General features: G+C 31.8%; 2 protein-coding genes and 6 long non-coding RNA genes across 17 annotated transcripts; 6 read left to right on the top strand and 2 right to left on the bottom strand.

The window, feature by feature from the left end:
- The first annotated feature begins 25,899 nt into the window (after positions 1 to 25,899).
- Positions 25,900 to 28,714, top strand: LOC127725133 (uncharacterized). Its single transcript, XR_007992781.1, has 2 exons — positions 25,900 to 27,293; positions 28,408 to 28,714. It is a non-coding gene; the product is annotated as an uncharacterized LOC127725133 (long non-coding RNA).
- A 5,872-nt stretch (positions 28,715 to 34,586) lies between these two features.
- On the top strand, positions 34,587 to 52,427 carry LOC127725100 (uncharacterized). Its single transcript, XR_007992778.1, has 6 exons — positions 34,587 to 34,769; positions 40,945 to 41,049; positions 43,655 to 43,756; positions 45,891 to 46,109; positions 50,563 to 50,778; positions 51,751 to 52,427. It is a non-coding gene; the product is annotated as an uncharacterized LOC127725100 (long non-coding RNA).
- Positions 52,428 to 58,445: 6,018 nt separating this feature from the next.
- LOC127725036 (uncharacterized) lies at positions 58,446 to 94,469 on the top strand. Its single transcript, XM_052231976.1, has 6 exons — positions 58,446 to 58,493; positions 60,177 to 60,274; positions 81,250 to 81,459; positions 84,899 to 85,114; positions 87,594 to 87,695; positions 92,452 to 94,469. Exons 2-6 carry the CDS (start codon positions 60,220 to 60,222, stop codon positions 92,553 to 92,555), a joined length of 687 nt encoding a protein of 228 aa, XP_052087936.1. The 5' UTR covers positions 58,446 to 58,493; positions 60,177 to 60,219; the 3' UTR covers positions 92,556 to 94,469.
- Positions 94,470 to 94,577: 108 nt separating this feature from the next.
- On the top strand, positions 94,578 to 272,935 carry LOC127724962 (multiple epidermal growth factor-like domains protein 10). 7 transcript variants are annotated; one of them, XM_052231970.1, is made up of 17 exons: positions 195,104 to 195,413; positions 195,993 to 196,075; positions 198,431 to 198,532; positions 217,614 to 217,844; positions 230,057 to 230,287; positions 236,435 to 236,635; positions 238,187 to 238,357; positions 239,527 to 239,724; positions 242,837 to 242,971; positions 246,285 to 246,422; positions 246,828 to 246,971; positions 253,515 to 253,649; positions 256,844 to 256,987; positions 263,174 to 263,308; positions 268,281 to 268,421; positions 269,117 to 269,147; positions 271,758 to 272,935. In XM_052231970.1, exons 3-17 carry the CDS (start codon positions 198,448 to 198,450, stop codon positions 271,885 to 271,887), a joined length of 2,250 nt encoding a protein of 749 aa, XP_052087930.1. In that variant the 5' UTR covers positions 195,104 to 195,413; positions 195,993 to 196,075; positions 198,431 to 198,447; the 3' UTR covers positions 271,888 to 272,935. The 7 variants fall into 7 exon arrangements, with proteins under 7 accessions (XP_052087932.1, XP_052087933.1, XP_052087931.1 ...); XM_052231972.1 differs by lacking the exons at positions 195,104 to 195,413; positions 195,993 to 196,075; positions 198,431 to 198,532 and adding exons at positions 94,578 to 95,789; positions 99,232 to 99,304; XM_052231971.1 differs by lacking the exons at positions 195,104 to 195,413; positions 195,993 to 196,075 and adding an exon at positions 177,760 to 177,825.
- Positions 108,105 to 110,969, top strand: LOC127725052 (uncharacterized). The gene is made up of 2 exons (XR_007992772.1): positions 108,105 to 109,548; positions 110,581 to 110,969. It is a non-coding gene; the product is annotated as an uncharacterized LOC127725052 (long non-coding RNA).
- Positions 117,303 to 119,036, bottom strand: LOC127725122 (uncharacterized). Its single transcript, XR_007992780.1, has 2 exons — positions 117,722 to 119,036; positions 117,303 to 117,338 (listed from the first exon to the last, which is right to left on the bottom strand). It is a non-coding gene; the product is annotated as an uncharacterized LOC127725122 (long non-coding RNA).
- LOC127725063 (uncharacterized) lies at positions 119,123 to 131,341 on the top strand. Of its 3 annotated transcripts, none has more exons than XR_007992773.1 (6): positions 119,123 to 120,098; positions 120,899 to 121,114; positions 122,100 to 122,315; positions 123,396 to 125,533; positions 127,230 to 127,299; positions 130,756 to 131,341. It is a non-coding gene; the product is annotated as an uncharacterized LOC127725063 (long non-coding RNA). The 3 variants fall into 3 exon arrangements; XR_007992775.1 differs by having other exon boundaries at positions 127,230 to 127,395; XR_007992774.1 differs by having other exon boundaries at positions 120,899 to 121,118.
- Positions 203,239 to 209,275, bottom strand: LOC127725084 (uncharacterized). Of its 2 annotated transcripts, none has more exons than XR_007992776.1 (3): positions 209,114 to 209,275; positions 204,265 to 204,455; positions 203,239 to 203,652 (listed from the first exon to the last, which is right to left on the bottom strand). It is a non-coding gene; the product is annotated as an uncharacterized LOC127725084 (long non-coding RNA). The 2 variants fall into 2 exon arrangements; XR_007992777.1 differs by lacking the exon at positions 209,114 to 209,275 and adding an exon at positions 206,652 to 206,850.
- Positions 272,936 to 288,358: the final 15,423 nt, after the last annotated feature.

Below are 288,358 nucleotides of genomic sequence, written 5' to 3'. Positions count from 1 at the left end.
CTTGTATAAAAAATAAAGGGACAAGGTCTGATTCATCCGGGAACTTATATCAGTCAATTACATTCAATATGTACAACAAGTATAGTGAAGATCTGCTGAGACGAATCCTCTACAATGGTCACAAGTGTGTTTTGGACGCTTTACGGACAGACAGATAGTCCATTTGCAATGTCATATCCGTAACTTTGTTACTATGGGGAGGATAACATGTAGAGTCATAAAATAACATTCCAAAAACGAGTTAACGGCTATTGGCAAGCGAAGCAGTCTTCCATGGAAAACACGTACAACTAGATATCAATAATCATATTACCGAAGAAGCAATAGATTCGGAGGTGAATAGATTGCCGATTTTTTTAAAAGATTTATAGAATTGAAAGAGAAATGGTTTATATATATTTTTTTTTCAGATGATAAGTATTATATGTATGAAAAGGGGAAAACACAGAAAATCCAGAAAATCCAGAAAAGCTATTTGCACAATATCTGTTTTTTTTTTTTTTTTTAATAATACCGTTTAAATCGAATATGTAGTACTACGTTTATGTTACATGCATGTTCTACCTGAATGATTTTTATCTTTGATACGACCCCTCTATTTCTCCTGTAAACTGTAGGTGTCAATAGTCGGTGTCGTGAGTTGTTGAAAAGGTCTAATATCAAGTATATAAATGCTTCAAATTTACCTGTTCTCAACAACAACATTTGTTTTGACGTGCTCACATTCATAATATATTCTATAAATTTCAAAGTTGTTGTAACGCGAATGCTGGTTTATATGATTTCCTGTCGCTCCATTGTTTGTTTATTGCTTTGTTTGACTACGTCTTTGACTGTTTTACTAACTCACATTTCTATGTTAATTTTTACATTTCCATTTCTAAAAACATTAGAATTTATCATTGCATATAGTTATTTATTATATCTTTTCATCAGTTGTGTTATTACTCGAAGTAAAAACACTTAGTAATACAAGGTTTTACTAAAGGAATCTTCCTTTTTTTCTGTTTTACTTATATTTTCATAAAATTTCTTGAATACTTTAGCTTATGATTCATGTGTTGACGTGCGGGAGTTCTTGCTCATACATAATGTACATCTATAGCTACTATCTGCATATTACACTGGAATTAGGCTAAATGTGTCCGAGGTCTTTTAACGCAAATTCAAGTTTTGGAATAAATAAAAACAGGATTTGAATTTGCATATATGATCTGTTTCCATTTAAAAATTTCTTTTTGGATGAGAAAGAACATGCTTCGAAAGCAAATTAGCTGAACTGATACAGAAACATTATTGAAAATATCTGAAACGCAGAAAAAAAAGTAAATAGCGGAGGCGTATGCCACAAACGTCTCTGGGTTTCACCATCTGTATCAATCTTATCTACAATTTTACAACTCATATAGCATGTTTAGTAGTAGCACCCTCCTCATTTTAAACATAAAAAGCTGCCCGTCATTCGGAAGGTATAAAAGCAAGTTAAACTATGAAAGTTCCTAATCGACTAAAAATAAATGAATACACACGAAAAAAGTGGAATCATTAAAAAATGATATAAAAGATAAAACAATGAAACTCAAATCGAATTGAACAACGACCCACAAACAACTGAGTTAAAGCTATATTTTAATCTATGAAACATGCGGCTTTGGTATACAAGAGCTTGTCCCCATCTGCATCGGGTTAAATATACCCTGGCTAATGGGAGAAGTGATTTATTCAATTCATAATTAAACGTAAATATTACAAACTGCAATTAACAAGTAATCACTTGGTTACACATGATAATAGTTATTTGGAAGTATGTTATGGATTTTCCCTCACATATAAACATAATAAATTCCCCAATGAATGTATATGTTTACAAAAAAGTGTTTAAGGTAACTCACCTACAATTTGCTCTTTGGCTAAATAATTTGTCAACCTAAAAAGTATTTTTCAAACTAATTAGAGACATTGATATTGTCAACATAGATAATTTTTTGTTTTGCTTCCTGCTAATTTACATGACTTGTATAGCAGGCTACATAAGATTCTTTAACTATTTTTTTCTGTCAAGACCATTGTTCATCCATTTATTCAATGAATGATCAGCAGATGATCAATGATATTTACCTTGTTACTTCATATAAGTTTATTGTACATATAGTACGTATACGAACATCGTGCTCAACCATGTGCATGTGCTGTTCTAAATATATCAATACGGTTTCCAGTAACATGACGTTCATAGACCAACAAAACTCATAAGAAATAGAAAAAAAACTCTAAAATTTTGCATATGTGTAACAAAGGTACTAGACAATGATAAAAATACGATAAATGATGTATGGTTTATTTGTAAAAACTTAAGGCTGTTTTCCAGATTGATGATGCCTTGACCACATACATTGATAATTAAATATAACAATATTTCTATTGTACAAAATACAGATTTTGTTATTTATTTAACAGATCCATTTTACAGTTTATAAGTATTTTTTTCGATGTTACCTATAAGTCAGTTTAAATTCATATGTTCAATTGGTATAAAAGTTGTATCATATTATCAAAGCTAACATTATCAACATTATAAAAATAGGAAGATGTGGAATGACTGCCAATGAGACAAATCTCCACCAGAGACCAAATTACGTAGAGGTTAACAAATATAGGTCATGCATCGTACGGCCTGCAACTATGTGCAAAACCCTAAGCGCATAGTAAGCTATAAAAAGCCCCAAAATTACAAATGTGACACAAGTCAAACAAAAAAAAAAAAAAAAACTAACGGCTCGAATTATGTTCAAAACAATAAACAAGAAACAAATACATGAAATATGTGATACAGCAACAAACGGCAACCACCGGAGTAAGGTTTTTAACTTGGGACAGGTAGCGTAACAGTACCACGTAAGAACAAACAATAAAAAAAGGTCTTAACTCTTCAGATTGATACAAAGCACAAAAATCTAACAAAAATACAAAAGACACAAAGTACAGATCTTAGAGAACTCGCAGTTACTTTAAGCCAATATAACAACTTATAAACAATCATATATCTTAGAATAAAATATCAGTCCGACTGGGATCGTGTTTTTTCGAGTGATTTGATCGTGTTTTTTTTTCGAGTTTGACCAAGTTTTTTCGAGTAAATATCATAAAAAATGTAAACAAACGTCTTACTTTCTGGTAAGACATTACAAAAAAAGATGCTATAACCTTATGTACAAGATCATAGTAGGTAAATTACTATTTGGGATAAAAAGATATTATCAACCCTACATTGTGTTGTTTCAAAAACGTTTCATTAAGCCTTACAATGCTTTATTCCAAAATATAGATTAAAGTAATTTTTATACACATACCAATGCAAATGTCAACGAAAATGCATTCATGGAATCTATATATACTAAGATATACAGACCCTTTACAAAAATTCTTTTTTTTCATTGAAAAAGACATTTTGGAGGGTAAATATATTTTTATATGTCCGTGTTTTTTCGAGAGCAGTCCGTGATTTTTCGAGTGCGTCCTTGTTTTATCGAGTGAAGAAAAACTAAATTCCTATAGCTTAAAACGTAATATGTCAGAGCATTTATGTTTAAAAAACAATGAAAAGGTTCAAATGTGCTTCCTATACAACTTTGCACCTATTTTGAAAGAATTCAATCAGTAATATTTCAGATGATAAAAGGGATAAATGCATTATTTTTTCGATTTATAGTTATAGTTCAACACTGTGTTTTTATTTACCTTTTACCATAAAATGTTGCAAAAGGGGGCATGAAAATGTCACATATTCCACCAAAATTTGATTCAAACTAGAATTTCAATCCCTTTGAGTGATACCTTTTCTGAAACTATTGACATTAATCTATTAAATGACCAAACAGAAGTTGGGTTTCTTTTCCCTCATTATTTTTCTCGTAAAATTGAATCACAAAATTCAGCAAAAAAAGGTGGAAAAACATTACAATAATTTCTGGAATGAAAAAAACAAACTGTCATACAGAAAACAGCCTATAATACATACACCTCACAGTCTTGATGTTCATATACACCCACTCTGAAGTCTTTATTAATCTTCAGTAATCCAAAAATTAATTTAGTATTGCACACTAACTTTCATATTTGAAAAATCCACCGGGATAAAAATGCGAAACTACACACCTTACTGTGTAGTCCTACCTTACTATTTATTACGCTTTTAGGGAAAAGGGTAAACTTTAAAACGAATAACATATATATTCTTAATTTCTTGAAACAAGTTAAATTAAATGCAAACAAAAATACAGTATGACTTCTTATATATATGAGTTTTGATTTTTGGTCATTTGTTAAGGGTCAGGAATTTGTTGATAGTGTTCTAAAGCCTTCTCGAATAATCATTCTTAGCCTGTACTTCTTTACAATATAAAAAAAATATGTTTCCCCATTGTTTGAAATATATGTGGATGAATTATACTTAAACCATTGTGGTGACGTCAGCCTTTTCATTTACCGTGGATTCTTTTTCTAGAATCAACGCTTCCTAAATCTGCCGCTGAATATGACTCACCAAATTATATTCAATTGTTTCCTTTGTGTGCCTAATTTCATTAAGTTTGAATTGGCTAATTTACTGATTTCTGTTCACTAATGGAATTAATTTAAAAACTTACCTTTAATTTTTGTAATTGTTATATGCCTTCACTGGGAATCGAACCCTTCCTTGAAATCTGTTATGTGTGACTCACATCAATACATCGACGAAACCTCTCGGCTACCAATGGGTTACACTATAAATGTCTATTTTATATATTTAGATAAACATTTGATATACATCGGTTCATCGGACACACAGGGCTTGTACCTTCATATAGACACAATAGGCAGTCGTATAGTATGAGTTGGTAGCCGCGAGGTTAGCATGGTGAAAATCAATGAGTTAAAGATAGGGATTTGTCGGTTTAGGTTCGAGTCCCTGTATTCTTTCTGTTGTTCCAATTCTTAAGTTATTCTGGTTTTATTCTAATTTTGCATGTTATAGTGGATATATTTGTAATAATAGCGAGTTTTACCGGGTTTTTTTTTAATTATTATTGGCTATTTCACATGTTTGAAACAAAAATGATTACATTCTATTTGTCAATTTTTGTTTTATAAATATAGTATGATTTCATCTGTTTTACTACATAATTTTACAAAGGTTTGTTCGCAAATTCCTAGAAAATCGTGATGTGCCTAGAGTGCTAGAAAAATTTCGATAACAAACTTATTATATATACTTTATATATGCTTTTTGGTCGGGATGTTGTCTTTTTGACACGTTCCCCATTTCCATTTTCAATTTTATTAGAAATAATTCGAATATGTCTTATTTTGTATAAACAGATAATATTCATATGCCTGGTAATATAAAGATCTTTAAAGGTAGAAGTGTAATATTGGTATTTTGTTAACTAATTAATTGTGATCTGAGATTTATCAATGCATCGTTGGACACGATAACATGGTTATTTAAACTCACTTACAATACCTTCTAATTAAGAAAAGGCTTTAATTTTGAAAAGAAATTAACACAATAGTTTAAGATATAGATACAATGGATAAGCGTAGATTCATGAAAAACAAACTATTCGCCCTCCGGGCTCATGGTTTCTTTTTCAAGAATCCACGCTTATCCATTGTATCTATATAACATAACGTACATTACATTATAGTTTTAACACTTCTAGCTAAAACAACACAATTACAAATACATAATAGCCTATCGAGTTTTAAATGCATGCCTTACTGGTTTAGGTGAAAATACTTCCTTATTCAAAGTAATTAGGACTAATTCGAACAATAAGATGTACTTCCGGTTAATATTTTAACAATGCAATAGTTTTCCTAGCGAAAGGTATGTATGTGTTCGTTTATTTGATAAATGTTACCGAATGTTAAATGTTTATAATATAAAAAAAAATATTCTAACGAATTACATTTTTGTTACCGTCTGTCCGTCCGTCGTCAACATGACGGACAATAATTAAAAATGCCTTCACCAATTTTCATGAAACTTTGGTGAATTGTTTATATATATTGACACAAGTTCCTTTTGATTTTTCAAAAATTCTGATTTTACAATTTAGAGTATTTGGGGATATTCAGTATTTCGGACAATAACTTAAAAAGGCTTTTTACTGTTAGCATGCAACTTTGGTGAATTGTTTATATATATTGACATAAGTTCCTTTTGATTTTTCATTAATTCTGATTTTACAATTTAGAGTATTGGGGGATATTCAGTATTTCGGACAATAACTCAAAAAGGCTTTTTACTGTCAGCATGAAACTTTGGTGACTTGTCTATATCTATTAAATAGCTCCTTTTTGTTGTATTATTTGTTTCTGATGACACTGCGGAGTTATGGAACTTTATTAGTTGAAAACTGTCCAGTTGGCGACGGGCGTATCATGCGCGCATGGCGCAGCTCTTTATTTGCATAGGGCCTATAGTTTGCATCTTGCCGGGTCAATACGAATAGGTAACTATTTGAAAGGAATTTCTGCTGTCATGTGTGTACGCATTGAGAAGAAAACCCAATAGGGTATTACGCTGTTCGTTTAACTAGTAAATGCTTTAACTAATTTAACATGTTTTAGGTAACTTGAATCGGAAAACACCAAAAGTACACCAAGTTTTATTTAACATAATAATGGTATTCCTAATGATAGATGTGTCTACATTCACCTGACACTGAAGTGTCATCAGTTAAGTTTTTCCAGAAATAAGATATTTTCAAGGGAATAGTATTTCCAATTACAGTCGATCTGTTGCTTCCTTTTTATCTATATTGAATTTGTCCATTTTCGATTTATGCATTTATCTCTTATTTTCAAACATTAATGAATATGTAACGGATAAGTACTATTTATTAGATAAAGAGTAGCTGTCATATATGTACAGAAAGAAGAAAGCACAAAACAATTGTAAGACAGACCAAATTGTTATGAATGCAATACTTCAGATGAGTTAAATTCTGTCCTTATCTTGGTGTTTAACTAGTAGATCTAGAGGCAACATCCCAAAACTACTTACAGAAGAAAAGTAATCATGGTAATATGAGGAAACGACACCCAAAAAAAATCACTTAACAAGTTCTACATTATCAATCATGATTTGGTTAATATTTACAGTCATAATAGACATTTGAACTTTGTCAGAAAGTTAAAATAATAATATCGCATAATAAATAAAACTGGGAAATTTCTGACAGTTACAGACTCAAGTTTGCAATGTCTCATAAAGCAGAGTCTGATAAAATAGTCAAATAGCAACATAGTGGAAAAACTATGCAAATGTTAGGAATCTGACTTTACTGACTTTATCATGTTCCCGAAGGCACCGAAAAGTGATAAAAGACGTGACTTCTTTGTAATTACACGACATATGAATCATACAGTCATACTTATGGATGCTGTAACCTATCGTTAAACATGTGTTATTTTGTGTTTTGGTCCTTGCGATTGTGTTTCACTGTTGCGTTTATAGGAAGGAATAGTTTAATCATAATGTATACGCAATGCGTCATTCATATTTACAATACATCACAAAACAAAATTGCATGCTAGTTTTAATAAAGTAAAATTTGACTGAAACTGATGGATTGAACTGGTGAACGCAATTCGTTATTTAAAAAAAAATAATAGTACATCAAATGTTCGTTTTTTACTCAAATTTAATTTGAGTGTTTTTGTATTATAGTAATTATCCTGCATTCCTATATTATCTTTGTATAGAATATTTTAAAACGAAACATTGCATTTTTGTCAAACAATATAAGTTTGTGAAAAACGATGGTCATTTATTGTTTAGATGCACATTAGTGTAAACACACCTATTGTTAAGTTTTTGTTTGGATATCTTGTTTTGCAATACTATTGAGCTTTAGGGTTATTATCATGATTGAAATATCATGTTGAACGATCTTGAACTACTAATGTTTTAACTATAGACTTTGTTCAGAATTTTAATTTCTGTGTACAAAGAGAAAAGACGCATATTTGTAGACAACCAGACAGTGACATATTTAAACTAAAAAGGCTACTTCACAAACATTGGATTTACATATAAGATATGAGCTTAAATTTGACAACAAAAAGATGCTTAGTTCTTACATACGCATCTTTGAAGAAGACCTCGAATAACCTAAGAAAATAACGATTTTGATTCATATCCAAGTTAACGACATAATTTCAAAGTGAGAATTTATGTAATAATCAAAGTTAATAAGTAAATTAATATTGCCATTAAAATCATCTAAAGATAAAAGCTACAATCGTGAAAATGGAACTTCATTTAGTCACAGGAAACAACATTTTGTCAAAGTATTTTCAAGTTATTGCGCGGACACTGTTTGGAAGCCGCCCGGCCGCATGACCACCGGATCGCCGGCCCGCCCTATCGCCGTACATCACACAAATTAATAACCGATATTTCCCTTTGGAAATCCGGTTTAAAAAGGAGAGTTAAGATCCTCTGGTCTGGATATTGACAGTAAACGACATCCAAACATAAAAATGATAAAGGAATCTTAAGATCCCCAAACACGGAGGACAAACGGATTTAAATATTTCATTATTTTGTTTTGATGCTTTCTTATTACTTGCAATTCTACGTTTACTGACTTACAAACCCATCGAAATTATAAGAACACTTCCAAGAAAAACACTTCCAATGGTTAAATGGGGTATAGAAATATGGTCATCCCTTGGTCTCTTTCCGTTCCAGTAGTTAAACCCTTGCTATAGTATGTCGTTCATTTGGCTGTGCGGTATGTATACATATGCAGCCAGGTCCGATCGTCATGGGGATGTTATATCTGATGCCTTGTATAGGTGTGAGAGATTACAACGTCCTGTACAATATTCATATTAGTTCAAATCAACAGAATGTCACATGAAGATTTAAATTTTAATTTAATACGTGCCCTCAACAATGGAAAGTTTTTTTTTACCATACGTTAAGATATTAAACTTCCTCAATGCAGTCAGAGCACTCAACTTTGTGAATTGGTACAATTGACGTAACAAATGCTGAGATTTTTATATCAGAACTTCATAACAATGATGTTAGTCCAACGTCGTTTCCCTCTGAAAATACCTACTTAGTTCTCTCAATTATATTTATATTCACATATACTTTTTCAGTTTCAAAGGCTCACAAATTGCGCATGTAGATAGTTAATTTAATAATGTCCTTTTGGATTGTTTGCAAAATATGTTTACCAATGATAACATTTTGTAAATCCATTATGAAACTTATCTACATAAAAGAAATCTTGAAGTAATAGCAATAACTCAAATGTATGCTTGGTCCGCCATGTGCGAAACCACATGTGTAAAAACGTACTTCGGAAAGAGGCCACCATTTATAAATGTACAGATCCGACCTCAACTACATTATCTTATTGTGTAGACTGCGGAATTTTAAGGATTAACTTAGGCATAGACATTAGCTCACCCTGTGGACTTCTATCGTTCTGGCAGTAAAACCCTGGCAAAAGTGGGACATTTATTTCGCTGTGCTCGATGACTAAATGTGCAGCAATGATTGGTCGGAATAGAGACATTTAATCCAATGCCTCATTAAGATAGATGGTGATGCAATGTGCACGTTTAAGATCCCCTGTTACAATTATTTGGTATCCTGTTGCTAGGCAAAATGTATTTCAATAACCAACATGCCCCCATTTTCAGTGGCAGTCCAAATTCTCCTCCCTTCATCCCGGCTGACCCAAATCGTACATCATCCACCTAATGTATTAATATTTAATATGTTCTCGCCCTATACATGCATGTTGAATTACAACTGGACTTAAAACGAACAATAGTGTCACTCAATTAATCTAAGACCACACAAACCGTTATCGTCAACCGTAAGTTGAGACATATATACATCGCATTGATCGACCAATTAGTAATGGTTGCCGACATGTTTGTGAAGTATCAATTTCATACGTTCCTCTTCAGAGCTAGAGTGCATCCCTGTTAAAGTAGTCAGAATAATGTGAACATGCACAGAACGTGCAAATTGAAATTGGTTAACGTCAAATAATTATTAAAGAAAGGTTATGTTAATTCTTAGAAATTGAAAATTGAAATAGTTACATTTGTCAAAAAGCATAGTTTTAAGTCATCCATCTGTGCTACATTGTAGTATAAAGAAAAAAGATTCAAATACAATGCAGACCACCGATTTCGGCAGTATTCATAATGTCAAGCCGACTTTGTTATATCAGATGTATTATTGTTATTAGAGATTTCAAAAAACTTTGACATCACTCTAAATTTTTCAATTAAGATAAATTGAAATGACAAAAAATGTATAACATGTATCACATGATACAGTACAACACACTTTATATATTTTTATTTGTAATTATTATTTACAGTCGCTATTGGTATACATAAGACATTTTTCAACATTTAAATGTAAATGGTAAACATGCATTGGTAATATAATTCTGCTCGCAACATAGTGTTTTAGTGCACTTAGATACTAAGAATTTTAAACCAAGTAGCCTATAATTTCTAACTTCCTCGTATCGTTTAACTAACATATTTATAGTTAATCTTTTATATTTAATCTTTTAACTATCTCGTTTTGTTACTTTTAGCACACTGTAAGATACGACTGTACTTGATGGATGTAGTGGCAGCTGAAATGTTTGTAGTATTACTTACTCAAAGTACTGTTCTATTAACGGTTACAGCACAACGTAAGTTAACGTTTTGTTTTTCAGCCTATGTTACTTTTAAGGTAAAATTTCACTCATCCGACACGTTTATTGGACTAAAATTAAGTAGTAAAAACGACTATCAAATTCGGGAAATGGCACTGAAAATCAAATGAATATGATGGTAATGAGAAAATAGATGGATTAAATATTTTATGAATTAGTCTAGCGATTCTACCAGACGATATCGGAATATGGGTACTTAGTCAAAATTAAACATGAAGTTGTTAGAGCATTAAAAACCGACACGGATAAAAAAAAATTAAACAATGTCAAAATGTGCAGTCTTGAATTTAATCTTTATTTGGGTAAGTTGATGGAAGCAAACGATCTGTATTGTTTCTTATATTGTTAGAGGCAATTAATGTTTGAGAGACTATATCATGTTAATGTGTAAACACGTTAATTATAAGCTATGAAAATCAAGTAGTTCGAGCATTTTTCTGAGTAGGTTTTAAAGAATTTCAAACAAATATACTTTATTGTGGGTTAGCATTCGTTAGCAGACACTATCCTATAAATTGACAACTGTTGGTTAAATTGATAACTTAGAATCTTTATAGAAGCTTTAAAATTCCAACAAGTATATCAAATCAATGCGTTTATTGTCTACTTTGAACAGGTTCATTATTTCATATTTATATATAGTTATTTGATTTCATTTTAAATCATTACAAAATTTATAAATTTAATAGATTTTAGTATTAATAATTGGTTTATTAAAGACATTTATTTATATTTATAATTTTATCTATTTGTTTTGAAACTGACTAAAAATATTTTATACCAATATAAAGAACCTTTCATTATTTTATAAATATTATTAAGGTACAGGTTATAAATATAGTGCGCTTGGGGAATGTACCCCGAGAGAACTTGTAATGCAACATAATAAAGGGGTAATACATCTTAAATAAATGGAGAAAGTGTCCATGGGATACAGATGATGCCTCTGCATACATTTACGTTATAAAGGGACATAACTAGAGAACTGTAAAGGTGACCCGCTCAAATTTGAACTTGATATGTGTTATATGGTAAGAAGCATTATATATACTATTTAGTTGAGGCAAACTAAAGTTAGAGAACCGAAACCAATTTTGGGACGTACGTACGTACGGACAGACGGACAATGGTATCACTGAATGCCCCCTTTGCTTAGCGGCGGGGGCATAAAAAAGGGTAATTCATCTGCCACGAACTAAATTTGGAATTGATTATATTTCTTGCCGTAGTATGTTTATTAATAAAAAGTAGTGGACTACATTGTAACATGTGTTTCATTTGACATCTGTAGTCATTCTGACCGGTCAGGAATACACTTCTTTAAGTTGACCGCATCCCCTTATTTAGTATTTATAATACTGTTTCAATAATTGTGTCAGACTTATTATCTTCATTTATTTGCTCAACTTGATACCTGTTGTGTAACCCTTCCCCATTCCCAAACACACAAACGACACACACACACACTAACACAACCACACACACACACACGAACAGAACACCATAACCCCCATTTCATTCCAGAAACTTCAAATTTATGCCGAATGCTTACATGTAAGTAAGAAATTATGATTGAAACTTGAATAAAGCATTTGAACGTTTTTGAAAAAGATTATATATGAGGCCAAAACAGATTATCTCCTCGTGATGATGAAATGTTGAAAAAATTAACAAGAGTTATCTTACATTAACCACAAAGAGAGGCTAGAGAACAATTTTTAATTAGAGCTTAAATAACGTTAAAACAATTTTCCACTGAAATTGTATAATACTTTATTCAATGATAAGGACTTAGTTAGCTAAATATATTTCATTAGATATTGTGAATTTTATGACAATAGAAATATGCTAATCAGTCCCTAAAAGCCGATAAAAGTGCTGGATAATTACAACTCTCCAAATGGTTAAATGCATCACTTTAGCTAAAAAGATAACATAAATGACCTGATTTCATTTACAAAAATTTGTGTGTTATACATCTTATTCAATTCACACCCAAATAGTATAGTGTCTCAAAACAAATGTTTATCAAAAGGAATGGAAAGAATACATCATAAAATTAAAGCTTCACGTTCCGCTATCAACTGGTTTTTTTTCACACTGTATACTTCATAAAATTAAGAAAAGAAAAGTAGAGGTTAACGGTTAATTATTATTTCTACTATATGGATAAAACTAGACGATACCGAATATCTGACAAAAATAATAAAAAAAAAGAGTAGTGAACATCTTTTGACTTTGATAACAAATTGTTACATTAAAGGAATGATTATCAACTGAAAATTAAGTAGCATAGATATACAAGAAAAAAGAAAAAAACTTTTATCGTAAACAATGTCTTTGCAAGGTATGCATCGGAAGAAGAACACCGGAAAATAACCATATATGCATCACGAATGATATTTCACATCTTTACAGTAAATTATTATGACTTACAGTATATATATATATATATATATATATATTGCATGGAAATATCAATAATTAATTGCACTGGATACTTGCAAAAGCTCTAAACTTATTGGTATTTCACATCTTAACAGAAAAATATGATGACTTGCAGTTTTCAATAATTAATTGCACTGGATACTAACAAAAGCTCTAATGTGATTGATAATGCAATGCGTAAGTTCTGTTGTTTTTATCTTAATCGTTGTTTGACATTATTTAGATATAGTATAAACCGCTGGAACATTTTGCTACGATGTTGCAATCTTTTAACTTTATTCAAAACCTTATATAACAAAACAACCATTGGCTTTATATTATTATTGGAAATTAAATATAGGTGATGTGTTTTTATTTATCTTTGTTACTGAATTTATAGATAACCTTACACCATTTGGCACAGCTACGCAAAGTTCATGGTTTTTGAATTATGGCGGCAACCCAGAATATGCTATACTCCCACCGATATCAAATATTTTTTCCTTGGATTATTGTTCACACACAGATTCTGGTCGTAATGATTCTGCTTGGTGGATGTTTCATTTTTCTTTTGGATCTGCATATATCACTGATATAACAATTTACTACAGAGAAGGGTGTAAGTATACTTACTTCTAACTATCACAGTGTAGTGGCTATAAGATCCATTACTAGTTTGCTAGTCTTTATCAACCGAATAATGGTGATCAAATTCCGATCTACTGTAGTTTGAAATACATATGAGTTACATTACATAACTAAATGCTCCATTGTTTTTGTTTTTCTTCTTCTCATGAATAGTGAATTAGTTCAAATTCTTCTTCCTTCATCATGTTTATCCAGATGTTAAAATCTTCGGCCTAGAATATTTTCCCGGTCACTTTCTTTAAAGGTGTTTCCTTATGAACATTTTCTTACCGGACGGAACGAACAAACTATGTCAATTTTCTGCAACAGATGATGTTCGAGTTTAAAGCGCATTCTAGTGCTTACGTGTACGCGCAAGCTTGTGCATTGTATAATGTGGATATAAAATGAAATAAAAGTTACGAGGATTAAAAAGCATTTACATGTATCCCATATACCAATAAATAAAGGCCAAAGTAGTATACCGCTGTTCAATAGTCATAAATCGATTAAGCGAAAACAAATCCGGGTCACATACCAAAACCGAAGAAAACACATCAACTATAAGAGGAAAACAACGGAACAACATAAACACTGAACTGCAACAAAAACAAACACAAACATACATAGTAACGGACTATTTGATAATAACTGCCATATTTTTGATTTGTTAGAGGACATTTTAAGAAAAATGGTGGATTGGATCTGGTTTTGAGGCAAGCCTAAACTCCTGCTTATATGGCAATGTTAAAAATACCGCTAAAATTACAACATTACGTGACAGGAATACAGTACCAATAAACGCAAGAACACTCAAAAAAGAGAAATACATAAATAAATAATATCATAGTACATTTCAACATGTAAACCACAGAATAACAACGGACACCTCCCATGAATTTACGACAATACACCAGGACACCACAAACGAATTATAAACTGTGCGTCACACGAATGTATCAACGCCACAAAAAATGACGTATTTTTTGTGACGTTTATTTTATCACAGGTAAATTTCTAAAAATAGAATAGATTAGTTTTATTGTAGACACGTACAAGAATATAAAATTGGTATTGAGTTTGTAATGGTGTTATTTTATGTTTTTTCTAACCATGACAAGAATATTGAAATTGAATTGTGAAATACATACATCACTTTATCCAATTTTCTCATGGTATTACGTGATTTCAATGGCTTAAATCCTGTTCAATATACTAAAGTCAAGCATTATGGGTCAGGGTAATACAGAACCTAGAATAACAATCCCATGAGTCAACTCAAAAACCACTTGCAGTGAGAGGGGTTATAAAAAGACTACTTAAAAGAAAGATTTTAAGAAAGCGGGCAGTTTAAAAAAAAGCAAACTAGTAGAATATAATGATTAAAATAAAGCTAAAAGTGCAATATATCTTCTAACAACCATATGTGATAAATAAAATTGGTTAATTAGAGAGTATCATGAGTATGGGGAATCAATTGAAAATAATATCCAAGATCTGTCTCGATCTCGTATGATAGCTAGTAGGCAACTACATAGTCTCAGGAATCTTCTGTTGTGGACTTAATTGAGTAAACCCGTTTTAACTTCTTGAGAACAACGATCATGTAGTGACAAACACTGCGATGGCCACACACATATGTTCAAGTCATTTACATTTATCAGTAAGGTCATACAAAAGATTCAATGTGTGCTAAAAATATCGTTTATTTAAATAAGAAAAAGAAGAGGTCTCAAGACCGACCCTGGGGGACACTTGCTAGAACAGATCTTAGAGAAGAACAGAACTTTTTGATAACTCCCCTTGGTTTTTTCGTCATTCCGATAGATATGAAACCATTTATGTAAGTTGCTTTGAATTCCATATGATTTAATGTGTGTATTGTCCCTTTGAAAAAATCACAAAAAACAAAACAATTCATTTCTTTTTCCCCAGTGATTTATAATACAATTTTAAATTTCTATCACCTGATGAGTAGTTGAAATATTTTGGTAAAAGTCCATAGTGGTATTCATAAATAATTTTGTATCTTTGTAAATGGTTGTATACATGTATATATAGTACTCGTTCGATAACATTTCCCACACAACTTATTAAGGGTATTGGGCTCATCATAAACTCATTACAAATACCAGAATTTAAAGGCTTTATGCCAGACGTTTCGTCTGCAAAAGACTAATCAGTGACGCACGATTCAAAGAAATTAAAAAAGACAAAACAAAGTACGAAGTTGAAGAGTACTGATGATCCGAAATTCCGAATGGTTTTTGCCAAATATAGGCAGAAAATCTATTCCTTGGGTAGAAAATCCTAAGTGCTTCGAAAATTTCAAATTTTGTAAATAGTTAATTCATAATTATGATCGTATCAATTATTTTCATGTCAACACAGACTTTACATTAAGAGACTCGATGAAGTGTATGATCGTGTCCCTGATGAGATCTTGAGTATTGACCTTTACTGTTCGTAATCGTTAAATAATTTTATGCAAGCTCTCTGTCTTTGCGACTGCTTTCTTGTTTGCGTACTGGTGCAATTCGTGAACTAATTTACCATATCTTTCCTGTTGCATTTTGACACCACCAATATCCCAATCCTAAAGCAAATATATTTTGAATTGGCGTCTCAAGACCGTTTAAATGCTTTATGATAAATTCTGCCCCGCTCTCTTATACCACAACGTATGTTCTCATTCGTTGTAGACTCACACGAACATAAAGCATTTATTAACTAAAACCAAAAATTAATTTTTCTAGAGTGATTTAAACGTAATTTCAATAATTTGCACATAAGCCTCTACAATTTTACAAAGATAACAGATACGTATAGCAAGTACATGTATACACGTATATAGTCTAATATTTTACAACAAAGCTTACATTCATTTCATGTAAGGTTGGAGGGTGATTATTTCTTAATAAAGACTGCAGAGATTCGAATAACCAATATAAGAAAAATCATGTAACAAGAAAATATTTTTGCGCGAAATTGAATTTCGTGCTATCAACATAACACTGTTAAAATCCATATAAATTCTTATTTGAGTTCAAAATATGCACTTTGCCATTTGGGGCCTTTTAAATGTGTGTTATAGTTGATCAGTGTATGGTATAGGTTTTAATAAACTTGCTTACGCCGATGGTACTTGGTCTCTGGTAGATAGTGGCCTTAATTAAAATCATATAGCATAACTATGTATTTATATAAATTATGTAAGTCGATCGATTGAGTTCGATACACAATTAGCAGCCTCGCGAAATAATCTGTTATATGCTTTTGTGTTTATCAAATATGGTGGTGTGTCATATGGAACTCATGCCAGATGGTCTGTTGTATCCCGAATTAAAGTGCCAACTCTCGGGATTGATTTGAAATAAATCTATATAACATAGACATGTAATATTATCGTCCAGAATATGCGTGTTATATTGGCTAATGGACCATAGAAAGAAATTATATATGATCCTGCGACCTAATCGTAATAATTGGTTTGTTTCTTTCGTTTATCCCCTGTATCACTGATTGTAATTATATCATTCGTCTGATTACCACTCTGTTTACTTTAAACGGCTAGTTTTCGTATCCGTTACTTATAATAACTCCCTTTATTAAAACTACCCAAACAAATGTATTCTTAACTTCTTTATTTTAGTATATTTTGTTTTAAAGCTTAAATTGTTTATCCATTCAATACTCGAACAATCTTATTTCCTTATTATCATGATTATAGATAAAAATAAGGTATTTGAAAGTCTTTGTTTCATAAATGACCATATCTTAATTAATAAGTCAGGCCGCGGTATATTTTGTTTTGTGTATATTTCATGCCATATACTAGTCTTTGCAAAATCTTAAACAAACTATGTGAATATTTGTTATTTCTATGACTCACTATCTCTCACTTTACTTTAAAATTCATGACCCAAATTTTTTTACAGTTTTACAGTGTAATTTCATCCCCCTACTTGCTATTTAAGGCATAAAACATGAAGAAATACATTTGGAAGAGGTATAAAAAAAATTGGCAAGTAACACACTATCCACACTAGGGACTATATTCGTGGACAACGAAAATCAAAGGACGATAACTGTGTACTCGGACCTAATAGGATAGAAAAAGTTGACAAATCTTAATAAAACTTGGTATGAACAAAGCTTAAATAAATTATGAGACTGCTTACAAAGTTTCATGGCAATAGGATATATACTATAGACAATATGATAAATTGTATATTCAACTTCGCGTGTTAAATTTTGACGTTAAAATTGAAAAATTTCAACTATCAACATTTGGGGCTTTAAAAATTAAAATATTGCAAAAAAATACTTTTCAAAAATTGTTAAATGCCTTAATATATAATATATCATGTATTAAAAGCAATAGAGTACTCATTTGATATATCAGACTTAGCATAATTATTCAAAAGTCAAATTTATATAAGCCTGTGCCTAAAAATGGAGGTTTTCCAATGAAGGGAGGCCTTACATGAAGATGTAAAATTTTCCAGCAATTTTAAATTTGTGAAGCTTTTTGGTTATAAATAATCCTTACAAATGTATATAATGTACTGTAAATGGAAAGAAAAATTACAAATAACATATCATATTAGTTTAAAAGGATCTTAGGCCAAGTGAGACTGAAAATAATGTAGGGTCAATTTAGGCCGTAGCACATATTTAAATTTAAAAATGCATATTGAAGCTATAGGAAATAAAAAAAAATTCTTTTTATCATTTCTATACTCAGGTGACAGGATACAATAAATCTGAGCACAAAAAGACTCTTGCATTCAACTTTTTTTGCAGACAGTATGGTCTGATACAAAGATTTTTCACTTTTTAGTGAAAAACTTGCATGCAATTTTAGTCTCAATAGGCTTATATTTGAACCACTTGCTATCCTACAGAATAAAAGAAAGATATTATGTGAAATGAAACAGGTACAAAAGACATTGTAAAGTGCTTTTTATACAAATTTAGTGAGGTCTTTATTATGGACTTCAAGTTTTTATGTACCAAGCTCCTCACATTTAACTTGATCCAAACAGGGCGTTAGACGAGGGTCATTTATACAACACATTTTGCACATATTGTCTGAGATAATCTTCTTTTCTGTAGATTCAGAGTTCACAAATCAGTAATACAACTGGATTAAAGCATAGAAACACAAATATTGACACATGAAAACCTGTCAGATAGAAAGTCAGAATGCCACTTATGCATCAAAATTGAAAAAGCTTTGAAATGCTTATTTTGACCATATAATGCCAAAATGGGTCATTTTTGCAGAATTTCTATCAAATAAAAGTTTAAATCCTTTAGTTTTATGCTATTTGACAAATTGGCACCATTAAATCATTCAGGGAAGTTGCCAAAGAACAGATTCTATATTTACTGATTTCACCTCTTAGGTCCGAGTACACAGTTATTTCGTACTGCATTTCTTTTAGACTATAAATGAAAATAGAAAAAATCCAAGCTGCGCTTTCTCAATAATAATTTTACAGTTGTAGTACTACTTTTGGGACAAATTATATCAAAATTATAGAAAACTGCATCGGCTCTAACTCAAAATATATACAATTTTATGTAACGGGGGTCTTGAAATCTTTTGACAGCTTCCGCAGTGCTAATTTTTAACCTTTTGCAGCTGGACCAAATCCCTCACTTTACTTTAAAATGCATGACCCAAATTGTTTTACAGTGTAATTTCATCCCCCTACTTGCTATTTGAGGCATAAAACATGAAGAAATACATTTGGAAGAGGTATACAAAAATTGGCAAGTAACACACTATACACACTAGGGACTATATTCGTGGTCAACGAAAATCAAAGGACGATAACTGTGTAATCGGACCATAAAACATACTTTTTACGTTTAAAATTTTTGCAATAACTTCTTTTCAAACAAAATTGAAAATGGAAACGGGAATTTGGCAACAACAACGAAAAACAATGACCATAAACATTTTATTCTGGATAAGGGTTACATTTTTTCCAGCCAGTTAACACCATTTTGAAGTTATGTTTATAACAAACATGTATCTATGAGTTAGGAACGATAATGCACAGGAAACCGATTTCTCGAATACATGAAATTCCTGTTTATTGTAAATCTGTTATAATACGATAACTTTAATAAAATTAAGTTGATATGCATGATTGAATTATTTATCATAAAATGCAGGTTTCAGAAAATATTAACAGATTCTGCAAAATACAAATAATAAGTAAATAGATAAATTATTTAGAAAAAAAAAACAAAAAACATTTAAATACGGATCATTTATTAAGTCCACCCAAAAATTGTAAAGATAGATTAATTCCATTATGTCTTTTATAACAACAGAAATACAAAAGAGGATTTTTTCTTTAATTATGTCAAAAGTACTTAGAACTTTAGAACATTATGTTTACACTTTAAAAAATAATAAAATGTATGATCAACCATAAGGAGTGTATGATTCTGGCATACTGAATGGATCTGAAAACGATCTGACAAATTTGAACGTTTTTTTTAAGTTTAATCTGATTTCTTCCAAAACCGTCTTCGGAGATCTTCGGAGATCTTAATCGAACACTAAAACATTACGTCCGGTTTATCTTGAAATGTCTGAACGGACTGAAATGCCTGATGTCACTGTCGATCGGAACGGCGTCTGAAAGTCTGAAAAACTCATGACGTTTTTCTCTTGTGTAAATTCATTCAATTTAGATTTGTTTAGACCAAAATGACCGTTTCTGACTAAAATCATGCTACTAATGTCATAATCGGATACATCGATTGACAGACAGTTCGTCTGTATACAGTTCACGCATACGGCCCCATTATGTTTTAGAATGTCATGGCTTGTCACAATTGGTCGCCCCATTCCAAAATGCATTATAAATATCTGTTCTGACGGTCATTTATGTTATCATGTTTGTCCGTGACATTTTATCGTTATGTTCGATTTAGGTAATTAACTAATGGTCGCCTTCTTTTGACGTATGATCCCACGAAACGAGGTGTTGTAAAACATCTTCCCATAGTGCACCAAGTGTATTCCACACGACACAAAGCGTTTAAACTTACATAAAAGTCAATTCGTCATTGTGCTGTGATGTCATGAGATACTACAGATGCCAAATTTGAGGATTATGCCTAATTTGAAAACCTCCATATATGCAACGATATATTCGTATTTGATTTCTTTCAGATGCTCATCGGATGAGTGGATTTAAATTATATGTGACAAATATATCAACTATTCCACCTGATGGTTATCTATGTTATGACGATGATCGTAATCCTGGTCTTCCATACACTATCCAGACTATACCTTGTAATCAACTTGGACAATATATCATTTATTACGATGGTAAAGGATCTACAGATTGTGATGTCATATTTGGACCTATTATTGAGTTATGTTACGTTGCCATCAATGGTGTGTTGTATTATAGTGCATATACATTTCTCATTGTGTGTAACTTTCCAAGTAGATAGGTTTTATTCAAAATTACAGTCTTATCGTTTCTTTCAGCTTTCAAAAGTTGATTTTAAATTTCAGGCTCCAACATATTTTGGCTGTAAGTATTACTGAATACACAATATAAGCAGTATAATGTGTGCCCATCGCACCCAAAATTTTACCGTGCATTATCGTTATACGATTGAATGAACTACAAACTAAATAAAAATTGACTTTAAAAGAAACGAAAAAAAAATATCATCGCTTCTGTTTAATATTAAGTAAATGGCAACAAATAATGCAACGAGGGGTTGTTATGGATACAAAATGATATTAATGGAAACCTTACCCGTATCAATAAGATATTTTGCTCATACTTATAGTCATATTCAAATTAAAATCAATCAATCATACTTACATTGATTGCACCATCCTAATGTACCTTAATTCATCAAATCTTTTACACATTTTTTTTAGAAAAACAAAATTCAGTTAGAATGTAATTGATGTTTTTTTGTAATATGCATTCATAATGTTCACAGGAAGGACATATTAAAGTCGAATGCTAATAGAAATGTTATGTGTCGTATTATGAAAACAGTACGCTAGAAAATTAAATCTAGTTGAAGGACACTAAATGAACTATTGCTGTCTGTTTTTTATTGTTAGATATAAATTTTCATAAAATGCTATCTGCAGTGTGTTTCGAAAAAAAAAACTCATATTCTAAAAGGGTCAGTACATATGTTGTAATAAATTTAAGCTTGCAGTAGGTTCCGAGATCGTTTTGCAATGCCTTCTACACTGACACAACTTAATTGACCAAAGAAAAACAAACTTCATATTTCAAATCATATCTAAATATATATTTAGATTTTTTCATATTTATGTTGATTATCCAGGCTGAAAAAAAAATCGTTAGCTGTTCTCAAAATGAATAGAATACAGAATATAGAAATACAATATCCAAAATTGTTACATACTATTTAATGAAAAAGGTGTTAAATAAATATATCGTTTTCGTTCTTTTACTTGGTTAATTTCAATAAATGTTTTGACCGTCCGTTATCGATTGTCATTTATATGACAAATCTAGTATGTGTCATATGTCTTTTGACCATCTTGTCAACATTTCCAACAAATAATAATCTCAGCTTTCGGATTTAAAAGTGTATTTAAGAAATTCATTATTTCTAATATGTCTTCAAAGATTATGTTATTGCTGCAGTGGGTGACATTGATTTCATGTGTGTAATTGGATAAAACTGGATGAAGCCGTAACATTTATCTAACTATTAGCAGAAGTAATCTTAAAACATTTCAATTTTAATCGTTGAATTTATTCTGCATTTTTTTGGGGAGCTCGGGAACAAGGCTAGTACTATCACTGCCCTCCGTTACTTCTTAGCCAAAACATCTACCACCTAATACAATAAAACTTAACGTAAAAGATGCTTCTAAATACTTTTCGAACATATATTATTATTTCAATTAAAAAACCTGATTTTGATTTCATGTAATTTTGATTGTTTTTCCTGTCATTTTTGCGTCTGTTATTATTGTAGCACGCTAAGGAAAACCAGTTTTGAAAGCATCAGTTTTCATACAAGACCAAGGCTGGATTCAATATAAAATATCAAGCCCATCAGCATGACAACACTGTCAATGTGAATGATTTTAGATTGATATTAGTCAAGTTTATCCAAGTGTGGTGTCAGAGTTGTAAGTTTCCTTGTACGGTAGTATGTTACGGAAATCGTTATATCATTCCCAAAAATTGCTTGCGTAGACTTTCTTGACATGGTTTTTTCTTATTGTATTTAAAAAACGCACCTGTAAACGATATTTCTTATTCAATTTTAGAAATATTTGTATATGTGAGATAATAAGTTGGTAAACAAAATGTCTGAACGGACTGAAATGCCTGATGTCACTGTCGATCGGAACGGCGTCTGAAAGTCTGAAAAACTCATGACGTTTTTCTCTTGTGTAAATTCATTCAATTTAGATTTGTTTAGACCAAAATGACCGTTTCTGACTAAAATCATGCTACTAATGTCAAAATCGGATACATCGATTGACAGACAGTTCGTCTGTATACAGTTCACGCATACGGCCCCATTATGTTTTAGAATACTCTTCTTTTGTCATGGCTTGTCACAATTGGTCGCCCCATTCCAAAATGCATTATAAATATCTGTTCTGACGGTCATTTATGTTATCATGTTTGTCCGTAACATTTTATCGTTATGTTCGATTTAGGTAATTAACTAATGGTCGCCTTCTTTTGACGTATGATCCCACGAAACGAGGTGTTGTAAAACATCTTCCCATAGTGTACCAAGTGTATTCCACACGACACAAAGCGTTTAAACTTACAAAAAAGTCAATTGGTCATTGTGCTGTGATGTCATGAGATACTACAGATGCCAAATTTGAGGATTATGCCTAATTTGAAAACCTCCATATATGCAACGATATATTCGTATTTGATTTCTTTCAGATGCTCATCGGATGAGTGGATTTAAATTAAAACATTTCAATTTTAATCGTTGAATTTATTCTGCATTTTTTTGGGGAGCTCGGGAACAAGGCTAGTACTATCACTGCCCTCCGTTACTTCTTAGCCAAAACATCTACCACCTAATACAATAAAACTTAACGTAAAAGATGCTTCTAAATACTTTTCGAACATATATTATTATTTCAATTAAAAAACCTGATTTTGATTTCATGTAATTTTGATTGTTTTTCCTGTCATTTTTGCGTCTGTTATTATTGTAGCACGCTAAGGAAAACCAGTTTTGAAAGCATCAGTTTTCATACAAGACCAAGGGTGGATTCAATATAAAATATCAAGCCCATCAGCATGACAACGCTGTCAATGTGAATGATTTTAGATAGATATTAGTCAAGTTTATCCAAGTGTGGTGTCAGAGTTGCAAGTTTCCTTGTACGGTAGTATGTTACGGAAATCGTTATATCATTCCCAAAAATTGCTTGCGAAGACTTTCTTGACATGGTTTTTTCTTATTGTATTTAAAAAACGCACCTGCAAACGATATTTCTTATTCAATTTTAGAAATATTTGTATATGTGAGATAATAAGTTGGTAAACAAAATGTCTGAACGGACTGAAATGCCTGATGTCACTGTCGATCGGAACGGCGTCTGAAAGTCTGAAAAACTCATGACGTTTTTCTCTTGTGTAAATTCATTCAATTTAGATTTGTTTAGACCAAAATGACCGTTTCTGACTAAAATCATGCTACTAATGTCATAATCGGATACATCGATTGACAGACAGTTCGTCTGTATACAGTTCACGCATACGGCCCCATTATGTTTTAGAATACTCTTCTTTTGTCATGGCTTGTCACAATTGGTCGCCCCATTCCAAAATGCATTATAAATATCTGTTCTGACGGTCATTTATGTTATCATGTTTGTCCGTGACATTTTATCGTTATGTTCGATTTAGGTAATTAACTTATGGTCGCCTTCTTTTGACGTATGATCCCACGAAACGAGGTGTTGTAAAACATCTTCCCATAGTGTACCAAGTGTATTCCACACGACACAAAGCGTTTAAACTTACAAAAAAGTCAATTCGTCATTGTGCTGTGATGTCATGAGATACTACAGATGCCAAATTTGAGGATTATGCCTAATTTGAAAACCTGCATATATGCAACGATATATTCGTATTTGATTTCTTTCAGATGCTCATCGGATGAGTGGATTTAAATTAAAACATTTCAATTTTATTCGTTGAATTTATTCTGCATTTTTTTGGGGAGCTCGGGAACAAGGCTAGTACTATCACTGCCCTCCGTTACTTCTTAGCCAAAACATCTACCACCTAATACAATAAAACTTAACGTAAAAGATGCTTCTAAATACTTTTCGAACATATATTATTATTTCAATTAAAAAACCTGATTTTGATTTCATGTAATTTTGATTGTTTTTCCTGTCATTTTTGCGTCTGTTATTATTGTAGCACGCTAAGGAAAACCAGTTTTGAAAGCATCAGTTTTCATACAAGACCAAGGCTGGATTCAATATAAAATATCAAGCCCATCAGCATGACAACACTGTCAATGTGAATGATTTTAGATTGATATTAGTCAAGTTTATCCAAGTGTGGTGTCAGAGTTGCAAGTTTCCTTGTACGGTAGTGTGTTACGGAAATCGTTATATCATTCCCAAAAATTGCTCGCGTAGACTTTCTTGACATGGTTTTTTCTTATTGTATTTAAAAAACTCACCTGCAAACGAATATTTCTTATTCAATTTTAGAAATATTTGTATATGTGAGATAATAAGTTGGTAAACAAAAGGATTTACATAGTATATGTATGCAGAATCTTTCTTACAGGATGCATGAAAGGTACCTGTGGTACAGACTGTACAAAGGCATGTCCATTTAAATGTACAGACCATCACTGTTATCCTGGAAATGGTTCCTGTATTTTGGGATGCGAAACACAAAACTGTATAAACAATAAATGCAATATACAAACAGGTGTTTGTACTGAAGGTTGTATAACTGGATGGGCCGGACAATACTGCTTATTTATCAAAAGTTAGTATGTTTACAGCAGTTGCTTTTTAATAAATCACCTGTCCACATACACGTGGAGTTTATTAATTTATTCATGAGTATCTCATACATTTTTTTTTCATATTTCGTACAGCACTAAAGGTGATTTCTAGAAAGTCAATATAATAACCAATACAGTTTCTTGTTTCAGGTTTGATTAAATCATAACAATAATAATTAAATTATTACAATTTACACTTTTTAATGTCTTAATGCTGTATTGTATATTTCACATGACTTGACTTTATGTTTAAATCAGTATTTGTCTTTTGACTAAGTATGCGTTTGGATTTTTGTCAATTGGATGCATATTCCAGATATCATATTATTCATATAACTATATCTTGTACATTGTCATTATTATTTTAACTCTATTGATATGAAACAATAACTATCATTTGTTCATATATAAATATCAAATTAAAAATCATAATTATACTTATTTCAACTTTGAGTACGTTTGCAAAACAGGAAACGGATATCTTTTGCTCATGATTGAGCACCAGTTTATTATGTTGTGTCAATAATAATGATTTTAAAACAGTCTTTGTTAAACAAATGACGCGTGAAATATTATTTGCCTCTATTTTTGGCTTCGTGCTTTTCCTCAAATATATATTATAACTAACATAATACAGGCTTTACGTGTATGTGTACTGTATTAAACAAATTATATTTACAATAATATATTTCTTTTTACACATGCTTTTCGTTCGTATAGTTAACTAAGCTATTTCATCTGATTCATGCCATACATTTTGTGCTCTTTTTCTAGACATTTTAATATGATGAAATTTCACTTTTTCATGTTGAAAAATACAATAATTTGCAGGCTAACACCAAGTTCAAATTATTTATAGAGATATTAGTGAATGCCTTGTGAAAAGAAAGACTTTCTTAGAATTGAAAAATACATTGCATGTAAATTGTGGGAAGTGCAACAGGAACAGGATGAGTTAAAAAAATAAAAGAAATAATTGAGTATACAAATCATATGCTGTGTAATGATATTTATCTACCTAAGATATGTTTGTGTTTTAATAGCAAACAGATCGCATTCTGATATATATAATCAATTCAGGTCATTTAAAAAGTTTCAGAAAATAGGAAAACATGAGCTGATCTCACATATTTAATAGAGATAATTTCATAATTTAAGATTGACATTTTCATTAACCTTTTTCTTTGTTTTTTTATTATCATTCATAGTAATTTACTATTTTTTTTTTATTTTGGTTCTGCTATATAACAACCGCCAATTGGTCAACGACAATCTCCATTCTAATATGGGACAGACACACAAAATTATCATAATGATAGTAATCCTGCACGTTTGTAATCCGACTTGGCAATGGGACGTGCGGTAGTTGTTCCAGAAAAACTGAAAATATTAAAACTACAGCTTAAATAATCTTTGATGGTATGAATATTTGCATTTACTTGTGGCATTAGCAATTGAAAACATTGAAATAAATGTAAAACACGAGTCAATCGGTACCAGAAGTAAACAGATGAAATGTCTAAGAAGGGTTGACTATGGATACCATTTGAGTAACGCAATCTAAATAAATTAAGAATGAAGACAGACGCTCGTAAGGGATAAACACTGTTTGCCCCAATATCGCATATTGTTCGTAAAAATATTTTTGTATTTTGGACATAGATTTTGTTTCCAAATAGCAAATGTTGACGATGAAAAAGAAAATAGGACTGTTAATATAAAAAAATAGAATTTTTTGAATCGTGCCAAAAAATCGTACGGTCATGAATCATAATGGGATTAGTAAAACGTTTTGAGAGATGACCCCAATATGTTTTCAGTCCTGTGATAAGATTTCTGTTTTCACATAAAAGAAGAAACTAAAACGTGTAACGAAGGTGCTTAGTATCAACAGTTATCTCGAATGTAACTCTGTCGAACAAACTTAGTTGAGAGGAAAGTTTGACAATACCAATTCAAATAAGAAGCCCATTGAAATTCAATTTCCTAAATATAAGACGACCAATCTAACAAACAAAAAAACACAGAAAAAAAGACGCATTGAACGTTTAAGTCGTATGACGAATATAACCGTGGTATGCAACTTCTTATTATTGCCTCCAGGTGTGATTATACTCCTACAATCAATCTCTATGTTTGTAATACAAATTAATACAGTTTAAAACATATATAATATCGGTAATTAAAAATAATTTGAATAAAAAGATGTTATATGATTGTCAACGACCAATATTATTAACGTTTTCCATAGTTATATTCAAGTGAATAACTATCATTAATTGAGAGAAAACTATTGATTATTTGCAATAGATATATCGTCTAAATATCTATTAAGTAATTTTAATATTTTATTTTTAAGTAAAAGCATGAACTCTGATTTATACGAATAAAATAGATAAGCAAATATGAGATAAGAGGTAGACGGTCTCTACCTACGAAATATCAAGCACTCGACGATATAGTGTTTTTTTCCCGTACAAACAAAAATATTATGAAGCAAGAATATAACGATCATTTTGATTATTTCTTTCAGTGTGCTGTGTACAAATTGTATTCAAAATGAACGGACTACACCAGCGTTATCATCAACAGATTATTATCAGCAGAGACTAATTGGAATTTCAACCTAGTTGCTCATCAGATTACATACCAAAGAAATGTTAATAAGCCAAATATAGTCTAAAAAAATACTAACCTTAATGACTGTTAATTCTGTCAAAATAGTTGACAAGTTGGATAACGAGTTATTCAACAGTTGTCAGAAGAAGACACTTGCTGTAAATGTACATTTACTAGACGTATGTTTTGCGTAATATTTCATTCTACGTTTTTTATATTTTTTTTGCGTTAAAACGATGATTATTTATCCCAAATATGCATTCTTTACCATGCTAATCACTAAAATCTCCTTGACCAAAATAATGCATGTTGATGTTTATCATAAAATTAAAATTGAGAATGGAAATGGGGAATGTATCAGGGAGACAACAACCCGACCATAGAGCAGACAACAGCCGAAGGCCACCAATGGGTCTCCAATGAAGCGAGAAACTCCCGCACCCGGAGGCATCCTTTAGCTGGCCCCTAATCAAACATGTATACCAGTCCAGCGACAATGGACGCCATACCAAACTCCAAATTATACACAAGAAACTAAAATTAAAAATGATACAAGACTAACAAAGGCCAGAGGTTTATTTAAGTTTAAGTTAGACATGAATGACTTTGATGAACGTAGAAACATTGTCATATAGGGGTTTGGTCAGTAGAAATATATACAAATACATAAACGAACCCCTACAAAAGACACCGTTTATTCTTATATAGGAATAATGTCATAAAGCCGTGTATTATATAATTTAATGTTCGCTCTGTGCTATTTTTTGCATAGAAATGGTAAGCTACGTTTGAACATTATTTTATGGATAACATAATAAAACAGTAAAAAATATACACAAATATGAATAAATGGAGATAAGACATATCTGTCACTGAGACAACCCAACCTACAAAACAAATAGTAAATAAAAAAGAGAGTCAGAGTTCACTACACGGATTTCGAGTTATATTTAACAGACTAGTTGGAAACATTTTTGTTAATATATAAATACCCCACACAATAAAACTAGTAAACTGAAATATTTTGCCTAAATTAAGTTTATAATGTGCTTCTGATTTACTCTTAACATAACTAAAACTCTAAATCATTTGAATCGCCGATTGGAAATGTTAATGTGGTTCTGACCTTCGTGTTTGCTATAATAGATTTCAGCATTGAAATTGCAAGAAAAAGTAATTATTGCATGTACTTCTGTAACAGGTGTTATATAGATATAAGAAGATGTGGTATGAGTGCCAATGAGACAACTCTCCATTCAAGTCACATTTTGTAAAAGTAAACCATTATAGGTCACAGTACGGCCTTCAACACGGAGCCTTGGCTCACACCGAACAGCAAGCTATAAAGGGCCCCAACAATGACTAGTGTAAAACCATTCAAACAGGAAAACCAACGATCTAATCTACTGTGAAAGTACTTTTATTCGTGGCTATCAATTTTCGTGGTTTGAGCAAAAGTTACATGTCCGTGGGTTTTTAAATTCGTGGATTTTAGTTTTTTGACAAAAAAAAAATTGAGTGAAGAATTCGAAGCAATCAGAAACGAAGATTCTTGAAAATAAATCATTTGTTGTTTTATAACGATTTCCGGGACATTGCAAATTAGGTGTCTAATTTCAATTACATGATCGTCTTTCATTACTGACAACAATCATCAAACTTTTAATAAAACAATTTGATTCGGAAATAAGCTGATTTATCTATGCTTACAAATTGTCTCGGAATTGTGTCGGAAATTGTTAAGTAAACACGTGTAATCAGAAGTGATGACACTAATTAACCCGAAATCAAATAATCAACAGATTAACGATCATAAAAGGAGTTAATTGGGCAATAAACATGTCACTTAAAGAACACAGTTACATAAACAAAATATGCTTCAAATGTTCTTTGAATTGTAGAATTTATTCTTGTGAAATAAGAAAGCAATCCCAATATGAAATTATTTTTTATGTATGTGAATCATAATGGATAACATGAACACTTCATCATAGCATATCATCACTGGAAGTCTGACGTTCATCGATCAAAACAAATTTTTCATGACAATTAAAAGGTCATAATACGTACAGTTTAGGTTCTTTGAAGATTAAATGGGTAAAACCCTGTCTGAAGATGTACATACATGTATATAGTTCATAGTGCGTTAACCGATATTCGATGTATTCTCTAGATTATACGCCGTATCCATGTAGTCAAACCTACATCGTGTACATGGATCGTTCCATATCTTGATTTGGAAAACAGTTGTTATATTTCGTTGGACACTTAAATTCGTGGATGAAGCCATCCACGAAAACCACGAAAATGGGTACCCCACGAATAAAAGTACTTTCACAGTATATAAAAAAACGTGAAACAAGAAACACTTATAAACCACATCAACAAACGACAACCACTAAACATCAGGATCCTGATTTATGACAGAGGCAAACAAATGCAGCGGGTTTAAACGTTTTAATGTGCGCCAACCTTCACCCTAACCTGAAATAATAGTGTGACATCACAACATAGAAAGACACACTATAAAATATCAATTGAAATGGCTTAACTCAATCAAAAGACATATTAACAAAAACAAGTGAATATACACTGAACGAATAAATTTGATCTATGACACTATGTAAATACAAAATTAATAAAACAAGGGGTTAGATGTAAAACAATATCAGAAAGACAACCTTAACCTTGGACAAAATGCCGCCAAATAGAATAACGTACACAGGTAAATACAAATAATTTTGTTGTAAGGTAAACATGGAGTACGGAAATATTTTTTACAAAATAAATAATTTTGTTGTCCATAGTACGAGAACAGAAGTGAAAATTTATCGTCATACCAAACACTTATTTAAGATGGTATACATTAAAAATAGTGAAACGAGATATAACACTAACTAAGTAAACATTAAATAACAAAAATGCATAACAAAATGTATCAACAGATCAAATTAACACGAAAGTACGATTTGAAAGTACTCGTAGTTACTGAAAGCTAGTCAAAAGCCAAAAACAAATAATAATAAAAAATCATGCATCAGAGACTAAAATCAACTAAAACACATCTCAGGGACTTAGTGTTTTAACGTCATGGACAGTCATAGAAGACATGACTTGTGCAATGCCAACATAAAGGTATCGACAGGCAGTAGGATAGTTAGGAGTTAATCTTTTAATAAATGTGTATAATGTTATATATAGATAGAGTAATCTCTATATAGAAAATGAAAGTGTATGTTTATTTATACATCTAAAAAAAAACGTTTGAAAAGAATACAAATTTAGTTATGTTTTAATTTGCTGATGACAAAATCGATATTTGTGCTAATGAAAACTATATTCAAAGATCTAATTACAACATAGGTATGATAATTTTTACTAATAAGTTTGTTGAAAGGTAAGATGTGTTTACACGGATCACATAGTGATTTCCGCGCTTTTCGTACAATATTACCGTAAAATATAGGATGTGAAATACCGTTTTTGATAAGTTTTTCTACAGGTACAGCCAAATTTATAAATCAAATCTTTGTATCTGTGAAAGAATTTAGTAAAAGTTTTAAGTAATTTATTGTAACGAAATCTCTGACTTAATAATTTACCAGTGATGCATTGATTACGTTCGTTAAAATCTATGACATCACTACACACACGGGCATAACGAAAGAGTTGGGATATATACACACCGTATGATGGAGCCAAAGGAAGATCGCCGTCTAAAATAGAAAAAAAAAATACAATAGGGAATGAAAAATCGTCTCTTTTGTCGTAAATTTTAGTATGGAGTTTCCCTTTAGAAATTGGTATGTCTAAATCTAGAAACGGACAACTACTGCTGTTTATGTTAGATTTATATAAAGTAAGTTTCTTTGGGTAAATTTCGGTAGTATATTTAGAGAACTCTGGATTATTTAACGAAACATATCATTAAGATAACGGTAGGTATTGTTGAATGTATCAACCAAATGTAAAAATGACGTGTCTTTACTGAGTTTGGTCACAAACTGAGAATCATAGCAATACAGGAATAAATTTGCTACTAAAGGGGCGCAGTTAGTACCCATAGGTGTACCTACTACCTGTTGATACACTTTATCGCCGAAACGTACATATATGTTGTCCAGGAGAAAATTTAAAGCTTCAATCATATCTTTACATTTCCAGTGAGTGTATCTAGCATACTTTCCTTTTTCGTTACAGAAAAAGTCTTTAAACGAGTTACAACAAATAAGTTTGCAAATAAGATTGTGTGGAAGTGTAGTGTAGAGAGTAGAAAAATAAATGTCAACAGAATAAAAAGGACCCTCAAAAGCACGTATTTCATCTAAAACCTCTAAGGAATTGTTAACACTCCAAAAAACAACTAATACCATTATTTTCATAAGCTTTATTACAAAAGTTAATAAAAAGTTCCTTGATAGTAGTAAGGGAGGTAGAAAGAAGCACTGATAGACTAGTAGTAGAACACTTACTGGATACGGAGATGAAACAGAATTTAAATGGTTGTTTATGTAATTTAAGTAACCAGTACATAGTCGGGACTTTCAAATGTTCGGAAGAGGCTTTAAGCAGGGTAGTGGCAATGATATGCTTGTTTACAATTTGACTCTCTGTGGTTTTCCTGTCGCTCAATTGTTTGTTTCTTGCTTTGTGATACTACGCCTTTGATTGTTTTTCTGTCTCACATTTCTATGTTAATTTTTACATTTCTAAAAACATTAAAATTTGTAAATGAATATAGTTATTTAGTATCTGTTTTCTTCAGTTGTTTTATTACTTGAAGTAAAAGCACTTACTATTACAAGGTTGTACAAAAGGCATCCACCTCTTTTTTTCTGTTTAACTTATAGTTTCATTCTTGAATACTTTCTCTTATCATTCATGATTCACGCCACCTCTAGAAGAGGTAGTTTCACAATAACTTTGAAGCCCGGCTTTGATTGTTGATAAAATTGATGTTAATAATTTAGAAAGAGGTTTCGTGGAGCACTTGGAAGACCCAGCAATATACCGTTGTTTTTAAGGAGACTTATGTAGTTTAGGTATCCAATACAGTGATGGAAGATCCAGTTCTTCATCTTTGGTCGAAATTCAAAAGGAACATAGAACAGACCTATGATTATTCAGGATTTCGTCTTGAGTAAGTGTCGTGGGGGTATATGTTGAGTTTCCAAGTGAATTGTCAATACCTAAGCAGTTTATGTAATGTGATTTACACACAAAAACGATGTTGTTTGGGGATTTGTTGTCATGGAGGTAGGACAAGTGTTTTGCAACATTTGGGTCTTTAAAGATTGTCGTAGCATGAGCATTAATAGACCCATTCAGTTTCTTAATTCTGATGTATTAACGACCTAACAGCCTTAATCCATTCGGACAGAGTATCTACGTCTTCTTTCTCGCATTAAGCCAATTGCCTTGCATTATCCTAGAATGAATCCATCAGTATTAAGTTAAGTTTTCAATTGATGGATTTAGGCTCACGATATTTCGGACCTTTAGATAACACATTTCGCAGATAAGTGTTATTGACAATTTATGAAATATACACACCGTAAGAAAGCATCAAAGGAACATCACTGTCCAAAAAAAAAAAAAATAACAATCGGGGACGAAAAATCGTCTCTTGTAAATAAAATTTGCAATAGTTTCCTGTATGACACTGAAATATCAAAAATATAGAAAAAAAAACACTAAGTGTAGTCTTTATAACATTTTATTAAAGTAAATTTTATCAACACAAACCATTATCGATCTGCTAAAGAGAATATTTGGTTTGAATCAGGATTATCAAGTATTTCAAATAAGGAAATGTTTTTTTTACCTTACAAAAATCAAACATTAGTATTAGTTTATGTAAATATAAAAGGTCTGTTTGAGCTAAATTATATCACTACAATGCATGGTTTGTAATTTAAGACATATATTTTGAACCATATTAATTTCATGATTCGTTTAATTGAGGAGAAGGACAGGACGGGGTCTTTCGTCTCATAAAAAATCTATTCTAACCATGTGTGTCTTTAAAATTATATAAAAGTATTGTTATATGCAGATCTAATTATATGTTTGTGAACTTTACGAAACGTTTATTGTAGTGTGATCCTTCTATTTAAAACGTAACTATCATATGTTTACAATACAATATTAAATTACAAGTGTATGCCTGACTGAAATAGGTGAAACTGTGTCCTTGTTTGAAATGGTGTAGATAACTTGGGACCTATCCAACAAGTGTGGTTTTTTTTTACATTATGATAACTTATCCGATTGAAGGTATGTTTGCTTTCTTTATATACCTTAAAACTAATTATTATTTGTTACGGTATACAGGAAACTGATATCAACATGAAATATACTCCAATAGATAATCTTTGTTTATTGTAAAATCAAAATAAATGAACGAAATGTTTTGGTGTTTACGTGAATCGCATGCCACACCTTATATTTTTTGTATCAATTTTATCAATTTTCAGTGCAAGATTTATATGTTGTTTTTATTACAAACGTATTATGTTCACCTTTGGTGGTGTTGAATATACTTATGTGTTTGTATATGTTTGACATACCATGAACTTGTTTATTAGGAAAATGAATTCACTAAAATTAAGCTGTAAATTTTAAGACTATATTTTAACAACAAAAACATTAGTCAGATTAATTTGTATGTTTGTTTGAAATATTTAGACAGTTATGTTGTTTGTCTGTCATGTATGTTAAAACAGTTTTTGATGCTGGATCCCAAGCATTGTCACGTTAACAAATTACGTCTGTTAGAATTGCTCACACAGTTTTGTCAATAGAACACAACTATAAACAATTGTTTTACTAGAGGGAGGTTTAGCTGGCTACATGTACAATACCCGGTTTTAATGACCTTTTTTCGTTGGAAAATATCTGTACCAAGTCAAGAATACGACAGGTGTTGCAAATAGTTTTGTTAATTGATATATGCTAACGTTTGATTTGCCAGACTTTATGGAATTCCCTCTTTTTTAATTTACTTTGGAATTCGGTATTTTTGTCAATCCTTTTTTTAAAGATTGGTTCCGTTTAAGTTTTTGCTCATAACCTAGAACAATTATCATAAGCATTTGCATGTAATTTTGTTATTCCTTAAACTATGGCAGAATAGCCACATTCATATTATTGCCTGATTCAATACATCACACAGCGATTTCATTTTTATTCTCCTATTGTTCTGTGTGAAGTTTTGAAAGTCATAGTAATAATAATAATAATAGTTTAATCCGTTTTTATTTCAAAATATGTATCACTGTGCCTAGTACTTCAATTTGATTTCTTGTTCATTGCCGCATTGCTTTCTATGTTGAATTTTAAGCAATTACAGCACTTTTGTCTGAAATTTAAATAAAGTGACAGTCATTGCATGTCAAAGCAACACCTTATGGTGTCATGTACTGAAAAAGTACCTTTAGTTACATATAATAGAGTATCGGTTCCTTTAAATTCGGAAGTACCCCAACAGGTACTTCCGATCTGAGAAACAGACGAAACGCACCCTCCTTTTTAAATTGCACACATATTTTTTTATTATTCAAAACCATAAATAAAAAAAGTATTTTACAATGATCACCAGTAATTCAACTATAATTTGAAAAAAAAATTCTGCATATTTGACAGTTACACCATGCGAAGGAACTAATTTGGTTTCAATATGTACTACGTTGTGTTATAGTTGGAAGACGAAAATAATATTCCCAATACACCACAAGGAATAATATATATCGTTTGCCGTATTGTTAATGGTTAATGAAATATCATCTTGTTTGTTGTAAACTGCTAACATTCGTACACATGTGTTTCAAACAATATTTGAACATTTTTTCGTCTGCTTAAGTGCATAGATCGAGAAGCGTCACTATCGTTATATTTTACGTGACAAGAATTATTCATTTTTGATAAACTATTTCAGTAAATACTGATTTTGATAAAAACATATGTGCATCAATGCATCACTGTTAGAGTTTTTAAGTTAGAAGGCGTTAAATCCATTAGTTTAACATGATACAATAGACCAAACTATTGGTACTTGTCAAGCATTATATTGTTAGTTTTTGCTCAATTGTCTTTGCTATACAATTTTGAGATTTTTACTTTTCAGTGTAAGCATTATGTCGTAGCTACATACTTATAATGCACTTTATAAATTGTTAACAATGAAGAAAAAAAATAAGTTAATTAACCATTTTCCAATAGTTTTGTCAAAACTGAAAGAGCATTATTCTTTTTGTCAAACGATTTTAAAAATTGAAAAATGTTCCACACTGGAGCATTTTCATTTCTTACAAAATTTTCGAAAAATAAAAATTCCACCATGATAAACTATTTTTTATGTTTATCTAGACATTTCAAATTGAAAAACTCCTTCACTTAGGAGTATCCGTTTTGTTTTTGAGTTGAAAACTAAAAGAGGTAATGTAATGTTTATCTTATAAATGTGCATTGTTTGCATTTGTATGTAAAATAGAAAAAAAAAAATTTTCAGTAAAAATTCAATTTCCATTTTCAATAATTGTATCAATTTTAAGGAATGAAATTGATATACAACAAGAACAATTTAACTTCTTTTGGGATAATCTAGCAATAAAGTAAATATAATTCTTCCAAATGCTATTTTTTAATCTTCAAGTTAAATTTTATTGAGAAAATTTGAGTATTTTTTAATATTTAATTTTTTCCCAGATATAGGATCACTTTGAATTACTGAATAATTACTAATTTCAATTTCGACAACCAAAATAAAATACATTTGGCGTAAATATACACATATAGGGGAGGGTTGAGATCTCAAAAAACATGTTTAACCCCGCCGCATTTTTGCGCCTGTCCAAAGTCAGGAGCCTCTGGCCTTTGTTAGTCTTATATCATTTTTAATTTTATTTCTTGTGTATAATTTGGAGTTTAGTATGACGTCCATTATCACTGAACTAGTATACATATTTGTGTAGGGGCCAGCTGAAGGACGCCTCCGGGTGCGGGAGTTTCTCGCTGCATTGAAGATCCATTGGTGGCCTTCTGCTGTTGTCTGCTCTATGATCGGGTTGTTGTCTCTTTGACACATTCCCCATTTCCATTCTCAATTTTATTTACGTTCTTTTACCGTGCCCGGAAATTTAGAAACAACCCTTGTAATCTTATCGATCCTTTAAATAAACTTATTCTAAAAGGTTACCAATTCAACACTGTAATTAGATATTTGAATATTGTTTTTATTGGTATTAATATTGATTTTGTTATCAGTAAATTAAAAGCAAACTAAATATTATTGTTATATACATATGCACATTCATGGATCTACAATCTGTCTGTACCTGTATTTTGACATTGCACAAGGTCATATTTTTCTCTGACTGTTTATGACGTCTTCACACTAAATCCATTGGATGTTGGATGTGTAATGATTGATAATTTAGTCCTAGATGCATGATTTTTTATTAGTTGTTATTGGCTTTGAACTAGCTGTCAGTAACTGCGAGTACTCTCAGATATGTACTTAGTGTCTTTTTGTTGTTGGGATGTACAAGTACCCGGCCACTTCCACTCTGTGTTTTTGTTAGATGTATTTCTATCTGTATCAATCTGATGAGTTAAGCCTTTTTCAAATTATTTTTAAAGTTCGTTCTTATGTTATATCGTACCACTTCCCCAGGTTAAGGGGAGGGTTGGGACCCCGCTAACATGTTTAATCCCGCCGCATTCTATATGTATGTGCCTGTCCCAAGTCAGGAGCCTGTAGTTCAGTGGTTGTCGTTTGTTGATGTGTACATTTTTGTAACATATTTGTTTTTCGTTAATTTTTTTTTGTACACAAATTAGGCCGTAGGTTTTCTCGTTTAAATTGTTTTACTTTTGTCATTTCGGGGCCTTTTAAAGCTGACTATGCGGTATGGGCTTTGCTCATTGTTGAAGGCCGTACGGGGACCTATAGTTGTTAATTTCTATGTCATTCGGTTTCTTGTGAAGAGTTGTCTCATTGGCAATCATACCACATCTTCTTTTTTATATAACTTCCGTGAGCCCGTCCGTTCAAAACCTTTCATAATTATTCAAGCTGGTTTCATTGTGTGGTGTTCGTCTTATTTAATCAAAATGTGTGTTATTTCAAGTATAATGACCTTTTTTAGCACTAGGTCGTTGCAAAAATGTGCCCGACAGCTATCATAGTAGGTTTAATTTGAGTACCATAAGTAATAGAACATGATAAATCCCATACCGTATAGTCGGCTATAAAAGGCCCCGAAATTAAAAAGTTGAAATAATTCAAACGAGAAAACAAACGGCCTACTTTATAACAAAATAACTTAAGTAAAACCAATATGACAGGCATTTGGGTTGTTGTTTCATTGACACATTCCCCGTTTTCATTCTCAATTTTATTCCTTAACGACAACTTCTGAACTTCAGTCTCATGACTAGAGACAGGCACATAAAGAATGTGGTGGGGTTATAACTTTTGTGAACGCTCAACCATCCCCTAACTTGGGACAATGATGTAACAGCACAACATAAGAACAAGCTGTAAAAATCAGTAGCAATCAGCAGGATTTAAAAGGTCGGTACGAGGCTCAAACACATCTAACATAAAACAAAAGAAACAGAAAACCGAAATAAGAGCATTCGCAGTTTCTGAAAGCCAGTTCAAAGCCAATTACAACTTATGGATAAACAAAGGCAACAGTAGTATACCGCTGTTCAATAGTCATAAATCGATTTAGTGAAAACAAATCCGGGTTACAAACTAAAACCGAGGGAAACACATCAACTATAAGAGGAACACAACGGAACAACAGAAACACTAAAATGCAACAAAAACAAACGCCAACATACATCGAAACGGACTATTTGATAACAACTGCCATATTCCTGACTTGGTACGGGACATTTTAAGAAAAAAATGTGGGTTGAACCTGGTTTTATGGCTAACCAAACCTCCCGCTAATATGGCAAAGTTAAAAAATATCGCTAAAATGATAACACTATGTGACAGGAATACAGTACAAACAAACGCAAGAACACTCAGCACAGAGAAATACAATATTAAATAATATGATAGTACATTACAACATGTAAACCGCAGACAAACAACGGACACCTCCCATGAATTTACGACATCACACCAGGACACCATAAACGAAGTATAAATTGCGCGTCACATGAATGAATCAACGCCACAAAAAAGTGACGTATTTTTTGTGACGTTTATATTATCACAGGTTAATTTCTAAAAATAAAATATATTTGTTTATCTATAGACACGTACAAGAATACTAAATTGGGATTGAGTTTGTAATGGTGTTATTTTATGTACTTTTTAACCATGACAAGAATATTAAAATGGAATTGTGTTTGTAATGGTGTAATTATTTGTATTTTCTAACCATGTCGGTTTTTCTTCTAAATCAAAAATGTGTATAAACAAAAAAATCCTGAGCATATAGTTGCTTTAAACTTAAAATGATATAAAATGAAATAGTTGATTTATTATCTTAACTTTTACATGCACATAGAAAATAGAAATAAAATAACTGTAATATAAAGCAAGATCATGTAAGACCAAATAGTAAACACACTTGAAAACAAACAACATAAATCAAAAACACTGTAGACGAACCACGAGTTACTCGACTATACTGACAAATAAGACATATGTGAAATGTACCGAAAATGTAGAATTCAAACCACAAACGACTTTCTCCCCGAAAAAAGTAAAATCAATAAATACAATATTTAAAGATTTTACTACTGTGTTAAAATTATAACCTTTATGAATAGGTTTATTTAAAGAATCATTTAGTTTACATAGATCGTTTCTAAATTTACGGGCTTTATAAACACCATCACCGTAAAAATGAAGATGTAATATCCCGTACTGGTATGAACTTTACTGGTACAGCCAAACTCTTTAACCAAATCTTTGAATCTATGAACGAATTTGTTAAAGGATTTTATACGAAATCCCTTACTTAATAATGTATCAGTAATGCATAAACACATTCAGTTTAATCTAAAACGCGAATACACAAACCCGAACAAGTTGTGAATTATACACACCATAAGAAGGCGCCAAATGAACATCACTGTCTAAAAAGAAAAATTAACAATCGGGATCGAAAAATCGTCTCATTTGTCGTAAATTTGTGTATAGAGTTTTCCATGTGAAACTGAAATATCCAAATATAGATAAAGACACTCATTGCTGTCTGTATTATATTTATCTAAAGTAATGTTTATCAACATAAACCATTATTGATCTGACAAATACGATATGTTTTGTTTGAATAAAGATAAGTTAAACTAAGTATTTCATATAAGGAAATGTTTTTTTTACCAAACACAAATCATACGTTAACATTGTATTATGATAATATAATTGGTCTTTTTGAGCTAGAAATTATATCAATACAATGTACGTTTTTTTAAATTTCAGACATAAATTTTCAACCATATTTATGATATTTCAATTGAAGAGAAGCACTTGATGGGGTATATCAGGTGTGGGTTTTTTACAATATGATCAAGTATCCGATAGAAGGTATGTTTGTATCTTTATATACCGAATAAATAATTATTATTTTGTTACGATCTGCAGTAAACTTATATCAACATAAAGTATATTCAAACAGATAAACCTGTTTTCATGTTTTTCTTTCGGTAAAATCAAAATAAATAAATGAAATGCGTTTGTCTTTACGTGAATCGAAATACACACAGGAATTTGTTTTGTATCAATTTTATCAATTTTTATTGCGAGATTTCTACGGTTTTTGTTTTATTACAAAAGACAAAAGTTTAGCAATGTTTACCTTTGATGGTGTTGGATATACTTATGTGTGCACATAATTTGTCATACCATGAACTTGTTTATAAGAAAAATGAATTTACTATAATTGTAGCATTAAGACTATATTTAACAACAGAAACGTTTTTATTGGCGTCTTTGACAGATTAATGTGTATGTTTGTTTGAATTGTTTAGGCAATTGTACTGTATGTCTGTGATGTATCTTTACACAGTTTTGGCTGTTGGATCCCTAGTAGTGTCACATTGACCATTTATGTCTCTTGTGGTAGCTCACCCAGTATTATCAATATAACATAATTATAAACAAATGTCATACATAAGGAAGGTTGAGCTAGCTATAACACCGGATTTTATCAACCATTTTCTCCGAAAAATATCTGTACCAAGTTAGGTATATGACAGCTGTTTTCAATTCTTTTCGTTGATTGATATAGTTTTACGTTTAATTCGTCAGTTTTTATGGACTTCCCTCCTTTTGAAGTTACCTTTGAGTTTGGTATTTTTGTTAATTCTTTTAGGTTTACTTTCTGTTAGTGTGACGATTTGTATTCAGACAGTTAAAAACTGATACATAACCTTTGTTTTAAAACTACAAAACTACAAAAAGGGAAAGTTGTTATTTATTACCTAGGACAAGTATCATAAGCATACCAAAGTAATTTCGTTGTTCCTGAACCTATTGCAGAATAGACACATTCATATAAATGTCTGATTCAATACACCACACAACGATTACATGCAGCAAAAATGGTATACCTATTTAATGGAGATTTTATCTATTCTAAATCTTCGCGTAGTGGCAATTAACACCAAACTCATTGTAGGGAAGATATACTTAAAAAAACCTGTATTATTTTTTTAGTTTTATTGCTATCCTTCTTTGTCTCTTGCGTTTTAAAATCACCATAAAAAGTAGAAAATATATATAAATTACGAACATTAAAAATCACAAGAACAGTTCATTCAAATCAGATATGGATATATGTTTCTAAATATCGTTTGGTCATTTGTTTTGTTTATTACTGTTAAATTGACGTATAAATTACCTTTCTGGTCGAACATATGTAAACTTATTACTTTTTCTTAAGCAATCAATAAAAAAAAAGAGAACAAGACAAAAGATTTCCTTTTTTTCACATAAATGAAAAGGTTGTTTGGATTTAAAAAACTTATCTAAATTGAGGATCCAGAAGTGCATTTGAAATCATACATATCATGACTGGATTCGTAACGTCATGAAAAATCGTGTTCATAATTTTTATTCAAAGTGTAAGACGTATTATTATCTTCTGGACACAAACATTACTCCCTATTTGACTGCATCGGTTTTTTTTTAGTCCGAAAAAAATATACACAAAAGGGGGTCATTATTGTCATTTTTTGATATTCGAGAAAATGCAATTGTCTGTTTGTTTTTCAACACCTCATGTAGTTATCATTGTTTATGATTTTACCATTTGATTTTACTAATTTATATATGATTAAGTCATAAACATACTGAATCTTTTAATAGTCAAGTATCTTTTCAATCTATCTAAAATTCTGTTAACCTTCATACTTTTTTTCATTGCACAATTAAAATATACAAAATTGGTAGAAGCAAAAATTGTCAACACATAATCCAATTGTGATATCGGTTATAAGTGAACAACGAACAGATCATTCCCAATACATGACAATATAAAAGCTGAAACAATTGCTTTACTGAAGCATAATCGGTAGATACATGCTGAATAACTTATGAAATATCGTTTGTCGTATTGCTTACGGTTTATGAACATTATCCCGTTTGTTGTAAACTTCTAGCATACGTACATATGCGTTTCAAAAAATATTTGTACAACGTTTTGTTTGCTTTAGTGCATAGTTCGAGAAGCTTTTCTATCGTTATAGTTTACGTTACAAGAACTGTTTATTGTTGCTTACATCATTTCCGGAAACACTGAGAGTTTAAAACAAATATGTGCATCAATGCATCACTGTTACAGTTTCCAAGTTAGAAGGGGATAAATGCATTAGTTTAACAGATTATACTACTGGTACTTATCAAGCATGATATTGTTATTTTATGCTCAATTGCATTTACTATACCATTTTAAGATTTTTACTTTTCAATGTATACATTATGTTGTAGCTTCATACGTGTAATGCACTCACTGTTATCTTTAACAACTTTTAAAGACAACGTAGATGTAGCAAGCAACACCCCCACCCCTATCCCCACACCCCCCACCCCGCCCCACCCCAACTCCCCCTCTTTCACCTTTACTTTCATCGTTATTATTTACTTAATATAATTTATTACATGATTAATTATCTTTTTTTTTATATTTTAGCCAAATATTAATTCTGACTATACCTGTTCTATATAACAACACTACAAATGTTATTAGTGTTACTAATTCACACAGCTATCCAGTTGACAGTAAGGGCCCAACGTAAGTTAATGTATTTAATGTTTGGTTTCAACATTTTTAAAATTTCTATATGATGATAAATATATATAAATAAAGGAAATGTAGTATGATTACCGATTAGACAATTATTCATTGCAACCATAGTTCATTAAAGCGGATGGCAATTGCGTAAATGTACATGTACGACGGAAGACAACTCGATACGACAACGTTAATCATCAGCAACAGCCCATGATCACGATAGTCCCGTTGATTTTACTGGTACTTTATCAAGTGCTTCTCACAGCTTTGCGTATGAATAAGTGAAATATATATTTTCAAATTTGTCTATCGGCTTAGAAGCAGTCACAGCCATCGTTAATATACACACCATTTACTTCATGGTGTATAACAAATTCATAAATGGCCTTCTATAATTACAGAGTCCTGCCGAGTGAACATCGCATCCGAATACAACTGTATCTTTCCTTACTTTTTTTTTATTACCCCAGGATTTTCTACGAAAAGCAAACTAGCATCATTCTTTTACGTTATATCTGTCTGCTATATTCATGTACATGATGTCCTGTCGTAGTTTACTGCAGATTTGGTTAACTAAGCTATTTGCAGACGCCGTAATTATTGTATTGAGTTTTATGGACTAAAGTTTACAGATTAAAAAAACCTTTTCATGTTGTCAAGGGATCTACATACATATTGTAAAACAATCATTCCTGGCGATATAGTTAAAGATATGTAGCGTCATATTGTCTGTCTGATCATTTACATATAGCCAATCGTTTTGATGATTTGTAAGTTGCTCAAGTTGATCATACTATGTCGCCTTTTCGATATTCCATTGTAAGCAAGAGTTAAATTTACTTTGACCATGTTTGGCCTATTGATCAATAATCAAACCTTGTGAACAGGTCTCTCTAAGATCGTAGCTAATAAAACTCCGATTCTAAGTAGATATATCTATCCACGTATTAAATTCAAAATACTGTTCCATCATTTGATTTTAACAGTGTTTCCGTGGGTGACAGGACTTTGACGATTTAAGGAATACTGTAGCACAGTATCACGACAAATTTAAAATTGTTTTCTTGATTCGATAAATTATGTCAAAATTATGGGATTTAAAGCCTTTTGACATATTGTAACGTACCTTTTGAGCCTAACTGTCATAATGTTCTCGGAAAATGCCATACACAGTGAGATTATTTGCCACTACGAATTGTTGACAATACAGTATCAATGCTTATATTCTAATCTGCTAATGTTATGACTATTGTGACATACTGTTAATAAACGTTACTTCCAAAATCTTCAAACTCATTAAATAAATTTTCATTATGTAGCGTCCGTCTCACTTAATCACAATTTGTGCTCTTTTTAAGTATAATGGCATTTATGAACCTTAGTTAGCTAAGAAAAGTTGCAAGACAGCTTTCAATATAGGTTTAATTTGAATAACACGTGTAATTGAACATACTGAATCGACAACTTTGATTTGACATTAGTTGCATGCATGGTGTGTACTAGAGAAACTCTTAGTGTATGTTACTTATGTTAGACCATAAGAGCGAATTTTTCATACTTATTGAATTTTCATAAAGTTTGTAGATTATGGCTTTCTCAGACCGTTTATTCCTTACACTATCTTAAATTACAGATAATTTGGACGTGACTTAAGACATTGTGCAACTGCAGATGTAAAACAAGCATTACACCAACATTTTGATACATATAGAATAACACAATCATCAAAAATAGCAAATATTAAGGAGACTCTTACAGAGACTTTACACAGAACGATGTTGTAATACCATTTGTATTTCATGAAATTTACACGTGATATAGAAAGAAGAAGATGCGGTATGATTGAGGCTTTAACAATGTACTCCTAGTGCCATAGAAGTTTAACTACGATGCAGCATTCTACATTCTAAGGCTAATGTTTTTTGGATTCTACAAAATTTGGTCAGCATCTGAATCGCGACAATAAAACTTAGAATTGATTAAGAAAACGAATTTCCGGTCATTCAAAATATAAATAACAACCACATTCTGTTTGAATACGTATAGTTTTACATTCTAAAAAATTAGTCTGCAAGGATATGATAGTCACACATAGGTTCTATCAAAACCACTAATATTGATACTTATTTTACAGATAACCTTACACCATATGGCACAGCTAATCAAAGTTCTGTGTTTGGTGGAAGTTTAAGTCATCCACGATATGCATTATTGCCACCTATATCTAATAATTTTACTTTGGATATATGCTCAACCACAAACGTAAATAGTGGACCAAAAGCATGGTGGATGTTTCAATTATCTCTCGGAACTGCATTTATCACAGATATAACTATTTACTACAGAGAAAATTGTACGTATACATAATTTTATATACTATGACTTCTATAAATGGCCTTTTTGATTGACTTACCGAAGTACAAAGTGTTCAATTTTATAATGAGGAGTCAGAAAAGTAATAAAAATACACATGATAGCATTATCCAATGTTTTGTTTTAGCTCTGACTTCGGGATAGGCAGAATTTAAAACGTAATTAACAATGATAATAATGTCTTATAACTAACAGCATAATACAAATGGTATAAATAATTATAAATAAAATATGTAAATAACCTCATCATAGAAACCAGGATTTAAATTGTGTACACCAGACGTGCATTTCGTCTACACAACACTCATCAGTAACGCTCGAACAAAAAAAAAGTTAAAAAGGCCAACTTAAGTACGAAGTTGAAGAGCATTGAGGACACAAAATCCCTTAAAGGTTTAATTACAGATTATCGATGGATCTTCTAACGAGAAACATCCTCGAGTATGATGGATCATTGCTAATCTGTTATCGCTATTTTCCTGGGTAACGGCAATGACGAAGGCTTATGACATCAAACATTTTCTTTCTACTCGAATGAGATTAATGCTTTTTAAATGGGGCCACTTTTGTGGTAATTGCGTCAAAATTAGAGATAAAAACAATGGTTATCCCTTGAAATTGAAATCGAAGAAATTGCACAAGCCTTTCAAACTATGTTACGCCGGACAACACATGCGTTTAACATGTTTAAGGCCTTCGGGTCTTAAAAATCCATATTAAGGAATTTATGCGTAAAGGTGTTTAAGAGGTATGTACAAAGCTTAACCGTTATATCTTTTAAATAATATGAATATTCACATACATTTTATTACGTTGTCACTTAAACGATCTATTATATTTATTTCTTAAATTTTCTATTGATAAATTCATAAATTATTGACAAACTAAGATTTTTAGTTCAACAATCACAGTTCTTCTTAGATTATGTTAGATATTCTTCTGTGTATTTATACATCCCCTGCTTTTAAAGTTAATATAGAGTCTTCTGTATGAAGGTAATCCGGGAACGCGTATCGGAGTCCTCAAATTTATAGAGAATTATTTTTATAATATTTAGATATTCTTGGAGAAATCAACTGTTCTACTTATACAGTGTTTTTATGAGCAGCTTTTATTGTTTGTTTCTATACCACAATCTTCGATGTAACACATTTAAGAACAAATAACTTTCAGGAGAAAATTGTTACAGTAAATTAAAGTATCAATGCATTTTTCAGATGTTAATAAGTCATCTGAATCAACTGAATCTGTTTTCGGCATACCTATATGGGGTTATTTCCTTTGAGTCATTATTGGAAGAATCTATCCGGATGATACCAAGTTTCAGTTAAATGTGCTTCAAGGCAATGTCGTCTTAGATACATGTGTTTTTCATGGGTTGCTATTGGCTTTGAACAAGCTGCATGTAATCTCAGTATCTTTTTTGTTGTAGGGATGTATAAATACCATGCCACGTCCGGTCTGTGTTTTTTTGTTACTTTTTTTTCTGATTTGTATCGATATGATGAGTTACGCCCTTTTGAACTGATTTTTATAGTTTGTTAATATGTTGTACTGTTACACCACTGTCCCATGTTAGGGGGAGGGTTGGGCGCCCGCTAACATGTTTAACCCCGCCATATTCTGTATGTGCCTATCCCAAGTCTGGAGCCTGTAATTCAGTGGTTATCGTTTGTTGCTGTATATCATATTTGTATTTCGTTCGTTGTTTTATTTACATAAATCCGGATGTTAGTTTTCTTGTCTCAATTGTTTTACATTTGTCATTTCTGGGCCTTTTATAGCTGACTATGCGGTATGGATTTTGTTAATTGTTGAATGCTGTACGGTTACCTATAGTTGTTAACTTCTATGTCATTTGGTCTCTGGTGGAGAGTTGTCTCATTGGCAACTATACCACATCTTCTTTTTTATATGAAATTATGACCTGTGTAACATGTGTAAGGTAATAATTTTTCCTGATTAAAATGCAAACTTCAGTTTGTGAAAACATTTTATTCATTTGAAAGTAATCGTGTGTTGTTGCCAATTGGGATTTTACTGAACAATTTTCCAACTGAATAGTCTCTAAAGGTGTTAGGCAGAAGCAATTTTTCCCTGCAATGTGAGATACATTTAATGAATGAACATAATTTCAGAACTCCTTTGTAAAGAAGCCAGATTGTATCACGTTGTATGTGCTGGATTATTAAAAAAACAACAAAAGTATGTTATACAATCATATTGATTCACATCGTGTTGGAATTGTACTTTTGACCTAGCATGGAAGTTCTTTTTCCATGTTACATGTACATTACAAATTTGTGTTCCATCGTGTCATTTCGGGATTTTTTACAATTACATATACCAGCCACGTAACTTATTTGAGAGGGGGTTATACTATTTTATTCAGATTATATTCCATATTTGAATGTTTTCGTGTCGTAAAACGCACCTTAGTATGGCAAGAATGCCCAATGAAAGACCTCCATAGGGTTGGTCTTTTATTTGAACAATCCTGACACCCCTAGGTGTGTTATACACATTTTACGAGAAGAAAAATCTTCAAATATACATTATCTATAACACATGTATAACTGAATGCAATAATGCTCACTAGAATTTGTCTTGCATGTTTTACCATAAAATCACAATTCCATGAGCCCATGATATGTGATAAACCAATCAGATGCTCTGAAAACTGTTTAAGTTTTTTACTTCAATGTTGTAATAATTCAATTCAATGACGTACAGACGGACACAAATTGCATTGCATCAAAGCATGGAAACTTCAAGACATGTATATTTATTTGTTGTCTTTTTCAATTCAACAATGTTGAAAGTTCATTATGCAATCTTGGTATTCTTTGTTTAAAAAAGCAAACAGTAAAATCATATAAGGATAACAATAAAAAGTTGGGTTATGATCGCTAATACGACGAATTTATGCCATAGACCACAGAACAGGATATGGGAGAACTACATTTCATTGTTCTGCCTGTTAACAATAAGCAACTTTCAAAAGTTGGAAAAGGCTAATAGATGACAACATTTGAACCAAGCAAACAGTGATATCAAATAGTATGAGTTACATTATAACAATAAACGCAAACTAAAATTATCGCGACAGCGAAGAACACAACATAAGTGTATCCTGGTCTGAGTCTGCCACATCAATAAAGTTTCGGTGTTATACATGTCTGAGAGCACACATCCCAGTGCTGGCGTAATTCAGTGATGTAAAAGCGCAATATCAGAAAAAATATATTCTAGGGGATTGGCTCATCAAATCAGTACTAGCAACAACACAAAAAACACTTATAATGCTTTATACACTAAGCGTAAAACTTTAACAGGAACTTGACAGATCGCTTAATGAATGTTGACTTATCGGAAAATGATCCATGAATATTAAGTGATTTAGAAGCCATAGCTTATTTGACGTGTTTGATGGTTGCTTTGTGACAAAGGTCAGCGATCGATCAGTCCATTAATTATATGCATTGTGTGTTCCATATAAATAACCCGCTTCACTCGAAGGTTGGGAATAAATTCATCATAGATACCAGGACTAGAATTGTGTATGCCAGGCTCGCGTGATGCTAAAATAAAACAAAGTTAAAATGGCCAAATAAAGTACGAGGTTGAAGAGCATTGAGTACCTAAAATTCCGAAAGGTTTTGTCAAATACAAACAAAGTAATTCATTCCTAGGGCAGTAAATCCTTATTATTTCGAAAAATTCAAAGCTCGACAAACAGTTATTTTATAATTATGACCATATCAATGATATTTCATGTCAACACAGAATTGCTGACTACCAAGATGGGGAATCCGTCTTACACGTGACACAAGGAAGTGCACCAGTACACTCTTTGTCTATCATTCATAACTGTATCTGATACCCATTTTTCTGTTGATTAGCTACTTATGTTTTTTTACGTTTAATTTCCTAGTATATACATTACTATGCATACAACAAGTGATCGTGTCCTTCAAATCAATTTTAATGAGTGTAGGAGTTGTGTGACTTTAGTAGTTACTTGGTCGATTGCGTATTTTTTTTTTGTACTCGTGATGCCTCAAGAAGGGTTGATTGTCAGAAAATGCCAATGGTGTTGAAAATAGATCTAGATAATATAACTTTTGTTCGTTTACATTAAAAGAGCCAATATTTCTCTTTTGTTTTAAAATCGGGTACACATAATGCAAATCGGTAGTTTTGGTTCCATCGAATGACCTGTTTACATTAAATATGAGATAAATCAGTGCTGTCTGTACCTCCAGATCCATTGTTATCGTAAAAAATGACTAATGTTAGCGCGTGGTTACTGAAATTAATATCAGCATTAATAAGAAATGCCAATGTTTATTATTTGTTCAAAATGCTATCCCGATACTAGAATATCAGTACTGCAGTTTTTTTCTTCAAAATACAGTTTTTTTCTATTACAGTTGCTTATCGAATGGATGGATTTAAATTATATGTGACCAATACATCAACTATTCCACCTATAGGTTATCTCTGTTATGAAGATCCTGGTCCCGGTCTTCCAAACCTCACTCAGACAATTCCATGTAATCAACTTGGACAATACGTCATATATTATGATACTAAAGGAGACACAGCATCCGGACCTGTGATTGAATTGTGTTATGTTGCCATTAATGGTTGGTAATGTATGTCTGTGCATTGTATTCTTTCCAATGCGCATCACTGTCTTTAAAGATGTTTTACATCAATATTTAGTTGTGTTTGGTTGTTATAGCTACGTTTATCTGTATATCGAGTGTCCAAAAATATTTTGACTTTTAACATTAATGAAAAGACCATACTTTCAGCACATACATCGCAAATTGACGAATGTATAATAGAACTGATTAAACAAAAGAAAACTAAGCCTGAATAAAGAACGAAGCCACCAATACAAAACATAACGGGATTTAGTATGATTTTGAATGAGACATTTGTTTACAAGAAACATCAGGGCGTGGATATAAGCAACTATAGTTCACCGTACGGTCGTTACAAGTGAGTTACACTATATATATCGTAAAGTAAGCAGTCAAAGGATTTGACATGACAAAACGCTAAACAATTCAAACGACAAAATTAACAGCATCATGTATGCGCCAAAAAAAAACCCGAAAAACAAATATTAGAGGCAGTAACCAACGACAGCCAATAATTACAGCTATAAGTACACTATTGGTCTCTTTGTTGTTTGTGTGAGTTTTTTAATATGTCTGGTTTTTTCCGCAGGATTCGGGTGTTGGAGATTGGTGTAAACTGCTGTACTTTAAATAATTTTTTGGAACTTCCGTTTTATGTTTTAAATTTTTTTGGTATTTTATTTGTTCACTAGGTTTCATTGATATTTGTCAAAACAAAAAAAAAACAGTCATATAAATATAGCCCTTCTTGTCATCAGACGTTTATGTGATATTTGAACTTAAACAGCATCGTATGCCCTTTTGCAGGAAATATCAAGCGTTAAGTATAAAAAAACAAAGCATACCCTTTTGCGAAACTAGATGAAACACCTTGACAAAACAGACTGATAAAAGATATCAATTAATTTTTTTTGTGAAAAATTGTGAAGTATATCAATCAATTTTGCAATAGATTTTTTTCCTTTACAGTTTATCAACTTATTTGCTATGAAGGAGGAGGTATGATATGAGCTATGTTTTGGCCCCTGGAATTAGTAATCTTATTCAAGACTTTCAAAATATAACAATTTATTTTTGATAAATGAACAAGTTATTATAATCTGGACACTTTAGTGCTAAATGGTAATGTTAACTTGACGAAATTTCCGTATTGACTTTAATTGGCCATTCGCACATACTTTTTGGTCAAAATATATATGAGCAACAGCTCTATCCCAAAAAAACATTTTCACACATTATCGTCTAGGTTAAACGCATTTTGTAGCAAAATATCTTTTTGGGTAATGCTGTTGCTCATATTAATGCCAAGATCTCAAAATAAGGCTACGTTGGCAGTGTTTGCTGTAGTGTTTGCTGTAGTATACTTAGTAAGAAGTTTTAGCAATCTATAAGACAAAATTCATAAACATAAATACAGATTAAGTCTTATGAATATTTGAAGAATGATTTGTGTAGATTTATAATACTTTTTCATATTCAAAATAAAGAGGTAAAAAAAGAGACTTTATCATACTTTCTCCTGTATTTGTACCTATCATGTATCTTTTGATTTCTAATTTAAGGGTTGTATCGTCTTTCTAATAAAAAAAACAAGTGTCCAATCAGAATTTAAAACAAGAGAATAGTACAATAAATCAATACCTTGTAGCACACATCTTAAGACGTTTATTAGGGTGAGGTGGGTAGGGGGAGGGTCGGATATACATGTAATAACAACGACAACATTCTTTAACAGCGTCATTAAATAAACATGTTGAATGATCAATACACGCTACTTCTAATTAGTTTGTGTTTCAAAGCCTTAAAATTTTTTTCCTAAGTGAAAAAATTATTGTAAACATTTTATTGATATTTGCTACTGGTTCGTGTTATGTTGACATGGGCTTCAGATCCTGTTTACGCTCGATAAAAAATAAGTCTGATTAATTTTAACGAATACACTTCCACTAGTATGATCGTGTGTATGCCTTGACATTTTTTCTTAATTTCTTTGTGTAATATATTTACAATGTCTTGGGTCAGTGCTGTTGTTTGATAATTCTTTTTTTTTTAAACCGTATCATTAAATTAGGATACAATTCGGAACGAGCAGAAATGTCATTTAAAGTTGACTAGTTAAATATTTCTTCGTATACAAATAGCGGAAAATGTGTAGATAGTGCATTGATAGAATTGAATTGTATCTTATTCATGTTAATTATTGGAACACAACTATTTCACTTAAGGTTGGACCACTATACTTCGATCTTATGATTTTTGTTTGTAAGCGTTGGAAAATTGGATTCCTTTTCAAGACGATGTCGTTGAAAAAATTGAACAGAGCTTTAGAGAAGAAGGTTTCTCACTTTATATTATTCGACCTGTGCCTTCATAGACTCCAAGCATTGCTATTTCAATGTATGTGTCTGCTTTTCCTCATTTTGATTTTCTTTAAGACAGGGCACTGGATTTTCAATGAACTTAATAACTTTAGGCCACCATACGTATGACCTAGTACTATACAATCATTTTACAAATAACCCAAATATCAACTTTTATATATAATAATAATTATTCAAATGGTGAACATATTCTCAAAGGTCCCACTTTTAATAGATTCCTATCTCTTTCTCATCCATTTTTATTCGATATAGAGTTTCATCAGGTGGATCGACTTGGTCAGCATGTTTTTCTATGAATTCAAATGTCCGTAACAATTGTTCATGTTGTATGTGTCAAATCTTCGTATTGTCTATACATGAGAATTAAAAACCTTCAAATCTTTCTCTTGATATTGTTGGCTTAATAATCAAAACATGTTCCTTTTCTAATCTTATTTGATGTTTTGAATTAAAGAAATCTAGGAAAGACTATACAGATATTTTACTTTTGATAACATTTATGTCTGGAATTAAGCTGTTTTCACGAAAGGAGTTTCATACTTTATAAGGATACTTATAAGTTCAATCCTTTCAAACATTTATTGTAGGTTGTCTGAATGGTATGTGGGGAACAAACTGTTCCAAATCATGTTCATCCATATGTATAGGCCAACACTGTCATCCTGAAAATGGTTCCTGTGTTTGGGGATGTGACGAACAGAAATGTATAAATAACAAATGGGATATACAAACAGGTGTTTGTACTGAAGGATGTGTTACAGGATGGGTAACGCAGATTTGTAATTGTAGCAAATGTAAGTACGTCTTTTTAATATTTTTGTTTCAAACATACGCTGAATATGTCAAATTTTAGAAACATATGAATATCATAAAAAATGTCTGCTTTATATTTGATCAATCACATAGTGTCAACTTCTACGAAACCAATCAAATAGTCAACATGTTTTCATGAGGACTTGATAAAATCAGCGGAAACTGCTATTGAAACTTTAATTACACTTTACACTAAACTCATCATAGATACCAGGCTTGAAATTTTGTACGCCAGACGCGCAATTTGTCTACACGATACTCATCTGTGACGTTTGATTCAAACACAATTAAAAAGGCCAAGAAAGTCCGAAGTTTGAGAGCATTGAGAACCAACGTGTTTTGCGTATTACAGCTAAGGTAATCTATTCATGGGGTAGACAATCTTTAGCATTTGAACGCAACTGTTTATTGCTTTTGCATGTTTCTAATTAAGCCAAAAGGTCCACTTCAAATGTTAGTGCTGCTTATTTTTTACATTGAACTGCGTATTGAGTTTAGCTACAGTTGTTTTATTCTTAGGTCAATTTTAACTGTGCATACTGTGTATACGTTTCAATTCAACTGTTTATATTTTATTTAACTGTAGCTACTTCACTCAAGATTCTAGTTTAATTGGACTCAAGGGTAAAAACTGCATGTAAAAAACAATAAGCACCCGATTGATAAAGGGTAAAGGTAATTGCAAACTAGTTAATATGGTGATGTCAAACATATATATACATGTACATATATACCGTTTTTAAACTAGACTTTAGAGTGAAATAACTACAAACATTTATTTTGATTATTTGTATCAGTTGTTTGTTGTTTCCTTAACGTCCACCTAACATATTATATAACGTATATCTTGTGCAATGCCATTACCTTTTTTTATTTTACGGAAATAATAACTTCAAGCTTTTGCGCTTTAAAGGTTTGGTGCTTTGATATATTAGCTTTTTAATATTTCTAAAAATACGTGTATAAAGTTTCGGGATTAACTCGTAATGTATATATATATATACATATAACGTAAATGTACATGTATTTGCATTCACTGTTGTAGTTTCTTTTCTTTTGACGGTATGTATGGGTTTGGATATATACAAAGCATTAGTTTGTTAATGTATTATAATCGAAATAACATTTCATATAGATTATGTACTTTCATTAAATCTTCGATTCAATTCTTTATTTAAACTCAAACACAAAATATGTGAAACATGAGGACAAATTACAAAGTTGGTTTCTTGATAAATATAGATAAAGTATGCAATAACTGACAGTAACATAATGACAGCATCTTTTGCATTTTCAGTTCAGATGGGTATGTTATATATTATTTCGGAATATATTTCTTCAGAAGTTCAGTGATAGTAGTATTATTACATACATATGAATAATAATATTCATCACCAACACATTCATTACATCACGTATATAAATCGGTTCTAGCCATGTTGTACCATCTGCCAGTTTCTATAGGAATTTTTAGATAACTTGTTCTCAGTTAATCTCTTCATAGAGATATGTGACTGTTATTGTCATAATTGTATGCTTATTGTTTAGAAAAACATTCACTTAAAGTTAATTTTACGCAGATATAATTTTATACCTGTATATGGTCAGCTATGGAAATTTGAATTGTGTTTACATTATAAGAAGTACAACTTGATACAGAAAAAAAACATTAGTTCATACCATTGTGTGTAATGATAATCATTAATTGTAGAAGCGTTCTTCTTGTTTTTGGCTAACAAAAATGTTTTATATTTGTAAGTAGTTAATTGCATTAAATGAGCTTAATTGGACCATAATAATCTTGTTTGTAGCACCTTCGTCATGTTCATATGTCAAGACAGTTTATGTTTGTTTTATTTGTATATTCAATATTTGTTTTATAATCTTTGAGTTAAATGGCATCCTGTAATATCACAAAAATAGGTATAATATAAACTAGCTTTTATTAGAAAAATCATACACAACCTTTGTGAAAACAATCATGTAAACTGGTATTAACAGATGAAAAGATGTAAGCGTGACATGGGATATCTATTCTATTGTCTTTGGACCTACTAGTATTACAGTTCATCAAGCCTTTGGTGGTAAGAACTACTCAAAATAACATGTTGTACATGTATTGCACTAGCTGACTTATTCATATCTAATAATTGTAGGAAAAGAAACATTTTCAGCGATACCAAACATTCAATTTAGAATCGTACGGATCCAACAGAGCCAAGAGACAAAAGACAAAAAGCCAAATAAAAGTCCTCGAAACAATGACAAAAACGCAAAGGATGAATTTCAGGGCGCCAAATGAAAAAGCAGGCATGCATTTTTATCCTAGCTTGTAAATGATAATCACTTCATGTGTAAATAGTTGCAACATTCTTGTTGCTCGTTAAAAGTCCGAGGATAAATCGCATCCATTAATGACTTATGAATAAACGGATGATGCCCGCTCATTTCAGTACTTTATACATTATTTTCTAGAATAGTAAATGTTACAGAGAAAATGAGAAGGTGACTGTTGCTATGAAAACTTGTATGAAAATGTATATCCGTTATCGCTGTAGACACATATATAACTCTTACCGCTGTCAATTCAACTCAATATGTTGGCTCTGCTTACGAAAACTTTATCACATAGATTACAATGTGTGTTAACTGAATCCGTTGGAGTTGTACCAATTCACACTTAAGCCTCTGAAAATATGTTTGTTTTTAATACAATATACCTTCCATTGAACTTTGAATCAACACCCAGCAAATGCGAGTGCTCTTCTGTCATAACTATGAGTCTTATGCTATTTTTTGTTTGTTGATTTTGTACTTAATATCTTTCGAATGACTCAAGTAATTTTCATGAAATTGATCAATTTTTATCGCATTGTATCTTTATTTCACCACTATCCAAGATTAGGAGATAGGAGTTAGGTGTTTTGAAATGACTTTCCAAGGCAGGAAACATATTGTCCATTGTTTTCAATAAACTGATGATTCATTCGAATGAAGGTATGTCCCTATTACAATGTACTGAATAACCATTTAACTTTTTTTACGATATATATGAAACTAGTATCAATAAGTAATCATATTCAGAGAAAACATTTCATTATTGTACAATCGAAATAAGTATGAGAAATGAGGCAATGTTAATTTGTTGGAGAATGCAAATTTGTAAATTCTTTAAAAATGTACGAGCATCGAACGGCATATTCATGTATGTTGTTTTTATGAAGAAATGGGTGATAGGATCTACCACCTTTAAAAAATAAATCTTTACGTTTGCATAAGGGTTACTGGCTATAATCCTTTGGTGTGTCAGAAAAAGAAATCGAAATTCAACGGTGAATAAATACATGATTTCAAACTATAATAATTATCAGGTATAGTAGGAAATGAGACCTAAACAATACATCTACCAAGTATATTAACATATTCTTATGTTAATTTGTTAAAGGAAACTAACTTGCCCTAAGCAAGAAAACATACGTATGTTATCCAAAATCTAAAATTACCTTGTTTTTATTCGAGCGTCACTGATGAGTCTTTTGTTGACAAAACGCGCGTCTAGCGTACAAAATTTTAATCCTGGTATCTATGATGGGTGTATTTACAATATATCGTCATACGGTTTATGGTTGTGCTAGAAATAATCAAATTACTATATACGTTTTGTAGATTTCACAGACATCAATGTACGCTTATTTTTGAGTGTTTTTCTTGAAAGAAAAGGGTTTATAATTTTAATCAACTCTTCACAATTTATTTCATACCCCTATTTCCTACCCCGTACTTCTTCAAAATTAACAAAAACAACATGTGTGTGACATAAACAAAGCGTACATTACACTGTGATCATTCTGTTGTAATTATCATAATTTATTCATATATTCACATTGCAATATTAGACTACAGGTGTATGCATGAATAGTATAGTTGATTATAGGTCATTAGTTTAAGTGATTTGGATTAGTATATAAAGTGTTGATAAAGTTTTTTTTAATTATATGATGATTTATCGGATGGAAGTCAACTTTCACAATGTACTAAATAACCATTTGTCATTTTAACCATAAATAGAAAAAATTGCATTTATGATTATGCATATTTAAAACAAAAACTTCCTCATAGTAAAATCAAAATTGATATGAAAAATGACTCAATGTTGATGTGTAAGAAGATGCAGGATTGTATATTCCTTTACATATGTATGAGCATATCGTATTGATGAATGTTTTTTTTTTTGGGTTGAGAAAATATATTCTTATCCAGTATTTCATTTAAATTCTACGAAAAATAATATTCAACTGAGAACACATTACATGTTTTTAAACTTTACAAAAAGTCCACTGTAAAATATTAATTCAAAAAATTATATATTCATGTTATATGAAACATCGGATAACACTTCATATGCTTGACTGGTAAAAGTGAAATTGTGTCCTTATTTTAGATTAGTCAGATTACTTGGAACTCATAAAATGTGTGTTCAGTTTATTTTTTATTATACGATGATTCATCCGATGAAAGGTATGTCTTCATTTATTATGTACTAACAACCCAGTTATAGTAATTACGTAACGCAATAAACTTAATTCAAAATACAGCATATTCAAACAAAGAAATACTTTGTTGTAAAATCAAAATAAATGTTTAGAATGCTTTGGTGTTTATGTGTTAGATAATGCACCCTAACTGTATTATAATAAAAACTAATACAAGAGCATCGTGATGCGTGGTATCATTACTTTTCGGGAATCTTCAAGTTGGACAGCATTCTCTTACTTCATCAGGTTTAAGTAAAGAGATTATAAAGTTAACGCTTTGAAATAACTCTTTTGCATATTTTATATAAAATATAACTAAATAATCATTATTATTGATTGAAATAAAGGATTGTCTTCGACTTTTAGGCACCCTTCAAGTTTAAAAAGATTCATATATTCTAAATATCAACTAATGCTTATTAGCTTATTGATCGGATGGTGTATGCAGTCAAAATACCGTATAGCGGGCTTTTTTTTCGCGGGTGTCAAATTTCGCGATTTAGGGGCAACAAAGTGTGCGTAAAATTTTGGCGGTTTTTATTTTCGCGGATTCTTAATTCCCAATTAAATATTTTGGTGGTTACTGAAATGGTTGCAGTAAAAAAACAGTCAATCAAACAAGTGTCGATTGTAATTGTTAATTGCATCTATGGTTCTCATATGAAAATTCCAGAAGTGCTATGTTCATATTTGAAAAACATCCGTAACCTAGTAATTGATTTTATTTTACCTGAAAAACATATCCGATGGACTTTCGGTTTTGATTGATAACTTCCTACTCACATGTTAGAAATCTAAATTTGACAGGAGACAAACTACCCTTTTCTTCATTTTATAAGATAATGTTAAAAGAAAATTATAATGTATTTGTGCATCAACAGCCTTTCAATAAACAAATTGGCAGGATCTGTTAATCCTTCATAAAACCACCGAAGTTGTTGGTTGGTAAAGTGTCTTTACTTTTATATGTAGTGTTTTGTGGACATTATTGTCTTTTTGTTGGTTTCCGGATTTTGTAATTGCGTTAAAAGTTTCTATAAGCTTATGAACTTTGAGTGTTCCCTTGACAAGTTTTCGTTGATTTCTTTGATTTTGTAGGTACCAGCGAATTCCAATTTCTTAAAGGTTTGTATAAAGACTTTTACTAACCACAAAATCAAATATCCACGATAAATTGGTACCCATGAAAATGATTGAATCCACAGTATTACTAATTTATTGAAAATTGCTAGTCAATAAAAAAAAGAACCCAATATTATGTATACTATTGGAATAGCATTAGTCTTATTTAGACAAATCGTCGTTCCTAACCACGAAGTACATTATTGCACTATATAATGAAGGTATGCATATAAAGTAGAAAAATTGCGTATCAAATTGAACCTGAAATAAGAAATTTTCTAATATCTAAATGTTCAAATATCGCAAATGATGAGAACAGAATATGGTCTTTCTAGTGTAGAATAATGGGGGAATTTTCATACACGATGCATCGTTTATTGGATTTGTTATCATACACATTTTCCCCGTTTATAGTAAAAGGTTATCATACGCTAAAAATTAGGTTTTGCATTAGTACAATATACGTACAGCTCTTCAATATATTGTTCACGTAGCTACCGTTATTCTGTCATCGTTTGTATCGTTAATTTTTATTACTTTACAGGGACAAGTTCCGATTGTACCTGCTGGATATAAAAACTGTTAAAATGTTTTTAGTGATACTGATCCACACAACTTTTCAATTGACTGTTTCAGCCCAACGTGAGTAAATGTTTTGTATTCAAGCTTTTCTGACTATAAGTAATATTTATTATTTATTATTACATTAAACTTTCATTTTTAGCGGATCACACTATGAATGCAACCGTTCAGTTCCTGACATAGTGTGTTTTGTCACATTTCTACTAAAGCTCCTCTAAAATATAGTATATTGATAGCTCTATTCCTCGTCTTAGCGATAGCTAGTTGCTTATAGGCAAAATTATAATTCTACCCGTTCTGAAATTGACTTTCAAAAACAGTTGTCGTACGAGGAACAAAGTACACAAAAGCAAACCAATTGGCAGATAAAGGGGGTGTTCCCGCGGTTAGACCCCCCTTTTCCTCCTACATTTTATTTTTTCTTTATTTTATTTTTTTTGTGAAGGTTTCGGAAATTATAATCCCCATCCCCTTTTAAAAATTGCTGGATCCGCGCCTGAAACCTATCACATTGAAGAGATCGGTTTGCATTATAGCTTGAATTATTACTAGACCATGTTATTGGTTTTCTCAATCAAATTTGTTTACATGCTGATTCGTTTTAAAGCTTGTTTTACGGAATGAATGTTATTTAGTGTGGCAGACTGTAAAGTGACATATAATTACTTACATCAACTTGAGGATGTGTGATCTGTTAGAGAAACACACATTATAATTATTTTCCCATCACCAACATACTTGATTTTTTTAAAAACATATGTATAACATTTTAAAGTCTATTTTACAATAATCAACAAGAACTCATGAAGAGACAAAATGTCTTTCTGATGCCATGGTCTTTTATTCAGAAGAGGTACACTTCAAACATGAGCTTTTCGTGAAGAACGAAAATAAGCTACGATAATGCATTCACTTTACGTTCCGTTACTTATTTAATTTCCTCTCACTAAATAATTAGTTTGTTGACTATGCTGAACGGATCTATTCCATCAAACTTGAAATAAATATATTACATGCAGTTAAGTCTGACTTATATCTTGACTTCCATATAGATATTGAAAGTGCGGGACGGTTGAAAACAAAATAATTTGATGATTTCAGCTACCCTATTGTAAACTTTCCAATTATATAAAGCATTATTCCAGCAGCGCCTAACGAATATATCTCCCAGTTGTTAAGCTTACTTTTCCTACAATTGTTTCAGTGATATAAAGCAAATGCGGCTATTGAACCAAACGTTTACAGTAGGAAAGTTATTCTTCCAAATGATTGACGGAATCTATCACGAATTGGATGAACACAGATGTTCCAATAGTCGTACCCACGACTCTGTCCATTTTTCGTAGATTGTGACATCACCAAAAGAGATGTATCACCGGATTTGTACTTGCATGAGCAATATGTCACGTGGAACAAGAATAGCTTACTCTTATTGTGTTTGACCGTGGTCTGTATAAGAAATCGTTTTGCTCCGTTTCAAGTTTTCTATATAGTGCATTGTAGACGCATTATTCTTTTCGTCACATTACTGTTATCTTAATCCATACACAAGGTTGCTGTTAATGAATATGATTTGATATTACTACAGGGTAGATATTGGACAATATTGCTAAAGTTTAACTGTTCCTATTATGATTTGCAATTGGTTCAGAGTAATATATATCCATTACCGAACTAAATCGTCAAGGCTGCTCAATGACATGTCTTTAATGTCATTTTATTTCAATATATCGTCATTTTGATTTGGTAGTTTATTCAAGGGCAATAGTTTACACTCATATCAGTATACATCATAACCTTGTTATTGCTACTTTTCTATAAAATGTATGATTGTTTGCCGGTCAACGTTATTAAACATTCGAAAAAAACAAACAGATGTAAATTTAGCGATTCGATGTACATGTATAAAAGATAACCCAAATCATTGAAATCACTCGTAATATTTTCAACGATTCCAGATTACCTTCGTTATAGACAAAATGTAAGACAAACTATCTAAAAATCATAAAACAGAATTTTTGGCAATTTTTTGTCCTTGATTTATTAGGACAGTTCAACTATATATCAACCGGCCAACGTATTTGCATTCATCGACAATGTCTCATTAATGTCCAAGATGAACACATTGAAGTGCAACCAGCATATGTTTTCTCAAAATGACAACTAGGCTACCAGACGCCAACTGTGATAAATTCAACCATTCAGCAAAAACAATATATTCAGTTTAAATTCTGTCCAATCTATGACGCTTATTTGTCAATATCTGAAAATATACAACAGACAGTAGAAAAATATTCTCAGGGGTGGGATAGGGTGAATTTTTGTGTTCCTTCAGTTCAAATCACGCAATGAACAAATCATGAAAAGCATGCAATTTTATATCAAATAAAAGCGGGAAAGCCGCTTATGAAATTATGAAAAAGTAAGACGCTCATGTCATTATAAATTAAAGAAAAGTTAACTCTTGTTTAGCAGACGATTTTCTCAGTTTATCAAATTGATTTAATGCTTAATAATATAATCTTTTTTATTAAATATTCGAAAAAAAACCAACAGATGTAAATTTAGCGATTCGATATACATGTATAAAAGATAACTCAAATTCATTGAAATCACTCGTAATATTTCCAACGATTCCAGATTATCTTCGTTATAAACAAATTGTAAGACAAACTATCCAATAATCGTAATAAAAAACAACAAAAAGCAAGTTTGAATTTTGAAATTTTTGTAATGGATTTATAAGGACAGTTCAACTATACATCAACCGGCAAACGAATTTGCATTCATCGATAATGTCTCATTAATGTCCAAGATGAAAACATTGAAGGGCAACCAGCATATGTTTTCTCAAAATGGCAACTAGGCTACCAGACGGCAACTGTGATAAATTCAGCCAAATACTAGTAAACATCGTTTGATAGCATAGTCAAACAAAATATATAAATCCATGACAAAAAATTATATCACAAAAAACAAATTCTGAAATTAAATAGGTGTTCAACTCAACTATATCAGTTCAACGGAGTATATCATCTATACTATACAACAGTACAACTATGAACAACGTGTACAACTCAACATTTATTCAACTATGCAGTTACAACTCAACAATAAAATTGTTCTATATTCAATAGAACTTTTCAACTACGTGTAAATGCATGTTTTTAACAACTGAATAACTTATTCAGCTAAAAATACAACTGATTTAAATTTCATAAGCTAATACATGATGGCTTACAACTTTGAATAAATGTTTCAAAGTTCATCGGGATATAGAAATCTGCTTGGATATTTAATAAACAGCTCTTATTCTGACTGAATAGCATTGATGAAAATATCATTTCCAATATATGACAGGTGAACGCCATCATCGGCGAAAAGAGTTGGATGCATATCATCAAAATTAACATGTTTGATTGCCTTGAACCCAATTTTGTGTATGTAAGATCTAACCACCCTTTTCAAAGGAGCTCTAGACCGTTCTGTTGCCTTTATAGCTCACCGGGGCCCGTAGGGCCCCATGTGAGCTTATGCCATCACTTGGCGTCCGTCGTCGTCCGTCGTCTGTCGTCGTCGTCGTCTGTCGTCGTCTGTCGTCGTAAACTATTACAAAAATCTTCTCCTCTGAAACTACTGGGCCAAATACCTTCAAACTTTTACTAAATGTTTCTAAGGGTATCTAGTTTATAAATTGTATCCGAAGTTTTGATCCATCGACAAACATGGCCGCCATGGCTAAAAATAGAACATAGTGGTCAAATGCAGTTTTTGGCTTATATCTCAAAAACTAAAGCTTTTAGAGCAAATCTGACAAGGGTAAAATTGTTAAATTGGTCAAGATCTATCAGCTCTGAAATGTTCAGACGAATCAAACAACCCATTGTTGGGTTGCTGCCACCGAATTGGTAGTTTTAACACAATTTTGCAGTTTTTTGTTATTATTTTGAATATTATTATAGATATATATAAACTGTAAGCAGCAATAATGTTCAGCAAAGTTAGATCTACAAAAAAGTTATTAAGACCAAAATTTTCAATTGACCCCTTGAGGAGTTATTGCCCTTTAAAGACAATTTTACACAATTTGTTCATCAAGTTTGCTAACATTTAAAAATCTTCTCCTCTGAAACTACTGGGCCAATTACCATCAAACTTTAACTAAATGTTCCTTAGGGTATCATGTTTATAAATTGTATCCGAAGTTTGTATCCATTGACAAACATGGCCGCCATGGCTAAAGATAGAACGTAGAGGTCAAATGCAGTTTTTGGCTTATATCTCAAAAACTAAATCATTTAGAGCAAATGTGACATGGGGTAAAATTGTTTAATTGGTCAAGATCTATCGACCCTGAAATTATCAGACGAATCGAACAACCCACTGTTGGGTTGCTGCCACCGAATTGGTAGTTTTAACAAAATTTTGCAGTTTTTTGTTATTATGTTGAATATTATTATAGATATATATAAACTGTAAGCAGCAATAATGTTCAGCAAAGTTAGATCTACAAAAAAGTTATTAAGACCAAAATTTTCAATTGACCCCTTGAGGAGTTATTGCCCTTTAAAGACAATTTTACACAATTTGTTCATCAAGTTTACTAACATTTAAAAATCTTCTCCTCTGAAATACAGGTGAGCCATTCAGGCTTTTGAGAGCCTCTTGTTATTCTAGCATTCCTCCAAACTCGCCTTGGTAAAATGTATGTACAAATGACTGTTGTCATTGGTAACGTTGATATTAAATGATGTAAAGTGTTCTAGATATTGTATAAAGTTTTCTATGTTGTATGTTACACAAATCATTACCATCACCATGAATAAGAATTATATAAGGTTATCCTCTCAAAATCGACAATGCGGGTATAATTGAAGGAACCATATGCCATAACATTCCTGAATGACCAATTCAAACAATAGAGTATCCAAGTTTATCCAGACCCAGATCAATGCCAGTTGCTTTAGTTTGTATGTGTTGAGATGCCCGTTTTACCAAAGATGAACCAATGATCCAAACGTCAGTTTTTGCTGAAACCAAAATGAAATATTAGGAATTCTAATGTAGCGTTGGAATAACGACGACATCCAGCGAACCATGGTTTATTTCTGATTTTCAGATTTACCAGACATAAAGGCTGATGTCGCTGCTCCTATTCGGAACGAATGCGTATTACATTTTGATATGTTTAAACTAAAAAACTAAAGTCCCTTGTTTAAAACAGTCTGAAACTGAAATATTGTCAATGATTTCCAATTAATATGGCAAAAGAGAGGACCATCATTTCCAGGTCTAATTTGTAAAAAATTCTTTCAAACTATGTAGAGGACAAATCTCATTTGATACACTTTTTTCTACAACTAAAGTTATGGATCTTCCTTTTTGATCAGATTTTGAAAATTTTATAGTTACAAACAGCTGACCTTTACATGATCAATATAAACATCTCGCCTATGTATATCATTCTCGTGTATAACATTTGATGTAAAGGCAAATTCGCTGACACGTAAAAATGCAGCAAAAGCTAAGTTAAATGCTGTTTGAAACATTATAGTTTCATATCTAGAAGAGCATACGTGCTTCAAAGCCGTATTTAGTCTGATTAAATTACCAATAGTAATTGGTTCCCTAAGATCTTTAGACTTGTAAAGTCTATCACAACCAACCAAAAGTTTCTAAATGATGTTCTTTGAGAAATTGAATAATTTAACAATTTTGAAGCTTCGTCATCAAAAGATCTAAGAATTTTTGTGAAATAGTCTGTGGCTTCGGGTCGGCATTGCTTGTTACTTCTCTGATTTTTTTCATCTGTCCACGAGATAAAGCATCAGCAATAAAATTGTCTTTTGATAAAATATGCAACAATTTGAACTGAAACTTGAGTATTAACGTCCACAGAACTATTTTCTCAACAAAAACATAACTCTGTCATTTTTTGAAGATTTTGTATAAAACTTGGAACAACAGCCATATTGTCACAATGACAAATTATCTTTATGGAACGCCACAGCTGCCTTATGTGGAACTCTGATATCACTTTATGTTGTTTTGTTATTACTTGATGATATTTTGTCTTCACTTAATATGGTTTTGACATCACGTAATGATGTTTTGATATAACTCAATATGGAATAGTCATTACTTAATGATATTTCGATATTACACGATATGGTTTCGTATTGATTTGATGTAGTTTTGTCATTACTCAATATGATTTTGTCATTACTCGATGTGGTTTCACCATTATTTAATGTGGTTGTGTCATTAGTCAATGTGGTTTTAACATTACTTGATGTGAATGTGACTTAACGTTATGTAGTTGTCTCATTACATGATGTGGTTTTGTTATTTTGTAATGATGATTTGACTATTCTTTATATGGTTTTAACATTACGTAATGATGTTTCAAAATTTGACGATTTTACACTACATGATGTGTTTGTTTCATTATTTGATGTGGTCCTGTCATTCTTTGATGAGGTTATCCCATTACTTGTCGAGGTAAAATCACGTGACCAATTCGGAAAAACCTGTTCTATTTTTAGATAGATTTCCATGTTGTATGTGCTTTGGATGAGTGTGGCCATCCATCGAATGAGAGTTCATATTAAAGTTCGGGTTACTGTTTGAGTTATACTTTGGGTTAGTCTTCGATTTCGAATTCAAGTCATTATTAGAATTAAAGTTTTAGTTAGCATTGAGTTTCGAGTTGGACTTCAGAGTCGAGTTTGAGTCACATTTAAAGGTATAGTTCTAGTTACAACATTAAATTTGAGTCACTTTTTGAGTTTGAGTAAGATTCGAATTTAAGTCTCATTCAGATTAATCAAGATTCTGAGTTGAAATTCGAGCTATCTTATATGAGTTCGTAATTAAATTTTCTATCGCGGAACAAGGACTTTTGCTCGGGCTTCCGAAAAGAGGGCTCCTGGGTATGAGTACAAAAGATAAACAATGTTATAGTATACAAAACGCAATATACATGTAGAAGTTTAAATAAAGTTAGATGTGGTGTGATTGACAATGAGACAACTATCCACCAGAGTTTAAAAGCAGTGTTTGTAAGAAATCATATATCGGCAACCGTACAGCCTTCAACACACCGTATAGTCAGGTCAGCTACAAAAGGCCATCATGCACCCTGTGACAAAAAAAAATTCAAACGACAAAACAAACGGTCTTATTTATATTTAAACAATCTACAAAAAAAAATTGACACACATTTATACAACGACAACAATTGAACTTCATGCTCCTGACTTGGGGCAGGTACATAAAGAAAGTGCACGTGGCGGAGTTTAAGTTCAATTATCTCCCAAAAGAGCAAATGATAATAAAAATAAAAACCCTGACCACATGCACACCTTCAATAATTGTACAAACCGCCAGCAGAGTGAAAACTTCCTAGCATTCAAACTGTAGGAGAAGTTATCTGGAAACGCTCTTCTTATGCAAGTAAATTTCCCAAAAAATTACAAAAAAAATTCAACTATCTCCCAAAAGAGCAAATATTAATAAACATTAAATTCTGACCACATACACACCTTCAATATATGTACAAACAGACAGTAAAGAGAAAACTTCCTAGGATTCAAACTGTAGGAGGAGTTATGCGGAATAACTATATATCCATAATGGGACGGACAGACGGACGGACCGGCGGACAGGGGTTAAACAATATGCCCCCAACTTCCAGTTGCGGTGGCACACAAAACAGTTTCATTTGGCTGACTCAATAGATCGGTATGAATGGGTTATTTAAATCCATCGGGGTGATCTCGGATGCTCCAGAAAGGCACCCGTCGTGTTATCGAGAAAGTACAAACCCAGTGATTTGGTTTTATTTGGTAGTTCACATTCAAGGAAAAGATGACGGTATTATGGTTACGACCACTGGAACATGTCCGTCGTCACATGTGAAACAGATATTCCAAAAAATTTATTTTTCAATTAGTGCGAGGTAGATCAGGGAATTCAATTGATTACAAATAAAAGATTGATATTCATATAAGTTCGCTAAAAAAAAATCGGAGAATTCTTATTTTATAGTATTTATGCTTTGTCGCTAAGTCCGAACCCTCCCCCCGTTTCCCTGTAACTTTAGTGTGAGTTGATTTGAAGTGTTTCATTTGTTAACAATAAAGTTCAAGTCTTTTGATTTGTGTCGAGCCTGCGACATCAATGTAGCGGCAGTGAGACACAACAAACCTATATTTTGTCGTCGGTAGTGGCGTCGGCGTCTCCATCTCCATTTCTAAAAATTTCTATTGAGTTTAACCTTTCATTATACATGTTACTAAACATGTATGCCATCATAATTTTGTACTTTTAGAATATCATACTGTGTATTTGTTTACCTCAACTATTGTATCTGTATTTGTATTGTATGTTTCTCTGTAAACTTGTAATTAGTTTTTAGAGAATAAAGTATCTATTTATCTATCTATAGATCGTTAGGTTTCTAGTTTTTTTTACATTTTTCATTTCGGGACCTTTTATAGCTTACTATAGGGTAAAGGTTTTGCTTATTGTTGAAAACCATACAGTTTGTTTTAGTTAAATACAACCGATTTAAACTGTTTTGACATGATAAATTTGTAAACCTCCATGAAGTGTTTTAAAACTTGTGTAGGAGTTATAATTCCTCAATTTCAAGAAAAAGGATCTACAGAAAAACAAATTTTTTTAATTTTGTTTTTACCGATAAATGTATAGATAAATGTACAGCCGATCGACATGACGCTTTTACACTTACAGCAGCAATATCAGGCGAGACACAGGGTTCCGTGGAATATTTTACAAATTTATTACAAAAATACTGCTTCCGTTTGAGAACTTAGGATAAAAACAACAAGACCAAGTGGTTTTGGGATATCCCAATTATGTCCGAAGTACTGTAAACTTTTTAATACTTTTTTTCTTATTATTGTCCGCCGTTCCCCTTTTTCATACCAAATAACTCTGAACAACCACTCGAACTTTAATTTGAACTTTAACTCAATGGATAGCGATACCCATCCAAAGCACATTAAACAAATTAATGATATATTGAAATCTGTTTAAAAATAGAACATATTTTTTTCCAAATTGGTCACGTGATTTTACCTCATCACGTAATGGGATAACCACATCAAAGAATGACAGGACCACATCAAATAATGAAACAAACACATCATGTAGTGTAAAATCGTCAAATTTTGAAACATCATTACGTAATGTTAAAACCATATAAAGAATAGGCAAATCACCATTACAAAATAACAAAACCACATCATGTAATGAGACAACTACATAACGTTAAGTCACATTCACATCAAGTAATGTTAAGACCACATTGACTAATGGCACAACCACATTTAATAATGGTGAAACCACATCGAGTAATGACAAAACCATATTGAGTAATGACAAAACTATATCAAGTTAAAACGAAACCATATCGTGTAATATCGAAATATCATTAAGTAATGACTATTCCATATTGAGTTATATCAAAACATCATTACGTAATGTCAAAACCATATTAAGTAAAGACAAAATATCATCAAGTAATAATAAAAGAACATAAAGTAATATCAGAGTTCCACATAAGACATCTGTGGCGTTCCATATATCTTCTTATTTGTGATTTTTTGTTTCAATAAGTAAATGGCCAAAGCAATGGGTATTATTTCTAAATAAGTAATGTAACTTTATAAGACTTTGTCCCAATTATATGGCCATTGTAAAATTGCCCATGACTTATTAAAATAAGCTGCACAACCCAATGAATGACCACCTGCACTGTCCGTATACAAATGTAAATCAGAATTTGAAACCCAGTCAAAAACTGCATACATGTATATGTATATCCATTAAATTCTTTAAGAAAATACTGCCACATTTGCAGATCAATTCGAATTCCTGTGGTCAATCTTATAAAATGATGAGGTTGTATAGCATATTTATAGGAGCAATATAGACGCCTCCTAAATGCCCTGCCGGAAGGAACAGCCCTTGCACGAAAAGCCGATGAACCTGTATAAGATTGCATTTCTGTAAGAGTAACTTTTCGTTTTTCCAATACCCCAGTTATTTGATGTTTTAGTATTTCACTTTTATCATCTGGTATTTTAGCCAACATCTCATCTGAATCAATTATCAAAACTAAATATTCAATTTTTGTGCAAGGACCCTCTGTATTTTCATTTGCTATAGGAACCTCTAAGCTTGAACAAACATTTGAACATGCAGTCATAAGAAAGAGAAAGTCATCTTATGAGCTTCTCCAACAAATACAAAATCATCAAGATAATGATCTAAATTTTCAGAATGCGTTTTTTATTTAACTAACCTATGCAAAACGTTTGAACATTTCTTAAACGTAGCACAACTAATAAAACATCCCATAGGCAATGTTTTTTTTGTATATAGTAAATACCATTCAACTTGATGCCAAGTAAATCGAAATAACCCGGATAACATTTTTATAAAAGAAATGCTGATTTGATATCCATATTTGCCATTAAAGCTGATTTTCCCATTTTTTTTTTTACAATTTTGACTGCATTGTCAAATGATGAATAAGACACCTTGATAAACTGAGTATCAATGAAATAATTGATACTTTCATTCGGTGGGTAAAACAAATGAGTTATCAATCTAAGTTCACCAGTTTACTCAGGAACTACACCAATAGGAGAGCACCGAAGATTTGAAATAGGTTTATGTTTGAAAGGGCCTGCCATTCGACCTAATGATATCTCATTATTCAACTTCTATAGGGTTTTATAAAACAGACAGCAAATTTCTATATTCACATGAACGATTAGGAACTTCATAACGAAATTTAAAACCATATTTTAATCCATTCAAATGACCCACAGCACTTTGATTATCAGGATATAATTCCAGAAGCTAAGAGAGTTTATTAACATTAACCGGAGATGTTCATAGAGCCCAAATATCGAACTGGTTTGGATATAATTCTGAAAATATGTAAATTATTTTCTGTTAAAACCTCCTTTTGGGATTTTTCTATTAGCAGAGTTGTTTAGCAAAGGTGAATTGTTATTCCTCTTAATCCTAGATGGACCAGTATTTACTTCATTGTCCATAAATCTACGACATCATAAAGCAGGATAATTAAAACCACATTGAAGACATGTATGCCTTTATTGGCAATTGCGTTATTACAAAAACCTTTGAAATCAAAATAGTACCATTATAACCAATATTAGATTGTTATTTTTGAGTATTGGTGGTTAAAATACGTAACAACAAAATAACGTCTATGGATGACCATTTTTTTTATATGATCCCTTGATACCCTCAGTCGGATTTGTTGGTCATAAGTATACCATTTTTCAAAAGGATAATCAGCCGCTGCACCCCTTATTATGGACATAAATGAGAAAAGCTCACTTGCCTTCCCAGGATACCTTTCAATAAGGACCAGGGCATAAGAAATAAAAGAATCAGTCCAATATCAACATAATTTATAGTATGAGTTTTTTTTAAGTTTTTTTTTGTATAACCAACATACCTTCATTAATGCGAATGGTGTTTTCATTATTTGTTTGACTGTTGAAATTGTTACAATGCATAAGGTACAAATCAATATACTCAAAATTCCAAATTTTATCCTTAAGCTTTTGAATTATGAATATATGAACCTCATTGAAATCAGGTAACATTAGTGGTTCATCAAAAATGTCATTAACCTCACCTAAGGCAGCTAATTGTGGCTCATTCACCTGAATGATAACGCCAGGGTGCAGGACAGCTAATTGTGGTTCATCCACCTGAATGTTTAAGTCAGGGCGCTGGCACTCATAGTCAACCCGCTGTCTCCTTTCTATAGGTGCTTCATCTACATCAATAGGAGGGCGCCTTTATCAAATTTCTAGCAACTGGTTGTGGCTGTTGTGCTGCTTCCCGAGGAGCCCTCCTATCCCGTTGTGGCAATTGTTCCAAACCTCCAATCTAGTCCTGTCGGCGACGCCTACCTCTATCTCTTGGCATTGTTATCAACTATTATAATTATAAAAAAACAGATTAGATACGTACATCAAGGCTGTAAAGCCCAGTTCATATTCAAAATATAAATTCAACTTAAGTAACTTGAAATACCAATATATTTTTACACATAACGTCCTCTTAAATAAACTTTAATACATATTGATGCATTAAAACAATTGAAGTTGAATATAAAAACATAACTAAAAACCGCAGTGTGTGCATTTGATTCAAAGTTAAATATCGATTATTAAAGGTTTACTTCTTTCTAGTAGACCTTTCCAACAACTCTCGACACCGACTAATGACACCTACAGTTTACAGGTAAAATGGAGGGGTCGTCTCAAAAATAGAAATCATTCATGAATAGTACTACGAACGTTTGATTAAAGAACATATTTCAAACAAATATGGATATCTCTCTCGTTCATATGATATTCTTATTACATGTATGGGTCATGTATTTATACGACATTTCACCACGTTGAATTTATTAATTTCACATCGTGATCTGCTTTATTTCTTCTTAAAATGTATGATTATGAGTATTTAGATTAACGAGTCTGTCAACGAAGATTGTACCACATGCCGATCGTCGCGTCACGTGGTGTACACATTCAACTTTGGGACATTATGGTTCGCCCTCATATTTGATTCCTTGTTAGTCGATCAAAGATCGCTATTTTCTTCTTTTTTTTGGGGAGGGGGGGGGGGGGGGGTAAGATGAGGGTCTTTAACCAAAATGCAGATAACAAGCGACGGCACCGTAAGCCGAAAATTTAAAGATAAAGAGTCGAAAATTGAATTGCTTTGTCGCTGAATATCCGGGGAATTCAAGTTGAACATCAAATTGGCGAATTGAAAAGAAATAAAGTAGTGAGTACATTGAGGCACCCGAAGCCAAAATTTAAAGACATTGTAGAAATATGGGCCGCCCTAGTCAACAGACATAAAACATTGTTTATTTAACCTCTAATACAAAAATACAGGTTGGTTTTTTTTATAATTTCCATCTCGACGTCTAAAAAATGAAATTTCGAAGCCTTTCTTTTCATCAAAAATAACTTTAATTTTAATTAGCAAATACTTAGTAAACAAAACAAGGAACGGTACACCGGCAATAATTGCGTAAATACGCACGTGCACGTCATGTTGGACAGTTGTCTCATTGGCAATCAATATAATCATATGCGATCAATAATATTTTTCAATTTAATTTTTAAGACGACCCCTCATATCTCACCTGTCGTAATCGTTTTCAACTGTAGGTGTAGACAATTGTTGAAAAGGTCTACTACCCAACTTATAATGTGTAATTAAATTATGTATCCGCGCATGTAAACGATAATAAATCATACACTACATACATTGTAATTACCTGTTCAAAATGTATCACTCACACATTAAGAATCAGGCAGTGGTGAAAACATGACAAACAAAAACGCACTCAAGTTGACATTAATTTATGTTCAAATCGTATAAGGATGCACGAATATAACATTTGTATCCTTTTCCTGTTCTGGTAATTCAAGATTTATTTTGGTTCAAATGCATGAGATAAAAATAATTAAGGGGAGCTAACTCCGTAATTGCTATCATTCTAACCAAAAGTTATCTAGAGATTTTCGAATTACCAGACACGCAAAAACAAAAGACCTACCATTTCTAACTCAGGATGAGGATAACTTCAAAATAGGATGGAGAGGTGCACGAATGAAACATTTGTATCCTTTTCATGTTCTGGTAATTCAAGATATAATTTGGTTGAAATGCACTAGAAATTAACAATTAAGGGGAGCTAACTCCGTAATTTGCTATCATTTTAACCAAAAGTTATCTACAGATTCTCGAATTACCAGACACGCAGAAACAAAAGACCTACAATTTCTAACTCAGGATGAGAATAACTTCAAAATATGATGGTTAGGTCGGTAGTTTTTTCGGCCATGTTTTGATCTTTTTCTAAATTGCTTGATTTTTACAAAGACTGGCACTTAATTAAAAACAAACTAACATATCACCTGTAGTAAAGCATTTAATTTGATGCTAATCAATGATTAATATATGTGTGCAAAATGTAACTTTACTTTTAAACTATAGTTTGTTCAATATAATATGCTATACAAGTAAGGACAAATATTGTGTTAAATATTCGGACCATTTGCAAAAAATTAAATAGCTTTCAAATAAAATTAAATCTTTTTCTTTTACAAATTACAAAAAAAAAAAATCGTCGGGAAAATACAACTGCAACAAATACATTGAACTAACATTTAAACATATGTTCTTAGCTTATATAAATAAGAAGATGTACATGAATGCCAATGAGAGAACTCTAAGTCACAATGTGGAAAAAGTAAACAATTATAGTTCAAAGTACGGCCTTCAACACGGAGCCTTGGCTCAAACCGAACAGCAAGCTATAAAGGGCCTCAAAGTGACTAGTGTAAAACAAATCAAACAGGAAAACCAAAGGTTTAATCTATATAAAAAACGAGAAACACTTATGAACGACACATCAACAAACGACAACCACTAAACAACAGGCTACTGACTTAGGACAGATGCATACACATGCAGCGGGTTAAAACATTTTAACAGGCGCTAACCTTCACCCTAACCTGAAAAAGTAGTGTAAAATGACATCATAAAAAGACACACTATAAAATATCACTCGACCAAAAGAGACATGTAAACAAAAACAAGTAAGCATACACTGAACAAATAAGTTTAATCTATGACACAATATAAATACAATATTAATAAAAAAAAGTTGTAGAACAATGTATGTCTGAATCAGCCTGTCCTTTTTGTGTTCCTTCAGATTAAATCACGCAATGAACAAATTTAAGTACAAATATAATCAGTCATGTCATTGTTATATGATACGGTCAAATAGTCTTGTTTTACGAGCCAACTTGAGTTTTTAAAAGTTCAGATTTTTGTGACTCGTCATTATTTTAAATAGAAAAGGACATGCTGGCACTCGAAATTGATGCAGACAAAATTTTGTAGTCATTGTGTTCAAATATTGCTGTCATTTGTATTATACAATCCGTCCAGACATATACAAAGTTACTGATTTATTATGCAGCCATATAAATTTAAATAATAAAGTGCAAATATGGTCAGTTTTGGTTGATGCGATCATATAAATTTGTTATACGAGCCATCCTGAGGTATCAATAACACTGAAATTTTGGTACGCATCAATATTTTGAATAAAAAGCGGACATGCTGGCACTCTAAACAGATGTGGACAAATTTTGCGGTCATTGTGGTCCAATATTGCTGTCATTTGTACTATACAATCCATCCTGACATAAAAAAAAAAACTGATTTATAATGCGGCCATATAAATTTACATAGTAAAGTGCAAATATGGTCAGTTTTGGTTGATGCGGTTAAATCATTTTGTTATACTATCCAGCCTGAGGTGTCAAAACTCCTGAATTATTGGTACGCATTAATATTTGGAATAAAAAGAGGACATGTTGGCACTCGAACTTGTGAAGGACAAAATTTTGTAGACATTGTGTTCCAATATTGCTGTCATTTGTATTTTACAATCCATCCTGACATAAAACAAATAACTGATTTATTATGCGGCCATGTAAATTTACATAGTAAAGTGCAAATACGGTCAGTTTTGGTTGATGCGGTTAAATAATTTTGTTGAACTATCCAGCCTGAGGCATCAAAACTCCTGAATTATTGGTAAGCATTAATATTTTGAATAAAAAGAGGATATGCTGGCACCCTAAATTGATAAGGACAAAATTTTGTAGTCATTGTGTTCCAATATTGCTGTCATATGTATTTCACAATCCATCCTGACATAAAACAAATACCTGATTTATTATGCGGCCATATAAATTTACATAGTAAAGTGCAAATATGGTCAGTTTTGGTTAATACGGTTAAAAAATTTTGGTATTCTATCCAGCCTGAGGTATCAAAACTCCTGAATTATTGGTACGCATCAATATTTTTGTTTGTTTAATTAATCAATTTTATTGCACCTTTGCTGTTAGCAATTTACTCAATCTACAGCTTCAATTAAGTATCCCTTTAAATAAGATTGTTGAATATCTAGGGAAAGATATTCAATAAAGTATATCTATAAAGTAAGTTATATTAATACAGATCAATACATTAGAACAATTCTACATAATTTTTGTTTTTTTACTGGAATACGGTACGTTTCTTAACCTATACTGTAAATTATTTTTATCAAAGCTTCACTGAACCGCGAAATTGATGATGTATTGATCTTTGATACTGATAGCATGACTCTTCAGTCGACAATAGAATTTTGAACCTAAAAATTTTTGTTTTGTTTATAACACTGAATTATATAAGAAGTCTTGGATGATGAGGTAAAAATGTTTTTTTTCACACATTATTTTTTAACAGTAAATGTTGATTTCTATGATGAAGCCGAAGATCGAAAGTTGATCGAAAGTACACGTGGTCTTCAAATTATACATGTATGCAGTAACGTTGCATTGTGTTGTGTAGTCTGCTCGCTCTCCTGCTCATTATAATTTTGCATTGTGAACAGGAATAAACATATTTAATAACAATTCTAATTCAGTGAAGCTGTAATAAATTATAAAAGAGTAAAATTGCGAATTTCAGTTAATGCACACCAATTGACTGGACACATGTGCAGTCATGTATTAATGAGGTCACAGCTAAGACTTGTATCTAATAATTGTCATTTCATTTAAAGGAATTCGAAATATTCCCTTGTTTTAAGTATTATTTTCTTGTTTTTTTTTTGCTTCTGATTTTATTTATGTTAATAATGTCCCAGATTTCATTTTTGAAGATTTTGAAGATATCAATGACCTTATCTTTCTTGTCAGACATATAATATGCTTTATAGATGGAACAGAAAATTATAGTTAATAGATAGTTCATATCAAAATAAGCTTCATCATCAATTTTATAGCCAGTTACTAAACTTTCAAGACTAAGTATATGCTTATCAATTTTTAAAAATGCTAATAGCTGGTCAACTTTTTGCCAATAATGAACATTATATGACGAGGAAAAAAAGAAGTGTTTATAATCATAATGTTGCTTACAATAGAAGCACAAACCACTTGGTACTATTTTCCATTTATAAAGTAATTCTTTACAGGCTAATATATAATGTATTATTTTCCATTTAAACATTTTAAATTTGTTGTTTTCAAGGTAGTTAAAAATAAAGTTAAATGTGGACTTCAATTTTGTAGTCATTTTTTTATGAAGAATTCTTTCCCACATTAAAACTCCTGTCGGTTTATCATGTGTAAATTGACTTTGCAAGAAAGTATATACTTCTTTGTTACTCATATCTGGTGAAATTTCATGTTTTAGTAGTATATTTAACTTCACTGATGTTTTTATATTGACAACAGTTTTGTAAGAGCTTTCTTGTTTTAAAATATTTTGCCAGTGCTTTGGTATAGCTTTTTAAACTAATGAGCATTCTCTAATCCAATCTTGTTTATTCTTTAAATTTTTGGTACAGTTTCTGATGAGATGTATCCGTTTGCATCTAATATATTATTGGTGTACAAAATATTACTATTAATCCAGTTTTGAAAGAACAGACATTTCCCATTTTCTTTGATAAGATGATTTCCCCATATAAGTTGTTTTCTAACCAGAAGAAAGTTTCTTGGTATGATTGTTTGACCTCCTTTTATTTCTACCCATGTTTTAATTAATTGTTTATAGAATTCAGGTAAAGATTTATAATCTATTTTATTAAGCAAATTAACATTTGTTAAATTCATTCTGAATAAAAGAAAATCTTTCCCAAATTTATCAAGAATTCAAAGGTGAATTAATTTTAAATAATGGGTTAAGTAATGCAAAAGGGGTGGCTATATGGATAAAAAGCAGATTAAACTACAAGCTTATTGACCAATATAAAGACTCAGAAGGTAGATTCATACTAGTTAATATAGAAATAGATGACAATATATACACCTTAGTGAACCTATATGCACCTAATAATTGTAAAACAAGAAATACTTTTTTTAAATCAGTAAAACAATTAATTGAAGATCATAGTATTGGCCAGTTAATAATTGGAGGTGACTTCAATGACATATTATCTATAAAAGATACCAAGAAAAAATTAGGAAATAAAAAAATTTGATAAACCAGTTCATAACCTAAAGACATTGATTAAGAATCTAAAACTAACCGATATCTGGAGAGGCAAAAACATAAATAAAACCCAATTTACCTGGAGAAGAAAAAACTTATCAGAATCTAAAAGAATTGATTACTTTTTAGTAAGTGATGAAGTTAATAAAAATTGCATTTCATGCGATATAAGACCAATAGTTCTACAACACACTGATCATTACGCCGTTTCATTAAAAATCAACATAAATAGAAACTCAAAAGGGCGAGGTTATTGGAAATTAAACAGTAGCATCCTAGATGATAAACGCATCAATATTTTGAATAAAAAGAGGACATGCTGGCACACTAAATTGATAAGGACAAAATTTTGTAGTCATTGTGTTCCAATATTGCTGTAATTTGTATTATACAATCCATCCTGACATAAAAAAAATAACTGATTTATTATGCGGCCATATAAATTTACATAATAAATGCAAATATGGTCAGTTTTGGTTGATACGGTTAAATAATTTTGTTATACTAGCCAGCCTGAGGTATCAAAACTTCTGAACTTTTTGATACGCATTACTATTTTGAATAAAAAGGGGACATGTTGGCACTCTTGATTGTACTTCATTTTCATATGATGAAGATATAATCTTTCAATCGGTTTAATTGAGGTCTGGAGCTGGCATGTCAGTAACTGCTAGTAGTTCTTTGTTAATATATGTATCATTGTCATTTTGCTTAGTTTCTTTTGTTACCTATTCTGACATCGGACTCGGACTTCTTTTAAACTTAGTTTCTCCGTGCGTTTTGCTATGTGTTTTTTTATTCTACATTGGCTAGAGGTATAGGGGGAGGGTTAAGATCTCACAAAACATGTTTAATTCCGCCGCATTTTTGCGCCTGTCCCAAGTCAGGAGCCTCTGGCCTTTGTTAGTCTTATATGTTTTTTAATTTTAGTTCATTTATATGTTTTGGAGTTTAGTGTGACGTCCATTTTCACTGAACTAGTACACAATTTTATTAAGGGGCCAGCTGAGGACCACCTCCGGGTGCAGGATTTTCTCGCTGCGTTGAAGACCCATTGGTGGCCTTCGGCTGTTGTCTGCTCTTTTGTCGGGTTGTTGTCTCTTTGACATATTCCCCATTTCCATTCTCAATTTTACTCTAAATTGATGCGAACAAAATTTTGTAGTCAGTGTGTTCCTATATTGCTGTCATTTGTATCATACAATCCATCCTGACATAAAAAAAATTAAAATTACTGATTTATCATGATGCTATACCTTTAGTAAACATAATAAAGTGCAAACATGGTCAATTTTAGTTGATGTGGTCACACAATATAGTTAAACAAGCCAGTCTAAGATATGAAAACTGCTGATTTTTAATGATTCAATTATCTGGCACTGTTAATTGATGCAGAAAAAAAACAGAATATTGTGGGCACTCTGAATTATGACCGAACATAATTTTGATATATATTAGTAACTGACCACCAATATTGCTTACATTTATCATGATTAATATATACAATGTATGTACTATGCGTTATCGTCATTGTTTATCGATTTTATCTGATAACCAAGTTTTTATAAGATTAAATATGCTACACGTATATATACGACTTAAAGATTTTGATATTTATTGAAATATATATTCAATGAACGTTAGCAGTGTAACCAATATAGTTTTCACTTCATAAAAAAGGCAGAAAACGGAGAAATCATGTGTATAACAAAGCAAAGTTTTATGCGTACTTTATTCACAAATGTATTTAATCTGTATTGTTTATATCAAGATACAAAGACATTTAAAAAATTGTATGAATCGACGTAGAGAGGTCCTGGTTACAGGTTAACTTAGCGTTGAGCAGACCAGCCATAATTTAACTTAAGATCAGGTCTGGTTTGATCGGAGTTGTCAAAATTAAAGTTAACTTATTGCAGGACTGGTATTGAAGTTAACTTATAATAGTAGCGGACTTGTATCAAAGTTCCTAGGACCAAGTCCGCTTTTCAAGTTAACTTGGTTGTGGTCCAAAGACTGGTCAGAGCAGTCCTAAATGCTGTCACCGATTAACTTTGACCAGTCAAAATGTCTGGTTAGCAAGTTAACTTGCTGTACAGGTTAGGAATACACCCATCTGTAGACATACGAGTGACCGAAATTATCGGAAATCCAGATAAGAGAACCAACTGAGTAAGTTGTTACCCTGTCATTTTCTAAAGCTGCAGGACATACTATTGCCTTGAACTATTTTTCTAAGAAATCTTTCGACCAAAACCCTTCATACTTCATTAAAAGTTAGGCCTATTCAAACCTAAAGGCACGTTTTGAACGCTTACTATCTGTGGACGATACCAAACGGAAATTCAAATCTTGTCAATAGTCAAAAATAACTATTGGCCTAATGTAGCCGAGTAAGGCTTAGTGAACTTTACTCCTTTGAAGCGATGCTCCAACACTTAAGTGAATTGTATTGTAGATACATTGCATTTTGAGACAGTTTGTATTTCTGTATACCCACTGATATACTGTTACTAATCAGTGCAACTCCACATGAAAATAAAGCGGTATACTCATACATAACAACAAATTTTAAAAAATTACATGTCCATGTAAACAGAAAACGTTAAGAACTATACACTGCACAATGTTGTAATGTTATGACACTGAACCATGTAAACTATGGTGCTTTGTATACAGTGGATAGGGATTAGTGTATATCGTAAAATCCGGAATGGTGTGAATGGTATGAAGCATTTGTTTGGATGAAATTGTAGTTCATTTCTTATCAATTTAATCTACAAATGTGTCATTATGACGTATTAGACAACACAAATATATTATACAGATTGTTTTGTGTTCTCAGTTATATGTTTATGTGTTAACAGATAACCTTACACCATATGGAACAGCTACGCAGAGTTCTGATTACGAAGAAAGTCTACCACAAAATGCTATACACCCACCTATATCAAATGACTTTAGTAAGACTACATGTTCCCATACAGACATTAGTAGTAAACCAGCTTGGTGGATGTTTCAATTTTCTTTCGGTTCTGCATACATCACAGATATAACAATATACTACAGAGCAGCCTGTAAGTATACACAATACCATGATATGATTTTGATCGATACACTCTTTTAAATTGTATTCTTGCTATACAAGCTATGCCGAACTAAAGGAGAAGCTATTTTCCTATAAAGTATATTCCTATCCAACATTTTTGTTTTGTTACAAATGACTTTCTTATGAAACAAAGTCGAATATAAACAGAAATCTTTCTGTTTGGATGTTTTGCCATTATTTAGATATGGTTGTTTAACTTATAACAGGGTATAGAGAGCTCGCTAGTAATACAAACGTGCAAAAAAATGTGTATTGTAAGAAAGGGGTAGGCCTTGTACAATCCCTGTTTGGCCCCCAAATATAGCATGTTTACAAATTTGTTAAAAATGTAATCTTTTTTCTATCTTTTTGAAAGTAGAATACTTTTGTTGTATAAATATGGGCTGTTTTTGACAATACAGTGCATATGCATCAGGTACTATGATTATTATTAATTCATGCAAAATTACCGAAATTTTTACAATTTTTGCATTTAGGCTAATTTTAAGACGGTTTTCGTTTAAAACGGAAGTGGCCGCACTTGTGTTCAGTCTTAAAATTTTAATATATGTTGTCTTTGATAATACTACATAACATATACAAAGGTTGACACTGAACACGAATGAGGCAACTTACATTTTAGACAAAACAGACAGACTGACAGACTTTTCATATTCAAGCTTGAATGTGAGCGTCTTTAATGGCCAAATCAGTTCAAATATTTTACATACACTAATTGAATCGACTGAAGTAGACACTTGTGTGTTTAAAAAAGTCAAAAATCTTTCATCAGATGCAGTTCTAATTTTAGGCCAAATTTAGCCCTTCCGGTACCTTCTCCTTTCTGTTATGCAATGTCATCAGTAGCAAATTGTTTACAGCGGGACATTAAACATCCATTTTTGCGTTAACAGGTATATCCCATATAATTGTATGTACACACTTAAATGTTTGAACTTAAGAATTTCAATCAGTGATTTAGTATTTTAAAATACAATACAGTGATCAGAACGAGTATAGGGGGGGGGGGGGGGGGGGGGCTAATACGACATTGATATAACCAATGTATTTAAACAATCAAGTTAATGTATCGCAATCGATCAATACTTTCAAATCAAAACTTTTTGCAAAGGGGAAGCAAAAGATACCAATGGGACATTCAAACTCTTAAGCCGAAAATAAACTGATAACGCCTTGGCAAAATAAAACGGAAAAAGACAAAAAGACAAACAAAATTTACTACAGAATGAGCAACACAAGCCCATAAAACCAATTATACCTTTGTTGGCCATGCATATACTATAATAATACCAATGTTTCCGTCGACAGTTTTGTTTTTTTCGTAGAACACCGTATCACTGACGGACCAATCGAATGGTTTAGTGTCTTGAAATGTACTAATACAAAAATACCTACGTTATTTTGATTGCAAACATATTGTTTTCATTTCCACATCTGACATCAATGTGTATTCTAGGCGGGATTATCGCTACAACAAAATAAAGCTTCGTTGTGTTGATTGCATAATGTTGAATTACATCTTCAGCAAATCAATTACAAATCCTTGAATATAATGCAAAATAAGTTTTTGAAAAAACTAAACTACTGTTTATTCTTATCAAGATCAATATTAAATATAGACATGGACCTTATACAGCTATATTTTTGTCTTATATCAACATTGTCGTTCATTGTAAAATGTTGAAAACAATTGTTAAAAAGAGAGAGAAAAAGAACAATTTGTGAACTAAGAAATTCTATACGACTAGTTATTGTAACGTTATTACCTACTATTCCTACATACATTACAACATATATGTTTCACCTGCGTGACCTGTGGTAGCCACAACCTCCTCCTTCTTTGTTTTTTTTTTACGATTTCATTGAGTAAATCTAATATCCAATTCATACTTATCACGCAAAACATTTATTTTGAAAACTGTTGACGGTGTGTCATTTAGGAAAAAGCTGTTTGGTATACAAAACAAAAATACATGTGTAATTACTGGACACATCAAACTATATTTAAATAACTCGACAGGTAAAGATAAATGATCAGGGGAAATAATACACAACGACTGCATATCAATTCCCATAAAAGTGTGAAATATGAAGTACAAATGAGATACCAAAAAGAGATGTTCACTCAAAATAAATACGTCGTAAAATTATCAAGTAACATATTGACAGAAAATCGACAAAATATAGTTTTCCTTAAACATTAATGTTCTATGTCGGTGCATGTTCCCCTTTGGACAAAATAGACTACATTCACCATTAAGAGTTGTTACTTGTATTCGAATGCACGTATGTTGTCGTCTTGGCATCTCTTTTCCTGTTTTTAAAAACTAACATAGCATTTTTATGGAGTTGTTGTATGTGTGACCGAAAGTGCAATATTTTCTAGGAATACATAATTTCCTGAAGGTATAAAATAAGGTCAACTGAAAAGTGATATAAAACAAAACTTAATTGCATATAAATCAGCGATTAGAAATCGTTTTTATATAAAGTACATAGCCTTAATACAGATTTAAGATTTCAAATGTTTTTGTCGAAACCTGAATCTCCAGAATGGCTAATACCTTGACACCCGAATTCGTCATGCCATAGATAATTACGTTTATTTTTTTCGTTTTTAATATATGTTGTTTTTATCTGTTTTTGACTTTTTTTAAAGAGGGGGGGGGGGGGGGGGGGGTAGGGTCAAAATGCTTTTCATTTGAAGGGCATGTATATTAGACGAATAGTGAATAATAAAGTTTATTGTTTTCCTACAAAGAACGCTAGCAAACACATGCAAATATATAATTGTATAGTGATTTGTGTCTGCAATAAATGATTGCTTATGCTTCCATCTCAACGTTATATTTTACTTCTTTTCATTGAGAAAAATTCAGAATTACTTTTTAATGTACATTCTACTCACATCATTTCAAATATGTTTGTATCGAAGAAAAAATAGATTCATAGCTCCCGTTTTGACACAAATATATATTTGAACGTACACAAATGTATGCGTGTAAATCGGAATTAGCGAATGGCATAATCTTGAATGATATCAGGATGTTGTATAATACTGTTCTTATTTTCATTTTGTAAAAACCATTTTATGCGGCATTTTAAAACGCTTTTTTATGTCCATGTTTATACGGTGATTCAGTTTTTAATATTTTTTGTTTTTTGGTGTTATTTTCTAGTTCGGGAATTAAAATGGTCGTCATACGGGATAACATAACACTAACACGTTTATCTGCATATATTATATTAGTTTTTCACAGAACAAGAAGCGTGTAAAACTCATTAAAAAGTCAATGCATTATTGTGTTGTGATGCGAGGTGAACTGCAGATGCCCTATTCGAGGATACTGATAATTATGAAACACAGTCGTTACTGTAAAATGTTGTTGGTTTCTTATTCATTACAGATGCTTATCGTATGGATGGATTTAAATTATATGTGACCAATACATCAACTATTCCACCTGACGGCTATCTCTGTTACGAAGATCCTGATCCAGGTCTTCCCAGCACTACTCAGACAATACCCTGTAATCAACTTGGACAATACGTCATTTATTACGATAAAAAAGGCGATCATCAATTCGGACCAATAATTGAATTATGCTATGTTGCCATCACAGGTTGGTTTAATATTACTGTGCATAGTATTTTCTTTTTCCCTTGAACATATTTGACCCTAAGTCGTTTCGTCATTGAATTCTTTTTTTTTAAAGTATTTTTTATTTCGTGCTAGAAATACTTTGACCTATTATATTAATGAATATCATGAATTTAGTTGAACGTTTAATGTTCTAACATGGTAGAATGTATAATATACATAACATTTGTTTTACATGCACACGTATAAAAATTGCGGTTTGTATCCAACGCAATCATAGGTTTGAACGTTGTTTTCAATTTAGATTTATTTATATTTTTTCGTTTGGGCTTGTATTATATTTTCCTTCGGGTTTATATGATCCGTTCATCCTATTTCGACTCTTTAAAATTCAAGAGTCTTTCATAAATTGAGGTAAATTATATGGCCTTCTAAATACCGTTTCGGTCCCTAACATCACTGAAAAGACATTAGTTGTCGAAATCCGGATATGGTGTACAAATTTGTGCACCTCATGTTTAGGATATACCATCTTTTCCGCAAGTTTATTGTTTTCTGTTTGGTATTAAATAAATGATTAAGATCTATGTTACATCTGGTGATCAATTTATTTGACAATCGCCAATGGCAGTCAGCAGGGTTTAAGAACATCAGTTGTTCGACCTGTTAGTCAAATGCGTTTTGTTAAAATATACTTTTCACTTTTGGTCTTTTGAAAAATGTTGTTTGTGCTGTAATTTGACCCCTCTACCAAGAAATTTGTTTTACATGCACACGTATAAAATTGCGGTTTTTATCAAACGCAATCATGGGTTTGAACGTTGTTTTCAATTTAGACTTATTTATATTTTTTCGTTTGGGCTTGTATTATATTTTCCTTCGGGTTTATATGATCCGTTCATCCTATTTCGACTCTTCAAAATTCAAGAGTCTATCCTAAATTGAGGTAAATTATATGGCCTTCTAAATACCGTTTCGATTTCTAACATCACTGAAGATACATTCATTGTCGAAATCCGGATATGGTATACTCATTTTTGCACCTTTTGTTTGCGGTATACCATCTTTTCCGCAAGTTTATTGTTTTCTGTTTGGTATTAAATTAATAGTTAAGATCCATTTTGTTACATCTGGTGATCCGTTTATTTGGCAATCGCCAATGGCAGTCAGCAGGGTTTAAGAACATCCGTTGTTCGACCTGCCAGTCAAATGCGTTTTGTTAAAATATACTTTTTCACTTCTTTTGTCTTTTGGAAAATGTTGTTTGTGCTGTATGGAGACCCCTCTACCAAGAAATTTGTTTTGCATGCACACGTATAAAAATTGCGTTTTTATCCAACGCAATCATAGGTTTGTTTGAACGTTGATTTCAATTTAGACTTGTTAATATACATAACATATATACATTTTCAGATATGAACGTTTTAGATATACGTTTATTGTTCTAAAATCGCTGAATTTATCCAATAAATGATTTTACTACATTTTTTAAGATCGTTTTATATGACCGAAAACTTTTGATGATGAATGTAGGCTATTTAGTCCATAAGAGGAAAATGTATCTTTATATATGATATATGCCCTTCTTTTGTTATTTGCTGTTATGAGATGTTGAAATATTAAAAACACTACGGTCTTTCTATTACAAGGAGTAGATTGCCTGAGCGGAATATGTAACAACTTTTCGGAATGATAGGTCAGTTATTTTTTTCCGTCCAAAGGTTTTGATTCTCGGTTTTTATAATCATTGTTTATCCTACAATAGTGTCATATAAACGGAAACGTCTTGAAGAGGTGAAAGACATTGTTGTCAACTTGACAACAATGGGTCTTTACAAACGTCAAATTTTCAGTTCTTACTTTTGTCCACATGTTCGATTGTAGATCACTCAATTTGTTAGAATACAAAAATTCTCGATGCTATGATTTAGTATGAAATACAGATTGTTGTATTGGAATAAATGCAGATGACAGGTCCCTGCAGCCGAAACTAATGATATAGTTTGTATTACAAAAATTAAAGGGCACATTTCATTAACTTTAGATAAGAAATAAATACTCTATATTCATTAGATGTCGATGGATTTTTTTACCTAGCTTAATGAACATCGGGAAGTTACTCTTGTTCGTATGCCAAAAAGCTCGAACTGTATAAATAGTTGAATATTTATAATAAATTAACAATAAATGGTTTTAATCTTTAAACATGTTAATTGCAAATAATGTTTATTGAATTTAGAATGAACATAAATTTAGCCCTTATCGGTCCCTTTGGTCTAATGGTTTACAAATCGTTATGTAATTCTTTCATATAGTTGTCTCAAACATCTATGCTATTAATCTTACCTTTTGAAGATACAAAAAAAAGACGTATTTGCAAATAAATATAAAACATCGGAATAATATAAAACAAATTGATATATGTCAGATAGTAAGGTGAGTAATAAAAGGATTTACACAGTATATGTTAATTGTTCGTTCAAGATTGTCAAACATTGCAGGATGTCCGAAAGGTACATGGGGGAGGAACTGCACTGAGACATGTTCTCCCAAATGTATAGACCAACACTGTTATCCTGGAAATGGTTCATGTTTTCAGGAATGTGAGTATTTTAAAAGTAGATGCGTTCAACAAATCACAAACTTGTAATTTGTTAAATTATACAAATACTTGGGTATCCCATAAACTGGTTGTTGAACATATAGTGAAGCACGAAAAGTAATTTCTACATATCTAAAAAAAGAAAATGTGGTATGATTGCCAATTAAACATGTTTGCTGGAGCCAAACCCTCTCTCTTACCTAGGACAGTACCGCAAAAGAACAAACTATAAACATTAGTTGAAAAGGCTTAACTCATCAGATTTGATAAAGATTGAAACAATTTAACAAATAATTACGATTTACATTTTTGATCTCAATAATGTATCATATTTCACGTTCTACCTCAATAATAGATCATATTTCACCAATATGTCTGATGTTTTGTGTCATTTGATTGTTGTGTCGTTGGTGTGTACCTAAACAGTATGTAAAGTATATTTTGTGCAATTTCATTATATTTCTAATGCCTATAACCTATAAAAACCTTTAGTGGCTTGATGCATTAGCTGTGTATCATTGATAAAAATTACGCGTATGGTTTAGCTTTGCCATATATGCATATACCATATATAACGTATTTGTCACTTATCATGTTTTTATTTCAAGTAAGCATATATTTATATAAATTATGAGTTATTATAGACATGACATTTTATGTTTATTATGGAGCATTTTTTTTTTCTTTTACTCTAACTTTATTTGACTTTTAATCTTATTGTGAAGTTGTTGCATTATGCTAAGGTGAATTTTACTAATATATATATATATATATATATATACATAAATTACCTGTATAAAACTTAGATGTGGTATAATTGCCCATGATAAAACTTTCCAAAAGAGACAAAATGACGTAAAGTTAAGTGACCTTCAACAAATAGTAAAACATATACTACACAATAAACTATAACAGGCCCCGAAATTACAGATATTAACAGATCTAATCACAGTGTTGAATTTGTATCCTTTTGTAAAAAGTCTATTGAAAGAATCGATAAGTTTATTTAAAGAATCGTATCTAAATTTACGGGCTCGGTAAACAACAGCAACGTAAACATTCATGTAATAACTATGTCTTTATATAGTCAGAAATCAATATCATAATTGTGTTCACATTATAGTAAGTCATATCATTATGTCATGTATGTGCAAGAATGTTTATCTTTATTTGAAGAAACCTCTTTCTTATTTTTGATTACAAAAAGGCTGTGCAGTTGTAAGTAGTGCATTCAATGAGTTCAGAGAATACAACTTAAATGTTGATTGTAGCAACTTAATATTTGAAGGCAGTTTCTTTTTCTTTGTTTTTTTTTTTTTTAATTATTTGTATCATTCTTTTTTGTATAATCTATCTCTGTAATTTCATAGCTGCATATTGGGTTCAATATAACCTCGCTTGAAATGTAAATAATATACACAACCCTAATGACAGTAATCCTGTAAGCTAGTAAAAAGATCAAAATGGAACATTTGAAACTAGTTCCATTTTAGTTGGAGCTATACGTACAACAGTTCATCAAACCTTTAATGGTGAGAACTACTAATGAATAACATTAAGTATTGCAGTAGCTAACTTGGGAAATAATATAAGGGTAAACACACTATTTAAATGTTGCCAAGCATTCCATTCAGAATCGTATGTCTCCAACAGATCGTCATGGGCCGAATGACAAATCACGATAAGACAAATAAAAGTTCCCAAAACAATAAAACCAAAGGCCAAAGAATGATTTCCATGGCCCGAAGTTAAATCCAGGTATGGATACTTATGTTCTTAAGGGATACCCCTCTTCTTGTTTAAATAGGACAGCCTTCATGTTACTCGTTAAAAGTGCGGAGATAAATCGCATTCATTGATAAATTACGAATAAACGGATGATGCGCACCCATTTCAGTGCTTTCTACATTGTTTTCTAGAACAGTCAATGTTACAGTGGAAAAAAAGAGGCGAGAGTTACTAATGGGACATTAAATCTCATAAGTCGAAAATAAACTAACAACGCCATGGCAAAAAGAAAAGGACCAAAATAGAAACATAGGAAAGGAGAAAGGGACTGGTGATATAAAAATTGAGGACTATATCCATTAACGATTAATTGGTACACAAACACTTATTGGTATATAAACCTGTCTGCTGTGTACTTAAATGTTGCTATTGTCTATTATAAAACTTTTTCATACTGATTAAAATGTGTGTAAACTAAATCAATTTGAGTACTTATAATTGATATCTTAGCTATGGGAACTTTGATTGATTTAATACCTTCAAGTGAACTTTGAATTAGCATCCAGCAACCGAAAGTATTCTTCAATCATTTATCTGTTTCTTGTGTTCTTTTTTGCTGTTGATTGTGTGCTTAATACCGATTTGATGAACCAATCCCTGTTTAAAATGTTGTTCTTGTGTGTTCGCATGCTTTATATAAAAAAGAAGATGTGGTATGATTGCCAATGAGACAACTCTCCACAAGAGACCAAATGACACAGAAATTAACAACTATAGGTCACCGTACGGCCTTCAACAATGAGCAAAGCCCATAGCGCACAGTCAGCTATAAAAGGCCCCGAAATGACAATGTAAAACAATTCAAACGAGAAAACTAACGGCTTAATTTATGTACAAAAAATGAACGAAAAACAAATATGTAACACATAAACAAACGACAACCACTGAATTACAGGCTCCTGACTTGGGACAGGCACATACATACAGAATGTGGCGGGGTTAAACATGTTAGTGGGATCCCAACCCTCCCCCTAACCTGGGACAGTGGTGTAACAGTACAACATAAGAACGAACTATAAAAATCAGTTGAAAGAGGATTAACTCATCAGATGAATAAAAATACAAATAATACAAATACGAGTGGACGTGGCCGGGTACAGATCTGAGAGTACTCGCAGTTACTGACAGCTTGTTCAAAGCAACTAACAACTAATAAAAAAAATCATGCATCTTAGACTAAATTATCAATCCGTACACATCCAACATCCAATGGATTTAGAGTAAAAATGTCATTAACAGTCAGAGAAAAACATGACCTTGTGCAATGCCAAGATACAGGTATCGATAGATTGTAGATCCATGAATGTGTATATGTATATAACAATAATATTTTAGTTTGCTTTTTATTTACTGATAACAAAATCAATATTAGTACCAATAAAAATAGTATTTAATGATCTGATTACAGTGTTGAATTGGTAACCTTTTAGAATAAGTTTATTTAAAGGATCGATAAGTTTACCAGGATCGTTTCTAAATTTCCGGGCACGGTAAACAATATTGCCGTAAAAAAGAGGATGTGCAATCCCGTTTGAAATAAGTTTTCTACAGGTACAACAAAACTTCAAAACCACATCTTTATATCTATGGAAGAATTTAGTAAAGGTTTTAAGTAATTTGTGGTAACGAAATCCCTGGCTTAATAATTTACCAGTAATACATAGATTACGTTCGTTAAAATCAAAAACGTCACAACAGACACGGGTATAGCGAACGAGTTGTGAAATATAAACACCGTAAGATGGTGCCAAAGGAACATCACCATCCAAAAAAGGAAAATTAATAAGAGGGAACGAAAAATCGTCCCTTTTGTCGTAAATTTTAGTGTGGAGTTTCCCGTGTAAAACCGAAATATCTACATCTAGGAAAGGACAGTTGTTACCGTTTACATTTTTTTAAAGTAAGTTCCTTTGGGTAAATTTCGGCAGTATATTGAGATAATTCTTGATTATTTAACGAAAAAATATAAATCAAGAAAACGGTAATTGTTGTTGAATTTATCAATTAAGTGCAATTTAGACGGGTCTTTACTGAGTTTGATCATAAACTGTGATTCATAACAGTACAAAAACAAGTCTTATATTAAAGGGGCGCAATTAGTGCCCATAGGAATATCTACAACCTGTCGATAAACTTTGCTGCCGAAACGTACATAAGTATTATCAAGGAGAAAATTAACAGCTTCAATCATTTTATTGATTTCACTTCCGTCCAAAATTATGCGAGGAGATGAAAGATTATAAACAAATTTTGATTCCTGCAATATTCTTGATATGATTTTCAAATGCTAGAAATATGTTGTCCAGTTGTTGTGAAATGGCTTCTGTCGCTAATGTTACAGTTATAACTTTGAAACAGGCCGTTTGTTTTTTCTTTTTAACAGCTCCATTCTTTTAAACGCCTTGTCTTCTATAACATACTCTAATGTACAAGGTTTGCTCATTGGTGTATGTCGTACGGTGCCCCGATGTTGGTAACATATCTTGTCCTTTAGTCTTTTGCGGGAAATACCCAAATACATACACAAGTTACATTACACATAAGAAGTAAGTAGGATTCAGAGTAATCATAGGATAAATATTTTTTTTTTTTTATACTAGCAGAAATTGGAATTTTGATCCAGACTGAATAAAACCAAATACAAACAGAATTCCAATATCTTCTAGCAAAAAAAAAGTATCCAATTGTACTTATTTTCCAGGAGATCCCATGATATTTCTGAAAAAAATTCAGTTAGTATAATTTCAGATTGTAATAGATTGATGTTTAATTTCATTGACGTTTTTATTCATTTATATATTATTAATTATTAAGTGTTTGTGTTTCAAATTCTAAATTTCACTGGATAAATAGGTAAACAAAATTGATCAATTTATAAATACTGTAGTAAACAAATATATGGTTAGGTCTTATTTATATTACATTAAGTTTCTTTTGAGTGGTTTATATTTTACAACATTATCTTACAGCCCTTGGATGGTGTAAACTTCCCAAAAAAAACGTGTATGGTGTAATGGTGTATGGCATATGGTGCAATGGTCGAAGGTGTATGGTGCTATGGTGTATGGTGTAAGGGGAATGGTGTAATGGTATAACGTGCGATCGGGAATGGTGTGAATGAATGGTGTACGACATTTTAAACTATGCTAAATATTGATAAGAACTGATTTTTAATTGTATACATTAATTTACAATATTGTGATCAAAATTTGTTTTTTAAAATGAATAAATAATTTTGTAGTCGCACGCTTTCTTTGAAATTAAATTGTATTATGGTGTAATGTGTAAGGTGTATGGTGCAAAGGTGTAACGTGTATGGTGTAATGGCACAGAGTGTATGGTGTAATGGTGTTAGTGGGAAGTGTACACCATCCAAGGACTGTATTTTGTGTGTATCGTATTACTTGCGCAAATGAGATATGTTTTGCAACATAAACAACAGAAATTATATGTTTCCTGCACAGTTACAGACGGGAACCCACTGATGATCATTCCATTCAAACATGCTTCAATATGTGTGGATTTCGATCATAATGAGGGCTCGACGGGATAGAATCCAGTTAATCAAAAAGATCATCATCTGAACAAAATATCATTTTTTGATATCACATTTTAAGAATTTGAAACTGTATTTGTTCTAATATTCTTGTGAATTCGATCCAAATAGTTTTAACCTACTTGTATATTTTAAATATATGTGCAAGGAATGCTTCCAGCTCGTCATGGATCTTCTACGCTTTGCTGCCTTCAAATAATTGTTTAATTGATAACTATAAACAATTCAAAAATTGTTTTGGGTACTACAAATAAATGTAATCGTATTGACTCATCTAGTTCCACCAAGAATCATACTAGTATTAATCTAGATATCCAACATCCAAATTGTTATACAAGGAGGATTATAAATTCCAAAAATTTACCATTTGCATATTACATATCTATTGGCGATTTATACACGGTTCTCCAACTCAGAACAGTACAAAAACAAATGAGATAAAGTATAAATACTCTTCTATCACAGTTCATTTTCCAATTATAATATAAGATCAATATATATATATATATATATATATATATATATATATATATATCAGTTTTAACGACATTTAAGTACAAATATATTTCAGACTCAAAATTATTTATATTTTTGGAATTAAAAATTAAGTATAGACAGTTCTGAAATTTAAAATGTTAAACATTTGACTTAACTCGAAAGTCTAAGTTTTAAATTTTTGAAATTCTATTTTAACTTTTCAATCGTAAAAATTTTAAGTTTAAAGTCAACATTCAGAGTTAAAAAAGATAATATGAATTATGGCTGAATAGAAATTTTGCAGAAAATTCGAGCCAACACAGAAGAAAACTAGATGCAATTAGCTGCGTTTGAAACTTAGCGACTTTAATCCAAGACCTACCGAAAAAAAAAAAAAACTGACTGTCAAAAAGTAAAGAACGATTTCTTTAAAGTGAACTAACTTTAACTACACTGACAAAGCCACCATACTCCTCTTCGTGGAAATAAGATGGTAGAATGTAGTGAATTTTATTGACATTTTTGCTTAAATACTCAATATATTTGTTAAGTACATTAATTATCATTTTATGAATAATAATTGTATTGTTAAGTTTCAACATTTTAAAGTGCAGATTTTGTTGTATCATACTACCAAAGAGCCCGTAAGTTAATGCATTTCCCTGTGCACATTTAATTGTTCAATACATAACTTGGTGTTTTAATTAATTATATATTTTGTGCTTTTCTTTCAAGATTTCATAGCACAAAATGTATTGTATTATAAGTAAATAGCAAGTCAAAGCAATTTCCTGTATAAAAATTCAAGATTTTATACTTTATTCGGCCATTACATGTACATGATTAGTGCATACATTAACGCGTCAATTTTTACGATTGTAAAATTGTTTCGTTGTACATCACTGCTGTGTTTATATGAGTGTTCTTTGAGGAATTAAATAAATTTATTTCTGATATTGACTTTTTTTCTAAACTATCACTCAAAAGTTAATGAAAACTGGATTCACTGTAACTCTAATTACAGGTTAATTTTCTGTATCCTTATAGCTTAAAAATCGCGTTTCTCTAAGGAGAAATTATTTACCTGTATACAAAAATATCAAATGTTGAAGAAACGTGATCACACCTTATTGGTCATGTTAGTTTTCAAATTTTATCAAATATAGCTAGTAAGTAATGCAAATTTTGAAAGAGTACAACTTCGCAAAGCTAGAAATAAGAAAATACTTTATTTCGAATGGTATAGTGTATGTCATTTGCAAAAAAAGATAATAAATGAAAACATAACCTTTAGAAAAATTATTTGAAAGTCAAGAAAGTAAAAAAGGATGTTTAAATACATATTAATTTGATTGCTCTTATACCTTATGAGCTATATGACTAAATGGGGCCTAAACATAATAGTAAAATTCATCATAGGTCAACATTGCCTCAGGGAGTTGGAATTTTAGTTTCTACATTTTTCAACGGACACTTAATTAGAGTTATAATTTTGCTCACATCAAGCTAGGTATATATTTTAATCAATTATAGTACCATAATGTAATGCAATAACAGGTGAACAATTTTGAGGTCCTTAATCGTTTGTGATTTTATCATACAAATTGTGGCGATTCGTAGTTGCTTTGATAAATTTATAGTTATTAACAATGCTGTTAAGTAAAATCCCAAAAAATTCGGTGATAAATCAATCCTTTGCCCATAAATTTCAGGTAAAGTAAGCTATGCAAAGGTTGAGTTTACCACACGAAGCGTGTCGATTCAAATTAAAAGATGTTTACTAAGGATATATCTTCACCTAACAAAGAAAACACACATTTGTTATCCATAATTGCATTATGTTAACATAATATTTCAGTAAAAGCTAGAAATAATCAATCTACACTATACGTTTAGTAGATTCGACATGTGCATGCGTAATTCTGAATTTTATTCTTGAAAGGAAAGGAGTGATTTCTATCACCTCAGCACATTTTTTTTTTTGCCTTTAAAATTATAAAAAAAAAAATGTTTTGACGGAACAAACAGCATGCGTGTGAAGATACCCGAGAGTACATTTCATTGTAATATATCTTTACAAAACGTTGCAATTATATATTCACATTGCACTATTGAATTACAAGTGTATGCTTGACTGGTATAGGAGAAAATATGTCCTTATTTTAAATGATGTAGAATACCTTGAATCCTGATTTAAAATTAGTCAGATTACTTGGACCCATCATTTGTGTATTAAGTTTTTTTTTTATCATATGATTATATATTCGATAAAAGGTATGTCTTCTTTCATTATGTACTAACTAACAAGTTATGGGTTTTACATAATGCAGTAAACCTAACCGAACCTTATTTTATAATAGAACGTACTGAATAAATGCGTTTGATAGAATTTGCTTTTTGAAAATGTTTCTTCATCTTTTTTTATTTTGTCAAAATGAGTAATGTATGTTGATGGTAGTAATCGATTCGGTGTTAAATATACGTTAAAGGTTGCTTTTTGTAAAAACAACTGTTTGACAAGCAACGCCCCTTTTGGGGAGATTCATAGATATTTGTTTTGTTTACCTACTGGTTCCCAGATATGATCTCTATGTTTCATATCATAGAGACACAACTTGGGAATGTTACCGTGAAAATACACATGGATAGCCGTTATCCAAAATGAAGGGAGGGGTAGTACAGCATTTTAGTATAAGTTTAAACTCTTAAAAGTTAGAGGCATATAAATGTTGAAAATATGCCACACAGCCCTATGTTTTGACCTTTGATTTAAATAGTAGTGCAAATAAACTTTCCATTCTAAAACATATTTTTTTACGAAACTTCATAGTAAAAGTGGCACAGTTTTAGCCGTAAAGGAGTTCCAATGGGAAATTGCATTGGCTATATTTATAGAATAGCAACCTATAGAAACGATATCTTTATATATTTCTTATTTATTGAATTTGCATACACGAACAAGTATCAGAAAGTATATTCTATTGTATACTATTTATTTCAAAACGGGTGGGGAGTGCTTAGAACCAAGGTTTATGACACTCTAGAGTCTCTATCAACAGTGGATTGTTATGAAACTCATACACTGTCATGTGATATCGTTTATATTGCCATCACTTGGAAATGATGACATATTCATACTTGAATATCATGGGTACATCCAGAGATGATTTTATACACCGGCATTAAAAGACACAGAGTCACCTTTTCCCGAATGTGACCTACCGAATTAGACTTATTTCCGGGGTTGAACTAACATGTGCAAAACGACGGGTGCCACAAGTGGAGCAGGATATTTTTACCCTTCCTGAGCACCATAGATCATCCCCAGTTTTTGTTGGGGTTCGTGTTGCTCAGTCTTTAGTTTTCTATGTTGTGTTTTGTGTACTATTGATTGTCTGTTGGTCTTTTTCTTTTTTAGCCATGGCGTTGTCAGTTTATTTTCAACAAATGAGTTTAAATGTCCCTCTGGTATCTTTCGCCTTTCTTTTACGTATATATAACTATTGCTTTGATCATAAGATTCAATTCATTTTTGTAAAAAAAATATAAGTCAGAAGCAGCAATTCGGCAAGATGGATTACTGCCTTATACTGTCTTAGAGAAAATACTAATCGACAAAGACCCAGTGGATAGTGTTACCTGTTAACAAGATTAAAAATAACCACCCCTCTATAATGTCCGATGATGTAATAAATGCTGTCCTTGCATTGAAGTGTGTTTTCTTTGAAAACAAGTTAAATTAAGCAATGGTAATGTTTATTTTGTGTCATTGAAAACGGCAAGAATTTAAAAATGTTTATTCAGTTCTTTTAACCCAACAAAAGTGCTTTGTATACTCTAACAAGGTAACAAACCGATCGACCAAAAGTTATAAATCACACACATCTTCAATTTTAACCTGTTTACAACGGTAAAAGCATAAGCACGCATGATGTTTAGCGCGTTTTTAATGTAACATCAATCTAGTACGTACATTCAATGTACTGGATTTTTCTGGTTTGGTGTAAGGTGATATGCATTACCTGTTATATATTTAATATACTAAGTAAATAAGAGATGCACATATAGTTGTTGCTTTATCTAAATATGAAATATACTTTTTTATATAGACGGCCGTTCGGGTACCTATACATGTAGCTTACATCTACGTTCATTTGCCGACCAACGTTAAACAAAGTTCATATGTGAATCCATTTCTCGTTCAAACATCTTATACACAGCATATTAATCATAGTAATGTATTACTTTTACTACATAGAAAGGATAGACTACACATATCACAGTACTCTGACCTTTACGTAATTGTAATAAATAAAACAAAATCAGCACTTATCATATAAAAAGGAATTAAATAAATTTGTTTTATTCGTGTTCGAATCATTTTATAGATTGTCTTGTTTTATGATGTAATACTTATGAAGATGAAAGGTTTACATATTCTTGACGAATTACATTTTGCGATATTTTTTTACTTTTCGAAACTAAATGCACAACGTAGTTGGCTTATTTTGTTTTCTAGTTCTGAACTTGTTCTACAATTCTCTTGTGTATCTGATGTTTTATGGAAAGTATTTCTATTTGTATTATAGGTTTTTCTTTTTCTTTTTTGTTTTGTTTTGCATTTGAACATTTTACGTACAACATTCGGGCTTTCTTTGAAGTATCAAACTCAAACCCTCACTGTTGTAATACACTGTTGTAGTTAGTTGTAAATTCAACATTTTATTTATGACTACATTTTTTTTAAAGAACATTTTAAAAACCATCACTAAATTGTAGTCCTGATTTTAATAAGAAATAATTTAAGTATTTTATATTCGAAAGACATCCGTTTTTACCTAGTAAATGCTTTTGTTCTACCTGGAAATGATCTCTTATGGATATTTGGTTTCAGTAATGAATTTCCGTCAACATTTGATAAAAACTTCCTTTTTTATTATAAAATATCGTTGGATTATTAAAGTGATTGTTCATTACCAGCGTTTTCATATGCATATATCGAAATATTAAATTGACATAAGGCTTTTTGTTTTTGTTGTATATGTTTTATTCTGCAAGTAACAGTGTTAGATTCTATACTGTAAATGGTAGCACGTGAATGGACAATATCTGTGAAAAGAGGACTTATTTGTTTAAGGCATTTAACAAATGAATAAATAGAAAAATAAATATGTAGTATAAAATAATAATTATAATAATGAAAAAGAAGCAGTGACACTTTTATGTCCCTTCCTTTTTTTTGTGTTAACTTTTTAAATCACAACTTATTTAAAAAAAACTAACATATCAAACCTAAACTTTAGAAATATAGATGCACGGTTCCATCAACTACGCTAGGGTTATGTGTCTCTACACATATGTTGGTTATATTTCTTTGACGTAGATTATACATCGCTTATTATTCACAATTACCAACCATATCCAAAATGACGTAAATTTAAGTATCTATATGCTACCGTCAACAACTAGCAAAACCAACACCATTAAATCATCTATAATAGGCTCCAAAACATTGTGTACAATTCAAATGAAACAATCAACGGCTTGAATAATGACAAACTAGTTTGAGCCCAACACAAATTCAACAGACAGCAACCACAGACCATTAACAACCTGTATTTTGACTACACGACGATTGTAGAACAAGATCTTAGAATTCTACCTTTAATACGTTACATTATTTTGTTTTCTACCTTAGTTCCTTTTGTAACTGCAGGATATAACATCAGCTGATATGTTATTGGTGTTACTGATCCACACAACTTGTCAAGTGATTGTTACAGCTCAACGTAAGTTAATGTTGTATATTCAAGCGTTTTTTTTTTCTATATGTCATATGCCAATTAATTATATTTACCCTTCATTTTAAGCGGAAATACTACTAGGACATGCAACACCCTATATAATAGTAATGGTACAATTGATTATTTAAAATTGGAAATGGGGAATATGTCAAAGAGACAACAACACGACCAAAGAGCAGATAACAGCCGAAGGCCACCAATGGGTCTTCAGCGCAGCGAGAAAATCCCGCACCCGGAGGTGGGCCTCAGCTGGCCTCTAATAAAAATTTGCACTAGTTCAGTGAAAATGGACGTCATACTAAACTCCAAAACATATAAATGAACTAAAATTAAAAACACATACAAGACTAACAAAGGCCAGCGGCTCCTGACTCCACTACAATGTACTATATTTTTTAACTCTGTTCCTCGGCGCAAACGCAGTCAGGGGCATGTAGGCAAACTTTTAATCCTTCCCTTTATATAAAATTGAATCTCAAACACAGCGGTCTTACAAAAAACAAAATAACGCAAAAAGTCCCGAAAGGTTACATTCTGCTATGTAGATGATTTTTACTCAGATTTTACTTAAACCTGAAGTACTTCAAGTATGTTGATCACAGCAGACCTTCAATGATTCTGAACAACATTCTTTTGTAAAACCAAACACTGAAATAAGATGCTCAAATTTCTAGTTATTAAGCTATATTTGTAAACAATCTCACTTCACCAGGTACTACGATGATTCATTGTAAATCATCAAATATTGTTTACAGATTGGAGTGGAGATTTTGCGGACTGTTTAATTTCGGTGAAACGACAAATCAATGTTTGCAAGAATTAATTGACTTTGGTCATCCTTGGATTCATTGCTGCATAATTTTCTCCTCTGAGACCGTTGCTGCCAGATCTTCTTTACTATTTCGGATTGTGTGTCCGTGAGATTTGTAAATACTACAAATCATCACATACATCTGGACGAATTAACTGGAGCTATCAAATACAATAAGGCTATCACAATTACATTATTATATGACCTAGGTCTAGAAGTATTTATTCTATTCAAATGAAATAAAAACTAGCTTAACTAATAAGCATATCTTAGTTTTGTTAACATTAAATATGAAATAATAATGGTATATTTTCTTTAAATCCCTATCCATAAGTGTATGTATACATTTCTTAGTTGTTGCCTAAAAGTATCGCCAATCCGGCTACGAGTATCAACTGAATAAAATATTACCCTGTCCTTCTCGGAAGCTGTAGGAAACACTATAACCCTAAACCTTCTTTAGTTTGTTGTTTTAAATTCTGTTTGTTGATTAAACAATTTTTGCGTCAGAAATTAATCATTCAACAATTTAAGGCACACAGTTGCATACTGACACCTATTTCTGAGAAATTTTTCGACAAAAGACCTCATAGACCTTCTTAACTAATGGTGTAATGTCAAATAAGCTGAGTAAATAATACACCTGTCAGACCACGTGAGTGATGTTTTCACACTTACTTATTTGTATTGTAGATAATAAGCATTATGAGACCATTTGTCATTCGCTGACCCACTGAAATATTGAAATTTTTGTACCATTCAGTGTTACTTTACATTAAAATAAAGCAGCATACAATTTGTTTTTTTATTAGATGCAATATTCTGATAATCACATGACAAAAGAAAACTTTACAGAGGCTTTTCACTGAATTATGTTGAATGTAGTGTCAGTACTTGTTGATCTATTGTAATCGACTTAGGTGGTTGATACACCGTATTAAATGAAAAAAATGTAGATGCATAAAGCTACGATTGATCAAATTATTTTAACTCTATTAGGCCATTATTTCAGATTTAAAGGAAAGAACGAATATCGACATCCTAAACATGCTTATTGCAATAATTCAAATAAACGGTGTTAGAAAAAACCTGATCTTAAAGTACACAATAAAAACAATCAATCTCGTCTGTGCGGCCCTTGGATGGTGTAAACTTCCCAATTAAACGTGCATGGTGTAATGATGTATGGTGTATAGTGTGTATGGTGTAAAGGTGAATGGTGTACAGTGCAATGGTATATGGCATGTGGTGTATAGAGAATTGGGAATGGTCCATCTAGAAATCGGAAACGGTGTGAATTAATGGTGTGGAGCTTTTTTTTCTATAAAATTGTAGTTCCTATCTTTACAATTTAATCTACAAATTTTGTCATTATTACGTTTTATGCATCAATCATGTCAATGATATATTTTACAGATTTTATATAATCTAATTTATTTCTGTGTTTGTTAATCAGATAACCTTACACCGTTTGGAACAGCTACGCAGAGTTCTTTTTATGGAGAAGGTCATCCCCAAAATGCTATACACCCACCTATATCAAATGCCTTTACCACGGGTATATGTTCCCACACAGACCTAAGTAGTAAACCAGCTTGGTGGATGTTCCATTTATCGTTTGGATTTGCGTACATCACAGATATAGTTATATATTATAGAACAGGCTGTAAGTATACACAATATATCATAATGTAACTTTTACATGTGTTATCAGCAAACTCTTTTTAAAGAGAGGTGAAATAAATCAAAGGGATGTTAACACTCATAAGTTGAAAACATGAAAAAAAAACCGAAAAAAATCAAAAGACAAACAACAGTATACAAAAATAAACATGTAGATGATAAGTCACATTCGGGAAAAAGGGGGACGTATACAATGTATTATTTGTTTATCTAACACTAGGAAAAACATTCTGAACTATACTTTATGTCATTAATCAACCTTTTGTTTCTTTTGGGGGGTTGTTTTGAGGGGGGAGGGGGTGTGGTTCCAGAATTTAATATATTTTATAACCAACAAGATATGGAAAACAGATTTCAAAGTCATTATAAAAATTTATTATAACTGTTGATAGATTGTGGGAAGCGCCAATTTTCATAATGATGTATTTGGGATATGGGGTGGGAGATACATTGGAAAAAAAGTATGATTTTTGTCTTCAAATATTTTGACAATTTACAGATATATCTGTCCATTTTATAATACGATTTTGAGGTTTTGTTCAAACGTCCCCAATAGTGTATTTAAACTGATTTCTGTCATACAACGACATCAGAAAAACTGTTTACTGCGGGAAATTGTATGCTCATTTTTGGGTTATCAGGTATTTCCATTAGAACTATATGAACCTCTTTCAATGTCATACACTTACAATTTTCCTCATGTGAGTATGTATTCAATTCAATGCACTAATCAGGATGAACTATGGTCTGATATAATTTGGAATTGTTATAATCAATTCTAAAACGATCGAGATTGTTCTTTGAAATTGATCATATTTTCAAAACCATACAGTTGACCGCTTTGATAAGACTGCCTTTGTTGCCATGCATTTACTATGCTATTATTAATATTTCAAACAACTATTACATGCAAATAAGAAGATGTGGTATGTCTGCCAATGAGACAACTATCCATCCAAGTCACAATGAGTAAAAAGTAAGCAATTATAGGTCAAAGCACGGTCTTTAACACGGGGCCTTGGTTCAAACCGAACAGAAAGCTATAAAGGGCCTCAAAAAAACTAGTGTAAAACAATTCAAACAGGAAAACCAACGATCTAATCTATATACAAAACGAGAAACGAGAAACACTTATGAACTACACCAACAAACGACAACCACTGAACAACGGGCTTCTGACTTAGGACAGGTGCATACAAATGCAGCGGGTTTAAACGTGTTAACAGGCGCCAACCTACATCCTAACCTGAAACAGGGGTATAACATTACAACATAAAACGACACAAAATAAAATATCAATTCATATGGTTTAACTCGATCAAAAAGACAATACACAAATACAAGTAAATGACACAATATAAATAAAAAAGATGTTTCAATGTCAAAGAGACAACATTTATGTTTGTGTCTGTAGCGCAACGTATTACTGGTAGACCGATCGAATGGATTATAGCCGATGAATTAATTATGAACAAATATAGATGTGCTACTGGTTATAACGTAAACACGCGTTATTTTGATCAAAATGTACTTGTTTTTCCCCGTCTGACAAAATTATGAATTTTAGAAAGCTACTACGATAAACTCTTCGTTGTTTTGATTAAACAATGTATTATTTTGAAGACGTTTTAGACATATACATGCATTTACAACTTCTGTAATCAGTTGTAAAACATAATGCAAGAGCTACAAAATGTATATCTATATACAGCTAGCTTTTTCGCGTTTGCACCTAGTCGTTCATTGTATAATAAATGCAGAAGAAAAACAAAGAAAATGTATTAGACTAAAACTTCTATTCGGCTAGTTATTGAAGGATATTTGCTGCTTTTTCTATATATATATCAACACATATATTTTCCACTTGTTGTATCCACAACCCCGTCTTTCTTTTGTTTAAATAACTCAGTATGGAATAAAAAGGGAGAATACTCCACAGAAACTGCTAAATATCAAGTTATATGATGTACAACTTGTTTTCACTTAAGAATAAATACACCATATATTTAAAAATAAAATATTGACGGAAAATTAACTAAAATTCTCTTTCTCTCAACAAACTTTTTTATATTGACACAGACTCTCTTGGAACAAACTTAACAACATTTACCAACTTAAGAATATCTTTATTTCATCAATGTTTTCACCTCCTACAGGTATATTGTCGCCTTGGTATCTCCATTATTTATTTACGAAATTACCATTGTCGTTTTAAGATATCATTATCTGGCTGTCTAACTGGAGTGTATTATTTACTAGGATTTAAGAATTTATTTATAGTAATCTAAATGCACTTGGGGATACAATGAAAAGTCTTAAAGAACCAACAATTAATGGCACATAAATAAGCCAAATGACAAATATCCAGAATTTATAATACTTTTACACAGAAATACATGAAATAAAAAAAGCAAGCCCAATATGCAATTACTATTTTTTATTCGTATTACAACATTGAGGAGGTAAAATGAACACTTCATCATCGTATATCTTCACCAGAAGTACTATATTTTCAATTTAAAAAGTAGTACAGTTTATGTTTTTTTAAGATTAAAATGTGTAAACTCCTGTCTGAAGTTGTATATATAGTTCATCGTTCATAGTGCTTTAAAATTTGCTGATTTTCGATGTATTATCTAGATTATATGCCCGTATCCATGTAGTCAAACCTACATGAAAATCTTTCCATGTCTTAAAAAGGACAACAGTTGTTATAATATGAACAAAGTAAAATAACAAAAATACCGAACTCTAAGGAAAATTCAAAACGGAAAGTCCATTATCAAACATGTCAAAATCAAAAGCTCAATCACATCAAACGAATGAAAAACAACTGTCATACTCCTGACTTGGTACAGACATTTCCTTATGTAGAAAATGGTGGATTAAACATGGTTTTATAGCTAGCTTAACCTCAAACTTGTATGACAGTCGCATAAAAATCCATTACGACATTTAAATTCCTGGTTTAAGTCATCCACGAAAACCACGACAATTGGTACTTCACGAATAAAAATACTGTCACAGCAGTCTATTAGTTTTTCAACGAAACAAAAACGTTTAAAATTCACTAGAAAGTCTATTCGTTGTTGTGCTGTGATGCGAGGAGATACTACAGATGCCCAAATTGCGGATTATGATAATTAAAATAAATTCATGCTTGCCAAGTAATATACAAATGTTTTTTCATTTATTACAGATGCTCACCGGATGGACGGATTTAAAATATATGTGACTAACACATCAACTATTCCACCTGACGGCTACCTCTGTTATGAAGATCCTGACCCTGGTCTTCCAAACATCACTCAGACAATACCATGTAATCATCTGGGAAAATACATCATTTACTACGATGATAAAGGAGACAAGGACTTCGGACCTTTGGTAGAATTATGCTATGTTGCCATCAATGGTTGGTTTTTTGTTACTGTTCATAGTATTCTATTTTTTTCTTGAATGTATTGAACCTAACTTCTCCTGTTCGATTGATTAAGTTCTTTAACGATTATTTAGATTTCGTACTCGAAAAATTGACCAATAGCATTAATGAAATGCAACTACTTGTAAGATAAGAACATTTTATATAGAAACCTCGATATGATCGAACACCACCTAATTTGATTACATAAATCTTACAACTGTGTGCTTTATCCTACTGTTGAATGAATAGTCGACAGTTTCATTCAAAAGATTATGTCATTTCATGCAATTTATACTAACCATGGTTTGAAAATAGGTGTCCCTTTATTTATTAGTTTTCATTGATTATTTTACAATTCGTCAAATACAAATCTGCTTTTAAATAGCTATTTTTATTCGCCTGAAAAAGATAGAAAAAGTGTAATTTCAAGTTGTCCGTACAGAACAACTGTTTGTCGTCGTTTCTAGCTGGAAAGGCTATGATTATATGTGTTACGGATACATCAGTAGGCTCTGATACATTTGAAATATTCAATAGTCATAAATAATGCACTACTTAAATACACCCAAAACTATAAACGGTTGTATCTTAAGTACTCTCTAAATATGTAATTTAAAAAAAATGTCTTATATATGTGTGTATTCGATCAAATTTTGTTTAATAAAAGTCTATATATATTCTAGAAACTTTAAACACAAGAGGAACAGTCAACGATGGGAATTCGAAAACGAATACGTCATCAATCGTCCAAAACACTCTAATGCTAAGATCGTTAAAAAACAGCAGATGAGAGCGAATCTTAAATTTAATTTATAAACAGATATTGTCATATTCTGTAAAAAGTAAAAATAACATAATTACCAACTCCAAGGATAATTTAAAACGGAAAGTCCCTTATTAAATAGCAAAATCAAAAGCTAAAACACATCAAACGAATGGAAAACAACAGTCATATTTCTGACTTAGTACAGGCATTTCCTTATGTAGAAAATGGTGGATGAAGTCTGGTTTTATAGCTAGCTAAACCTCTCACTTGCATGACAGTCGCATATAATTCCATTAAATTGACAGCAATGTGTGAACAAAACAAACCGACATAAAAGCTAAAAATGTCAAACATTGGGTCACAGCAGTCAACATTGTGTTATAATCACTATAAAAACAAACAACTATGTCAAAAAAGAAAACAAAATGGCATACAGACACTCTATAGACAAATCATTTTATGTCAGCATTATAATTGAATGTATCCTTCAATCAGCCAACTATTGTATAAATAACACGTACACAAATAAATGTTTGCTTTATATGTACTTGTACAAATAAAGGCTCCTGTTACCCCACTTCCATGTTGAGCAAGCGGTAAATGTTTTTTTTTTCTTTTTTCGTGTAACAATTTATTTTGAGGTCCTCGTCGTTGTCCGCTTTAAAACACTTTCGATTGCTTTAAAAAAATCAGAGACAGGCATTTGGATTTAAACAACTAAAGCATGGTCAAGTGCCGGGTGTAAATTGCAGAATAAAAACAATATATATACATTGTCGGAAATATGAAACTTATTTGTACTCGCTACGAAATGTGTGACAAGCTCGGCGAGTCTCTCTTTTCGTCCTGTTTCGAATGCTCGTACGGATACATTTTATATTTTCCGACAACGTACATATATTGTAAACGAATGGTTACAATACCGTACGTCGGATGATGTCGCTATGTAATTAATCAGATCAGAAAAGGGAAACGAAACTCGCTCTAAATTACTAGACCTTAGTTGTCACAAAGAGCGAGTAAATATTGCTATTTCATCGCTTTTTTGCTATTCGTACACTACTGTGGCTTTCTGTAATTTAAGATTCAAAAGCATAACTGCATTCCTCATTTCTCTTTTAGCTTAAAACAGTTAATTCCAATGTTAACGTATTCCCATATATCCTATAGTAAATAACGAGTTTCTTCTATATCATTTGTGTTCCTGTTTTAAATCCAGTGGTGATAAGTAAATAGGGTTAGGACAACTTGTTCTTAATGCATCAGTCGTAATACGATTCCAATGTTCTAAACAGATAAAACGGGTTCTTGTTGCCTTCACTTTTTATGCCGTGATTACTTTTTATTCTAACTCTTAATAGCCGTCTCAAGAACGAATATACCGAAATTTTGCTATTTCACATTTTCGAAAAATGTCAGACAATAAGTGAGTAAAGCAACCATTTGTATATTCACTATATTAGCACTAACGATTCGATTTTATTGTTTTCTTATGAAACTTCATGATACATATTCTGCGGGTTGTTTATGTTTTTTTATCAGTAATATTCAAGCTACAGCTCTTGCTTCCATGGGTAGCGAATACTTTTAAAAGTATTGTATATTTACTTGATAACATACGGTAAAAATAGACATTAACAGATAGATACGCTTTGGTTTTACCCCACTACATTGTGTGTCCGCACTAAGTTAAAATATCAGTAACAGATTGTGTTTATTATGTTTGTCTTAAATTTGTTTGTACATCTGGTTTTTTTATCAAAGGGGCCTGGAATGGTAGTTGGGGAGTACTGTTGTACTGTTAAATACATTTTGGTTATGTCGGTTATTCTTCAAGTTGTATGTATTGCATGCAATAAGTACATTTATGGAGAGCCGTAAACATTGTAGGATGTCCAAAAGGTAGGTGGGGACCAAACTGCAACGAAGAATGTTCCTCTATGTGTGTAGGCCAACACTGTTATCCTGAAAATGGTTCCTGTGTTTTCGGATGTGACCCGCAACAATGTTTGAATACAAAGTGTGATACATACACAGGTGTTTGTACCGAAGGATGTGTAACTGGATGGGCTGGACAGTACTGTCTATGTGAGTCATTTTCTTAGAAGTAGTCGATTTCAACACATAGTCCAGAATTTACCATAAATATGACTGTTTTTCATGTTTATGTTATAGAAAAAAAAAAGAATATTTAAGATTGTTTGTTTCATATTTGTTCATTTGTTAAAACGCTGTGAAAGTCAATGTCGAGTTAGTCAATCAAAAAACCAATACACATGTATGCTTATTTTATCAGAGCGAATGAGTTTTTATTTAAACGTTTTAAACTCGAGCATTTTTTGTAAGTATTTTTTTCCATTAATTCCAGTTTGACTGTTTATACTGTTCATACTTTTCTCACTCAGTACTATACATGTTGTCTTATTAGCCTACGGTTCGTTTTAATTGTTTCAACTTTTACAACTGAAAGATGCATTGTGTTTAACATGAAGCTATCCTACACTAAAGTCTAGTTAAACCAGAGATTAGGATAAAAACATCATGTAAAATACAACATTAATTTTGTAAAATACATAGTTGAGTTACAAATAATAAAATATAATTAACAACTTGATATTATACCGTGATATCTATATAGAAATATACTTAACTTTAGAATAATCTAACTATTAGTTATGTATGATGTTTGCTTGCTGTGTCAACGTTTCCTGTTATTTGTGTATGTTATTCAATGTCATTATCTTTCTAATTCCATTAATACATGTCAAATGACAGCTATTGCATTTCCTATATCTATATGAATGTTATTAATGACTTATATAATCCTATTATTAAGTTCTCTTTCTTTTTATATGTATATAACGTAAATGAGTTTTCTTTTACAATAATGTGTTGTGTTTTAATTATGGGTATTATACATTTTTTGTGTATGGGATCATCGTGTTTAAAGTGGAAATTGAAGGTATCCGGCTTATTCTATAACTTTTATTTCGTCTCAATCATTTTCATATAGACATTTTATTTTTCGTTTGTTAATTGTTTAAATATCGAAAACGAATGTATCATGTTTAGCTGAATGTCATTCAATAAGAACGTTATGCCTCTCCAGATTCAGAAATGACCATCTAAATTGTATCTTAACCATAGGATGCACAACTTGAGTTTAGATATAACAATACAGTTCAAACTATTAAATGTGGCTTTCTAATAATAGAAACACTCTAAATGTTTTTAATCATAAAAAAGGAGATTACACTCGTAATCAGATGCATTGCATTCATGAGGATCAAACTTTTAGCAGCTTTATACTTTTAAACAATTTCTGTTTCCTTATTACATTTTTAACATTGTGAATCCTGTTCTATTTTTATCTGCAATATCATACCTGCAAATGGATCCAAGATTATCCTGCTTCTAATGAAACATTCACACATAAACCAATTTACAGTAAAATGTCAAGCTTGTATAAAGATGAATACGGGATATACGATGAATGATCCGTTATATCTAGACCTGTTTCACTACAGTTTATAAAACCATTGCTGGTAAGATAATAAAAATGAATCTTGCTATAAATCCACTTTCTTCCAGGGAAGTCATATGAAAGAAGTAAAACGAAACCAAGACCTCAGTGAGAATAGATTGTCAATTATGAGCAAAATCGACAGGACTAAAAATGCAAAATAAGTTAACCAAACACTATACAAAATACTTCAAGTTGATGAACATGGCCCCGAATAAATCAATTTTTAAGCTCAGAAACTCTATAAGAATAATCACTGCATTTCCCATTAGGTGCACACTTCGTGTCACTCGCTAAAAGTAAGTCAGATGGATAATAATAAATGAATAACTGCCGAAGGCTGTGTACACGACATGCGCTTCTACGATGCAAAATATGAATATAGAATGGAAAAGGAACTTTTCCTTAGATATACTGGACCGTTGTCATCTTAACTTGGAGATTCGAGTCGGCTACTGATCAAAAACCAGATATGTAAAACGTTTGCTTGATTGTCTTATGAGTTTGATTATCCCTGTGGTATCTCCTTCCTTTCGAGGAGACAATGATACATGTATATCTGATACCAATAGTAGTTAATTATACGTCAACATATAGCCAACAATGAGCATAACACATACCGTAAAGTAAACATGTCTCGGGTTCTGGCAATTTTTTTAATTTCAATTTTCCTCATTGAGTTTTGGCCAGCGAATTAATAAAAGTTATCGTCATCTCTTGTATATACATATATATGTGCATCCCTAATGTCAAAATCTTAAACAAACGTTGAGGAGCTAACAAAATTAAAACGGATCAAACAAGAGAGCCAAACCTGGACAAGGAATCAGAATTATGCATAAGGAAGATGCACTTCTTAGTTTGAAATCATTAAGAACTGTTAGAACTGCAAATTTATATAAAACAATATCAGTATCAAAGTTAGTTAGTAATGAATTTTTTACATTCATTTAAATCTTACATGACTATTTAAACAAGCCAATATCGAAACAAAACTATCAGAGCATTGTTATCATTGAAGGACAATTACAAATAATCTACGTTATCTTTTCAGATTGGATCACTGCAATTATTGTTACAGATGCATCATCCAAGAACTTATTGACGAATACACGTCGTACATGACGTATTACTAATGTTTAACATTCCATGGCATAATAAAATTGATACATGGATATGATATTCGTGTAGCGACAATATTTTGGATAGACAGTTATTCTATGAACTAAGAAGTGAAATATTGCTGCTTTTAAAATCAGTGAACATAAACGGGCAAACATAGAATGACTTAAATTCGTAAAAGAAAACTTTGAACCACAATTACACGAACTTTTGACATATTGCACCTGAAAACACAACACTGCCAACACTGTAATAAATGTGAAACAAATTAAGAGCATTCGTTTTTTTCTGAATTTAGTAAATAAAACTGTTTCCTTCTTTTCAGTGTGTTTGTCTTTCTTGGACTGTTTTTTTTTTATAATTGATTAAGAATATCTTAAATTCAATATAAAAATAAGAAGATGTGGTATGATTTCTAATGTGATAACTCACCACCAGAGACCAAATGACATAGAAGTTAACAACTATAGGTCACCATACGGCCTCCAACAATGAGCAAAACTAATACCGCATATTAAGCTATAAAAAACCACGAAATGATAAATGTTAATTCTCTTGACTTGGCACCAGCACCTACAGAATGTGCCGGGGTTAAACATGTTTGTTGGCGCCAAACCCTTCTATTACCTGGAACAGTGGTGTAAAAATACAAAATAAGAAACAACTTTTACAAAACCGGTTGAAAAGGGCTTTACTTACTAGTATCAGATCCATAAAAAGCACAGAAAAACCCTAACAAAAGCACAAAACACATTAAGTACATATCTGAGAGTACTCAAAGTTACTGAAAGCTAGATCAAGGCCAATATAAACTAATACAAAAAACATGTGTCTTAGACTAAAATATCAATCAGTACACATCCAACATCTCATGGATGTAGTATAAAGACGTCATTAATATTCCGAGAAGAATATTACCATGCGCAATTCCAATATACAGGGTACTGACAGATTGTAGAACCGTGAATGTGCACATTTGATAACAATTATATTTAGATCGGTTTTAATTTATTAATAACAAAATCCATATTTACATCGAGAAAAAAAAAAACAATATTCAAAGATATAATTACAGTGTTGACTTGATAACCTTTCAGAATAAGTTTATGAAAAGGATCGATAAGTTTACCCGGATCATATCTAATTTTACGGGCTCGGTAAACAACATCACCATAAAAAGTAGGGTGTGCTATCCCATTTGTAATAAGTCTTCTACAGGTACAGCCAAACTTCAAAACCAAATCTTTGTATATATGGAAGAATATAGTAAACTTAAGGTTTTACGTAAATTGTGACAAAATAAATCCTTTACCCATTAATTTACCCGTAATATATAGATTGCGTACATTGAAATCTAAATCGTCACTAAAGACATATGCATAGCGAACGAGTTGTGATGTTAAATATGTTATGAACAAATTTATTTTCTAATCGATATACGAGAATATAATTGTGAATCTTCTAACGGAGTTTTTGAAGTTTCGATAAGTCAAGTAATATTTATGAATGTATTATTGAATGGATGTTCCTAAACATTGATAGTCAGTTATGAAAACTTATTCTCCAGCATCCTATTATGGATTTTAACCGATAGTGAGAATGTGCAAATGTCTAGTGGAAACCGTCAAAAGTGAATATATAATCATTCGCGGGGTACCAATTTTCGTGGTTTTCATGGGTAAAGATGAACCACGAATTTAAATTATTAATGAAGTATACATTTTCTATGTTTGTAAACTAAATCCGTTGGTGCAAGTCCAAATTAATATTTAACCTGGGCAAAGATGGCCGATTTTATACCTGCAATTGAACTTTGAATTTGCATCCACCAACTGCGAATTCTCTTAGATCATTATAATGTGTCATGTTTTTCTGTTTGTTGATAACGTGCTTAATACCGATCTAATGATGCAAGCTCTGTTCATGGATTTTTTTCAATGATATAAATATTGATTTTGTTATTAATAAATTAAAACCGATCTACATATAATTGTTATACACATGTGCACATTCACGGTTCTACAATCTGTCAGTACCCTGTATATTGGAATTGCGCATGGTAATATTCTTCTCGGAATATTAATGACGTCTTTACAATACATCCATGAGATGTTGGATGTGTACTGATTGATCCAGTTTGGTCACATGTCTTATCGAGAGCTTGCGTTTCCTATCACGATTTCATTGATAGGGGGTTACTGCTCACAAGGAAGCTATAAAACCACGATTTTACAGTGGTGAAGTTGAAATCAAGCGCTTCATACAAAATGTGGGTCTGTCAACGCGTTTACATCATAATAAAAATATAAAATGAAGCATTCATTTCTTAAATAAATGCATGATCTGATAGCTTAAATACCTGATAAACTGTATGAGAAAATGGAACCTAAACATTATAGCAAAATGGTCGACTTTGCTGGAGAGAGTTGGAACCTTAGTTTCTGAATTTATCAACGTTCCCTTTATAAAAGTTATCAATTCATTCACTTCAAGCTAGGTATATAATCAATAATAATACCATGATGCAATACCATAAATGTTTAACAATCAATAACATAAGGGCATAATTAACTTAGGATAATAACATATGACACAAATATTAACGTTAATAGCAAATTTATCAACAAATACTAACATTGATTTTACAACAAAAACGTTTCGATTCAAATTAAAATATTTTAACATTATATGAAATGAATATGTTTGTGCTAGAAATAATCATAACACACTGAACGTTTTGTAGATTTCATATACATTATTTTATTTTCCACACTTCTTGTGTTGCAAGAAAAGAGTCGATAGGTTCTATCACACCATCAAAAATCATTGTCTACCCTGTATTTAATGTTCTGACGGAATAAAAACAACATGCGTGTGCAAAACGTACATTTCAATGAAAACATTTTTCTTAAATGTTACAAATTGATATTCATGATCCATTATTGAATTACAAGTGTGTGCTTAAATGGAAGAGGAGAAACTATTTCCTTATCAACACGATTCAGATTACTTTGAACATATTAAGGGTCAATAAAGTGATGATTTATCCGATAGAAGGTATGTCTTCTTTCACAGTGTACTAAATAAACGTTTATCTTTTTTGATAATGTATAGTTAAATTGCATCAATAAATAAAAATTTCAAAGAAAAAATATCATTATTGTAAAATCAAATAGACGAAATTTTTCGATGCTGATGTGTTGGAAAATCCGCTTTTGTATATTCTTCTAAAGACACACGAGCATCGCGAGGCATATTCATGTATTTTGTTTTTCGGAGAAATGGGTAATAAAAACGAATTCTTATCCCGTATTTCTTTAAAATTCTCTATAAAAAATACATGTTGTAAACTTTACTATACGTTCATTGTAAAGTAATTATTCTACCGAAACGTAACACTTAAATATTCATATGACATATGTTATATCGGATAACCACGATATGCTTCACTGATATGAGTGAAAGTATGTCCTTATTTTAAATGAATCAGATTACAGAAAACTCATCAGATGTATGTCAGGTTTATTTTTTATTATATGATGATTAATCCGATGAAAGGTATGTCTTCATTCATTATATACTACATTACCAGAAATAGTTTTCATAGAATGCAAAATGTTCAAACTGTATATTTGTAAACAAGACTTGATCAATTTCAACGTTGATTTCATATTTAAACTTGAATCGAATATGAAATTCTGTTTCAATAATGACTCTAGAAAATAATTACTTTGTATATGTCAAATGAGTTCATATGACATTTATCACAATTCAGGTCAAATGGTCATGCATATTTCCTTTTTCCTTCCTTACTTTATCTTTGTGGTGTTTTCCATTGATATATTAAATGGAAGGGAAAATATAGAATATGCAAGAAGAGTAAAATATAATCATTATGAACATGCATGCTCAATTTTTTTTTTCAACAAAAAATGATCTTGACAGATGTTAGAATGTTTCTAGATACTATTTTATTTGTTAACACGGCTGAAATATTTTATTCATTTAAGCTTAATAAAAAAGAAAGATATAGTTCTATAAATACCTGTAAACACTGCCGTTTCAGGACCGAAAAATAAGTCACAATCTAGTATCTCCATGTGTGGGAAAATTCCGTTTATAACATATATATTGTTTTCATTTACTCAATGAAATACCCAGAAAAGTATCTATGCAGTTAACTACTATAATTTACATCAAATGTACCACAATATACACTTAAATATATCACTCTTGTAATTGTGAATCCGGCTTTCATGATTTTGGTTTTTGGCTTTTGGTTCTCAGGCGCATTAAATATGAAATTGTATAGTGTTATTTACATTCTGTGTATCCTAGTATTTGTAACTTACTTAAATTGTATTTTATCGGTAAAGTGTGTAAATGTTATTATGTTTTACAATTAATCAATTATATCTGTTTGGGTTGCTAAAACGATTCGTCAATATAAGGAAATTATATACAACTGCCATAAAAGTGGGAATTTTAGAGAGCTATTATATAAGGTTTTACCGACCTTTTTTCGGTAAATGCCTGTACCAAGTAAGAGCTATAATAGTTATCTCCCACTCGATCGTTGGTTAATATAGTCGAGCGTCTGAATTTGTCATATTTTTTTTTTAGATTTCCCCATTTTTAGTTTAGCTTTTAATACTGCATTTTTTTAACGTTATTGGTTTGGATAAATATTGACTTTCGGCCTGAAAAGATGCTTGAACTTCTGTTAATCGTGATGTATGACGTTTAAAGCTCAATCTTGATTTCGACGAATCCGAAATTTCTACGAATCTTGAATTAAGACAAAACACATTTTAGACAATAATGATTATTGACGAAAATTTTCATTCTGATCAATTTTAAGTGCCTAGAGGCGAAAATCTGACTATTTCTAGTCACCAATAAAGACAAATATATAGAAAGGTATGGCACGTCCTCTCACTTTATCTAGCTAATCAGACTTCGCACATTTTAGAAATGACATACACCAGCTGAAATCAATGCAATCATAACTATCTCGGAAAATCAAGGCCGAGTGCATAAGCCCATCTTCGGCATTTTAGCTGTAACACTTTTGCTACATGTATTTAATTGCAAAAAATGACAATGTGTTTACATGTTACCTTGTCTTTACTTGCCATGGATTACAAATTCATACAGGGGCGGTTGTCGACATATTGATACGCATAAGACCATTTAGGGACAATTTGCTTTTTTAACATTCATAATATCATAAACAAATATTAAAAACACATATTCACCTCACGTCTGCATTACGTGACCGAAGAAGTAAGACAAAATGGATTGCTACTTAATACTTTCTAAGAGAAAAGACTAATCGACAAAGGAAAAGTTGACAATTTTAACTGATAGTTTCAAAAAGTATAAACCTATATGTCCCGTCTGATCATTTAATATTGTTTGTCATTGAATTGGCGTTTGTTTAGTTTTAAAAAAATATATACGGAGTTAACCAATGGTAATATGTATGTTTGTGTGTTGTTGTTGCATAATGGTACTTATGCGTTATTATTCGTGAATATTGGACTGATTGAAATGTCATATTACACGTAATTGCAATGGCAACTTGTTTTTTCAGAAGGTAATATATATGCATGTCCGTTCATATTGGTGGATATTAAGATATGGTTATCCAAATAAGTTTTTACTTATCGAGACCATTAATGGAGAACATATATCCTTTTTTTTTAAGTCAGCAGAAATGAATGTTCTGTTAAACACGTACAGTTACCTTCTTGATTTCTTAACAAAAAAATGCTGTATATACTCCAATGAGACATCAAAATTAGTTTAACAATCAAAGAATCAACATGCACCGAGCTGAACATGTGATAAGTGTAACATCATTCCTTTACTAACCTTTTCCAATTTTGAACACTTTCCATGTGTACATGAATTTGAATGTTATTTAGTGTGAGGTAATTTATTATATATCAACTCTTGGATATTTGATATTAATTAGGAAGGCACGCGTAAATTTGTTTTACCTAAATACAAAACATACTTCTTTGTTTAAGACCGTTCTGTGATTTATAGTGACTAACATGTATATCAATATCATTTCCACTTTGGTGGATAATCATCTTATAGGCAGTCATACCATTTGTCTTTATTTTTATATTACAGAAGGCATGTCAAAAATCTTGGCAAGTTATCATTGTGTGTGTATTGAAATAAAAATAAAAACATTTAACATATTAAATATGACATTTTAGGAAACACATGCTTCTACCGGTAGGGCAAGATGCAAACTTTGCATCGTTAAACGCTTTTATATATCAACACGTGTCGACATAAATTAGTTGAAATGTTAATAAAATTTGACTAGTTCATGTCTCTTTCAAAAAATTTTTATACACTTTATTCATCATAGCGTACCCGTATTTTTAAATATCATCTTTTTTTACAAACCATATTCTAAGTTTTCTGAATGTTCTTAAATTAAAACATTTGATAAAAAAAACCCCAACAACACTGATCCCTCAATCCTAATTATAGATAAGGTTTGTTTCATTCAACTTTCGAAGTAGTCAACATTAAAACATGTCAGTGTATGATAACTTTCAAATTAAGTCAATTGTTTAATAGTCATTGTAACGGGGTATTTTCTAGGTAGATACAACACAAACGATGATCTAGGGTTCTTTTCTTTTAATACACTATATTTAGACCCTAAAACATATAACAACAAATAATAGATATTCACATGACAAGACAGTACATGTACCATATGGGCAAAGGGGAATAACTACAATTTATACTCATTCCTTTAAATATCTATATACTCAAATAAGCCCTTTAATCACAAAAATCTAACTCTTTAGTTAACATTCCAATGCAATATTCATATGTATCTCATAGTAATAAATAATTATATACATCTCAAATCTTTTAAAGAGTTGTCCATTTTATAAATAAATTTGTATACAAAGTATACAAATTCTGACCAACATAAGTATATCACATAAACTACACTTCACATAAACAGACATTTACTTAAATAAAACTAGACAGCACAGACATTACAAGTAAACAACATAGAACACAATGCTTACCATGTATATGGTACATAGGTCAGTGTAGTAATTGGAAACGTCACAGTGCTGTGTGTATAAATCTGAGCACTACTCATACATGTCATATGAAACGGTAATTATCCATATCCTGAATAAATAAAAATATAACATTCATAAGTCCAGTGACAGGACTATTTCACCAATTAAATAAAATACACAACTACATTTAAAATATGTAGTTTCAGAGTTCTGTATTATTCAAATACCAAATTTATCTATCCATTACTTTTAATCTAACTTCATAATATTTAAAGTACAAGAATGTTTTATACTAAAATGTTCAATATGACTCTGTGTTATTATCTTATAATTTAATGATTTAATCTTTTACTCTTTCATACTCCAACTATTCCTCCATTCAAATACATACATTCAATCCTTTCATAAAGTATTAAAATGACATACTATTAATTTGTTAATTAGAAATAAGGTTCATCAACAAACCTGAATATAAGAATATTGAAAATCCAAGAATATGTAGTATAATATATATAAAAAATCAATTTATCAAGCAGGTTATTTATCACCACTGCATTTCAATATGTCTGCAGTATTAATCTCCAGAAACAAAGAAAACCTATAGTAAGGCATAAGGCCTAAAGATTGACCAATCAAAAGGTTAGAATTTTCCCTCCAAAATGATATGAAAGAAAAGAGGTCCACCAAAGGGAAAAGAGAATGATACTAGAACAATAGTACTAGAAATAGAAACAATGAGTAACTAAACTATCAAACATTGCAATAAAATTAATAATCAAAAGTATCATATTTAATATATTAATCAAATATGACTCTGCCACAGTCATTTTTTACGAAGAATATTTCTGAATGAATGATCATATTCCATTGTAGCTACGTGTACTAAAATTACTACAAAACGCATTTTGTTGTGAGGGGGGAACCCCTATCCCAAAAATTACTCAAATGGCTCGCATCCAGGTCGTCAACGGAAAAAAACGTCTTATTACAATTTTTTTTTCAAATTATATACCGTACTCAAACTAATGTTCACGGATACTTATATTCGCGATAAGCTGTCACTAAAAAGCTTCAAGTTGATTTATTTTCGAGATTTTCGAATTTTATCATTAAAGTAAAGGTACAAGTTTATCGTATTCGCAACGATTTTGTATTATGTGTGTGTTTCTACGTCTGTTTATAGTTTCGGTTCGAGCATAATTATACTTGATTGTATTTTTCATTAAGATATCTAGATGTTATGCTTTTTCTACGAGTTGTAGTAATATTTTTTATGGTCATCATTTGAAGTATAACAATCAAAACAGTACAGTTCTAAAATATAGATGTACATCTTTATAGTGGATGAATCAATATATTTTTAATTGCTACAGTGTTGCTGAAGACTATTGTAATACGATTGGTAAATTGTATGCATGATTCCTATAAAAAAATACTTAAAGTGTTCATTTCATATTCGAAAAACATCCGTAACCTGAGTTTGTTCTTCCTGAAAAACATCTCAGATGGACATTTGGTTTCGGTGAAAAATTTACGTCTGACTTGTATAAGTTTCGTAAAAGAACTTTAAATTTTACAAAAACCTTTCCTCTTAAAAAAAAATCAAGTAAATATAACGGCGAACAAGGCAATATACCTTACACGATTGTTTTAGAAGAAATGCGGAATAGCGTTTGTTATTATTGATTATGTGATTTTAATGACTCCCGTTAATAATAAATAAATAGCGCCACGATTGTGTTTACCCCTAAGGGTGACAGGCGAATACAATTATAATCACTCTAGTCTTCTTTCGTCCGCCAGAAAAGCCTTCGCTGAAACGGGCCGTATGTTTGGCTATGTGGGTTGTATAAGTACGCAGCCACGTCTGGTCAGAATGGGAACGTTAAAACCGATGTTTCGTGTAAAGAGAGTGCCATTCTTTCTGCGCATTTAGAACCCTTACAAAACCTGTTTGGGGAGTCCGTAGGTGGTCTGCTGCAAAACAAAATTTCTTTCCCTATCCAGGATACTTTATCCCGGATGGCCTCTATCATGTCTATTACAGGACCTACCAAATGTATTTATTGTTAATTTGTTCTCGTCTTGAACATGCATAAAATATTTGCCACTGGATGTTACACATCTAGCAATCAATCAATCATCGATTGTGCTTGTTTTATGATTGAGATAGCGTCTGTGAATCTGCTATTATTTGTCTTGTTAACTTTTTCTGTCAGGGAATCTCAAAATTCTATTTCTAATCCATAACAGTTTTATTTCATATTAGTAAAATATTAGTTCTGATTGTACCTGTTGGATATAACAACAGCTAAAATGTTGTTAGTGTTGCTGATCATGATCCACACAACTTTTCAATTGACTGTTATAGCTCAACGTAAGTAAACGTTTTTTTCTACAAGCATATTTGTCATTTTTATTGCATTTTCCCTTTATTTATTTTTTTTAATTTTTTATTTCGAATAACTTCATTTAGTACATTCTACAAGGACCTGTAACACCCTATGATTGTAATGATACTGTTCTAGATATAGTTTGATTTTCTAATCACATCTCTCCTATAACACCGCTAAAATGAAGTATATTTTTAGTTCTATTTTTCAGCTTAGACATAGTAAGGGACATATAATAAACTTATGATCCTTTACTTTCTAAAATTGATTTTTTAATTCAACGATCAACAAAATACACACACAATACCTAATATAACGATCTGCTATCAACATGATGTCATCTCAGATTTTATTTTTAATATTAGGTTATATCACACTCAACTTCAAACAATGAATTCCTCCTGAGGCACAGTATTCTCAAATTTACATGTCCATAAAATACCAATAAATAGGAGGTTCTTACAAAGGCTCTCAACTGAACGATGTTGTAATACAGAGTCAGTAAGAAGTTTTCGACAATCTACTCAGGACATGTGGTTACTACACTGTATTAATTACGTAGATGCATTACAATGCGATTCAGTAGGTGTTATCACTATTATATTAGTCTGTCATTTCATATTTTAAAGAAAGAACGTTCATCGGCATCAGAAATACAAATAATATTGACTAAAAATCTTTAACCAATCCAATCTACAAATTTTGTCATTATTAAGTATTATTCAACAATGATGTATTATACATAAATTATGATTTAACTTGTATATCTTAATTTGTTAAACAGATAATCTTACACCATTTGGAACAGCTACGCAAAGTTCCTTGGTTGACGACGTTCAGGGTAAACCTCATTTTGCTATTCAACCACCTATATCAAATGCCTTTAATTTAGCAATATGTTGACACACAGCCCTTAGTAGTAAACCAGCATGGTGGATGTTTCAATTTTCTTTCGGATCTGCGTACATCACAGAAATAAAAGTATAATACAGAGCAGGCTGTAAGTATGTATACTATAATAAATCATAAATCATGTTATGCGTATGATTGTTATCAATACACTCTTTTAAAATGTCCTTTTTATATGTACATGTATAATAGAAGAATAAGCTATTTTTGACTACAAATTTTCTCAGTAATTAAAAGGTTGTTTTTTTTTTTTTTTTTGTGTTTTTTGTTTTTATTTTTTTTTTTTTTTGGCTCCAAAATCATGAAAATGGGGAACGAAGAATTAAATATTTATAAAAAAAACTGTTATTTCATAACCAGCAAAATACGGAAAAAATGTTTAAAACAATAACTAAAATAAGTAATAAATCATAAAAATGTCGATACATTCATCTTATCTCCAATTTTGTTCAAGAATTACTAGGATGATGGAAGGGGTGTTGAAAGGGGGGCAGATCAATGATCATTTGATGCAATAGCGAAAAATTTTATTAGAGTTATTTTTGTTCAAATGTTTTGTCATTTTTCAGGCTGTCTATGTTCAAGATATAAAAAAAATCGTTTGTTATCAAACGTACACAAAACCTTGAAGCGCAGTTAGTGTCTGCTATGCAATTTGAATTTGTTTGCGTTAGTTTTTGGATATATACAATCTCGATATGTTATGCGGTACTGTTATTATTTTTCATTGGTTGATACCATTGGAAATATCCATCTAAATCATAGTATATATGTCTGTTTATAATCATGACGGTTAGAATGTTTGTTCTTGTTATGTTCTCGTTATTTTCGAGTTCTAGGATTCAACAGTGGTCCCTATCTTTGGCCGTATAACCATATCACATTAAGTATTGTAAAACATCTGCACATAGTATAAAAGAATTGCAACAACAAGAAGCATCTAAAACTCATTAGGACGTCGATTCATTATTGTGCTGTAATGCCAGTAGAGACTACAAATGCACTGAATGAGGATTATGCTAAATTAAATATCTTCATACTTGTTAAATACCATAATTTTATTTTATTTATTACAGTTGCCCATCGTATGGATGGATTTAAATTATATGTAACCAACACATCAACTATTCCACCTGAAGGCTATCTCTGTTAAGAAGATCCTGATCCCGGTCTTCCAAACATCACTCAGATAATACCCTGTAGTCAACTTGGAAAATATGTAATTTATTACGACACTAAAGGAGATGAAACATACGGACCTTTGGTGGAATTATACTATGTCGCCATTAATGGTTTGTGTTATATTATTGGTCATAGCAGTTTTGTTTTCCTTGAAAAGATTTGCCTACAACTTTGAGTCTCTTGTTAATTTATTCCAAAGACTTATTTAAATAACTCAGAGTGTAAAAACAATTGAATGTTCAGATATATTCATAACTTAGTTTTAAGAAAAAGTATAGCAATTGTACCGAACTTCAAGGTTAATTTAAAAAGGAGAAGTCCATAAAACTTACAAAATCAAATGTTATCAACCAACGGAACAAGTGGAAAACAACTGTCACATTCCTGAATTGGTACAGGCAAGTTGTTGATACACAACTAAATGTATTGTTAAGATATCGTCCGTCGAAATAAGTCATTGAGGAATTAAACAGACCAGAAAGAGAAAAGAAAAAATCATTAACTATTCCCCTCTGTCATTTAAAAGAGGCAAATCACATTGACAATTTATAAAAATAAGGAGATGTGGTATGATTGCCAATGAGACAACTATCCACCAAAGTTCAAATGAAGTGGATGTAAGCAATTATAGGCAACCGTACGGCCTTCAACAATCAGAAAAACTCATACCGTATCGTTGGCTATAAAAGGCCCCGACATGAAAAATATGAAACAATTCAATTGAGAAAACTAACGACCTAATTTATAACAAAACAATTTACGAAAAAAAAATATGACAGAAATGAACCAACGACAACCAATGAACTACAGGCTCCTGACTTGGGACAGGCACATAAATAATGTGGCGGGCTTAAACATGTTTATGAGCGCTCAACCCTCCCTCTAACCTGGGACAGTGGTGTAACATTGCATTTCTATAGCTTTTCCGCTAATTTACTTTGTGAATTTCTGTAGGCTAGGGATCATGACCATGACTCGATTTGTCTAGTTTTCAGCCTTTAATATTTACTAAAATAGTTGCCTGCTGTACAAATGGTTGTGTGGTTATAACACATATAACGGCATATGGTCTAGATAGACATACAATATATGGAATGTGCGCACGAAAATCTAGTTTAATCCTACTGCATATTGTGTCTGTACCAAGTCACCCTATCAGGACCATATTCTGTTACTTTTGTTCTCTTTAGTTTGTTTGTACGTCTGAGGGAGGGATCGTTCAAAAGGTATATCGGGACCAAATTGTAACGAAGCATGTTCATCTTTATATGTAAGCCAACACTGTCATCCTGAAAATGGTTCATGTGTTTTCGGATGTGACCCAAAACAATATTTGAATACAAAATGCGATATATACACAGGCGTTTGTGCTGAAGGATGTGTAAATGGATGGGTTGGGCAGTACTGTCTATGTAGCAGATGTAGGTATATATCTTTGAAAGTTATCGATTTAAACAAAAACTAGCAGTTTTTCAACATAAAAGTGGAGCATGTTTAATTAAGAAATAGATGATAATGTTTGTTTTATATTTGGAAAAGCGCTGTGAAAATAAATGTTTATTTAGCCATCAAATAACCATTACATTTGTATTTAGATATGAAAATATTAGAGCAAAATGTAAATACTGCTAATTACACGTATTAAAGGCAATCCGTTTCGTATTTTACAAGTCGTCATTTTAGCTTTAAGTTCAGTTTAACTATCAAAAGTGTTCAAACTTTTAAAATTCAACTATGTATTGTATTTTACATGTAAGTTTATAATCCTTATTCGGTTAAACTACTTTTACTTTTTTTAAAATAAACTATGTATTATGATTTACGTGATTTTTTCAACTTTCCATCGCCAACATTCAGTTTTCAGCAGTAACGTACCCTCTGTCCCATCATATGGTGTTTTAAAATTGCAATTGATACGTTTCACTCGTACAATTTAAATGTTACGGACGTCATTAGAGGCTTGTAGTCCGGACAAAAACTGCTCAAAATAACAGAGTTATGAGAAGAACAACTAAAATCGACACTGCATAAGTTTTACGATCACCATCACGAATTGGTTGATGGTTTAATGTGTCTCAACTCAATAGTGAAATGTTTTTGCAGTCGTTGATCTTTAGGTACCAGATAAATTTTCTGACCTGTATATTTACAAACTCTGTCTGATTGCAGATATTGCCTATTGACTTGGTGTGGGTTCGCATGGCGGACGATGCATGAATATCAGGAGACGCTTATCGAATCTAGCACCCGGTCCCCATTAATTTTGGTGTTCTTGCGATTCCCTATGTTTGTGTTTGTTACCTTGGTTTGTCTTCTAAATCGATTTATGACATTTAACATCGGAAAACTATTGTTGTCTTGATTTACATGTATCATTTTTTACCCTTAGGTCTAGTTTAAGTAAACATCAGGATAAATACTTCTTGTAATATACTGTATTTTTGCAATGCGCAAATGTGTTAGAAGTTGTTATTTAAATGAACGACTTGCTCTTATATAGTGATATCTATATTGACTTTAGGGCTAACAAACTATGTAGGTATGGTTATGTCTGTCGTTTGCTCGCTGTTTCAATGTTTCCTGTTAATCATATTTATTATATTTCTAATTCCATTGATTCATGTGAAATGACATTGTATTGTACATCTATTATATATAATATATAATTATATTTATGTCTATATATACATCAAAGATAGCTATGCTTATTTGCTTTTAAGGGTTACCATGAATTACATATACCTGATATTATGTGTTATTTTTCATATTCATATAACGTACATCGGTCAACATGCACTATAATAAGATGTTATTTCTTCTTTATCATCTTGATAGAGATATATTACTGTTCATGTGATACTTGTTTGATTATTGTAAAGAAGTGCATCATTATATAAATTAAGTTGAATTGCACGCAGATGTAACTTTATGTCTCATTATATTAAAGTTTAAAGTTCATTTACACCATACCATGCGCAAATTGAGTTAGAATACAATAATATTCATATCATAAAATGATGTTACTCAATAATATGAATAGTTTATCTTTACACTCGTAATCAGTGTATTGGATTGAAAATGATCTTACTTTTAGATAGTTTCGTTTTCTATTTTCTTTTTCATCATGTTGATATTATTAATTATTTTTTGTTCTATTTTTCCCTCAATATCATACCTGCAAATTGGACCAAGGTAAACCAGCTTCTTATAGGATAATCACCTACAAACCAATGTACAGTAAACCGTAAAGTTTTATAAGTTGAACACAGGACGTATGATAGATGCTGCATGATATCTGGACTTACTACAGTTTATCAAACCCTTGCTGGTAAGATATTATTAAAATGAATCATAATATTGCACTTTCTTAAGTAGGAAACGATATCATAAATGTTAAACGATACCAAGCGCTCAGTAAAAAACAGACAATCGACAATAACAAAAACCATAAGACACAAAACGTGCAAAAGTAGTTACCGAAACACTATGCAAAAATACTTACAGTTGAGAAACAATGCCCGGAATAGAAAATACCAATGTTGAACTCAGATACCGTATAAGAATATTCACTTCATATCCGATTAAGTGCCCTGTTCCTGGCATTCGTTAAAAGTAAGTCCAATGGAAGGGAATGCTGTGCATTTTTTGTATGAAAAAAGAAAATGCAGTATGATTGCAATTGAAAACTATCCACAAAAATGAAACAGTTAACAAAGTCGTAAACGAGTACTAAACTCTAGAAGGTCATAAACATAAAGCAAGACACATTTAGGAAAATAATATGATCTGTAAAAGTGCGTTTTATTTTATTTCAAAATCCAATTAAATATGAAAGATAGAGGCGAAAGATACCAAAGGGACATTCACCAAACTGATTTTTACAACCGGGTTTTTATCGTGGTGTTTTTTTCTTCAGATTATGTGTACTAGTTTATTAAGGTGTAATACCACCAAATCATAGTACGTCACATCCGGTTTCAAACGAAAAGTAGTCGAAAAAAATATTCCCTTGAATTTGACAGTTGTAGGAAAAATTGACCCTGCATTTCATTGCAGAAAAAAAAAAGAGTCATCAAAATATATCGTTGATGTTTAAAAGCACCATTTGTTTTTATTTGGTTTTTCTGTAAAACATTTTGGAAATTTGAGGTTATCTGGTTGCAAAAGCATGTAAACAGAACAAAAACTGGTGTAGCTTTGATTGGTTAACTTCCAGTGATGGTTATTGCCTAATTTGCAATGAATTGTCTATTAAAATTTTGTCTGTAGTACTAGACAGGATACAAACTTTATTGATGGCAATTATTTCTTCATTTGAAACAAAGATAAATTCTGCACACTTTTTTTAAAAAGTGCCAAGTTAACAAAGACAGATAGGGGAAAACAATGGTGTATGACTCCTTAAGTTTAGTTTGTAGTTCTTCCTGGATTATGAATGTTCAAATTAAGATTTATTTGTTTATGAAACTGTCATAGAAAACCAACCATACAGAAAACCAAAATACACCTAGACGTCCGCGTACAGTCTTTAAAATCCGGAAAAGTGTGAATAAAGTGGTCATATATATCCATATGTAATAATGAGTTTTAATCCATTATCATCAGTTGAAAGTTATACAATACAACCGTCTTCATATTGATCTCGTGCGTGCGTACATGTAGTTCTACATCCAAATCTTTTAAAATGCAAGTTATAGTTGATGCAATTTTCTACAGCCGGACAATACCTCTGATGTATGCAGCAAAAATAACAACTATTTATTTGTGTTACTGTGACCTGAATTAGTTTAAACATATGCGGTATCCTAAATTAATGAAAAACTGATGAGACACAAGTAAATCATACTTGTGAATTCTTCTCAATGATACAATATGGTTGTATGCGACTGTACAGGTATAATATTATGAGCTTCCATGTACCGAAAACAGTTTACTGTTACAGTATATTATATGAGCCAATATATTAATAAAAATAAAAGAAAAAGAAGAAACAAAGATTGAAATTTAATATCATTCTGTTGTAGTGACTTAGGTGTTGATGATCATGGTGAAGATGTTGATGTTCCGTGTCAGTATAAATAACACTTTATGAAGGTAAAAGACATTTGATTGACCTGTTGAAGAAATGTTGAACATGTATAAACATTCGGATATTTTGTTCACTCGAATGTAGTTCACAGTTTCCTCAAGGTAACGGTTATGTATTTTAAGCAAAGTTTTCGTACAGCCTCTTTAGATTATCGAGTAAAATTTGTCTGCACGCAGTGTAAAAAAATGAAGAACGACCTTAATAGCTGACACACAGTTACAGTAAGGTTCAAGTACAGTGTTAGCTTGAAAAATTGCATAGTTTAGTTTAAACATATTTTATTTGCAAAAAGAACGCTCAAAAAGGATTAGACACAAGTTAGTATATAATTACTATAACTATATAGTGCTTAGGTTTAAGAATGAAGCGGAAGATCACAAATGAGCTAAAATAATGTTCAATTTCTTCGAACCGTAAAAATAAACCGTTTCAACTTTACATAGGAGAATATCGTTTTTCAATTATTTCTAAAATTTTGATATAGAGTCGACATTGCCAACATTTGGATCAAGCTTATTTCACTCTCGTACGCGTATTGAGAGGTAATACTGATTCTGTAGTAAAGATAATTTACAAAATGGAGCAGTACTATCTTAACCAGTTTGCAATGCATAGTTAGTTGTACTTTATATACACGGAGGGACAGCATTATATAGGCACTCTGGTGCTAGGTTATGATTCGTATTTTAAAACATCTGTAATTTCTTCTTCATTTTAAAATAAAATTGATTCCCAGCCAAACTCATAGTACAAAGTTTCAGTTTTAGTGAAAATTGGTAGACCTGTTAGAATTCATGTGGCCTCTAATTGCAAGTTTTCTAATCTATGTGATTTTCATATTCCACAATTGTTCCACACTTTCGTGGCATATTCAAACATGGGTCGAATAAAAACTATATACACATGATACAGTTTTTCTGAATTATTCGGAATTCTAGTTTACGATAATCATTTAAGTCTTTCTTTAGACTTGTAATGATACTTTAATATGATTGTTCCATTTGCGTTACTTCTGAAAGTAACTCCCATGTGCTTATGAGATATACTTAAAGGAATAGTTTAATCTTTTACGGAAAAGCTAATATCTGGATTCTCTATATGTGAAAAAATCATAATTTCGGTTTTATCAGGGATGAATAAAAACATTTTACTTATTTACTCGAGGTCGATCACAGATCTTGTCTATTGTTACCATTATAGCTGAATGAAGTGTCATCAACAAGTAGCTCACACAGTGTTTTCAGCTTATCCGCAAGATTATCAATATAAAGAAAAAAAGAAAAGAGGGTCGAGACCAGATCACTTGAAAACATCAGCTAAAACTTTACAAAATAAAACAAAAAATGCAATACTCTGTTTTCTATCACGTAGATAATTTTCAAACCAATGAAATAGGCTTCCGTCAAGTAATAAGATTTCAGTTTGCATATAAACATGATAAAACCTATGTGCCAAACTTTGTTAAAAGCTTTAGAATAGTCACGGAATACAAAACAATGTGTTTCTTTTTTTTCCAAGATGTTCAAAATGCAGTTGTATATTTTAATGAGTTGATATTTATAAATCAATCTATAAGCATTTAAATAATTGAATAAGTGCTTTAACACAAACCTTTCCCTTTCTTTTCCAATACAACTAATTAGAGAAATCGGCCTATAGTTTGAATGCAATAATGAATCCCCTTTTTTAAAATATGTATTAGATTTGATGTCTTCCAGCTTGTTGAATACTTGCCTTCCTGTAAGGATTTATTAAATATAATTATTATGAACGGAACTGCTACTTTTTCTGGACCCAATACACTCTTGAGCGGTTTTCTTAAATTCAGTTGTAAATATTTCGCTCAATCATTAGTGTTTTTACTGTCCGGAAACACTGTATTCCAATTAATTCTATATAGTTTATCTCCAAATTTTAAATATCATCCCTATCATATAGCCATATTTCATTTCTCTTTAAAAAGATTTAAACTCAGATATTGGACATTCGAGAACTGCAATAGGCGCATCATGATCACTTATATCGAATGGAGGTTTTAAAACATTAGAAAAAGAACCATTTCATAGATTCACTGCCTATAATCAGATCTAGTAGAGTGCTACTATGGTCCGTTACTCCAGTTAATAATTCAATAACGTTGGTTATATTAGACAAATTTAATGGGTCAAAATCAGTTTGTTAATGTGCCGGGACTTTTATAGCTGACTATGCGGTATGGGTTTTTTTGCTCATTGTTGAAGGCCATACGGTGACATAAATTTCTATGTCATTTGGTCTCTGGTGGAGAGTTGTCTCATTGACAATCATACCACATCTTTTTATTTTTATAAGTCAGAATTCAAATCGCCTGTAATCTCTACCTTCACATTGATCTGTTATCCCAACCTAATGATTAAATCTTATCCAGTAGTTATTATCAGCATTAGGCGATCGATATGTGTGAATAAATAAGAACGTTTGACATTAAACATAGATATTTATTAAAAGGGAATCATCTTCTTTTCATTCGATTGTATTAATACGATTAATTCCAATACCATCTTTAACATATACAAGTAAACCACCACCAAAATAATTTCTATCTTTTCTTACGATAATCTAGTTGTATATCGTCATCAGCAATGTTGTAATCTAAGTGCGTTTTTGACAATGTAATATAATCAAATTCATCGCAAAAATTATTTAAAAGTTTTAGTTTATTTCTGACGGATATAATGTTGAAAGTACATATATACAATTTTCTTGTGGTCATTTATCGTTCAATGACGGTGCATTCAATTCATTACGGAAATTAAGACCGCGATTTGTTTTAACATTTCCAATCACGAGGTTAATATGAGGTACGTAAAGCAGAAAATTACTGTCTGATCTTGGATGAACTGTTTGTAAAACGTCAAGTACATAGGAACATATGAGATACTATTAATTATTAAAATGAGGATCAATCATTAATATTTCCAGAGTTGACATACACATAACTCTCTATTGTTTATTTTATTGGTAGGCTGCATTGTTGTCTTGTCGACGAATATCATATATCTCCGTTTGTTCATATTTGGTTTCCGAACTTCTGTATGCAAATAAACCTGATTAAGATTATTCTAGAAACAAATGTTAAAGTCTATGAAATGGGTATTATACGGTAATTAATATTTGCCAATATTTTTTTACTTTACTGCAGTGATGCGTTGAATAATGTGTTATCTTTGTGTATCTGATTTTCCTTTTAGTATTCTAATGAGCGTCGGATCAACGATAATAGTTGCAAACTATCTGATCTTATTTGATTGAAGTTATGCCTAGTAATAAGAACAGCAATGCATAAACCCTCAATATATATTTCATACTAAATAGATGAAATAAAACGAGATATACAGTAAGAAATAAGTCTAAAAACTGTAACAATTTTTACCATCATACATTTATCTGTTAATCCATGTAGATTTTGTTTTGTTTTTTAGTGGCTGCAAATACAATAGACAATGATAACTCAATATTAATTGTGAATGGAAGCACTGGAGGTTTTCTGTTTGGCGTTCTGGTCTCAGCTGCTGTATGTTTAGTTATGAAAAAACAATAAACTCCGAGAAAAAAAGGTTCAAGAAATATATAGATTGCAAAATACCTGTGTTAACATGTGGTAGTGAATACTCTTTGACAATTACAATGCCGTTGACAGTGTCTGTGTAAGCAATTCTGTTTTTATGCATGTTACTGTAAGATCATATTTTGGAAAAATAATGTTTGCTACAGTGTAAAATAAAAGAAAAAGTCATTATTCTTTACCTTTGAAAAATATCATGTGTTTATATTTATAACATGTAGGTGAATCATCATTTCGTTTTGAGAGTAATTTGATTATGTTAATCACATTTTGTCAATTGTTCGTAAATGAATATATATACAGTTTAAGCGCAATATGTTAAATATTCTACCGAGCGAGATAAAAAGTTATGTAGGAATCGAATCTATGAACTTTAAGAGGAACTCTTTGTTTTCTTTTATTTTGAATAAACAAGCAAGTAAAATAAAAATAAAAACATCCTCTTTTTCTATAGAGATGGAAAACATATTTGTATACATTATACATTATTACCTGTGTTTCTATTGGAGAAACGTCTTTGATACATTAATTGTGTAATATTCATCACTTCTGCAATGCATGATTTAATCATAGATTGGGTTCAAATCATGCACACAATTTAAGTATAAAATACAAATTTACTTTTTACTAAAATAATATAGATACATTGTTTGAAGAGCAACAGTTACTATAGCTTATGTAAGTGGACATACAAGACGATAACCACAAGACTCCTGTCGTGTTACTTCTAATAAGATATATGATCCGCTCATAAGGCATCAGAGACAATTCGATCGGTATATCTTTTACCTAAGACGTCACCGAAATCACTAACAGTCGGTTAAGGAAATTATCGTACTCTTAAACTGTCTGAACATGGAAGTCTGAATTAAATATATTTTTAAGGACAAATCTAAGGCAAAATCTTTACTTGATAGAAAAAAAATCATAGTTCTAACTTCTCAGTCATTTGGTCTCTGTCGGAGAGTTTTCTCATTGGCAATCACACCACAACTTTGTTCTTTATACAGATATTGGAAAATTCGATAACACTAAATACACCATTAAAAACTAAATTAAATGCAAAATCAACACAAAACACTTTTTTAGCAAAACTTGGAGTGAACTTTGGTTCTCCGGAAGGGTAGGCATTTCCTGTTCCACTAGGGACACTGTCGTCATGCTCGGTAGCAGAAATAATGCGATCAGTCGCTTTCATTAATATCACATATCACACGGAAAAAAGGACGGAATTATCCGTGATCATCTGTGACATTGATATCCTATAAAACTCAACCTAATCATGATAGCGTCTGAAAAACTTTCGAAGAGGATACATTGCCTTTAGTTAATGATATTTTACATGTCGTGTAAGTAGAAATCTGAATTATCATGTAACTCATATCATGAAAATTTTGAAACATGGGCCATGAGTTGTCGTCTAAACTGCGATATATATACTCAATATAAAAGTGCTATTGGAATAACGATGCAGAGATATCGAACGTTCACCATGGGATAATTTAAATCATATCTTTTTAAATCGAAACGAGTACAACGAATTTACGATTACTTCTATGTAGTTGTAATCGTTAAGAGTGCAGTATATTTTAATTTATTTATGATTAGTCATGGGAAATATAAGATTTTTGCACATGGCATTCTAACTGAAAGTTGTATAATGGTATGTTTGTTTGTTTGTTTTTATCTATTATAATTCTTTTAGTAATAATGTGTAATTCTGTTTGAATAGTAAAGTAAGCAATTCACAGTATTACTATAATTGTGAAGTTATATTACATGAAGAACAAGTCATGAACTAGTCATGAACTAACATGATTGAAAATAGAGGTTCTTTTACACATGTTTTACATGCATAATGTAGGTTAAAACGGCTTTCACGTACATTGTACGTTAACATTTATTTCAATAAGTATGATCTTATACATAATCTACTTTTAAAATACAATAATTTATGTTGATAACATAATGTAAAATTTTTCACTATTTTCCTTCATTTTCAATTTCTCAAAATGTGTAAAAGGAAACAAGATTAAACCGAAGCAAAGCAAAAAAAAAATAGTGCACTGAAGCATTCTTAAACATATTTCTTGAATCGTTTAATCTATATAGGCAGAAAGCAACAACATCTTCAAAGACCAACGCACCTAGTTATATCAAAATCAAACAAATTCCGACAACAAATCAACTAAAAATTGCACATAACACGTACCATCACATTTAGATGAAAAATAAATGTGTTAAGAGGCTAGCAAATGTTAGCACTTGACATTTGGAACAAAATAATTGGACTCAACGAGTGTTCCTTTAATTATTTCAACATTACTAAACACTACATTATCATATTTAGTTAAAACAGTGGTTTTCAAAAATAAACTTGATAATCCCTTTCACATATTAGGATTGTCACAGTAGTATTTTACTGTAGTATTATATAACACTATCAATCCTGAATCAATGAAGGTAGGTAGATAACAAACCAAGTAACATTGAGTAAACAAACTCATCATTGATACTTGTCTTCTCATTTTGTATTTTCGTCTACAAAAGATTCATCAGTGACGCTCGAATCAAAACAGTCAAAGACCCAAAAGTACTAAGTTGACTAAGTTAATTTTCCCAACCTATAATAGTAATTGTAACACAGTGACTGGAGTTTATTAGTGTTTCCAATATAAATTAACCTGATCACACACATTCATGGCTATTTAGTGTCTCTTACCTGCTACAATCACGTTTATTAGGCTATCACGTCGTTTATAGTAATGCACTTAATACACCAAGTATACGTATGCTTAATTGTACAATTAAGTATAGGGATAGTTTTATTATTCATTTTTTAAGCTGAATATCTATAGCAGTTACTAATTTTTTTTAAATGCGAAACAAGATACATTCGAAAGTGTAATGTCGACGTGATTTTTATTTTGAACATGTAATTGAGATTTATACATAACAGTTTATTTGCCAAGAAAAAAGAATCATTTTCGAAGGAGAGTTCTTAGGTAAATATATTTTTGCTATGTTCTGCAGCTTAGCTGGCAACTGATCTTTCATCTTTAAACAAAATTACTAATACTAGCCTTTTGACAAATGATGAAAATACACATTAGGATAGGGGCTTTGATATGCTCTTTTAAAACTACAATAGTGATACGTTTAATGTTTATTATTGGAACATTTTATCTAGATCAATAAGGTTGTACAAATAAGGAACCCGATTCAAACATATAACTGTTACAGTGCATCTACACATATACAATGTTATCATAATTGCATAGTTTTTATCGGATTTTTTTCGTCAATTTGACAATACAAATATTAAGGAGAAATATTTAATATATATATTCAAGATGAAATCACGTAGTGTCATTTATGAATAAATGGGCGCTATGAATAATGATCGTGAATGATACAAATTTCAGGTATTTACGCCTGTATCATAGTATTTATTGTCGTAATCAATATATGACACCGACGATGGACTTACCTTAAAATTGGACTAAAAGGGTGACTGAGGTAAGGAAATATGATCTCCTTTGTCTTTTCCGACCTGCAGTTAAACCCTTTCTTAATTGTGCGCGTCTGTTTGGCGCTGCACATGATACATGGATGCTGCTTGCAAGACAATTTTTACAAAGATTCCATAAATGGAAACATTCGAGTCACAAATGATAATGGATATGTCCCACTTCTCCTTGCCACAGTCCTTTCTTTTTTCTCGATTGTGGTAACATCAAGATGATAAATTAGTACGACTAATCACCAAATTTCTACTTGAAATGAGTAACATCCCGAGTGCTACTATTTGGCCAGAAACTACATACCCTTCCTAAACCTGCGTTGACCCCTAGTTGATGAAAAGATGTGTTGTTTATGCTTTCAGTGTTGAGTTATTTGGTCTTTATTTTCAATGACTGTGTTGTCAACCAGTGAAATGCTTATTTATTCATCGTATAGGCATGGAAAATCTTACTTCATTGCAAACCTCCACATTCGATCACTATTATATAATATTCGCCTGACTACTGGATATGACTCATACATCTTGTCAAACAAGAGCACCTAGGTAGGTGTAACTTGCTGAACAGGAACTGCGTACACTTCTTAAGCACCTGAGATCATCCCCGGTTTTTAGTGGGGTTGGTGTTGCTCAATTAACATGCTACCCCCTACCTACGATAGTAGAGGGGCATTATGTTTTTCTGTCTATGCGTCCTTTCGTTCGTCCGTTCGTTCGTCTGTTCGTTCGTCCGTCCGTCCGTCCGTCCGTCCTGCTTTAGGTTAAAGATTTTGGTGATAGTCGTTTTGATGAAGATGAAGTCTAATCAACATGAAACTTAGTACACATGTTCCCTATGATATGATCTTTCTAATTCTAAGGCCAAATAAGAGTTTTAACCCCAATTTCACGGTCTAATGAACATAGAAAATGATACTGCGAGTGGGGCATCCGTGTACTATGGACACATTCTTGTTGTGGAGTGATTTGTGTCAGTCTTTTTGTTTTTTGGCGTTTTGTTTTATCTAAGCTCTTATCTGGTTTTATTATACTAATGATTTTTGAGTGCCTAAGTATCTTCTCCATTTTGGTATCATCTAAACAACAACATATTTATACAGCAATTATCAAAATGTTTCTTAAGGACAGCCCATTTAGTGTTTACCCCACTCCCCAGAACATTTTAAACAAAACCGAAATAACATCTCTGTCATCGACATTTTCATCTACCGGGACCTCTGTTTTATATCTAACATCCACATGTTCTTACCTCATTACAAAATGCTGATACTTCTGTGATAAATGTCCAATAGGGTATATGACATCTGCATTCACTCGAAGTAGCACTCTAGGCCGAAACACCCTCCCGCCTAAAGCTTTAACATGCTTTGTGAAAGATGTGTTTTTGCTTTTAAACCGTTCCTGGTGTTAAACATTATGTGGATTACCTGATCACGTTATAGTATTTCAAAGGGGGTTTAATCTTAATTTACTATGGCCATTTCTAGACAAAACACTATCAAATGCTGTAGTTGTGCAATATTGCTAGTCAATCTGATTGCCCCACCTTCTCCTTTTACAAGTTTGAAGTTCTACTCTTGGACTTGATCTACATGTACCATTTTGAAATTACGTTTGCAACACTTAAACTGTATAGTTAAATGGCATAATATCGCTCAGTGGTTCTGGAAGCCATATGTTTGATGGCAAAATGCAAAGAACAAATGAGTGTGCAGTATAATGGATCTGAGTACACCTAGACGGAACATTTTCTCAATGACCTCACATCAAAATGTCCAGTTCAATATTTAATGATGCAGACCAGTTGTGGTTAAGAGGACTTTAAATTTTCCTCTCATTACTCCATTCTTTGAATTTTGCATAGTTCTCACCAGAGTTTCGTTCCTCAGTAAAAACATATGTCAAAATCTTTGCACAAGAAGGAGAAGTAAAAGTACCTACTGTAACATCATTGAAATGTCTTGTTCATGATGCATGAGAGCCTCTAAAAAGACTCTGCTATTCATATATTCTATGTTTCCTTGATCAACCACTGTTTTCTAACCAATCACATAAGGTTCTCAACAATGCAATTTATGTATAAAGACCTTAAACAAAACTATTTTCTATTCTGCTCGAAATATATTTGGCAAGTTCTACTGTTCCGATTTTGCAAAAGCAAAAAACAATTGATCACAAGTGATAATTGATACATGTCTCGGAAAAATTAACACATTGATGAATTATATTCATGACATGTCGAATCGTTGTGACAGGTTTGATCTCTTCTTGTAACATTGGTCAATGCGGACTGAATTATAAAGGTGGATGACCATTTGTCTTGGTTTTTCATGCGTGGAATACTGCCCAGACATATTCAATGTTTTCATTATCATCTACTTCAAGCCATCTGTCATAATTTTTTTAAACTTATTTATACCATGCAAGGTTAGTGTTGCACAATTGAGTTATTATACCAGGTTGGCATACGTGTATTTCTGGTAAGACAGTTGACAGAGTGCGTGTCCATAAAACGATTATTATTAGATGTAAGTATGGAACGCATGCATATATTTCAAAGCAAAAGGTTATGATGAATTTGCCAAGTTAGACTAAGAAAATGCTGAATTATTGAAATTGTCGTACTATGGAACGATTCGTTAGCCGTAGTTGAACTCTTGTTGTTGTCAATATTGTCCACGGCTGCTGTTGTAAAACCTCCAGGTTTCGCGTGAAGAACCACATATTCAATGTTGATGTTTGTCCTAAATGGAATCTTCTAGTACTGTAGATGAATGGATAATTCGATCATTCATAAACGACAAACGTACACTGTACATTTTGTCATTTAGTACCTCCTCCTTTCCTGGTCCTAGCATCCAGTAGATGGCCTATATACATTATGAGATGGTTTTATTTCAGTTGAATATAATGTGAAAGAATAAAAGAGAAATAAAACAGAAGTAACTTTAAAATGGATAATTTCATATTTGCCTCGACAACATCTGAATATTTGGCCAAACGATTATCAACTAATGTTTTAATAACTGTTGAAAAGACTTTTGCCTACATCATGTCTTCCTGAACTACCTGCATGTGCAGCTTTTTCAAATATTGTTGTCACACAAACAGATTGTTGCGGTTGCTTGATTACTTGCAAAACCAAAATAATCACTAAACAGAATAAGTCAGCACCTGCCTTGTCATTGGCCTGGCAAGCCTGATAGTAATGCAGTTTTAAGATCATTGCTATTTCCTCTTCCAGTTGATCACAGAGAAGTATACATTCTATTACTAGTTAAGTCTAGCTTAAATATTGGGATAACGTCATTGTCTATACGTTATCAATCGTTGAAGACTACTGTTCTGCAAGAATGTCACCGCAGTTACGATTTTCTATACTTTCCTCACAAATCTTTGGCTTTAGTAAATAAATGGCATTCACATGGTATTATATAGACCTTAGCTTTACTGAAGGTACGTAAAAAAAAAACACTTTGTAACCTTCTAGTAAGGAATTTTGTCGATTTTGATATCTTATAGCGGCCATCTTGAAAAAAGCCGTCGTATTGTAATTTCAAGTTGGGTTCATAGCTAATATTGTTCGAAACACCCAGCACTATTAACATAACAAACTAGAACTAATATAAGGGATATTTGTTGATTTTGATATTTTGTGGCGGTTATCTTGGAAAAAGCCGCCATATTGAATTTTCATGGTGGGTTCATAGCTTATATGTTTTGAAACAACCAGTACTACTGCCATGCTAAATTATGACCAGTTATTTGACCTAATATTAGCGATATATGTTGATTTTGATATCTTATGGCGGCCATCTAGGAAAAGGCCGCCATTTTGAAATTTCAAAGTGGGTCCATAGCTTATATTATTTGAAACACCAAGAACTTCTACCATGCGAAATTTGGTGCTTTTATCATCAAACCCACAATTGTGTCACCGATGTGCCGGACTATTATTGCAACTTCAAAAACAAGATTGTCAAATACCTCATTGCAAGTAAACTCAAGGTAGAATCTAAGAAGGAAAGAAATGTCAGTATACGAACTTTTTCTGTTATTTCTTTTAATATAATGAAATGTGCATCTCAGGATGTTTAGATAATGATATTTTGATAATAATATGATCTGAAAGATAAGTGGAAGAATGTTTTTGATTTGTTTCCTTTTTAGCATTACCCTTATGCAATATATATGTTTGACCACTTCTTAAAAAGCAGGAATTTAAAGATAAAATTTTACATCAATGACAATTGTTAGGTTAAATCATGAAACTTTCTTTATATAAGCTTAGTTGTTTGTGTTGACTGGTAATTTGTTCCCCAAATCTTATCTTTATTTTAATATTGTACATTTATATATAAAACCACTAGAATAGTCGCATGACGTCTAGTTAATGTGTGTTAATATTTAATCACAAATACAACATCCGAGAAATCTTTTTTAAAAAAGAATTGAATGCTTCTTTGTGTAATTTGATTGGGAGTAACAGCGTTAACCGAAGCAAATTATGTAAAAAGCGCGGACACTTTTTTCAACCCTACACTATTATAAAAAAAGAATTCAATTCTTATCATAGCATGTTTATGATACAATCACGAAAATATCAGTAACATCAAGCTTTTGGTTAGCTTTTTTATGAATTGTTGTGACCTTAACACCATAAGCAAATGTAGTCATACAGATTGCATTGTATTGATAAATAAAATATAATTTTGGAATGCCTCGCTATTGTTGTCATCCAATTCAAATTACGGATTTTTATGAAACATAAATTCAATCTAATTATTGTAAGTTAAAATTGCTTTTATTATTTATTATATAATAAAAACTTTATATATCCAATTTACAAATAATATATTGTAACATTAGTATTTAACGCAAACAAATTAGGGAACATGCCCAATATGCAAAATTGGATGGTTGTTTGAAAGCTATAAATGCAAAAAGACCCATGTGAAATTAATATCAAGCGGCCGATAAAAGTTCCTTATGATGCACTTAATATACGCCTATATCATTTATATGAAGTGCATACATATATTTAATTTAAAATTTGAATAACTGTCCGATTTTGTGTTGCTGTATGTACGGTATGAAATCGGGAAACCTCTTTTAAATTTTCTTTAAAAATTGTATAAAGATTTGAGAAGGATTCAAAATTCGCTTTAACTTATATTTGAAGGCGAATAGGAAGACCTATACATAGATGAATTGTATTTTTCCTGTATGTATCACATCTTCGTTTTTGTTGTTCTTTGCATACATGTAGGTTCATAACCGATCATGTAGGTAAAATGTATTCAAATGATTTGAAACCAGATTTAATGGGGGAAACTTATTTATCTATCTTCGGGGAGCAAATGATAATTAAAATCTCCCCAAAATAGGTGTATGAAGTGCTTCTGACCATCATTATTATTATCATCATCAAAGTGCTGTTGGTTTCTATAAAATTTCTAGTGATCATAGCGAAAGTGATTTTTCCCGTTATGCCTTGACAACGATTTACAGAGTAAATAATTTTATCAAACTGTTCGGTTACTCCATAATGTGGCTTTCTCCTTTAACGCAAATGAACATGTCATTAGTTATTTAACATGATATGTGTTGCCTCATGTGTCTACTATCAGTCATATTGTACGAACAATCTTAACATTTTCGAGCACAAATTCTAAAATTGTTTAAATTTCCACTATATGAATTTAGTATACATGTACCAAAAATTAAAACGGGCGAACATCACTTCTTCCTTCCTGGTCTCGAACAAACTGTAAGCATGAAATTTGATGTCTTGTAAATGAGAAAAAGGGCGTTAATCAATAAATAATACTTGACTGGTAAGTGCGTTTTTAAGTTTGATCGATCAGAATTTTATTGCGAATGAACATGCTTGCAAAAATAAATATGCAATACTACATGCGGTTTAAACACTTTAACAAGTAAAAGCTTGAAAAACACAACTCTCTCTGACTCTCTATCATGAGTATATTGATTTGCACAAACATTATTTTCAGATCGCCCTTTTTGTTAACAAGTGTGATAATTATATTTATCAAATTTGTACATATATCGATCCAAGTTGTTGCGTTTTATATAAACGTCTTTTTAGCATTTATAGATGGATATTTTTGATTGGATATCTAAATGAATACGGGTAGAATTTAATGCACGGGTAGTTTATCTGTAGTTAAAGTCATCCGAGTCATTGTAGTCAAGTGTGCGTAAGGCTTTTTTGAATTTCTTACGTGTTGATATATTCTTAGATAATCTGTAGTAGTTCGTGAAGAGCAACAAACAGCCAAAGAGGTTGCTGAATCCACTTTGAACTTTTTTGTGACTATTTTGGTAGCAAAAAGGGAACTCTAAAACGTTGAAAAAAGAAGCTTAAGCGGATAGCAAATCTAGTTTGAAGAAACTAAAGGCAGACCATTCATATAAATCTAAGTTTGCCGGGAACGAAGTTCAGTTTGAATATAATTCTGACATTGACCATGAGATATCTAGAATCAAACGCGCTACAGAGTCCAGGGATTATTATAAAACTAAAGAAAACACCCACAAGCGCAATAAATGCATCGAGATTGCAGACCAATCCCCAATCAGATGGGACACAGCAAAGGAGTATCTTTTAGGACGACGAAAAAAATACTAAGGTGAGTAGAAAGTCGTGCTCTCAAAACGGAGGAGAACCCGTAACACGATAGGATCAAACAGCAATGGCTTTGGATCCAAAATGGCTGCGGTTTCCCGCACAGTACCCACTGCCACTGTTGTGGCCTGACCTTAATTTTCGTGCCTACATGTATGATAAAATAAACACTGGACCTAAATAAACAGAATATGTTTTGGTTGCCAGACCATGGGTCACTGCGGAAGAAACTGCCCAAAGTTAAACTTGCCAGCAAGTTCCAGATAAAAATGTTAATAATAAGTTATTATTGATTTTGTTAACAATAATAAATGTAATTTTAAAGAACAATTAAATATTTCACAACTGGATTCATATGAATATAAACAATCAACTAGTGCACAATCTGTAAAAGTTAGACTGAAAATAAAACCATTTTGATTATTGGAAAAAAGATAGAATACAATTCTTATGTATTAGATATTATTGAAAACGGCTACGCTATTCCTTTTATTACAATACCGAATTCGGTAATTAGTATAAATAATAAATGTGCTAATGATAATTCGGAGTTTTTATCCCAAGCTATTGCTGATCTTTATGGAAGAAGTTAAAACCAGAAATCATGTTATAAATCTACTAACAGTTTCGACAAAAAAGTCGTAGGAAACGGGATTAATTTTAGATTTACTGGAAGTTCATAAAAATATTTTGAAAAAAACTAAATAAAAATTGAAGATTTGAGGGTAACGTTACAATATTTTGAAAAAGAGAGGCGAAATATACCAATGGGACATTCAAACTCATACGTCAAAAATAAACTGACAACGCTTAGGGGAAAAAAGAAACGGACCAAAAGACAAACAACACCACACGAAATACACCATAAAAAACTAAAAACTAAGCAATATGAACGTGAACCAATAACCGGGGTGATCTCAGGTCCTCCGGAAGGGTAATCAGATCCTGATCCAGAAAAGTAATCAGACCCTACTCTGCATGTGGCACCCGTCGTGTTGCTCATGTAAATACAAACCTGATGTGAAAAATGACTTCAATTCTAAATTTGATTTGAAGACTGGTTACCATCATTTTGATAGCGCCAAGTCCAGTTAGACTAACTTAGATTTTGCACAAGTGGGATGTTTAGTTAGCTATAATAACAGTTTTAATCCACCATTTTCAGCATAAGGGAAATGCTTGCACCAAATCAGGAATATGACAGTTGTTTTCCATACGTTTGATGTGTTTGAGCTTTTGATTTTGCCTTTTGATAAGGGACTTTCCGTTTTGAATTTGCATTTGAGTTTTTTTTGTTTTTTTTTTAATCTTTTACTTTTTGCAAGAGAAAATGAATTCTATATTTGTTCAGTTTGCATTCGACTTGTCTTCTTATCCATATCTGTTTACAAAATGTTTAAGACCGTAAGTGAAGTTTTGAAGGGAGAATGGCATCCGTATTGTTATATATTTAGATGATGGTTGGGGTACTAATCCTGATTTTGATTCTGTTTTCGTGTCAAAGACTTTATTCAATGCTGGTTTTGTAGTAAACGTAGAATAATCTGTATGGAAACCTTATCATTAGCTTGTTAGGCTAAGATTTACATTATACACCAGATTGTAGGTGTTTGATGTTTTATTGTGGATATAGCTTCTTTTTACAGGTGAATTATATTCTCTTTTTATTATACATATTTCAGATTTGTTTCCTATGGGAAGGTGGGCCAAATAGATAAAGAAAGTGGTATTCGTTCAAAGGAGCTTACGACAAAATCAAAATAAATTGAAATTTGTATGATATATGCATTGTTATAATATGTTTTATTGGTTATGTGGGCTTAAAAATTGTTCACTCATATATACATTTCGTGATCAAACATTTTAATTGAATTTTGTTTTGGTAGCAGGTTTGACAGACAATAATACTGATATAATCCAAATTATGTCCTGTTATCTAAATTTAAAAACAAAATATCTTTAAAAGAGAGTTACGAAATGCTTAAAAAAACTTTTAATCATATTAGTATTCTGAAACAAGTCTAATGATTTGTAATTTTCATTTACATATAACTAGTTCAAATAGTATTTATCTCTATCTTTGTACATTGTATAACTAGATTGACTAACTTTTTATTAGCTATTTTATAATCACTGTTATTTTATGAAAGTCTTCATCTCACTCTGAGCCGTAGTCGCTTTGAATATAGGTGATAATGTTCAGCCTTACCAAATACATTTTGCAGTTATATCATGCAGCGCTTATCGATATAATCTTTTATTTAAAGGATTGTATATAGTATTCCAAGTAGAACATAAATTCACTTAAAGGAATAAGTTGATACTACAGTTTTAATTGTATGCTATTTTTATGTTATTTCAGCATAACATTGGTTCCGACTGAACACATCAAACGTTACAACATCAAATATGTTTATGTTACTTTTTCACACAACGGCATGGTTGATAGTTACAGCTCAAAGTAAGTTAATGTTTTATTACACCCAAGGTGTATTCACTATATTGCAATACATTGTTGTATGATAACTGTCAAATTACACTTTATATCTTACAGTTTTAAAAGTATTAAAAAACGATTGATTACTTCATCAGATTCGAACACATTTATTTTGAATGACTTTTTTTCTCTTGTAAACGACTTCTATCTCATATAAAACCTATAGTATTATCAAACCGTAGAAGTGTACAATTCAGACATTTGATGCAAATAGTATAAAGCCGGTTTTCATTTAACAAAGAAAATTGAAAATCAATTTAATTTGGAAAAAAACAATTATGAATACAAAAGACAGGGGATATGACCATCTTATTCACAAATCATACAGATATAAATATGTGATGTCAATATATGTAACAAATAATATATAATAAATTTTCTGGTCAATGTCTAAAATGATATGTAAGGCGAGTGTATGTTGCCATCGTACATACTGGATTAATAGGGATGCTCCTGATGCCTTAACTGATCCAGTAGGGTATACTAGAAGGAACGACTGAGACGATGCTGAACAAGTGTCGCAGGGTGGGGAAGGAATCAATAGCAGGAAACGCTTTTCATGTCACCGCATCCGGCTTTGCTCCTTTTGGATTTAATTCGATTCCATATGGTTTAAGAAATGAACATCGATAAACTAGTGTTGCCTCTTATTTAAAATTGTTCGTACTTTCGCTTTCCGGACGTCATATTCGTGACTTTTTACTGTGACTGCCACGTACCATTAAGTTCTACACAATGTTTTTCATCTAGCAAAACGATGCCCTTCGACGAGTTCGCGGTGATCTTTAGTAAATTTGCGTCGTATCTGTAGTCTGTAGCTGGTACACGTTTCTATTACACCAGACTTATATTGTTTTTGTAGAATTATCATAGCTCATATAAAGTAATTAACAAAACTTGAGTTAAGGCGAACGTATTCTCTGGATTCATCGATAAAGGTACTTGTGCTGATTGTTATTATGCCTTAAGGTGTTGATGACTTCATGTGTCAGATCTCTTCCGTTCAGGTTCACAAGGATGGAGGCTTATATTTTCAAGTCGACGTAAAGCATTATTGTTTAGACCCATTTAGGACAAATGCCGTGAATTGAATACTAGTATCAACGTTGTTCCTAAACGTCTTATAATATTCGTCACAAACGTTGATCGGGTCGATTTTTTAGTCTTCGTTTGCACTAGTTGGTTCTACGGTCGGATTATAATTTTTGGTCGGTTAACCTCACATTTATGAATATATATAAAAAAAAAACGATTGATATGATCCAGTACATTGATGTTCAACTATTAAGACTTATGGTCCGGTCCTGTCAAGGATGTCGTTAGGTCGATTCTCACTGGAAGTTTTGAGAATGTGCAATGCATTATACATGTACGTCCGATACTTACGTTAATCTTAACAGTATAACGGTACCAAATTAATGTTACTGTATCAGATGAGCCTTTGACAATTTCATAGAATCTACGGACTCTTTTCAAATGTACATGACATTTTATACAAATGTTAGCAACATGATATAATGAATGAAAAACCTTATGGAGATTATTACTATCTTGAGGAGATGATATTATACGTACCGATGTTTGTTGTTAGAGGAAATAATACATATTGCATCGAGCGTGTTCCGCGAAGGCTCCTGTCACAAATATATTACAGCTTGCGTTGTCATAGTCAGAGATCTTATTTAAATGAGCAAAATTTAATAAAGTGGATGCGGGGTCTACGTAAATGAAATAACACTTTAAAGATGCATAGGTAAATACAAAATGTTTTTCCAGATGTAACTAAATTATTCTATCGTAACTACATGTAGCAGTATACTAAGATAACATTGTTCAATAGAATTAATTATTGTTTCATTCAAATACGATCATTAGTGCGTATTATTTACAGCTAATAAAAGTGTGATTGCTTTATTTTTTGACAACAGAAAACTTAACACCATTTGGACAGGCTACACAAAGTTCAAAGCATAGTACAGGTGAACCTGAAAATGCTATAAATCCACCTGTATCAAATGAATGGGGATTCGATAAATGACACAGCTGTATCTCATAACAATTTGAAAGCTTGGTGGATGTTTGAGTTTTCGTTCGACACTGCATATATCACAGAAATACAAATATTCTACAGGGAACGCTGTAAGTATAGTATTTTTATTGGAAGACTGCACTGTGGGTTGTTGAATTTGAGTTTTTTTTTTTTTTTTTTTTTTTTTTTTTTTTTTCTCTCGACTGAGCAGCTGTCTTTACATGTCACAGTGTTGTATAATCCTTCTCTCAATACTTGTCTTTTGTTGTTTTTCGGTTTTTTTTGTTGTAGTTTTTTTTTAATGTTTAGCTTAGTAGTCAATGTTTGACAATTACATAATCAATCATTATAACTCAGTATCTCACTTTATTTATCTTAATAAGTTCCTACATATACCAACTAAATATTCAAGTATATCAAAATACTAATATACACATATCCTAAGAGGACACTTATATGTTAGTTTTTTTGTCACCATCTGATATTGGTTGACCGATAAGATGTGTATAGGTCTCAACTCAACTCAACTCAACTCGTCTGATGTGTAAATTAACCTATTGTGTCCAATTCCTCATTCAGACATTTTTACCATGTGTTGATACGCACAGCGGGTGATGTATGTACAACTAAACACGTTACGGTATCTCAAATTTTGGAGTACACGAACAACAAAATTCTAGTTTCCCATTGGCTATCTTCAAGCTATAGTTGTAATATACACTGCGGCTCCAATTTGAAGTAAAAAGGAATAGATCTTTAATAGCCGCCTTGCATGTTTTAATTCAGTATTTTATTTCGTCTTGATATGCTTATTGCTCTTGATCAAATCACTCCGTCAAATTTGTGTGGCTATATACTATACGTAAATTCGATTATAATTAGAAGTAGGACTGAAATGGTTTTGTAGTTTTTATAAATTGAAATTGGATACATTTTTTGTTCTGTCCATAGCATAATATCGTGTTTTTTTATTTATGCTCATTAGTTGCTGTGTGTCATCTTTTTTGAAGCACAACAACCAACTTTCGACACAGATTGCTGCCAGACGACATAATTTCATATCATTAGAACGCATGCAGGTGTGATTTTATATTTGTAGGTTATGTACTGTGATCTTGCTTTCACCTATGACCTTGACAAGGCTTGGTCTTGTTATTTGTAGTTGTGTTTACACTTGTTGTTTATTATCCATTAAATCCTTTTTATTAAGCATGAGAAAAGCTCCTTCAACATGTTTAACTTCACGTTACAATATCAAGATGATGTCCTCTCACTAAATATTTGTTTGGTGACTAAGTTGAATGTATCTATTGCATTGAGCTTGAAATAAAGGATACAACAGATAAAGTAAAGTCTGCCTCATTTATGAACGTACATCTAGAAATTCATAATGAAGGTCGGCTGAGAAGAAAACTTTACGACAAAAGAGATGATTTCAGAATTGTGAACTTTCCATTTCTATGTAGCAACATTCAATCAGCGCCTGCATATTGAGTGTGTTTTGGAGTTTAGTATGACGTCCATTTTCACTGAACTAGTACACATTTTTATTAAGGGGCCAGCTGAAGCCCGCCGAAGACCCATTGGTAGCCTTCGGCTTTTTTCTGCTCTTTGGTCGGGTTGTTGTCTTTTTGACATATTCCCCATTTCCATTCTCAATTTTGTATATCTCCCAGTTGATACGACAGTCTAGAAGTTGCTTTACCTATCATGATTTCCCTGATAGAGTGTTGCTGCTTACAACAAAGCTATTACACCACGATTGGTTCGAAATGGTAAAGTAGAAATCATTCTTTCGAGAATTTTACGGCCGCTATTACCAGTTGAATGGCCGCAATGGAATATCTGTTATGCAGATGGCGACAATATCTTCCAGTTGTCGTAACCACAATGCCGATCTCTTTTCCTCGAGTATGACTCTCTTTCATAAGTGTTCTTCCTTAACTGAATTTCACATCTGTTGTTCTTTTCTGTATTTTATGTTAATCTACTGATCGCGATTTGAATAGGAATGGTTGAGATACCAAGGAACTAGTTTAGCACTGCCACGTATATGAGTGCCTGTCTTAGATTGATTGATTCATTTTTGATTGCTTAACGTTTAATGGCCTACATTTCTTACATGAGGAACATCTGCAGTGAAATTACTTTTAATAATACATATTATTGTTAAGTATTAAATATTATTAGGAAAATATACCTCGTTGATATTTGTGGCGGTAAATCCTTTATCAAATTTAAATTGCGATCCGACAAAAGTTCTTATATCGGGCAAACTGATTGTAAATGCAATAGAAATGTAATTTACAGTTAATAAATGCGAACATTACTTTCTATATAGTGTCTTTGTGCATGCAAGAAGGTGAAAATGCGCACATTTAAAAGGAAATGCTACATATTAGGTCCCGAAATGTGGATTTACTGCAATATGGGGTATTGATGGTACATTTGTACAACATTCAACAATACGCATATCGATCAGTATAGCAAATACATTCTTTTTAAATCATCTAGTTCATTTGTCTAGTACGCTTTCGTTCACGGGTTTCCTTACTAGCAGTATTCCAGTTGCTTTTCGGATGGATGGATTTAAATTATTTATAACCAACACATTAACTATTCCACCTGACGGGTTTCTTTGTTATGAAGATCCTGATCCTGACCTTCCAAACATCACTCAGACTATACCTTGTAATTATCTTGGAAAACATGTCATTTATTATGATAACAAAGGATCTCAGACAATAGATAACGATGGACCTATTGTTGAATTATGCTACGTTGCTATAAATGGTGGGTATAGTATAAGTATAATTTATACATCCTTATCTTATAGTTTTTGTTTGGGTATTTCAGCATTTCCCCGAATGTATACTATGGTTGACAAAAAAGAAACACAACATGTGAAAAGTATACTTTATTTAGTTTTTCTACATCAATTTAAATACAGAAAGAAACATCACATAACACTGGAATTTGTGCACTGGTTGTTCTCCCCCATTCTTGCTCAAAAGCCTACTGAAGTTTTTATTGCAGAGTTTGCGGCGCTGGATGACGACTAAGCTCGCGTTTTTTCCCTCGAATTATCCAACAAATGCTCTTTTGTGTTCTAATCTTGTTGGCTAGAAAGTCAACAGTAGGCAAGAGATGTGTGCGGCCGAGCATTGTCGAGCTGCAAACTGCCCAATCAGGTTCTTTACGGGCTGCATATGTGGTGTCAAAACATTATCTCTGTATCGGGCGGTGCTAAATTTGTCTGGGATGTGCATCAGTTGAGATTTAAGGGCGAAGGGTATAGCACTTCCCACCATTACATTCCCTCCGTCACATTGTCGACCTCCAGGACACAGTTCCTTTACGAACATTTCATTAACGCGTCTGTAAACACTTATACGACCAACTCTTCTTTGCAGCTTGACCCTTGATTTTAAGCGCTGAACAAGACTCGTTCCTGTTTTCGTACATGTGTAGGTCGCATGCCCTTATAATTAGTTTTTTGCAACATAGGACTTTTGCAAGTCGATGCTAGTGTCTCAGTAGTGCGTCAAAGTAAGGACGTCTGGCGGACCACACTTTTTTCGCGCAGACAGTTTCTGACTCTCTGTATCGATATTCGTCAAGATCTGGGACAGTCGATGTCGTTTCTGTTGCTTCCACGGTCCATTTTTTCAGTTTAAGTACCGAGATGTAGTGATCTTGTTCTGCTGATGTGATCTTAGGTCGACCAGAACGTTGACTGTCATCTTTTGAACTGGGTTGCTGGTACCGTAGCAAGAGTCCGGTGAACATGATAGTCTAGCGATTGAATTATGTGATTTACCAGCCTATAGACAACACATGACAATGGTCTTGGTAGCTGTCTAGTCTTTGCATATGAAATCATGTTCGAGAAACATTATAACGAATGAATTTATTTAAACGGTTTTGTGTCTTCAATACACATTAAACCCGCTATTAGCAGTTTAAATTCAATTATGAGACATCTAAATTGAAACATGATCATATTTTCACGTCGTATTTACACACATTTTTAAGAAAATACATATTTAAAAAAAAACATTTTGGTCGTCGTGTTTTATTTTTGAAAGAGCTAGACTGAGTTTAGTTTTTTAATTCACCAAACATTGAGGGTTTCATCTGTAATGTCTATGCTTGAAGTATTTTGATGGACATATGTTCATACTAATTCAATTAAGATAAGTTTAGAAAGTCAATATGGATAGATACATTGCGACATATCAGCAAAAGGGGCATTAAAGAGAATCACAGTAATTCAGTTAATATTTTCGCATAGACGTATAAAGCAAATTTTCTAAAATGATATATGCACAAAAATTGTTAAAATGAGAGAATAGAGAATGGAAACGGGGAATGTTTCAGAGAGACAAAAAAAAAACAGACCAAAGAGCACAGGCCACCAATGGGTTTTCAACGGAGCGACACAAATCCCGAACCTGGATTCAAATGTCATGCTGCATTACTGCTGAACGACAAACAGTTTTAACAATTTTTGATTTGAAACGTTATGATTTTAACAACTTTAACATTAAATGACAGATACAATGTTTACATTATCAACCTGCTGACTATGCTTACAATATTTAGTGTTCTTCCCTGTTAGAGTGTCGATCACAAAAACATGACGATCCTGACACATGAAATGATAATTATTACATTCTTTTAGAATTGGAAAACGAATTGGCACAAACAATTCAATGGGTTGAGCCATAACTATGTGTCCGAATATTCTACTCTATGCTATTTACAAACATTATAAGATGTGTTTCTAATGGTATCACTGATCGTAACATTGTTTGTTTACATTTATGTTCTTTTCAGGTTGTCGAAAACGTTTTTGGGGGAGTAACTGCGAGACAACTTGTTCCGACAATTGTATAGACCGTCATTGCCACCCTGGAAATGGTTCTTGTGTATGGGGATGTAATCCTACAAACTGCTTAAATGAGTTTTGCAATAACGATACAGCAGTTTGTTCCGATGGTTGTAAGGAAAGACGAACAGGAATGTATTGTGACAAGTGTAAGTAATAGTGTATAATCATTATTAATTCTATCAAAATGCTGCAAGACATATGGTCTGAAAGGGAAATGGTGGAGTTTGTATGCACAAAAGCAACAACATTTATTTGTGTTATGTGGACCTTGTGTTCTTCGTTGTTCTTTATTCTAAGTTTTATTTTTCGGAAGAGTATGAATGCTATGGCGTGGTGTGTTGTTCTGTCCTATATGTTGGGTAATTGTTGTTATCCTTTTTATGAATTATTTGATTATATCAAAAACTTCCAATAAAATAACGTACATACGTAGCTCGACGAACAAACCTTGTAGTACGTGGTTAACAAAAAGTGACATTGTCATTCCACCTGCGTCGGATAACTGATAACACTATGTCGCAAAATGTATATCAAATACCTAGCAAAATTATAGAGGCATCAAACTTTAATTGAAGACGGAAGCAAAAAATGTCTTTTTTATAATTGAAAAAAGTTTGGAATATAACTACATGGACATGTATCATATGTAAAACTAATGATGCAATTATTCTGGGACCACGATACTTAAAAACAGTGGATTTATTAAAGATACAATTTTACATAATAGAATAATTTCTGCAATTTCGACTTATATTTTTTTTTATAGAGTTTTGAATTATTACAGGACGAAACATTCGAATAAAAATGATTGTAAAAGTTTGTGAGAACCCTTCCTGTCCTCCTTGGTTGTATAGACAGAATATAATATGCTAATAACAACGATTGGCGTATAGTGTAAGGGACGATGCGGTAACAGTATCAAACAGTAGCACTGTCTTACAACTTTGATATAACAACGATTAATGTCATACTGATATTTGCATTGTAAATTCTCTCCTAAGCCGTCCGGGGATTTATGTCTTTACTCATATCACAAAAAAAAAAAAAGAAAACAATTTGGTGTATTTCTAATTAATCGTCTCTTATCTCATGCCTTGGAACTCGACCTCGGTATATTAGATTTTGCGGGTCTTAATTGACAATGTATCTAAGTAAATTTTAATATTGTAATTTTCGCACTAACCTGGACATACCGATTTCGGGTTTTTTTGCGTGTGTTTAATTTTCGCTTTATTCGAGGCACCTAAAGAAACGCGAAAATTTGACCCCATTTAAATTTCCCTGCATATTCCAAGTTTTATGGTTGTTTGATAGACAGTTAATTATCGAGTCGGTTGTGTTGTTCGACAGATCACCAGAATATACATACTCAATTAAGATCTCTGTTTTCAAAATAATTAATTGGCTTATCATACATGTCACACCTTTTGACAACACAGCAATCAGTGACATGATAAAAAAATATTTTTTAGCGACGTTCTATTGATTGGTGTTATAACCCGAACATTTTGCATGTAATGTAAATAATAAGATAAATCACATTTACACGGATATTTGTATACCTGTAATGATCAAAACTTTCAACTTTTATCATATTCCAATGTAAATATTTTACCTTCCTTGAAAGTGTATTTTCGTTTGTAGTACTCATATTTATTTGATTTCGTTTACTGTTAGTTAATTAAGTTTATGTTGTGTGTAACAATAAGATTCAGTTATTTATTCGCGTGTATGTTCCCATTCAGCAAAAATTATACACAGTGAAAATTTAACCTGCCCATTTTGTTATCAAATCGCGAAAAAAAGCCGACGCAAAAAAATACGGTATTCCGCAGTATATATAATGTTGGGATCTACATTTTATATGTGTATAGGGTGTACATCCGTGTTAAAGTGTATTTGCTGTCCTGTTTAAACAATGATTCGCTTTGGACATTGTCATATATGTCCTAAATTGTTCTCAATGATGTTCAATTTCATCATAGATTTGTCATTTCAACTGTTTTAATTCGATTGTCATGTATAAATACATAACTCGCGTCTGGGGTAATAGAATATACATCTTAGATCTATTATTAATTTTTTACAATTCTAGTTGAAGCCGGCAGTGACCTTATTACTTCGACTAACGAACACTTCATTTTTATAAAGCCTATTTTGCAGAATTGTCTAGCGATTTGACACAGTGAAGTTGGTGTCGTAAAAATGTCAAAGAAGCATTCGCTGAAGGCAGTAATCATATTGTGCTCGTCAAAATTAAAATCGTCCATTGCTTCCGAAGCGTTTGGTCGCCAACGTTTCTGTTTTTATTCCAGAAACACCTGTTGGTACAATACTGTAATAGTTGGTGCTGCGGAAGAAGAACTGTCATTACCTGAGGGTGTTCACAAAAAAGTTGAAATTAATTTTGTCAACAATTTGTGATGGTGGTCATATTTGGTAAAGAGTAATTCAGACAAACGAGAGACACACGTGTTGTACGTGCTAAAAATCGCTTGAAAACCACGTGTGTTGGTTCATATTTGTCATTGTTAAAGACAAATCATGCATTAATAAACGACATGCTTACTAATAAAATCATTTGATGTATAAACTTCTTTTAAAAAAATGAATCATATGAAATACATATATCTATATATTCTTGTCACAGTTAACTTAGCATCAGACAGTCTGGTCTCACAGGATCCCAAAGGTGGCCAAACGGCTAATCTAGCAAATGATGGAAATACAACATCATGTTCTAAAACACAGGGACACTATGTTACATTCCAGGTTGATCTTAAGACAAAATGCATTGTGACAGGAATGTATACAGCTGCCTGTGGTATGTAACATTTAAGTATAACAAAACGCTGATAAATTTAATATAAGCACAAAAACACTTGCAGTTGGTAATCTAATAAAGGAGGATAATATCCATTACTGTTGAAATATTTTTTTTAATGTTTGTGTCGACATAGTTTTGTATGGAATATTTTTAATCGGTTTTGGAGTTCTTCCCTCTGCCATTTATCATTTTTATTCACTTTTATCCATTATCAATGCCGTTGGCAACTGTTCATTACAGTACCAACTTAAATGCTACAATAACTGACATATTTATGTTAGAATGTGTGGCGTACATTTACGTGTGTCTATTTAAAAATATCTCCAAAAGCAATCAATCAATTCAATATATTAAGTAAATCATCGATAATGTTAATTTCAAGTAAGACTAGCATTTGTTTTATCTTAGAGAAAACTACGGAAGGCAACTATACAGTGTATGCTTCAAATACAAGCACTACCTGGAAAACTGGACACGTCTTATACTACGGAAATAACTTGCCTACTGAAATCAAGTTCATTGCCATTTTGAGATACTTAACGTTCGTATCTCATGTTCAGCTTCAAGAAAATATACTGGAACTTTGCGAAATTGGAATTCTTGGTGAGTGTTTTATTTTAACAATACATAACAAAATTCAATAATTACATAGCTAGTATTGGAATGTACATTTTTTAGGAAGGTCTTGCAGGACCTTTTAATTAAAAGCTTCGATAAACTTATTTTGCAATAATGTTATTTGTCTATCATGTCTATAGTGCAAACAAGGGTTCTTGCATGCATATAAACAGTATAGTTGAGTGTTCAAATACAATGCAGCTGGTGCCAGTGCGATTTGTGTTTCAAAATATGTTACTTTCTGTCTCCATATCAATCATGCTAAATCGGCATTTGTAAAAATTTCTGAATTTAGTAGTTTACTTGGAGTTTTGAACGCTAATTTAACCTTTACAGAAAAGAATATTTACAGATTTCTACTGGATACCTTCTGAAAGTAGATGAACACCAGGGTACAACAAATACAGTATAACAAAGTTGGAATTTTGGGTCACACATTGCCTGAATAATTTTGGACAGTCATATGCTTAAAACATCACTTTTAAAATTTGTTAGAACGGGAATTGTTTTGTCTTACATTCTCTCATGTCATGTGACACAAATCTAACTATCTTTACATTGATGCTCAGTGTATATTTGCGTATATTTTGTTTAAAATAAAACGGAAAAAAAATACCACAGACAAACAGCAGTATACAAACACACAACATGAAAAACTTATGACTGATCAAAACGAATCCCACAAAAAAATTGGGTTTGATCTCAGGTGCTCCGGAAGGGTCATGATAAATCATAGGTCAATATTAATGTACAATCATCTATTAGACTCAATTATATCATGATCATATAATCAAGCGGGATTTAACTTTCCCGTTTATTTCCTACTCCAGGAATAGATTTCCTTAACTGAATTGGCAAAAAATCTCGACATTGTTGGTCCTCAATGCTCTTCAACTTCGTACTTTATTTAGCCTTTTTAACGTTTTTTATTCGAGTTTCACTGCAGAGTATTGTAAACAAAACGCTCGTCTGGCGTGCAAAATGTTGAGTCTGGTAGCTATGAAGAGTTAAATGTTATACTTTTTATTGCATCCTATTGTCAAACTTTCTATTTTTGAAACCTTTTCAAACTTTTGGAGTTGTTTTATTACAAAATCTCTTTGAATAAAAACTTTTCTTATTTTGTTTCACTTTAAAATGACTTCTGACCAATTATTATATAACGATCCATTACGATTGCTATGTGCTTTGTTTTCCTTTTTCTGTCACCGTTCTATTTTGGACATATTGTTTTAGTATGTTGATTGCATTATTTGACCTCTGATTATTATGATTAGTAGTTGCGTACAAGCATCGAACCCATTGAAACTTAAAAATGATATCTAAAGACATGCTTTACACGTTTGTATGTTATATAGTTGTTCTCGAGTTTACCATTTTTATAATGTCTTGGTATTGTCAGCGAAGTCCTGTGCCAGTTTTTCTAAAAAATAAGATACAGATCCGGGGTATACACGAAGACAAAAACACTACAATACTCATAAAAACGGTTGAAAAGCTCTTCGTGTGTTTAGGTCTTATACATCCATGGCTTTCAAACCGTATGTGTTGAAGTTAAATCCCAGAAAGCGCGTCCGCTGCACAAAATCAATAGAACTATTTTCATCAAAACTTTTTGAATTATTTAGAACGTTTAATACATAATAGGGCCTATTTTCAATTTATATAAGGAAAAGCCGTTCAGAATATATTACCCAAATTATGCAATTCAAATGGTTAACTTATTTTTTAGTTTGTCCACCTACACATTATGGTCCTATTTGTAATAAATCCTGCCCAGAAAACTGTCATGGACCGTGTGACCTTCAAACCGGAATATGTGCATTTGGATGTTTCAATGGACGGACTGGTGATAATTGTGCACAGGGTAAAGACCAGTTTACACTATTATTTTTAGTATGTTCCATATCGTGGCACTAAGATGACGAATGTGTTATCTTAAAATGACAGATTGTTGTTTTAATAAAGGATAAATACTAACAGAACAAGCATGTTTCCGCAAACCTCAAAAGAAGTATGCAAAAATTGCTATTTATATATTCTGTTCAAACAAACAAATGAAACAAAACATCTAACCCTATAGCTGATATAATTTTGTCTTATTACAGTTTTAGGGTGTACCCTATATAATCAAAAATTAATAGTTACACAGAAAACTATATCTTTAGAAAAAAGATCCCTACAAAAACTAAGAGTAAACTCGGGTGTTCCGTCGGGTGATGAATAATATATGCATATTTTTATGTTGGTAGAAACATCAAATCGGTTATATGTTGCCTTATACTTTACTCTAAAATACAATAATCATTATTATAATGTAAGAAGAATGTTTTCGTGTCAGCAGATAAGACATTTTTCAGTTTGCTTTCAGTAACTGAGTTTTTTTCTCTAATACGTTTTTAGAAAATGTGCTTTTTTTGTAGTATTTGTGGTTGGTTTTTTCCTTGTCGACTAAACTGTTGGTATAGGGGACATGTATAAAAAGTGCTTTATTGTACTTATTTTGAACCGGGTTATTAGAAATGTAGAACTGTCTTAAAGTATGGTTATGTCAGGCACGAGGTGGCGGTCTACCAAACGATGAAAGTTACACATATCTTGTGCAATCAACTCCTCAAATGTTCAAAATAGATCAGTATAACAAATAAACGCCTCTTCAGTGATGCTCGAGGCCAACATATTCGAAAATCCAAAGATTATTAAAAAGGTTAAGAGCTTATATTTCGAAAGGTTGCAAACATATTGAAATTGTTCATTTGCTATTATCATCATTTTGTGATTTGACAATGATCAAATGTCTTTTGAATGGTTGAAACTCAACTTTTAAACCCTGTTTTGTTATGTTTGTCACATAAGTTTGGTATCCCTGGTATTTTCAATTTTTAAAAACAAAAAATCGATTCAACACTGATTTTATCTTAAAACAAAATGCACACACTACAAGTTCCTAGATACTTAAATCTTAAGCAAACACTTGTTAAAATTATATACACTGATGCTTAATTTTAACACGTCTTCTTTTCAGAGTGTCTTAATTGTCAATTTGGAAGAAATTGTACTGAGTTTTGTGAAGGATGTATATCAAATAGGTGTGATCCTGTGAATGGAGTATGTGATAACACAGTTTCTTGTAGCCCGGGATATTTATACAGTGAATACTGCAACACAAGTACGTTAAGTGCGGTATTAAAATTGTACGTCAGTTTAATGTAAATGATATAATTGACTTGATAGATTGATGTTGTCGTATGCAGAACGTCCTAAATGACCAGCATTTTACACCAATATACATTATAAATCTATGAACTGTGAATCTATCCCAGGTATTTCTAAATTTTAAAGAATTAAATCCACTCAACACTGAAAGGTGACTGTAATCATAAAACAATATGCACACACTACACTGTGATAGATACTTAAATCTTAATAGTTGTTTTTCATACATACATGTAACAAATAATATACGCATAAGCCAAATTTTAACACGTCTGTTAAAAGTATTTTGTAGCATGTCATCGCGGTATTTTCGGAAAAGATTGTCTTCACAGATGTTCATCAAACTGTTTTAATGGAAAATGTAATAATTTTACTGGCGAATGTATTGGGAAATGTAATAATGGGTGGCAGGGCGTCACCTGTACACAATGATTGTTCTTTGATTTATCTGCTTTTTGTTTTCATTATACTCAATTTAAGTTATAGCTTATTTATGAAAAGAGTTTTTAATATTATTATATTTACGAGCTCAAACATGCAACCATGTGTTGACATTGTCACTAAATGAACCATATATTTCTCCATATCACTTATGCTCAGAGTACTCAATTATAACGGACTAACAATTATGTTATGATCTTTGTTAGAAAAACGACGAAAGTAATCATAGTATTATAGACTACTTCGTTATTTCAGGTATTTTTAATTTCATTTAAAAAGGACAATCGATTTAACACTGAGAGTGGATTCAAATGATTTAATCATAAAACAATATGAACAAACTATAAGTTGCTGGATACTTAAATCTTAAGTAAACAGTTGTTTTTCTAACAAAAAAATAAAATACATTTTGGCTTAATATTAACACGTCTTATTTTCAGAGTGTCTTGATGGTCAATTTGGAAGAAATTGTTCTGAGTTTTGTGAAGGATGTATATCAAATATGTGGGATCCTGTGAATGGAGTATGTGATAACACAGTTTCTTGTAGCCCGGGCTATTTTTACAGTGAATACTGCAACACAAGTACGTTAAGTGTGGTATTAAAATTATACGTCAGTTTATACTGTTAATGAAATAATTGATTTGAATGATTGATGCTGTCGTTTGCAGAACGTTCTAAATGACCAGCAACTAACACCCATATACATTATAAATCCCCATGCATTTATCATGTTTTTATGAACTGTGAATCTATCCCATATATTTTCAATTTTATTAAAAAAACAAAAATATACTTAACATTGAGAGTTGACTGCAATGAAAAACAATATGCATTCGTATACACTACAATGTGCTAGATACTTAAATCTTTAGCAAACAATTGTTTTTCTAACAACAAAAAATATACGCTTATGCCAAATTTTAACACGTCTTCTTTTCAGAGTGTCTTAATGGTCAATTTGGTAGAAACTGTTCTGAGTTTTGTGAAGGATGTATATCAAATAGGTGTGATCCTGTAAATGAAGTATGTGATAACACAGTTTCCTGTAGCCAGGGCTATTTATACAGTGAATACTGCAACACCAGTACGTTAAGTGCGGTATTAAAAGTATACGTCAGTTTATACTTTAAATGAAATAATTGATTTGAATGATTGATGCTGTCGTTTGCAGAACGTCTTAAATGTCCAGCATCTAATAACAATATACATTATAATTCCCCATGCATTTTTATCATGTTTACATGAACTGTAAATCTATGCACTTAAGAAAGACAGCTTAAACGGCAAAATATAAGCATACGACCTCTAGATTAAGTAATACCGAACACGTCACAGGTCATTGTAAAAAAAATAATAAATACACTCATAAAGTATATCAGGAATATAATTTTGTACGCCATACGCGCGTTTCGTTTACCAAAAAAAAAATCATCAAGGACGCTCGAATAAAAAGTATAACATTGAGTACGAATTTGAGGAGCCTTGAGGACCAAAATGTCCAAAATTATCTAATCTTCTCAAAAGGATGTTAGTTTGACTTATTAATTTATATATAATAAATAAGAGATACAATTTTGACTGGACACTCCAGTTCCGAGAAGTCATTTATGATTTCACTAGAACATCATAACTATGTTGAAGTTTTCGTTTTTTTAGCCTGAAAGACAATTTATGCTTATTATTTTGTAAAATTTTGACCGAAGGCTTTTCTCAAACTATCATCTTTTTGTGACACATTTTTAAGGAAGATACCTTTTTGTTTAAAGCCTTTGTTCATAATTATCTAGGTATTAAATTAATGATCTATTTTAAAATGCGGCTCTTCAGGCACAGTTTAGACTTTTGCACGATATTGAAGAAGTTTGATGCTCTAAAGCAAATACGTAAAAGAGAGGCGAAAGATACCAAAGGGACATACAAAGTCATAAGTCGACGCGATTCATAAACATGAATACTGATATATGACCACCGTATGCTACAGGTATGTGAAAGGTGACATTTGATGTATTTGTAATACTTTTATGAATTTCAATATGTAACATGTAATTGGCTTACACAGTGGCCCTCTCATACCTTCTCCTTTTGTACAACGGTAAGGTTATTGCTTGGTCTTTTGATTGTATGCCTTAACGGCTAATTATTCATAATTAAAAATTAGCATTTTCAAATAAGTCTAGCGTATTATATTATCGCTGTACACAAACATTAAGCTATAGCAAAATTACGGTAGAGGTCAAACATTTGAAAGTTTAACATTTGATATGCAATATTCGATGGGTATTAATTTTAGAACTCAATAAGATATACCTGAATAAACCTTAAACATGCATTTAATTTTTCCTCAAATTACAGCCTATAAATGTGATATTGTTTCCATTGAAAATTTTTTTTATATTTTGCTGTTACGAAATTTTGAAAATCATTTAAAATTGAGAAATATATCTCCCATATGCAACGCACTGAATCCTTGCCCATCTTTTGCTTTACTTTTTGTCGTTTTTGATTTTATAACCTCTTTAATATATGAATAAGTTTTGGATTTTCAAATCCTTTGGCCTCGGCATTACTGACGAGACATTGTCGTAAACAAAAACCTTGGTTCTCTAGGGTTAATTTTATGATGGAGTTGAAACCTTAGTTTGTTAAGAATTTCTAAATCAAAGATCGGGGAAATTTAAAAATTGTATGTTTAAATCATGTAACAAACTCAGTACATGCACAGCAAAAAACACACAAAAGCCAAAGAAACAGAGCTTTTATTGCAATATACTAAATGATCGGACAAGCATTTAGAACTTATTCGACATACTAGTATTGCTGGTGCATGTGTATGTGCTAACGATTTTAATTTTCCATATCATCTATATTTTAAAAAGGGCATTCTTAACAAATCAATAAACTGTGCTTTTCGAACTCGTCTGTGGTATTTCTAATATAATCTTTGATGCACGTTTGATCAAAGGTGAATGGGGAATGTACATTGTAAGTGTGAAAGTGCTGGGTTTTTTTTTTTGGGGGGGGGGGGGGGGGGGAAGGAGGTATTTAATATACTTTACTTGCTTGAATGCATTTTGAACCTTTGTTTTTCGCGTAAGTCAAAAGTTAATCGATATTTTGAAACCATATACACATGATGTAGGTATACGTACACACAATTGTAATCTTGTAAACTCAGGTATATAAAATCAAAAATATGATAGTTCAATACAATTCAATCTAACTAACAAAAAAATAGGGAGAATCGCATAAACTTCAAAAGGCGCGAGACCGGATGCTTCGAATGAGTGCGTCGACAGACTAACACAGCTAATAGTGCAAAGTGAAACGCGTATGTGTCCTTTTCTATTCAAATCTTGAACTACAGCTTGCATGATTGCTCTTGGACGCTTTGTTCAAGAGGAGAATATTTTACCATCATTTGCATATACTGCATGTACATGATAAATTGAGTAAAATGAATGAGTACTGATTGATACTTAAGTCTGAAAGAACATGATTTATGTATTAGCTGTAATAAGCTTTGAACTAGTTTCAGTAACTGCGAGTATTCTTATTTCGGTGTTTTGTGTCCACTGTTTTTGTGTTAGTTGTTTTTGTCGCTCGTACCAACCTTTTGAGTTGAGCCTTTTTCAACTGATTTTTACAGTTTGTTGTTATTTTGTAATGTTACAACACTGGCCAAGGAATAGGGGGCGCTCACAAACATGTTTTACCCCGCCACATTTTGTATTTGCCAGTCCCAAGTCAGGATCCTGTAGTTCAGTGGTTGTTGTTCGTTCATGTCTGTCATATTTGTTTATACATTGTTTTGTTATAATTTAGGCCGTTAGTTTTCTCGTTATAATTGTTTCACATTTTTCATGTTAGGGTTTGTTATATTCGACTAGACGGTATGGGTTTTTCTCATTGTTGAAGGCCGAACAGTTGTCTATAATTGCTTACATTCACTTCACTTGGAACTCTAGTGCATAGTTGTCATATTGTCAATCATATCACATTTCTTATTTTATAAAGAAATGTATTCTGTCATTTTTTCGAGGATTCTTATTAATTTTGGAAATTTACCAGTGTGGCAAACATAAGGTTATCTGATAAAAAATATAAGTTTTTTATGTAGATTAAGAATATCAGGTTTTTCTTTGATATGCAATACTAGTTCTTTTTAGCCTGTAAAGATTGTTATTTCGGTAATAACTGTCGAAAGAAGTGCAATTGCTTGACTGTGTCGTGTGATGTGTTTACCGGAAAGTGTCCATCTGGAGGCTGTGAACTGGGGTGGCATGGGGAATCATGTGACGAAGGTATGAAAACGTTTATGTCGTCAGCTTACATTTAGGTTACATATGAACATAAATATATACCCCTTTTTATGTATTTCCTTGTAACTATCATTCAAAAAAGAGGCACATTTGCGCATACTAAACTGTATTTTTGACGAAATCTTAAAATCAATAAGGTGAAACGTACAACGCATAATGCATACAATTTTCTGCTTTTTGCTTTTTTTTTTCTTTCGGAAGAAGAACCGGAAATTACATATAAATGTGTTCCGTTAGTCATCATTGATAGCTACTGAGATTAACCTTTATGTGTGATATTAAACGCCCTATTCATTTATTGATGTACTGCTAATTCGAAATATATAAAGATTTTACCACTACATCAAGTGTGATACGTTATCTATTCACTCGAGACAGTTTTATTTTTTTATTTTAAAACGCGAGGCTCATTGAGCGTTTTAAATATATAAAATTTAACTGTCGAGAATGGATAAATATCGTATTGCAGGAAATTTGGTGGTGGAATCTGTTTCTCTAATGATTTTTACACGACATACACACTATCTTAATCCTTCTTTTCGAATGATCTGCAAAACAATGTGCTCTTTCAATGTGACGTCGTCAGGAATGGTCACCTTTTTTTCATGACGTCACGATAGGAAATTCAGATGAAAGCAAGAAAATTTCACGTCATAATCGAATCTTGACCAATGAAGAACTTAGATCAAACTAACCACATGTTGATTAAATAAAAATAATCAACATGTGAGGAAAGGATAAATCGGGTAAGAATTAGAGAAATATATATAAATGTATCCATTAGTTGAAGTTTCTATTTTTTGCCGCTAAGAAACTCATCACGAAAACCTGTATGCAATTTACAAATGTGGTGATAGTGAGAAGACAACAACAATATTTGATATTTTGTTTGCCATGTTCACTGTATTTAAACTACCCCGGCGAAAAATGTTTGGACTCAATAGTATCTAATGTCCGGTACGGTGACGAACAATAAACAGACAGAGAAATGTAGAAATTCTGTTTATTTATTTGTTGTTTTAATGATATTGAAGAATATACATACACATATAACTATTTTCGATAGTGTGATGTAATATTTTCTACCACCGTTCTAGATTTATGGAGAAATAAGTAAAAATGCACATCAAAATGGTGAATTGAGTGAACCCTGCCTCGAATTTGTTTAATTTCTCTTTAAATTGAGCACATTGTACGGAAAGAAAGGTACGGAAAGAAAGATATTAACACGGAGATTTCAAGACTTTTCACTATGATCGCCTCAATATTTGCATGTCTGTGCATGGAATGAGAGAAGTGGGTCATGTCAAAATTGAAGAACCCGGTTTTGTCAATGTGTACGACCCGGTTTTGTCCTTATATTTCACAAAGCAGACCCGGTTTTGTCATAGAAAATAATGCATAATCGCATGACGAAAATTAAAATATGGCGTTCAACAGCAGTTTGAGGGATCGTTGAAAAACATTTTCTTTCAGAGGATAACTTATAACCTTTTTGAATCCGTAAACACTTGAACTCCTGCTATATTAGAACAAAGCAAATTTCAATTTTGTTTTGTATAAAAAAAAAAGGAAAAATTAAAAAGAAATGAAGGTTTTGAAACGGAATTAGATTTTTTTTTTATATCATCTATGTAAATTTAAGTGTTCAAACTTAATTAGGGTACGGCCTTGAAAATTTAAGGACACATTTGATATGTGATTGTTTGGGACAACAAGATGGTTATCTTAGTGTTCCGCTCTACTTAAAGGGAAGACAGTATAATCGTTTGAAAATAAATATTCTGAAACTAAACGTTCATTATAATGCAAGAGAATAAGACAAATGTATGTGCATGCAGAATCGCCCAAGAAAAGGAATTTCCATGCGGCGCAAAGGATCACAATAATAGTGCGTTAAAAATCTGTTTACCCCTTGTTATAATAATACTAAGTATAAATTAGTATAAAAGTCTTAGGCCATCCGGAAATTGCAATAATGATTATTTGATTAGTAATTTATATAAATAAACGATGTTTCATCTCTCTTTTTTTTTCTTTTTTTCTTTTTTTTAGCATTAACAAATTCTTTAATGCACTAGTATCAAGTTGTTAACAACTGCCCTATATAATACAACTATTATATATAGGTTTATCTCTTCATTGTATAATGATTATCGTACATTTACAAATGTTCTACAATTTAAGCAATTTGGTCAAGTTTAAAATTGTCAATATGCAAGGGCGGACCGAGGCCATGATTTTTGAAAGGGACGTATTCATAAACGGATTTTATACCGCCGAGCGTAGCAAGGGGAACTTTTTTTAACAATTTAATGCTAAATGAAAAATCATATTTAAATCCTAAAAAACATGATAAAATAATTATTTCTAGCCACCAAAAAGGGGGGTCTGCGTACTCCCTCTACTCCCCTGGATCCGCCACTGATATAATGTAACTATATCGTATACCATCATAAAATTTAAAAAAAGACGAAAAAAACAGAGACAGCCGCCAATCCCATATTTACTATAGGGGCTCTGTAATCAAATGAGTTAAGCCTTTTTCAACTCACTGAATTTTATAGTTTGTTCATATGTTGTGCTGTTATACCACTTTTTTTTTTGAGGGGGAGCGTGGGGGGGGGGGGGGGGGCTTACACGTTCAACCTCGCCATTCTGTATGTACCAGTACCGAAGGAGCCTGTAAATCGGTTGTTGTCTTTTGTTGCTATATATCATACATGTATTTGTTTTTCGTTTTTTATTTTGTACATAAATCTAGGTCGTTAGTTTCCACATTAGTTTTTTTTTACAGTTTTCATTTCGGGGCCTTTTTTAGCTTACTATGCCGTATGGACGTTTCTCATTGTTGGATGCCATACGGTGTTCTATATTTGTTAACTTATACGTCATTTGGTCTCTGATGGAAAGTTGTCTCATTGTCATTTTTCACGGGCTAAATTGCCTATTAGGTTGTTCTACGAAGACGAAGACGAAGATATTGGACGTTATAATGTTGCAAACCAACTTTTATTTATAAAAAGAAATAATTCTTTCATGCCATGCTCAATGCTCATTTTAACATAGGAAGGCATTATATTTGTTAAAATTTTTAAACCAAGCGTTAGCCAGGTATAAAATATTGACAAATATAATGTCTACCTATGTTAAAATGAGCGTAGAGCATGGCATGATAGAATTATTTTGTTTCTAATGGGGAAGTTTAGAACTTGTGTATTTCGAAGCGGACATAAAATACACGTTCGAAAGGCAACCATTTTGATTGAGATATCCAAAACGTTCTAATAGATATAAGAAGATGTGGTATGAGTGCCAATGAGACAACTCTCCATCCAAGTCACAATTTGTAAAAGTAAACCATTATAGGTCAAAGTACGGCCTTCAAAACGGAGCTTTTTCTCTCACTGTCCGTCAATGGATGAACGAATGAGTAAATATTTTGTAAACATAGCGTATAGTGTAGTAAAGCATACTATCCTTACTCTTTTGATAAATTGATATGGTAACACAATCATTCCACATCTTCTTATTTTTACATCATTACAGTAGTATAGAAAACTAACAAACATTTTTGAGATGTATTTCTATTTGTATCCATCTGATGACTTAAGCCTTTTTCAACTGATTTTATTAGTTCGTTCTTATGTTGTACTGTTACACCAATTTCCTAGGTTAGGGGGAGGTTTGGGTTCCCGCTAAGATGTTTAACCCCGCCCCATTCTGTATATATTTAACTGTCCCAAGCCAGGAGCCTGTATTTCAGTGGTTGTCGTTTGTTGCTGTGTTACATATTTGTTTTTCGTTCATTTTTTTTGTACATAAATTAGGCCGTTAGTTTCCTCGTTTGAATTGTTTTACACCTGTCATTTGGGGGCCTTTATTGCTGACTATGTTGTATGAGTTTTGTTCATTGTTGAAGGCCGTACGGCGACCTATAGTTGTTAATTTCTGTGTCATTTGATCTCTTGTGACGAGCTGTCTCATTGGCAATCACACCACATCTTCTTTTTTTCTATCATAAGGAATTAATGTAAGTACATGATATAAAGTATTTATTTCCATTTAAACTAAGTTCGAAGATAAGATCAATAAGGTATACGTATAGCATTCAAAAATGTCTACTCCCTATTACGAAAAGTTCCTGTTTGAAATATATTTTAACACATGTTTGTATTGCAATAACATCTTTATAACATCTTTTTGACTCAAATATTTAATTTCTTCCGATGGGCAATGTCCAGATCCGTGCTAACGTAGCTTTTCATAAATTTGTGGTTTTAAAAACAAAACAAAACCGGGTCCTATACTGAGACAAAACAGGGTCCTTGTGTAATAAACAACATTGACGAAACAGGGTCCTTCCATTTTGACATGACCCATTTATTTCGTTCCGTGCATAGAAATGCAAATATTGAGGTGCTCATAGTGACTAGCCATGCAATCTCTGTGTTAATATCTTTCTTTCCGTACTTTTCTTTCCGTGCAATGTGCACAATTTAAAGAGAAATTAAACAAATTCGTAGCAATGTTCACTCAATTCACCATTTTCGTGTGCCTTTTTACTTATTTCTCCATTAATCTAGAACGGTTGTAGAAAATATTACATCACACAATCGAAAATAGTTATATGTGTATGTTTATTCTTCAATGTCATTAAATAACAAATAAATAAACAGAAATTCTACCTTTTCTCTGTCTGTTGATTGTCCGTCACCGTACCGGACATTAGATACTATCGAGTCCAAACATTTTTTGCCGGGGTAGTTTAGACACAGTGATGTTGTTGATATCATGATATATCCTTTGGACTCAAATTCAATCACATGATAATCTGTCGGAGAAAAGTGAATTTGACTTCAGGAATATCAAACCAAGAAAAAATTTGACTTATTCATTTATCTTTGCCACAACATTCTCAAATATAAAAAAGAAAACACAGATTTACAATTAATTGATGAAATAATCAACCTATCCTGTCTTAATTTGGATATTTCATACCTGCAAAGCACTTCAGAAAGTCCCAGTACATTTGTTATTTCGCTAAACCATTCGGTTGAGATTTGATGGTTAATCAGGCGTGAATACTTGCTCATATTCACGTCATTTAGACTCTAGTGGATAGTTGTTTAATTGGCAATCATACTACATTTCCTCAAGTATATGATTCAAATAGATAATGTTTATTTACATCAATGATTTTTTTTTTGGCAAATAACAGCAGATGAAAATTGCTTGATATCAAAACAGATTGGTCTTGTCACTGGAAGCTTTCTGTTGGAAGTTCTTTTTACAACAGCTGTGTTCATTTTAGTAAGGCAGAAACAAGGTAAGAAATCCCCCAACTACATTTTATGTATCATGAAGGAACACGTCTTTAAGAATATTGAACACTGTATCAATACTTACCTATTTTCATGTAGAATGTCAATTTAAGTTTATGTGAAACCTAAATTAGCTCTTGAACTGTAAGTATCAGTTAGAATATAAAGAATATTTGAAGTTAACTATCGTTTCAAAATGACTTCCAAAATGTAAGGTATCATAATTAATCCTATTATACCATTTAAAGGTTTTGTAATAACTTCATTTTCCTCTTGAACTGAAATGAATGCCTTCATAAAAAAAGAACTGTTTATTAAATACCAAAACTTTGTAAGTGAACTTTTCACTTCGACGACATAGTTCTATTTCACATTCTTACTGCAAGCAAATTATATGAACAGTACAGTTTTTACAATTAGAAAATATCTGAAATATACATTAAACTCTTAACGGACTTACCAGGGTGTCGTTAACGGTACAAAGAGCTGAGGTCTGAACTTCATCTTGATGTCTGAAAAAACTTTTGTTTATGTTCCGTAACGCAATCATTTAAGTTTTTAAAAAGGTTTACAACTTAACAACTTTAGTTGAAATGAACTAACATCCTTCTCATTGAATCACATTTATTTAGTTTACAGTTTGCAAATTAAGTTTTATTTTACATCCACATCTAAATGGTTATTAATGATATAAAACACAGACAGCTGTTTGGCCTGTACAAATGCATGTAGAGAAAAAAATAGCATTGAATGATTTGTTTTAACATTATGTCAAAACATTCTCGAAGCCGAATACAATTGATTGCAAAAGATTGTCATTTGATCGTTTTCGCTTTTAGTCATGGTATTGTCAATTTGTTTTAGACTAATATATTTCAATATTTCTTTGGTATCATTAGCCTTTCTCTTAAAAGCGAAAAACATCATTTGTTAAATGTTAGACAGTATTACCGTCTTTGGGGCAGAATAACATAGCAGCCTATTGTTCATAATAAAGATGTACACACAAAGGTATACGCGTCTGTGACATTTATGGAATATTTTGTTGACAAAAATGTAGCCAGCTATCATGCAAATCGAGCGATATGTCCGGCAGAAGATTTCACAGATTAAGTGTACATCAGTTCCGGTATCCTTTGACACTTCCTTTCTGATGGGTCAATGTTACTTAACGCCAGGGTTCACAAATAGTCACAAAGACATATAAAGTGCCTGCCTCCTTCTTTTCTAAGTCTTTCGTTGCGTTTATGATCAAGTTCTTTTAGCATTGACTCAACAACTCCTTTCCTAAATTTGAACTGAATTTCGGTACTATTTATAAGGGCCAGTTTGATTTCGAAGGTACAATGCCTGTTTGGAAAAGTTTAGACAACGCAGACTTGTGTGCCATTTAAAATGTCCACAATCAGTTTTACAGCTACAACAATGTATTATATAAAACTAAATGTTACAGTTTTTTAATAATCTTCAAAAGAAGTTTGTAAATCCCTCTTCTGATTACATCACCATTCTTTCTTTTCAGTACGTCGTGAGTACCATTACAATATGGATATTTTGTACTGAAATTTTTCTTCAAAAATCATGTTTTAAATTAAGAAATTATTGTCCTCATGCCTATCTAATGAGACCTTGTCCTGGTTTTTGCTATACAGTTTGGTCCTTTTCTGTTTCATCAGCTCTTTAAATTGTTAATGAGTTTGTTGATTTTCAAATACTTCGGCCTCTGTTATCACTGAAGAGACATTTATCTATCTTGAAAACTGATGCATTATAAGTGGTGATGTTACTGTTTTTAGGTTAATAGTCTATGGGGTTTTTACCGGCCTACATCTGTACTGGAATGATAATTTGAATACTTGTTTTATTTAAAACGTTTCTTTATATGTCTAAGAAAGTTCGCGCGTGCATTTGTGATTAATTGTTCGGGTTTGGCTTCATTTTTTTGGCTTTCTCCGAAATGTTTGCATTATGGTTTCGTTTTTCACATATTTTGTCTCCTTGCATCAATAGAGATATATGTTTTATCGAAATGCTCACCTATTGCATAAAAAGAGGTACCATTAATGTTACTCTCACATACAAAAAAGAATCTGCAGTAGTTCTTTTAATTATATATATAATAGATATAAGAAGATGTGGTATGAGTGCCAATGAGACAACTCTCCATCCAAGTCACAATTTGTAAAAGTAAACTTATATAGGTCAAAGTACGGCCTTCAACACGGAGCCTTGGCTCACACCGAACAGCATATATAAGTCGGTTTGTTATAAAGTGTAGACTGCGTTATCTCGTCTTGCTATGTGTAAACTGTGAATAATATTACTCATATTGAAAAATAAACTGAAAAAGTAATAATTTATAAAAAATAATGTTTATTGTTAATTTAAGTAAAAGTATTTTGATTAGTTGTTTCTTAGCCTATCTTTTTCAAAGTTGGTTATATTTCAAACAATAACAAATGCTTGGTAACCTAGTAAATACAAACACCTCTCTTTAATACTTAGTATTATTAAATGTGTATGTTCATTTGTAAAACGATTTTTCAGACATTTGTGTAGCTATGACCGTTTGTTCGTCTGTCTGTCTGTGTATCATGCTAAAACTTCTTCTTTATGACAGCCCATGAACATGTTAATGTTTGGCTACCTACTTATAATAAAGGAGAAGAAGATACCAAGATCAGTACAAGCTATAGGTCGAAAAAACAGACACCACCTACCTAGAGAAAAATGAAGAGAATACAAAAAAAAAGATAACATTCTACTGAACAGAATAAAGACAAATAAAGATTGAACAACAAGAATCTCAACAACACAAATGAACACGATTGCGAACATAATTTATATATGCCCTGTGCATGGTTTAAGATGTCGAAAAGTAAGATGTGCAACATTTACCAAACCGCTTTTGTGATAAAACTTATCATCAGACACATGTATAACTGATACGCATCTTTTGAAAGTGTTATAACGGATGTTTCGTGTGGGGGTTCGATCCACTACACTTAATTTTACCCCCTGTTCTTGTGAACTCAATCGTTAGGTTTCCGACGACCAATTGACATTCATGTATCATCTTCTTATTTAATACATAGACTGATATACCAACTCTCTCTCTTTCTGTCATTTCGTATATGCGGGCACGCCTCCATTTCAGAAGATCGTCGGTTCGATACCAAGCCGAGTCAAACTAAATAATCGAAATCTTGTGTTTGCCTCTCCCCTTCGCACGCAATATTTGGAAATAAGAGAAAAGACGGGTCTGCTCATAAATGGGGTACAGTATAAGGAATGTGACGGTTGTTCTCCCCTTTTGAATTTACCTTGAAGGTCGGTATTTTTGTTTTACTTTTTAAAGTGGGGGTTGACAGTTTTCCTTTGATCTATTATCGAGAAAATATTGTGTTGTGAATAAACCTCAAATATACATTTTCAGGTAGATGGAATGTTTACGTAAATTTATGATCTATTTATCAATAGTATATATCATGATTATTGATGTTATTATTTCAGAAAGCTTGTGATTGATATTATGTATATACCTTATAAGAAACTGTTCCTTACGTAGATTGGGAACTGTTTTGATGTTACTTTTATCAGTGCTTCTCATCTGTTGAACGTTTGGTTGTACCATGTTTTGTTTCAAATCAACACAAATGCTAATTTCTACAAGCATTTTTTTTTATCACATTTGATTTTACATTGTCTAATTTTGATGAACAAACTTAAATGGTTATTTCATTTTTAAAACAAATCATTTGTTTTAGGAAAAGGAAATATCACAAAGAACACACAGAGGTATGCACGTAAATATTCAAATAAAATGTGATAAATTATTCGCTCAAATGTTATATTGTTAAGGTATAAAACGCTATAGTAATGTCACTCAGATGAATGGCGAAAGGTTTCACATAACAATACATTAAATAACAAAAGAATGTGAAAATGATAGCAAACCCAATTAATTGTCCTTTTTAACGCAATCTAGGGTCATAATTTATGAAAATCATACGTAAAAATAGTCAAAATTATATTAACCTTCATTGCTTTCATAAAATATGAACAAAATAGAATTAGAAAACGAATGAGTTGAACGTTTCTATAGTAATAGTATGGAAACAACATAAAGTTCAATTGTTCAATAAATCAAGGTCAACAACTCTTAAACCGCAAAAACGGAGTCTTCGAAATGATATATGGCTTTTATAAAGTCATACACATTTTCAAAGAATTAGTTGGACGGTTCTCAGCTTATCGTATGGAAACGACATAAAGCGCTCTTTTTTTTTCAATCAATAGGAATAAGTCAGGCAGAAATCAAATTTGACAATGTCAAACTTATAAACTTATGGTCATTTTTTGCATTTCTAGCTGTCCTCTGCATGTTTATTTTGTGTTTTACGTTTACAACATTTCTAGATAGACAGGAAGTGCGCACGTACAACTCTTAATTCAACTGTATAATTGAGATAAGTTCAAATGTTTGTTTACAACTGTCAGAATAATATAATATAACAGAACAGTTCTATAACAGTTCTTCCTTGGAACAGTTGTACTTTTGAACTTTTCTTGGAAAGGGGGGGGGGGGGGGGAATGTCAGGATTAGTTCTAGGGTAAAGCTGTTTCAATTGGTTCTATGTTAGAACTGTGTAAATTTTTTCTAGGGCAGAACTTCGGAAATAGTTCTACGGAAGAATAGTTCTGAATTTCAAGTAAAATAGTAGTTCACTGATCGTTATTCAGAATAGCGACATATTACCTGGATTTCCTTGCCATGAAGAGGTTACAATATCAACGGGATATTCAATTATAAAAGTCGATATCGAACTGACAATGCCATTCCCTAAAAAAGCGAGCAAAGGCCAAACGACAGACTATAAATTGTAACATGGAAAACTAGACTGAGCAACACAAACCACTCCAAAAATCGGAGATGAACTCAGGTGCTCCAGAATGATCTTCCCCTTTTTGAACTTGCCTAGGTTTTTTTTTTTTGTTATACCTTTTTTCTATGGTAGAACTACTAAAATCAGTATTGCGTAATCTTTTACAAAACTGTTCCAGGTTATAATTGTCTAAATTTGTTCTACGGTAGAATCACTTTTGTCAAAAACAGTTTTAAAAGTGTTATAACTGTTCTACAGACTGTTTACACAGGTCTCCTTACAGATTTTGGCAGATTTGAAGATAATCCTAAATGTGTTGTGTGCTTGTACCAGTTCAAGCTATCAAGGAATATGTTATTGTTGTTCTTTGTTTGAACGTCTATCTTTCGGATGAATTGAATGATGGCGGTTGATGTGGTCTGTGATGTCCAATAATGTGGTGATTTCCATTCTATTAAAGCATTTTCATTTTTTATGATTGTTAAAGATAAATTATAAACAACAAAATCGATATACGAGCAAGGCCTCTTTCCATTGGTAATTAAACTGTTAAAGACCTCTTAATGTACGTTCATTGCTTTGTTGTTTCTGATGTTGAGGTAAAGCTTTGACCAAAATGAGCGAATCAGAATTCATGAGAAACTCTAGTGTGCTTCCAAACTATTAAAGCCTCCGTCATGTCTAATAAGGGTATTTTCTAAAAAGCTTGTTGTTCTACTGAAATCTATCTGCTTAAAACCCCGTCATTTGTATTCATTACATGTAAAAGTATCTGCACAATTGTGTATAAATTTAATATCAATAATCTTATTTATTTCTGATTTTTTGTAGTCATGCGTTGCAACATAATGACACTGTTCGAATGGAAAATATATCTACATATCATGATCTTATGACACGTACAACACGTCCAACAACAAATGAATATGGTGAAATAAATATAGGAAACGTCAACCATTCAGCATTTAATATTTAATATCAAACGAACTACATACAACATTAAAAGTTCAAATAAGAAAAAGAAATGGCAAATATTATTCGGAAGGAAGTAAGATAGCGAAATCACAAGTATTTTTGCACTTCTCTCAAATGATAAAAAGAACATTCTAAATAGTCATTTTGGTTAACAAATGTATTATTCTTTTCCTGGTTTATTGTAAATGTTGAGTATGATAAGAATAGTTTATTGAGTTTCCGTCAGATTGATATCGTACAATATTGACCGTAATTCACAATGTGACCTTTTCAAATATTCTTTTATAAAGTAGTGTTTCAACACGTCAGTAACCAAGCTATAATTTATAAAAAAAAAATTGTACAATGTGGATGCTTATGTGCAACTTGGCAAATGTTAAGGATATTGCAGCTAAACTACAGACATTTCCATTATGAATAAGCGAATAGTACTGCATTTATGGAATATTTGGATAATTTGTACATATTATCTTACCTTTAATATCAAATTCTAATGTTCAAATGATCAAAACAAAGTTCCAATAAATAGCAATGTATCAGATTGACAGAAACAGCGCAAAACCCGTTTTACTACAATTATAATCTAAATTTTCTCTGCTAGAACATAGCCGGAGCATTGTACAAATAACTGCTAATCGATATATGTAGACCGTTCAAATGTATGTGTTTATCATTCGCGCCTATTTTTCTTAATTCTTGTGGAATATTTCCATAACATAATAATTTTTTCTTGTATACAATTTCAATTTAAATGCAAAAATAATATTCAGATATATATGATCCGTTCATCATTGTCCTTGAACATGAAAATGAATCTTTTTGAATAAAACTACGTGGTTAATGAATATACCTTATTGATCCTATCCAGTCATTTAAAACTAATCTTTGTAACTAGTGTATCTGCAGATATATAACAAATGTTTAGATACTCGCTCCAAGGAACGTATATCTTGTTCTCTAAGTCAAGCAACCTTACTGTTCTCTCTCTCTCTCTCTCTCTCTCTCTCTCTCTCTCTCTGTGTTCACCTTGTTTCACCTTCTTAAAAAAATAATTTTATACTTCTTATTTTATAACTTATTTTACTTTGGGTAGGTTGATTTATTTGTTTAAATCAATGTATATATGCAAAGCTATGATTTTGACCAGCTTGATTTTTCGATATTCTACAATATCATCATTTGTGGTAAAACTACAAAGATGAAAATTCAATTGTTTGTGCTTTTTTTATCAGACTAATATCTTATAGTGGTTTTTTATATACTAAGAGGTAAATAAATCACGCAACTATATTGTATTCGTTTTATTTTGATGAAAAGATGAAGGTATAAATGCAGCTGTATTTTTATTAATATAGAAAACAAATAGAGATGTTGAATCATTGCGAATTAGAAAACTATCATAAAGACCAAATGATAAAGGTGTGACTGTACAATTTCAGGTCACAGCAAAACACAAACAGTATAACAAGCATTTAAAGGCCCCAGTATGGCAAAATGTGAACAATTCAAATGAGCAAACCCTTAATCATACTTATGGAATGAATAAAAAAATATATAATGCAAGCAGCAGCGACCAACGACAGCCACTACATTACTGGCTTGGCGCTTGTACATCAAGAATGTGGGATTTTTATACATATTTGCTCAACCCTACCCTATCATTGGACAGTGGTGTAACAACATAACATAAGATCAGCTAGACAAGACTTGACTTATCGTGTTGATACTAAGCACACAAACAACCACAAAAAGACATATGATAATACTCGCACTTATTAAAAACTAGTTCAAAGACCCATTTCCGGTTAATAAATAAATCATGTTTACTTTCCTCTTGCAATAATATAACAAAGTTTACTTCTCTATCCTCTATACAAGTATTCCAAATTATAAACTTAAGACAGATTGAAAAACAAATAGTGCAACTTGTTTAATTGAAAAAAAATGGCAATCGTAGATACAAATATCTTGGTGTAGGAAGTGATAAATAATTCTTTTATTAAAATAAATATATATTCTTTGAAACTGATGCTTGGTTTTGTTATTGACAACATAATTGTTACGTTTTGATGAAGTGTTTTATCATGTCTATAAAGATGATACTGGTCACTACAAAATACAAAGGTTGGTGACTATTTTGAACATATCTGTCACATCGAATTTGAAATATAGAGTGTCATAGATACAGTATTATCTCCCTCATATCTTGATTTAAATCTAGAAGTTGACCACGAGGGTCGCTGGAGAACACAACTTAACGACAAAAGGGGAGAATTAAGCTTCTTGATTGTGTAAAATGTCAAAAATTATCAATTTTCTATGTAGCAACATTGCAGCGGCGACAACATATGGAGTATGTATTTCCTAGTTGACACGATATTCCAGTAATGGTTGTTCGTATCACAATTTTCTTGATTGTTGCTAACAGAGCACATATTTGAATCAAGCCAAGGGTTTAAGTGGTCAAGTTCAAGACATGCCTTTGAACATGTTTCAAATAAGAAAAAATAATTTAAACAACCACACGTAAGTCTAAAAAAGTGACAACAACCCGACCAAAGAGCAGAAAACAGACAAAGGCCACCAATTGGTCTTCAACACAGCGAGAAAATCCCGCACCCGGAGGCAGACTTTAGCTGGCCCCTAAACAAAAACGTGTACTTGTTCATAGAAAATGGACGTTATACTGAACTCCGAAACATACAAATGAACCGAAATTAATAAAAAAAAAAACATACAAGACAATGGTCAGTGGTTCCTGACATGCGCAAAAATGCAGCGGGGTTAAACATGTTTTGTGAGATCTCAACCTTCCCCCTATACCTCTAGACAATGTAGAATAAACAAACACACAGCTATACGCACAGTAAAACTCAGTTTAAAAGAAGTCCGAGTCCGATGTTAGAAAAGGTAACAGAATAAACTAAGCAAAATGAAAATGATAGCATAAATTTACAAGGGACTACTAGCAGTTACTGACATGCCAGCTCCAGACCTCAATTAAACTAATTGCAAGATTTTGTCTTCATCATATGTAAATCAAGCACAATCTCTCCCGTTAGGGGTTTAGTATCATACCATCATAAAATATACGAGAAGAACTTAAGCCGTATCATGCCAACAACTGGTTTTAGAATAACTTAGTTTATTTCCGATGCAAAGACCATATGAGTAAATCAATACTAATAACTATAACCCTTCTGAATAAGTCTGTTTAAAGGTTTGGTTGGCTTTTGAGGTGATTGACGACATGTGTGTGCTATGTAACATGGTTTAATTGTCTGTTGAAATTTGGACTAGCTTTCAGCTGTTTGATACTTAATGTCTTATCTCATTTGACTAGTAAGTTATTTTTCTTTCTTGTTTTTTACCTAGTAACAACCTGTTGAGATCTGTTGGGCCTAACTGCTTTTTCCTAATGTTGACAGTTGTTTCTATTGTAGCACAGTAAAAGGTAAGGTAGGCGGTTTTGCAGTCAACAAAAGTTTAACCAACCACATCTCTTTATGAACATGTCCCAATCCAGATGGATGTTGTCCTGGGGTTGTTGCTCGTCTGAAAAGTTTATTTTTTTCCTTTATCATTTTTAGGATAAATCAGGTGGGTTTTTGCCTCTTTTGCACTATTTCACATAATTATACACATGATGATGGTTTTTTTAAATATCATTATATACTGTATGTGTTTCGCTCAATATGGAAAAGACTACTGTTACTTGTTCACATTCTCGTCCGGTGGTCTTTGGTACATACATTGTAGTGTTTTCTTTGGCATTCCTACCACGTATCCTTACTTTGTATATGCAAAGCATTATGAGACGTTAAAATCTCTAAACTCTAAACATTTGAAAATGTTTACTTTCTTTGTTCATTTTCCTACAGCAAACTGTTATGATACCTGATAACCTGCCAGGTTAAGATTCAGAGAAGCAAATTATAATTCATCAACTTAAATTGCATTGCAGCTTTCACCAATATCAGTCGACGTAGGTTTATAATGTCGAAAGTATCGCACAACTCAGATGTAATCGAGTACGGAACAGCTAAGTTGCCGTAAATTCTCTAGTCCATTCATATTGGTTACCGCGATTTTTTTACAATCTCCAATTCGGTTTTTACATTACTAGTTATATTGAGACCCTACAAAGAGGATGCGTTCTAATTCTTCTTATTGATTATTCATAATCTTTTACATATTTTAGTATGATTGAGTGTATAGGCAAGTTATTTTAATAGCTATTTTTATGCAGACGAAGGAAACCATTAATAAGTTACGAAATTCAGTTTCTACACAATGTATCTTATCACTTTTTTTGGTTTTTTTTAAAGCTCCAATATTCAAAAAATTTAAAAAAAAAACAAAATTGATACGAAAAACAAACCAAGCTCTTATCTCTTTTGAGGCTTATTTGTAGACGCCTCGCTGCACAAAACATTTTTCAATCTATCAACAGAGGTTTCAATGTTAATATAATAAGGCCAATATATACGAACAGTCAACTAGTCTATGAACACTAGGTCTTTTTATTCAATTATGCGGAAAGCATGTTATGCATGTTATGTGATCAACCGTTACAGGTGTGTGTATTAAATAGTGTAATAAGATGAAGGTAGGACATTGAAAAGCTCAAATTTCCAAAATTACAAATACTGGTTAGTATAAATTTCATACACCTACATTGAAAATAAGCAGCGGAACGAGGAAGTATGTAGCATTAGTTATAAAAGTATGTCAAGTAGTTAACAAGATTTTTAGATTGAAGTCGGAAAATACTGTCCCATATAAATTAAGATTACTTGGAAAAAATACATTATTTCTGTTCGCTTTTTATGTGTATGATATGGTGGAATTTATAAAGCAAGGTACGTCGTCTTTACTAAACACTCAATTTGTTATTTGAAAAGTCTCCACACAATAATAAGTAAAATATTCTTTACAATTTACGTAGAAAGAACAAATAAAATACTTAATTCATGTAATTCGCGAAAATGAAACCACCGCCAGCGTTTTGAAATACAATATTTTAAGTATAGTGTTGTTATATGACAATGCAATAATGTATGTGTAGGATGTAGATGTCTTTTGTTTGTATGTTCTGTTCAGTAGGGGGAAAATATCAAATAAAGGATGTCAAAGGCTCAACATAATATTAAGGTGCAAAATTGGTGTTGATCCTCTACATTTTAACATTTTTAAAAAGTATCCCTCGCAAGTGAGGGTATAGAGGACAATGTAAATAGATATTTCCGAATAAAGCAGAGTACTACGACAACTAAATTAATGTGCTGGAATGACTGGTAGTTTCATAAAGCACAAATGTTAAACATGTTAGATATTTTGCCTATTTTTTTTTCCTTCTCAATTTCAGCTTGAATGAATTTATCAGTCATGCTTTAAACGACCGTAATTGGTGGTTTTCAAGACCTCAATAGAGTAAACCATGGAAATATTGATGTTTCAACTGGATACATCTTTGCATCTATGTACTTAAATGTAGATTATTAATGAGTTCTAGAATCTTCAAAAGTTGGGAGATTTATATTTGCAAACGTGCCTTCAAAATGTAATTTTCAAATGAAGTCCAATAAAGTATTTGGCCTTTAAGAGTACATATGCTAATGTGAGAACTAACAACATGCACAACATAAACTATATAAATTATCTTTTATTTGATCCACGCATTTTCCTGAAAATCCCGGAAATCCGCTTTCTCAAGTATTATAGATATCATATTAGTCCGATTTCTATCTGGTAAGAGTGGCTCTTTACTTCTTATGAAATTGCATGTTAGCAGTTTTCAATCAGATTTATTATAGCCTCTATGTACTTGTTTATTTGGTTTCTCTTGGTAGGAGCTCGTGATATAATTACAAGAACACTATAGTGTGGCAGGATTATAATAGATTTAGAGATCTTAATACCCTCCACAGTATAACCAAAAAATCTTGACATATTAATTAATAGACGTGTTATGAAGGTTGAAACGTCGCTGAATACCACTACTTGCTATATCAAAGGACCATCTCAAATTGCAGATACTCCTTCATGATACTTAAATAAATAAAACCTAGGTATATAGTCTGTTTGATATATTTTGCATACATGTATATTGACCTAACACTTCATTGTATAATTTCTACACTGGCGTTGATCCAGACCTTTTTGAAAATGATTTCGCTACATATTTAAGCAAGAGTTAACATGCAAAAATGTCTCGCCTGCGTATCTTTATGTTGAATTAAAGTCTTTAAAGTAAATGTTAAATTACATAAGCTGCTAAACATTAACTGTTATTCATTAAAATAATGTCGATGACAATTTACCCTGCAAACTGACATGTACACCTTACAATCATTTCATATACCAAATAAATATCGACGACATATTGTATATAATATTATATTATATCATATATATAACCATGCACACATAATATTAACAGCGAACCATTGATATGACGTCCAAATCAGATGAATCGTGTCAAACGGACATGTACACCTAGCATTCATTCCATACATCGAATAAAGTGGACCTTATGCCTACTGTGTCTCAAAAACGGACCTTAAAACCCTGAAAAATGGACATGAACAACTTGCAATAATCTCATACCCTAAATATAGTTCACCTATTGATTAGAGTATCTAAAATACGGACTTGACGTTGATCACTGGTTCATTCAATGATGTAAAGGTTAGGTGAGCCCTGTATTACGGACATGTAGAGTTGCAATACTTGTATCTAAACAAATATAGGTATCGTATTATTCTTAATAAGTGAGAAAAAGGCATAAGCCAATTTATCAAGAGGAAAATTTGCATGAAAGTTCACACTTTTTCAACGAAATATAAATGCGATTCTCGTCTGATGACGTCAATCTTAACTGCTCATACAATATAAATCGATAAACTCGTTTCTATATTTTATAATTTACTACACATCTTTATCGTCCAATGCAGTTTGTCTGTGAAGTTATGTGTAAGAGGAATTATAGTACGTGTACCATACATATGGTACGAATATCCTAGTATCATTGGATTAATTTCCTTCTAGAGAAGACATTTTGTTTTATTACTTTCAATTGGAATGGAATGAAACTTAAATGAATACCATGAGCAGTTGCGCAACATGTGGTTTTTATAAAAAAAAAATGATGAAATCCCCTAATCAAAACATGGACTTTTTCTATTTACAACTGAACAGTCGGGGATCAAAATCTCATACAGGGGACAGGAATGGTATTTTTTGTGTAAAATACATGATATTTTTAGAATGTCAGCCGGGATGTGCGATGTTAATCTGAAACCGGTTCAAATATGTGAATGCTCTTTAATTTATGTTCATTTAAACTTTTCATGACATTTTCTACTTTTTTCGTTTTCAAATAATTGTCAGTTACTTTCGCCGATATTTTTGTTTTTGCACATTTGTACTATTTGTAGTACTCTCTGGTCAACAATAGATTGGAAACAGTGTCGTCTGGTCATTAAAGACACTCTTTCGTCGTATTGTAAAAATTGATGAAAATTATCTTGACCTTTTTTTAAACAATGTATGAATATTGCGGATATTCGAATATCGGATTTTGAAAATAATTTAGAAATAAATTAAAGGGCACATTATGCGCATATTTGTAAGAAACAAACTAGAAGTACTCACCGGGTGGTTTGTGTTCATACCGGCCGACATAGCTGCCAACGATGTGGTGGTGGTTGTATGATGTAAATAATACACGGAAGTTCTTGAGAAAAGATAAATTCTTCTAAATTCAGGTCCATGCGCTAATAAGAATAACATTATCACATCACAGCTCAATGCCTCATCTAGACATTTGAAAGTCCCTACAGTAGCTATATATTGGTTTCCTAAATTACACAAAAACCCTTAAAATATCGTATCATATCGGCCTCTAGTAATTGTTCTACAACTAATCTTGCATTGCTTTTAAATAGTTCCTTTACAACTATCAAAGAATTTATAATTAACTTTTGTAATAAAACGTATGAAAATAGTGGATTCACTATTTTTAGTGTGTCAGCGGTTGGATGTTTTGGATAAATTACGTACTTTTGATGGTAATTTTAATTCGGTTGACAGTGTTTACTCTTCAACTCTTTACACTACACTGTCACACAATCTAATTAAACAAAAGTCGTCATATTTAAATAAATGGTCGTTTGAAAAATATGATTGCAAATTTATTTGCTGCAAATCATCATGATCATATAAAGCCTTCTTCTCTAATAAATTGTGGATGAAATAAGGGTAAATATGCTAGATATACATATTGGAGGTGTGATGTCTTCAGATGATTGAAACTGTAAATTTCCTCTTTGACAGCATTTATGTACGTTTGGGCAATAAAGTTTATCGGCAGGTCGTTGGTATTCATATGGGCACCAATTGCGCTCTTTTAAAACAAATGTAGCAGATTTGTTCCTGTACTGTTGTTCGTCACTATTTAAGGGCAAACTCAGCTAAGACCCGTCTAAATTCATTCAATTGGTGAATTCCACAACACTTACCGTTATCTTGATGATATTTCTTCGTTAAATAATCAAGTATTTTCTATATATACTTACTTTAAAATAAATCAAATATAAACGGTGAAAATATTAAGATATTTCAGTTTTACCCGGGAAACTCTCCACTAAAATTAACGACAAAAAGGAAGATTTTCCTTTTCTTTTTTATTGTATGTTCTTTTGTCACCATCTAATGGGGTTAATATATCCAAACTCGTTCGCTATGCCCGTGTCTGTAGTGACGTTTCGGATTTCAATGAACGTTATCAATGTATTACTGGTAAATTATTGTGTCAAGGATTTAGTTACCACAAATTACTTAAAACATTTACTAGATTCTTCCATCGATACACAGACTTAGTTTGGAAGTTACCTGTAGAAAACTTATTACAAACGGGTTAGCACATCCTAAGTTTTACGGTGGTGTTGTTTACCGAGTCCGTTAATTTAGACACGATCCAGGTAAACTTATCGATCCTTTAAACAAACTTATTCTAAAAGGTTACCAATTTAAAGGTGTAATTATATTTTTGAATATTATTTGTATCGGTATAAATATTGATTTTGTTATCAGAAAATTAAAACCAAACTAAATATTCTCGTTATACACATATGTACATTCACGATTCTACCATCTGTCAATACCAACATTTTTGCATTGCACAATGTCATGTTTTTGTCTAAATGATAATGACGTCTTTACACTTAAACCCGCTAAATCCATTAGATGTGTACTGATTGATATTCTAGTCTTAAGACACATAATTTTTCATAAGTTGTCATTGATTTTGAACTAGCTTTGTGTAACTGTGAGTACTTTCAGATCTGCACTTTGTGGCGTCTTTTGTGTTTTTGCAAGGGTTTTTATGTGCTTTATATCGATCTGACGAGTTAAGCCATTTTTAACAGATTTGTTTAGTTTGTTCTTAAGTTGTACTGTTACACGACAGTCGCAGGTTAGAGGAGGGTTTGGTGCCACTAAACATGTCCAATCACATTCTGTATGTGCCTGTCCCAAGTCAGGAACCTGTAATTAAATGGATGTCATTTGTTGCTGTTTATCATATTTTATGGAACGCCACAGCTGTCTTATGTGGTACTCTGATCTTACGTTGTGTTTTTATTATAACTTGATGATATTTTGTCTTTACATAATATGGTTTTGACATAACGTAATGATGTTATGATATAACTCAATATGGAATAGTCATTACTTAATGATATTTCGATATTACATGATATGGTTTCGCATTGATTTGATATAGTTTTGTCATTACTTAATATGGTTTTGTCATTTCTCGATGTGGTTTCACAATTATTTAATGTGGTTGTGTCACTAGGCAATGTGGTTTTAACATTACTTGACGTGTATGTGGCTTAAACCCCGAAGTACACCGCTTTTTGGTGAGTTTGGTGATGAAGAAAGTCAATGTATGGTTTCTCTTTATCTATGAATTTATGACATATATTTGACAACAAGAAGCTGATGACTTGCAGAAGCCTAGCCTTGTTATACTTTTGTTACAAATACTTGAAATGTCATTAGGTAAAGAATGTATAATGAAGGTCAAAATATAAAGTGTTTTACAATTTTTAATGTTTCCATATCAATTTGTAATCAAAATTCATGACAGGTTGTAATGCTGTGGTATAAGAAAATTCAGGAATAAAAAAGGAAATTGATAAACGGTTTTGGAAGATAATGGACAATTTAGGGGTATGGTATACTGAGGAGTACTTGGACACAAGGAAAAAATATAGGAGGTGGTGAATGGGTAGTTTATCACAGACGGGAATTTATGCCAAAATGTGTTTTGGATTTAGCTAGATCCAAATATCCTAATCCTAAAGACATTCCATACATTTGACATCAGTGGGAATGATGTAACAAAAACAAACCATTATGTGTGAATATCCAGTGCATAAGTATTTTGATAATAAAACTTCTTTTCTCTAAAACGAAGGTCATTGTCTTTTCTCAGTTAACTGTTATCAGATGTGAAACCACAACCTGAACTGTTCGGCAATTAAATCTGTCACAAGATGATAACATACTGAAGTTGTTACAGATCATACAAATTCAGTCCGGACTGAAGATTTCGGGGTTTAACGTAATGTAGTTGTTTCATTACATGATGTGGTTTTGTTATTTCGTAATGATGATATGCCAATTCTTTATATGGCTTTAACATAACATTACGATTTCACACTACATGATGTGTTCGTTCCACTAATTGATGTGGTTCTGTCATTCTTTGATGTGGTTATCACATTACTTGATGAGGTAAAACCACGTGAACATTTGGGAAAAACTAGTTCTATTATTAGAACCAATTTCCACGTTTAATGTGCCTCGGATGAATGTGGCCATCCACCCAGTTAGAGTTAAAATTAATATTAGGGATACCATTCGAGTTAAACTTTGAGTTAGTCTTCGATTTCGAGTTAGAATTCAAGGCATAATTAGAATTAAAGTTTGAGTTAGCATTGAGTTTCGTGTTGAACTTCGAGTTTGAGTCACATTTGAAGGCAGAGTTCGAGTTACAATTCGACTTCAACTTTGAATTTGAGTCACCTTTTGAGGTAGAGTTCGAGTTAGACTTCGAATTTGAGTCTTATTTAGATTAAGATTTCGAGTTGAAATACGAACTAAATATTAGTTCGTCTATAAATTTTCTATCGATGATCGAGGGCTTTTACTCGGGCTTCCGAAAAGAGGGCTTAGGGGTATGCGCACAAAAGATAAACAATGCTACAGTATACAAAACACAACATAGAAATATAAATAAAGTAAGAAGATGTGGTATGGTTGTCAATGAGACAACTATCCATCAGAGTTTAAATGAAGTATATGTTAGCAAGTATAGGCAACAGTACGGCCTTCAATACACCGTATAGTCGGCTATAAAAGGCCACCACGTGAAATTGTGAAACAATTCAAACGAGAAAAGTAACGGCCTAATTTATAACAAAACAATTTACGAAAAACAAATATGACAAACAAGAACCAACGACTACCATTAAACTACTGTCCCCTGACCTAGGACAGGCACATAAAGAATGTGGCGGAGTTAAACATGGATGTGAGCGCTCAGCCCCAACCCTAACCTGGGACAATAGTGTAACAGCACAACATAAGAAAAAACTGTAAAAATCAGTTGCAATTGGCTTAACTCGATAGATCGGTATGACTGGGCAATATAAATCCATCAAAATCCGGGGATGATCTCGGGTGCTCCGGAAGGGTAAGCAGATCCTGTTCAACGTGTGGCACCCGTCGTGTTATTCGTGAAAGTACAAACCGACTGATTTGGTCTTATTCGGTAGGTCACATTCGAGAAAAAGAGGACGGGATTGTGATTACTACAATTGGAACATATCCATCGTCACCTGTGAAACAGATATTCCAAAAAGTTTTTTTTTTTTTCAATAAGTGCGAGGTAAATCAGAGAATGCCCTGTAACTTACGTATGAGTTGATTAAAAGGGTCTCATTTGTTGACAATAAAGTACAAGTCATTTGATTTGTGTCGAGCCTGTGACATTAATGTCGCGTCGGCGTCTTCATCATTTAGATCGCTAGGTTTCTCGTTTGAATTGATTTACATTTGTCATTTCGGGACTTTTTATAGCTTACTATGCAATATGGATTTTGCGTATTGTTGAAGACCATACAGTGACATATAGTTGTTAATTTCTAAGTCATTTGGTATGTGGTGGAGAGTTGTCTCATTAGCAATCATACCACATCTTCTTATTTTTATATAAGTTGTTTTGCAGGAAATATTACCGAACTAATCTGTTTTGTCATGATAAATGTGTAAACCTCCATGAATTATTATAAAAATTCGTATAGGAGTTATCTTCAAGATCAAGATAAAGCATCTACAGAAAAACAAACTTTTTACAGGTAAATGGACTTGTTACAGTCAACATTACACTTTTAAACTGACAGCAGCAATCTCAAGCGAGACAGAGGGTTCCGTGGAATCTTTCACGAATTAATTATAATACTGCTTCTATTTGAGAACGAAGGAGAAAATAAAAACGGCTGGACCAAGTGATGTGAGGATATCCCCCTTATGTCGTAAACATTGTTATTTTTTTTATACTTTTTTTCTTATTTTTGTCTGCCGTTCCCCTTGTTCATACCAAATAACTCAGAACAACAAATCGAACTTTAATTTGAACTTTAACTCAATGGATAGCGCCGTTATCCGAAGCACATTAAACATATGGAAATCGGTTTAAAAATAGAACTAGTTTTTCCCAAATGGTCACGTGGTTTTACCTCATCAAGTAATGTGATAACCACATCAAAGAATGACAGAACCACATCATGTAATGAAACAACTACATTATGTTAAGCCAAATACACATCAAGTAATGTTAAAACCACATTGCTTAATGACACAACCACATTAAATAATTGTGATACCACATCGAGTAATGACAAAACCATATTAAGTAATGACAAAACTATATCAAGTCAATACGAAACCGTATCATGTAATATCGAAATATCATTAAGTAATGACTATTCCATATTAAGTTATATCATAACATCATAACGTAATGTCAAAACCATATTATATAAAGACATAATATCATCAAGTAATAATAAAACAACATAACGTTATATCAGAGTACCACATAAGACAGCTGTGGCGTTCCATAATATTTATTTTTCGTTTATTGTCTAGTAAACACATCAGGCCGTTAGCTTTCTCGTTTGAATTGTTTTACATTTGTCACTTCGGGGCCTTTTATAGCTTGCAATGTGGTATGGGTTATGCTCATTGTTGAAGACTGTACGATGACCTATAGATGTAAACTTCTGTGTTATTTGGTCTCTGGTGGAGAGTTGTCTCATTGACGATCATACCACATCTTCCTTTTTCTATAAGGTTGATAGAAATGTAGCAGTGATAGGACTTAGCTTTGAAAGAATACCACATTTTGGCACTATCCAAGCTTACTTGGCAAAACACTTAAATATTTTTTTCTAAACATTTTTTTACCAATTGGTGGGATATTGTGGTTTTTGGTGAAAACACACTGAGAATTATTAAGACCAACTTTAGTTGAAGCGGTTGAAGAGAAAAGTGTTTTAGATAGGTTTACGATGGGTGTCAGGTACAATGTAATGTCAAAATCAATAATATAAACCTGACAATAACTGTAAGGAAAGTGCGTTAGATTTTTGTTCAGAGGGCCCTGTTTACGTTGAACATACCATAACACTTTTGAAGATATTAGTATTGTAGGACCTTTGTGTAGACATCCTAGAAATTATTTAAGTACAGCTCCTTGTAAAACCCAGGCAGAGTGTGATTTATGACCCCTTTCAATATGCATGAAAATGGTTCTCATAAGTGGGAGTCATGTAAAAAAAAAAAAAATGCACATTTTTTCAAAATTATAAATGGTTGCCATGGTAACTGCCAAGGCAAAATTTCATAAAAAACAATGCGTTTTTTAGAAAATCAGCCAACTTTATTTACTATTTTTCAGGCATGTATTTTGCCAACAAAATTAAAACAATTCATTTTCAAGACAATGTGATACACATACAATCAGATTGTAAAAACAATATTGTGACCTCAGTTGTACATTTAGGTTGAACTTTGAACAAAATCCTCAAATTTCTACTTTTTACAAATTGTGAAGTTTACCATGTATAAATGATTTAATTTCTTTAGGTACCAAGTTTAATATTTCAAATCATGTACTGTACATTATTTATCAAAACATAATAATTTAAAAAAATGATTCAAATTTTTGGGATCTATAAGCATTTTTGGTTGCCATGGCAACAAAACTACTACATTTTAGGCTTTTTTTTAAAAAGCCTAAACTTAAAATTTCAGTATGTTGAAACTCAAGTTATCCTATTATATAGACTTAACTTGAAATTGGTATTTATTATTGGAACAAACAGAAAAATATCAAAATACAAATGTTTATGTGTCAAAATCCTTTTTTTTTTGGGGGGGGGGGGGGGGGGGGGTTATGCAAAAATAATTCCATCATTTTCAGAAAAAAGTCAATTTTTAATATTCTTATTTCCCAAAGTTACTACCTTTAAAAGTACTTTAAAAGTTTATTCAAATTTAACAATTTTTCACTGAAAGTGTTAAATAAGTGTTTTAAATTGTAAATAATTATTCAGATAGGCCCCTCGACCCAGCTGGGGGTAGGGTGTAACTATTTATACAGCAAGAAAATATGTCCATAGCACACAGATGCCCCACTCCTCATACTATCATTTTCAATGAATATGGGTTAATTACAAATTAACCTTAACCTTAAAAGAAAATTTATAATTCATTTTTTTACAAAGTTTTGCTTATTCAAGTTATAAGAACCCATCTTAAAAGAAAATTTATAATTCATTTTTTTTACAAAGTTCTGCTTATTCAAGTTATAAAAGCCATCTTTAATGAATTTTTATATTCATACTTTTAGAAAGTGTCATGGCAAAACAAACTGGATGATGGTCAAATTTTATTGTTGTAACATATATACATTAACCATTTATAACTGTGCATTACTTTCTTTAATAAGAAGCAAAGAAGATCATCCATAATAATAAGTTGCTCTACAATGATACAATTTGTTATTTCATTAAGATATTAAACTCCAGAATGTTTTTTTAGATAACTAAGTTTTTTGCCCTAATGTATGGTTCAAAATAATAGGCACAACATTTATGACAACTGTGCAAAATTTCATTGGCCTCCCAACTTATATACTTATGAAAAAGAGATTTAGAAAATACATAAAAGCATACCATTACTTAAAATAACCATCGTCAAGTGTTGCCGACTTCAATAGTTACCATGGAAACAAATATTATCCATAGCAACATCCATTCAAAAGCTGTATAAATTGAAAATTATGTAAAACAAATACATATATAGAGGGTGTTTATTTTCGAATTGGAATATGACTGCATGCTTTGCTTCACTCACAGTCTTGTTTGTTTTATTTTCAGAAGGTTCAACAAATGTAATATATAATGTAACATTGGGGTTGGAGGGTCGGGAAAAAAAGAGGGGGTAGGTTTATTTTTTAAATGTTTCATACATGTAGATCCTTGAAAAGATAATTGCGTTTGGTCGGATTTTGTTCAGAGTTCATCATCTGATAATCAATTTATGAAAGTTAACAGATGACGAACTTCATGGGATTACAATAGCCCCACCTGGCTTATGGTAAGGCAAGATAAATATTGTCCCTTACCGATTGTAAGAAAATTCTTAATTTCTTAGGGCACACACAAGTCTGAGATGTTATCCCACCAGCAAAAATCACAAACTTGACCTGTAACATAATAATAAGCTTACAAACCAAAAAATAGAATCATTTGGTCAAAGCATTTCTAAACTGAAACTGAAGTGTGATGGACGGCCGGATAGACGGACAGACCAATTGAACACATTTTAAGTCGGTGGGGACTTAAAAAAACGAATAGTCAATTGGAGATCGTTGCTGTCAGAAGTCCAATATAATGGAATCCTCTTAATATATAGCTATAAACATATCATTAATAACTCCTGTGTTGTACTTCTTTTCCGCAATTGAAATTCTGGATCTCTGAGATAGACGAATAGGTACATCTGCTAAGTTGGCATTGTGCTAATCCTGGTAAAATAATTATGCTATTTTCGGCAAAATTATATCAGAACAAAATTATTGTACAAAATAATTGTATTAATTATGAATCATTCCTTACTATGCACCGTACTACATATATCTCATAATTTCATGATTCCGGTAACATTAGATCTTTTTTGCAGGGGGGATGGGGTTTAGTTGAAGCACAAATTTAATAATTCTGAAACCCCCCTCCTCTCCTTTAAGTTAGTAAACATGTAAATTTAGTCCGTCCCAAAATTGGTTTCCATTTTCTAACTTTAGTTTGCCTCAACCAAATGTTATGAAACATATACACAATGCTTATTACAACAAAACAGAGATCCAATTTTGAATTTTGGCGGCGTCACTTTAACTGTTCCCGAGTTATGCCCGTTTTGCTTTACTTTGCTTTTTTGATACTTTAAAAACGATTAAAACCGAGAACCAGATCAGTTTAGAACTGTAAAGTTTGCCTAAAATGGCCTGGTTAACTGAAGAAATTTCTAAAAGTGACCATGTGATCATAGAACCTTTCTGGAGTCCTTTTTTCCCTCTAATACATACCATATAATATGTTCGACTTTTTATATTCTACATTATTTTTTAAACTAACCCAGCAAAAGAAAATGTTTTCACCTTTTCTTCTATCATGTCAATTACTGCCCCATTCTTTCAATCACTCTGTATCTTTATAGGAGTTCGGGTTAAAGGGTCATCCCGACCGTGTAGAGTAAATGATATATACCAATTCGATTGGCCAATAACTGTTTTAACACATAATAAACGCCACCAATTTACGTGTATGTTTTGGAAATACTGCAATCCACGGCTCCAAGGAAAGTTTCTTGTAGGGAAAAAAGGGGGGAATACGCCTTTGTGTAGTAATAAAAGGTTGATAAGTGTTAAATTATTAACTTTTTTATGTTTAGGCTTCTTCCTAAATTGTTACATTACTTGAAGAATTGCGATTTAATGGTAGATTTTTTTTTATCATTTCTGTTAGATTTATTCTCAATTAAGTCTTTATATAAATTAGTAATGATTAAGAATTTGACATATTGTGTAGACACCTATAAGTACTAGTATTGTTGAAAACTGTATGTTGCCCGCTAGATGTCATTAGATGTTTTTGTCGTTTGATTGCTGTGTTATTGACATATAACCTCCATCTCCTACAGTTTTAGTTCCATTTTGGTGTACTTTTAAATAGGTGTATGAAAAATCATAACTGAAAGCGTTATTGAGTATAGATTAATTGCTTTTCTTTCCCTCAATAATATGCTTAGAGAAAGATGAAACGAGGAGAGATGTACTTAAATTTAGAAAGTTAAATAATCAGAAAAAAAAGTTTCACTTTCAAATCTTAAACTCTCCCTCCCCTTGTTTTGACACAGTCACACTTGAATATGATCTTCTTTAAATTCGATCCCAAAATAGTCACTTAATAGGAATAACTATTCAACAAGTCGAAAAAATTCCATTGAGCACAAACACTAATCCAAATCAGATTTCATTTATTTGAATATTCAAAAATGCATTACTTTTTTGGCAGAAATAAGTAAAATAGTTAATATTATCTGGTTTGACTTTGAAGCACTTATTTAAGATTTACACTGTACACAAAATATCAGTCCCTAAGCAAATAGCAAAATCAAAAGCTCAAACACATCAAACGAAAACGAAACTGTCATATGTTAATTCTGACTTGGTACTGGCATTTTCTTATGTAGAAAATGGTAGATTAAACTTGGTTTTATAGGTAGCTAAACCTCTCAATTTTCCTTATAAGGATCTATGAAAGATTGAAACAAAAACTACCCACCCTCCACCCCCTCCCCCAAAATGCCACAGTGTATATATTCAATTTGTTGAACCTTCTCAAGGAGCGAAGACAGGACTGTGAGTGAAACAAAGCATAGCATGCAGTTATATTACCATTAGAAAATTTAACATTATATGTAATTTTTACATAAAATTATATTATATATCTTTTGATTGGATGTTGTTATGGGTGATATTTGTTACCATGGCAACTGTTGTTAACAATACTTCACGATTGTAGTTTAAAGTAAAAGTATATATATGCTTCTATGTATTTTCTTAAAGGTTTGGAAACAATTGAGAACATTGAAGTCCCTATACTGCAGAATTCAACAAATAATAACTCTCGTTTCCAGGGGAAAAATACGTTGCCACGGTGATAACATTCAAGAAGGTCCCACGCAATATTCTATTTATTTCGGTCAAGTAGTATTCAAACTTAGTAACTACAATGCTAGTTAAGCTTTACATATTTGTACTTTTCGGAAAAACACACGAGAAAATTTGATAATTTCACAAAACTCCATGATTCAGAAAAACTGAAAATATGTGTTTTTAAGTATATTCTAACAAAAAATCTAAATCTCTTAACTTAAGTGAAGCTTAAACCAAGTTATAGTAATGTTATATATGAAAATTTATGAAAAAAGTTTGATTCTATTCATAATCAGGCTCTGAATTGTAGTGATTTAGCTGATTTTTTCAAAGGTTTTACTACGCTTAACTACCAAAAAATTGAGTGTCCATTACCATGGCAACCACTCATGAATTGATTATCGGATGATGAACTCGGAACAAAATCCAACCAAACGTTGCAGCAATTATCGTTTCAAGGATCTACATGTATGAAAATTTTCAAAAAATAAACCTACCCCCCTTTTTTTTCCAAAACCCTCCAACCCCAATGTAACATTATATATTACATTTGTTGAACCTTCTGAAAAGAACAGACAAGACTGTGAGTGAAGCAAAGCATGCAGTCATGTTCCAATTTGAAAATGAACACCCTTTATATATGTATTTTTTTACATAAATTTCCATTAATACAATACATTTTATAATGGATGTTGCTATGCATTATATGTGTTTCCATGGTAACTTTTGAAGTCAGCAACACTTGACGATGGTAATTTAGAGTCAGCGTTTGCTTTTATGTATTTTCTTATCGGTTATGAAACAATTAAGGACATTAAAGTTCTTAAACTGCAATATTCTGCATATAATAACTCCGTTTCCAAGGAAAAAATCGGTTGCTATGGTGATAAAATTAAAGAGAGGCCCACGCATTTTTCTATTTAATTTGCTAAAGTAGTATTCAAACTTAATACCTACAGTGCTAACTATGCTGGACACATTTGCACTTTTCTGAAAAACACACGAGAAAATTTGATAATTTCACAAAAATCTATAATTCAGAAAAGTTGAAAATATGCATTTTTTGGTAAATTTTTAAAAAAATTTGTTTAAAAAAATTTACAAATTTGGTTGACATGCAATCTTAACTAAAATGAAGCTTAAACCAAATTGTATCAATGTTAAATATGAAAATTTATGAAAAAAGTTTGATTCTATTCATAATCAGGCTCTGAATTGTAGTGATTTAGCTGATTTTTGAAAGATTTTACCACGCTTAACTACCAAAAAATAGAGTGTCCGTTACTATGGCAACCACTCATATTTTCCCACTCAAATTTATTTTTTGAGCAGTATTCAGCTACTGCTTCTACTAGGCCATTTATAGATAAAATCTGAAACCCTCATATATCACATGTATATGGCACTCTGCCTGGTTCTTATAAAGAGCTGTACTTAAATCAAATGCTTGAACGGTGTGCTGCATTTGTACAGAGTCAAAGTGAATTATTTAGTTATTTAACATATTCTACTCATATTATGCAATGCATATACACAGTATAGTGGCCGCAAAATCCTCCACCTTTCTTTTTTTACCTTTTTATTTATTTCATTTGTTTTTTTGTTAATTCTAATCTAAACAAAACAAATTGATAAAGATGAAAATTGTCATCTAAAAAAATGCCTATGCACGTCTTTAAAGGGGTCGATGTAAACTTTTCTCTATAGTAATATCCACACCACAAAGGTAAACTATCATTAGTCTGAATAGGGGTCACACGTAAATCATGTATCGGTATAAGTAGTTAAGTAAAAGCACTTAACCTTATGGTATTGCTATTTTAGACACACACAACAAAACATATACAAGTAAAACAATACTAAAGGTATCGTATACAAGAATCCTGTCGACCATTTAAGGCAATCTGAAACTATTTACCTAACCTTCGATATCAAATTATCCTAAGCGACATCTCACGAGAAGTCAAGAGACCTTTAGATTTAAATCATATTTCGAGCTGCAGTCATCGAGGACAGACGTGCCTTTGTCCTCCCTTTAAAGCTATTTTCCAGGGCTCGTGCAAAACGTGCTTTATTTTATATACGAAAGATATCCGAGTTCATTTATCGGTTCAATGTAAGTATATTTTATTTTATTTGTATGGTAAATATAATTTTAGGCAGATGGTGTCGTCTGCATTTTCATTTATTTAATTCTGTTACGGAAACGGATGATGTCGTCCGTCGGAATTTTTTAAAAGGACAGTGGTCCTAGCAGATGGTCTGCATTGTTTATTTATTTTGTTCTGTTATGGGAACGGATGGTGTCGTCCGTCGGAATTTTTTAAAGGACGGTGGTCCTATTTAGCAGATGGTCTGCATTTTTATTTGTTTTATTCTGTTATGGGAACGGATGGTGTCGTCCGTCGGAATTTTTTAAAGGACGGTGGTCCTATTTAGCAGATGGTCTGCATTTTTATTTGTTTTATTCTGTTGTGGGAACGGATGGTGTCGTCCGTCGGAATTTTTTAAAGGACGGTGGTCCTATTTAGCAGATGGTCTGCATTTTTATTTGTTTTATTCTGTTGTGGGAACGGATGGTGTCGTCCGTCGGAATTTTTTAAGGACGGTGGTCCTATTTATTTGAACGCACATTTGTTGTCTTGTTATTTAGGATGGTGATCCGTTTTTATTTGAGAACAGACATGTATTGTCTTTTGGTTATAGGATGCTGGTCCTATAGATTAATTTTATGAAGGTGGTCTCTTTACTTAAGAGAGCGAACTTAGTTTGGCGTGTTTAATTTAAGGATTATCGTCTAATTTTCATTGATTGTTTTTGACGATGTCGTCATTTTTTTTTCGAAACACGGGGTGATTTTTGGTTATATGTAATCGGCTGGTTGATTTTATTTAGTTGAAATCCTTTATAATTTTACAGAATTTTTTACTTCGTCCGTGCGTTTAAGGTTTTACTCTTTATTTATTCCCTATTTAGTCAGTTTGAATTATGATTTTATTATGTGATTTGAAGATCTATATAACATTTGATATGCTATATGATGTGTACGATTTGAGAAGTTTACCTATTTAGCATATTTCAGTCACAATAAATAAACATGTTTCGTCAGTTGATTGACCTAGATAGGTCAGTATTGATTTTATTGCATTGATTGAACAGGTGAACTTTCTGTGAAACATTTATAAAGTGTAAAGGTAATTACGCAAGTTTGTTGTCAAATTTAAGGTGCGCTCGATAGCTAATGATGTTCATGAATGAGTTTTATTTTTGTTTTGCGGTATTTAGATAGAAGAATAACTACCACCTATTCTTAATTTTTATAAAACGAATTCAGCCCCTCGTTTGTGGGCTCTATATAGAACATGTTATTTTATTTTATTTGGGGTAATTATTATCAATTTTGATAATAGGTGCTGTCGGTATACTTTGACAAGTGTCACGTGACGGATGGTATTGAAATGATTGGATCGGTTGACGGCACATTCCAATATGATAGAAGTATTATGTTTGCAATATGGGTTTATCTTTTAATCTGAGTTGACATTTTGTCGTATTTAGCTGTTTTTTGTTTTGTTTTTTATTTTATATATATATTCGTTTTTATGGAATATATTATATTTTGTAGATGGCTGAGCCACACTTAATTTTAAAGCCTAGAGATACACTAGTTGGGAAAGGTCTGTTGCCAATGATCTTGGGTTTCAAATCCGCTGATGATGACGTTTTGGTGGAAAACATGGCACGTCTTAAAAAAGATCATCCGCTGAACAACTATTCTCTTGAGGAGTTGTCAACAGAGTTTAAGAAATTAACGGCAGAATCTTTTAAGGATGTTCTGAGGCTGGCTGGAAAAGACGTAAATTTGGAGAACGGTCTGCAACTCATGCACCAAGCCATTCTTTATGCCAATTTGATTGGCGGCCCAAAGGGTTCATCTTTAACTACTCTTGATCAAGGTAAGGTATTTTTAATCCTGATAAATATATCATTTATTATATAGGTCGGATAGTGACATGGGTGCAATTTTCTCATTCATTTTGGATAAGAATATATAATGTCAATAACTTATAAAATTAAAGGCAAATAGGGTAGATGTGCATGTAACAAAACCTGCAATCGATTTGACGAAAAAAAGTCAGAAGTTTTTCTGTCTTGTACGTTTTTGTGTACTTCTTAATTTATCATAACCAAATTGTATGTTTTACTATTTTTAAACGATTTCGAACTTGTAGGAAAATGTTTACTGAGAAACTACATTGTAGTGCACTTGCTATTTTGAGTTTACACGCAAATTTATTTTAAAAGGTTGGCAGATAATCAATATTTTGAATAGTAAATTCTCATCAGAGTTGATTGAATTGAAAATTGGGAAAATTTCATGCTCACAAAAATAATCTTTGTCAATGGAGTACACTTAGCCGAAATGCAATATATTGGGTAATAATTGTAAGATTATTAGCTTTTAGTGTTTAATATTGGTATAATTATTAGTTATCTTAGTTAGTAGAATGTAAAATTTGATATGAATCTTTCAGGTGCATCGAGATCTGCTGCATCTACTACTAGACCTGTTACACCAATTGCTGGTGTCCAGGGGCCACAAATTTCAAATACCCCGGTTAGTATTTCTAACTCCACTAAAACTAGTTTTGATCTTGAGGGAAGACTTCGGAAAATGGAAAACAGTTTTGACAATTTGAAAAATCAGCAAATTTCGGATAAAGTTACAGAAGCATTAAAAAGTGTAAGAGATTTGGTCGGGAGGCCAAAGTTGACGCCACCAAGCGTTCTTATAGCTGCATTAGAGTTTTCGGTTGAGTGTGCTAATAAAGCAAGTCACCCAGAGGCTGATTCCTTTAGTAAGGCCTTGCAGGCTTGTAGACAATTTGAAAATCATGATGACATTTCTAATTTGTGTTTAAAATTGCTTGGGTCTTCAGAAGATAAAAAGATTTCAGCTACTATTGCTGAATGGCAAAAGAATGCTAGGAAAAATGAGAAAACTGAAGAGAAGGTTGATAGCAAGGGTTGTAACCAAATGCCTATTTCAAAGTGTGTCGGGTCCATCAGCTTTTCCATATCCTGGTCCAGCGTTCCCTTATAATCCGTTCCCTGTAGGTTATGGTAATCCTGTAGGTTATGGTAATGGTTTTCCCAGCACATGGTCCCGCTGCTCCACCTTTCAGTGATTCAAGTATAATGCGAAAACCAGGTTTTCGCCCTAGATTCCAAAGGAGAACTAAGGGCGCTTGTTTCTTCTGTGAGGGGAATGGTCATCACGTGAACTCGTGACCGAAGTTGAAGAAGGAGTAGTTAAATGTTTGCATTAAGTTTTTTCTGGATTACCTAAAAGTTTTTCCGTTAAAATTTCGTAAAGTTTCAAAGTTTTCTGGCTTTCATTCCATTGGAATCTAATCCTTAGTGGCTTATTTTTTAGTCACGCGGAATGGAGGTCGGGGAATTTTTTCTCTGTAATTTTTTTCATTTTAGGGTTATAATCCAAAAAAAAAATGAAATTTGAATTATCTGAATGGGAAATTAAGTCATTATTTGACCCTAGCCGTATTGGTTTTAAAGAAAACAAAGAAGTTTGGGTGGATTACAGAGGAAGAGTTCTCCTACCTCCATTTTCAGTTCCCCGCGCAGAAGTAGCAGCAGAAAATAGTATTTTTGATTTAGCCAAAAAAGTTATGATAGATACTCTAGGATAAACAATTTTGTAGAGAACTCAGTAGGTTCCCTATTTAAGGAAATTGCTCGGTCACCTCAAACAGCTAAGAGAGTATTTGACGAAGTGGGTGACGCAACCAAATTGCCTTCATCATTTCTCTAACTTCTCATTTTTTCAAGTGTTATTTGTATGAAAATAGTTTTCAGTGTATTTGTATTTAACGTTTACCGAATATTTGTATATATATGAATAAATTTGTATTTGTTAATATTGTATTTATTTACTTACTGATAACAATAAATGTGGAGTAATTGGCAATGAGACAATTATCAGACAATACGGCATATAATGATTACCAGTTTACGAAGAAAACGACTATAAGTTTCATGGTTTTGTCTTTCACATATATTAAAAGAATTTGTCTTGGTTAGTTTGGGGTTTTTGTTTTTGTGAGTTTTGGGATTAATAGTTGATAAGGTATGATGGACGGATAGGGGTTTGCTTCAATGGTAACAATCTTGAGAGTAAGGATATGCGAACTGAAATTTCACGCTCCAATACTAAAAGCATCTAGTTACTTGGATTGTGGTGTCATTTAGGATAGCCCTATATCCTAAGCGACATCTCACGAGATGTCACGAGACCTTTAGATTTAAATCATATTTCGAGATGCAGTCGATCTGAGGATGGAGGTTGAATCTTCCTCTCTCTGAGATAGCATTTGTTTGTTGGTTTGGTGAACTTCATGTTCGTTAGAATAAGAACTCTCGACTACTATTTTGTTTTCCCCCGTCCCGCCCTCCCTCGTTGTCTGTGTTTTATCACACTCCAAGAATTGGATGCTCTCTAAAATTTCACGCTCCAATACTAAAAGCATCTAGTTACTTGGAGTGTGGTGTCACTTAGGATAGCCCTAAATCTGTCCTACCCAATATCTACAAAAGGTATTTAACAAATAGTAAAAATACCGTTTTACATATATTAAGTTCGATTTATTATCTTAATTTCGTAGGAAATTATTAATTTCATTTGTAGTACATGTAGCTCTTACAATTTACAAGTATCAAGAAACGAGGAACGACATAGCTGAATGTTGCACTTTTAACATGTTAAATGGTTTGCAATATTAATTTACTTATATATTTTTTTATCAACGTTTGTATTTTAAGAAGTTGGTACATGTATAATGCTGCGATCAACTTTAATTACGTTTATTACAGATAGCACTTTATATAATATTACTTCTTCGAAATTTTATATCATATTTGATGCATTCAATAATCCTTATTTAATTCATTTCAGCATAATATTTGTTCCGAATGTATTTGCTGGAAATGAAAACACACGATTTGTTATTAGTGTTTCTAATACACACAACTGTTCTGTTGGCCGTTATAGCACAACGTAAGTTAATATCATGCAATATTCAAGTAAACTTTGAAGTTATCAATTAAATTACCCTCCCAATTAAGACTGCCTGTGCTTTTTATCATTATTATTTATTTATTTCTCAAATAATTCATTTATAGAATATGTAAAACGAAACAATTGACTGTGTGTACTTCTCTTGAATTTGTAGATGTAACTATGGAATAATTTTCGTAATCGTAATATATATGTGTGTGTTTTCAATAACTAAAACAAGTAATCTTTTAACTTAAATTGTCAAGAGCATAACAGTGGAACAATAAACAGTAGAAGTAGTACAGTTGCTTCTAAAACACCTAAAAAAAAATTCCAATTCCGACTGATTAGTCAATCAAAGTATTGAAATCTAGGATTCTGTTCAACTATTTTTTTTTTACTCAAAGTTACTTTGATCTTACTGATTTATTCAGCAATATTTCAACTGTCTCAAAAAAGAATAGTTACGAACCTTGTACTTAAATTTTTCAAGGTTTATTTTTGAAAGCAGGTAAACAACTATTTGCTAACATTTATGTACTATTATGGCGTTGTTTGTTTCTTTTGGACTTATTTGTTTGTTATACCCCTTTGGTGTATTCCGTCTCTTTTTGGGGGACAGTGGTGGGAGCAGAACTGAAATATTTTCAATGCCGGGATGAAAATGATTATTCTGCAAAACAAAAAGCAGTGAATAATTGGTTACAAAAGTGAGAATAAATAAGCCGACATCAGTAGGACAACCGGATGTGCCTTTTTGGCCAAAATGTGATTCGGCGGCGCTCAGTAGTCCTACGCCGAAAATTGGACTATTTTGCGTCGGCCGACGTCAACTGAAAAATGGCGCGCTTTTGTAATTTTTTTTCATTCGCTTACGGCAAAGTACCGACGGTAAATACTGTTGATTGTAAGCATATCTATAAGAGAAAAATATATGAGTTTACATATTATTTTCATTTTCGAACATTAAAATAAAAGGAAATCTTATTTTTTTATATCTGAACATAGAATTTCGGATTTTGATTTTATGCACTGTAGAATTAAATAGCGATATTAAAAATGGGTACAAAAAAATACATATCCTTCGATTTTCTAAAATTTTTTACATCCTATTCTCGCTAGTTTTTGGCATCGAAATTCGTAAAGAACAGGGGTGTTCAAGCCAGGGCAAATATTTGTACCCATTTTAAAGTAGGGGTCTCAATTTTTTATAGGTTTTTCCTTGCAAGGTCGATAGATTTAGAAATTGGAACAGTTTCTGTTTTTAAAGTAAATATTCATTCAACTGTCATGAAAAGGTGAATCCTTAGAAATTTAACCCCTTTAAAAATAATAATATGTGTCCATAAATTGTAAAATTATAGATTTTTTTCGAAATTGAAGAAGGCGCCATTTTGGTCTATTTTTCTATTACGTCTATTGGTCTGCTATAATTATTAGATGTTTCTAAAAAAATTTCGCCTCGGTTTTTTTTATACTTTCATATAATAATCTTTGGTACATAATGTATATGTTGTGAAAAAATTAGGCACTTCTATCGAGAAGAAATGGAGAACGGTCATCTTTATTTTGTATGTCCCCACTATGGGTGCGTGGTCCTCCCTTAACCTTTTTTCTGAAGTATACGATAGCTATTCTTCTCTCAAAAATAATTATCCACTAAAATTTATTAAAACATAACAAAAATATTTTAAGACATCAATAAATTCTAACTGCTAGAGATTTTTGAAGCAGAATTGCCGGAATCGACCTCAACCGATGTTGTGTCAGTATATAGACCAACGTTGTCAATTTCCGGCGCCGAAAATGTCAACGTAAATGTCATTAAAAGTTGGATTCTTTACTTCTTTGTAGCAATTTTGTTTATCTGTATGCAAAGGAAGTCATGCGATATGTTGAATTCATATCAACGTTATACCAAAACAGGCCGAGCTTGGTAAACTAACAGTTTTAGGCCTATATCATCATGGGATTGATTTGTTGATATCGTACTTCGTTGATCCATATTTATTTCGTGAATATTGTTAGTATGTTACCGGCCGATGAGTTTTTAATGAACATCTAATCTGAATAGGCCATAGAAAAGCTATCTGTTTTTTTCATAAGTTTCCTTTCGTAAATACAGTTATCGTTATGGGTTTTGTTATGTTACTTTTTTGAAAAAAAGGGGGGTGGGGGTAATTTTGTCAAAGGCATGTGTCATTTTATTGATTCTTAATTTCTGGTTTGCAGTGTTGGTTTAGACTCTTCATGACTTCATTTTTTAAAAATTCAATGTGCAGTTTCTTAGGGCATTGGTATAACATGTATAATGACTATTAGACTAGTATTAATATATCTATGCATATGGGGAGGAACATTTGCTATTCTAGGTAGGTGGTGGGAAGGGAATCCTGGTCTGTTGGCACTAGTGTAAGAGATAAATTTGTCCTGGTAAAATATGTCCGGGCGGACACATATTACTAGTATAAAAAGTCCATGGTTACAGAATTTACTAGTATTTTTAGTCCGATGTTAGTAATTTATGTCCCCAGACTAATTTTCCTAGGAATTCAAGTCCATGTCATTAATATTCCTCGGTAAAAACGTCCATGTCCTTTTTTTAATAGGAAAAATATTAATGAATCAAATCATTTACATTTAAACAATATTGGAAATTTAAATGTTAAGTTTTAATATTGTTTAAGAGTTGTGTATTTATATTTTTAATACAATTCATGTCCCCAGACTATTTTTCCTAGGAAATCATGTCCATGTCATTAATATTCCTAGGTAAAAACGTCCATGCCCTTTATTTCAAAAGGTAAATATAAATGTTATGTTTTAATATTGTTTAAGAGTTGTGTATCAATTTTTTTAATAAAATGTTTGTCCCCAGACTAATTTTCACAGGATATCATATCCATGTCATTAATATTCCTAGGTAAAAACGTCCATGCCCTTTATTTTAAAAGGGAAATTTTAATGAAACAAATTATTTACATGTAAACAATGGAAATTCAATTTATATGTTTTAATATTGTTAAAGAGTTGTTCATTAATATTTTAATAAAATCCATGTCCCCAGACTAATTTTCCTAGGAAATCATGTCCATGTTATTAATATTCCTAGGTAAAAATGTCCATTCCCTTTATTTTGAAAGTTAAATTTAAATGTTATGTTTTAATATTATTTTAGAGTTGTGTATTAATATTTTAATAAACTTTATGTCCCCAGGCTAATTTCCCTAGGACATCATGTCCATGTCATTAACATGTCTAGGTTATAACATCCGACCATGTCCTTTATTTTAATAGAAAAAAAATTAATGAAACTTTCCAATCTTAACTAAGAAAATATGTTGTTTTTTTTTTTTTATTTTCAATAATTTTTATAATATAATAAAAATTACTAGAAAAACAAGTCTTAGGACAATTTTTCCTAGGAAAATAAGTACCAGACATATTTTACTAGCTATGGACTTATTTACCTAGGAAAATTTGTCCTGGGACTTAAATTCCTAGTAAAATAATGGTCATGGACTTGATTAACTAGGAAAAAAAGTCTGGCGGACAAATTTTACTACCGGACCAAATTTACTGTTACACTAGTACTTGTTCGCTCTGGGTCCTTCACCCTGTTAACAATTCGCCCTGTTCTTTTCTTTTATTTTGTCTTGTTTAATCACGAACATATATATCTGACAGATATACTGTTTCCAGGTTTAATGTAAATTAGTTGAATGAAGTATGTAAAAGTTTGTTGACAATTTAGTGAATAAACTGCATAAGCCATAACGTGTGAGGTAGTAGGATTTTTTTTTCTTGATTGACTTTTTATTTGCAGCCATTGCTACACATGCTCTTCTTTCTAAATATATTTTCACTTTTGCATACTCACTGATGCAGAATATTCATTTTCAGCCTCTATTGTGTCATGTTATTTAGGGACCTTTTATACATGTAGCTTACTATGCGTTATTGGTTCTGATCATTGATGAAGGCTGTCAGAGACCTATACATATATTTATTTTTTGTCATAAGGTATCTGGTGGAGAGTTGTCTCATTGGCAATCATACCCCGACTTCTTATTTTTATATTGGAACTGTAATCAAGCCTTAGCAGGCAAAGTGACAGGGAACTGTAGTACCTTTAATAAATAACTGCTGACAAAAAATCAATGAAATATTCAAAGGATACAATGAAGCTAAGCATATGAAAGATTTTTTTGTATGTTATGCACCTCTTTTCTCCTTTCATTGGCAGGGGCTATGTTATATGGTTGGCTGTATCATAACTTGTGATAGGATATAGTTATGCAGTGTTGAATGACGGTCCCGATGGGACACAGATCCCCACCCCAAATTGATAGGGATAAAATAATTAAATTATTTCACTCGATCTCAACAACAGGGCAAAAGTGAAGGAAGTCAATCTAAGCATACTAGATTATTTAGTATGTGATATGTGATAAATATTCAAAAGTGAGATTATTTGATCAAATCTAGCCTTGTGATACAATTTCTTGAAAAAGTATTAAAGCAAAATTGAGTTCTTCTACAACATATGGGTAAATGTCTAATTTTCCATGAATAAAGTCCAATAATTCTTGAAAGGCAAAACTTGAATTCGCCAAAAGCAAAGTGAGCTTTCTGTAAATTACACTCATACAAAATAAAAGGGAAACACTTGAGGCCAGATGGAAGATATATTCGGTTGTCAATAGTATAAAATAAAACATATGGAATCTTATTAATTATATAACAGTGATATTGCTTTAATAAAAAATTTCATGAAAACAACTGAGTAAATAATCTGAATTTTTTACTAAATATTGTAATATTTCACTTAATATGCACATTTTAATGTTGATGAGTCTCACATATTTAAAAATTCTCTTTTTACTACACTTTGGAGCCCATAGTCTGCTAAAGCTTCATTTATTTAATCCTGCATTAGTTCAACAAAAATGTCTGCTTATAATCACTTGAGCCACCTGGGTTATTTGGTGGGGTTACCATTCTGTACATGAATATATCTCTCTTAATAAATTTCATATACATTTTGTAAATTGCTGATTCCAGGTATTAAATTTTTTATCCTCCAGTAAAATTATTCTTCTGACAAGATGTGTTGTGTACTGAAAAAAAGAAAATATTTTGTAATTAAATTAAGTTTGTTAATTCAATCAAAACGTAATGAAGAATGATAATTATAATATATTGTATTTCATTGTTATGGCCATCTTTGACCCCAAAACAGTCTGCTTAAGTCATTCTCTTATCTGAAAAAAATGGACAATTTCATTAAAACACTTCATTAGGATATAATGCACATCTGTAAGAGTTACTTCCCTTGTATTGTTTTTAATCATTTAAATTAATTTTAAATTATTGTACCCTTCATTCTTGAAATTAGGTTTTTAAATCCAAATGAAACAATATTGACATTTATACAGCATAGATAATAAAATAAAATCTTTAAACTATTAAAAGTATACCATTTTGCCTTAAAGTCAGAATGATTCTTTGGCCTATATCCTATAAATTTTAAGTTTCAGTCCCAATTTATTACATTGGCAACTTTCATGTCTGACTGTTAAATGCAGAATATTTTCAGTCTGTTTCCTTATGAAAACAGTTTAAATACCATGTATATTATGTTTTTGTTCCATATTTGGGGGATTGAAATCATAGCACATTGTCAAAAACCCACTTTTGTAACCCTAAACAGACAATTTTGGATTACTTACCCTTAATATATTGTAGTCCTATTGTTTTCTGTTAACAAAAATAATTTTGCTTTCAACATCACTGGACATTCCATTTCATTACTGTTTTCTTGTTGTATGTACAGAATATCATACATGTACAAGTATTTTTGTTTGAATAAAAATGTCCTCTGTTTTGAATTTTTGATCCATAGTGAACATCTTTCTCCATCCTGTAAATATAAAGCAAATTTACATACAATTACTATTAATGTATATATACTAAATTATTCAAAGCAAAATTAAACTTTGCATTGTTATTATCAACACATGAATACAAATTTGCCAAATAAATTACCAAGAAAATACATGTACATGTATTTATTAAGTATTATAGATAATTATGCCCCCAGCATTTTTGCTCAATACATGTACATAAAAGTTTCAGACAAAGAAAAACATTTCAAAAGTCTTGAAAAATAACTTTTAGGTTTAACATGTTTAACAAGGAGCAAATTTATGTTATTCCAAGCCTTTTGATAACATTTTTATATTTAATTGTTTGCATAAACATCATAAGATCATAACATGTCTATTGTACAATGCAAGCTGAAATTTTATACATTTTGGGGGCACTCACAACTCAGTTTTATTTTAATTTAAATCCTGGAACCACCACTGTCATGACTGTATTGTCACTAAATTGACACCTTGAATTTGACAATATTTATGAAGTTTCAGAAAGTAATATTGTTAATGGATTATCATTTCTAATTAGATTGTGTATATAATCATTGGAAGAATATAACATATCAGATATAACATGTATAAAGAAATTGTAAATTAATTAGTTTCTGGGGATTCATGTAATGCAAAGCAGCATGTGTACAAGCTTTTCAAATGGGTGGGTGATTGGTTAATTTCAATGTGTAAATTTCTTTTATACTTTTTGGTATATGTCCATGTAATCATGGTTATAACCGAACATAAAATAAACATTACTCAAGAGTGCTGACACAGGATGAACATGAATATTCTGTCCAATAAAAAGGAAAGAACAATTGTGTACAGATTGAAAAAAATTAATAAGCCATAATAGTAAAATAAGAGAATGAATATAATGTCCCCTTAAATTCCTCCTACCCACCCACCAACATAAAAATAAAAATTTTCGTACGAGTATGGATAGTGAACCCCCCATTGACAGAAACAAGTGCGTGTGATTTTTGTATCCCTTTGTATTATATGTTGATGTTCCTTAAGGAAAAATAAGGCTTCTTGCAAATATTTGCGGCAATATTGCTGCAAATATTCATTTTTCGTATGCAATTGCAAATTAGTTTTCTTGCAAACAGTTGCTGCAACATTGCCACAACAAATTGCTGCAATATTGCGGCAAATGTTTGCGGGAAAATCAGTAGCTATGATTGTTGCAGCAATATTGCGGCAAATTCATTAGCTGCAATTGTTGCAGCAATATTGCATATTGCAGCAACATTGCAGCAAATCTTTCAACAATTTCATTTGAAAAAATATAGAATTGAAAACTAAGCATTTGAAAAAATATGATTTAATTATAAAATCTATAGGTTGTCATGTTACATCAGAGTGTCTTTTAGTTTCGTTTGCCATTGTTCTCGCTGTCCTTAAGTTGAATTTACTAATTTCAAATAGAAAATTAAAACTTGAAGAATTTAGCATATAAAAAGAAAAACTAAACATTATAAAGATATAAAGTTACTACTATATATTGTAAATTCTGGACTTATAAAATGAGAATAACACTTTATAAAGAGATCTATAGAGCAAATTTCTCCTGTATTTATTTCACTTGAAGGGTCAATGTCTAAAAGTTGTCAAGTGCTTCTAGAAATTGCATGTTTTTTTTCAAATTTCTGGATCTGTAACTGATATACATAACTGTAGAATACATTTAACCTCATGCCAGTACTAGGAATGTTATTGCTTTTTTTAATACCGGTATTTGTTTTTCATTGTACTATATAACATAATTGGTCTTGTCCATTTTTTTGTAAATTTAATTTTGGTGTTTAGTTGTGTACATGTAAATGATGTATATAAAAGCTATATTTTGTTGTCATTTGTTGATAGATGTCTTATTGGCAGTCAAACCACAGATCTCTAGTTTAATACCAAACTGCTTTTATTGGAAGATTCTTGTTATAAATTAAGTAATACTTTCTAAAACATACTTTCTTAAAAAGACTTTATAAAACATACTGTCTTAAAAAGATTAAAAAAAATATCTCCTGTCTTACACTATTTTAATAATATTCATGTGCATAAATCTATTTCTAATATTTTTCTTGACTCTATAAAGTTAAGAAGACACTTTAAATATCACTATTTTGAACTATAAGAGCATGCACTTATTCAAAATGGTGGACATTCTAATCCATTGTACTTACCAAAAGATGTTATCCAAAATATGTGTAAACACCAATCTTCCTAAAAATTTTCAAGAGTCATGTCATCAGAAGACTACATCTGCACTATCCAATGTCAATAGAATAAATTGGAACTTTTGGATCTAAATCCATTATAAAATTCATATTTTGTTCATGATAGAAGACATCTTTGTTTGTTGTGTGAATGTTCATGTCCAGTTCAAATTCTGAATTTCTTGATCGAGGTTGTTTAGGGTATTGTGACAGTGTGATCCCTTTGAAATTTGCCCCTAATAATAAATATTAATTGCCTAAATCTTGAATATTTGATATATATTATAATAAAAAAATATCTATCTATTGTTTATTTTTTATCTTTGATGTTATAAGTTATAATGGAAATATATATATAAAAATATTCTACCCTTAATTTGGCCTCAAACTCTGTGTACATTAATTTATAATACTTCCTGTCTTTGCCACTACACAGAGATAAATGGAAACAGATGGCACATTACATTTCTATCACCAGCTCATATTACTAATTGAGATGAGAAAGAGGGCATGCAAATAATTTGTGTATACATAATTAAATAATGATACTAGAAATTAAACAAAATGCAACCTGCAACAGGTGAGGCTAAATTCATTTGATGGAAAATATAAAAGTAAAAATATTGTTCACAGAAAAATGTCACAAAAAAGTGACAAAAAGGCATATAATGTATAGAACTAAAATTAATATGTCTCAATTATTTAGATTAAACTTGTTGAAATAAAATTCAAAGTATTCTTGAAATCTTTCTTGTTACAAGATATCATAAATGTGATGTACAGTTTAGGAATTGTTTATAAGCATTGTTATTTGAAGATTTTTTTTTAAATAAATTATTTAAATATCCTGATATTTCTAAGTAACATGATCGATCGAAGTATGACGATAAAAAATTTAGATAATTAGAAGTATTCATAACCAAATATCCAGAGAAATATGTCGTGTAATATTTTTTGAACCTTAAATCCTAAAAAAATAATCATATGTATTATTTTAATATGCTTGAAATATTGGTGCAAACTATGATGTCTGACGTTTTTAAAGAAACGTGTCTTGCAAAGTTGTTGCAAATAGTTATTCCGTAAACAATAAAAGAAAAGGTTCCTGCAACTTTCTAGCAAACAAACTCTTTCTTGCAACATTGCAGCAAACTTGCTGCAATTTTCTTGCAAACAAATTTTGTTGCAGTAACATTGCAAGAATGTTGCAGGTAGCTGCAACAACCTGCAACTTTCTTACAAACACTTCTTGCAAACAAATTTGTTTGCCGCAATATTGCAGCAATATTGTTGCAATATTGCAGCAAACTTTTCATTTCTGTAAGGGGTAATAATGAAAGTTTTTTTAAATATTAAATGTTGGTGTATATGAAATGGGACGAATCTATTAATATTAGACCAGCTATAAAATAGCCAACAGTTGAAGTGAATATGTCTTACACTCTAATGATTTGCAGTGGCGGATCCAGAAATTTTAATAAGAGGGGACCCGCTCCAGTCATGCGTCAATGATTCCCTATATAATCAACCGAATTTTTCCCACAAAAAGGGGGGGGCGGGTATCAAAATTTCACGAACTGAATCCTTATTAAAAAGAAAAATAACGATGCTACAAATATCATTTCACTGGGGATTTTTTTAGTTAAATTTTAGAAAACAAAAAATATATGGGATATATTTATTCGTGTAGCCTTTAAAGTTTTAGTCCTAATTAATTTGCATAAAACAGTGAATGATAAGTCTAGAGAGTCACAAATGAATAAGTAAAATCTAGAGAGTGTAATGACCTTTAACTTATGAATAACCCTATGAACTATGAACCGACCAATCACAAGCAGTATTGAAATTCGCTGCCTTAAACCGGTAGTTGTTGTATTTTGTAGGAGGACTAAAAACAATCACATGAATATTTATTGACAAATCTTGTGTATTGGAGGTAAGGGGTACCCTAAGGGTAAATACAATCCATACCATCTGAAAGAAAAACTTTTCACGAATCGAATGGTGTATGGAACAATAAATTTGAGAATGAATTGACAGCAAAATAAGGGTTTGAAGCGGAGAGGTGAAAAAAGTAGTTGGGTACCTTCTCGTAAATATACGTTGATAGTGGGCTTCCCATGGATAGAAACAAGTGCCTGTGGGGTTGTGAAGAACACTTTGAACAGTTTGAAACGGATGTTGACAAATTGTATGGGTATAATATTCCCGGAGACAAGGACGGATACCTAAGATCGAAATCCAAATATAATTCACCAGTGGTTGGTGTAAATAGTGTATTCAATATATGAAAAGGAAATGATGAAAAATGGGATTTCAATATTCATGTTTCATATAATTCTACACTTTATTTTTGCCGTTTAAATCATTTTTTGGGATCCAACTTATTTGAAAATAATTAACTTGGTATATCTGAAATAATCCTTTACCTTTTATGTTGTGTGGCATTAAGTTTGAGCATCCAAGAATGTCATAAATGCATCTTTACAGCGTGGAATGCCAAATCCAACATCAAACAATGGCCGCCATTACGTGTTGACAACGTCGTCTAGTGAACCGTATCACTGAGCACCGAAATCAATACTCAGGCGCTTCCGTTTGTCCTACTGCATTGCAGCAGCTGGAAACGATAGTTCCAATCAAAAAACTTGCATCCCCCCTACAAAATCAAATGATCATCCCCTAATAGATCTATGCAGGCATTCATTTGAAGCGTACTATTCATATTATTATTTTGTTTATAGTTCAGTTGTTTATACAGGTAGTTTGTACATATTACGCTTATACATGTTCAATTGGTTACACTTTAGTAAGAGTAAATGCTTATATGTTATGCGTCTATTGTACATGTATAATCTATATGTATATCAATATCATAAGAACTATCCATGATCATAAGAGTCATAAGAATATTTGATTTCAACCATGATTGTCTCATTGGCAATCATATCACATCTCCTTATTTTTATATATAGATGTATATGTCAATGGAACATACACATAATGCTGCATAATGGCCTAAAGGAGTAGGCCCGGTAAGACCCCTTTTTGGTTCCAAAATATAGCATTTTCACAAATTTGTTAAAAATGTAAACTTCTAGCTATTATTGAAAACTAGAATACTTTTGTTACATAAATATGGGCTTTTTTTTACAATACCATGCACATGCATCAGAGATACTAGCATCATTAGTTCATGCAAAATAACTAAAATCTTCACAATTTTAGCATTTGTGCTAATTTTTAGACGGGTTTTGTCTAAAATGGAAAATTTAAGACAAAAACCATCTAAAAAGCGACGTTTTATGGCATATTTGATAGATTTTTCATATTTAAGCTTGAATCTTAGCGATTTTAATGACCAAATCAATTTAGATCTTTTACATACACTAATTTAATCGACTGAAGTAGACACTTAAAGTGTTTAAAAAATGACAAAAATCTGTCATCAGATGTACTTCAAATTTTAGGCCAAAATAAGCCCTTACCGGACCTTCTCCTTTTTATTGATCAGAAATAAATCAATAAAACAATTGGTACACGTACAATAATGAGAAAATAATCTCAAGTCCAAACAAACAAGGTAGTTTGCAAGTTAGAATTGATTGATTGATTGAATGGTGTTTAACGCCAGTTTAACAGTTTTTATTGGTGGAGGAACCGGAGTGCCCGGAGAGAACCACCGACCTTCGGTAGGAAAACTGACAATCCTAATCAATTAAGATTTGAGTCGAGTGCACCTGCCCCGTGCGGGATTCGAACTCACAACCTCAGTGTTGACTAGCTAGTGATACAGTAGTTCGACTACTTAGACCACTCGGTCACCGAGGCCCCTGCAAAATAGAGGGATAGAAGGCTAGTACCAAATTGTTTCACTGTGTCAAATTTCATACTTGACCTTTAATATGATGTTTGACATTTGTGTAAATTAAAACAGTGTTAAAGTACTTTATGAAAATATGATAAAATATGTTGCATAATGAAGGCGTGTATTCCTTTGCTCAACGTTTAACATGAAAAATCAACCATTCCTAAATAACTGAAGCTTGAAACAAATGAGTGCTCTACTATGGAGGGAAACTAACTATATAATTTATCTGTTTTGTTCACTGAATCTCATTGATATTACCCTTTCTATAACAGTGAACATCAAAGATTTGTATAGTTCTATGTTCCATATATCTCCCTGGTTAATCCATTAACCAAGCTGCCAAAGTATAAAGACCTTTTTGAATCTACCACATTTTTTCAGAGATTGGTTCCCTTTTAGTATACGCTTTATGTAAATATATAATGCTATTTCTTAGTAGTTCACAATTGCTTTTAAACATTTTCAGATCCAATTAATATAACTGACGTCGGGACTTTTGACATTAATCATGCTTTTCAAATGTATCGTAACTAGGCATAAGACAAACATTCAGTGCATTTGTGAAGAAAATGAAATAGGATTAAAATTAGATTATTTCGCTTTTACCAGAAAAACCGCAACTGAAAATAGTTCAAATGTGCTTACTTACTGCCCTTGTATGCCATTGGCGTGTAGGGCAGTAACAATGAAAACTTCTTCGTTACTGTTTCTGTAACAAAACTTTTTTTACAAGTTAGGGTTGTTAGCCCTAAACTCAACCTCTTACGTGAAGGGTCGGGTATTTCTGTCAGGATGTTCCTTCCCTTAGACGATTGCTGCAACTGAGCTAACAAGTTCCATCTACCGGACTCCAAATGTGCCTTCACCAAATATAACTACATTCTAAGTACATGTTGGTATAAGAGGTCCGATACATGAGTAATGTAGGATACATGTTGAAAGTCCGGGTGTCTCAAATAAAAACAACACGTTAAAAGTTCGTGCGTTCGAGGCGCATTTTTGGATTTACCTTCATCAATAACGCTCAAACCTTAACATTTAAATCTCTATAATATATCCTATGAAGGATAGTAGAACTTTTTTTTGTAACTTGTGTATTTTGATGCAATGTTATATATTATCACTCAAATTATTTTTTAATGAATAAACCAGTATTTAAAAATCCTTTAAACTGAAAGTTAACACTGTATTAATGATTTTTTAATACTAACTTATTGAACTAATTGCATATGTATTTATAACTGTTGTTAAATAAACCTCACTGCACGAGTCATTATTTATAGGTTAGACAATACTTGGTCATGTTTTATGAAGATTTAAAGCCCAAGGCGTAGCCGAGGGTTTTAAATCTTCATAAAACATGACCAAGTATTGTCTGACCAATTTAGAACATATTCACACCTTCGAGTGACATAACAAAGTTAGTCTCTCATTGTAATAATTAAATTTTGATATTAGCTCACTTTAAATATTGCCTTGGTTAGTAAAAGGGATGTAAATCATTTAAATGGTCATTTCAATTAATGGAATGAAAGAGCAATGAGATAGTTTTGTGATAACAAAAAAGGATAAATTATTCAAAAATGGAGACGTCTTCTGCTTCAGGTACAATTTAATCTTATATATTTAGAATTCCTTCATTTTAAAAAGAACACAATGTTATATAAATATTCTTTCTTAAATTGTATTATTTTTGATAATGAAAAAACTTCATCAATCAATTTTGATTTACAATTGTTTCAACATCAGATGCTTTTTTTTTATTAATGAATATATTGAGGTTTTTTTCAAAAACTTTCTTTTTTATCAACAGCCATTGATTCTTAAACATTGGTTCTCAGGTCTTGTTTAAAAATTAGATTAAATACTAAATGTATTTTACCCACACCTTTGTCCCCTTTTCATTTCTTTTTTTTTTTTTTTGGGGGGGGGGGGTCTATATATTCACCATCAAATAACATTTACAATGTTCTCCTGATTTCATTTATAATAATTAGGCAAATAACAGTACTCATGATTTTTTTTTGCTCTTTTCCTTTGGAAATTGCCTGGGGGATTGTACACCTCATTAGAGCAGTTTTTAAGAGTTCACTTTCATAAATATCTACAATGAAAAGTCATTCATGTATAGCATTTTATACTGCACGGAAAGCCATGTTCTATGAAAATTAGAAGGAAAAAAACTGATGTTATATTGGACCAGAAGGGGTGAGTATGTTCTAAACAATTATGGCCCGTTGTAAACGGTGAATATCCAAAATTGTCAACCTAAAATGTTATTTCCCTGAGGGCGCAGCACGAAATGAAATAACTTTAAGCTACTTCACCTTTTTAATAATAAATGTTAATAAAACAATACTCATTAGGGGAACTTTGTGCAGAAAAATCAAGTATTTTACCCATAACATCAACAGTAGGTACAAAACAAAGAAATTTATTAGTATATGTAGCGGGATCAATTCTGTTGAGGATTAAAAGAAAGGAGCATTATTTAACTGACGACAATGTATATGTAAGTATGTTGAAAATGCACACATACCATTCTTTCTTAGCTTTAAGATAGAGGTAGATATATACAAGCAGCCAGAAATGAGACAATAAACACCTTATGTAGAAGTATAAGTTTCAAATATATAAGTACACAATAATTTTAAATGTTTGGAATCAAATATATAAATTTCGGATATGAATAAAATTATTTTATAAACAAATTATGAATATTAAAGTTTATCAAATTTAACGGATTGTGTGACTATCTGCCATTACATGAAATATTTATTAACAAATATTAAATTTAGAATTAAACAAGGGAGATTACACTACATATCTTATTCATTTCCATTACTTTGATATCACTCTAATTGGGTCAACTCAACTTGGTTTTTTAATTGAATTTAAATTAAAAACTAGAGAGATAGGATGAGTATAAAATAGTTATTTTGGCCAATTTATATACTAATTAACGTTTAAATTGTGTATAAACCTTCTTAATTCATACTTCTTTCACAAAAATAAGGCATGTACATGTGCACTGACAAATTGTGTTTTTCGTTGATTTACCCAATGTAGTTATCTAATTTTCTTTCATTATGGGTGCTTTTTCGCCGGAAAATAGCTAAAAGATGTTTGCTACTCTGCTTCAAAGTAACAAGCTTTTTAAAAGACTGTTATAAATTGATAGTATATAAATAACGGAACTTAAAAAGTAGAACGCAATGATGGGTCCGTGTGCTTGTTTTAGAGATACATGTATAAGCCATTGAAAATTTGGCGGGAAATGATTCTCTCTAGATATTTCATACAATTAACATTGACAGCATTTTTCTTTCAAAAACTATGAAAAAATAACAAGGATTCTATAAGATTTTCAAATATGACTTTTAAAACTTATGTAATAAAATTATGAAAAGAAAAGTAAGGCTTAGAAGGCAAAATTTTTAATGGGCACTAGATGGATAAAACCAGAGGATTCCGAATATCTGACAAAAATTCAAAAAAAAGAGGAGCGAACATCCTTAATGACGTAAGGTTCTTGTCATTTTGAAAATCTTTAAAATACGATTTTCTTGACCTATTAGATCTGCCATTAAGGTTAATCAAAAGGAATTGTAAAATATGGCCGTGTTTACACCACACAATCTACAATAAGTACAGACAAACTGATGCATCTAGCTAAGATTTATAAAAGTTATATGTAGTCTACGTTTCAGAAAATTAATAACTTACATGGATTTTGATGTGCATTTTTTCCCAGTCTGCAGAAGATAGCAAAATAAACCAACACATGAGATCCATTTGATACGGTCCACTCAGTTACACAGTTTAAATCGCCTATTGTTTGCAGGTGTCTATTGTCCATTTAAATCAATAATACTCACAACATTTATTATATGAGGGGAGCTTCTCAAACCTCTTTCCCAACAGAGTTTATTTTGGCACCTTCTTAGCTGCAGGAATGAAAAAAAAATGAATAGCAAAATCCAGAAAAATTTAAATCTAAGTGAATTAAGCAAGTAAAATAGATTGAAATTAAAACAATGGTCTTAATAATTAAATGCAAAATACTTGCTTATAGCACCAACACAGTACCAGACTCTAGGGTCGACAATACCGGAAATCGTAAAGTCCCATGTTTTGTGGTTATATGTATCAACATTGACTTACACCGTTCATAGGTGACTTTAAAAGATTAATAGGGGTAAGGTAACACATTATCTACAATATATAATTGCTATTTACACATTTTAACCAATTTTAAGCCTCCAGACTAGATCGAACTTTTAAAAGACTTCTGCAGACTCTATTCAGTAGTGCATACTCCTATACATTCTTGCATGTGGCTCTTCCCCAACTGTAAAATACAAAGGCAGGGGACACGTGAAAATAATGCTCTTGCAATGATATGCATAATTAAATCTCGAAAACTTAGTTACTTTTCAATATATCTCTTGCAATCTTGAAACACATTATCACATTTAACTTCTCAAGAAGATAAATTTGCCCTAACTGTGAAATCAAAGGTGGCTTGTAACCAAATGAAAATGTCTCAATAAATCTATAAAATGACGAGATTTGCAAGTCATTTTGCTTATTATAGTTTGTGCAATATTATCAGTAAACACAATTACACACGTTCATGTAACTCGTAACTGTCACTGCCAATGATTAACGGCCACGACAACTGTTTCTTAAAAGTTAATATGAAAATCAGCTACTGCTAGCAAGTCAATGTTTTTTTATTGATTCTAAAGTTATCATTGCAAAAGAAAGCACCTTCTCTAAAATTTTCTTTATCTATATGAATGTTAATGTATGCATTGATTTGATATTTGCTAAATTCAATGATACATTTAAAACATTTAAAACATGTATACATTGAGTCAAATATTTTAAGACTGTAAAACAATCATTTGATATTGGTTAGTCTTTTGTTTGACTGTCTTTCAATTACTTTTTAGGATCTAGTAGACGCCTTTCAATATTCGAACACCTTTATAACCTGGTAACTCAAACTTAGCTTAACAAGCCCGATATTTACCTTTGAATTCATATAACAAATTATAGAATTATGTTGACTTATCGTTTTGAAAACTGGTTGTTGAATTGTGTGTGTCTATAACAATACATTTACATCAAACAGTATGCAGAACCTTCCACTTGGTTGTATTAACAAACAAAAACACTTATTTACGCAATAGCTTAATCAGACAGCAGAACATCTGTCAAAAGTAGACCATTTCATGTAAAAAAAATAATGCAATAACTCAAAATTGTATCTTGGCTTCATCGTTTAACTCAAAGCAATATTAAGTCTTAAAAATATATTTGGGTTGTGTCTGCTCCTAACAGTTACTAAGTGCCATAAAAAGGGAATCCTTACTACTTCCTTTAACCACTAGTGTATACGGGCGAAGGAATAATTAGAAGGATGCATTTTCAAATTTCTTTAAGCCTATGACCAATATGACATTGGAAGGAAACCGCCTTACTTATTGAGTTAACGTTCATATTTCAAGTCAATACTTTTACATGAGGTATGACTAACATAATAACTAATACCACCTACTAGCATTATAAATAAAAATATCATTGAATCATATGATTTTTGTACTGCACCAAGGTCACTTAGGTTTTGAGTCTCATTGATCAAAATATAATAACCAATTTAAAAGTCGAGAGATTAATTGAAAGTCAGCCTTGTCGTCATTTTCTTACGCTGACCTACAATTTAAAAAAAAAATGTTCAGTTAAATTATATGCAAAATATAATAAGCACATTATTCGTCAAAATGAAACCATTACTAACAACAGAAACGATAAAATTGCAAATAATTATCTAAAATGTGTTTTTTCTGTAATTCGACTTTTGCAGGCGAGTCTTGAATGGGGTCAATAGGGAACTAGTTGCGAAATTTGGATACAAAGATCAAAGTAACTTAATATAAATACGATAATTTGTATCAGGCAATAGAGAAATATAAAATCAAACACATGTACGTGTAGCAGTAAAGTCTGCAGTTAGGATTAAGATCTGTGATCTTAAAGTGTGAGAGAAATGTTGTGATTTTGAATTTTTCTTCTTTTTTTTTTGCATACATATCTTATATAAACATAATAAAGGGACCTATCTTAATTTACCTACTTTACTTATTACTTATAATAAGTAAATCCATGCTGCTGTTTTGGTTTATACACTTGTAAGATATACACTCCGATAGTATTACTGCTAGAGCACTTCTGTAAATGTAACTTTTAAGCTCACCTGGATCCAAAGGGCGATGTGTGATTTTCCCATCAATTTGCGTCCGTCGTCTGTCGTCGTCTTTCGTCCATTAACTTTTACAAAGATCATCTTCTCTGAAACAACTGAGTCAGATTAACCAAACTTGGCCACAATTATAAATAGGGTATCTAGTTTAAAAATGTGTCCAATGACCCTGCCTGCCAACAAACATGGGCATCATGGCTTAAAATAGAACATAGAGGTAAAATCCAACTCTTTTCTATCATCTTGAAAACCGCTTTAGATAGAGAAAATCTCACAGAGGCAAACATCTTCATAATGATGAGATCTTCCTAATGATTGTTAACATCGATACTATCAGACGCCTTCGTATAGGGGTTATTGCTCTTAAACGAAACATTTTACCAAATAGCAAAACATGATCAGAGAAACAAGATCTACAAATAAGCCACATGGCTGAAACCTTCAGTCGACTCATTATTGTAGGTATGCCATTTATTGGTTATTTTTATATTTGTTTTGCATTTTTTGCCTATTATCTTGAAAACTATAATAGATAAATAGAAAGTTTGAAAAGGAAACTGATCAGCAGGATTACACTTATAAATATGTCAAATAACTGAATATGTCAATTGGCTCCTAAAAGAGTTAATCCCCTATAATAATGATTTTTACTAACAAGTGGCCATTGCTAAAGATACAGGTGAGCGACACAGACTCTTTAGAGCTTCTAGTTACAATCTATTAAATATTTATAATAAAAAAAAGATGTGATGAGTTATAATTATCATGTTTATATTTGCTTATTTTACAGATAACCTTACACCATTTGGCATAGCTACGCAAAGTTCTTACATTGGTGGTTATATTCAATTTGGTAAACCAGAATATGCTATAAAACCACCTATATCAAATGAATGGTCTTTTTATGTATGTTCGCATACTAATATAAACCGTTCTAGAACACCAGCAGATTGGTGGATGTTTGAATTATCTTTCGAATCTGCATTCATCACAGATATAACTATTTACTACAGAGAAGGCTGTAAGTATATACATCACAGATATAACTATTTACTACAGAGAAGGTTGTAAGTATATACATCACAGATATAACTATTTACTACAGAGAAGGCTGTAAGTATATTCATCACAGATATAACTATTTACTACAGAGAAGGCTGTAAGTACATGCATCACATATATAACTATTTACTACAGAGAAGGCTGTAAGTATATACATCACAGATATAACTATTTACTACAGAGAACACTGTAAGTATTTACATCACAGATATAACTTTTTACTACAGAGAAGGTTGTAAGTATATACATCACAGATATAACTATTTACTACAGAGAAGGTTGTAAGTATATACATCACAGATATAACTATTTACTACAGAGAAGGCTGTAAGTATATACATCACAGATATAACTATTTACTACAGAGAAGGCTGTAAGTATATTCATCACAAATATAACTATTTACTACAGAGAAGGCTGTAAGTATATACATCACAGATATAACTATTCACTACAGAGAATACTGTAAGTATATACATCACAGATATAACTATTTACTACAGAGAAGGCTGTAAGTATATTCATCACAAATATAACTATTTACTACAGAGAAGGCTGTAAGTATATACATCACAGATATAACTATTCACTACAGAGAATACTGTAAGTATATACATCACAGATATAACTATTTACTACAGAGAAGGCTGTAAGTATATACATCACAGATATAACTATTTACTACAGTGAAGGCTGTAAGTATATACATCACAGATATAACTATTTACTACAGAGAAGGCTGTAAGTATATTCATCACAAATATAACTATTTACTACAAAGAAGGCTGTAAGTATATACATCACAGATATAACTATTTACTACAGAGAATACTGTAAGTATATACATCACAGATATAACTATTTACTACAGAGAAGGTTGTAAGTATATACATCACAGATATAACTTTTTACTACAGAGAAGGCTGTAAGTATATACATCACAGATATAACTATTTACTACAGAGAAGGCTGTAAGTATATACATCACAGATATAACTATTTACTACAGAGAACACTGTAAGTATATACATCACAGATATAACTATTTACTACAGATAAGGTTGTAAGTATATACATCACAGATATAACTATTTACCACAGAAAAGGCTGTAAGTATATACATCACAGATATAACTATTTACTATAGAGAACACTGTAACTATATACATCACAGATATAACTATCTACTACAGAGAAGGCTGTAAGTATATACATCACAGATATAACTATTTACTTCAGAGAAGGCTGTTAGTATATACATCACAGATATAACTATTTACTACAGAGAACACTGTAAGTATATACATCACATATATAACTATTTACTACAGAGAACACTGTAAGTATATACATCACATATATAACTATTTACTACAGAGAAGGCTGTAAGTATATTCATCACATATATAACTATTTACTACAGAGAAGGCTGTAAGTATATACATCACAGATATAACTATTTACTACAGAGAAGGCTGTAAGTATATTCATCACAGATATAACTATTTACTACAGAGAAGGCTGTGAGTATATATATCACATATATAACTATTTACTACAGAGAAGGCTGTAAGTATATACATCACATATATAACTATTTACTACAGAGAAGGCTGTAAGTATATACATCACAGATATAACTATTTACTACAGAGAAGGCTGTAAGTATATACATCACAGATATAACTATTTACTACATAGAAGGCTGTAAGTATATACATCACAGATATAACTATTTACTACAGAGAAGGCTGTAAGTATATATATCACAGATATAACTATTTACTACAGAGAAGGCTGTAAGTATATACATCACAGATATAACTATTTACTACAGAGAACACTGTAAGTATATACGTCACAGATATAGCTATTTACTACAGAGAAGGCTGTGAGTATATACAATACAGATATAACTATTTACTACAGAGAAGGCTGTAAGTATATACACCACAGATATAACTATTTACTACAGAGAACACTGTAAGTATATACATCACAGATATACATGTAACTATTAACTACAGAGAGGCTGTAAGTATATACATCACAGATATAACTATTTACTACAGAAAAGGCTGTAAGTATATACATCACAGATATACATGTAACTATTTACTACAGAGAAGACTGTAAGTATATACATCACAGATATACATGTAACTATTTATTACAGAGAAAGCTGTAAGTATATACATCACAGATATACATGTAACTATTTACTACAGAGAAAGCTGTAAGTATATACATCGCAGATATACATGTAACTATTTACTACAGAAAAGGCTGTAAGTATATACATCACAGATATAACTATTTACTACAAATAACACTGTAACTATATACATCACAGATATAACTATTTACTACAGAGAAGGCTGTAAGTATTTACATCACAGATATAACTATTTACTACAGAGAAGGTTGTAAGTATATACATCACAGATATAACTATTTACTACAGAGAAGGCTGTAAGTATATACATCACAGATATAACTATTTACTACAGAGAAGGCTGTAAGTATATACATCACAGATATAACTATTTACTACAGAGAAGGCTGTAAGTATATTCATCACAAATATAACTATTTACTACAGAGAAGGCTGTAAGTATATACATCACAGATATAACTATTTACTACAGAGAATACTGTAAGTATATACATCACAGATATAACTATTTACTACAGAGAAGGTTGTAAGTATATACATCACAGATATAACTATTTACTGCTGTAAGTATATACATCACAGATATAACTATTTACTACAGAGAAGGCTGTAAGTATATACATCACAGATATAACTATTTACTACAGAGAAGGCTGTAAGTATATTCATCACAAATATTACTATTTACTAAAGAGAAGGCTGTAAGTATATACATCACAGATATAACTATTTACTACAGAGAATACTGTAAGTATATACATCACAGATATAACTATTTACTACAGAGAAGGTTGTAAGTATATACAGCACAGATATAACTATTTACTACAGAGATGGCTGTAAGTATATACATCACAGATATAACTATTTACTACAGAGAAGGCTGTAAGTATATACATCACAGATATAACTATTTACTACAGAGAACACTGTAAGTATATACATCACAGATATAACTATTTACTACAGATAAGGTTGTAAGTATATACATCACAGATATAAATATTTACCACAGAAAAGGCTGTAAGTATATACATCACAGATATAACTATTTACTATAGAGAACACTGTAACTATATACATCACAGATATAACTATCTACTACAGAGAAGGCTGTAAGTATATACATCACAGATATAACTATTTACTACAGAGAAGGCTGTTAGTATATACATCACAGATATAACTATTTACTACAGAGAACACTGTAAGTATATACATCACATATATAACTATTTACTACAGAGAACACTGTAAGTATATACATCACATATATAACTATTTACTACAGAGAAGGCTGTAAGTATATACATCACAGATATAACTATTTACTACAGAGAAGGCTGTAAGTATATTCATCACAGATATAACTATTTACTACAGAGAACACTGTAAGTATATACGTCACAGATATAACTATTTACTACAGAGAAGGCTGTGAGTATATACAATACAGATATAACTATTTACTACAGAGAAGGCTGTAAGTATATACACCACAGATATAACTATTTACTACAGAGAACACTGTAAGTATATACATCACAGATATACATGTAACTATTAACTACAGAGAAGGCTGTAAGTATATACATCACAGATATAACTATTTACTACAGAAAAGGCTGTAAGTATATACATCACAGATATACATGTAACTATTTACTACAGAGAAGGCTGTAAGTATATACATCACAGATATACATGTAACTATTTACTACAGAGAAAGCTGTAGGTATATACATCACAGATATACATGTAACTATTTACTACAGAGAAGGCTGTAAGTATATATATCACAGATATACATGTAACTATTTACTACAGAGAAGGCTGTAAGTATATACATCACAGATATAACTATTTACTACAAAAAACACTGTAACTATATACATCACAGATGTAACTATTTACTACAGAGAAGGCTGTAAGTATATACATCACAGATATAACTATTTACTACAGAGAAGGCTGTTAGTATATACATCACAGATATAACTATTTACTACAGAGAAGGCTGTAAGTATATACATCACAGATATAACTATTTACTACAGAGAAGGCTGTAAGTATATACATCACAGATATACATGTAACTATTTACTACAGAGAAGGCTGTAAGTATATACATCACAGATATACATGTAACTATTTACTACAGAGAAAGCTGTAGGTATATACATCACAGATATACATGTAACTATTTACTACAGAGAAGGCTGTAAGTATATATATCACAGATATACATGTAACTATTTACTACAGAGAAGGCTGTAAGTATATACATCACAGATATAACTATTTACTACAAAAAACACTGTAACTATATACATCACAGATGTAACTATTTACTACAGAGAAGGCTGTAAGTATATACATCACAGATATAACTATTTACTACAGAGAAGGCTGTTAGTATATACATCACAGATATAACTATTTACTACAGAGAAGGCTGTAAGTATATACATCACAGATATAACTATTTACTACAGAGAAGGCTGTAAGTATATACATCACAGATATACATGTAACTATTTACTACAGAGAATGCTGTAAGTATATAAATCACAGATATACATGTAACTATCTACTACAGAGAAAGCTGTAAGTATATACATCGCAGATATACATGTAATTATTTACTACAGAGAAGGCTGTAAGTATATATATCACAGATATACATGTAACTAATTACTACAGAGAAGGCTGTAAGTATATACATCACAGATATAACTATTTACTACAGAGAAGGCTGTTAGTATATACATCACAGATATAACTATTTACTACAGAGAACACTGTAAGTATATACATCACATTAATAACTATTTACTACAGAGAACACTGTAAGTATATACATCACATATATAACTATTTACTACAGAGAAGGCTGTAAGTATATACATCACAGATATAACTATTTACTACAGAGAAGGCTGTAAGTATATTCATCACAGATATAACTATTTACTACAGAGAAGGCTGTAAGTATATTCATCACAGATATAACTATTTACTACAGAGAAGGCTGTAAGTATATACATCACATATATAACTATTTACTACAGAGAAGGCTCTAAGTATATACATCACAGATATAACTATTTACTACAGAGAAGGCTGTAAGTATATACATCACAGATATAACTATTTACTACAGAGAAGGCTGTAAGTATATACATCACAGATATAACTATTTACTACAGAGAAGGCTGTAAGTATATATATCACAGATATAACTATTTACTACAGAGAAGGCTGTAAGTATATACATCACTGATATAACTATTTACTACAGAGAACACTGTAAGTATATACGTCACAGATATAACTATTTACTACAGAAAAGGCTGTGAGTATATACAATACAGATATAACTATTTACTACAGAGAAGGCTGTAAGTATATACACCACAGATATAACTATTTACTACAGAAAACACTGTAAGTATATACATCACAGATATACATGTAACTATTAACTACAGAGAAGGCTGTAAGTATATACATCACAGATATAACTATTTACTACAGAAAAGGCTGTAAGTATATACATCACAGATATACATGTAACTATTTACTACTGAGAAGGCTGTAAGTATATACATCACAGATATACATGTAACTATTTACTACAGAGAAAGCTGTAAGTATATACATCACAGATATACATGTAACTATTTACTACAGAGAAGGCTGTAAGTATATATATCACAGATATACATGTAACTATTTACTACAGAGAAGACTGTAAGTATATACATCACAGATATAACTATTTACTACAAAAAACACTGTAACTATATACATCACAGATATAACTATTTACTACAGAGAAGGCTGTAAGTATATACATCACAGATATAACTATTTACTACAGAGAACACTGTAAGTATATACATCACAGATATAACTATTTACTACAGAGAAAGCTGTTAGTACATACATCACAGATATAACTATTTACTACAGAGAAGACTGTAAGTATATACATCACAGATATAACTATTTACTACAGAGAAGGCTGTAAGTATATACATCACAGATATACATGTAACTATTTACTACAGAGAAGGCTGTAAGTATATAAATCCCAGATATACATGTAACTATTTACTACAGAGAAAGCTGTAAGTATATACATCGCAGATATACATGTAACTATTTACTACAGAGAAGGCTGTAAGTATATATATCACAGATATACATGTAACTAATTACTACAGAGAAGGCTGTAAGTATATACATCACAGATATAACTATTTACTACAGAGAAGGCTGTAAGTATATACATCACAGATATAACTATTTACTACAGCGAAGGCTGTAAGTATATACATCACAGATATACATGTAACTATTTACTACAGAGAAGGCTGTAAGTATATAAATCACAGATATACAAATAACTATTTACTACAGAGAAAGCTGTAAGTATATACATCGCAGATATACATGTAACTATTTACTACAGAGAAGGCTGTAAGTATATATATCACAGATATACATGTAACTATTTACTACAGAGAAGGCTGTAAGTATATACATCACAGATATAACTATTTACTACAGAGAAGGCTGTAAGTATATACATCACAGATATAACTATTTACTACAGAGAACACTGTAAGTATATACGTCACAGATATAACTATTTACTACAGAGAAGGCTGTGAGTATATACAATACAGATATAACTATTTACTACAGAGAAGGCTGTAAGTATATACACCACAGATATAACTATTTACTACAGAGAACACTGTAAGTATATACATCACAGATATACATGTAACTATTAACTACAGAGAAGGCTGTAAGTATATACATCACAGATATAACTATTTACTACAGAAAAGGCTGTAAGTATATACATCACAGATATACATGTAACTATTTACTACATAGAAGGCTGTAAGTATATACATCACATATATACATGTAATTATTTACTACAGAGAAAGCTGTAAGTATATACATCACAGTTATACATGTAACTATTTACTACAGAGAAGGCTGTAAGTATATATATCACAGATATACATGTAACTATTTACTACAGAGAAGGCTGTAAGTATATACATCACAGATATAACTATTTACTACAAAGAACACTGTAACTATATACATCACAGATATAACTATTTACTACAGAGAAGGCTGTAAGTATATACATCACAGATATAACTATTTACTACAGAGAAGGTTGTAAGTATATGTATCACAGATATAACTGATTACTACAGAGAAGATTGTAAGTATACAAATAAAATACATAATTATACATGTAAATACCATAGATATTTTAAACTTCCGATTCATGTAGAAGTAATCAATAAGTTGTAATATACATAAAACCTAAAAGTTATTCCTAAAACTAGAAACTTCAAGTCAACGAGTAATGATAGTAAAACAATATAATATCAAAGGATGACACAGCTTTAAAATACCCTGTGAGAGACAAAAAACTCGGTTGTTTTAATCAACTACTACCTCACTCTCCATGATCTCTACTGGTTAAATACAAATATCTGTCAGCTATCATTTTTGTTGATGTTTAATTAGTGTTGCATTAATGCAGTATACTGGTGATAACTTATGTTTAAATTACATGATATATCAACATCATTTTAAAATACTCGTATTTGTATTCAACGATTCGGCTAATTCTGTCTTTTTTCTATTGCTTATTGAAATACGCGTCTCGTATATCATTACTGATTTATGATTTACGTGATTAACAAAAACATGAAACATTGCCCTTTTAATACAAAATAATTGGTAAACTTACGTTAAATTTCAGATTGCTTTTGTTTAAAAACCTAACAAATATGATTAACAAAACTTATATATAGGACAGTCCTATCCCAGCTGATTTTTATTAGTATATGCGAAATTAGAACTCATGCTGTTGATTACTAATAGACAGTACCGACTGCACGGTTTCAATTGTCATAAAATACTCGGTCCTTTCGGTTATATAAAAGCAAATTTAATCAAATAGATCAAGCTGAGCTCCATAACCTATCAGTATTTTCAGCTTATTTTGTTCCTTAACTAATGTTCTTCTGACTTATAGTATCAATTTTAAATTCTAGATTTCTTTAATTTCACCTAAGTACATCCTTCATATGTCACTAATTATTACTTAAAGTTTGAGGGCAAACCCAGTTCATAATTGAGCTGAAAGAACTATTTGATAGACACTATTCTCACGGAAGGTAAAGTGCCCGGCTGAGATCATGTTTTTTCGAGTGAATCGGTCTACTTTTTTCGAGTGTAGATCAGGGTTTTTTGAGTGATATTATATGTAATCAGATCGATTTACTGCTATTTCGCAAGTATAATAGTTTCATGACTGGTCACCTTATTCTGAAAACTATACATATTTTGATCACAAACTACGCACAATTTCCTTGAATTTCACTTAAAATTCAGCGTTTTACATTGTCCGTGTTTTTTAATATTATTATTCTGTACTAAAAACATTTTACAATAACCTTGCAGTATTACAATATAAAAGAAATCATTAGGCCCTTTTGAACGGTCTTTAGAACCGGACTAATAATCATTTCAATTTCATTTAATGCTTCCTTTGTTTTTATAGTCAATAATATTGTATGATTGAGTGGCGAGTTTTTAAAATAGGGGTAAGAAAACTAAGGGGTAACAGTAAAAAATCCGAAAAATTCAATATAAACACAAGTATTCTACTAAAAGAGCCCTCCTAAACAAATTACAATAGCGAAAAACAAAAAAACAAAAACACACATTTAACCCGTCTATATTTTATTTCTCATTGACATTTGAATTGAATGGAATATCTAACAAAAAATGAGTCTGAAGCGCTTTTTTTTTAGATCGCTCTCCATCCGAAACGCTTAAAGCCAAATATTTGAAAGCCAATATATAAGAACCGAAACAGTTGAAAAGCCATATGACCAAAAGGGATCTAAAAATAGCCAAGTCCATCTAAGGGAGTTGAAACCTTAGTTTCTTTATAATTTTAAAATTTGAAAAAGGACAATTTTAGATGATAAAGTGCTGTTTGCTTTATATCAAGTGGCAACTATTTGATGCATGTTCAGGAAGAGAATAGATTAACAGTAAATAAATTGGGAATGTCCTGTAATACAGGCCGTTCTGGATGAAGGTCGGGAAATTTAGACTGCCTTGCACTGGAAAATGAGGGTATATTGGATATGGATAAATATTTGACTTTTCAACAGGCCACCTACGGACCATGAAAGAGTTGTTACAAGGGTTCTTAACGTGCAAAGAACGTGTCATTCTCTTTTCACGCCCCATTCTGATAGGACGTGGCTGTGTACTTGAACATCCAACACAGCCAAACGAACGCCCTTCTTTGGGAAGGGTTTTACTGCCGGTCGGAACAGGACCTAATTGACCACATTTTTATTCCATAATCCCTCTTTGAGATAAAAAATTTTAGAAAATAGATGTAAGAAGATGTGATATGAGTGCCAATGAGATAACTCTCCATCCAAGTCACAATTGTAAAAGTAAACCATTATAAATCATGCCAGTACCAACGAACCGACTTCTGATCTGATGATAACATCGGAGACTTATCCAATGTATTTCATAAACACTGAAATAAATAAGCTTTAATACGATCCTTTTGAAATAAAAACAAAATGAAAACATAATCACCACACAAATATACATTGTCAATTTCTATTCTTTTAATTTCTAAGGTAAAGGAAGCTATGACGGTGTTTTATTTCTGTGTGACTAAAGATAACATACGCTTGATCAGACTGCTCTTCATTTGATCATTGTTCTTGTTTTCCATATCTAGAACGATAAAACATATTATAATCAAGACAAATAGCAAATGATCATTAAGGATGTTTTTCCGTTAAAAAAAAACCCTACCTATTTATCCGCTTTACACAAGGGTGTGGACATGCTGGATCGATCCAAACATAAGTAAACCTGTGTGGGTTGAAAACAGTGGACGTGCATGATGTAAACAGTCTTTATTGGGCGCAGACATGTTTGATCTATTTAAATATACGTATACTGGTGTCCATGTAATTATAAAACTTGGCAAACAGCAATATATACAAATGAACGATACAATTATGAAATGTACGTGCTAATTAATACAGCATTATCAAACTGGTTTAATGCATTGGTTTTTTGCCTTGACAATAACTTAATTTGAACATTGTCATTGTTTTTTTAACGTGAATGCACTGACATATTACATTGTTTGCCATAGAAATTTTGTTTCTTCACTCGATAAAACATGGAAGCACTCAACAAAACATGGACTGCTATCGAAAAAACACGGACTTATAACAATGAATTAACCTTCCATAATGTCCTTATCAATGCAATAACAAGAGTTTTTATTAAGTGTCCGTACATTATATAAATAACACATAGCTAAGAGGGTGATAGAGCAGATTGTTACCCCGAGAAAACATTGTCAACTGAGGCGAAGCAAAGGTTGAAAATGTCTTTTCGAGGGGTAACAATCTGCTCTATCACCCTCTCAGATATGTGTTATTTAATTTATTATACTGAATGTTCTGTTATTACTGTCGATTAAATTTCAAATTCAAAGTAATAAACTATGACGTCTTGTACATAACAACCATCATTATTTTATAAAGCGCACACTTGATCAAGCGTCTCCATGAAGGGTAATAGAGTATTTACCATATAATAGAGTAAATTAACACCCTCGTATAAGCCAATCAAAATATTGCATTTTAAGTATAACAAATAAGTATATATAGATTCCATGTATGCATTTCCTTTGACATTTGCACTGGCATGTGTATAAAAATGACTTTAATCTATGTTATAAAATTAATCATTGTAAGGCTAAATTAATCGTTTTTAAAACAAAAAAAAATCAAAATATCCTTATTTACCTTGTATGATCTTGTATATTAGGCTTACAAGAATGGATGTCTGTTTTTTAACGTTCTTTATGATATTCACTCGGAAAAACGTCGTCAAATCACTCGAAACCATCCCAGCAATACACTATACCTACCGTGATTCTTACGAAACGTTATCAGAAGGAATAATAGTTAAATATGGTTTTAATAAACAATGAACGGTCTTTATTTGACTGCAGAATTTATAGTCAAGCATTGCGATCGGATCGTGAAAGATCTGGTATCGGACCGTAAAAGCAAAAAAATATAATTCAACTACAAAATCAGTGAAAATATCCGTTATATTATAAACAGGCGTAAAAAAATTATAAAAAAGAAATATGTCTGTCAAAATGATCCAATTTACAGAATTATACTGTGCACAAAGGTAAAAACAAATGCAGTACCTTTGAAGAATATTTGAAACTAAATATTTTGCTTGTCAGATAGGACCGTGTATATCATTTATATTTATATATGTTTAATTATTTTTTTCCACTTTTGTAGACATTTGTTTTTTTTTTTTGCATTATCATATTATGTGTTGCAGAATATTCATTATCATACTGTCTTGTGTAAAGTTATTTATTTTCAGCTATTACACACACGACACTCATACCTCAGCCGTGTGCTAACGAAAAAAAAGAAGGAAAATTAATGTATTGTTTTATAAATAAAAGAGTCCCAAAATACAGTTTTATCTGGAATAAAGCCAGTTATAAACATGATGAGCTCTTGATGCAAGGACAGTCAATAAAACTTATAGGAGCTAATCTACATAGCAAGATTTCGTAAACCTTCCAATATACTCAGTCTCAGATTGTAAAATATCAAAGTTTTGTTCACAAGTGTGAACATAAGGAGATGTGTGAGTACATGTATTCATCAATGAGATAGTAACCCAGTAATACAAATAACTAAAAAACATCTGTTATACATATGTGGCTATACAATATATCAAGATGTAAATCGTTACAAGTCTAAATGTAGTAAATAAATAAAACAAAACAATCAAAGATCTGCTTTTGTTTACTAACGTTGAAAATAAAACCTTATATATTTTTTTTATTACAGTTGCTCGTCGTATGGATGGATTTAAATTATGTGTGACCAATACATCAACAACTCCTCCTGTCAGTGATTCCTGTTATGAAGATCCTGATCCTGGTCTTCCAAACATCACTCAGACTATTCCTTTTAATCAACTTGGGAAATATGTCATTTATTACGATAACAAAGGATCTACAGAAGTAGATGGTCGTTACGATGGACCTGTTATTGAGTTGTGTTACGTTGCCATTAATGGTGGGTTCATCATATTGTGAATAAACTCTGAATATTCTCCAAACTTAGCGTTTGTCCCTCTTCCGTGTTTGGCTATTTTTACTGGTTAAGGTTAACATGTGACCAGTTTAACAACTGCTTCGACCGGTACCAGAACCAAAATCGAGTGAACTCAAAAAGCAGACTAAGTCCTAGGACCGTTTTTTTTTTTGGAATTATGGCTTGTTCATCATCTATAAGGGGTTCAGGATCATCCTGATGTTCCCTGTTACATTCCACTAATTACCAAGGGCAGTAATTAGTTTTAAAATTCAAAATAAGTCATACCAATATATATATATATATATATATATATATATATATAAAAGTCTAAATTGAAAACAACGTTCAAACCTATGATTGCGTTGGATAAAAACCGCAATTTTTATACGTGTGCATGTAAAACAAATTTCTTGGTAGAGGGGTCTAAATACAGCACAAACAACAATTTCCAAAAGACCAAAAAAAGTGAAAAAAGTCTATTTTAACAAAACGCATTTGACTAACAGGTCGAACAACCGATGTTCTTAAACCCTGCTGACTGCCATTGGCGATTGCCAAATAAATTGATCACCAGATCTAACAAAATGGATCTTAATATTAATTAAATACCAAACAGAAAACAATAAACTTGTGGAAAAGATGGTATACCACAAACATGAGGTGCAAAAATTTGTACACCATATCTGGATTTCGACAATTTATGTCTCTTCAGTGATGTTAGGGATCGAAATGGTATTTGGAAGGCCATATAATTTACCTCAATTTAGGAAAGACTCTTGAATTTTAAAGAGTCGAAATAGGATGAACGGATCATATAAACCCGAAAGAAAATATAATACAAGCCCAAACGAAAAAATATATAAAAGTCTAAATTGAAAACAACGTTCAAACCTATGATTGCGTTGGATAAAAACCGCAATTTTTATACGTGTGCATGTAAAACAAATATCTTGGTAGAGGGGTCTAAATACAGCACAAACAACAATTTCCAAAAGACCAAAAAAAGTGAAAAAGTATATTTTAACAAAACGCATTTGACTAACAGGTCGAACAACCGATGTTCTTAAACCCTGCTGACTGCCATTGGCGATTGCCAAATAAATTGATCACCAGATCTAACAAAATGGATCTTAATATTAATTAAATACCAAACAGAAAACAATAAACTTTTGGAAAAGATGGTATACCACAAACATGAGGTGCAAAAATTTGTACACCATATCCGGATTTCGACAATTTATGTCTCTTCAGTGATGTTAGGGATCGAAATGGTATTTGGAAGGCCATATAATTTACCTCAATTTAGGAAAGACTCTTGAATTTTAAAGCGTCGAAATAGGATGAACGGATCATATAAACCCGAAGGAAAATATAATACAAGCCCAAACGAAAAAATATATAAAAGTCTAAATTGAAAACAACGTTCAAACCTATGATTGCGTTGGATAAAAACCGCAATTTTTATACGTGTGCATGTAAAACAAATTTCTTGGTAGAGGGGTCTAAATACAGCACAAACAACAATTTCCAAAAGACCATATATATATATATATATATAACTTTATTCTAAAATATCACACATACACATTATTTAAATGTTGTCTTATGGCTACTAAAATGTAATTTTTATTTTTCTCTTTTACTCTCCTATTGAATTCTTTAATAAAAATTGAAAACACACTATTATTTATTGTCTTTTGTCAGAAATATAATACGCTCTGTAAATCCAAAAATTTACAATCGTTACAAAATAATTAAAATCAAAATAGTATTCATCAGAAATCTAATCGCAGAAAACTAAATGGTTTAATGTTATCTTAAAAGCTATCTTATCTCGCCTTAAAACTTCATATATTCTATTATGAACACAATATAAAAAGTGATCGTTATCTTCTTGTGTAAAAAAGTTACTAGAAATGTTTCTAACAATTTTCCAACTAAATTAAGTTTCTTTGTAGGTAGAATATGTTGTTACAATTTCCATCTAAACATTTTGAGTTCATCATCATTCAAATATTTGAACAAAAATGTATATGCATTGACTTGAGATTACATTTCTCCTATTTCAAGAACACACAGCCGTTTACTAGGCTCAATAGGTGGTTCACAATTTTGACTTACAAGAGATTTATACAAAAATGTGTTTGATAGTGTTTCTAATTCATTTGGAAAATCTTCCCATGTAAATTAGTTTCTTTTAATATTGACTGTGCTGTTTATAGAGTTTTCAGACTTTAAGATAGTGTACAACTCATTTGGTATTGATTTCTTTACCAAATTTATTGCAGCTATCTAGTTCGATTTGTTTTCAATTTATATAAAATTACATTTTGATAAACACAGTCTTTATCATTTAGAATATAATTCACATAAACTAGATTGTTTTTAATCCAATTTTTCAAAATTATAGTTTCAAATTGAAACATTTCCTTATTCCTTAATATTTGTCTTCATATCTCTGTAAATATTTTTTGGCTTTTTTGCTAGACCCCCACCGATTAAGCTCTAACATTTAAAGGTATCTTTATAAAAATCTATGATATTTTTAAGATTTTCATCAGTATTAATATCGCCACTGTTTGTTTAAAACACTACGGGTTTAGACCAAACTACTGAAATATTTAAGAGGTATGAACTTCCAATTTCCAACAAGAGCACTAGCTAGCTCCATGTATAGTCTTTTTACCCACAATGCTTTAAAAACTATAACGTAGCTTCTTATATCAATCATTTAAACCCCCCCAATGTTGAATGGACCAATGATAGAATTTCGTATTACTTTGTTTGGTTTATTATCCCAAATTAATTTTATACAACAGTTTTCGATATCGTTCAATTATTTTCCAGGAACTATTTAAGCACTTCCTATAAACATGAAAATAGGAATTATCAATGTTTTAATTATTTAAATATTTCCAAAAATAGTCAAATTTCTTTTCTGCCAAGAATAAAATAAGTTATTCATCTTTTCTATTCTATTACCCCAGTTTTATCCTCTCACATTCCTCACTACAGTGCCCAAAATATATACCAAGGGTTTTAACTTGTCATTCGCTTCAGTTGATTCCCTCTATTTAGTCTCTAGGACCGTTTTAATGACTGCCGAAAAAGTTAACTTTAGACAGGTCCTCTACTTAATTGAACTTTGAAACCAGTCCTGCACAAAGTTAACTTCGACAACTCCAATTACATCAGACCGGCTATAAAGTTAAGTTTTCACTGGTCTGCTCCACACTTAGTTAATTTGTGACCATGTCCACCTTACATCGATTGATATAATATTCTATAATGTCATTGTTTCTCGATATAAAGAATACAGTTTAAAAATAGCTAACGTGCATTAAAAATTTTAATAAAATATCAACTTCTTTGAGTCATCTATATTTAAAAGATTCAGTTCTGATCCGTTTTAAACTGTGGCAGTTACGATGTATATTTGTAAGCTTAGTACATTTACTTGGTTATCAGATAGCATCGATTAACAATTTCAACAAGTGTACTTTAAATTGGCATACTTATATATTGATGGATTGAAATATATAAATGACAGCAATATTGATACACAATGTCTACACAATTTTGTCACCTTTAAGTAAGAGTGTAAACATTTCCTTTTTTATTCAAAATACTGAACCGTCACTTAAATCAGTGGTGTTGGTATCTCAGGTTGTATATAAAGCTAAAATATTTCCCCGCATCAACCTACACTGACCATATTTGAACTTAATAATACAAATGATATTCTTGTATCATAAATCAGTAAGTTATTTAGTGCAGGATAAATTTTATAATACAAATGATAGCAATACTGGAACAGAAAGCCTACAAAATCTTGTCTGCATCAATTGAGAGTGCCAGCATTTTCTCTTTTTATTCAAAAACTAAAACGTCGCCAAAAATCAGTAGTTTTTTATATCTCAGGATGGTTTGTTTAGCAAGCATATTTTCCCGGCATCATTCAACACTAACCATTTTTGGACTTAACAATAACAATAACATGAATAATATGCAAGTATCATAAATTAGTAACTTTTGTAACTCATGATGAATTGTATAATATAAGGGACAGCAATATAAGTATAAAACGACTAAACAATTATGTCTCCTTAGATTTTTAGTGTATTCATTTCCTTCTTTTTTTCAAAATATTGAACCGTCACTAAAAATCAGTAGTTTTGATATCTCATGATGGTTTGTATAGCAAAATATTTGGCTGCATCAATTAAAACTGACCATATTTGAACTAAATAATAAAATATAATATGCCGGTATCATAAACCAGTAAATTTTGTAGCTCAGAATGAATTGCATAATATAATCAGCAATATTGGTATACAATGAATACACAATTCTGTCCACATCAATTAAGATTGCCAACAGTTCCTCTTTTTTCAACATACTGAACCGTTACTAAAAATCAGTTGTTGTGATATCTTTGGATGGTTTATATTGCAAATTTATTTGCATCAATCAGTTAACACTGACTATATTTGAACTTTATAATACAAATAATATGCCAGTATCATAAATTAGTAGCTTTTGTAACTCATGAAAAACTTTTAAATGGTTTTTAAAACAAATATAATTGCCCACATCAATTAAGACTGACCATATTTGAACTTTGTTACAACAAAAAAAGCCGGTACAATAAATCAGCAAATTTTGTAAATCAGGATAAATTGTATCATATAATGGATATCAATATTAGTACACAATGACCAAACAATTGTTTGCTTTTATATTAGAGTGCCAACATTTCCTTTTCATTCAAAATACTTACAACCGTCACTAAATACTAGTAGTTTTCATATTTCAGAATGGTTTGTAAAGCCAAATTATTTGCCCGCATCAATTAACACTGACTATATTTAAACTTTATTATAAAGATAGTATGCCGCTAGCATTAAGCAGTATTATTTTGTAAATCAGGATGAATTGTGTTATATAGAGGACAGCAATATTGATACACAATAACTACAACATTTTGTTATTAAGTTTATAGAGTGCCAACATTTCTTCTTTTTATTCAAAATATTGAACCGTCACTAAAAATCAGCAGTTTTGGTATTTCAGAATGATCTGTATAACAAAAACATTTGCCCGCATCAAGCAGAACTGACAATATTTGTACTTTATAACGCAAATAATATTCTCATATCATTCATTAGTAAATTTGTAAATCAGGATGGATTATATTATATAAAGGACAACAATATTGCTATATACGAATGCAAAATGTTGTTACTATCCCATCATATTAATTTATTTTTCCAATGCATTGGACAGCCTTTTTATCCATACTCCAAATTAAAAACAATCCTTTCTTTTGATTCCTGCATGTTTATAAATGTCAAACAACAATTATTATATATTTATTCAAGAATAAATATAAAAAAGAAATGTTAATGTGTAGAGTTTTGCTGTACTGGAAATAAGAAGTAAACGATTATCGTTAATATAATAAATGGTCAGGTCTAATATAAAAAGTAAACCTCTCCTTATGTCTGGTAGGGAGCTGACCTGTTTTCAGAATCGGTCAAAAGCAGACCTGTCCACAGGTCTGGTCTAGTATGATGCAGACCTGTTTCAAGAACTGATTTGGATCAGAATTGTCAATAGGTCTGTAGCTGTCATAAAAAAGCATACATAGATCTGGTCTAACAGCGATACATTTAAATTGCGTGTCTGCTTAAGACTTCTTAAGTTAACCTTAAAAGCAGTCAACAAGTCTGCTCTTAGTTAACTTTTGTACAGGTTAGGAACCCATTCTTAAGTATGTTCACAGATTATGATTAACACCTTTTCGGCTTTACTACATTATGTACATTTTAAGCATTTTTTTCATCGTGTGGAAATATGTCGAAATTTGTTGATAACCAAGGGGAAAGACAGCTACAAGAAAAAAAACATGAATTGGGTGTATCATTCTATTTTAGTTCAACCTTGCAAATCATCCAAGTTTAAATAACACTCTTAATACAAATGACCTGAAAATGTTTAAAAAGAATATGTTATGAATGATGCCTATATATTTCTACTTAAAAACATTGTGTTATTTTATAAATAATTTTAAGTGTATTGTTTTTGATTAAGTGTATTAGTCGTTTAAAATATTATTCATTACAGGATGTCAAAAGAGTTTTTGGGGAAGTAATTGTGAGGTATCATGTGCCGTAAATTGCATCAATGGTAATTGCTTCCCTGGAAATGGTTCTTGTATTTGGGGATGTAACCCTGTTGACTGCTTAAATGATTTTTGCAATAAAGATACTGCAGTATGCACAGACGGTTGTAAGGAAAGAAAGACCGGAAACCATTGTAACAAGTGTAAGTCATTGTGTAACATTAGTATGTATAGCATTCTTAGATAGTACTTCTACTTCTACCTCTAAGTGACCACCGTCATTAGGTTGACTATCCTGTCACTGTTTGGTGTGCGCTTGCATACTTAACAAGTCCCAAAAAATAACTTAACAGAAATGAAAAAAATGTGCTGTACATAACATTTATACATTGTGCAAATAAAAACATGGGACTTGAGATCTTATGTGCATGCAGTAGTCTCTTGAACGAGTCAGGACTTTATGCAGCGGTCACCAAGGCAGGTAAGGTGTTCCAATCTCTTATCGTTCGTGGAAAGAAGGACTCTTTCCTGATGCTGGTCTTGCATGATGGTGTTTGGAAAGAGTGAACGTTAGTATGTCTTGATAGTCTGTCTGGTGGTATCAATTTGTCGCCAGCATCAATCTTTACTTCCTCATTTGAAATTTTGTATAAAAGGGTTAGTCTAGCGTTCTTTCTTCTCTCCTCTAGTGTTGGCCATTGTAGTTTTTGTAGCATTTATTAAACTGATGATGTGTTGTGGTACCTGTTTGTAACATACCTTGCTGATCTTCTTTGTATCATATCTAGTTTATGCTTGTCTTTTTGTAGGTGAGGATCCCATACTGAACTTGCATATTCAATTGTCGGTCTTACTTAAGCTGTATATGCCTTTTCCTTGATCATACAGTTTGCTATATTTAAGTTTCGCCTAAGGAATCCTATTGTCCGATTTTCTTTCTGACAGATGTTGTTTAAATGAGCACCCCACTTTAGATCAGATGTTTTGGTGACTCCCAGATATTTGGCTGATGATACATGTTTTAAGTTGTGGCAATGGAGGATATAGTTATTGTGTAGTGGTTCCTTCTTTTTGGTGATTGGCAGAACTACACATTTATCGGGATGGAACTGCATCATCCATTTTTCTTCCCACGTGGCTAGCTTGTTGAGGTCTTCTTGTATGTAACAAAATAACGTTAAGTTTTTTTCTGTCATAATCGTATACAAAGAACAACGTGAATTAAAAGTAACAGCTAAATTGTATAAGCCTCCTTCGCACAATAGTGTATCCAAGTGCCCAGTCCTTAAAATTGAAATGCTTAAAATGATACAATGTTGCGCTTCATGGCTATGTTAGGACTTTATGAGTAATGTAGTATACTGAATCAACAGTTGAAAGTCCTTCAGATAAAGTTCATCTTAGATGGTTTTGACTATGTTGTATTTTTCCATTTTGATTTTTATGCTAACAAACTATTAATTTATTTATAGCACTGGAACCTAGCATTAACATATAGTACCGTCATGTAATGTTTGGTCTTAACTTCAGGTTAGCTGGTTACCAAAAGTTTATATTTGGCAATTTTGATCATGCTTTCCCAAACTTTTGTTTGCTAGCGTTCTTGAAGTTATACAAGAAAGGCATGCTAGTACATGTACTACCATACATTATTTCAAAAACTTTTGTCTGCACTGAAATCTGTATTTAACCAGACCTAATGTTAAGATTACTTAAAAAATGAACCTTACCACATACTTTTTTGTTTATCTCAGATAACTTGGCATCAGACAGTTTGGTCACACAGAATCCAAGTGGTACTGCAGTAGCTAGCATAGCTGACGGAAATAAAACTTCATGTTCTAGAACACTTGGAAAAAATGTAACATTTCTGGTTGATCTGAAGAAAGCAAGCATTGTAACAGGAATATTAATTACATTTGGTGGTAGGTTAGTTATTAGAAAAAAATAATATAATGAATACTGTGGATATCAACTCAAAGAAACACTTAATTAATCTAATGTCGTTTTTAATCCAAGTATTGTGTCAACGTCATTTATCGTTAAAATATTTTTTAGATCTTTGTATAGAATACATCTGTACAAGGGTATATAAATTAAGTAAGAACTTATGTAAGAATATATTAATATATTTAGATGCATTGTCCTTTTATTAACAAATCCATTCATTTGTATCCATATGCTAGTGCCAATTAATTAGTCCACCGCAAAAATTGTCCAAGTCTTAGCATTGTTCCAAATTTCGATATATATTTGGGAAAATTTGGAGCTCGTTATTTGACGGGTGATACTTACTTGCCGAAACATATACAAATTAAGACCGTTGGATTGTTTTTTTAAATGTTTAATACTTAATATAGTTTACTCGTTTTCTTGGATTGTGGATGTAATGCTATACCATGTACCCCTTTTTATGTCCTTCAGTTCATTACGGTAGACTTAAATGTTTTGACGCATATTTAAAAAAATACTGTCATAACATATTAAAAACTAAACGGCAGCTGTGCTAAATAGTAGATTACATTAAGCAAAGCATACTCAGTGCAATAATATAATGTTTAGTCATCTGTTTTGTGCCAAGTTATTCCCTGACATTTTCTGACTTAATTTGTTCAGGTTTTTTATCTTATTTATTATTATTAGACTTATTCAAACCTACCACTTACTTGACAGCGGAGGACTCAAACTAATAAATTTCAATACTCAATACTCTGCATATCATACTAAAATAAAGTAATATGGCTTCAAAGGCTTGTGGATGGGATTAAACATGGTCAAACGATTTTGAAAAGGATCCTTATGAGTGAAATACATTTATAATTTTAGATTTGATCTGTACTTTTTGAAGCCATTGAAAAACAAGGCATCTAAAAAATAACTAAAGGAAAATAGTTTTTTTACGATTCAATGAACATTTGAAATCCTTTAACAGATTTTAAGGATTTCAAATACTCTTTAACCAAAACCTAGTATGATCTTTTATTTTCTTGAGAATTCCTTCTATGAAGTCTCCATTGTGGCCATAACAATTAAGCAGTAATTAGTTTATGTTTAGTTCCATTCGATAGTAAGACTGTTAATTTTCTAACTGTAGAACATACTATAACAGAGGGTAATCATTCCGTGTACGCTTCGAACACAAGCTCTGGCTGGAAAAATGGAACTGTTTTATATGATGGAAAATCTTTCCCTACTGAAATCGGGTTCTTTGCTGTTTTCAGATACTTAACTTTTGTATCACGAGTTCAACATCCATATGCTATGCTTGAATTATGTGAAATTGGGGTTGTTGGTGAGTGATTTTATTAAAATAAAACATTAAGATTTCAATATGTTTATATGTTGCAAGTGCATATTCGATGAGGAAGTTCTTATTTATATCAAGACACGTCCTTGTATTTGAATGCCCAAAAAGAATTCAAATCGCAACAATATCCACGTTTACAGTATATTGAAGATGCTTTCTACATGTGGTGTTCAGTTAATATATCCAAATAATATATATATAAAAATGTATTGTTATCAACTGTTTAGCGAAAATGTTGTCATAAACAATGCGTATTACCTTTGCATTTTGAAAATTCTCTCTTTCAACGTACTTTGGGAATTACGAGGTAATAACAACGTCGACAAGACTCCAACTTGGGCTGTTGTTTATAGTTAACTCTTTTACAATTTGCAAGCACTGTCAGTAAAGTAATGTGATGATTCAGCTATGGATTTAAATATTCGTTTTTTTTTTAATTTATTAGGAACGCGTGGAGCAGCTGTCCAGTAATTAGTTTTAATCATGTTGCTTTTGAACACATGCAGAAAATATAAATTAGTATGTCGGCTTAAATTAAAATATTGTTTGTTTGCAGTTTACCGACCGACCTTCGAAAATCCGCCCGACTGTGAACATTTTATTGCTTTTAATTTGAAGAAATTATTTTTAATACTTCTTTTGACTCGATCCGGAATTTCGGGTCGTTTCCGGAATTGATTTCAGGTCTAGGCCAATTACATGTTTGAAGTTCGGTTTTTCTTTCCTTCCTATCAAGCGTTCATCGGACACTTTAATGGTAAAGCACATGGAGATTGTTTACAGGTATCCACGAAGTCATGGAGCAGTACTTTATTCTGTCGTCTTCTGTCAATTTTAAGACAAATAATACACAGAAAAGTTTCATAGTAAACTGTTTATACTGATTTAGGCAGAATTGCACACGGAATGATTTTTTCGATGATACCATTGAAGATGATGCAGCGGATATTCATAAAACCGACAGGATAACCCTTTCTGTCTCAAACAAATCGGATACAGAATCTTTTGAGACTGACTTTATGGAACCAATATCAGTGGTTCAACAATTTGACAGCAGCCTAAAGTATGCCATATTTTCTTTAAATCGTCATGAAGACGACAAAGATGGAACCACTCCTCCATGACTTCATGGATACCTGTAAACACGCCTGTACTGTGGAAGGACGCATTTGAAATGTTAAATCAATAAGAAGCCCCAGAAACTACACAAAGATGTAGAGAAAATGAATCGTTGGCTTGAGAAATAAATGTATTCTCTCTGTATCAATATATCTTCGATTGCAATGAGCATGCTCCTTTAGGATAAGGGGGGCTGTCCCACTCATTGCAATTATTCTCTCTCTTACAATATTAAATATACCCAAACTGTGTGGCCTGTGTGAATTGAATTGAAATATGTCCTTAGCTAGGAGCTATGCTGTCAATTTTTTTATGCAGTCAAAACATTTCAGTACAGACCATTTACTTTTAATGGGGTGTTATGGATTTCACCCCAAAGCTAGTCTTAAGATTTTTGTTTGTTTTAATTAAAGCCTGGCATCAACATATCTTTCCAAATATAACCTTTATAACAGTCAGATGTTTAATATATTTTTTTTTAAGTTGTCTTTTTTTCAATTGAGGAAGATTCAATGGTTGATTTTTTTTTTAACACACTCCTAAATTGTCTTTTGAATCTTTAATATCTACATATTTCTGATGCAAATACTCTTCTCATGAAAACATTCTAGTAAAGATGCATATATGTCAGTGAATATGTTTCTTTACAACAATTCTAGTCATTCCTTGTTTATAAGTGTTCCAGTATCTCATAATACCATAAATTTATGTCATGAATTGTATAATGACACTATGTTAAGTTTCAGTTTTGGTTAAAAAGTTGTTTACCTGAAAATGCCTGTTCATTTCATGTTGGTTTTCAGTGTTTGATGTTTCAAAATGTTTTTTCTTCACAAGAATCTTGGTTTGTGTTAAACTGCTTGTTTAAACTTTATTCTGGCTGATAAAATAAAATATTTTTCCTACCTACCGACCCTGCAGTCTGAAGGTACAGTCGGAAAACTGCAAACAAACATATTTTTAAGGTTGGCCTGACGTTAAAATCAGTAGAACACATAGATAAAATTGATGTGTACAGTATCAGAATTAAAGTTTCATACTTCTAGCACGATATCCTTAAAACAACTTATCCGAGATACCAGGCTTATAATTTTGTTCGTCAAACGCGCGTTTCTGCTACAAAATGATTCATCAGTGACGTTAGAGTCAAAGATGTTAAAACCATTTAAAGTACGAAGTTGGAGAGAATTGAGGACCCAACATTTCATATAATTATGTAGTTATCATACACGTGTTTTGTTTGATCTGCCACAAACTAGAAACTACAACTCTGTCTAATTCGAAAAAAATGAAGTAGCAACTTACTTAAACAACAATTGAATGGATAACCACTGCTGAGTTTTGTTTGCTAGTGAGAAACAGCATTGCATACGTATTACAAGAAAGAGGTGTTGTATATACTATATTCTCTAATTCTTCGTCAATTTATCCCTTTCTGCACCCATTGTATAAAAAAAATTTAATCAACGTGTGGTTCGTTTGATCTCAGTTCTTCATTGATTAAAATCCGATTATGACGTCGAATGTTCTTGCTTTCCTCTGAATTTCCTATTGTGACGGCATGAAAAAAGGCGACCATGCCTGATGACGTCACATAGAAAGAACACATCTTTTTGCAGATCATTCGAAAAGAAGGAATAAATTTACCTGCGTATTGTTTGAAAATCATTAGAGAAACAGATTCCACCACCAAATCTCGTGTAATACGATATTTATCCACTCTCGACAGTTAAATTTTAAATATTTAAAACGCTCGGCGAGTCTCGCGTTTTAAATTTGAAAATTTAACTGTCTCGAGTGGATAAATATCGTATCACACTCGACGCAATGGTAGAATCTATATTTAAGACATCAACCCTAACATGCACCTGAAATTAAATAGTCATTCATTTCAATTCTTATTATGAAGAGCTACTATGTAGTCAGAATATATGTTATCCAACTTAGTGACATGGGCTATTTCGATTACCTTTTTTAGGTTGTCCGCCTACACACTATGGTCCTGTTTGTACTTACTCTTGCCCACAAAACTGTCAAGGACCATGTGACCTTGAATCCGGGAATTGTATTTTTGGATGTTTTAACGGCTGGACTGGTTATACATGTGAACAAGGTATAAAACATATTTTTGACGAATTTATAATATTGCATTGCAGTTTGGCCACAATAATTTGGATCTATTCCGTCATTTTTGAATTTTGAAAAACAACTCCAATAAATTTTGAATTCATTTATGCCAATACGGTATTCTAGCAGCCTCGACAATGAGAGAGTTTATCTGATTATTTTCAGTACGAAACTCCAAAAAGTGGCAGAAAGCACTAAAAAGGACTATCAAACATTGTAAATCAAGGGGAAGGCGAAATTTCATTGCAACAAAAATAACGACGATAAAAGAGTCTGAAAAACATGAACTCGAAATATAAAGACTGGACTGAGAAGAACGAATCCCACCATAAGCGGCGTGTTCTCGCTAAACTAAAGGCTGACACAAGACTACATATCCAACATTCGACCATTCATGCTTAATTTGTCTAATTAATAGTGCAGAAATACTCCTACATAACACATATCGTCAACGGGTTTTTAAAATTTTGATCACTTGTAAACTCTGACCTCCAAACCAAATATGAATATTACCGACAACAAACTCATACTTATAGAAGGTATTTTTTGTAAGTTTCGAAGCTGAAAAAATTGAAACGACAACAACCAATAGTTTTGCACCCACATTTGCCGGATAACCATTTTTTTATATAGAAAACAATATCTGTCAGAAACATTATTAAGTCTGCCTCATATCTTGACTAACATCTAGAAATTGACAGTGAGGGTCGTTTGAGAAGAAAACTTTACAAACAAAAAGATATGAGTTAAACTTTCCAATTGTGAATTTTCATCTCTATGTAGCAATATTTCAGCAGCGCCTGCATATGGAGTATATATCTCCAAGATGATACGATATTCCAGGGATTGCATCTCATCTCATGATTTCCTTCATAGAGGGTTGCTGCTTACAAGAAAGCTATTAAACCAAGAGTTCTAAGTGGTGAAATTAAAACCTTCCTTTCGAAAAATTTACGGACGCCATCACGAGTTGGTTAATCGTTATGGAATATCCGTTTCACTGATGATGACGGATATGTTCCAATTGTCGTACATGTAGCCACATTCTCATCCTCTTTTCACCGAATTAGACTTATTACCGGATTTGTTCTAACATCAGCAACACGGGTGCTACTTGTGGAGCAGGATCTGCTTATCCTTCTGGAGCAACTGAGATCACCTCCGTGTTTTTTTTTTTTTTTTTTTTTTTTTTTTTTTGTGGATTTCGTGTTGCTCAGTCTTTAGATTTTAATGTTTTGTATGCTTTTGTTTGTCGAGACACATTTTATTTTTACAGTTAATTTTCATTATTTTGGTTTAAAATGTGCATGTTAGCTGTGACGTAACATTATCAATGTGTTGTTACAATTAGGAATATAGCTTTCATAAATGTGTCCAAGTTTTTGCTTAATTTGCGTATTTTTTTTACAGACAACCATGATTATCTCGCAAATATGAAACCGGTAGGAGAAACATTGTGAACATGACTTTTTGTGTTAATTTGACTTATAAGAATACAGTTTTAGTGCATTTATATCTTAAAAGTAAAATAACAAAAATACCGAACTACAAGGAAAGTTCAAAACGAAAATTCCCTATCAAAAAGCTTAAACACATCAAACTAATGGAAAAAACAACCGTCATATTCCTTACTTGGAAGAGTTAAGTTATGCTCGTATATATATGTAGGTCTCGGAGGTGCGATGGGGACACTGAAGTGCGATAATCATGCTGAAGTGCGATGGTCTACGCTGAAGTGCGATGGTCCTTTCGCTGAAGTGCGATGGTTTTGCATGACGTTTGGATATTGTGACGTTTTTAAATACAACGTTATTAAACTAAATGGATTCACAGACAGGAGAATAAGATTTGTAGATGAAGGTTTCATGCGTACAAAGGAAGGTTACAAACATATGTAAAACTAAGTCAGACAGCAAACGGCGGCTAAAAGATGATCTTGGTCGGCAGATAGGCTAACCAGTGTTCTAAAGCATGTCTAATGTATGTCAGTGGCGGATCCAGAAATTGCATAAAGAGGGGGTTGGGCTGTCTGCCTAAAAGGGGGCCCGCTCCAGTCATGCTTCAGTAGTTCCCTATATAATCAACCAATTTGTTCCCACAAAAGGAGAGGGGCCGGGCCCTGTTGGCACTCCTCAAAATCCGCCTCTGTATGCCGAAACGTTTTGTTAGACAAATAAAATGTCTTGATTTAAATATTAATTTAACTTCTCTTTAAGCTAGGACTAGTATACTAACATAGTTTAATAGTCCAAGCTTTAAGTATACATCACATGATTTTGTGTGGACAACTAAATGATAAAATAAAATAAATTATTAACAATGTTTTCGTTATATCAAGTAGCGATAACTTTTTTTAATTTTTGAGATGAATCCTGCTTTGTAAGAAAACCCGCAATCTTAGTAATTTTATTGTGATTACAGTATTAATTTTCTGCAGTTGGTTAGACCAAAATAAACCCTAATGGTCCCAACTTGGTGTACTTCTCAATTTCTGCTGCTCAGCGGAGAAGCAGCTAATTCTCAAGTTTTGACAGAACAAGCGTCACGTCTCACTATGAGTCAGCCATAAATGTACTTGGCGGTTTTTATTTCTTAAAAACTGTTATGATATCAGATAAATAGATGAATGAGTGATGTTAGCAATTTCTTACCTATGACATGACCAGAACAAGTTACTAGTATATTTGATAAAATCAAACATATCCTGCTAAGTTAGTACTATAGACCGCTGCGCTGAATCCGCTTTTTTTTAATTTTGTATAGCACTTGAACACTCAATCAATATAAAGACATGTCTTCCAACTCGAATCCATTATACTTAATCTGAGCCATCCAGTCTATTTTATGACTCCATACTGGTGTGTGCTTAGCGAATAAATAGCAAATCAAAAACTAAAGTCTTTGGTTTTACCTGACCAGAAATAAAACTTGATCTTCCAAATGCAAGTCTAGCACGCTTACCACTACACCGCCACATTACATGGGGTTTTAACTTCAGACCATCGCATTTAGCTAGTATACACAACGTCACAGATAGACCATCGTGAATCAGAGTAGCGATCAACGCACTTCAGCGTATTTAATAACAAGTTAGCGTCACAATATCACCTTCGCACTTCAGTGTGTTGATCAACGCACTTAAGCGTGGACCATCGCACTTCAACGTGACCATCGCGGTTCGAAGTACCATCGCGGTTCAGAGTCCTACATGTATATTAAAAGGGAGAACGTTGTTTCTTAAAGTATATCATGTAAATGTCTATGCAATCAGTTGTAAAACAAATAACTGTATTTTACAGCATGTAATGGTGGTAGATACGGACAAGACTGTCTTGAGGAATGTTCAGCAAATTGTTTAAATCCACAATGTAATCACGTGACTGGAGAATGCATCGATGGATGTAAAGACGGATGGCAGGGGTTTAATTGTACCCAAAGTTTGTTTCTGATTTTCAAAGAACAATTTTTATCAATCGAATTTCTTTTTATTACTTAAAAGGAAAATGTATGATAATGAGATCACTGAATTACATAACATTAACTTTTAAAAATAAATGGAAATATGTCGTGCTCAATTTCATTTATTATTCTGAGGGTTATTTGATTGAAATGTATTTAATAATCGTTCGCATCCGATAAGCAATCCAACTTATCAATTTCAATTAATGAATGTAATTTGAGAATTTCTTCCAACTTCCAAAATAAGAAAACAAATATGAAATGCAAAAACTTGCATATTGTAAAATTGATATATCTAAAAATGCAGTGTTCGTTGACTAGAACGAATGATGTTCTTTGTAATTCTATGCGTACTGATTTTACATTTTACACATTTTTTTCAGAATGTCCTAATGGTCAATTTGGGACCAAATGTTTGGAATTATGTGAGGGGTGTTTATCTTATATGTGTGATCATGTTGATGGTTTATGTGATAACACAACGGTCTGTAAGCCTGGTTATGTATACGGGAAGTATTGCAACAAAGGTATGTAAAGTGCGGCATTAAAATTGTTCATAGACTTGAACATGTTGAACAGTTTACGTCAACAAAATAGTGACACTAATTTCGAAGAAGATACCGCTAGTGTATGTACGCGTAAAAAGACTGGCAGATGCTAAATCGTTAAATATAAATTGAAGTCGTTATAAGTCTTGATGGTTAGTTTATGTATTTCTCAACCGAAACAGCTTGAGCTGGACATAAATGCATTTGGCTTTTGAATAGCATAAACGTTTCCAATTTAACTGCACAAGATTCATATTTCGACAATGCATGTCTCTTTGGTGAAGCTGGAAACAAGCATAATTGAAAGTCCAAAACTTAATTCGAAATTGACGACAAATGTCAAAAAAGATAGACTCTGGCAACAAATTGCCGATTTTAATATATCGAATGCAAGCTTTGCGTATTTTAGGTATGTTTATAGCAGTAGTGTCTGTACTTTTAGAAATTTGTTTTACCAAATGAAGAAACCATTAATGAAAATGAAACAATTAAATGAAAAGCATGTAATTTTTGTTATCACTTAAGAATCAATTTTGAAGTATACAAATGTATTATGTGATCATGTTTGTTCTTTCTATCAAGTTTGTTAAGACAAAATCTGAAAACATCACACACTTTTACTGTGGCTTGACTGTGAATGTTGCTCTCCACGTATTGCAGTTAATTCAAAATTCTGACCAAATTGCAATTTGTTTTATCAAACCAAACTGTTCAACTGGTCAGAAATTTTAACAAACTGCTGTAGAAAACCACAGTCAAGTCGTGAAAGTGCAAGGTGATAAAATAAAGCATAATGTGAAAAAAAACATTGACCTATACAAAGACTGAAACTAGAAAGGTAAGCATCTCCGGGTATGCAGCTATTACCTTGTAAACGATTGTAAAGTTAGTGTTTAGTTAGGAACAGTGGTGCAGTTAAAATTGTCCAAACCGAATTCTGACAAAACCGAATTGCTAGCTTAACAAAACTAATTGGAAAGCCCGATAGCATTTCCCTTATAGGCGTATTTGAATTACCACTGCATTTAACCGAACCATGTCGACTCCAGATACCGGATTCTTTATTGAGTCCGATTCTGCATGTGAGTATTGTGTATTTTCGAAATAAAAATTCTCAACAAGGGTCTTTCTCTCTCGTACTGAATTAGTTTCACGGTATGAGCACACCACTTCGCCGAAACAGGCCTGATTCAGGACATTTTATTGGAAGTCCAATTGACTGCATGAAATGTCTTCTTTGGTAAAGAAAGTAGAATTCTGCAGACGCATTTCCTTGCCCAAGGACATTAGTGTCAACAAAAAGCTAATGACACAACAGACATCATTTTATTACCATTATTTTAACAAATTTCGAAATAATAACGTATTACAGACTTAGTTGATTTTTTAAATAGTATTTATGATAAATATAAGAAGATGTGGTATGAGTGCCCATGAGAAAACTCTCCATCCAAGTCACATTTTGTAAAATTAAACCATTATAGGTCAAAGTACGGCCTTCAACACCGAACAGCAATATATAAAAGGCCCCAAAAAATTACTAGTGTAAAACCACTCAAAACCATGGAATTCTTATTTAAGAATAAAAACAATCTATGTGTTAATTGTAATTAAATAAGTTAACAGTTTAAATTGGTTTACACGAAACAACGGTATTTATTGTTCATACTCTTTAAACAAATATTTTTATTCCACAACTGATTCACACCTCCCCTATCAAGGTACTTTTACGATCAGTATTAAATTGGCACGAGATTCCCTACAGCATTTAGCATGACCAAGAAAAATCATGTTGATGCATTCTAAGAACATTCTTTATCAGAGAAAGGGAGATCTAGTTCTTAATTATTTGTTAAAATTCAAACAGAACACACTAGTTATGACTAGGGGTGTAAATTCAGTGAATAATTACTAATCGAGCACTCGTTGGTTTTACCGAGCAAAACATAGAATTTATAGTACTCGGACAAATATTTACAAAATGCAACACAAAATTATACCCATTTTACGTATGGTGGGTCGTTGTCAAATGGAAGTAAAAATTCATACCATAGTTAATAGCTCATTAATATATAATTACTACACGTAATCAATAATTTAATTTAGACCTGTCACGGTAGGTATAGTATCCGGCTGGGTTTCGTGGTTTTTCGAGTGATTTGATCGGGTTTTTTTTAGTGTGACCACTTTTTTTCGAGTGAATATTATCAAAAATGTAAACAAACAGACTTCCTTTCTGGTAAAACGTGAAAAAAAGATGCTAGAACCTTATATACAAGAACATTGAAGGTAAATTAGTATTTTTGATATAATTATATTATCAATCCTACATTATTTTTGTTTTAAATTCGTTCAATTTAGCCTTACAATGCTTTATTCCAAAATATAGATTAAAGCCATTTTTATACACATACAAATGTACCAATGCAAATGTCAACAGAAATGTGCACATGGAATCTATGTACACTTAGATATATAGACACTTTACTTTTTTTTTCGCATTGAAAATGACATTTTAGAGATTGAAAATATGTCCGTGTTTTTTTCGAGAGCAGTCCGTGTTTTTTCGAGTATGTTCTTGTTTTATCGAGTGAAAAAACAAAATTCCGTTGGCTTAAAACGTATGTCAGTGCATTTACGTTTGAAAAACAATGAAAAGGTTCAAATAAAGTACTTTTCAAAACACGAAACAATGCATTTAACCTGTTTGATAATGCTGTATTAACACGTACATTTAAATAAAAAGTCATCGTTCATTTGCATTCTGAAATCTTCATGTTAGTGTACCGATATGGATTTCATACAGTAAATATTTCGTGACGTAAAAAATCTTTATGTGAGCTCAGACATGTTGGACTGAGACGTACGTACGCATAGAATATAAAGCGGGTAAATGTGTTTTTTACAGAAAATATATCCTTAATGTTTCATTTACTATTTGTCTTGATGGAAATATTAGCTATCTTGGTGTAATCAGGAGTATACAGAATTTTTCACAGGTGTTAAAAATCTATACACCCTGAGGCGCAGCCGAAGGTCGTATGCATTTTCAACACCGGTGTAAAATTTCGTACACCCTGATTGCACCAGGATAACGAATATATTTCTTACTTAGCGTTCGTTTACTTTTTTTTTATTCCCGGGGATCAAATTGAAAAAAAATCTTATGACCAACTTCCACTACACATATTTCAACACTGTCAAATATTATCTTTTTTTTTTTATTTGTTGAAAATTTTAAAAATTTTATTATTTGGGGAATATTTGAGAATATTTTTTTCTTCACTTGGATTTTTTTTTTTTTTTTTTTTTGCCAAATTTCTATATATATATAGATATTTTTAATCTAATTTTTTTATCATTATTATTATTTCAAAAATTTCTGTCCATATTCAATATACTTTCATTTTCAGTGACAGTCTTAATTTCGTATTGAAGCTTAAAGATTATTTTTTTCGTTGTTTATTGAATACATTGGACAAGTCCCCGAGTTTATTATCAGATCAGTAGTCAATACTTCGGTATTGACATGATTAATAACGAACCTTTCTAAAATTATTTACCTCTAAGGGGGACAGGGAAATAGAAATATGGTCACGTAAGTCCTCTTCCGACCGACCCTTGCCAAAGTGAGACGTCCGTTTGGTTGTATGGGATGTTCAAGTATGCAGCCAGGTCCAGGCAGAATGGGGGCGCCGCCCGGCGTGTAGAGAGAGTGCTACGCTCATAGCACGTTAAGAACACTTGCAACAGCTTTTTAAATGGTCCAAATGTGGATTGTTGCTAGGCAAAATTTCTGTCCATATCCAAAATACTCTCATTTTCAGTGACAGTCTAAATTTCCCGACCTTTACCCCGAACGTCCTCTGTTACAGTACCTACTTATTGGATCTACTGTAAATTGGTTCTCGTCCGGAACCTGCATGACACATTGTGCCACTGGACGTTAGGCAATCAACAATGAATCATTAAGAATTGTCCGTTTATAGATTTAAAAATTATAAAGAGGCTAAGGTTTCAACTCCATCAGGCAAAGTTGACCTTAGATTGATTTCGCTAATTTTTAGGTCATTTTGGTCATATAAAATCAAATTATAAAGTGTTGTTTTCAATCTTTATTAGATATTCCATTCAATTCAAATGTTATTGCAATTTATTAATTAATTTTTTTATTTATTTTTTTTTAGGGGGGGGGGGGGCTCTTTTAGTAGAATATTTGGGTTTATATTGATTTTTTCTGACTGTTTACTCCATTTTCTTGCTCCTATGTTTTTTCGTCACTGTAATATATATGAATCATAAAATATTATTGACTGTAAAAACAAAGGCAGCATGCAATGAAATTAAAAAGATTATGAGTCCCTGTACTCGGTTCTTAATACAGTTTTAAAACGGACCCAATGATTTCTTATATATCGTAATACTTGCTCCTATGTTTTTTCGTCACTGTTATATATATGAATCATAAAATATTTTTGACTGTAAAAACAAAGGCAGCATGCAATGAAATTAAAAAGATTATGAGTCCCTGTACTCGGTTCTTAATACCGTTTTAAAACGGACCCAATGATTTCTTATATATCGTAATACTGGAATCTATGTATACTTAGATATATAGACACTTTACAAATTTTTTTGTTTTCGCATTGAAAATGACATTTTTGAGAGTAAATTGATTTTTATATGTCCGTGTTTTTTTCGAGAGCAGTCCGTGTTTTTTCGAGTGTGTCCTTGTTTTATCGAGTGAAAAAACAAAATTCCTTTGGCTTAAAACGTATGTCAGTGCATTTACGTTTAATTTTTTGTTTTTTGTTTGTTTTTTTTGGGAGGGGAAGGGGCTCTTTTAGTAGAATATTTGGGTTTATATTGATTTTTTCTGACTGTTTACTCCATTTCCTTAGTTTTCTTGCTCCTATGTTTTTTCGTCACTGTAATATATATGAATCATAAAATATTATTGACTGTAAAACCAAAGACAGCATGCAATAAATAAAAAAGATTATGAGTCCCTGTACTCGGTTCTTAATACCGTTTTAAAACGGACCCAATGATTTCTTATATATCGTAATACTGCTAGGTTATGGTAAAATGTTTTCAGAACAGAACGTTGTCATTAAATTGAAAATGGTTAAATTTGATCAACATAGTAATCTGTTTTTTTGACTTATTCAGAATATATAATATTGTCCACAGTTACAAACTAGGAAAAGTCAGTTTAAAGCCAAAGAAGGTCTTCTTTCTTATTCACATGTTCTTAAAAAAAACCCGGACAATTTGTTTAAACGTTTTAACTGTTGCTTTTGAAAAAACACGGACATTGTAAATAACTGAATTTTAGGTTCAATACAACGAAATTGTGAGTCTTTTGTGCTCAAAACTTGTATCGTATTCAAAATAACATGAACGGTCATGAATAAAACTATTTTAATTGCGAAATAGTAGTTAATTGAACTGATCACATGTGTTATCACTCGAAAAAACCCGATCTACACTCGAAATAAGTGGACCGATTCACTCGAAAAAACACGATCTCCGCCGGACACTATACCTACCGTGTCTATGGAAAGATGAAACACATTTAACAAAGGGGTGATGATTAGACTTGTGAGTTTGAATATCCCTTTGGTATCTTTCGCCTCTCTTTAAGAACGTACAGAATCTTTTGACTATTCTCTGAGGGTCACTACAAGATGCAACGAATTTGTACTTATTTAGAAATATAATCTTGTCAACTATTTCAGAGTCGGCTTCTCAGATATGTAACGCAACTAACAGTTCTGCAGACGAAAACCTTTTCTTTGAATGCACAGCAGTGTTGGAATGGTTAGGACACATTTAGCCAAAAGTTTCAACCGAAGAAAGCTGCTCTCGTGCATATCGCATCACTTTTAGGAGAATTCTTAAATGACAATTACGCGCGAACATTCGAAACGTATTATAATGTCGTTTTATCAAAGAATACTATTTAATTTCCCGAGATGCGCTCTACATAAAATCAATTTCATTTAGAGAAGGCAATAACATTCTAACATGAAACCGATTAGTTGAGTATCATTTTGGTATAAGATACTCGGTACTAGCGAGCAGTACTCGAGTACTCGAGTACTCTTTAACATCCCTATTCATGACTGTACATGTGGGCTTCCAAATGAATCATTTTATACTTAGTACATTCAACAAGCTGCCTATCTTATGCAATTTAAAAAAAAAAAAAGGGAAACGTTTGTTTGACCTTGTTATGAATATACAAGTAAGTCATGTTTCATGCAATACGTTGGCCTTGTAAAGTTGATGCTGCCTCAGTGTTGGTGAAAAAAAAAACTATAGGTATGAAAAAGACCAATCGGCTATAAACTTAACTTAATTTCAAGTTTTTATACATAATACCTTGATTTAGCAGTCAATGCGTCGGTTCGACTGACTTGGGAGGGGTATTTCTGTTCCAAACAGACCTTCTATACATATCGTTTACTATATATAATTTTCATTTATGTTTGAAATCTGTATTTTTTCGTCCATTAGAATGTAATAATTGGTATTTTGGGAATAATTGTTTAATGGAATGTAACTGTTTAGTCGAACCCTGCAACAAAGTAGACGGAATATGTCCACTTGGAGGTTGTAAAGAAGGATGGCATGGCAAATCATGTGACCAGAGTAAGAAACTTATTTTTGTCGTTGTCAGAAAATGATACGTGTAATTAACCAAGCCAATTGAATGTATGTAAATTTAAATTCAAAACCCTATGAATGCGACATTTATCTTTCACGAAACATGTCGGTATTTCTGATGTTTTTTTTTTAATATATACAAAAAGTTGTTGAAATCTGAGACACTTTGCTTGATTGCTTTGTTTGAATTTTTTTTTACTATTTCTATTCACATTTCAAGACAGCAACGCAAGACAATTTACCTTAATCAATGTTAATAAAACAAACCTCACCTTAAGTTCAACAAAAAGTTTTAAACACTAAACCATCTGAAAAAGTCATAAACTATAATAATAAAAGTAGTTTAACAAGAAGAAAGATATTAGTTCAATGACCAAATGAAACAAATATGGCAAGACAGACAAAACTAATGTTACGAAAACATTTTCGACCGGATTTTAACAAACTAACTTCTTAACAAAAACAAAAACGTTATGCGATCAAATCAAAAAAGAAAAACATCTAATAAAAAACACAGACCGGACGTGGTAGGGTATTCATACATCTCCACAACAAAAAAGACACTAAGTTCAGATCTGAGAGTACTCGCAGTTATTGACAGCTAGTTCAAAGCAAATAACAACTAATAAAAAAAATTATGTATCTAAGACTAAAATATCAATCAGTTCACATCCAACATCCAATGGATTCAGTCTAAAGACGCCATTTACAGTCATAGAGAAATATGATCTTGTTCAATTTACAGATATCGACAGATTGTAAAGCCATGAATTTGCATAGTTTATGTATATAACAATAATATTTCGTTTGATTTACATTTACTGATAACAAAATCAATATGTATACCAATGAAAACAATATTCAAAGAATTAATTACAGTGTTGAATTGATAACCTTTTAGAATAAGTTTTTTTAAAGGATCGATAAGTTTACCTGGATCGTATCTACATTTCCAGGTTCGGTACATTATAATTCCAACATGCTTACTGATCTAAATTTCAAAAGTGTAAGAAAGCATTTCATTTGAAGTAATTAATGCAATTAACTTCAATGTAAAAGTGCTGTCTTCCCCCACAAGATACAAAAGAGTTTCAAACCAACAATTCTATAATGTTGGTTTTTTTTACGTTTGTGAATTTTTGCAAATCTAGATATTCCGTCTAGAATCTTTATAGACCAGCTTTGGAGAATCTATATAATCAATCGTTTAACTTATTTTCATCGGTAATTTATTCGTGAATAAAAAATTTGCCGTTTGAAAAAAAAGGTCAAAGTAATCAAACAATGCTGGTAGCATAAACTATGAATGCATGTACAATCCATTAAAAGACGGAAAATATTATGTATATGTAAGGGAATGATAATCCCTTTCTTCATAATTAAGTTCGAGCGTTTGCGAGTACTAATCATGAAAATATGAATTTTCATTCCCGTACAAACTTAGATTATTGCAAGGTGTTCAAGGCTCAAACGATCTATTAATTGGCTTTAATAAAGAATTCGTTTCATTGCCAGTGCAATGCTTATAATTAATGTATGATTTCCCATTGACATTTCATTCATGAATTAGTCGTAGTGATTTAAAGACTTTCAAATTATTATCTGCAAAAATTAAACAGATTGTATTTAAGGTAAAATGTACGTAATGGGCAATCTCACGGATTTTTATGATTTTTTGCAAGCAATTTGAGCATGTGGAACTGCATATGGATATCGAAAAATTATATATTAAGAAACTTATATACTTTCGGATATATAGCAAATTGAATATTCTGTAGAACGGAGTACACATGTATAGGATACACGTAAATATAGAAAAAAATATTTCAAATATTTCAAATTGCCTTTCCTCAAAAACATGTCCTATCAATTTTCTTTAAAATTGATATGTTACTGCCATTAAAATTTCCGTTTAATTAAAAAACAATATAGCAGTATAAATCATTCAAGTCTCTTTGTAATATCTAATAACGTCGAAAAATAACATTTCTAGCGACGACGTCACGGTTATTTTTGCCTTTTCTACGCTTTTTCCACGCTGTAAAGAAAATTCAACAATTCATACTCAAAAAACGAATTCGGGGACCCCCTATTAATTGTATATCAATAAAACGGAAATTTCAGTAGCAATAACATATATTTTTTAACGAAATTCGTATGACAGGATTCCGAGAAAAGTTAATTTAAAGTCACAAACGCTGAATTTTTTAACGATATTTATGTATATTCTTTACATTTGTACTACTATTTTTCGAATATTTTATATGCTATATCTAAGAAAGTATAAAATTTAAATATACATAACTGTTTCGATGTTCATGTGCAATCCTTCATGTTCTGCTTGTATGCAACATTTTAGTGAGGAAATATCTTTTTGTTTATTTACAGTTCAAATCAATAAATTCAGAACTTGGTTTAGCACAGACAATATTGTATTCCCACATTTTACACCAAACACTGCTTCATTATGTGATGTAATTTACTAAAATTAAATTATCAATTATCGTGCCTTAAATATGAAATTCAAAAATTAATTTCACCATCATTTTTGTTAATTGTGTTGGACAACTAGAAGTGACTATTTTTACAATCAACGGATCCCATAATATGCGTTTTCGTTGGCGTGTTAGCTTAATATTTAGGTTAATTTTAAAAGTTTTGTTTCTATTGCATTGCATTGATATAATCTATTCTTTTTAGTAATGTTATAGTATATAATATTCAATTGACATTAGCGGTTGCAACTGTACTGCACCAACTTTTTTATTTCAATTGATTTACTGGAATAGTACATCGTTTTATAAATGATGTTCCTTATGTCATCCGAAGTATTTAAATGAATAATAAATTTCCGCCTCACACACTCAAACATCTCTTTTGTTTTTAAAATCTACCGTGTGAACAAGGTATAATGACAACAGTTGGCATGAATTAAAGTCAACAAGAATTAATCCAACAACAACAACAACGAACACAATTTCTTATTTTTATAATTATGTGATCGGATGTATAAGGCTGCAAGAGGATGTACATATGCAATATACTTTTAAAAAGACAGGAAAATTAAGATGATTCGAGGGGAGAACCAAAGATATAGGTCAAGGGAAAAGATTTGGTCTACTTTAAAATGAACAAAAGAACAAAATTAATAATTAGGTCTAATATAACGAATATTTCAGGATGTAGTAAGGGTTATTTTGGGCGAAACTGTGATCGCCCATGTGATGGATGTATATCACAAAGCTGTGAAGCCACTGATGGATTATGTTATAACACCACTGGATGTGAACCTGGTTATCTGTATGATGAATACTGCAACAACAGTACGTACAATTTACATATTACCTTACCTCCTAAACATGTTCATAAATACCAGTAGTTAAAAGTAAATACATGTATATTTATATATGGTCAGTGGGCGTATTATATTTTCACACACATGGTTACTAGTAGAGTTAAGTCTCTCGAGAGAAAACAAAACTGTTTGTGTAAACTTCACATTTGTCATGGTATTTTTCTCAAATTGAAATACAATGTATACAGGCATAATTATAATTTTCGAGTTTTTAGATAAACATTTGTGCTAGATACTGTCTTTTGAACTGTGAATGGTTGAACGTTTTGCTTAATGTTGTTTTAAAATTAAGATAGCTAGGTTCTTTGATTTTATTTTGGCGTTGGTTTTTGTTTTTGTATAGACCAGTGCATGTTTGTTCCAAAATATCGAAGACTTGATTACTGTATTCTTTCTATTACACATCCCAGTATGTCAGTCCATTGACCTTTTCTTGTTCTATTTGTTCTGTTGTTGGACGTAAACATTTTCAACTGTTTTTCAAACGGCCGAGCGAAATGGGAATACATTGTCAGATATTTGTGGTTTTTTCAACAATTTGTTTTCCTAACGAAATGATAAAAACACTTGGCGGCCATTTCTCCAAAAATAGATGTCTAATAGGTATTCTATTTCAGATAACATCAAACTAAATAAAACCATATATGATCCAGATATTAAGTTTTCATAGGCATTCTTTGTGTAATGTTCACTTAATTCCAATTTCTGGTTTTCCACTTTAGGCTTTGATAATTATTTATAATTCTTAATGAGAGTCGTTCAACATGATCCTCTTAAGAATAGCTGAAACAACTAAAATAATTTAGGATCGAAAGGTTCTTCCAACATTTGGTTACATAAAGACCGAATGGAAAGAAATACGACATCGAACAGCGGACATTAAGTTGTATATTCTAAAAACCAGAAATAGTCAAACACATCTTTATAAGAAGAGATAATTTTTCTTTATTGAAACCGAACATTTAAAATTGATTCCTGCACGAACGTTCTGAATGGAAATTCCTTTCTCCTCCAGAATGGCATACAAAAAAAGCAAAGCAAGGCATCAAGCTGTTATGTAAGAGTCTATGGGATAAATGTAGAAAATGTCTTCTTTATAATTATAGAACACATTCAACCAATATAAAACAAAAAATCTTTATAGGTTCCAGGTTTATAATTGGTTCCCAAGACGCGCGATACGTCTACATAAGACTCATTAGTGGAGATAGAATCTAAACAATTTGAAGGCCAAATCAATATAAAGTTAAAGGGCTTTCGAAAAACAGATTGGTTTTTGTCGAGCCTGCGACTTTTGTCGCAGAAAGCTCGACATAGGGATAGTGATCCGGCGGCGGCGTCGGCGGCGTTAGCTAACTTCTTAAAAGTTTTATATTTTAGAAGCTAGAAGACCTGGATGCTTCATACTTTGTAAATAGATGCCTTATGTTACGAAGTTTCCGTCTGTCATATGTCCAATGTCCTTGACCTCATTTTCATGGTTCAGTGACTACTTGAAAAAAAAGTCAACATTTTTTGTAATGTTAATTTCTTTCTTATTATGAGTAATAGGATAACTATATTTAGTATGTGCGTACCTTGCAAGGTCCTCATGCCCGTCAGACAATTTTCATTTGACCTCGACCTCATTTCATGGATCAGTGAACATGGTTAAGTTTTCGTGGTCAAGTCCATATATCAGATACTATAAGCAGTAGGTCTACTATATTTGGTATATGGAATGATTGTAAGGTGTACATGTCCAACTGGTAGGTGTCATGTGACCTTGACCTCATTTTCATGGTTCAGTGGTCAAAGTTAAGTTTTTGAGTTTTGGTCTTTTTTTCTAATATTATATGCAATAGGTCAACTATAAATGGTGTATGGAATGATTGTAAGGTGTACATGTCTAGCTGGCAGGTGTCATCTGACCTTGACCTCATTTTCATGGTTCAGTGTTCAAAGTTAAGTCTTTGAGTTTTGGTCTTTTTTTCTAATACTATATGTAATAGTTCAACTATATTTGGTGTATGGAAATATTTTATGATCTATATGTCAGTCACGCAGGTTTTATTTGACCTTGACCTCATTTTCAAGGTTCATTGCTCAGTGTTAAGTTTTTGTGTTTTGGTATGTTTTTCTTATACTGTATGCAATAGGTCTACTATATTTGGTGTATGGAATGATTGTAAGGTGTACATGTCTAGCTGGCAGGTGTCATCTGACCTTGACCTCATTTTCATGGATCAGTGGTCAAAGTTAAGTTTTTGAGTTTTGGTCTTTTTTTCTAATACTATATGCAATAGTTCAACTGTATTTGGTGTATGGAAATATTTTATGATCTATATGTCAGTCACGCAGGTTTTATTTGACCTTGACCTCATTTTCAAGGTTCATTGCTCAGTGTTAAGTTTTTGTGTTTTGGTCTGTTTTTCTTATACTGTATGGAATAGGTCTACTATATTTGGTGTATGGAATGATTGTAAGGTGTACATGTCTATGATGAATACTGCAACAACAGTACGTACAATTTACATATTACCTTACCTCCTAAACATGTTCATAAATACCAGTAGTTAAAAGTAAATACATGTATATTTATATATGGTCAGTGGGCGTATTATATTTTCACACACATGGTTACTAGTAGAGTTAAGTCTCTCGAGAGAAAACAAAACTGTTTGTGTAAACTTCACATTTGTCATGGTATTTTTCTCAAATTGAAATACAATGTACACAGGCATAATTATAATTTTCGAGTTTTTAGATAAACATTTGTGCTAGATACTGTCTTTTGAACTGTGAATGGTTGAACGTTTTGCTTAATGTTGTTTTAAAATTAAGATAGCTAGGTTCTTTGATTTTATTTTGGCGTTGGTTTTTGTTTTTGTATAGACCAGTGCATGTTTGTTCCAAAATATCGAAGACTTGATTACTGTATTCTTTCTATTACACATCCCAGTATGTCAGTCCATTGACCTTTTCTTGTTCTATTTGTTCTGTTGTTGGACGTAAACATTTTCAACTGTTTTTCAAACGGCCGAGCGAAATGGGAATACATTGTCAGATATTTGTGGTTTTTTCAACAATTTGTTTTCCTAACGAAATGATAAAAACACTTGGCGGCCATTTCTCCAAAAATAGATGTCTAATAGGTATTCTATTTCAGATAACATCAAACTAAATAAAACCATATATGATCCAGATATTAAGTTTTCATAGGCATTCTTTGTGTAATGTTCACTTAATTCCAATTTCTGGTTTTCCACTTTAGGCTTTGATAATTATTTATAATTCTTAATGAGAGTCGTTCAACATGATCCTCTTAAGAATAGCTGAAACAACTAAAATAATTTAGGATCGAAAGGTTCTTCCAACATTTGGTTACATAAAGACCGAATGGAAAGAAATACGACATCGAACAGCGGACATTAAGTTGTATATTCTAAAAACCAGAAATAGTCAAACACATCTTTATAAGAAGAGATAATTTTTCTTTATTGAAACCGAACATTTAAAATTGATTCCTGCACGAACGTTCTGAATGGAAATTCCTTTCTCCTCCAGAATGGCATACAAAAAAAGCAAAGCAAGGCATCAAGCTGTTATGTAAGAGTCTATGGGATAAATGTAGAAAATGTCTTCTTTATAATTATAGAACACATTCAACCAATATAAAACAAAAAATCTTTATAGGTTCCAGGTTTATAATTGGTTCCCAAGACGCGCGATACGTCTACATAAGACTCATTAGTGGAGATAGAATCTAAACAATTTGAAGGCCAAATCAATATAAAGTTAAAGGGCTTTCAAAAAACAGATTGGTTTTTGTCGAGCCTGCGACTTTTGTCGCAGAAAGCTCGACATAGGGATAGTGATCCGGCGGCGGCGTCGGCGGCGTTAGCTAACTTCTTAAAAGTTTTATATTTTAGAAGCTAGAAGACCTGGATGCTTCATACTTTGTAAATAGATGCCTTATGTTACGAAGTTTCCGTCTGTCATATGTCCAATGTCCTTGACCTCATTTTCATGGTTCAGTGACTACTTGAAAAAAAAGTCAACATTTTTTGTAATGTTAATTTCTTTCTTATTATGAGTAATAGGATAACTATATTTAGTATGTGCGTACCTTGCAAGGTCCTCATGCCCGTCAGACAATTTTCATTTGACCTCGACCTCATTTCATGGATCAGTGAACATGGTTAAGTTTTCGTGGTCAAGTCCATATATCAGATACTATAAGCAGTAGGTCTACTATATTTGGTATATGGAATGATTGTAAGGTGTACATGTCCAACTGGTAGGTGTCATGTGACCTTGACCTCATTTTCATGGTTCAGTGGTCAAAGTTAAGTTTTTGAGTTTTGGTCTTTTTTTCTAATATTATATGCAATAGGTCAACTATAAATGGTGTATGGAATGATTGTAAGGTGTACATGTCTAGCTGGCAGGTGTCATCTGACCTTGACCTCATTTTCATGGTTCAGTGTTCAAAGTTAAGTCTTTGAGTTTTGGTCTTTTTTTCTAATACTATATGTAATAGTTCAACTATATTTGGTGTATGGAAATATTTTATGATCTATATGTCAGTCACGCAGGTTTTATTTGACCTTGACCTCATTTTCAAGGTTCATTGCTCAGTGTTAAGTTTTTGTGTTTTGGTATGTTTTTCTTATACTGTATGCAATAGGTCTACTATATTTGGTGTATGGAATGATTGTAAGGTGTACATGTCTAGCTGGCAGGTGTCATCTGACCTTGACCTCATTTTCATGGATCAGTGGTCAAAGTTAAGTTTTTGAGTTTTGGTCTTTTTTTCTAATACTATATGCAATAGTTCAACTGTATTTGGTGTATGGAAATATTTTATGATCTATATGTCAGTCACGCAGGTTTTATTTGACCTTGACCTCATTTTCAAGGTTCATTGCTCAGTGTTAAGTTTTTGTGTTTTGGTCTGTTTTTCTTATACTGTATGGAATAGGTCTACTATATTTGGTGTATGGAATGATTGTAAGGTGTACATGTCTAGCTGGCAGGTGTCATCTGACCTTGACCTCATTTTCATGGATCAGTGGTCAAAGTTAAGTTTTTGAGTTTTGGTCTTTTTTTCTAATACTATATGCAATAGTTCAACTGTATTTGGTGTATGGAAATATTTTATGATCTATATGTCAGTCAGCAGGTTTTATTTGACCTTGACCTCATTTTCAAGGTTCATTGCTCAGTGTTAAGTTTTTGTGTTTTGGTCTGTTTTTCTTAAACTATAAACAATAGGTCAACTATATTTGGTGTATGGAAGAATTGTTAGCTGTACATGCCTGCCTAGCATGGTTCATCTGACCTTGACCTCATTTTCATGGTTCATTGGTCAATGTTTAGTTTACTTGGTTAATGTTAAGTGTATGTGACAGTTGTAATAAAGCTTTATATTTAGGACTATCAACATAATATAAATGATTAGTAAAGAAGGCGAGACATTTCAGCGTGTGCACTCTTGTTTAAGATAACATTTACGTAATTTTTCTACATGAATGATGATCGTAATAAGGGAATCAGTATTTCTTGCTACCATTTTGGCGATGTCCACACAGTTTGTTTATTAATCCTACTAGACATTTTAGTAAGGAATCAGATGCTTGCATGAGATTAAAAACATCTTTGTTTCACTTCCCGCTTACTTCAATTTACCGATGGTTGACATAGTGATATCAAGACTGTACATGTAATCAATCCGGTAGCATGTAGAAATATATGAAATTGTAAGAATTTATATAAGCTTGGTCATGTCACTGCTGTTGAACATTTGTATCCTTTACATTACCTTTTAGTATCATATAAATGCATGACTTTTAGATGATTATTGTTTTTATACTACTAGATTTATTGTTGAGTGTAATGTAATAGAAGTTTAATCAAGGAAATAACGAAGATCAATAATTTTACCTTCCGACGTGTAGCATGCACAATAACGAAAGAACGATCATATGATTAAGTTTTTTAATGACGTTGATGCTGACCAAATAAGCAACCACTGAGCTCATATTTGAACTTGCAAGAAAGGGTAGTAACGCAAATGTTTCTACATTACATGTCAAATTGCTTGGTTACAAGAATATCTATAATTGTTTCAATAAGATACCATAATCATGGCAATATACTTGCTATCTTGTAGCCTGTGACAATTGGTATTTCGGTAACAACTGTACAATGAAGTGTAATTGTTTGACTGGGCCATGTAGCTGGTTTACAGGGACCTGTCCTCCTGGTGGTTGTAAAAAGGGGTGGCAAGGCGATTCATGTGATAAAGGTAGGAAATTAATTTTCAGGTTGTCGACCGTTTAATTATGTTATCTAATGAACGCAGATATATACTTGGATTTTGTGACACCTTTCCGTGTTATTGACCTGCCATACAATTAAATTTATGATTGGATGTAACCATTTTACTTTAAATAGGGGGAAAGATACCGTGACATGTTCTATGATGATGAACTGATGAATATACCAACTGCTTCGTCCGACGTTTTTCAATTCAAATTATAAATAAAATGCATCTGTTTTAGCATGTACTATATTCTGAAACGTTCTAAAAGGGTGAGGAGGATTTCTAACTTTTTGTCGGTTTATCGCTGATTAATAGCTATTAAAGAACTATTCCCTTCTGTGTATATATTTCTTTATTTAAATCCTGTTTCTTTGAGACTTATGGTTAATAAATGTTTGTACCATCATACTCGTGTGAATATAATATTTTAGTATCACAATGTATTATTGGTGCAGATTTATCGCTAAATAATTTACTAAAATATCTTGTTGAGTTTTAAAGGTATGACAATTTTAATGCGCAAAATAAATTCGAGATTAGTTTCCCAAGTTCTCTTTGTCATCATTATAAGGTCTCTTTTGGTCCATTTATACCTCTCATTCCCTCAAATTTTTACTTTTTTAGACTAATAAATCAAACTTTTTGGGATAACTATAACATATTTATGTATGAAATGTGATAATAAATGATTTATTGAAGTGATCAAGCGGAATGAACTATCAATATACAAGTTTGATGACTTTATGGGGGTTTCAATAAGTCCTTACATAAAACTTTAGTTTACGTCGGATTCTAGAGAGGGACATATAATGGTTCCTTTTTAGTAAATCATTTGTTGTTATTGCTTCAAAAATCATTTCATTTACTTATTACGTTATATTTCTTTAAAAATGACTTAAGAACAAAAGTGTTCTTCTAAGACCCAAAATAAGGAGAAAAAGTCAGAAAAGCTCCACAAAACACTGAGTATGGCTTGCTCTGCCTTATAATATTCATGGTAGAGCAATTTTCCCTCAAATGTCTTTTTGAGACAATTCACACAGAAAATGTTATGTTTGCAAGATTTCAGTGAAAAAGCATGAAATTCTTAAAAAACATGAGTACATATAAGGTCAAAGGTGAATATGCAGCTTCCCTAATTAGGAATGATACCACCATTGTTTTCTCCTATTAGTCTTTGTTAAATTTGCATTTTTCAAAAACGTTGTGCAGAATTTGTCTTTCTTTCAAATAAAGAAATACTTGACATGAGTTTAGTTTTATCCTGACCAGTACTACAGTGAAAATTTCACATAACATTTCATTGCAAATAAGATAATAACCATCACCGGAAGTAAACTAATTAAGTGTTCACTCCTTTTTTCTCCTGTTTACAAGCTTTATTTAGCACGTCACTTCAAGTTTCCAAAAATATTTATAGAAACACAAAATAAAAAAAGACTGGTGTTTTGAAACACCCAAGATATATGTTTATGCAATGAAATGCAGGTTTAATTTCCTACAACTGTCAAATTCAAGGGAATTTTTTTTCGACCCTCTTTCGTATGAAATTGGATGTGACGTACTCTGATTTTGTGGTATTACACCTCAAATGAAGTGGATGTAAGCAATTACAGGCAACCGTACGGCGTTGGACAATGAGAAGCCTGGTATCTTTGATTAGGTTTTTTATTTTTCACTGCTTGCTGCTTTTTCATATTCATGTATGTCTGTGTGTCTCTCTATCTGATTAATAGCTCACGATGTTATCTCGTGTTTCATTCCAATGTATCATCGTTGCAAACAAATAAATCAAGTTTTTATTTCAAATATAGTTAAATGTAAGATAATAAGTATTCATTGAGGACCTGCATAAACATCGTCATTTTGAAAATACCTTTTGAAGGATGCTTTAAAGTTTGTTGGAGGAAAAACTTTGCTGATGCATGTTCACCTAAATGTATGGACCAACACATTTATCCAGAAAACGGCTCCTGTGTATGGGGATGTGACCCATAGAACTGTTTGAATCACAAATGTGACATATATACAGGAACTTGTACCGAATGATGTGTAACTGGGCTTTCCGTACAGTACTGTAACACTTATAAGCATATTTTAAAGCTGTCTTAAATTAACACTTTCCGTCAACGAATAAGGTATCAATTATATTTATTATATCATATTTGATGAAGCAATCACAACAAATAAGATAAATAAAGCAATCTCATGAAGATTTTGCACATCAGACGAACGAAATAATTCATATTATACGCACTTATAAGCTTTTCTAGGCCATACGCCCATGTGAGATATTTTCATCACTTGGCTTCCGTTGTCGTCATCCGTCGTCGTCGTATTTCAACCAAACTTGGGAAATGATCCTTATAGTATATACTATAACGTATGACTCATAAAGTGTTATGTTCCTCAAATGTCGATTATAGACAAATTTTTAGTTTTTGCAACTTATCTCGAGAACTACAAAATATAGATAAACACTGTCAACAGTCAAAATGATCAGCATTACAGTATATACAAAAAGTTCAAATGACCGAAAGAGTCGTCGCCCTTAGAGCAATTTGTTGACTAGTTTTCATAATATCGCAATTTCTTCAAAAATATAAGAGAAACTTAGAAACAGTAAAAAACATACAAGATCAGCTATACAAGAGCTACAAAAATGGAAAATGACTTAAACTATTCAATGACTACTTGAGCAGTTTTTGCCTTTAAATGACGCATTTTGAGAGTGTTTAGTGTATTTGAATTATCTCGATAAATACAATAGATAGGTACAAACAGTGCACTACAATTATGGTCAGCAATACAAGATCTACGAAAATAGCATATTAACTAATTGCAATGAAGGTAAAGGATGATGCCTAAATTGAGATTTACGGAAAGTCTCGGTTCCGACTGTTGACTCTGACTCTGACAGCAAAAACTACAGGGGTCGTCTCAAAAGTTAATTTAGCGGCGCAATTTATCCATAAGTAGTCCATAAACGGATCATACCATAGCTCCACCGACAATAAAAATCAAAATTTGAATCCAGAGTTTTCATAACAGCACATTTCAATCGGATATGTCGTCAAGCTCATACACATGTATATGAAGCCAGATACTTTATTTTGAATGATTTTTTTCCTGCATCCATATGGCCATAGTTATATATAAAAGTACATATTATGTGTGAGCCAAGGCCGTTCTTTGACCTACAATGGTTTACCTTTACAAATTGTGACTTGGATGGAGAGTTGTCTCATTGGTACTCATACAACATCTTCTTACATCTTTATATGTACATCCCGTTTTCTGATATAAACATTTTCCTGTTTTACAGATACGAAAATAAAAGGAACATCAAGGTTAGGGAGTAATCTTTAATTTAGATAAGGGGGGAGGAGGGGGTGGTAAGGAGAAGAAATTTGCAGTAAAAAGGCAGTACCAATGTATCAATGAAGTAACAAATCCTACATTCATTTTTGAACAAGAAGTTGAACGCTCAAAGGCTGCGATGGCAATTTTGAAATTTGAAAGGGTTGTCATACATAAGTCCTGCATCTAAAGAGCTTTCGTTTATACAAAGTTTGGTAAAATACTTTTTTTCAGTCGGAAAAGATAACGGACAAAACAACGGATGACAAGTGATCAGGGCAATAGCTCACAAATACATTTCAGCTAAGAAGCAGGGGATAAGATTTGTGATACTGTATATATTAACTAAAAAAAATATAGGAAATAAATTTTATTTGTTTTCTCAACCTGCAATCAATCGGATTCTGTTTCCGAAGAACTAACTCCGATAACTTTCATTATTTTTGGAATTTTTTTCGTAATAAATCTGTTATATGCCATCTGGTTTTCGCGGATAATGTCCATCAACAGTCGCTTTTTGGCCTTTTGCTTGTGTTTTTCTGGTTTTTGTGTGGAAGACCCAGCTTCATTTCAATAGATGGTTCTGTGTCAACTGTGACATCCTCATTTGGCGCTTCTACTTCTGCTTTTGCTTGGGCTACTTGAAACTCTTCCGCTGAATCTGACAGGTCGTTCATCACCTTTTTCTGGATGTCAGCAGTTTTTGTAGTGGAAGCTGTTTTCGCCGCATTGTCGATGTCATATTTTGGGGTTAATTTCTCTTCCTTATCTTTTATTAGTCCCCTACCGACAAAGTCGAGGGGGACTTTAGGTTTGCACTCCGTCCGTCTGTCTGTCTGTCTGTCTGTCTGAAGATATTGATTTGGTATTTGGTGTATTGTGTTATCATGACAAGTTACAGATCAAGTTCGAATTATGTTCCGGTCTGATGATTTTGTGCAGAGTTATAGTCCTTGGACTTAGAAAATTTACTCAAATAATTAGTTTTCCGCACTTCTTTTCGTCAAATCTTTGTGCAATGCTAGTATATAACATATTGCTATTAAAGATAACATTTGGATTTATATGAAATGAAAGTTAAGAGTTGTCAAAGGGTTTAATGACCATAGATATGTTAGCGTGTTTGCTTTACTGCTAAAGTATACTTTATTATGTATATGTTTGTGCTTTATATTACCTGTGTGAGATAAAATACCGGATTTTATATATATATATTCACAACACAGTGTTGCTAATTGTTGTATGTCTTCCACGTTTTGGATATTCGGTCCCAAGTTTTATGTTTCGTTTATCAAAACAATAGCCCAATAGTGTTGGATGAATATGCTTCTGTTATTTTAAAACTTCATTTTTGTGATTTTCTTGATGAGTTGTTTTGGATACCATGAGCATGGTGAATCCAAAGAACATTTTGTATTTAACTATACGAGATGGATATAAGTTGAATGAACATAGACATTCTCGATCTACCCAATAGTTTCATTTCATATTACTCGCTAAATAATATAACTGAAAAGAACTATTTGATTTAAGCATTAGAAATGTACGAGCTTCTTCCGTGATACCAATCAAGCTATATGTTGTTTTTTTTCAGTTTCAGCAAAGACAGTACAATCGAATTGTTTATTATCAACACAGGTTGGTCTTTTTATTGGAGGCTTTCTGTTAGGAGTTCTAATGACAGTCGCGGTGTGTATTTTAGTTCACAGAAAACGACAACTACGGAAAAAACAAGGTATGACTAACGTCATTGAATTTATGCATTAAAAAGATGACAGTCGTAAATAATACATATATCGAAAAGTAACGAATGTAACGTAACGTACGACACCAAAGAAGAATTGAATTGGTAAACTCGATAGAATTAGGACACTCGATAAGGGAAACATGCATACGAGTATAGGTAACAGTAAATAAAAGTAAGCAAATTAAAAAAAAAAGAAAAAGGACATACAATTCCATTAAGATTTCAAAGTGAATACGAAATAATATCTACTAACCACGCAACATTTAAAAGTCAAATCAAAGACTGGTCGGCTCAGAGTCAGGCTAATGTGTCCGGGTAAGGTGACATTTCTTTCGGCGGAACATTACAAGGAATAATATTATGTTGAGACAGACGTAAATCTCAAATGTACATTTTCAAGTAGGTAAAAAGACAATTGAAATTAAAGATTAATTACTTTCTATTAGTTTCATTCCGGAAAGCCTTTTGTTTTGGTGTCATTTGTGTAATTAAAGCCGTACCTTACTTGGATTTGGTACCGGTTTTGGTGTTACTTTAATGAGTACTCCTCAACCTTTCAACGTTTGACTGTTGCAATAATGTGTTTCCAATCAACCAACAATATTCTAATTTTTAAAAACAGTTTACTTGCGTATATAACAACTTATGTACGTTTATGTTATTTTTCATAATAATTTTTGCAGGAAAAGACAATAACACAGAACAAACACAGAGGTATAAATTTATATATATATGTGAAATGTATTATTCGCACAATTTTTATTTTGATCGAGTATCAAACGACATAATAATGTAAAGTAGAACATTGAGGAATGCTTAAATGAAGACATTATATAATATAAGGCTGTAAAATTGGTAACAAACCTGAAATAACTGTCATTGAAAGTAAACTATAAATTAACTCCGTTTTTGTTCATCTTATGCAACATATCAAAGTAAGAAAAGAATAATTGTAAAGGTTTTCAAGTTATCATATCGAAACGGCATTTAGTGTGTTTTTACATCTTTTAAAAAATTTGGTTATCATGTTATTGCACGTAAACGACAGAGAGCACCGTTTTCCTTTATATCAAATGAATGAACTATAAGTCCAAAATTCAAAATTTACATGTCAAACTTGTTCTCTATCATATATTGAGGAAAAGCAATTGAGAGGATTGTTTCCCGAGTTATTGCCTGGAACTGCTTTTGATTCAATCTCCTGACCTTGTACGTTACAATTCCAAATAAATAACCAGATTTTACGTCAGAAAACTAGTTAACGTAACTTCGGTGTGAATTTCTGAAGCTGAATACATACATCATGTTGTTCTTAACAGGCAGTATTTAACATACATTTATGGCTTCCTTTGCTAGCTTCCTGAAGTAGCAAACAACTTTTGATGCATCTTTCAAAATCATAGGACGTTTTATATTTCCATGTACATTTTTTTATTGTGTTGTATCTTGGCGACATTTAGTTTAGATAGGCAAAAAAGGGAGGGTGGGCACGTTAAACTTCTTTAAGTAATAACATTTTGTGCAAAAACAAAGTCAAATTATCTTGGACATCTGATGGTGTTGTACTTCCTTTTTTTCGAAGTATGGGGTAATGGTGGTTGAGGTGGTATTTGTTTGCATTCATTACGTAGTAAGACAAAATGACAGTCACAACAATTCTATTTAGGTTTACTTAGGTTATAATTTATAAGAGACGTTATAGTTAGCTTTCACATTTCCTGAGATTTAATCAATTATGCATAATAATAGTTGCAATAGAAAATAAAATGTATAAAATGCTTTGTATCCAAAGTTTTCAGTCAACAATCAGCAAAGTAAATATTATTTGTCGAATATGCGTTATAGATTCGTAAGATTTGTAATTATGAAAACGTGCAAAGAAAGCTCAGTTTAGTATATTTAAATGCATTATTTCAATAATTTCCATAACATTATAATCACCAAAACTTGTTTCATATGACTTAAAAGAAGGTTCTTTTCACTTTATCGAATTGTCATAATCATGCCCAATACAATAGCAAACAAAAATGTATGTATGATTAAAATTACCGATAGACAGACACGGTCAGTATTCTCTAAGGAGGACATCTGCAAAAGTTGCAATTGACTCTTTATTGGAGTTATTTTCCTTTAATTATCTATTACCTTGTATGTGCATTTAATTCTTTTAAAGATCTAATATAACAAAACCTGTAGTAAATATGGCAAGGGCCAAACATATATCACTGTGTTTCTGCTGCTGTTTCATGCCACCCATCAAAATCGCCTGACAGTTCCTTATTAGATTGTTTGGTCTTTATAATTTTCTAGTGTAGCCTTTTGATGTATTAACTACATGTTTTATAGAGCTAATGAACATATATGGACTGAGGAAGTCGACGTAGTCAGAGGTCAAGATACTTTTTGTATAACTGTGTATTCACAAATATGAAATGAGTAGAGTTATTTTATTATAACTATATATTATTAAAGACCTGTGACTTTTCTTTCAATAATAATCATTCAACATATTCTGTGGATTCATTTATTTACGTGGGTACCAATTTTTGTGGGTAGAGGAAAAATTGTATTTTCACTGATGTCTGATTTCGTGGTTTTGCGAAACTTTGTATATAGGCCTATAGAAATTTATTATTTTTTAAACATTTAAGTTCGTGGTTTCCCTGTACTCACGAAATCAACCAAACGCGATACCCCACGAATAATAATTAATCCACAGGATTTCGTTTTAGTACATTTCTATTCTCTTTTTCTTCTTAGGTGGCATATGGACTTCCTCTTTATGTACTCTTTGTTTCTTAATTTTTTTTTTATTTCAAGTGGTGCACAATAAATGACCAGAAAGTTGAATATTATACCATAACATTGTATGTTAACTCTCAGTTTAATGATGAACTGGAACTGTACCGTCCCTATGCTCTTCTCTTGGTTGTACATTCTTATTACGTATGTCAACATTCAAAACTGGAAAGTCTTTCAACAAACTTAGCATTATTTAAACTTTTAAAGTCTAATTGTCTGCCTTCATTTTATTTCTCGTCCTATTTGTAATTCGTGTTGTATGAAATATCCATTCCGATAGGTACACGGTATTGGCATCTCATCAATTTTCCCGCGTGGATGATAATGTTTAACAAACGAAAATTACCTATGCCTTTAGCCAATTAGAAAATAGAAAACAAATATATTCATATGATAAAGATGTTTATACTACTCACAACTTTACACAAATGTATCATTTAAATGTACTCATCACTTGCATTTCGACAACTACCAAAAAATTGTAGACAATTTATGATAATAACCATTTTTTTATTTTCGTAGTCATGAGCAGCAACATTATGACGATGTTCAACATGTTCAAATGGAAAATGTATCTACCTATCAGGATCTCATGACACATCCAACATCAAATGTATATGATCAGATAAATACAGCATATATCAATCAATAAGCGATCAATATGTGTTAACAAAAGGACAACAGACAACATTTAAAAAAAAAAGATAAATATTAGCAGGAAGGATACCAGATAGCGAATTCAGAAACTTGTACAAGTGCTTCTCACATAGGCAGGAAGGAACAGTCTGAATGGATATCATGATTAACAGATATATAATAATCTTCCTAGTTCGTCTGTGGTTACTGAGAATGACCGTTAAAGTGTATGTGTTCAATTAAGTGGCCACTTTTACTTAATCGTATGAAATACTTACCCAAAAAGGACGTTTCATCTATTCGTATTTGATATAAATGTAAAAAATAAACTTAAATGTATGATAAAGACATGTAAGTTCGTTTCTAGTTTCAAATAAGTTATAATGGTTAGCAGTGTCCTTGTACATAAAAATAACCAATTTTATTTGCTAATTGAAAATTAAGCTGAATAAAATCATTTGAGACAGCAGAGAAGATAATTATGTATTAATTGTTTATTACTAAGACTTAAATAAAGAGTGAGCTATTTATACTGTTAATTTATGATGTCTCTAGTCTGGTCAATGGGTCAGAGGAGTTGCCTTACTCAATTTAACGATAAATTGTTGAAATTAGATTACATGTTTTCACGTGCAGAGAAATTTCACTTATGACCAGTGCATGATTGGATTACATCTTTCTTATTGGTCAATGATCTTGCGGGGTCAGCACGAGTTCACGTGTAAGTGCGTTGTGGTCACTTCCTTTTATCATCAGCCTTTGAAGTGTTAACTTGTAATTCCTATCAAACAATTTGTGGAAAATTCCCACCCACATACCTTCCTTAATGTTATCTTTATAATTAGATATGTATATATGTTTATAAGTGGGGCAGAATTTTCTCCCTACCTTTGCTATTCTGTGTCATTTATTCAATTGATATGATTTTAGTTGATGTAATTTCGTATTAATTATATATTATAATTTCATATTAAATATGAACTTTATGTCAAATGTTAACGTTTTATTTGCAAAATGTATTTTTTGCATTTTATGATTTTGAATAAATGACCTTTTTTCGTCAATTTAGTTTTTATATCATATAGCAAAACAAGCTCATAAGCAGACTCTGGCCTGTGTATACGTAGTATGTTTATGGTATCTAGCTGTCTGTCTTAAAAATCTTTATGAATAAAACTACCTGGTTATCATCGAGTAAAGGAATGCAATCCTTGCACCCAGTCAAACAACCTGATTTTAAGTTGTTATCTCTCTATATCTCTTTCTCTTGTTCACCTTGTATTATTAATATATATATGTATATCTTTTGTTACATTGTGAAAAATTATTTACTTCAGATATATATTCAACATTTGTTTTAAAATTGTATCAATACAAAGTCAATAACTTCACGACGTTTATTTGGTGATCAAAGCTCATCCAAAATTTAAACACTTGTACATGTACATGTTGTAATAAAACTTTATAGAGTTGATCAAATCACAATGTTGTGCTTTTTTATCCGACAAATATTTTATTGTCATTTTATAAATCCCAAGAGGTAAATAATTCAGGCAAATATTTTTCATGCGTTTGTATTATAATGCCATGATGACTTCAAATTGCAGTTATATTTGTATGAATGTATAAATAAGGAAATGCGGTATGATTACCAAGGACAAAACTATTCAAAACTAGACGAAGTGATGCCCCCGCACTCCACTCTGAGTAGCTGTATTATAACAAAGTCAATGTAGGACTTTCTTTGAGATATCATTGGGTCTGGGAGACACAAATGACACAAGGTGAACAAGAGATAGACAGGGGTAAAACAATATGCCCCGCAGATGCAAAGTGTTATTTTAAAATACACAAAGTTGAGCATGGGAGCACATAAGTCTATGGTTCACTGTAGGAGGAGTTATCCGGAAACTCTATGCACCTCTTATGCGAGTAGTATACTCCAAAATGACAACCTGATTTTAAGTTGTTATCTCTCTATATCTCTTTCTCTTGTTCACCTTGTATTATTAAAATATATATGTATATCTTTTGTTACATTGTGAAAAATTATTTACTTCAGATATATATTCAACATTTGTTTTAAAATTGTATCAATACAAAGTCAATAACTTCACGACTTTTATTTGGTGATCAAAGCTCATCCAAAATTTAAACACTTGTACAGATGGGTGCAGTTCTAACCTGTACAGCTAGTTAACTTTATAAACAGACTTTATGACTGGTTAAAGTTAACTTAGGACCGGTTTTATGACTGCTGTGACCGGTCCTAGGACAGAATTTGTGTTAACTTAAAAAGCAGACTTGGTCCTAGGACTGTTTAAAGATTGCCCGAAAAGTTAACTTCAGGACAGGTCCATGTCCAGAATTGAAGTTAACTTTGGACGGAGTTAACTTTGCCACAAGCAGTCCTACATGCAAGTTAACTTATGACCAGGTCTGCTATCAACAGTAAAACCAGACCTGTTCTTATAAAAGTTAACTTTGGTTTGGTCCATGATAAAGTTAACATAATCCAAAGTTAACTTTGTTCTGGTCTGTTCCTCTAAGATAAAGTTAACTTGGTCCCAAGTTAACTTTGATCTGGTCTGCTTTCAAGATAAAGTAAACATGATCCAAAGTTAACTTGTAAACATGACTGCTTTTATTGTTTGTATCAACGTGGTAAAGAATACCCATAGGACCGATTAAAAAGCAGACCTGTCCCCATGACCGACAGGACTGCTCTGTTTAATACCAAACTTGTCCACAGGTCTGGTCTGGTCTGGTCCGGTCAGGCAGACCTGTTCACAGGTCTGGTTTGGTCGAGCAGACCTGTCCACAGGTCTGGTCTGGTCAAGCCGACCTGTCCACTGGTCTGGTCTGGTCAAGCCGACCTGTCCACAGGTCTGGTTTGGTCAAGCAGACCTGTCCACAGGTCTGGTGTGGTCGAGCTGACCTGTCCTGGGAACAGGTCTGCTCTAGCAAACTTGTCCATAGGTCTGGTCTGCAGCAGTCATAAAAAGGCAGACATGAGGTCTGGTCTGCTAGGGATAATGTTAACTTACAGGTCTGCTAAAATTTTCCCAAGTTAACCTATAGAGCAGTCGTAAGGACTGCTTTAAGTTAACTTGTGTACAGGTTAGGGCCGCACCCATCTGTACATGTTGTAATAAAACTTTAGAGTTGATCAAATCACAATGTTGTGCTTTTTTATCCGACAAATATCTTATTGTCATTTTATAAATCCCAAGAGGTAAATAATTCAGGCAAATATTTTTCATGCGTTTGTATTATAATGCCATGATGACTTCAAATTGCAGTTATATTTGTATGAATGTATAAATAAGGAAATGCGGTATGATTACCAAGGACAAAACTATTCAAAACTAGACAAAGTGATGCCCCCGCACTCCACTCTGAAGTAGCTGTATTATAACAAATTCAATGTAGGACTTTCTTTGAGATATCATTGGGTCTGGGAGACACAAATGACACAAGGTGAACAAGAGATAGACAGGGGTAAAACAATATGCCCCGCAGATGCAAAGTGTTATTTTAAAATACACAAAGTTGAGCATGGAAGCACATAAGTCTATGGTTCACTGTAGGAGGAGTTATCCGGAAACTCTATGCACCTCTTATGCGAGTAGTATACTCCAAAATGACAAAGTTCAACATCTCCCACTAGAGCAAATATTAATAAAAATCAAAACCCTGACCACATGCACACCTTCAATATTTGTATAAACAGCCAGCAAAGTGAAAAGTTCCTAGCATTCAAAATGTGGAATAACTATATATCCATAATGGGACGGACGGACGGACAGAAGGACGAACGGACGGACAGAAGGACGAACGGACGGACGGAAGGACGGGCGGATAGACAGGGATAAAACAATATGCCTCCCAACTTTTAGTTGCGGGGGCATAAAAAGACCAAATGACAAATATGTGTAGAATTGTAGGTGACTGCACGGCCTCTTAAGTATGAGCAAAACCCATACCGTATAGAAAGCAGTGAAATTCTAGTATGTCAAAACGTGAAACAATTCACAGTAGAAGACCAACGGATATATATATACTCCAGGAATGAACGATATCGACTGGAGTTATGGTCTAGGTCTTTAGGTTGGGACAGGCAAGTGAACAAAACCCATGCTTTTTAGCACACATTCTTCCTCTAACTTAAAACTGTGGACTTGACCAATCAGGTCAGTTCAAAGAACAAAATTAACATACACATCAAGTACCAATCCAAACGTACTCGTATTTACAACAATTTATAGGTATAAATCCCAATTCAAGTTTATAAATACAAGTTGTTGTTCTTAACAAATATGTCAATAACTTTACTTCAAATGACTTTAGTGCAAAGATGTCATATTTAAGCGATCTGAGAAAAGCATTCCATACATTATTTTTCAAACGGCAAACTATTATGATATAGTTGATAAATTAAATGAAATGTCATTCAATGTTACACCACAGATTAATAATGAATTGTTCAGTAGTACACCATATTGATATACAGTTAAAACTTGGATAATTTTTTTGGCATGCGAATAGGATGACATTGATGCAAATGACGAACTGTTAAAACTAAACAAATATTCAAGAGTTGTCATGCGGTTTTCCCGCTAAATTCAAAATGTTTATCTAGTTAACATCGCAAGTAATTTTAGGTCTGAACGTTGCACCTTAATCTTTTTAATCACGACATGAAACTAGTGATATAATTAACGAACATATTGAGAATATAAGATCAAATACATTGACAAGGACATCGTAACTCACATGATATTGTAATTCATAATGATATGTTCTCTAAATGGATGCTCCCATAAATAGTAATGACGTGTGTAATGTACACTTGCGATACCGTTTTCAATTACAGAAGTACATAAGGTAGAATGGAAGGAAATCTACTCAAACAGTTTGTAGTGGCTACTAACACATGTTAGAATAAATTTGAAATAAACTATAACGATGTATCTATAAAAATGACATATTATAGTCACATAATTTCGAAACCCTATTACTAAGGTCGATGAAAATAAAATTCTGAATTTGTATGGTCTTGCCCATCAACATTTCAAATTCGATAGTTGAAGGGTTCTCATGTGATAAATCAAGGAACCAAATTAACTCTACTAGTCAACAAATGAAACGATACAAGGCAATGTATTTTCCATATATAATGAAATTGGATACACTGTACCAAGGTAAATAATTGCCCAATTGGTCTATATATTTACAAAGTGTTATTATCTTATCAAAACCATTGATTTAAGGCAAATACTCGATTTTTTTTCTTTTTGCAATTTTTGTTATTTTAAAAATCGTATTTTGACCCAAAAATCCAAAAATCGATATTAGACCTTAAAACTTTAAACTTAAACATCGTCTGCTCAAAATTTTGAATGCCTTTGCAGATATTTTAATACCTAATTTTCATCTACGAAATTAAGTGCCGACTTTTGTCATCATTTTACGCAAAATAATTTGACCCCTGTGTTCACAAACACGGTATTTTCTCACTTTCCAATTTGGTCAGATTCTTTAAATCATATGCATTTGCTTTGCAAATGAATGTTTTTCATTGGATAATTTTACAGTTTTTCTTATTTATTATATTTTATGATAAATTGGAGTTCAAACTTGTATATCGTTACTTTTGTTGTATATATACACACATATATATATATAAACGATAGTCAGAAACTATCTGTTAATTAAAATCAACATCAAATTTCTAAATTGTCTGATTGACAAAAACACTTTGATATTAACATGAACAACTGGCAATCTATTTGTTAAACGATGAATTTAAATGCGTGTTAAAGGAAAGAACATATTTCAGTATAAATATGAATTAAACAAATACACATTAATACCGTATCAAGAAAAAAAGTCGGCTCTACGTTTATTTTACCTGGAACACTATATCTTCAATTTTACCAATAACTTACGTTTACATATATATCGGTATACAAAATATTTATATGAAGAGATAACCCGAATAATTTAGGCGCTCTCCGTAATTGAGCTTTCCTGCTTGCAAGGGCCTGAACTCTTGATACGATAGAAACACTCCACGTATCCTGGATTTTGATGCATGTCCTCTGAGAGAAAGAGTAAATTAGATGACAGCTCAGTTTTATCGAGATAGGTATATCCCGATCTTCTTGTACTTCCGAATTACCTGTTTATGTTTTTTCATTGACTGAGCATTAGATGTTTATGTAGCAAGCATTGAGTAGCGACTGATATATTCGGGTTAATGAATAGTTTGAATCATCTTTCCCTAAGCTTATGATAATCTATAAATAATATATTCTGAACATTTTTTCTTTTAACATTACTTAAACCAATAAATAACACTACACGCTCACGACGGTATTGATGGTCATAAAAAAAGCCTGCAATTTACAAAAAGAAGTGGAAGAATCCAAAGAAGAAAGCATAAATCGAAAAGAGAGACCGACAAAAGCATAGGGAAAAAAGACGAAAAAAACAAAACACCACATTCAAAAACTAAAGACTCAGCCTGGTCAAAAAGACTCTACCAAAAATTCGAGGGTGATCTCGGGTGCTCCGAAATGTTATATAGATCATACTCCACATGCAACACCCGTCGTGCTGTTTGTGGTATGTTCAATCTGGTGATGTCACTATCGAGGAACATAGAACGAAAGTGGCTACGGCAATAAGACAAATGCGTGGTCATATGTGATACAGATATTCCATAACCGACCCACCATGGCACCCTGAAAATTTCCGAACACTTATTTCAAATTTACCTTTTGGAACCCTTGATTCAACCACTACCCTGGAAACGCAAGCTCTGTAATATAATATCAACTCGGGTATATAATACATACATGTCTTCTCATTCAAAGAGAGGCGACATTTTTTTTGGAAAATGTCGCCTCTCTTTGAATGAGAAGACATTATCTCTATAGCGGAACATGAAGTTAAAGTAAAATGCTAGCTTCTTCGTATTCTCCCGGAGAAGCTGTTAAATGAAAGCAGATATTATGTTGAAAAGAACGACCCCCAAAACGTAACAAATATGCTGTCCACGGAAAATCAAGTATCTTAATGATGTTCGTTTCAAAAAAATCTTTCATAAAACAAGATATTTGTATCTACTTTAGACATTCATGTAAAATGTGATTGTCACTTGCTTTCATTTCGTATCAATTTAAAAAAAAAAAGCATTCAAATCAAGAACTAAGGTCACGTCAGGCCATTTTGAAGTTGAAAGTTTGCTCGGCTAGTTAGTGTACACCTACATGCATTTGGGTACTGAACATAACGTTACTGTGTCCAAAGAATAAATAATATGTACACATACGGTTAGCGTAATTTAATAAACAAAGGTAGATAGTGGATGGACAAATGTGATTTTACTTTGAAACTTTATTTTGAATTATCTCTCAGACGTACATGTAGCTGGTTGTTCTTTTTGTTGTTAGTATTGATATAAATATAAGGAGATGTGGTATGGTTGCAAATGAGACAACTATCCACCAAAGTTCAATGATTATTACATGAACGAACGTATTTGCATGTAAACTTCAACTGAAGTGATGAAACAAAATGAATCTATTCTAACATACCGAACAATACTGATGTTTCCGATCACAAAAGCAAAGTCTATTTGCAAAGTCTATACATGTAATTAGTAGATCAGAACAATGACCCTTGTATTATCCCGATATATTTTTAGACATAAGGCTAAGCCCAGGTCTCCGTATGACACAATATCATATTCTATTATTATCATATGTCACACAGTGCTTCTATTGAAAAGTAGAATAACAATTGTTTGTTCTAATCGATATTATTTCTCTTTCTGAAACGAAATTTCTTGATTTTCTTTATCGTCAAGTGGTTAATATTTCATACATATTCAGTACAAGAACAAATTAACAGTAAAACCATTAGGTAATTTCTACAAAGCATTGATTGGTTGTTGGTTGCCTAACGTCCAGTGGCAAATCTTGCATGCATGTTTCAGGACGAAAAGAAATTAACAATAAATACAATATGTAGGTCCTGTAATAGAGGACGTCCTGGATGAAGGGCGGAGAAATTATAAACTTCAACTAGAAAATGGGGATATATTGGATAGAGCCCTTAGGGAAATTTATCTTGCAACAGACCACCTACATACCCTTCAAATATAACGTCCCCATCATTCTGACCGGACGTTGCTGCGTACTTTTACATCCCGCACAGCCAAACAAACGCCCCACTTTGGCAAAGGTTTTAATGATGTTCAGAAGAGGACCGAAGTGACCATATTTATATCTCCCAGTCACCCATTGGAGGTTCTGCAAAGCAGGTAGATCTTTTTGAAGAGCAGGAATTATGGCACCTTCAACGGAGTTGGGATGTCATCTTGTTTTTCTACGTTTCTTTTTATTATGTCACCCTGACGGAGGTCGGGTAACATATTGTTATTGTTCCATTCTTTTTTTAATTTAGTATGGCACCCTCAACGGAGTTGGGGTGACATATTGTTATTGTTCCGTTCTTTTTTTCTTATTATGGCACCCTCAACGGAGTTGGGGTGACGTATTGTTATTCTACGTTTCCTTTTTTTTTTTTCTTATTATGGCACCCTCAACGGAGTTGGGGTGACATATTGTTAATCTACGTTTCTTTTTTTTCTTATTATATTTATTATTTTCCTTCAACGTTTTTTGTCCAGCTGATATCTTGGAACTTTATGAACCAATGGTCATGGTATTATACCATAATGTTACCCAGCATGTGCAGATGTGCAAACAGGGTATGGCATATTCGAGATGGCGGCCGTTGTCATGGAAACTGACAAAATGTGAAAAAATTTCAAAATTCTTCATCTTTTATTATAAGACCCAAATGGATGAAACTTTATGGAAGTGTTACCTGATATGCCTAGATTTGCATGCAATATTAAGAAGTTCCAAAATGGCCGCCATTGTCATGGAAACAGGGCGAAAGTTTAACATTGAGCCTATGAGAAAATATATAAAAGCTGCATTTTCTTAAAGAATATTACATATTCATCAATGAAACTGTATTGATATGTAACATTGCATGTGGCAATGTGGTGTCTGCTTTTGAAATTTTGGAAATTTCTATCGTTACCATGGAAACATAAAAAAATTCAAAAATTTCATAATGCTCCAAACTTTCTGAAAATTTACAGTAAGGGTAACTGGCATATGTTGATACGATATTTGACTTTGTAATTTCCAAAATGGCCGCCGTTACCATGGAAACAGCAAAAATGTCCAAAATTTCAAAATGCTCCAAACTTAATGAAACTTTACAAAAATGATAATTTGCATGTGCAGATGCGCTCATTGACTTTGGAATTTTCAAAATAGCTGCCGCCCGCCTGGCAATGGGGGAAAGATGCCATCCGTTATTGCTAGCAATTACAAATCTGGATTTTATTATTCTTCTTCCGCACATTTTGTCCGTCGTGTTTCTCGGAATTTAATGGACCAATGTTGACGGAACTTTACTATAATGAGGACCCCCATGTAAAGTTGTGCACCTTGGTATGGAATGGTTCAAGATGGCCGCCGTTTTCATGGAAACAGCAAAAATGCGAAAAATCAAAGTGTCCCAAAAGGAAAAAAACTTCACAGAAATGGTAACTTGCATGTGCTGATTTGCAGTTTGACTTAGGAATTTTCAAAATGGCCGCCTTTACCATGGAAACTGCAAAAATGTTAAAAATTTCAAAATGCTCAAAACTTATTGAAACTTTACAAAAATGTTAATCAGCATGTGTAGATGCACTCTTTGACTTTGGAATTTTCAAAATGGCTGCCGTTACCCTGGCAATGGGGGAAGGGTGCCATTCGTTATTGTTAGCAATTACAAATCTAGTTTTTATTTTTATTCTTCCACACTTTTTGTCCACGCTATTTCTTGGAATTGGATAGAACAATCTTGATGGAACTATGCTATAATGTTGAACACCATGTGAAGTTGTGCAGTGGACTTTGGAATGTGCATGATGGCCACCGTTGCCATGGAAATTAAAAAAATGTAAAAAAAAATCTAAATTCTAAATCTTTCATTATAAGAAGTAACTGGATGAAACTTTATGGTAATGTTACCTAGTATGCCTAGATGTGCAGACAATATTTAGAAATTCCAAAATGGCTGCCATTGTCATGGAAACAGGGCGAAAGTTTAACATTGACCCTATGGGAAAACACATTAAAGCTGCATTTTCTTAAAGAATATTAAATCAAACCCAATGAATCTGTATGTATATGTAACATGGCATGTGCCAATGTGGCATCTGTCTTTGGAATTTTGGAAATGATCACCGTTACCATGGAAACAACAAAAATGTTCAAAACTTTCAAAATGCTCCAAACTTAATGAAACTTTACAGATATGTTAATAGGCATGTGCTGAATTGATATTTGATTTTGGAATTTTAGAATTTTAAAATGGCTGCAGTTTAGTGGCAATGTGAGAAGGGTGCCATCCGCTATTGCTTGCAATGGCAAATCTAGTAATCTTTCTTATTATTCCACACTTTTTTGTCCAGACTATTTCTCGGAATTGTATGGACCAATGATGATGGAACTTTACCATAATGTTAACCCCCATGTGTGGATGTGCAATCGGGTTTTGGCATTTCCAAGATGGCTGCCGTTGTCATGGAAACAGAAAGAATGTGAAAAATCGGAAAGTCTTCCAAATTGAATGAAACTTTTTGTAAATGTTACTTGGCATGTGAAGACATGCCATCCATCTTTGGAACTTTCAAAATGGCCGCCGTTGCCATAGAAACAGTTCAAATGAGAAAATTTTTTAAATGCTTAAAACTTTTTGAAACCTCATAGAATGATGTGTTGTGATGCATATACTAATATTTCCATTCAATGTATACAAATTTAAAAATTGCTGCCGTTTAGTGGCAAATGGCGGACCAGTGTGACATCCGCTATTGCTCGCAATGGCAATTCTAGTTTTTATTACTTGTATTATTTTTCCACATTTATTTGTCCAGTCTGGATCTCAGAATTGAATGGACGCAAGTTGATGGAACTATACTATAATGTTACCCACCAAGTGCAGATATGCAATTGGGGGTTGGAATTTTCAAGATGGCTGCTGTTGCCATGGTAACAGCAAAAATGTAAAAAAAGGAAAGTGTTCCAAACTTAATGAAACCTTACAGAAAAGGTAACTTGCATGTGTAAAGTTGCAGTTTGACTTTGGAATTATCTAAATGGCTGCCGTTACCCTGGCAATAGGGGAACGAGGGTGCCATCCGCTATTGCTCGCAATTGCAAATCTAGTTTTTACTACAGCTGAAAAATTGGTTTACTACTGAATTGGAGAAGTCCTGTGATTACATCAAATGTTATACCACAGTCAACCTTGGCGTTTTTCAAACTGTAAAAAAGAGTTTGACCAAGCAGACGTGAGTGTTAAACTTATTGTAGTTTTTTTTCTGTTTGCGGTGTTGAGATATACTCTCTAATAATAATCTTCAATAGCATTCACATACATTGGTGTGCAGTTGTGAAAACTGCTGATGCTGGACCCTGTAGATACTCATATTTTTCCATTGAACATGATCCTTCTTTTCCAAAACTTTTATTGCCATCTTTACTTGGATCTCTTTTAAATGTCTACTGATTTTATTCAGAAAAACATGATTTATTTATTCGTTGAAATTTGGCTTTGGGCTAGCTTTCAGTAACTGGGGGGAAATATTAGGTTGCTACTTTATGTCTGCCTTTATTTTTATTTTTTATGCATGATGAGTCTAGTCACCTTTTCCGGATGTGTACAGTCGTTTATTTTGTTGTATTGACACAGCCCTGTAAATCATTAGATGGAGGGCTGTGCATTCATAAACATGTGTGTTCACCTTGGCTTTTTTTTTGTTGCTTTCTATTTTGTAATCCGCAGTCATTTTTTTGCATTCTATACAATAAAGAATTTGTAAATTTTGAAATGGATAACGGTTAGTTGTTTTATACCCTGTTCTATGATCTCTGGCATGTAATTGTCTCAGCGGCAATCACACAACTACTTCTTACTTTTGTATTCAAAGCATTATGATACTGAACTAAATAAATACTCCTTTCATTTTACGTTTGCTAACTACGTTTATTCTCCTACAATCGGATTAAATACATAATTTAATGACATCCAGAGATATAGTTTTACATGTAATTTGTGAATTTAAATCTCATTGCGACTTTCAACAATACCAGTAGGTATAAACTTTAATATATAATGAGAAAAGTTTCGCACAAAACTGATATTTTAAAGTAATTCTATATAATTGCAAATAACAAATAACATATAAGGGATAAAAAGACATGTAGCTAGTAATCGCAATACTATAAAGTATCAGTTCACTTGATGATTTCTTAAATGAGTTTTAAAACTTCCTGTTACATTTGTGCAGCTGTGTGTAAAAATAGACCTTTATTACGCGAGTATGTTTAAATTTAATGACAAATGTTATGACAAATTTAAAAAGAAATAGTAATTTAAAAATGAGCGCAAGTGTACTATATATATGTTATATGCTATTAATGACCCTTTCCATAAAACTACAGCTTCATCATGTATTTCATTGGTGTGTTTATCTTGTTATAATTTCGCTAGGTTAATCTTGAATATAATCATTGTAATATTAAAGTCGTTGAACATTATTCCTAGAGTAACTAAGCATTACTTTTATCAATAGGTTAATGCATAATTATAGAAAAATGTCAGTGCTGATTTTTATACTGACTTTATCAGCAAAAATAGTGATGAAGGTCGAGCTAATAAAATCAGTATCAAAAAATAAATGCAAGATTGTTCTTTTTATCGCCAATTTGCCTTACCAATATGTGGATGGAATATGAAGACATATAAAAAAAGTTAAAAATAACTCTTTTTGCGCATTCAAAACGTTGCATTAGTTCTTCGGTCGTTTCACTGATAAAATGATGCAGATTGACAAAAAATGTAACGTTGTTTTTAAAAGACTTTTTTGTCTAATATTTTCGAGTATCACAATCTGAAGACATAACAGGCATTAGTTCAAAGGGAAGGGAAATTGTGTAGATCGAATTGTCGATCCCTAACCATATTGCCAGTTATTAACACCTACATTAATTAATTTTTCACATCCTGTAGCACAAGACCATGCTTTTCTCAGACTAGTCATGACGTCTTAAATTTGTAACTTGAATTGTAAGCGGAGTAATAAGGACGTGGATATAATAATTCCACTACATTTAAATGAAGGACAAAAATATTAACCGCAAAATTTCAAATACTTTTCACTCCTTTTACCTTTTTTTTTCGTTTGTAAAATATTCATAAGATCTATGCAAAGGACCAACCATATCACTAGTTAAAAGTATGATTGCCACCAAGCTGCAAAATTGTTTATTTCCATATGTCAACCGAGGTTTTGATATAAATATAGCATGACAAATATTGCATACGGAAAAGCTATCGGCGAATGAGAGTACGGAAGTATTGTCGGGAAGACCATAATTCAACAGTAATACATGTCTGAAGATTGTAATGAGATAAAGGATTTTCTTTTATAAAAAAAAAAGCCCATGTACACGAGTTTTATAGTAAAACATAAACATTTAAGTATATAAGTTATATTCATTGGTTTTTAAATTGAATTATTATATGACTTTCATTAAGCAAGTAAAAGTTGAACTTTGAGGTTCATTTATGACATACCAATTGAATTCTCTCTCATTAAATGTATTGAATCAGTCAATGAACTGAAATCATGTTATTCATCTAACGGTTACAGTTAACAATAGTTTGAAGTTATCGAGAAACTCCAAATAACTGTCCATTCCTGGGAAATAATGGATTCCTGGGAAATAATGGAGCGGTTGCCCTAATTTCCCAGGAATGGACAGTTATTTGGACTTTCGTTATAGTTAAAATACACCTGTGACGTACATCATTTGTTTAAAAACTTCATTATTTTTCAGGAATGGAGAGTTATTTTCTATTGTTCATCTTCATTCATCTGGACGTTTTGCCCCTTGGATATTTCCATGGGCATTTTCTTAAAAAGTGTTCACCCATGGAAATATTTCTAAAGGACGTAACGCGATATAGAATGAAAACGAAAACGTCTTAGTCAAACGGCTGATACTGTTTTGTTTCAGTTGGGATCGTAGTAATATAATGAACGCTAAATATCTCATTATTAACAAACATCTTTTATTTGCGAGTCGTAATTTCAACGTATTAAATATAGAATCGAATTCACTAAAATCAAACAGTTCTATCCGCAATTTGTTTTCCGATGTAAACCTTGGCTGAATTTCTGTCACAGATAGTATCCAAGCGGGTTAAATCAAATATTAGCTATTGTGTGCCAATCCTCTTAAATTCAGTGCTTCTACAAAATATTAACTGTGATAACTCAGTTGAATTATTTTGTAATATTGAACACATTAACATTATTCAATAATGAAAATTAGAGAAAAAACTATATTTCACTTCATGATTTCCTTTTAATTATATCGTTTAAAACCCATCTCCATTTAAAATGTTGTATTCTGATTCTGTACAGCAAAAATCGTCTGTTGCATTTTAATATATTCATTAAAAACAAAAGCGCTTCTCTGATAGTTTCTAGAAGCACTGAAGAGGAATGGCACACAATGGATAATATTTGATTTAACCCGCTTGGAACTATCTGTGACAGAAGTTCAGCCAAGATTTGCATCGGAAAACAAACTGTGGATAGTACTGTTTGATTTAAGCAAATTTGATACTTATTTTATACGATTGAATTACGACTCGCAAATAAAAGATGTTTGTTAATAATGAGATATTTAGTGTTCATTATATTACTACGATCCCAACTGAAAAAAACAGTATCAGCCGTTTTACTAAGTTAACTTTTCATTTTCATTCTATATCGCGTTACGTCCTTTAGAAATATTTCCATAGCTGAAAACTTTTTAAGAAAGTGCCCATGGAAATATTCAAGGGGCAAAACGTCCGGATGAATGAACAATAGAAAATAACTCTCCATTCCTGAAAAAATAATGGAGTGTTTAAACAAAAGATGTACGTAACAGGTGTATTTTAATAGATGACGAGTATACATTGAGAAGCTCCAATTTATTTTTATTTCCAAAACATTTAAAATCTTAATCACAAAACAGAAAAATATGCAGCGGTAACGAGAACGTTTAGAATGTAGTTAAGTTATAATTACATGTCATATTGTAAACAAAGATATTTTGGTTGTGTGTGTGTGTGTGTCAAGGAGGAGAGGAAACTCTATCCTATTATTTAAAAGATAATTTTTCAACTAAATCACAACTTCTCATTATGCAATGCCTCTACACAATTATATAATTGACTGGTTTCGGTTAGAATATTGTCAGATTTAAATTTAGATTACTTGGAAAAAGGACTTTATGTACGTCCGCGTTTTATTTGTATGATGAGGTGGATTTCATAACACAAGGTACGTTGTTTTTCACTAAATACTGCATTTGTCATTTGATAAGTCTTAACCATGTTAACGGTATATAAATTGTAATGTTATCGTTATATATCGATAGAAAAATTATCAATTCAATGAAAATCCTTCTTTTTTTTAATAAAAGTTGAAATACAAAAATTCGTTATAAAACATGTGGGTCATTTTCAAAAATTGTCGAATTTTGAAATAGAAAAATTGAATAAAAGTTACTAATTTAAACCACCTTCTTCATTAACAAATCAAAATACACAATAGTTATGGAGCAACATATTAAAAGATGCAATCTTCATAATGTCATACAAGAATATATTGAAACATTTTTTGATAGGTGGTGCAATATATTGTCTCTCCTGTTGCCAAATTCAAAAGAAATTTGGGTTATTTCGAAAAGGTTTCGACAAAGTTTTAAGCTTGTTTTTCGTTGTCAATAAGATAGTTTTCAAGAGTAAAAACCTCTATATATATTCATTTTGTGTAATGATAGATTATTTGTACTGAAAAATACCTCTTGAAATTGGTTTTCAAAGGTTATAAAAATAACCAACAGCAACGATAGTCTAAGATAGCAATTCATAATGTTCATACTTTATAAATAAGAAGATGTGGTATGAGTGCCAATGAGACAACTCTCCATCCAAGTCACAATGTATAAAAAGATAACAATTATAGGTCAAAGTACGGCCTTCAACACAGATCCTTGGTTCATACCGAACAGCAAGCTATAAAGGGCCCCAAAATGACTAGTGTAAAACAATTCAAACTGGAAAACCAACAGTCAGCATATTTATTCTCTTTCTAATAAACCCAACATATCAAGTAATTCCCTTGCATGTTGGTTTACTTTTGTCGGGCTTTTTTAGGGGGTGGGGGGGGGGGGGGGGGGTAACAGGAACGTACGTTACCGATATATCACCATATTAAGTTATATTCTGTTACCTTTTTGTATATCCTGTTACCGATAGCAGTATTGCATTTTGTATATGCT

Source organism: Mytilus californianus, unplaced genomic scaffold (assembly GCF_021869535.1).
Source record: "Mytilus californianus isolate M0D057914Y unplaced genomic scaffold, xbMytCali1.0.p SCAF_1, whole genome shotgun sequence".
Classification (NCBI taxonomy): domain Eukaryota; kingdom Metazoa; phylum Mollusca; class Bivalvia; order Mytilida; family Mytilidae; genus Mytilus; species Mytilus californianus.
This window is presented reverse-complemented; position numbering and strand designations above follow the sequence as displayed.

Coding starts and splice junctions, on each gene's coding strand:
- LOC127725036 (XM_052231976.1), top strand. CDS start 60,220: ATGTTTTTAGTGATACTGATCCACACAACTTTTCAATTGACTGTTTCA. Junction 81,460..84,898: donor AATATACTACAGAGCAGCCT/GTAAGTATACAC, acceptor TATTCATTACAG/ATGCTTATCGTATGGATGGA. Junction 87,696..92,451: donor TGGTTCATGTTTTCAGGAAT/GTGAGTATTTTA, acceptor ATTATCTTACAG/CCCTTGGATGGTGTAAACTT.
- LOC127724962 (XM_052231971.1), top strand. CDS start 198,448: ATGTATTTGCTGGAAATGAAAACACACGATTTGTTATTAGTGTTTCTA. Junction 230,288..236,434: donor GTGTTACGTTGCCATTAATG/GTGGGTTCATCA, acceptor TATTCATTACAG/GATGTCAAAAGAGTTTTTGG. Junction 268,422..269,116: donor ACAACTACGGAAAAAACAAG/GTATGACTAACG, acceptor TAATTTTTGCAG/GAAAAGACAATAACACAGAA.